Consider the following 278,066-nt stretch of genomic DNA (forward strand, 5'->3'; position numbering starts at 1 on the left):
GTCATTATATTTCAATTCCTTGTTCTTTGCCTGTCTTCATCTGCTACGTTCCCCATTAGTTTGTGGATTCACCAGTGGTTTAAAAGATATCTTGATGATCTTTAAATGCACCCAGTAGAAGACATGCTTTGAAATAGCAGGTATTCTGTCATCTCAACAATCTCCCTTCTGCTCAGGAAGATGCTGTGGATGGATCCTCACATTTCACTGTCCCGCCCTCACTACAGAGAAGGAGCACACAGATAAGACTTGGGGTTAAAGAAAACAGAGTGACTGTCATCCCAAGAGGGACTGGAGTTCAGGGCTAGGTGTGATATATATCTGGTTTTTCTACTTGTTTTATTAGCACGAGTTAAATGCCTAGGTGCTCTAATACTAGACATTCTAAATAACCGAGAAATTCTACCATTTCTGGTGAATGAGTTTTTGTATCATTTGATTTATGTGAGGAATGTAGAACATTCACGGAAGGTCATTATCTTGATGACCTTCCATAGATGGTAAGGATGCTTTTCTTTTTACTTGAAATTTAAGGAAACAGGATGGGATTAATCATAACCCTCGGTTTTTGACATACCCTGTCATTAGTCCATTGCCTTTTGTATGCATGTATGTATTTATTTACCTACCTACTTATTTGTTCAAAATCCTATAATAAATATTTATAAATCTTCCAGCCAATGCAATAATTAAACATTGGTAGTAACTAACATTGTCTATGTGAAATCCCTCCACTTGTCCATTGGGCTCCTCCCTCGCAATGTAATTACTACCTAAATTCTTATAATAATAATTTCATTGTCATTTGGAAACATACATAGTTATATTCTTTTGCATATTCCTAATAAATGCATTATTTGGTTTTAGCTGTTTTTAACTTTATAAAAAGGGTATTGATATTTTGTATATAATCTTTCGGGACACATGTTTTCCTTCTCAATATTATATTTAAAGAACCATCCATGGTGTTCCTACTAGCTGTACTTCATTCATTTTAACTGTTGTAAACTAGTCTGTGAACATACATATTGTGTGAACATACTATAATTTATATATTTATTCCCTACTATTTGTGCATTTGAATTGTTTCTGAATATTTGCTATGTGAATAGTGTCTCTGTAAACGTTCTTTTACATATTTATTAGTGTACAAGTATCAGAATTTCTTTGGTATTTATACTGAGGAGTGTAATTGCTTACTTATGGGGTATGCTAATGTTTAACTCCTTTCCACAGTGACTATATAGCTTTTAATTTTTTTTTTTTTTTTTTTTTTTGACTGTAGCCTCCATTAGGACTTCAACAGTTTGGGTTTTACAACACTTGGTAGGGAACGTGTTCCCCAGCCAGACATAACTTATTAACACAAAGCCCGTTTAAACATTCCAAATCTCAATCCCATCAACCCTTACATTGAGGGATCAACCTTTATGTTCTCTCAATCTAATTGTAAGGCACCCAGAGCTTCAGCAATGGATTTTGGTTCCACAGTTCATGGGGCTCCTATAGGAAGAACTATACATAGAAACTTCTCTTCTCCACCCCCTGATTAATTTAACACACTCTGATTCGAAGGCTTTGGGTCCCCAGTGAGGGGGGGTTGAGTCAAGGGACCTTGGCCCTTTTGTCAATCTCAATCTCGGTTCATCTCCCTAACCTTTGCTCGAAGCAGTTGCAGGTTAGATTTCTCATTATAATCTTTGAATTTTGACTTTTAAAATGTCTCCAAACCAGGGTAAATAAAGACTTGTTTAGAGATCCTTCATTGTGGGGGACCAGTGTGGGTTGTGGGGTCCTTTTGGCCTGCACCACCTTTGGTAGTACTGTACGAGGTATGATCACAAAGTATGGTGAATGTTTAAATAAAAAAGATTACAGTAAAAGGCACATTGCTATTAATCCCTTCAGAATACTCCCCCTCGCTTTGAACACACTTATCCCATTGTTCTTGCCACTTTCTGAAGCAGTTCTGGAAGTCCTCTGTCGTGAGTGTCTTTAGTTGTGCTGTCGTGGCCGTATGTGGCCAAATATGTGGCCATATTTGAGTTTTGCACTCCACTAGGTTTCTGTAGCTTCTTTATGGTACTCCAGAATTCTCTCAAAACTATTTTAATCTTTTTTTTTTTTTTCCCGGAGATACAAGTGCAGGGACCTCCCAGTCCACCAATTGTATTAATGTCATGCTCCTAAATGTTTTTCATTGTTTTTAGAAATAAAGGTGGTCCATAGGGAAAAGGAATTTTTACATGCTACTGACTTTAGTTGGGATGCTTTCACAGAGCTAAACTCAATTAGGACAAGCTAGGACCTAAGGCAAACTAGCCTGTTTCTGCTTTCTCCAAAGGAACTGCTACATTCCAGGACTTTTAGACATTTCTTTAGTTAATGAATTATTGCCACAAATCATAGAATAATAAATTAGTAAAGCAGAAAAAATTTGAGATTTCATTTAGTTTCCTCGACAACTACTTATCGAAGAAAATACTTCAACCCATATAAGAGAAGCAGAGGGATTCACAGCTCAAAAAGCCAGGGTCCAGGGAAACTACTCGAAGAAATGAACCTATTTCATTTATAGAGAACATTGGTGCACAGGAGAGATAAAATTATTTGCTCCAAGCCCTGGAAACAAGAGGTGTTCAGATGCAACCCCAAGTAGTATCTTCTGATTCTCAAATATGCAATGTTTAGTGAATAATAATAAAACTTCCATTGTTAAGAAAAAGAAATTAAGAATATAAAAAGATAAACAGTGAAGGACTTACCCCAACTTAGGGTTAAAATTGAATTTATTCAATGCATAATTTTTTCCATCACCTCACATTGCCTCGTGACTTCGTGGATTACTTCTCTAAAAGCCATTCCCAGCTCTCTGGACAAAGTACCTCACTGCCTCCCACTGCAGCTCTTTCCCCCAGACTTCTTGCATCTATAAATGACCATGTGACCTAGTTGTAGCCCATACATTTAAGCCTTAGTCCATAGGTGGACATTATAGAAATGCTTTTACTTTCTTGATTAAAAAGTAACAGATGTGGCTAAGCAGGAACAACCTTTCTCCCTCCTTCCTTCCTTGAAAGTGGATTGACATCTGGGGCTGTGGCAGCTAACCTGTGACTCCAAGGGAAGGTTAAGGGAATCATAGAAACATAGGGCCTGATATTTTCAGGTTGCTGAACTAACATCAGCAGTCACTTGTCTCCAGACTTCTTATTAGGAAAAGAAAAATAGAAACAAAACCCTTTTTATTTAGGCTACTGTGGCCAGGTTTTCTTCTATCTGTAGCTTAATGAATCCCTGGCTAATGCATCATGTTTCAAAGATGATCTCAAACTAGATTTAGAGTGTTTCTTATTTTCCAATGACTACAAATTAAAATCTTGTCATTGAATGGGAAAAGTTTTTCTTCTTCAGGGAAAAATAATTTTATACTTTAATTAAAAAATTAGGCACTGGATAAAGAAAAAAAAACCTAAAAAAACTTAATTTCTTTGTCCAGACATGAGAAAGAAATGTTATCAATGCAAAGTTGATTAGTGGCACTCACTACTCCAGCTCAGGTTCAAAATGAGACTCCTCAAAAAATAAATTCAACCAGCAACATTGATTAAGAAATTATTATATGCATGTTGGGCTCTAAAGCTGAGAGTGGTCAGATATCATTCCTACTCTGAAGGAGCTCACAGTCTGGTTGGGGTTGGGGGTGGGAAGGTGATGAGAGACAGATAAGCATGCCTAACAATTAAAATACAGTAAGCGCTTAATGAAAGCATGAACAAAATTGTGTAGGAATCTAGAACAGAGCAGAGAACCCCCTTCGGCGTGCATAAGTCAAGGAAGTTTCTCATCCCAGGAGGCCTGCTCATACTCTGTTTTATTCCCCTCAATGTACAGGTGTGTGTCCTTATTTGTACTTTCACAGGTGTTTTCCTCTTGGCAGAAATCCATGATTGTCCCTGGACCTTGGCTTTTTGAGCTGTGAATCCCTCTGCTTCTCCTATATGGGTTGAAGTAAAGATTTAATGCTGTTTTGTGCTACTCCATCATAACTGAAGCCTTAGAAAAAAGAAACTATTGCTAAAATCTTAGACCTTTGTCATTGTAGCCTTGGTATGCAAATCAAACTGAAAACAAATCTCTGTATTGCAGTCTCCTTTGGAAATGAGTAGCCCCCAAAACAGGACAATTCTGACAGCCAGTCCTTATAATGGTCACTCTTGAAATGTTAGGGTTATTGTAAGAGATAAACTCAACTCTTGACAAAGCCATAAGAATTTGTATGGGCTTTGCAACCTACTGGAAAGAATGAGCCAAGGATGGATGTCCCTTGAGAAGTACCTTAGAAAGAAACCACCACTATAACAATTGTCACAATTACAATATCATCACCGGTACAAGCAGGAAACATATGAACTATTCCTGTATCCCTGAGTAACTTTCTTTTTCCACAGATTTTAGAGTCACTGTCCAATATCATCTGACTACTTCATTGCAGTTTGTTCTTATGAATTTGATGACACTTAATGACTCATACACTTAACCCCATGGGCATTCCAGGAAATTGTCCTTGTTTATTGCCATCTTCAAAAAGCATAATAGGATGAGAGAAAGTAATTATTTTTACTATCTGATCCTAAATGTTAAAGAAGCACCCTATTCTTAAAGGCTGTCCCCATTATTTGCAAATTAATGCACTGCTGAAGATGCAAACTATCTATATAATTGCCCTCGAATTTCATTAAAATTAATCAGAAGTCCTTTTTAATGGCTTTGAGAATTACTTCAAGTGGCAAAAATCAGAAAAGCTATCCATGGGGCACATTCAGCTAATTGCGACTTAACTTCTCAACTAGTCATTCTTTCACCCTAGGCTGCAACCACATTAAACTGAAACAACTCTTTGGATGACAAATGCCAGTCAAACCAGTTATTTAGTGTCGCATAATTTTAAATGACCATTGGTTTCCTGAATAGTTTTTCGTAAGTCAGAATGATGTGATGGACCAATTTCAGATGTAACTTGGTCAAATTATTCCCTCTGTGAGCTGGAGCTTCATGTGCTGCCTCCCAGTTTGTACTGGGAGCAAGTAGAGGAATAAGGATGGACTCCCTCGGTAAGAGAATACAATAATAGTGCGTGTGTTTGTATAAACACACTATTTAGAGCAGATAAATGACAATGAATAAAGCTTTTTGGAAACAGAACCATGTTCTAACTCTTACCAGCTAAGTGACCCAAGAAAAAATCCATTAATGTAACAGCAAAATGAGAGAAAGAGAAGGATAGAATGTGTTTTGCTTAGGACCACATGAGACCATGTATATGAAAATGATCTTTTTAAAAATGTAGGTGCTGACCAAATGTTCATCATCGTTATAGTCTCTGGAAATGAAACCACAGGATAGGATATCAAATTAAGCATTCTTATATGTCCCAGAGAATATAAAGTATTTCATTCTGATGATTTGGTGGTACTTTCTTTTTATCTAAATGCAAGAATTAGGATGCCATTTCCCTCTTGCAATTATTAAGCTGATAGTAATGTTCAGATAAAAGATATACATTCCTTTCCTAGAAACTCTGCAAATTCCCTGATAACCAAGGAATACTAAATATATGTTATAACAGAGTATGCAGTCATTAGGGTCTTCTAAATAAAAATGTTCAATAAGATGACCACTTTTCAAGTGCAAGTTGATAAATTGTACTTACGCAAACTATTTAATTGTTTGTTTTGTTTTTTCAGTGAAGCACTGAAAAGGGCATTGTTTTTCAGTGTAGCACTACAAAAGTTTTACTGAATGTCAAAATTTCCAGTCCCAAATAATTATATTGAAAAGAAAAAACAAACAAACCAAAAAAAAGTGTAAGCAGATACTAGCTAGGCTTTTTTTTTTTTTAAGTATTTTTAAAGTCTTTATTGCCATTTGCAAGGGATGTTTTAGGCCATCTGGATGTATCACAATGCCATACACCCTCAGGTTCTGTAAAGCAGGGGAGACCATTTCAATTAATTATCTTTAGACTTAATTATCTTTAGAAAGGTAAAGCTCACCTGCAGTGGCCTGTACCTTCACCCTGTAGCAGCCACTCATTTCAGGGGTTGTACTCAGAATTCAGAGCTGCTCCACCTCTATAATCTGAAACATAAATATCCCTCTCCCAAACTTGAACCTCTCTGCCTTTCAGTACTCTTTTTACTCTTCTTGCACCTGTTTTTCCCCCTTCAATGAGACCTCCAGTTTCCCCCATTTCCTCCCTGTCTTTCATCTTTCTACACCCAGTTTCCTGTCTTTTTCTAACCTGCTTATACCCTCGATTCCTTTGTGTCCTTCTCTTTCACCAGCATTTGCCAACATAGCTCAAACACTGCAATGATGTAACAATGACCGTTCTTTTCTCCTACATTTAGTCAGATGAGTACTGCAGGAGAAAAAGAATAACTAGAATTTATCAAGTACTTGCTACATGCAGCAAGCAGCATTCTAAGTGTTTTCCATGTATGATCTCAATTTATGCTCACCAGCCATAAGGGAGATTTTTGCCCATTTTACAGGCAAGAAAACTGTTTTACACAGGTTGTGTCATTTGCCTACCACATTACATCAGATCGAAGACTAAAGACAGGGGCCGTCAGTATTTCCTCACTTTCCATTTCTGCCTCAGCCCACCACTTCACCTCCCCCAACACTCAGTTGAAAGTGATCTTAATAAGCAACTTGGTGACCTCCTGTTTTTAGATCCAATGGAAAAATTTTTGTCTTCATTTCGTTGATCCTTCTTTTCTGAATCTGAGTAATGTGGTTGATATCTTACCTCTTTGTGAAAATCTCTCTCATTGGCTTCCAAGGCACCAAGTTTTCCTGGTTCCTCTTAACTCTCTGTTTCTTAATCATATAAATGTTTACATTTTCCAGTTGCTATTCTACTATTGTACCCACTTTACATACTTTCCCTCAGGGTTTTCATTACTGGCTATATGTACATCTAAATCCCAAATCTAGACTTCTTTCCTTTGCACTGTATCCCAAGTATTTATCTTCAGTCCCCACCTTTTGCTTTCCTGTTCAGCATCTCCATTTGGATGTCAGTCCTCTCAAACTTAACATCTTTAAAAACAATTTCTTGATTTCCCTTTCCTAAAACTACTCCTCAAAACATTTTTCTCTCTTAGCTGATGGTAATTCCCAATTTACAGTGGCTTAGCCCCCAAACTTGGAGTCATCTTCGGTTTCTCTTTTTCTTGCACCCTACATGCAGCTCATCAATAGTCCTGTCCTTTCTGCCACCAAAATATATTCAGAATCTGATCACTTTCACTGACTCCCCAGCTACCACTCTCATGTAACCCACCAATGTATCACATCTGGATTATTGCACCAGCTCCTAACTGGACTCCTTACCTGCCTTTGTTCCCCTCTAGTCTGTTCTCTACTGAGCAGCAGGGATGGATTTTTGACCACCTCTCTGACCTCATCTCCTAGCGCTATACCTGGAATACACTCTTCTCTGTGCTTCCCCAATGCCCAACCTGGAGCATTTTTTTTCAAATGTATATGCATGATTCACTCTTTCACTGTAATAGGTCTTTATTCAAATAACTTCCTATCAGGAAGGACTTCTCAGTGTTCCATATAAAATTCCATCATCCTTTCTAATCCTGCTTTACTTTTTCTTCATGATTTTTTGTTTTTTCTTGTCACACTTGACACATTACATATATATTTTTCTTGGGCTTCAGAAGGATAGGTAAACTCTCATTATTGACTCATGCATGTCACTATGCTTATTTAATTAGCTATTTATGTGTTTGTTTTTGATACATAGCTGTAACTTCACAATTCAACCCAGAAACTAGAAACACAAATTATTATCCATATATATAATTTTAAAAATAAAATATAAACTTTATTCCCCCGCCCCCAGTAGCATGTCATTTCCATGAGTGCAGGGACTTTGCTTTTATTCCTTCTGTATACATAACATCTAGAAGAGTGCCTGGCACATGGGCACTTGAAAATAAAGAAAGCACTGCCTATTTATATTCCGAGGTTTTCAAGGGGAATGTAACTATGGACATGTCCCAAACCCCCACATGGGGGAATTAAATCCCCACATCCCTACCTCCGTTCTCCCTTCTCTCTCTACACCCTTTCCTTGACTTTGCTCCCCAGAAGCACAGATTTGCTTTGAGTGTTTCTTCCATGCCTTTGCCCATGCTGGCTTCTCTGCCTGGAGGAGACCATTCCTCCCTTTGGCCTTGCAACACCTGTGTAAATCCTTCTTCAAGAGGTTCACCAATCACTTCCTCAAAGATGCCGGCTCTGCCCCCGCCTGTCCCTTTCCCTTCCCCTTCCTCTGGACTCTCCCAGGCCAATCTCTGTCCTTGTGCTCACATGCTGTTTCTAATGACATTCTCCAACAGGCTGACAACTTCAAGAAATCCTTGAAGCAAGTCCAAGACCTCACCTATGACCTTCTCGCACATCATTAGGGTGCAATTAGAAGCAGGCATTATGCCCAGTTCACAGAGTGAGAAACTGAGGTACACTCCGTCCAGTTTCAGAGCAGGAGAAAAATACCAGGACTCTTAAGGGATCCTCTCCAGATCTCTTTCTTCCTATTACTTGGGAAGGGGGTGGCTTCTCCATATTTTCCGTAAACCTTGCTATAAGCTTGGGTTCCCCCCTGTGCCCCTCTGGAAGGTAACCATGGATACTATTGAGCTGACACAAAAGCTTTCAGTTGTTGTAGACTACAAGTGGTTTTCAGGACGCTTAGAGGGTTTTGAGGAGAGGGCAAACCCTGGAAACACTTGCAAAGGTAGGACCTTTGCCTCGGGCCCCTGGGCTGGGTATATTTCACTTGGGGCGGATGCTAATGGTCAACAGAACCCCAAAGGGGTGACAGGGCTCTAGCCCCGACTCAGATATTAACTAGCTGTGAGTTGGGAATCAAAGGCAATCCGAAGCAGTTCCTCTTCTCGGAAAGCAGGGACCCCTGCTGTGAATCTGGAGCGGTGAGCTGACGCCACCGACGCCAGCAATAACCCGGGACGCTGAGTGATCCAGGCCCCAGAGCCCGGAGATCAGGAGTCTCCCGTCCCAAGTCAGGGGGCGCTTCCAGCAGGGCCACGGCTCTACTCATGTCCTTGCCCCAGGGGTGTTTTTCTCCTTACAGCCAGGTCCACAGGCAAGCAGGAGAAGTTCACGTCCAGGACGACTCCGGGAAGCACCTTGTCTCCTCGCAGCCCTCACTGACCGCTGGCAGGGTGCCCACGTGCCTTCTGCGACCGTAAAAGTCCCGGGGCTTCCCTCACATTGCTTTATTCTCAAACAAGGCACGCCTGGAGAGTGGGAATCTGGGGAGTCGCACTCGCTCCTAGACCTGTGCGGGGCTGGATCCCAACTTCCCAGTTCCCGCCCGCAGCGTCCCGCCTCCCGCGGTGGGACCGAGAAGCCAAACCGCACAAAGGCTCACTTCGGCTGGGTGGGGGGTGGGTGTGGGCCAGGGTCACGAGGGTGTGTGTGGCTAAGCCACTTATTTACTGAAGGGAGGGCAGGGAGGGGCGGGAGGGTGCGGGAGATGGCTTGGGGGCGAGAGGTGGCTGCGGTTACCGGCGCTTTGACGTAGGTTTGAGGAGGGGCGGAACCCTCCCACTGCTTAAGAAGGGGCCCCGGGAGCTTCCAGGACGCTGTAGCTGGGGACCTTCATCCGCTTGGGGAGCAGCCTGAGCATTTTCTCTCCACACTCCAGGGAATCCAGATTGGGCTGAGCAGGTAAGTGCGGAGGGGCGCCCTTCTGCCGCCTGGGAGTAAAGGCGTAGAGTTAGGAGGCTAGTGGGGCACAGAGGACGCAGAGGGTCCCTGGGACTCTGCCCCGAGGTGTGACAGGCGGTGGAACCAGGTGCGGGGTCTAGACGCGCCGAGCTAGCGCGGGGCTCACAGCGGGCCTCGTCGAGGCGCGCAAGGAGGACCCCAGGGATGAGGAACTTCTAAGCTCGAGGAAGCCTCTCCCCAGAGAAGGGAGGTACGCGAGCCAACGAGCCCACAGGGACCCGAGCAACGCTAAGTTCAGTAAGCTGGACAGCGTCCCGCCCTCGGTCGTACACTTAGCCCTGACATCTCGGGCTTGTCCTCCATGAAAAACCAACGTTTGGGGCCCCTCAATTTTGAGATTTTAGTTCAGAAGAGGACATATTGAGTATAAGTTTGTTCAGGGAGATATCCTGTGTACCTGATCTGAAATACAGAGAAAAATTTTTTTGAATAACTTTGTATCTCAACGTGCTTTTTCAAAACAGGAAAATACATGTTCAGACAGTTTCTGAAATATTGACTTTAGAGAGACTCAATATGTTTTGTTGCTGTGCAGGAATGAAAGATTCCTCTTGTGATGTTATCATTAAATGTTTGAGTATAGACGTATTCCCATGAGCTGTGCTCTGCTTGCCTTTATGGTACTAACACATCTAAAGGTTTGGAGATATAAGGTGACGCTGTGAGCTGTACATGCCCTCCTGCTTTCTCTTTATGTTAGAGGTGTTTCGGTATAATATACATTTTGTGTAGTCTGTGAAGAATCAGATAATCTTTTTATTCTGGGAAAACTTAGGTTATTATTTTAAGGACATCACTTCTCATTGCCCTTGTCTGAAGTGTAACATAACATTTCAAAGTAGATATATGGATACCTTGATTTTATTGCAACAGGCTTTGATAGCCAGAAAAGTTGAATGAAAGGCAAATGATTTTTGTTCATATTCTTGAGGTTTATAGCAAGAAGAGAGAAGTGAGAAAATGTCATGCTTATAAAAGTTATATCAGAATTGTAGAACATTTCAGGTGTTTGTAAAGCGTCTATTGTTTCTACTCTAACTGGTTAAATATATATCCCTTGATTCACATACTTTTTTAGCACATTATCTGTGTTTATTTTTATTTACAACATTTTATAATTCTTATGCCTTTTTTAAAAATTAAAATCACCCTGAATAAGAAAGCATCCAAGAGTCAAATATATTCAAATTCTTAATTGCATGACAGTCCTTTATTAAGATAGCTAAGTTCAATTACAATATAGAATAATTAAAGCCATTAAGCAAGATTTTAAATTATCACTTAATATTCTTTTTTAAACTATATTCCTCTGTACTAGGGAAAACATGTTCACTTATTTATCTTACAAAAGAACACATTTTAGGAATAAATATTTCTTAGTATCTGTATCTTGGTTTTACACTACCTGCTTGACAATGAATCGGTTTTAGATAGAATGGGGCTTGTAGCACAGGAGGAAGGATAAGAGTTTTCCTAGAGACAGTGGTGTGTTTCTTCTGCCAGCACCAAGGTTCTTAAAGACATACTTATTTTCTTTACTGAATGGAGCACACGCAGGGACTCATGTGACATGTTTCCATCATGTGCATTTTCAGGGCCATGGCTGATCCTGGAAACAGAGGAGGGATCTACCGCCCTTTGAGCCTCACCTGCTGCCTGCTCATTGTTGGAATGTTCTGTGTGTCGCCTTTCTTCTGTGATAACCAGATAGATGTGCTGGCTCTTAAAAAAGCCAATCCCCAGTGCTGGGAGTCTTCCTCAGCGCGCCTCCTGAAAATGCAAAAGCCTCAAATTTCTAACACAGTTGCAGATTTCTGGGATTTTATGACCTACCTGAAGTCATCTAAGAACTCGAAGAATGAGGCACTGTTTTGGGATCTCGCCCAACGCTTCCTGGACATCTATGTGGACTGTGTTCTCTCCAAGAACCATGGCTTAGGAAAGAGGCACGTGGCTGGAAAGGAAGAGGAGATCTCAGAAGGGCATCCACAACACACAGGGAGAAAACAAGGTGGTCAACCCCTGGTCCCAAGTCTTGAAAGGGTCAATCAACTATGGATGTGCTGAACTCTGAGGAAGAGGGAAAATGGCTTTAGGGAGGTCCATTGCCACATATACACCTCTCAGAGGTGACAGGAAGATAGATAGCACTTCCTTTTGTGGTTCATAGTAGCTGTTTATATCATCATATTGTCCTTATCCCCACACTTTATATGAACAGCAGCAAGGAAGAGTCAGAAAGACAAGTAAAGAAAAGCATGATTCCCAAAATACAACATAAGGCTATAAAGGGATGCCCCAAAATTAACTCTTTTTTTTTTTACCATTAGTCTGAACATTGGGTGTCACACCTGTGTTTATTAGCCATGGAATTGGGAAGATTTGACTATAAGCCTTGGGAATATTCACAGCACATATGTTCTTGCCCCTTTTAAACTAAAACAAACAAAGGAACACTGTTTTCATGAAAATGGAGGGGCTCCTTGAGATGTACTTAGTTGATGAAGTAAAGGGTAGAAAAATTATCTGGCTTGCAAATTCATTCCTCATTGCTTTTTAAACGAATCTCAAATAAGTAATTAACTTCCAGCAAGCTGAGTAATTAATGTTTCATAATTTGGAACTTCTTACAATTGTAGAGGTTTTCACTCTATATTTGTAGAGTGAAATATTTGTAGAGTAAATATTATATTCAAAAACAGTATTCTCTGGAGGCACTAGAACAGGGGTGTCAAAACTTTTTTCAACATTTTTTACCAAGGGCCATGTGTGGTAAAATACACAAACAGCCAGGCCACTCATTCGAGGTGAAGTACGTATTGCCTCACCTGGTTTATTTAAGTAACCTAAATATATTTTTGGAATTTGCTGCGGGCCAATTAACAATGGATTGCGGACCGCAGTTGGCCCGCAGGCCGCAGTTTTGACACCCCAGCACTAGAAGAAATATCCTTTATAGAATTAGAATGAGGAATAATTAGCCCCTGTGAATAAGCTGAGAGATACATTAGCCCTATTCATATTGGTTTTTTCTTTCTTTTTTTGATGTTGTTTCAACCCATGAGCTTCCAATGGTTACAGCAAGGGCCAATTGAATGGTAGTGCCTCTTAGAATTACTTAAGCACCAGTGGAAAAATGAGGCATAACTAATTTTACATTTGTACATTTTATTGTGAGAATTGTTATACATTACTATAATCTATTAAAATAGCAATTAACAGTAGTAGTTTTAAATCGACCCTTATGAAGATATTGTAGAGCCTTTATATATCTAGTTTGTTTTAACCACGGTAATTAAAAATCCTCATGATTTGCTGATCCATAAAACCAGCAATCCACTGCTATTATTTATAGATAAATTTATTATTTTGGGAAGTGTTATTGTAACTTAAACCAATTTTCTTTCTTAGAGAAAGTATTCTTTCAGCAGCTTAGCTACTAAAGTAGAAATACAAAATGAGTATCTTTAAATGTTAGTTACCAATATTTAAAACATTTTTTGAACAGAGGCTGCCAAGATGTCAGCATCAGTAAGGACTGTATATTTTCTTCATCTGTACTGTAGTGCCCTTTCTTCCATTCCTATCATATTGAGCTGTTGTTCTGAAATGACTATCAATATTTATTTTTTTGTATTTTGCACTCATTTTGAATTACTCAAGTATCTATAGAATACATGAAAATAATATGTGTTCAGCTGAACATGAAAAAGATTATATATAATATATACATTCTTTCTTTAAAACAGATTTCGATTTGCTTGCTTGCAATGAGGCTATCAGAATAGTCTGAGTCTGCATGTAATTTTTTGAGCATACTTCAACATGGAATTTCTATTTCCTTCTGTAAAAAAGAAGTAGATTTACCTTCAGCTTTGGAATCCACTTGCTCAGCTTGCTGTAGAGTTGCTATTGACCCAGCTGATCTGCAAACTTTAGCTGGAGTTCCTATGCAAGTAGCAAGAGTGAACATTACACTTCTTTGGAGTTATTTTAATGTTTGACGTAAACAGTTGTTTGCAGACCAGGAAACAAGACTTTCCCTTTGGTTTCTATAATTATAGTCAAAGAGGGTCTTGGGTCAAGAAGACACCATGTCTAAAAGTGAAATAGTTGCAGGAACATCGAGATTTCATCTCAAGAGGCTCGATGAAATCTCTAGTGGCTTGACTGGGCTCTGGATGTACCTGCACAAATTCTTCACAGATTTTTTTTTTTTTTTTTTTTTTGTCTTTGGGGGATTAATATGCTACCTGGTTGGGATGGGGGTGAGGGTGAAGAGGTGTTTGTCTCTATTGTTCTCAGGGAAATCACATCATCAGAGCAGAGGGAAAGAACTAAATTAAGTGCCTACGTAATATGCAAAAAGTTCTTGTTATTTTGATCTCTTCAAATTAAATAGTTTAAGTACACTTGAGAAATGTTGCTATAAACCATGCTTTGTTAAAAACAAAACTTCTATATAATTTTGTATGCTAATATATTTGTTACTGTTGAGTCAGCAAATATAAAAGCAAGAGATATCAAACAGCTATGTAATTGAGCAAGTTAATCAATTTATTTAGTCCTCAGTTTCTTCACCTGAAAGAGAGGTACATGGAAAGAACTGAATGACCATAAAGTCTCTTCAGGTTTTCCATTCTAATGGTCTGTGAGTCTATAAAAAGAAATGTACAAAAGGCATGTATTTAATTATGGAAAGAATCTGGGAGAGATTTACCCCAAGGACAGCGTACCAAGCTGGATAATGGAGGACCTGGACATTGTGGTTGCTTATAACAATGACAAGCAGGAACAGAGGAATTCCAGAAGTGAGAATTCCAAAAAACTCTAAGGGCTAGAGATATCACCATTTGAGAAGACTCAAAATATCATTGTTATTTAGTCTAGAAAAATATGGGCTAACAACTGAATGCTGAAATATCTGGAAGGTGTGCAGAGGGTGTACCAGGTTTAACCACTGAATTATGATGGATTATGTGAAGGGAGAGAAGGGCGGGGAGGGGGGAGAGGGAGAGAGAGAGAGAGAGAGAGAGAGAGAGAGAGAGAGAGAGAGAGATTAATTAATTGATTTAGGAAAAAGAGTAGGCTGGTAATAAACAGAAAATAACAGTTGAGGTTAACTCATGGATTAGTAAAGGCTTCAATACAAATGAAGGGATTTTGAAGTAAATCATTGTATGTGTCAAAAATAATGGCCTCTTCCTTCAACAAATATTGCTCTGAGAGGAATGAAAAACCTGCCTGCCTGAGCCTGGCAGTTTGTATGTTCTAGAAAAATTTATGGGTGGTTTAAAGTTTTTTTTCTTTATATTTTTATATTAAAAATTATATAATAATCATTTTTACTTTTTTAATCAAGAAAAACATATCTTAATACATAATAACAAAGAAATGTATTACAATTTACTTAATTATATTATATAACTAAACTGCATAGGATAGATAACACACCTCTGTAATACATTTATACAGAATTTTGATAGCCATGGCAGAAACAGCAAACTTCCTTTTAAAAACCAATATGTTGATATTTAATTAACCTAAAAATAATTTGGGGACTTAATTATTTGTTTCTTTTCTCTACTTTCAGGTGCATATTCTCAGCAACTAAGAATCCCTACCACGAAGAAGAAAGAGTTGATTGAAGATTTGCTACGCATGCATGTGCACGGGAGTGGGCCTAAGTTCGCTGGAAACGTGACCAGTGGCGTGGAAATAAAGAAAAAATAAATCTAACCTCAGAGCTAACTCACAGCTTGGAATTTAAATAAATATATATATATATAATTTTTTTCTTGTCTCCTGATCATTTATTTACTTAAAATGGGGGGAATATCCAGTGATAAATATTAAGCCACATTCAGAGTACTTAGTTTTCATTCTTTTAGGCTGCTAGCATGTTCCTTCAAACGGTGACATTACTGCCAGATCATCCCATTGTCTGAAAGAGTTAAAATAGCTTCCAAAGATGAGTAGGGGGTGAGGGCTACTCAGATTGCTTGTATGCATTTGGATCATTTGTTTTGGGATGCTTGACATTGTTAATGAACTAGAGTGCCATACAGTTAACGTGACAACATTGCATGACTTCCAAGCCATTAAACACTGCATAGCTTATGCACAAGCATATAAGGGACTATATTTGTTAGTTACCAGTTACTGATGGTCTGTAATATCTGAATCTTGTTTGAAAGAATATTTTTGAATATTTTGAACAGAATGAAGCAAAAAACAAAACAAAACAAAAAAATGGGTGAATAAAGTATTCTTCTAATTGAAACAAAATTAATAAAATCTCTGGATCCCAAGTAATGTTATTGAAGTCTCTTTATTTCAATATTTAATATTATTATCATAATCCAAACTCTTATAAAATAGCAGTAAGTATACATTATTTCCCAAAGAGCGTATTTTCTGTTTGATTACATATTAAAACTTTATAATTGGTTACATTTTGCATTGAAAAGCAAGCTAAAAGTAGAATGAACAGCTTTATAAGAAAATAACCATTTAAATGTTTTCCCTCAAAATGACCAGGCCTGAATAAGGTTCATAGCAGAGAAGTCCAATTAGCAAATTTACTTGAGTTCCAGACACACTGCTATTTTTATCTCTAATTACTCTCATCTCTCAATCATGATGACTTATAACCAGTGATTGACAACCAGTCTGAATTTCAGAAATGTTAGCAATCCACTTGCTTTTACTGGGTCTAAAGAAAGCCTCAGGAAATGTTTTCCCTGAAGCGTTAGGGCCCTCCATAAGCTAAAAATCTTATCTGAAGTGTTATTATTAGAAGACAGCTGCACCTGAGGATTAGCCAAGTCCTTCAATAGGGGAAACATCTGGGGAAGGACTGGGAAGGGCCTAGCCTCAGCTTTTCTTGGACAGGAGGACAATCAAAGCTTCCACGCTGACTACCATTTCTGCATGTGCTTATGGTTTTGCTTTCATGCTACTCTCGCTAATGTTTTTCATCATATTCTTAAAAATGGCCACATAAACTCATTACCTCTTATAAATCATTGAAAAAATGCCACTCTTACTATGCTTACAATGCCTGCCTCTTGCTTCTCCCTCACCTTGGTACTACACATCAGGGGCTGCCAAATTTTTCTGCAAAGGGTCAGATAGTAAATATCATGTGCTTTATAGGCTATCTGGTCTTTGTCGCAACTAATCAATTCTGCCTCTGTAGAATGAAACCCATGGTGGACAATAGGTACATAAATTAGCATGGCTGTGTTCCAATTCAATTTTGTTAATGGACTGTAAAATTTGAATCCATATCATTTTCAGGTGTCACAAAATGTTATTCTTCATTTGATTTTTATCAATTATTAAAAAAAAAAGTAATAACCACTCTTAGCTCACAGCCTCTACAACACAGGCAGTGGGCAGGATTTAGCTTGTAGCTTGCTGACTGGTGTCTAGGGCATGCTTACCAAACTTGTAAGGAACAAGCTGGGATGAAGTAAGAAGGAGAATGAGTAACAAAACCAAAATCAAAAATTTGTGATAGGCTGAAAAGCAAATTCAAAAATATTAGGATGAGCTTGAACAGGGACAATCTAGTCCTAATCCTATCCAATTGGACATCATTTCACTCTGAACACAGTGCTAGAAATTATAGATCATATAAATAAAAATCCAAAGTCTCTCTAAATGTAACATAGACTGCACATCAAGATAATAGGTAAAACAATGTGAAAACATAACAATATTTATGGAGAGAAAGTACAGAGCAGTAGTGAGAGTAAAGGATCAGGAACTGGGTTCAAATCTCAAATTCATCAAGTACAAACCAAATGGCTTTAGACAAGTTACTGACCCTCTTTGTGCTTGAGTTTTCTCATAAAATGAGATAAGTGCCTGCTATGCTTGTGGTGAGGATTAAATGAGTCAGTACCTGTAAGGTGCTTAGAAACTAAGTGCTCTAACAGTCAAAAAATGTTAGCTATTACTTTAGATGTTATTAAGTTAAGCCTCTCTATCTTACAGACACAGGAGGCACACAGGTACTTTGGCCAAACTCATTGGATTCAAGGTTTTAGTGAGAAATGTTCATGTTTTCAAAATAAATTTATGTTGAGATAATTTTGATTTGGATACAGTTATAAGAAATAATACAGAGACATCCTGTATATGCTTCCTCCAGTTTCCCTAAATGGTTATGCCTTGCATGACTGGGGTACGATAATACAATGAGGAAATTGACATTGGTAGAATCCACAGAGTTTATTCAGATTATACTAGTACTGCATGCACTCACGTGTGTGTGTGTGTGTGTGTGTGTGTGTGTGTGTGTGTCTGTGTAGTTTTTGTAAGCCTATTTCTCCAGCAGGAGAATCCAGATAGAAAATTAGATCATCAATTCAGTAATTTAAATAACATTGAAGACAGCTGCATGAATTCATGTAGATGACACACTTGAATATTACTATTAATACTAACATACTCAAAGTAAGAACGGCCCACTGCTGGAAACTCAGCACATCTGGATTTGCCTCGGCCTCTTCTTTCCATTTCCCTCTACCACCCCTCACTCCCAAGGTTTCTCTCTGAAGAACTAAGACACACGAGTAGGGAGATTGAGAAATAAAACTTCTCTTCACGCTTCACACCAGACTTTTAAGAAGGTAGAAGGCGTAATTCTTTTTGTACAGATTTTGAAAGTACATTTCATCATCACCCCAAGGGGCCTTTGAGACTGGACTCCTTTTCACTTGGAGTTGGGCAAGGTGATTTGATCAACAAGGGCAGAGAAGGCCCTGCACATTCGCTCAGCTCCATGATACAGGTCCGTGTTTTCTGAAGATTGCGAGTCTGAAATCAACAAACAGGAGAGTCCTTCAGAGAAAATACCTGTAGGTTTCCAAGCTGATCTTAATAAAGCTCTAGGACAGGTAAGAAATAGAACCCATCTCTTCTCAGTTCCGCATGACAATGCCCTTTCTCTAAGCTAGCTAGCAGATGAGATGACCATTATTTACCAGGAGCAATGACTAATCCAACCAGGTTGTTGGTTCTTTTTTCCCCAAAAAGATTTGTATTACAAATATAGCTAACATAAAATATTATATGAGTTTCAGGTGTACACCATAGTTGTTCAACATTAATATACCTAAAGAAGTGATCATTATAAATCCAGCAATAATCTGACCTCATACAATGCTATCACAATATTACTGACTATATTCCCCATGCTGTACATTACATTCCCATGACTCACTTGCTCCATACCTGGAGATTTGAACCTCTTATTTGCTTCACCTTTCCCTCCCACCTTTTAAAATTTTTCAATTACAGTTAACATTCGATATTATTTTGTATTAATTTCAGGTGTATAGCATAGTGGTTAGATATTTGTATAATTTAAAAAAGTGATTCCCCCTGACTAGTACCCACCTAGCACTATACATAATTATTACCATATTATTCACTATATTCTCTATGCTTTACTTTACATCCCAATGACTATTTTGTAACTACCAATTTGTACTTCTTAATCCCTTCCCCTTTTTCACCCTGTTGCCCAACGCCCCTCCCCTTTATCACCCCGATAAATCTAGTACCCATCTGACACCATACATAGTTATCACAGTATTATTGATTATATTCCTTCTGCTATATCCTACATCCCCATGACTACTTTGTAACAACCAATCTGTATTTCTTAATCCTTTCCGCCTTTTCACCCACTACCTCAATCCCTCCTGCCCCCCAATCTGGCAACCATCAAAATGTTCTCTGTATCTATGAGTATATTTCTGTCTTGTTTGTTTATTTTGTTCTTTAGATTCCACATACAAGTAAAATCACATTGCATCTGTCTTTCTCTGTCTGACATACTCCACACAGCACAATACGCTCCAGATCCATCCATGCTGCTGTGGATGGAAAGAACCCATTCCCATCTATGGGTAAGCAATATTCCACTGTATATGTATACCACCTCCTCTTTATCCATTCATCCATCATCAGACACTCAGGCTGCCTCCACATCTTGGCTATTGTAAATAATGCTGCAAGGAACATGGATGCACACATCCCTTAGAAGTAGAATTTTGGATTTCTTCAGATAAATACCCAGAAGTGGGATTACTGGATCCTTCTTTGTCTCTTGTTATAGCCTTTGTATTAAAGTCTATTTTGTCTGGTATAAGTATTGCTACTCCAGCTTCTTTTATTTTTTTCCATTTCCATTTTCATGAAGTATCTTTTGCCATCCCTTTACTTTCAGTCTGTATGTGTCTTTCAATCTGAAGTGGGTCTCTTGTAGGCAGCTTATATAAGGGTTTTGTTTTCTTATCCATTCAGTCACCTGATGTTTTTGATCAAAGCATTAATCCATTTACATTGAAAGTAATTGTTGATAGATATGTACTTATTGTCATTTTATTACTCATATATTTTTTTTCTTCTTAAAGAAGTCTCTCTAACATTACTTGTAATACTGGTTTGGTGGTGATGAACTCCTTTAGCTTTTTCTTGTCTGGGAAGCTATTTATCTGTCCTTCAATTTCAAATGATAGTTTAGCTGGGTAAAGTATTCATGGTTGTAGATCCTCGCTTTTCATCACTTTAAATATTTCCTGCCAATCCCTTCTGGCCTGCAAAATTTCTGTTGAGAAATCAGTTGACAATCTTATGGGAGTTTCCTTATAAGTTACCAGTTGCCTTTCTTTTGCTGCTTTTAGGATTCTCTCTTTGTCTTTAACCTTTACCATTTTAATTATAATGTGTCTTGGTATAGTCCTGTTTGAGCTCATTGTTTGGGACTCTGCACTTCCTGGACTTGTATGTCTATTTCTTTCACAAGGTTCAGAACGTTTTCAGTCATTATTTCTTCAAATAGGTTCTCAATCCCTTGCTTCCTCTTTTCTCCATCTGGTATCCCTATGATATGAATGTTGTTATGCTTGATGTTGTCCCAGAAGTCTCTTAAACTATCCTCATTTTTTTTTTTTAAATCCTTTTTTCCTTTCGCTGTTCTGATCAGGTGTTTTCTAGTACTTTGTCTTCCAAATTGTTGATTCTATTCACTACTTCACCTAGTCTGGTGGTGATTCCATCTAGTGCATTCTTCATTTCAGTTATTGTATTCTTCACTTCTGACTGGTTCTTTTTTATGATTTCTATGTCTTTTAAAAAATATTTTTATTGGGGAATACTGGGGGACAGTGTGTTTCTCCAGGGCCCATCAGCTCCAAGTAGTTGTCTTCAATCTAGTTGTGGAAGGCTGTGGGGACAGAGCCCCAGAAAGTAGTTTACAGGCTCTCGGCCTCACATGGAAGGGTACTGGCTCGGGTGGTGAATGGCCGTCGGCTGTGGCTGATTGGCTGTTGGCTGTGGCTGGTTAGCCGATTGGCCACTGGTATAACTGCTGCGACTACAGAGGACTGCCGAGGATTGCCGAGGAGCCGAGCAGAGCCGAGCAGAGCCAAAGAGAGTGGAAGAGGAGAGCCGAGAGAGAGGAACAGAGGAGAGAGTGGAGAAGAGTCGTCGGTCAGTCGGTTGGTGGAAAAGCGGACGGCAGGTCGGTGTCCGGTGGGCCCAGCCTCCAGTGAGACCGTGGTGGTATGGCTCCCCTACCTATGGCTCCGTGGGTGTTCCTTTTTGGCCTCACCATATGCTGCATTCTTGTGTGGGGAGCGGGAGCAGAGACCCTGCAGGCCGCCCTGCCTGAAAGATGGCGCGGCGAGAAGGCCTCTGCGCACGACAAATGGTGCAGCAAGCAGGGTCTCCCGCATGACAAAGGCGCAGCTCACTAGCCCATGTGGGAATCAAACCGGTCACCCCGTTGTTCAGAGCTCATGCTCTAACCAACTGAGCCATCCGGCAGCCCCTCTATGTCCTTTTTTATGCTTACTATCCATTTGCTGTGTTCTCACTAGGTTCCTTGAGCATATTTATAGCCATTGTTTTGAACTCTGTCTCTGATAGGTTGCTTGCCTCCATTTCCTTTAGTTCTTTTTCTAGAGTTTTCTCCTGTTCTTTCATTTGGGACATATTTCTTTTTTCCTCATTTTGGCTCCTCTCTTTGTTTCTTATGTATTAGTAGATCTGCTACATCTTTTGCTGGGTGGCCTTATGTAGTAAGAGCCCTGTAGGGCCCTGGCCTAGTCTCCCTGGTCACCTGAGCCAGGTGCTCCAGCAGTATCCCTTGTGAGGGTTGTGTGTGCACTCCTGTTATATTTGAACTTTGATTGCTATTGACATGTCAGTGGGTGGGAATGACCCTCAGGCTGATTGGCTGAGGGATTTGGCCATGTCCACAGCTTATGAGCTGCTGTACATGGGGCTTACCCTATGGAGCAGGATTTGCATCAGTGGGTTCTGGTACCTATTGTGACCACCTTTTGGTTGGGCTACTTGTGGAGTTAATTGGGTGGTGCTTTGTTGTGGTCTGAAGCCAACCTCCAAGTACATTGGTTCTGGGTCCTCTTTGGAGGGCTCTGGTGCAGGCCCACGCACTGCTTGTGACTGACCGGAGAGTATCTAGTAGGAGCTACAAAGTGAACCACGGTTGGTCACTGCCAGTTCTGTACCTGGAGGCATATGGGAGAGGCCACACTGCGAACTGAGGATGACTGCCACCAGTACTGGGCCTGGGGTAGCTCCGCAAAAAGCCAGGACACTCCAAGCCCTGCTGCCACCTTCTGTAATGTTCAGCCACTGATAAAACCTCCGGCAGTACGCAGTATGGAGAGGCAGGGTCCCAGTGAGTCAGCAGGGCAGATCAGCGGAGCTCACCAGGCCAATCAGATTCAGATTTGGCCTGTTGTGGGCAGGCTCAACACAGGAAAGATGATAGTCAGAAGTTGTGGGGGCTCCTCTTCTCGGCACCAGTATTCTGGGCTGGGAAGATGAGTGTGAGGGGTTGGGGTCCTTTGCTCCTTCATGGGGAACCTCTGAGGCTGAAATATCTCTCCCGATTTTCAATCACCACATGTGTGTATGGGACCAGCCTGTTTCCCATCTCTGCCCCTCCTACCAGTCTCGATGTGGCTTCTTCTTTATATCCTTAGTTATAAAACTTCTGTTCCACTAGACTACAGATGGTTTTCCAGGTTGATTGTTCTATAATTTAGTTGTAATTTTGATATGTTCATGGGATGAGGCAAGCACAGCATTTATGTGCTTCGCCATCTTGGATCTCGTCAATGCCAGATTGTTTTAAAAACATATATCTATTTCTTTCTAAATGAATGCCCAGGATCCAGCACAGCACTTGGCATATAGTAAATGCTTGATGATTGTTAAATGGATGAATGAGTGAATGAATGATGAACCAACTAGACATTTTTTTCTGTCTTTATGGACATTCATTAAAATTTTAGTACACATCCCTAGAATTCCCAGGCAGCATTTGAGAAGACTACCTTCTAAATAAGGGAGATAAAGATACAGTACTGAACTTTTCTTTCTGGGGTTGCTAAAGCACTGTTCTTTATTTTCTTACAATTTGCTGAAGTTCAAGCTTCATTTTTTGATTTTTTTTTTTTTTTTGGCATGAAGCTTTACAGTTTATTAACACTTATATTTCATTATTTCACTTGATCATAGCAACAATTCTGTGTGATGTAGCAATTACTGCCATCTCCATTTTATGGTCAAGGTACCTAAGGTTCAAGAAAGTTAATGACCAACACAAAGCCAGAAAACTAGCAAATTATAGAACTAGGGTTCCTACCTAGTTTTTCCATCCTGGGGTACTGCTGCCTTTTCCTCATATTGTTGTAATATTCTGATACTGACCTAGAGATGAAAGAGTACCTAAATATTAATAATTACAAAGCTAACTCCATCCCAATGTGAATTCCACTTTCTAGACCCAAAGTTAGGCCTAGCTCCTACCACCCCTGCTCCATACCTTTTCTGCACCGCCAAATCATTTGTACAACATGCTCTTATTTTTTGTGGCTAACTGAATTATAACTATTTGTTCGACTTTGTTTTTAAAAATCTTTTTTCTGGGGTTCATTTTTTTTATTAGTTTCAGGTGTACAAACAATGAAATAGACATTTCACCCCTCACAAAGTAATAAGCCTCCTCCCCCAATCTATTGCCCCTCTGACATCATATATATCTATTACAATTACATTGACTTTATTCCCTATGCTATACTCCATATCCTGTGATTTTATATATATATATATATATATATATATATATATATATATATATATATATATTATAGTTGACATACAATATTATTCAGTTCAGCTTCAGGTGAACAGTGCAGTGGTCAAGCATCTACACCATCCATGAAGTGGTCTCCCTAATAAGGCATATTCCCATCTGCCACCCTACAAAATCTTTACAACATTATTGATTATATTCCCCAAACTGTCTTTCATATCCCCATGGCAATATTGTAGTTACCAATTTTTGCTGTCTGATCCCTTCCCCTTCTTTCTCATCCCTACCCTCCTCCCTTCTAGCAACCATCAGTTTTTCCTCTATATCTCTGAGACTATTTCTGTTTACTTTGCTCATATACTCAGATCTTTAAATTCCACATATAAGTGAGATCATATGGTATTTGTCTTTCTCTGTCTAACTTATTTCATTTAGCATGTTTTCTAGGTCCATCCATATTGCTGCAAATGGTAAGATTTCATTCTTCTTTATGACCAACTAATACTCCATTGTATAAATGTACCATAGTTTCTTTTTTGTTTTTGTACCATAGTTTCTTAATCCAGTCATCTACCAATCGGCATTTCAGTTGTTTCCATGTCCTGGCTATTGTAAATAGTGCTGCAATAAACATAGGGGTGCATATATTTTTTTGAATTCGAGTTTTGGATTTCTCCGGATAGATACCTAGGAGTGGAATTGCTGGATCATAAGGTAGTTCCATTTCCAGTTTTTTGAGATACCTCCATACTAATTTCCATAGTGGCTGCACCAATCTGCAATCCCACCAACAGTGCACCAGGGTTCCCTTTTCTCCACAACCTTGCCAGCACTTGTTGTTTGTTGATTTATTGATGATAGCCATTCTGACTGGAGTGAGGTTTTCACTCATTTCATCTCATTGTGATTTTTATTTGCGTTTCTCTAATGATTAGTGAGGTTGACCATTTTTTCATATGTCTGTTGGCCATCTGATGTCCTCTTTAGAGAAATGTCTCTTCATGTCCTCTGCCCATTTTTTAATTGGATTGCTTGGTTTTTGGTGTTGAGATGAATGAGTGTTTTATAAATTTTGGATATTAACCCCTTATCAGATGTATCATTGACAATTATCTTTTCCCATTCAGTAGGCTGCCTTTTTGTTTTATTGATGGTTTCCTTTGCTGTGAAAAAACTTTTAAGTTTGATGTAATCCCATATGTTTATTTTTTTCTTTTACTACCCTTGCCTGAGGGGATACATAAGTAAAAATATTACTCAGAGTAATGTCTGCAAATTTACTCCCTATATATTGTCATTTTTAAATTTTTTAAAATAGTAGTTTTGATGACGGTTCCAGATGGGGAAGAAAAGAACAGGAATAGTCCTCCAACATCTCCACCCTTAACCAGGTTCCCTGAATCCCATCTCTCTATTCCCTCACCTTCCCTTCTCATCCTTGAAACCTACAGTGGTGAGTAGATGGCAAAAAGTTATGGGAGAGAAGCTGGGAAAACATTTCAGAGATGTACGCAGGATATTTTACTCAAAATGGAAAGAGAATAATTTAATGAGAAAATAAGACTAGAGTACTTTGTCACCACAGAAGCAAGTAGTGTTAGATGCTCTTTCAATCTAATTCCTTTACTGCAAGTTTGAACAAATTGTTTGCTACTGATTTTCAATGCAACATTTGGAATTTAAAGAGATTTTTGGGAACATCTTCTACACACTTTCTCTCTTCCATTAAGCTGGCATAGTCTCTTGAAATCCTATTATCCGAGTTCTTAATAATGAGTGACTCTATTCAGCTAATGCCAACAATTGCCCCCACCAGGCTTGCTGTTTTGGGCTTAATAAGCCTTAAGTAGTATAAACTTCATTTTAATTTCCAGGATGTGTTGACTTCTTAGGAAAGCTCCAACCCAAAAGGGTAGTCAGCTACTAGGATAACCACAACACTGGGTGAATATGTTGGCACTGAATAAATTTTCGCATGTTACAAACAGTAGATCTTTCTAATTTTCCCAACAATTCTCCAATTAAAAAAACAAAAAAACAAAACTAGAACAGTGAAATGATCAGAAACTTCCTGCTGTTATCTAATTCATCTATTACAGGGATAGAAATAAAACAAAGGTAACTAATACCTTAATTTATTTGCCTTTCCATATCTTCATCAGTGTGGTTATCACACTCCTGTCTGTGATTAAGTTTGAGGTAATTCTGGTAAGCATGCATAGGCTATGCATAAATTATGGAGTATATTTTTATAATCCATATTGCCAATGGCTAAGTGGAATTTACGAACGGGATCATATTCAATACCAGACTGAAAAAGGATATAAGCTTAATAAGAAATATTTCAGAGAGGAGTGACAGTGTTTAACAAAAGCAGATAGTAACCAGGAAGGCTGACATATAATAGATCCTATCCCTAAAACCCTCAAAGAAATAAGACTAATATAAAAAAAACCAGGACTATAAATTTAAATCTTATCAATTAGTAAATATCTGCTGAATAATCACAAAGTATTCAGTACTCTAACAACAAAAAGGGAAAATGTGCATCTTCTTGCTAATATCATAAGAGGTTTTGTGTAATAATGCATACTTCCTGCAGAAAATCTCAGTAGTTCTACTTAAATTGTAAATGAAAGCAGAAGTAAATTGTTTTGAGACATACATTTTTAATATATTTTACAAGATTGAATAATTTAGAAACGAATATTTTTCATGATCTTTCCTTTGATGCTTTAATGATAGGTCTTGATATAGTCACTTAAAATAAGCATGAATCTTTTATCTTTAGGCATCAAGCAGTGCAAAACATTCAGATATTGCCTTCCATATATACATAGTAGACCTAGTCTGTTAGGAATCTGAAATGTACAAAATAGCCAACTAAATTTGTGATGGCTGACCCAACACAACATTTTAGAAGTCAGTAGCTTTCGTAAAGTCAACTGTAAAACCAATAACAAAAACTAAAATGAAATGACGATATCATATACAAATGAATTTCAAGACTAAAAGTCATATTTTTATGTGAAATTTTTCTAAAAACGTCAAGTGGATATTGACTTTGCTTTGAATACTTATCATGACCCCAGTGATGTTTAGATGGAAACACAGTGGGTGGAATTTTGTGTCAGCCTAAGAATTAGGCACAAGGAGTTCCTATTCTATGTTTGCCTCAGACAGTCTGAGCAAGCTTCCAGCATCTTTGTGATCTTGTTTTCCGTAATACGAGGATTGTAACTCCAACTCCCTTCACAGTAGAGATTTAGAATCACCAAATAATTACCTCATCGACTCGGCTTTACGAAGTTCGATGTCCAACTGACATTATGTGCCAATTTTACAGTTTACCAACTGTTCTAGGCTGAATTGTGTCTCCCTCCTCCAATTCCTATATTGAAGTCCTAACCCTCAATACCTCAGAATGTGACTATATTTGGAGGTAGAGTCTTTAAAGAGTTAATTCAATTAAAATGAAGTTATATGGTTGAGTCTTAATTCTTAATCCAATACGAGTAGTGTCTTTGTAAGGAAAGAAAATTTGAATAGGGCCATGCACAGAGGGAAAATGGTGTGAAAACACAAGGAGAAGACAGCCATCTACAAGCTAAAGAGAGGCCTCGGAAGATACCAATGCTGCTAACACCTCGATCTCTAGCCTATAGGACAATGAGAAAATAACTTTTTGTTCATTTGTTTAAGCCACCCAGTCTGTGGCACTTTGTTATGGCAGCTCTAGCAAACTAATACAGTAACTCAGAAACATTTTGAGGTCTTCTCTGATGCAGAAGCACATGAGAATGTTATCTTCTGTTTTATCACAAGTCTCTAGATGATCACTCCAACATAAAAGATCTTAGGCTTTGTTAGAAAGAAATAGATACAGATATCGCTATATTAAGATAATAAAACACTCTACAAATAAGACAGTGTCACTCCAAAACACAAGAAATAACTATCGCAAAAAAGGATTAGAAAAAAGAGGCTTCAGAATTTATCGATGAGTCATAGCTTATGAAGAAGATGATAATGATGACACTAATAATATAAAAACCTTAATTATTCTTCAGAAAGAGTGACTCATTCTTGCCCCCATTTTTAAATGGTAATACGAGGCTGCCCAGTTATATATGTTTTAGCACTACTGATGATAATAATTGCAATAACAAAATCATAAGCATTTATCGAATTCTCAATATATACCTGGTACTATACTAAAATCTCATATGATTTATCATCTTTAATGCTCACAGCAATCCTATCAGTTAGACAGTATTAGAAATCAAGTTCAGGGATGCTACTGATGTCCAAAAGATTCACTACTCTGACTGTTCCTCACCAGATGAACTGTAGCTATTGGGCTAATGTTATTAAATCAAGTGTTTTAAAAGGCAGCCTGAATCCCTGGTCATCACTATATCTCTATTGATTATGCAGCTCTTACCTGATGCCATTTCTAGAGTGAAGGCATCCATAAGTTTTGACAATAATTCTTGCAGTTCCTCTTCCTCCAGCTCATCCTTTTCCTCCTGGATATTGAGTGTCTCTTTCCTTTCCACGGGTGCGAGAGCAGGACTATGTATTTCAGCAGGAATAATTTTGGGGGTGTCCTCCATCAGTCCTTCATGGGAACTGGATGGGGAGCTAAGAATTTCCTTCGAGGTCTTTTGTGCTTGGCTTTGTGTCCTGGTGCTTTGAGTTGACTTTCGCTGTAAAATGGCCTCTGGTGATTCTGAATTTGGTAGAGCATGTTCTGTGTTTGCTTGACTTCCATTTCTGTCAGTCACCGTGTGGCTCGGAAGAGATTGCCATTCCGAACCATCCTCAGTGGCATTCTTGAGCTGGGAAGAATCTCCTCCCCTCTGAAAACGTTTACCTTTTCCATGGTCACCCTTGGAAACCATATTTTGACTGAAGGAAGGTAAAGGATGGAGTGGCTGCAACATTGCCTGGAGAAAGAAAGCTTTATTTATTAAGAAATTAACGTATATCTTACTTTTTTCATAAATGTATATAATTTTAATATTCTAATAGGAAATTTTAATGTAAGATGTTTTCTGCTCTCTAAATACATTACTATCAATTTTATTTTATGCTGTTAAATCTGTCTACAAAAATTAAAACAGCTCAGATATTAAAATATTACAAGGAATAATCACAAGGAATTTGGGAAAACATTAGGTTCTAAAATCACAGGCTCTAAAAATATAAAGAGTTTCTTTTTTTTTTTTCCTGGGCTAGAACTCCTCAGGCTTTTCCTCTCTTCCTTGTACCATACATACCTATCTAAGCTGTCAGAGCCTAAGTTTTGAAAGTGTTAGTGACTGGCGAGGCTTATTTATGATGCTTGAAGACACCAGGGACATCTTTACTGATGGCATTTCAGGCCTGGTGGGAGGTGGGACAGGAGTTATTTTTTGAGAGCTGGCTTTCCTTCCTTTAAGCCATGTCATATAATAAACACCTACAAAGCAAAGTGGTTTTTTGAAATGTTTCTAAGATCCATCTTTTATGTTTGGTTACCTTATATTCTAAAGAGAAATAGGGAATCATATTTAAATACAAGAAATATGTTTGGGAGGAAGGCATTCCCCTCAAAGGCAAAACTCTTAAAATAGATATAAGATGTCATATTATGTGGTTAAAAGCACAGTCTTTCAATTTCTTTTACAAATGGCAAGGGAAAAAAGAGGAGAAATCTATAGATTAAAGGAGGCTTACGAGACCATTATATGACATAGACATTGCTTGGATTATAATTTAAATAACCTACTGTAGAAAAAAATTGAGACATTTGAAAAAATATGAACATGTACTGGACATTTGATGATACTAGGAAATGATTGGTTATTATAAGTGGTGGTGTTACGTTTTAAAAAAGAGTCTGTTTCTTTTGAAGATATATACTGAAATATTTCCAAATGAAAGAAAGATGAAATTGTGTGTGTGTGTGTGTGTGTGTGTGTGTGTGTGTAAGATAAGGAATTTCTGAAAACATTAGCCTATATTGAACTGATAGATTAAAAAGTCTTAAAACATGTTCATAATAATCGATCAAGGCATGTATTTTGTGAAGGGTTTCATGCTAATCCATAGATTTAAAATCTAGGACGTGTGCTCCCTACAAAGCACATTTCTCCAAGTGGGGTCCACGTACTCCTGGAGGAGGTCCCTGAGCCCCTGTAAGAGGTCCATGAGGTCGAGACTGTTTTCACAATGATACTTAGACGTTATTTGCCTGATGTTTGTGTTGACATTTTCATGGAGGTTGCAAAATCAAGACTAGGTCAAGCTAAAGGCAGCGAGACACAAATCCAGGCGGCATCACTAACCAGTGTTACTTTAGTCTTAGTCGTCATGCTCTTCTTCACCATCAGGCGCTTGCAGTTAAAAAAAAAAAAAAAAAGCCAGTTCCACTTATGAAAAGTCTTGATGGTGTAGCAAAATTCTTAATTTCCACAATAATAAAACATGTCATTTAAATATTATATATGACGAAATGGGAAATGTGCATAAAACACTCCTGATGTTTACTGAAATATAAAAGTTTCCTCTTGTGCGAAAGAATTACTTACAGGCTGTGTTATTCAGACAAGGGTATTTGGCAAACATCTTCTCAAAAATGAATGAAATGAGACTGTTGCAGTAAGGAAAACATGTAAGAATGTATGTTCCCAATTTTAAAGGTTGAGCTTTTAAGCAAAAATTAGAATTTTGGAAAACTTGCATCTACCACCAGGAGCTTGTTTCCAATTCTTAAAGACTTTCCTGATGTGATTACTGGTGATATTAATGAGTGTGATTTTCTTTCTTTGTTTCTTTTTTTTTGGTTGTGTATAATGAGATGAGTGAGTGTTAGGAAGTTCAGGATAGCTAAGTGAACTTCTAAATGACATTGTATGATGTACACAGTCATGCATGAGTCTAAGTTTCATGCAAAGAGCACCGCAGAATATTGTCTTTTAATGAAACAGAGTGTAAAATAGATTTGGTTTCAGATTCAATATTGGAGCTCTCCTTTAAGAAACAGTCTTTTATCATGTTTTGGTGTAGCAGCAAAGAAGATCTCCAGTTATCTGAAAAGGCTATTAAAATACTCTCTTTTTTTAACTGCAAATTTGTGTGAGGCCAGATTTCTTCATATACTTCAACCAAAACATCTTGCAACAGATTGAATGCTGAAGCAGTTATGAAAATCTAGCTATCTTTTCGTAAGCCGGATATTAAAGAGATTTGTAAAAAAACAAAACAAAACAAAAAAGTAAAATGATGACACTTCTCTAAGTTTCAAAAATATGTACTTACTGTTTAAAACTGTTACGTATATAATAGATTTATTATTTTCATTTTGAAATTAGTTAATACATTTACTTTTAAACCACTTCTTAGTCTTAATTTTTGATTATGATAAATAGCAGTAGATATAATCCACAAAAACTCCTTGGGACCCTCAAAAATGTTTAAGAATGTAAAAGCAATGCTGAGACCACAAGGTTTAAGAATCAATACTGAAAGGAACCGCTTTGACCCAGCTCTATTGTTTCTAAACGGTATAGTTCTCTCCCAATGGTACTGTCTTCACAAAGCGGGAGAATCTAGTTTGGAGGATGAAAGTGGGAGGTGGTGGAGATAGAGAGAAGACGGAAGGGGAAGAGGCTGGTCAAGGTGAAGTGTGAGGGTTCAGGCTACAGCCTTCCCTTGGCCCGAGGATTTGAAGTCAGACTTCCAGATGGTCCGGGTGGCCAGTCTCCCACATCTCGTACCTGTAGGTCCTGTCCCATTTGCTGGAGCTTGGTCCAGAGACTGTCCTGGTTAGCTGTGAGTTGGTGAATCCTTGTTTCTAATCTGCAACTTTTTTCTTCCTGGGAGGCGTAGATGGCTTGCAACTTGTCTTTGTATCGGTTTAGTTGTTTTTTAAGGAGCCTGGAAAGAGGACAGGTCTGAGTAGGTGGTAAGGACAAGAAGCCAGCACACTCATCAGAGACTTAGCCAAATGTACTCCAGGTCCTCTCCGTGGGAGAAGATGCTGGAGAAGCCTGTGCACCCACTGTTGATCAATCCTGTTTTAAACTGTTCTTTAGGTAGAGCGGCCCTTTGTGTCTATTAGATACACGATTCCACTAAGAATTTCACTGGCTTTAGAGATGTTTTAGGAACCTCATCAAGCATATTATGGATTACTTTTGACAGCACACCTTCACCAGATACTTACATTTGAATATTGACTTCTATTCAGTATGCTTTTGTCTGGAAACACTCCATTTAGAATGATGTATACATGTCATAGCTAAACACCTCACATCTCACCAAGATCACAGGAAGGAAACAGTGATGCGATTCATGAGCTGTGTGTCTGTTTGGCTTCTCTCCCTCAGTCTACTTGTTTATTGTTTAAGAATGAACCAAGTAGTTAGGGTAATTCTCAAGGCAGATCATGTCACTCCTCTGCTCAAAACCCTCCAGTGGTTCCCCTCCTTGGTTAGAATATGTAAAAGTCCTTACAGAGGCCTCCGAGACCCTCTTTTCCTCTTCGACCTCCTCCCTGCTTTCTGCTCTCTCACTGCCCTTCAGCCACACAGAGCTCTTGACAACCCTTTGAACACACCAGGCATGTTCTCCCTTCAGAGTCTGCTCCTATGGCTCCTCTGCCTGGAACCCACGTATCCTCAGTTTCTTGCTTACCTTACCCCGTTAAGTCTTTGCTCACTGTCATATTTGTTAGTAAGGTCATCTCTGACTGTCCTACTTAAAATTGCAAACCAGGAGCCCCCAACCTCACCTCCAGCACCTCCCAATCCCCTTCCCTACTGTCTCCATGGCTTTTTGCCATGTCTAATTGCTACAGAGTGGGAAGAGATCTTAGATTTTGACTTAGTTTCCAGCATTTACACTTCTGGACATTCACATTATATGCCATATTATCTGTTTTGCTTATTATTTTACTTATGTATTACTTAATCTATTGTTTAATAATTGTTTATTATCTCTTTATTCTGGCAACTTTTTCTATATTGCTTGTTGCCATAGCTCCAGACCCAGGCCTAATATAGTTGCTGTTACAAAATGTGTATATGATTAAAATTGGCTTACAAAAATACAATTGTATTCTTAGATCAGTGCTGTTGGCATATTGTGGAATTTGTAGAAATGGGCTTTCTGGGGGGAAATGCAACAACATTCTCAGTGGTAGAGCCTTTGAAATTCCTCATTGCTGTAGATCTTGGAGAGGTCTTAGAATTTAGTTTGGGCTCCCATCTGAAGCAGGCATCTCTAAAGGATAGCCCTCAAACTTCCAGACAGTCACGCTCAGGAGAAACAGGAGTCTGACTCTAAAATCCTTGATCATAATTGAAGATTCAGGCACATCCTTACACTGGGTTTTCCAGAAAGGAATCAGCCTAGGGATTTGATAGAGCAGACAGCAAAGAGACAGTCTCACAAGGCTTCTCTAGACAGTATTTTCTGTACTTAAGAGTGTTGTGCTTGTTATGGCCACTAGTAATACCAGTTTCTTTCTCCCATGTTGTCCACCTCCACCCCTCTCCTTCCTCCATCCACCATTCTTGGACAACTAGAAGACATGTACCCCAATCCTTGCACAATCCAAGTGAAAGCAGGCAAATCCCTAAAACTCCTATCAGAAGTATAATTCTTTCCTTACTTTCTTTTTCTTTTCCTTCCTTCCTTCCTTCCTTCCTTCCTTCCTTCCTTCCTTCCTTCCTTCCTTCCTTCCTTCCTTCCTTCCTTCCTTTTCTTCCTTTCTCCCTGTTAGTATTTCCAGCAACTAAGAGCCCAATACTTTCCAGAAAAATATCCACTGTTATCAAATTGTTCAGTGTTTGTAAACTTTTTTATCTTTATTTGTAGTTCTGCTTTCTGGAGTTAAGGAGCCCATTCAGTGGTCCCTCAGATAGAACACAAATACCCTTAAGGCAGGTTAATCATTCATTCGCAGAACAGTGAAACATTCCTTTCTTTGATTAACCCCTAGCAGAGTGCTGAGTAATAAAGAGGTAACTAATGATTGAATGATACTCTTTCTTTTAATGTAGTCTGATACAAGGTTGCTTTCTAAATAATCAGTGACATAGTGTTGGCTGTCATTGAACTTACAGTTCACTATATATCTCAGCCCTTTTCCATACTATTTGTCCTGAACCTGGGCCTATAATTGTAGGCCTTGCATTTAATTCCTTAAAATGTAGTCTATTAAAAGCCCCTCTGTTGCACACTATCGTGTTCTCACATCGTAGCGATCTGAGATCGTCATTCAGCCTATCATCTATGCCTTTTGACATCATGCCACACACAATAGAAAAGCATGCCCTCTACTAATTTATCCAAATCTTTGATAAAAATAATGATGCAGACTGGTACAAGGGATAAAGCCTTCACATAGATTTTATATATTAATCAACCTCACACTTTGGTATACTTTGTGTTGATAAATACCTTACAGGAGACCAACGATGTGTGTAGTGGGTATGAATTATATAAAAGGGAATATCTTTGTTTAAAATAATTAGCTTGAGATAATTATTTTAAGAATTGCTTTACAGAATTACATTTCAAAATTTCCTTTTTATTTCTACATTTTAGGTTTCAAAATTGCCTTTTTATTTCTACATTTTAGGTTTCAAAATTGCCTTTTTATTGCTATACTATTTAATTTTATCTAATTTATTTTTCTTATACCATGAAAAAGATGAAAGTTGCTTTTAACATTTAAATTATTAAACTACTTTAAAAGTGTTAGTAAGCTTCTTTTCATGAGTTATCACAGAATTTAAAAAATGTTCCTTATCTTTCATACATTTATATTATGAAGCACATCTCATTATATATACAGATAGAAAGAGAGCGCATCTACTAAATACTGAGAATTGTGCCTGAAAACAAAGGTCTTCCCTCAGAGGGAACTTCTTATTGAGGATCCAAGAAATCTGTCTTCTAAAAAAAAATGACAACAGGAGACAGGAACTCTTGGAATAATTAGTTCCTTGACACACAATAAAAAGATGGTAGACAGTTTCCAACAAACCTAATAAACCTGGTAGAAAGTTAGATGTTGTTGGAGAAAATGTGCTGATTTCTTTAGAAGTTGGCAAAACATACACATAAGACACATACAGAATCAATAATTCACTGAAAATGCTTAACCAATTTTCAAGGAATAAAATTAGGCAATCAAAATTCAAAACTTAATATAATTAGCCAGATAATTTTTGTTACGCTCCAATACTCACAGGCCCCCCTCTACCTTCATACTGGAGTCATAAGAGTTCTCTGTTTAAGGAATGCCTTCCAAAAAAAAAAAAAAAGCATGGTAAAATTTTTGTAGAAAAATTTTCTACAAAAGCAAAGGGACATGATATTCATTTGTCTCTGCCATCAGTATTTGTGCACACACATGGTTCCTACCTTCTTTCCCTGTGGAGAGTCTTAATGGAGTCATGCGTTCTCGACAGTTCATTCCTAATGCTGACTATGGTCTAGAGAAGGAAGAAACAGAGACGGTAAGTTTTCAGTTTTTGGTTTGACTTCAACCCACTTTCCTACAAATTCATCATCAGAACATGATAATGCTATTTTAAAAAATACACAGTCTATTTCGAAATGTGACTGATATTGGGGTTTATGTCCCTATGCAATGATGCAGAGATGTTCGTGTGCCCAAAGTACATCACATACTCTCATTTTTATATAATAGCTGTCATGAAAGACATTTAAACATAACAAAGGTTCTTGGTTTAAAAAATAAGTTACAATAGTCTTTTGCCCGCGTTAGGTTGCTGCCTGGAGCATCTTCTTCCCCAAAGCCATCTACAAAAGCAGTGGGGTCACTTTGTTTCTCTTAGCTCAAGAAATCTTTTACTTCTACCTCCTGCTTTAAACTTTCCTGTTTTTCCATTGATTCCCTAGAGCCGTCCCTTCTCTTGTAATTCACCAAGTCTCTCTGAATTAACAATGGTCAGTCCACCTCTCATTTAGGATTTTCCTGTCTCTCACATCACACTCTGCTCCCCGAACTGCAGCCCAACAGCAAGTCCTGACCTGACCCAGCCTGGCTCAGGCTCCTGGGGCACCATGTACCAGCCTTTGGCTCCCACATGCCTGGATAGGAGATTGGATTTCATTTTTCTGCATTTATAAGCAGCTGTGGCTATAGTCTATGGCCTTCCCCCCTCCTTGAAAAGGATCAGAAGAGGGGCTGGCCACCTTGGGAAACTTCTCCCATAAGAGCCTGAAAGAGGAAGTGGAAAGGGCAGGAAGACGAAGCTGAGCTACAGACTTGAAGTCACATTCTCTGGCTGGTGCACACTCTCTGTGGAGCCTCTGAGTCACCTGTGTCTGTCTGCCTTTTCATTCAAATAGTCAAACAGCTTCCAGATGCCTAGCATAGCCTTTGAATCAATCAGGGAACTTCATATTACTAACATCAATGTTATTATATGGCACATATTGTTCTGCAATTGAGAAACATATCAGCTCAGCACATATGGACCTGCCACAGTTTATCCATAGACTATATACCATAGTTTGTTTAGTCATTTGAAATTGAAGGACATTAGACTGTTTCCAATTTTTTCAAAATTATAGGGAGTGCTGCCGTGACCTAAGCTGTACCTGCCTTCTTGCCTATATATGTGCAAGGTTCTCATGTTTTAAGTTTAATAGATACTAGCTATTTGCCCTCTTTAGATACATACATGTACACATGTGCACACATGTATGCACATTTGAAAATGCATAAAATAAGGCCTGCAAAGGCCTACCCCAAACAGATTACCTCTGGGGAACTAGGGACCGGACCTGGGTTGGAAATTATGGCTGAAAAGGACTTTACCTTTATTTGTAATATTATAATTTTTTATAAGGCAAACAGATTCAGATCTTAGTTGTATAATTAAAAATGCTTTTGGGGGGGATAAAAATCAAAGAAAAAAATGTACTATATACGTACGATAGGCTGTAGCAACTTTAACAATGAAAAGAAGTGAGAAGGAAAGTGAAATAAAGGAGGAAAACCAAAAAGCAAAACCTCTTTGAAATATTTTTCCCCCAGAACAAATAAGTGTTAAAGTGAAAAAAAAAAATTCTGTGTTGTGAAAATGGCTTTTCTTCTTCTTCTATTCGAAGCAGGGAATAGAGTAGCTTTGTATCTGTCCTCACACATGTAATTCCAGCTCTCTGCAGAGTGCTCCAGTAAGAGGTGATGTTAGGTATGCAACGAGAGGTGTCTGAGTGGCCCCCTGACACGAGCTGATGATGGGAGCATACACAGACCTGAAAAAATATCCCCCAGAGGCAGCTGCACAGGGTGGTCTCAAAACTTACTCTCTACTCACACTTCTACCCAGAACAACTGCAATATGAGAACTATAATTTCTCTTTGATGATTGAAAAGCCTTACAGATCATGCTGTTTTGAAGACCTTTCTTAGGATCTGACAGTACTGATTACAATCACTGAGGGAAGGCCTACAAGTGGAGGAACATGTAAGAGGACAAAGAAACAACTGATTGAAAACATGATGAAGTATTTGCAGAATGTACACTTAAAAAAAAAAAAAAAGAAGCATTGCTAACTCCTCTGGTGAAAAAATTTCATTGGGATTTTTAAGTTTCTTCTTATTTTTCATTCACCCCCCACCCTTGTCTCTTCCTTCTAAGTTTCCTGAACATTTTCCTCATGTATGGATAAACTAATCCCCCCCCATTTTTTCTTCCCCCTACTTTTCAATGACATCGAATCTTAGGCTACTGAGCTGCCAAGTTAAGGCCCTGTGGACAGAAGAAAGTTTTCACCTGTAAGTAAGTTACATTCAGAAGTTTTGGGCAGACACTTCGTACCTATGGACACTGGAGTAATTTAAAGATATCGAAGTTGAGTGCAACTTACCTTTCGGATGTAGACTTAGGCACAGTCCTCTCAAAGTTAAACTTTGTCGACTAAGGCAGTGAACAATACAGTTCATCGGTTGCATACCAGAGGTGGCATGTGTTGTTTGGGTTAGAATTGCCCACTCTTTGGGGGCAACAGGTGAGAGAAAATTCGTTACTCAGCTACATGTAAATGAAGATAGCTTTTGTGTCTCCTTAAGGATGTCGCTATTGAGACTTCTAAAACATGCCACAAATGAGCAATGCAAATTTTACTGTAATTAGTTGTGTTTACCACTGTTACCATTAATTCATAATTCTTGGCTGGATAGAAAACTTACGATGTACTTCATCCTTGCAAACATCAGAGTAACCTGATTGCTCTACGCTTCAGGAAAATCTATGCAATGATTACTGAATAGGCCAAAGACTGACAGGTAGTTAGGTATTTTGAGAATAGTATAGGTTTTCTTAATAGATATTTGATTTGATTCTTCTGATACAAATTTTAATTTATTATTTTGGAGTAAAAGTTGAGCAGATTTGAGTTGGATTAAATAGAAATTTGAAGATTTGAAAAATGAATAAAATGATACGTTTAAAATAACTTTCTTACCTAATTTGAAAATCTTTTAAATTATCAGAGTTAACTGAAGAAAGCATGAAGAAACTATTAAGCTGGAAGAAATAGATAACTGTATCTAAATATTATAAAGGTTCCAGTGTCCTAGGTTTTTACTCTTGAATTATGGCAATTGTTAAAGAAATAAATAGTTCTTAAGTTAGATAAATTGTTTCAAAGACAAAAAAAGATGAAAAATGACTGGTTGCTTAATATAACCATCAAAACTCAGATGCTCAAAGCTGATAAAGACAGTACTGAGAGAGCAAGAGTGAGACTATTCTGACTTGTGTGTTACAGTTCTAAATAAAAAATGAGCAAATCAAATTTTAAGTGTATTTAAAGAATAATCCGCTACAAACAAAAATAACATTCTAGCAATGCCAGGAATGCTTACTATCAGGGACTCTACTAATGCACTACTTCCCATAAGGGAAAACATGGGATAATTTCAAGTGATGCTAAAAAGGGATTTAAGGTAAATAAATTCAAAATCACTTCTGATTGCATACCAAAAAAATATATAAATAAATAAGTAAAAAAATTGGAAAATGACTCCTTCCACCTTAAAAAGAATCTCAAACCAACAACTAACAGCGTAAGATTTAATGGAGAAACACTAGAGAAATGATCCGATTAAATCTAATTTAAGATAAAATAAGCTGCCCTGTCATCTCTTGCATTATTCAATATTGTTCTGAAAAACCTAGAGTCTTTAGGGAATGAAGACATGAAACAGAAATGAAAGGTTTAAATACTGTAAAAAAGAAAAAAGAGAGACCAAAATATCTTTTTTTCCAGACTGCTTAACTGTCTATCTAGAAGTAAGAGATTCACTAAATCAATATTTGAAATATTAAGAGAGTTCAGAAAGGTTCTCTTTTTGAGATAACTAACCAAAACTCTGTAACTTTTTAACCTGTCATCATCCATAATTAGGAAAAGATACAATCGATGTGACCTTTATTCACAATTACAACAACAAACATAAGCTATCCAGGGTGCCCTCAGCCAGAAACAGGTCAAAGGATCAGAAGTAAGTTTATCCTGGAATCTCACAAGACCAAGCAGGCTCTAGATGCCTCGGGAGCCACTGAGACCGAAGAGCAGTTTGAACCAGCACAAAGGTTTGCGAGGTTACTGAGGGAAAAACAAAATTACAATTTATACTGTATATCCTACAACTCAATAGCAAAGAAACCTAAGTAACCTGATTTAAAAAATGAGCAGATGATTTGAATAGATATTTTTCCAAAAAAGACGTACACATGGCCAGCAGGTATATGAAATGGTGATCAATATCACTAATCATCAGGGAAATGCAAAGCAAAAACCATAATGAGATATCACCACGTACTTGTTAGAATGGCTATTATCAAAAAGACAAGAAATTGTAAGTATTGGTGAGGATGTGGAGAAAAGGGAATCCATGTGCACTGTTGGTGGGAATGCAAATTGGTGCAGCCACTGTGGAAAACAGTATGAATTTCCTCAAAACATTTAAAATCGAGCTACCACATGATCTAGCAATTCTACTTCTGGATATTTATCTGAAAGAACAAAAATCCTAACTTGAAAAAATATATTCACCCCTATGTTCATCACAGCATTATTACAATAGCCAAGATATGGTAGCAACCTAAATGTTCATCAATGGATATATGGATAAAGAAAATATATATATGAGTACACACACACACACACACACACACACACACAGGAATATTATTTAGCTATAGAAAAGAAAGAAATATTGCTATTTGCGACAACATGGGTGGACCTTGAGGGCATTATACTAAGTGAAATTAGTCAGACAGAGAAAGATGAATACTGTATGTTTGCATTTATATGTGGAATGAAAACAAAACAAAACAAAAAACACAGAGCTCATAGATTCAGTGAACAGATTGGTGGTTAGAGACGTGGGGATGGGGATAGGTGAAATTGGTGAAGGGGTCAAAAGATACAAATTTCCAGTTAGAAAATAAATATGTTTTATAGATTTAATGTACAGTGTGACTATAGTTAGTGATATTGTACTGTATATTTGAAAGTTGCTAACAGTGTATCTTAAAAGTTCTCATTACAAGAAAAAAATTGTAACTGTGGATGATGGATGTTACACTTAAAATGGTAAGCATTTTGTAATACATACAAATATTGAATCATTATGTTGTATACCTGAAAATTAACATAATTCTATATATCAATTATATCTCAATAGAAAAACAAAAAACAAAAAAGAAACTATCAACATTGGGTTACTTTGTAAATAATCCCATATGAGCTAAATTAATGGTGTGAAAGATTGGAAAGAAATGAAGTTTGAATAGAAAAGAAATAAGAGAAAACTTGTTCTCTAGTATATTAATGAATATCATAAAGCTGGACTAATTCAAATAACATTCATATGTAAAAATAAAATTAAAAGCAATTGAGCTGAATAGATGGCAGTAAAAGACATTCTAAAATCGTAAACATTTTAGTATGTGTTAAAGGAACCACAACAAAGAGAAAAGATTTACTTAAGGTTAGATAAAATTGGCTATTTTAAGTTAAAAGTAGGATTGGGGGAGTACTTTGACCTTCTATCATGCATCAAAACAAAAGGTTTGTTTTGTTTTGTTTGTAGATTTAAACATTAAATGTCAAAGATAAAGATAATCAAACCATGTTAAAATAAATGAAGTTAAAGAATCATTTAATTTCTCAAAGAAATTAACTTGGAGAAAGTTTTCCAAGCATAAAACTATGCACGTAGTCAGAAAGAAGATTGACAATGTTTTTATAAGAATTGAAAATGTCTACATAGCAAGTCACATTATAAATAAGACTGAAAGAAAATAGCTATGAAGACAGGCTTCCAAAAGTTACACTTAAAATTTAAGTTTAAATATAATACATTAATAAATCAAACTGATGAATCCGTAAAAATGGGCAGAGAACACGGACAGAAGAGAAAAGACAATGTACTTTTCTTCTAAGTTTGCCTTCTAAACTACGTGGGGTAAAAGAAGTTTCATTTCACTCCATCAGAGAAATGGAAATTAAGGCAAATATAAGATATTCTGCTCATAAAATTAACAAAATTTAGACTATGGTAATAGTTAATATTATCAAGGATCAAGGGAGATAAGTAACTTGAATTCCCTGGGAGTGTGATTTAGTATATCCTTTTTAAACAGCAAATGTATAATAAGTATGAACAGTTTTAAAAATGTTGCCACCCTCATTTAGTGATTCCCCTTTAAGAAACGTTCTGATGAAATAATTGTGGAACCATGTACATAGAATAATGTACAAGGATTTCAACAATAAAATTTTAAATTATAGAAAAAATTAGAAATAACCCAAATATCCAACAGAGAAGTTCAATAACGTTAAGTCCATTTAAATAAAAACTATACAACCATTTAAATGTTTTTGAGGAACTGTAATAGCAATGAAAAATGCTCACAATATAACTTACATTGATAAAGGACTACATAATCAATACATTTTTCAGTATGACATACACTATCTTAAAAAATGTTAGCAGGGAAGAAAATATACCAAAATATTAACAGTGGTTATATCATGGATTGATTGTAATTTTAATTTTGTTCTTTGCTCTTTTCTGACTTTTCCATAATATGTAGCACTTTATGATTGGAGATAAAAAGTTATTTTAAAAATTATGTTCCTAGATTTCCCCTTGATCACATTAACATCTTGAAAATATTCCCCCAAATAAGGAATGATTCACCAAATCTCACTGCATCATTGCAAAAAGGTCCAGATGAGTTGTGCCTTAATAACGGTTTCTTTCCCTTTTGGACTCACCTGATGATGTGGGCTGCTGTCATTGGTTTGTTGAGCCTGAGCTATCCTTTGAGATATTCGTTTGGAGGCCTCTGCAGCTGCTCTTGCCACTGGTCCAGTTGGACTTACATATATTGGTACTTTACTGCTATTGTGCTGAATGGAGAGCCTGTTAGGAAGTAGAGTTTTTTGAGAAGTTATAATAGTTTTTAATGATCAGGTATGACATCGAGGAGAATATTTTTAGAAAATCTTAAATCAGATATTAAATTTGATATCCAAAAAATATCAATAAAGGAGCACAATGGTTTTTTTCTCCATGCTCTTTTCCAACTACTCAGTTGATAGACAGCCAATTAGCCAACAGCAGGAACGCAAATCCCATTTCCCACTTTCTTGACTATCTAGAAGTGAGAATGCAAAGAAACTCAAGGATGACAGCGGAAAATCCCCCAGCTCATCTTATCCAGGCCAGACACGAGGGGTTCTAAGCGCAGGTGTGTGTGTGTATTATGTCAAATCTGAAAGAACATAGAATACACTAGGCTATTTTAAGGCATGTTCCATTTTATACAATTTCATTTAGTTTCCTTCCTTTATTCAGAAACTCTTTAAAGTATCTAACCATCTTGAGTTGTTGCAAATAAAAAAAGTTTTTTAAAGAAAGCAGAGAACTCCCTGGTCACAGAGACTTCACATCTAATAAACAGCAAATATGCAATCATTTTTGACATAACACAATTCTTTCTACAGAATGCAATGAGAGTATATAGGGAAAGAAGCAATTATTCTGTATACATTAAATATGTGTTTAAAGGGAGGGTATTTTGGGTAGAAAAGCAGGGTTACCCATAACATCTTCGTCACACATCTTCTGAGTGACACACTCTTTTCTATTCCATCTGAGATCATTTTAATAGCTTGGGGCTGTTCAACACCATTCACTAAAAGCCTATTAATTCTAGTAGTTTCTGCTAGAGTTACATTCTTGGGGATTCCCAATCATATTGGCTTTCTTGGGGATTCAAAATCCTATACAAATATACAAATATTGACAAGCATCAAAATACATACTATTGAATTTCTTTTTGAAACAAAAATGGCACCATCCCATACACACTATGGAAGGCTATGCCTTCCTTGGAACACTTTTCTTTTCCTGTCTTCCAGGATTCCTTATTTTCTTGTTTTTTCTCCCACCTCATTCATTACTGTTTCTCAGTATCCCTTGCTGGGTTTTCTTCCTCTCCCCAACTTTGTAACGTGAAATATCACAGAGCTCATCCTCAATTCTCCTTTCTTCTCTACACTCTCTATCTGGTGATCTCATACAGTCTCATGGCTTGAAAAGCCATGTATGTCAACAACTTCCAAACTTTTATCTCCAGTAGACTTTCTCCCAAATTTCAGACCTGAATAGCCAACTGCTTCCTCAACATCTTCACATGGATGTCTAAGAGACATCTCAATCTAAACAAGATTCCCCCACCCATGTGCTCCTCTATAGTCTCCCCATTTCAGATGACACAACTTTATACTTCTGTAGTACCACCATGACCATATAGTTTAGTATAGATACAAGAATTGACCCATGGATCTAAGGGTGAGAATATCAATTCTATTAATTGATCCAAGTATATGAGGAAAGGTACTATTTGACAAAGTTAGTATTTTTATTAAGTGGGGAAAAGATAGCATAACTGGCTATCTATCTGAAAGAAAGCAAAGCTAGACTCTTGCTAAAATAATTTTTGAATGAATTGAAAATTGAAATTCAGATTAAAAATAGAAGCATTAGAAGACAATTTAGGAAAATATTCACATAACTTTGCTTCTACTCTTGCCCCCTGAGTACATTCCCAACATCTCCTTCATTCCGTTCAGCCTCACTGGCCTCCTTGCTGTTCTTTGGACCTGCCAAGCTCACTCCTGCTTCGAGGGGGCTGTCTCCTCAATTTGCAGTGTGCTTTTCTCAGATACTAGAGTTAGGTTCTTGCAAGTCTCTGGTTAGAATATTTTCGTCCATGAATCAATACATAACCTTAGTTTGTGTGTGCTTCTGTTTAAAGATACCTTATTTAATACACATTGTTCGTTCATTCACATTGAACTTAGGGGCAACAGCCATACAACTCATTCTTGAATGAAGTTTGCCTAACACCCGTATTTTCTTGTTAAGGCACATCACAGCCTTTTTGTGCTTAGGAACACTGGCCACCATTTCAGCACGATGTTGGGGGCCATTTGAAATAGTGAAATCACCAAAACAAAAAGCACAAAACATGTAGAAAACATGGCGCAAAATAGACTGTGGCAAGCACATGTGTTTACGGTATGGGAGCTGAAACAAGAAGGCATTTCAGCCTCCACTGTGCGTCAGGCAACTCAATTATTTATTTGTTTTGCTGCTCTGTGCATGTCTGCAAATGACCAAGATAGTATTTTGTGAGTAGTGGTTTTGGGGTTACAAAGACATTTTCATGTGTAGGTGAATGCATAAGTATGGAATCTGCAAACAATGATAAAATTTCTAGCAGGCTATGGCTAGTATAGTGAAGAGCTATTAATTTGTACATATGTATTTTATTTTCTACCACTAAAAGCCTATTAATTCTAGTAGTTTTTGCTAGATTTACATTCTTGGGGATTCCCAATCATATTAGCTTTCTTGGGTATTCAAAATCCTATTAGCTGCAAATGAAAGTAATTTTGTCTATTCTTTTCCACTGTTTTAATTTTCTTTTTTATTATGTTTGCAAGAACTTCCCAAAATATTTAATAACAGTGGTGGTATTTGGCACCTAGCTTTTGATTATGTTTTTGTAAGAGAAAATATTCTCAATGTAAACTATTATATGGAAAGTAAGTGAATGCACATCAAAAGGGAGGGGGCTTATTACCATGAAGAATATTTGCTGAATCAATGAATGAATTCAATATTACTACCACTTGGCAAAACCATTAAGCTCCTAGGCGATGGTCAGTCTAATGTGTCAACTTATTAGATAGCAAAGATGTGTTTTTGCCTATTGTCACATTATAAAATAGTAATATTCTACATTCATTTCTCCTTCATCAGCCACTAATCAGAATTTCTGAACTCATCAATATCTGAGCTACACTGAAAATATTTCATAAGAATTCTACTTTGGGGAACAACTGTATTGTATTCGTGTGGACAGAGTATAACACATTGATATTTAAAAAACCTTTAGCTTTACACAGAGCTTGCAGTTTCCTTTCCTCTTCTTAGCTCCCCAAATACCACTCTGGGAGCAGAAAGAACAGGTTATCCCTATTATGAGGTAAAGAAACTGAGTCATAGAAATGAGAAGTGACATCCCCAAGGCCACGTGCACAGTTGGCTGAGGACAAGGTTTCTGTGTCTCTCTGTCCCAGGCTCAATCAAACTTCACCACCTTCTTTCAACACTGTAATTACTCCTGTGACACTCTGTCATGCTCCATTCTGAAAGAGTTCATGATCTCCCTTATCTATACACCCACAAACCCCTTCGTCATGCATCCATCCATCCATTTTCTTATTCAGTTAGTCAGTCATCCAACAAACATTTATTGAACATTTATCATATTCAGACATTGCAACAGATTTTGGCAACACAACTGGAAGCAATAAAAGGTTCCTCCCTCCTGCCCACCCCCGCCCTGAGTTTACATTATAGCAAAAACAAAACAACAAAAAACATAATCAAAGTAACAAACATAGGTTGTTAGATGCTGACGAAGTGCTTTAAAAAAATAATAAAGCAATGGAGGAGGATTGGGAGTCCCAGAGTGTGTGTGTGTGTGTGGGGGAAGGGCTGAAATGTCAAATGGGCAGTCAGGCAAGGCCTCAAGGATGAGATGACATTTGAGCAAAGACCTTTTGCTCACGAGGAGCCAAAACATTTCATGGTGGTGGGCTAGGGGTACCAAATCTCTAAAGGAAAGGTTTAAGTCTTAAGAGAAGGGTATTTGGCTTAGTCTTATGGGGAAAAGGGAAGAATTGGGGCTGGAGTACTCTTTTAAAATAAATTTTACAGATATTATAAATGGGATTTTAATAAAATTTCCAACTGACTATTGCTAGTATAGTAAAGAGCTATTAATATGTGCATCTGTATGGAGAAGATGTAGGTGGTGAAAGAGATGAAACTGGAGAGGTTACCAGGGTGGTCCAAACATACAGGACTTTTCTAAGTCATGTTACAACTTTGAGTCTTTAGCTTAAAAACAAGGGAAGATAATAGAGGGACATAAGGCAGGGAAGTCTGGGGGCATGGGCATGCGAGCAACGTCATCATATTTCTGTTTTTAAAAGATCAGTCAGGTTTCAGTGACCAAAAGCAATACAAATAAGAGTATGGATCCTCGTGTTCTAACTATAAGAATGTAGGAATTTAAAGAAGACCTTAACTAGTCAATAAATCCGGATGACTAAATGACGTGTTTTGTTTTGTCGTTACTCTGCTCGGGAAAGGTGAAATAAATGGCTTGAAGAAGACAGGTGAATTAGAAGCTGATATCTTTGCTTTGGTTTTTAAATTCAAATCCTTTGTACTGTATTAAAGATATACATCAAGATGGTACTCCAATTCTCTAACTTTAAGGATATATTGATAACAACCTGATAGATTAAAGTCACATAGGCCTAATGAATGGCATCTAGTTGCAAAGTCAATATGTGTTTTTTTCTTTAAATAGCCAAAAAAACCCCAACATATTTAAATCACATCAAATTGTAAAGTGACAAAATGACCACAGACATAGTGTCTGGGATAGAGATGGAAATATGCTGGTGTATGTCTGAGGAAAGATTAGAGAATTACAAAATAAATTAATAAATGAATACGGATTAAACTGTGATCTCTGTTTCCTCTCCCAGTAGATAAAATGGGAGTAAATAAATAATTCTGTTTTTTTTTTCCTCTCAAAATTTGAGGATCTTAAACCCAAGGGTACAGTGTCTCTTCCCTTTACTTTCCGCAGTTTTAAATTATGAAGAAGTAGTTACTTCAAAAATTAGGGTCGAAGATGTTTTGAAAGTCATGGTTAGGTTGCGGATCAGGTCTGTGATTTGTGATCTCATATACCTGTAGTGGTGGCGTGTCCTTTAGAAAGGCCCTTTGGAGCCCGATTTGGCATTCTGAATTTTGAGGAGTAACAAAATTCACAACTCTTGACCCAAGACTTTACTTGACGAACTTTATCTTAATATCATATATAAAAAGTAGAGGAAGGTACATGTTTAGGGATGTTGACACAGAAGTTCGGGGGCAAAATCTGAAAATAACAAAAATGTTAAGGGATTGCTTGTGAATTATGGCACTTCCTTGTAACGATGAGAGCGAGGCCATTAGAAATGACATATTGGAAACTAATGATGCAAGAAATGCTCTCCATTTAATGTAAGTGAAAAGAAGAATGGAAAAATTGTATTGACAGCGTAATTACTGTCTTGGAATACTAACATGTGAATAGTGCTAATCCGTGAGTGAGCCGATAGTGTCTTTCCTTTTTTCTTTTCTTTTCTTCTGTTTTAATGAAAGATCAATTCTGAATTAGGCTTTCAAAAGCAAACCAACAAAAAAGTAGGACTATGAAACTGTTACTCAAATACTCTAACATTAAAAATCTTCTGTGTCTGTCCGATGACTTTAGTTGGAATAATCCCAAATGATTGAATGAGCCACTTGAAAACCTTTTGCCTCTTGTTCTGCTTTAAAATTAAAGGTCATTTCCAGAGGAGAAAGCATCATAAGCGCTCCCCAACGTCCCCTCACCCCACCTCCTGCCATCTTTAGGATCATTAGCGTTATGAAAGCTGCTGCCTGTGCCCTGTACCCGGGCCCTGCACCCACTCTACGGGGCTGTCACTCAGAGACACTTACCTGGCCTGTGCACGGTCAGCCATGTTTGGATTCATCTGGTCAAGCAACCACTGGCTTCTTGCAGCTTCGTTCCTCCTGCAACGCCCTTGGAGCAGGGTGTTTCTGAGGGACCTGACGAGGAGTTTTGTGTTCTCCTTTGCTGACATCTGCTGGAATGGCCAACATTACCAAGGGTGTCAGATCACCTCAACATGGTCACCTTTCCTTGTGTGGGCAGACTGGCCACCATAAAAGTGTCTGGAATTATTTCACTTAGGTTTATGTCCTCAGAAAAACCATCTGACTTCCTTACTACCGGAATGTCTTCACATTCTCTCCGTCTACAGGTACCCACAGCATAAGTTTCCAAATTCAACACCTCCAACTTCCCCAATATCTCTTCTTCCTTAGCGTGACCCAGTGATGTGAAATGTTAAAGCTTGAAGGGGAGATGAAGGCGGATAAGGCTGTGGTTGCTAACATTTGGGCTGTGGATTCCTTTGAGAATTGGGTGATTACCCATGGATTTATTTCCAGATAAAATGCTTATACATCCAATTTGGTATAAAATTGCACAGACTACCTGAAGTCCACCCATCAACCGCATTAAGAACCTCTGCCAAAAGGAACAAAGAAGGAATGAGATGGTTTATTACAAGATTTTCAACACGTGAAATCTGAAGTGTAATAACAAAGCGACCACACGGTGTCAGTCTAACATTGACAAACCCTATTTCTCCCCCGGTTTTTAGAATAGAAACAGCACAGGCCAATGAACCTGAGGATCTGGGTGAATAAAGTTTAGTAAAGAAATGTCCACTGTGAATTATTTGGCAAAAACCAGGCACTTGACTTTTGTGGACCATTCGTGTTAAAGGAGAGAATGAGGGAAAACTGTCCTCGGTAAAGCTACTTAGTTCATCAACATCCCTGACTATTGTGGTATTTGAAGGTGACGTCACCTGTATGAAGAAACTGATTCATGGGAACTTTGTATGAGAAGAAAGTGTTCTTTCTGGAAAAGTTTAAATTCTCTTTGTTTAAAATTTGCTATGCCGTTTGTCTTTCTTCTTAAAAAGACCTGAATTCTCTCGCGGAGTATTTAAATTTTTCTTAAGAAAAAAACATTTGAAAGGCAGCTGTGAAGCCTTAGTTTTATACTCTTCCAGTCACAACTGAGCTACTACTTTTTCTCTTTAATTTTCCCTAAAGAGAAAATTACTTGACATTTAGGGCTCAGGAAATGACATGTCGAAAAAGAAAACATCTCCCAAAATTTACTTGCCACTAGAAACCTTTCAGGATCATGTGTAACCAAACCAGAGCCGTTTCTTTTCAATCCAAACCCATTCCAATGCCTCACCCCTCTTACACCTCAGATATTTTCTATTACACAGTTTGGGATCGAGGACTTCCGACTGGATTCTGGCCTTTTCCTGTCCCCAAAAGTTTTCATTAAAATCTACAATGTAAAGACGGCATATTTATATTGAGAAATATTTAAGGGTAGCTTTGCCACTTCCTTAGTCTTCGACATCAGCATTATAATGTACAAAAGGAGCTGAATCTGTGGTTTTATGGAGGGAAAGTGTTTAAACGGTTGTAGCTTATACTGGCACAATTCATAAATGGTATGGTGCGGTGGCTTAGATCTTACCTGGACGCAATGCTCAATCACAGGGTGAGACTTCTGGTGAGATTCGCTGTGAAGACCAGACAAGAAACACACCTGGCAGATGTCAAAGTTGAGGCACTTCAGGCAGCGGTATCTGCCAATTAAAATGGAAGTGCGGCTGACATCATTACTAGTAGGCGAGCAAGGAAAACAATATTTGGACGGAGAATGAGCACCCCGAAACATACAAGAGATGTCTGAGCTATCAGGTGAGTATAGGTTTCTCCCAAACTTTGTAGGGGTGGTAAATGACTCTCGTGTGTTTATTTAATCAAATAAATCTTCTTTGGATAGTATTTTTATAACATGGCATTATATGAATATAGTTTTGTTCAACAGACTATAGTATTCATTCTTCCCCCCAAAATACCAAGCACTTATATATATGTAGGGTACTGAGTACTACAACCCTTAGGACACACCTTTCAGTCTGCAGCCACATTTTGTGTTGCTGCACAATGCATTAAAGTATTTTGAATTTAGTTGCCAACTTTAAAAAGTGGGAGATTTCAATAAAGTTTGAATTTTGACTTCTCTTAAAAATGTGCAGGACATGACATTGGACCTGCATTCCTCCATGGTGTTGGGGGAAATGCATAAAGTCATAGATAAAGAACTTAAAATAAACTTTTGTCATTTTCTAGAAGTCTGTAGGTAGGAAAGACAAAAAGTGCAGGAGGTAGAGTTCCTCTCCAGACAACTTGTTGGGGAGCGACCACCACACCAAAGTTTCTTAACACACCAGTTATTGCAAGCTTCCTTTTATGAACACTTAACAACCTAAAGCTTAGGAAAGAATCTTGAGACACTCTGGTAAGCAAGAGTGTCCCGTAACACGAAGGGAATATTGTGATAGCAGGGGAGGGCTGAAGAGACCTAATAGTCATGAATTAATAAGTTTTAAGGATATTGGAATGGGAGGATATTGTTTTTCTGGAAAAGATCAGAGATCTATACTTTTTTCTGGATATTTTAGTTCTCTTCTGCCATTGCAGTCTGTGTGGCATAAAGTTCTGTCTTCTTCATCAGTGGTGAGGACAAAAAAGTGGCACCTGATCCTTTCAGAATGGAGACACCCTGGTTCCAGGTGCCACAGTCCCTGCCCCACCCACCTCCCTCACTAATGCCACACTTGCCTTGCCCCTATAAGCTTTGAGCTTTCAATTCCTTTTTAAAAGTTACAAAAAAAAACAAAAAATGAAAGAAAGGAAGGAAGGAAGGAAGGAAAGCAGGAAGGAAGGATGGAAGGAAGGATGGAAGGAAAGAAGAAAGAAAGAGAGAAAGAAATAAAGAAACAAGGAAAGAAAAGAAAGAAAGAAAGGAAAAGAAATATGACAAGATCCCTATGCTCTTCAAATCTTGTCTCTTGCTGCAGAGAGAGGATTTGGAAGCTTGAGGTACTAACTAGCAAAGATAGGTAATGTGATTATGCGTCAAATGAGAGGCACAGAAAATAAGTGTTATAAGGGGGAAACAGAGGGAGATCCCTGGGGGCTGGTATCATTTGAAAAGTTTTCATGGAGGAAGTGAGACTCATGCTGTGCGGAGAGTGCTGGGCTGAAGGAAATTAAAGTGGAGGAAATCCCAGAGAGAAAGCCGAGGAATAAGGTAGTGGAGGCTAGAGCGAAGAAGAAGGGTTTGGAGCAAGTCAAATCTATCAGACATGCTAATTACTCTGAAGAACAGAGGTAAACCTTGGAATGCCCTTGAGGCCAGAAGGTCTTGAAAAGTCTGACCAAAGTTTGAAGGCAGAACAGGAGAATGTAAGTGCCGTGAGCCCAGCCCTCACTGTCCTTGATCACTGTTGTACTGTGACACCTAATTCCACGGTGAGATATTAATAAATAGTGTTGAATGGCTATAACAGTAGCTAACATTTTTGACCACCTTCTATGTAGCAGGCAGTGTACATGTGTTGGCAGTTAATCCCCATGAAATGTCCTCAAAGCAAGGTATTATTATTACTCTCATTTTATAGATGAAGAAACTGAGTCAGAGTCAAAGCAACTTGCACAGAGTTACACAGCTACTTGGTTTAAGTGGTAGAAGTAGGCTTTTATCCCACAGACGCCATCTGGATGGAGAGCCAGCTATTTTAGCCACTGTAATAGAGCACCAAGGCAGGAGGCATGAGTTTGAATGCACACACCACAAGTACTAGTGATCTTGAAATGGAAACTTAAGCTCACTGTTTTGGAAGATACCTGGTCCACGGCAGGTTTTCAAGGAACATTAGTTGAATGAAGTTAAATGAATGACTTAGTTTCTTCAGCAGAAAAATAGGACTGGTAGACCCTGCCCTCTCAGCCTTGCAAAGTTTTTACAAAGCTTTGAAAATTATTTAACATGCATAATTGAGAAGCACTTTTTACATGAAATGTATAATATAGTAAAGTATTTTTATAAGGATTATTTGATAAGCCAGCCATACTGGCTACTTTATCCAGCATTACTACATGGTTGCAGTTGACTTGTCTAGGACAATATGTTGACCCTAACCTTGTATTGGTTCCTCTGTGCTCTGAAACTACCTACAGGTGTGTGAGAAAGGGTATAGTGTGGACAATCAGGCTGGTCTGTTGTTGGTGCTTTGTCAACAGAGAACCAAATTTTTCCTTCAATCTTATCTCATCCCTAAACGGCTTTGACAGAGCATAAAGGTGTCACGTCCTGCTAACATTTAACACTTGGCTTAGGAACAATCTCTGGTTTTCCTACCTTCTTTTATCTGAGAAGGTAAAGCTTTTGCCCTCTTCCTGCTACCTCCGTATCTGTGAACACTTCTGCTCTAACATGGCTTTATTAATCTCACTAAAACTAAAAGCCTATTGCTGGAGTTTACAAGAGCCAAAACACAGGTTTAAGGTTAGGAATGCAGTTGCATTCAAGCAATTTTGAATAGATTCGGAAGGTTACAGCTAAAAGAACACTAAGAAATAATTAGAACCACCCCGCCTTATTTTACTTACAAAGAAACTGAGGCCCAGAGAGGTTAAAGGCCTTGCTCAGACCACCCGGCTATCTTATAAACGAGTATGGGAACTGTACATTGCCTTGGATGTTTAGGAGGAAAGATGCTTCACATGGAGGCCTTTCTAAGAGGAATCTTACCTTTATTCTTAATATATAGGGACATAATCTAAAACTTAAGTATGGCACTGCTCGTTTTCTGCCTTTGCTGTTTTTTTGAGTGACCCAGCAAATCATTCAAACTCTTTGAAACTCCTTTATAAAATAAGACTAATAATAGCTGCTTCATGTTATACATAACAATTTTGACAAAATATTACAATGGAAAAGTTGTGTTTCATGTGATTGCAAAGTAGTTCTGTACCTGGCCCAGTGTGAGACATGTAGTAACTACGTACCTAATTAATATTTGCTTCTTGGTTAACTGATTATAATCTACATATAATATGATAAAGTATATTCATGTTCCTCCACTGTCCAATATAAAAAGAGTTTATTTTTCATTGTAGTGTAGAGATTTCTTTGGTGTGGCTTGCTTGGTTTTCACCATCCCTGCTCATGTATATGTTTTATTGTTTCAAGTTCACTTACATGCAAAGAATTTTTCACGAGTGAAGCTTCACTGTGTACTCAGAATTCTTTGCAAACACAATTTATTTTCTCAGCAAAATGAAAACTTGGTTTCCAGGTTTTTAGTGGACCCAGCAGACCTATTTTACATTTGTGGGGAGCATGTTTAAGGTCTGGGACTAGTTAAGATTTGGAAGTACGGGAAGAGACGAGGAGGAGAGGCCACAGGAACCAGGCCCTGGGTCCTCACTCCTCTTGCTCCTTTGGAGCAACCTCTCCTTTGACTTGTTTTTATCTATGTAGGGGTCCAGAATGAGTCCACCTCCGTGGAGGGGTCTAGAATGTGCCACCCTGGCATGCAGATTATTTTGAGCTGAAAACAATTAAAGCTCAAGAAGAAGTGTTTTGTTTTTCACCTTCCCCTTACCTAAAGGAATTCAGATAGAAAAATCTACTTTGGGAAGGGAACCTTGGCATGTATGAATGAAGTATGGCAGACAGGGAATATCCACTCAAGTCTGTCTGTTAAATTCCCCTCTGTGTCCCGTTGTTTCCGGGTGGCCAAGCGTTTGTTTACATGTTTGCTTTTCTCATGTGCCTGTGAATTGCATACACTTTCCCTTTGAAATCCCAAACCCCTGTCTGGGTCCAGAAGGTATAGAAGATTCAACTGCCCAATGTGTCGGTAGGGTTCATATTCTTCTGGAACCTCTATTTATCTATCTATCTATCTCTCTACATATATATATATGTAATAAATTTGGTCATTTTCTTCTGTTAATCTGTCTCATGTTAATTTATTAGTCTCGCCAGAAGAATTTAGAAAGGCAGAAGGGAAGTTATTTTTCTGCTCCCACAGCTACCTGTTTGTCCCAGCTCTCAGTCCCATCACATCTCCAGCCCTTGCATCTATGTTCATGCACTGTGATCATGGCGATGCCCCATGCCTGGTCTAGACCTGTTGGTTTCCTGTTCTCCCGAGTCTTTAATAATAACTCTCATTTCACTTCCTTATTGTTTTATTTATGGAAGACCTACAACACCCTTTCCCTAGGATGGGATTTTGACTGCCATCCTTAAAGCTGTGGAAAGATCTGAATTTCCTCCCTCCAAACTTAGCTTTCAAATATGCATTTACCCTAGGCAGAGAGAAGAGCTGGCATGAGCTGCTCCCACAAAACCTGATCATGCCTTTGGCTCCAAGGAATGTTCTCAGTTGTCTGCACGGGGCTGTATAGCAACAGGATTGCTAAGCAGGGACTATAGATTCAGATTGCCAGCCTCTGCCGCTTGCTAACCATGTGAACCTAAGCAAGTTATTCAGCTTCTCTGCAAATTAGGGATAATAATATCACCTTTTATATAAAGTTATAACCAGTTTTAAATTAAATGATCCGTGTGAACCACACAACCTAGCAGTTGTGTAACACTTAATAAATGCAAACTATTATTGATGGCTCCAAGGTATTTAAGTTGTTTTTTTCCTGTAACAAAAGACAAAATTTTTTCCTCTTAAATGAATAAAAATGTCTTCTGGTGAGAGTATATGTTAATGGAAGAATTTAATATTCCACTAATTATAGAAAGTAAAATATAATTTATCATCAACTAGGATCCCTCATGCAGGAAATTATCGACCCTGAAAAAATCAACTGAGTTCCAGATGTGTGAGTTGGACTGCAAAAAGAATCTGGAGAGAGAAAGCTTCCACCATAGGCCCATCTGGAGAATGATTGTCTGTGTAAAACTGATGAGTGACTGTACCTCAGTCCTGTGATTGGGAAGTTCCTGCAGATTCTACACCGGACAGGGTGAGTGACCATTTCAGTGGCTGACAATCGGTAGCAGGTTGGGAGCCAGAGGAGGATGGTGGGCTCAGACTGTAACCAAGATAGGAATTTCTCTTCCTTGATTGCTGGGCTCAACACCTGGAAAACAATGGCACACTTTGATGTGTTTCTAGAAATGACATCGGTCTCTAGTATAGATGAAAATGTATTTTTCTCTTCTTTCCTGGCTGTGTTTCTGTCAGCTCTGCTGAAAAAGTTCATCCCATGAAAAATCAGAGGCAAGTCTTCCTTCTCAATTAGGTTGTCTGGGATGCTGTGTGGAGTACAGGTCTGTCATTTAAATCAGTCGGAAAACATGTCTGCCCCCAACTCCCAGAGACATTTGCATGGCACTCACCCCTTGGAAGCAGCTGCGTATGGCACTTTCCACAGAGCACAGAGCACGACTCTCTCCCACGATGGTTGGGATCTATAAGAGGCAAGAAACTCCACGTTAGCTGTTAGAAAATGGAAAAATATGTAGACCCTGACACCAGCATGCCTGAGTGGCAGTGCTTATAGCCGTGGAGTCACAAGAATTTCGTGTCTGAGACCGGATGAACTGTCTCAATCCAATCAAACAAGAAATTTATGGGGTTTGTGCAATGTATGATTAGAGACAATTGAAGAACCAGTGGGAAAAAGTGGAGCTTTGGGGACAATACAGGGACGGCTTCTATTGCGTCTTATGCTCCCAGTCAAATTATTTTAACCTCTCTTTTCCCTCGGTTACCTATGAATTACATATAACAATGATACTGTATTAAAGGTCAGGTTAGTTTTAAGAAAAACCTTTCTAAATGCGTTCACATCATCTCCTTTTAATAAACATCAGTTTCTGGTGTAGAGCAGTAATCATTGTCCTTGTTTAAATCAAGGGGAGATTGAAATTTGATATTTTGCTCAAGGTTAAAAAAAAAAGGCGAGTTAGCTGCAGAATTGAGGTCTCATTCCAACACTTCTTACTCTGTTGAGGGGTTCTCACACAGCTTTGTCTCACCCCAACCTTACCTATATTCCAATGGCTCCATCTACACTACTACACTCGGTAGTTTCTATCTTTTTATCACAATCATCTGAGTTTTCCTAAGGGACCAAAAACCCCTCCTGACTGCTAAGATGTCCAGGGATTTGGCTCTGACATTATCTATATGCACATTTATGTTTACCTGTCACCTCCATTTATGCCCGTTTGGTTGCTGGGTCCTAATTTTGTGTCTGATGTCTTCTACAGCACAGGCTGTCAGCAGGCATTGCCTGCAAACTCGGAAGTAATTTCAAAGACCCCTCCTGCTGGGTCCATCAACTCGAATAAACATTCTTCTAATCAGGAAAGTGGCACTTAGAACCACTTTGCTGACAATTAGCCAGGCAGAAGTCAACAAACATTTGCGTAATAGTGACAAGATGGCTTGTACTTTACATTGATAATCACCCCATCACCAGCTGAACATAAATAACTACTCCCTGTGTTATTTAGCCTTTGTTTGAAAAAATAACTCATTACCCAGACATTGACCTGTGAATGCTGGTGAACTAACTGGACCATTTATTTAGACATTATCTTGGAGCCCTAGTAAAGGGGTTTAACCTAATTTGTGAAATAAGGTAAGTGTATCAGATTTGATTGACCTGCCAGCTCTGTGATTCAGATACCAGTCAAAAGAAAATTCACTGCCACAGTGGGTTTTCATCTACACTTATTCTTTAAGCATGTGCACAAAGATTTCGTGGATTAATTGCCCATTTGATTAGCTTCTTGCAGGTGTTCTATGCAAAAATTAAACATGGCCAGATGACACACTGGCACAGGCAGAACACCACTTGAAATGATAATTAGGATTCTTGGGGGAGGGGTTTGCATCACAGAGTGGGACCTGGAATTTTATATGGAACTTCATCTCTGAGTTCTTAATGGAAATCAATGGGATGACAATTTGCTATGCAAATCTCCGCCTCCCACACAGCTTTCTCAGGAGCATACTAATGCATTGGGGGTGATGGGACCTCTGCGGGAGCTGCCAGTACAGCAGCGCATTGACCTCAGTTGAGCCTGGAACAAGGGCAGATTTTTAGGGCCTGTTGGGTGGGGTGCTAGCCTGAGGACAGCTGTAGTAGTCAGGAAGCAAGCACGAGGATTTTGACAGGAGAAGGAAAATGCCCCTGAGTCCATCGTCTTTCATCATATCCATCTACACATGACAGTCTTAGAAGTCTGATTGTGTAAATGAATGGACAGATTTCCCCACTCTTCCCAGCTCCCCACCAGCTTGAGTCCTGCGATGTGGGGATTGTTGGGGTAGCGCCTTTGCTACAGTGGCTCCTTGAGACATGCCTGAGAGGCAGTAGAAAACTCGCAGTGTGGTACATGTGCTGCCACAACTACCAGGACAGCTCTGAAATAACTACGCCTGACGTTTTAACCTTATAAATTTATTTTCAAAAAGCATTGCTCCTTTAAGAAATATGAACATCTGGAATTTCCAGAATAAACTAAACATTAATTATTATGATTAATATCAACATCAAATATGAATATGAAGACAAAGCAAAGCAGATGTAATTTTGGATAGGTTTCTCCAACCCGTACTCCCTGCCCTACAGTTCTAATCATCTTCCTCCTTACCCACTCTCACCCCCATGGTGACTATCCCCAGTTCAGAATTCCTGGCCCTGAAGGGTACTAGAATATGCCATCCCAAAATATGCCTCTTTGGTATATGACTTATTTAATGTAAAAGCCATTGAGAACCAGCAGATGTAGGAAAAGTTCTAAAAATAGGACACAAGTTTTTCTTTTGTAAAGAAAATGTACATTTATAAAAGAAATTTCCCTTTGCCAAAGACGTCTGTCTCCTTCTCCCAACCAGGAAGAGGTGAACTCTTAAGAACACTTATCAATGGAGAAGGCACAGACTTAAATCTGAACAACAATCCTTACTAAATAACCCTTGTTCACCATACTTTTCCTGGTCACCTCTCCCACTCAGAATCCCAGAAACTCTTTTCTTTTGTTTAGCTTAAGGTGGTATGGAAGCCTGAGTTCTAACCATTTCTTTGAGTTAGTCATTACTGGGTTTTCTCATGTGTATGTGTCATGCACTTCTGTTTGTTTTTCTCTTGTTAATCTGTCTTTTACCAATTCACAAGGTCCCAGTCAGGGAACCTAAGATGGGTAGAAGAAAACTATATTTTTTCCCCGTCCCTACAACCTAGATTGAGGAGAAAAATGACAGAAAGTTACTATGGCTTCACAGTGCCAAAACCAGTGTGGGGATTTTACAGGGGCTGGAAGAAGAATAGAGACATCCTCAAAACGGGTAAAAGTACCGTGGGACAGCATCCACTTATCCACAAGACAATCCAGAGCCTGCTTAATCCACTTGCAGAAGTTCTTCTGGTTACATCATTTTATGTAATTTTAACATTTAAGTGACATATTTGCTTTAAGCAGGTTAAATTTTCTTGCCTAACAAGGATAATAACAATATTAAATTTGCATATTCTTTCCACACACAATGTGATATATAGATGATGTATTACAGAATTGTACACCTGAAATCTATGTAACTTTACTAACAATTGTCACCCTAATAAACTTTAATTAAAAATCTGAACATTCTTAAAGCACAGGAAATCATAGAAATCTTAAGTATTTGATTATTCAGCATTGCATTTTATTTATGCTTTCGTTAAGCATTTGTTGAAGGCCTTAGTGCCAGGCAATTTTCAAACCTTTGGAGAGACAAACATGAACGAGATATAATCATTGTTCTTGAGAATCAGTCTAGTAGGGAAAGCATATATCTAGGTAATAATTGCAGCAAAATTTGACAAGTATTATAACAAAGTTATACACAAACAGTTAAAGAAGCTTTTAGTGAGGAGATGACTAATATTTGAATGATCTTGAAAGATGAACAGTATTTGTCAAATGAAAGACTAGGCAGTGCTATTGCAGACAGATGGAACTGCATAAATCAGACATGGAGAATTTGGTGCAGGTCAGCCCAGTAAGGATTTTGATATGCAAGAGTAATAGGGTGTAAGGCGTGTAAAAAAAAATTAAACACTATAGAATAAGCAAAAGAAACCACTGGATATCTTTCCAATGGGGATTATCTGAACCTATAGAGACGTGTGCATCATTGTCTTTGATGAGGCCATTTTACAGCTCTGTAGAGATTAAAGTCAATTTGTAGAAAACTGATCAAAACGTAAATAATTCTTGTCTATAGACATGCAAATAAATTCTGTCCTGGTTGAAGAACCACCTTTCCCTTTCCCCAAAAGCCAGTCTTGTATCGCCTTCAAATTCATTTTAATATTCCTAATCTCTCAGTTTGTCTTTTTGTTGTTGTTATTACTTTGAACTATTAGTAACATCTTAATGGTGCCCTCTATTAATTAATAAATGAAATAACTTTTTTTTTAAATATTTGTATGAGAATCGTGATTTTACCTCTCTTTGAAAGGGGAAGGATCGGTTCAATCCTGAAAACTTTGCTGTTGATGTTAAGGAGTTTAGGCTTTATTGTATAAACATTAATTGCCAATGAAAAATTTTAGACATGAGGGTGACATGTGCATTTTGGAAAAGTCACTGGCTTCAGTGTGGAGGTACCACTGGAGAGTGGAGAGGCTTGAGTTGGGGAAACTAGGAAATAACTGGAATAGATCAGGCCTATACTCAGATAATAGCAGTGACTGTAGACGGGAGGGATTGCATACAGAATTATATTAAGGTAGAACTGACACTGTAAAAATCAGATTCTTTAATAAAAAATGTGGCTAATAACTAGAACAAATTTAGGATTCTTAAATATTAGAGATTTACCTGCTGTAGATCTGTTAGTAGGTTTCTCAAAGCCCTTCGAGTCATGCGTGCCCCGGAATCGTAACCTCCCCTGTTATTTTCTGCATAGAGCTGAAAAAGAGCTAGACACATAGGGGGAAAAGAAATCTTTAAATTGAATTCTTGCAGTGCATCTTCAAAGAGTATGTGCTTTGAATTCTAAAGTTTATTTGTGGATATAAAGGGGGGGAAAAGGAACGTTATTATCTTGATGCTTTGTTTTTTCTATTTGGAAGGCTTCCCAAACTAGATAATTGGATAATTACTGAAAACCCATGCACATTTCAACCCTTTGATAATTCAGCAGATGGATGATGAAGACCCTGAGGTTGGTAAACAGCGATGTGAGGAGAGTCCCAGTCTTTAGAGGAGTAATAACCACTGGTGTCTGAAAAATCCCTATACAAATAAATATCAAGAATAACCCAGTTATGAATATTTAGAAAGCATAGATGGATATCTTGAAAAGTTCCAAGTTGTGCTGAGACCATGATGAACAAGAGCCATGTGGCTGGGATATAGGAAGTGAAGAAAATGAGGTATGGAGATTTGGAGCCCGTTGTACCTCAGACAGTCAAAACTCCTATGTGTCTTACCTCTGTATTTTGTAAGAGGGCTGTCCCCTGACAGGGCAATCAGGGCCGCGGCTGCAGGTACAAGCTTGAGAAAACCCGTTCCTGTGCTTCATGGCAAGAAAACACAAAGAATGGGAAAGGCAAGGTTTCTCTTGGTGAAGTGGTTTATAAAAACCCATAATTATTAGTGAACATTTCTGCCATGGTGTTACAAGTTCAAGCTTTTCATGATAGGTTTTTCCAGTATTTAGAATTTGACAGGACTGAGAATTAAATTAAAATGTTTTATTATTCATTCATTCATTCATTCATTCATTCATTCATTCATTCATTCGTTTGTTCATTCAACAAATATTTATTGGGCACCTCCCCTGTGCTATCCCCTGGGGATAAGGGGTCCACACTGTCTTCCTGGAGTAGGTAGTCTCACTTCCTTCGGATCCACGTGCTGGGAAACCAAAGCACAGAGATAAGCCCCAAAAAGCAGGGAAAAGGAGCACACATGTCCATTTTAAAAAGTCCACCAGTTCACAGGCCCTCTCTCAGAGCTTAAACATCCCTTGCTCATTGGCTGTGCAGGTTCCAAACCCATAAAAACATGTATCAGAGGCAGGGGGATTGTTCCGAGCAGGCACTGATATTAGAAATGACGTCAAAGGCTTAATCTTTAGGGAGACTGAAATCATGAAAAAATAACTGGAGGCCATGTTTGCATATTATTTGTGCAACTAAAAAATTAATAATAACCTAGAAAAGGAAGCACTATAGGGAATTTGCCAGATGGCTAAACTGTGCTTGCCTCTGGGAGGAAGGCCTTTGGGTGGTATTTCTTCTTTATTCTTTTCTGCACTTTCCAAAAGTCCATTCCAAAAGATGAGCCTTGCTGGATCAAGACCACATAAGGTAAACAGAATGAAGTGAGACTGAAGAATGGTAAACCCCAGAGCCAGTGAAACACACAGAGAAACACACACACACACACACACACACACACACACTCACACACACACACCATTGACTCCAGGGCATGTATAATCAAGCCTTTTACACGGTCTAAACTGGTTTATAGTGCAATAAACTGAATGTTTATGTCCTCCCGAAATTTATATGTTGAAATCCCCAAGATGATGGAATTTGGAGGTGGGAATTTGGGAGATGATTAGATCATGAGAACAAGCCCTTTTGAGTTGGAATTGCACTCTTATAAAAGAGACCCAGTGTCAGCCACACGGTCTGTAGTATTTTTGTTGTAGTAGCTCCAAATAGACTAAGACAATAGGTTAGCCATACATGCACAGGTTATGTAACCTTAGTGAACTTCAAAAGCAAAACAAAACAAGACAAAACTAAACAAAAGAAAAACTAATAATTGGTTACAAAGAAATGAGTAAGGAAATGAGCTACCAGGGACTCAACAGAAAAGTGTAATTTTTCATATGTATAGATATATAATTGCCCTCGCCAAAGGTATGCATGGTCTCTAGAGTGGAAATGAGTCTGTATGGGAGAAAAGTAATGTGAGTTTTACCCTCATCTTTTTGCTATCTTGGGTCATTTATGTAAATAGAGCTGATAAACATGTACTTTCTTTGTTCCCCTCCTGAATTAGAAATATCTTGTGGAAATGAAAGAAACCTTTTTATATATTAAGCCTTAAGTAGACATTAGACAACACCAAATGGTCAATGACCACGGGCAGTCAAACACTGCCCTTGAGGTCGCAGCGTAACCTCCACACACTCACCTGTCATACATCGCTGTGAGAAGGCTCAGCATGAGTTCAGGAGCTCTGGGATGCACTTGTCCTGATTTTTCCACCCTGACTCTTTGAAATAGCTTCTGGAGGGCCTGGAAAAGCTCCTGCACGGAGAGGGGCCTCTCTCTTGCTTCCCAGAAACTTTGACATAGTAAGATGTGTTGAATCAGAGAACTGTCAATCAAGTCCACTGTAGAAAGCAAATGAAGAAAGAATTGAGTCTTACTTTCTGATGGGAACAAAAGGCGTCAAGTAAAGCAAATGTCATCTAGTGTTTAACTAAGACTGTTTTTTATTGCGGTTATTTTCTTGAAAGGAAATGAAATATGATCACCATTTGGATATAAATCTCTTCTATATACTTTAGGCATTACTATTCTGATGATCAATTTGGTTTGGAAAAGTACATCTGTTAGTAAAGCATAGTTATAACATTATTTCCAGTATAACCTCTGGATGTTGTGCTACAGAATGAAGTTGAAAGGAGAAAAAGTGAGAAACTTGAAAAATAGCCTTGCAGTCAAAAGTGGGGAAAACAGTTTTATGTTCTTTAAGTGGATTGAGCAAATTTACCTTTCATGTTCAAATATAGCTTTTTCCTGTCTGCAGCCGAGCTTCGGAAGGAATATTGTGTGTCAAAATGCAATTGCCTTAATTAAGACACCCAATGATTTTTATAAACGCGCAGTTGCTAAATTTGGTATCAGGCTCTTTAGGTCCTACCCTCACCTCAATAATATTTCTTTTTTGATCTTGGTTCCATTAGTAGTATTAACTGGGTAAGGCACTAAATAAAACCAAAGTTGCTTACAAAAACTAAGGTTTATTTCTTATATATTTTTACCACCTCTTAAAATTTTTACAAGGCAATGACTATAAAGGAAGAATGAAGTAGAATTCACTCTATGGCTTCTTGCAGACACAGGGTGACAGACAAAATTAATAAATACCCATTTGTGTCATCTGAGAGATAGGGTTGTCAGAGGCACCAAGAGCTGCTGGCATTCAAAATGTTTCAGCCTGTGAAGTGATAAAACCCTGTGCTTTTCTCTACTTCATAAATCAACCTCACAGATAAGAAATCTAGCAAGTATAATAGCATTTTTTATTTGTTCTCTGATACTGCTTTTAAAGGGAGAGTCTAAGGAAGTGAGGAGTAGGTTTTGGAATGCAATTTAAATAAAAACCTGGTGGTGAAGGCTGAAAAGTCTTTTATTATTACTCAATCGCAAAACCTATCACCTCGGCCTGGCATGCTGTACTCAGGACACACGTGTCTTCTGCTAAGAGTTCTGTGTTACAGCGAAACAGACAACAGAGGTGTCCCTTAATCTCACACAAGATTTGCAGCAATGCTTTCCAGATCCTGCTGCCTGGAGCTCCTGGTATGCTTTATCTCTGTGTTTGGGACATTTTTTTGGTTTTGAATTTTTGTTTGGATATCTTTTCTAGGTAGAACTTTTCAACTACTAGTTTTGTGTCTTGTTAATATTTCCTATGAGTATTATTTATATGTACTGTATCTGATGCCAGGGATAGTAAAAAGTACAAAAAGATGCATCCTCAAATTATGTTGTTTGTACCTATCTATTAATAATGGAAGATTATATAAACATTTGATGTTAACTTTCCTTACTGGGAGAAATTCGCCAGGAAGATAGCATAATTGAGGGTAAGTTTTTAGTGAGCATATTTTGCCTTTTGTTGATCTCTGGAATAATAAATAATAGTTATAGGTGAGTTTATTTGTTTACATCATTGATTTGAAATTTTTTTGTTGGTTTTTTAAGCTGAGAATCCTTTCTCAAAGGACACTTACACAGAAATGCAGTATGGAAAATAGAAAAATGCAGAGTTGTTCTGGTTGAGGAGATGGTTTTGGGGCTTTTCCTGGCTTGCCTATACTTCCTTTCCCACCTGGCTAACTCTTTCGTGCACTGCTTCACAACCATGCACACTTTGGGAAGCACGATTTGAAAACCACTGGTCTATATAATTAGTGGTAGAAAGTAAAATACAAAAAAATTGAACATTTAGGAGAAATGCCATGTATATAACACAGCTTCTTTTAGGTCTGATATGGTAAATGTCATAAATTATTTCACATGGAGTGATTTTTTTAATGCAATGCAGAACTTACTAGAAATCAATAACTTTAGATATGCCGAATGCTTGTTGTTTTTCACAGCCAAGACCCAATTTGTTCCATTTTTGAGGAATTTTTATGGGATAAATGTTTTTACTGTATTTTAGCTAGATAACAGTATAGAAAAAGAAAATCATAGCATTCAATCAGATATAAATTTAATGCAAAGAGCTGTTTTCAAGGGAATTCTTGAGATAGTTTTAAAATTTATGGCCCAAGGATTATTCATCTGAACCTACTTTTGCCTGTTCAGAGAGAGAGAAGCGGTAAAACTTGAAAATGCAAATCTTATGTGGTAGAAGGAATTTAAATGTTTCATACTTAAATTTATAAGTACATATTCTAAATTAACTTATTTTGTAATTTTATTTTGTGTTAATATTGGTATCCTGAAAAGGAAACCAAAAACATTTTACAGAAACCAAATAAGAAAAAAAAAATCCTTATCCAAAAATCATTTTCTATTTCAGTCACTGAAGCTATCTTTGGATTGAACACACATGGTATCCCCTCCTCCCTCCATCTTCTCTGTTACAAGTGGAGGAAATGCACAGACCAAGCCTTCTGGAGTCTGGCAGGCACTCATGTGAGTTTTTATTTTCTTTGTGACTTTTACATCACACACCAGGATCAGATTACTTCAAGTGTTTCAGATCTCTGTACTTACATTGACACATGCTTTGCACTGATCGTAATTTGAAGGCTGTTCTGTAAATGGAATTCTCAATACTATTAAGAGCATCTGTAAAGAAAACATGAAATAACATGGATGAAGGACCGTCTCATTAGTTAACTGCCACATCCTGGAAGGGAACCCTAAGATCAGGTAGCCCCACTTTATTTTGCAAGTGAAGAAATTAAGGTCTAGAGATCTCTTGCCTACCTGGGAACAAATGATGATGGTCTACAGTATCTTAGGCTGCAGGTGACCCTAGCCTTGCCCTCCCTGTTCACCAAAAAGTGAGGCGTGCTACTCCACAAATCTGTCCACTTTTTACGTAAAAAGGAAATGGCTTTACGAAACAACTAGGATAAAAAAAAAAACAACTCTATGTAGAATATAAACTGAATTTTGTTAATATATTCTAGTCATATGCACACACATGTATTCATGCACATATAAAAAGTGACTCAAAATCTGTCCATTCATTCATTGAGCAAATATTGATTGAGCTCTTACTATATGGCCCTGGCATGATTGCAGGCCCTGGAAATATAGCAGTGAACAAAACAGATAAAAGTCCCCACCATGCAGAGCTCAATTTCTAGTGGCATTCACCAAATTGGTAATAGCAGATATCTTTGAGTACTTGACTTCTTAGTGCTTATAGTTATTTTCTTTCTACTTGTTGATATTCCCTAAATTTCTAAAGAGGAGCATATGTTATTCTTATAATCAGAAAATAATTATTAATACAACTTCTTTTGAGGGTTACTACCACAAGCATCACTACAAAGGCTAGCATTTCTGAGCACTTACCAGGCACTGAGTGTTTATTTACACTTGTCACTATGGAGAAGAGAAAGCTCTGGAGCCTTTCCTAGTTCCTTTTTCTTTTGGGGAAATTAGTTTATTTTTTGATCTTCAGTTTCCTCATCAGATAAATAGGGGTTATAATACGTTCTTCATAGGGTATTTTCATGATTTAAATAAGGAAAGGTAGGCAATATAATTACTGAATTATTATTGAGGACCCACACTTTCAATTTGTTTCATTGATCTTCCAAATTTGCTTTTCATTTAGTTTGAGACTTTCATTTAGTTTTAAAAGCTCACAACAGAGCTTTTTGTTACCTAAAACTGAAATAATCAGTTTTCACATCGAGAAAAAGTAAAATCTAAAAGAATGCCATCGACCACTGAGCTCATATGATTTATATTATCTAGACTTAAAATTCTCAAAACTACAAATTTAGGAAATATCTCTTGAATTTCTACCACGTACCAGGCTTTTCTTCTAGAGAGGTTTATAGTTAAGTCATCATAAAATAGCTATTCATATCTATTAATGTATTCATTAATTTGCTACACACACACACACACACACACACACACACACACCACCCAAGCTTTGAGTGCCCATTAGGTCTCAGGCACCGTGCTGAGTACTGAGGACGATTGGGGGTTCCCAATGTCAAGAGAGGGACAAGCACACTGGCGCCTTGTTCTGTAATTGGGCTAAACACAGAGGAAAGCATACTGAAGATTTCCCAGGGGAGGTGAGATGAGAGTTGGCTCCTGAAGGAGAAGTAGGGAATTTTCAGGGAATTAAGTGGGTTGCAGGCTTTGGGGGAATGATATCCCAAGTCTAGGGAAGAGCATATGCAAAGGCACATGGGTGTGAAGCTTATGGGGGTCAGTATGAGTGGCAGGTGTAAGAGAAACTTGGGGGAGAGTGGGCAGAGGTAGGTTGGTCTGAGTTCATTAAAGAGATTGCGTTCATTTGCAGGTATCAGGGATTGATACACACTTTATAAAGCTCAGTCCAGTGGTTGTGAAGAACGGATTGTGGGTGAGACCAGAAGCAAGAATCTACCTCAGTCATTCAGGTCCAGATGATAAGATTGATCGTGATTCAGTCTTAAGGAAAATTTAATGCATTTCAAAAAAGGTAGAACAATTACAGAATTCTCTGACCCGTGATATAATAAAACTGGTCATACTTAATACAAAGATAAAAAAAAAATATTTACCATCGTGAAAAATGTTTTAAATTCTTCTAAACGTCATGTGGTCAAAGAGGAAATCAAAACTGAAATTAAACGCTATTTAGAGGCTTAAAAATAAGGAAAGAATTACTGAATACCAATGCCAAAATTAATTTGGCTAAAAATCAGAATAGCAGTAGAATTGGGAAATGAAACGAAAAACTGACTTTTTGGAAAGAAAAGTAAATTTAAACAAACAAGAGAAGAAGAAAAATATAAAACATTAGAAATGAGAAAGGATTTATATTTACAGGTACAGAATAAATCTTAAAATAAAAAAACTATGTACAATTTTATGCCAACAAATTTAGAAACAGATGAAATAGAAAATAGAAATAATAAAAATATACTTAACAATTGAAAGACTGATAACTACAGATTTTTTTTTATAAAAAGAAAAACTGTCCTCAAAGATAAGCAATCACAAGTAGGGATAGTTTTATAGGTGAATTCCTTTAAACAATCAAGAAATGGGAATCCCTATGTTACTCAACTATTGGAAAAACTTAGACACTTCCCAATTTATTTTAGAAGGCTAGTATAACTGCAATACCAAATCTTGATAATATTTTATTGAAGGCATTATTATTATTATTGTTATTGAGAGAAAAGCAGTTAAATTCTGAGTTGAGACTTTGAGGGAAATTCGTATAATTGGCCAGGAAAGTCCTTGAATATGGTTCTGTTCCAGCATCAACTCAAAAGTCTGAAGTCTGAAGTCTCATCTAAATACCATTTAAATATCTCTCTATGTCATGTATATACCAGGAGTGCCAAAAAAATGTATCATCTTTTGTTATTGGTATATAATGAGTATTACAATTTTAATACAGTTTTTTTCCTTTCTTAAAGTGTGCATACATTTTTTGGCACCCTCTCTCTATATAATCTTATTTAGGATTAAAGGAAAGATACTACATTAAATATTAGCAAAAATTTTCAAGGACATATTAAAGAATAATGTTCCATAATATAGATTTATTCAGGAATTCAAAAATTGTTCAACAGCTAATTAATATTGTAAAAGAGAGAAAAAAAGACATAGAACCATTAGATTCTCCAATACATTGGTAAAATTCATCAGCTGTTCTGATTTAAAAAATAATACTTGATCTAGAAAGAGAGGAAACATTCTAAAATGTCAGAATAGCAAATTTCATATGAAAAAAGTGATAAACAAAAGAAATCCCTGTTAAAATAAGAAAAAAGTCAAGAACACTTCTATATCACCACTATGATTTAAGACTGAAGCAGAGAAATGACACATAGGGCATCAGGGCCACCACCATCGCCTCAACCCTGTGGCAGACACGGCTGCGTCTCCTTGACAGACCTTGTCAAGATAGCCCTCCAGGAAGTGAGTATCAGTCCACTGGAGCTGGCAAATAATAATTACATTGAAACTTATGGGCTGTTATTATTTTGGAATTCTAATCTACAAAAATAAATAAAAATAAGAGGTATAAATATTAGAAAGGAAGAGATTTACAATGATCTGATTGCCTAGCTAGATAATTCATAAAGATCATCTTCAAGATGGCTGGATTTGGGATGATTGTTCGAGAACCAATAACTTCCCTTTATATCAGTGGTTTTCAAACTTCAGCTTGGATCAGATTTACCTCAATGACCCATTAAACAGATTGCTGGGCCTTGGTCCCAGAGTACTAAATGATGGCCTGAGACTTGCCAGGCAATACTGATACTTTTAATCCAAGAACTATACTTTGAGGACCACTGCTTATACCAATAATAATCAGTTAGAATACATAATTTTAAACATCTGTATAGTGCCTAAAGTAAGCTAAACAACTAATGTGCAAGACTTTATAAAGTTTTAGTGAAAGACGTTAATGACAGTAAAAATAAATGGAGAGATCTATTTCCTTTATTCCTGTATATTCTTGGGTGGCAATGTTTAATATCTTAATGATGTAAATTCTACCCCAAATGAATCTATAAATTTAAAATAATTCCAATCAAAATTCCAAATGTTTCCTGAATTTGATAAACTGATAAAATTAATCTGTAAGAATAAATGCAATGTGGGGTACTTGAGGAACAGAGAGAGTGATAGTGGACCAGACTAGGGTCAGATCTATAGGATTTTAGTGTATGATAAAGATAATGTTTTAACTCAACAAGGAAATTTTAAGTTATTTAATACACAGTGCAGGATCCATTGAATATATTTTGGAAAAATATATATACGTTTATATCATAAACAAAAATAATATCAGGATGTTAAGCATGAATGATTAATTATTAAGACAAGACTAGTAAGAGAAATTATGGAAAATTTTGGGCAGTCTTGAGATTGAAAGACATTTTAAAGCATGATTACAAGGTCAAAATCATGGCAATATGTCTATAATTTAGTATGATCATATTTTTGTAAATAATAATAGTAAAAGATAATAGCAAAAAATAGCAGAATAACACAGTGGGGAAGGTTGTATATCAAAGTTTTAACGGTGTTTTTCTGGGAACAGGGATAAATTATGGGAGGGGTTTAATTTTTTACTTCCTATAACAGGATAGGGATCTGAATGGCAATAGGGAGTGAAAATTGGGGACAGATACATGACATAATTTGCTCGGTAAAATTGACAGGAATTGGTGGCTGAATGAATGTGGGAGGGAGACGAAGGTGTAGGAAGTAATGGGGAAGAAGATGCCTGGGCCTGGAGGTGGAAGGGGAGTTTGTTTTTAATGCACTGAGTTTCAGGTTTCTGTAAGATGTCTGGATGGAGACGTCTTGTAGGCAGTTGGAACTCCCTCCAAAACACTTGGAAGTGCAGGAGTCTGACACTGGAGGTTGGCTTTGGAGGCCTGGGCTTGGAATGGAGGGAGTTGGAGAGAACGGTCCTTGAATTGCAGCTCCTGGAGCGGAGATGACCTGAAAGACATATCTGTCAAGATGTCTTTCTGACAAGGCTTGTGGATCAAGCAGAATCCAGTGAAAGGCAACAGGTCATAAACTAGAAATGCTAGACTGGAGCCAAAGAGTTCCACATAGTGGGGGAAAGAAGCTTAAGGAGATTTCCCAGCTGTGGGGGAGTAGTAATGAGCAATTTTACAAGTATTGGTATCCGAGAGCAGAAACACAATGTGAGTCAAATATATCATCTTAAAAGTCTAGCAGCCACATTTTTAAAAGGAAAAAGAAACAAGTAAAATTATTTTAATAATGTTTTTCATTTAATCCAATATATCAAAATATTATTTAACATGCAATCAAAGTAATTATTGAGATACTTTTCTATTCTTACAAAGTCTTAGAAATTCCATGTCTTTTTGTACACTTGCAACACATCTCAGTTCGGAATAGCCATCTTTCAAATGCTCAATAGCCACCTGAGGATGGTGGCTACCAACCATATTGACAACTCAGTTTTAGAGACTACTGGGAGGGGGAGGTCTTCAGGGTGCTGAACAAGCCCAACTTTTGATTATACATCTGGAAGTCAAGGTCACTATTTGGGATAGGATAGAGATTTAGTCATCAGTGTTGGATGTGAGCAAAAACCATGTCCATCTATTAGATTGTCTAACTAGAGTAAGTGAAGAGACAATTCAGCTAAGTAACAGACCTCCTGGGGGACATAATCACTTAAATAACAGAGGAGGAAGAGACACCTACAAGAAAGAATGAGAAGGGAAAGCCAAAAAACCATGAGTTACCAATAGTATAAAGGCCAAGAAAGGTGAGTTGCAGAATCTAGAGACAAGCCAATACTTCAGTACTGGAAGCCACAAGGAGATCAACCAACTACGGGCTAAAAAGTAGCCTCTATTTTTTTTATGATTAACTTGATTATTGAAGACTTCACAAGCGCAGTTTAAATGTGGCTGTGGGGGTCAAAATCAAACTGCACAGGATTGACCAGTGAGTGTTAAGGTGAAGAGAAAACATAAAAGAGGCCACTTTTTCAAGATCCTGAATTTGAAGGGGAGATGAGAGAGCCGTGGCTAGAACAACACATAAAATCAAATTGTTTTTCACAGGAAGAAAGATTTCACAATGTATATATGGGTCAGGGAGGAGGAAGCAGGGGAAACGATGAGGTTAAGGATTCAGGAAGTAGAAATCCAGGTGGTATCTAATATAACAAAATCCCTCTCAGAGGGAACCTGTTCCCTTAGCCACCCAGCGTCCATTCACCCTTCTTCTGGCAAACCATCTCCCCCTAATTTTAGTCAATGAAATGCTAGTAATGTTAATTCCAACTCTCCTATTTCCATGGGGTACATGTAGCCCAGGCCTAGCCAATCAATGAGTGCATCATTGCCCTTCCAGACATGGGCACATAACCAAAGTCAAGCAAAGAATATGGCAATGAAACTTGAATCAAAGACTCTTGGCTCCAATTATCAGGGAAGAAAACTAATTATTTTCCTGTTGGACTTGAACTTGGACTGGAGCAGCAGTTACTCTCTTGTTAGGGTGTGTAGCTTGAGAATGAAACCAACACACCAAGGAGAGCAGAGATGAACTTGGAAATGGAGAGAAACCACATTCTAGTGACAGTGTCTAGGCCCGGGGCAAGCTAGTCTTCCCTTGGGTAATTATATAAGATAATGTTTCTTTGAGTTTTCTGTCACAAACAACTGAAATATTGCTACCTGATACAATCCCTGAAGTAGAGACAATGGATAGGGGAAGATGCACAGGTGAAGGAATTAGCTTTAGCAAGAAACCCATCCCTCGTTCCCTGAGAGAAAGAATAGAAGGATGTGATGGTGGGTATGGGGAACAGTGAACATCTGAGGGCTTCTGTTTTCTTTATGAAGTTGGGGACAACATTACTCAGAGTGAGTGGTGAGGAGGTGGTGAAGTAGAACCCTTGAGGGGTGGTGAACATTTGGAATTGTTACCACAGGAAGTGAGAGAGGAAACCAGTCACAAACTTTGGAAAGAACTGCCAAACAACTTTGCATCTCCAATATATCTTGTGATAACAAATTTCAATTAAATAAAGTTTATATGCATGCTGCTCACTTGGAGGCAAGGATTTACATGCAAGCAAGCCTTAAGCTCAGGACTTACTTGTATTTATTATGTTGAAGGGACGATGCCTTGAGCAAAATAAAACTAGTTTCAAATTTAATGTCAGCTGATGACCAAAAAACTCAGGAAATTGGGAGTAAGTGGTAAGTGTGCTTGAGACGTGTTTGTGACTAGAAATACAGCCAGCTCTTTAGCTTTTGCTAAGCAGATCCTCGGCAAAACGAGTTAGGGACTTATCAGTGGATTTCATTGGTTTAAACATATGTAGCAGGATCATTTATGGCAATATTTCTTTCATCCTTGTTTTTGCAGCAGTGGGAGAATTAAAAAAATGAAAAGGCAATGTATCCATGTCCATTTCTGTGTGTGTTCCAAGGTCTACACTCCTTTTACTCTCTTGAGAGATTTACCAGCGTCATTGTGTTTGAGGGGCCACCCTGAAGCCAACCCCCTTCAAGTCTTAGTATGAAAGGCCCATCAACACATTAATACCACCCAGGGAAATGGGAGAGTTGGAATCCACACTGCTAGCATTTCACGGACTAAAATCTGGGTGAAGTTGTTCTTCCAAAGCAGAATGGGTGCACTGGTTCACCAGGTGAAAGGCAAATGGATTCTGGGTGGCTCAGGGAATGGATTCCCTCTGAAAGGGACTCTGGTACAGTGAGTCCCACCTGAAACCCCGCTTCCTGCATCCTTCAGCCTCATCGTCTCTTCTGGCTCCTCCTCCATGATACGTTCTGGAATTTCCTTTGCCTTTGAAACCAATCTTGATTTCAGTGTTAGTCTAGCCATGGCACTCTCTTTTTCCTGGAGGGGGGTAGAGGCTGATGCCTGGAAAGGAAGTTGGGAGAGGCCTATCTGGAGTGGGGGTTTGGGGCCGTTTCCAGGTCTGCCCTTATCAGTTCCCTGAGGGTAGGGAATGGCTGCATAGTGTAACCAGGGAGACCAGACACCAGGCTTGGCAAAGATTTCTGTGTCCAGTGTTGACATGGAGTCCCATGTCTTCAAGTGGACCCAAAAGCCAAAGGCAAAAAGCATACATAGCAAGTGGTGGCCACGATGGCACTTCAGACTAGATATTCTGAACACTTCAGACCAATCCATGTTCAGGATAAAAACCTTAGAGGTTTCTGTCTGTCTCAAAGGGATGGCTTCTTCCCAAACTTAACTTAGTCTAAATTTCACACCAAGCTACAGTGACTTTATTTTGGTGTGGAAAAGGATGCTTGTTGCCCTTGAGAGTTGTGGGGTCAAGTCCTATCTGTTATTCATGAGTGATATTGAGTGCCAGGCACCACGCTAAACCACTCTGGGGGTTACGGTGCTGGATCCGGTCAGACCCCTCCTAGAGGAGTAAGAACACAACAAAAGCCTCTCCCGGAACATATACTGATTCACCGATCAATACATAATCCTAAGTCAAAGTACCTACGTCAGGTGAATGTGGGCTGTGCCTAAAAATGTATCACAGAATTGTACACCTGAAACCTATGTAACTTTACTAACAATTGTCACCCCAATAAACTTTCATTAACAACAAAACAAACAAACAAAATGTCACCTCCACATCATTTTTTTCCTCCTGTTTTTAACAGGTACAACCACGTCAAAGAACCTACATGTTGCTTTAAGTCTTTTGTTATTTAGTATTTCTTTATATTTTAAAAATGCTTAGTTTTCAGATAAGAGTTCAATGTTAGAGTATGGGAGAAGTCAGAAATACCTCTGCCCTCTGTCTAGAGAAGTACAACAAAGGGAGAGTAGAGATAACAGCCTGGAAATAATTTACAAAAGCATAATGCCCAACATTTTTTTTTTCCTTGTGGAAATTGGCCCATTTTTTTGTCGCGGTTCTTCTCAGATGCACCAAATGAATACAGAGAATCAGCAAACCAGGGGCTCTGCGGGTTCCCAGATGCTGCTCTTGGTGGAAGAGCGGTTCTGTAGCTGCTCTACCATCTGGCCCATCACATTCCTGTCAAATTATGTTTTGCAGTGTCATCTGATGAAGTTATGCAGCATAACACGGCAAGCTGTGATATAGTACCATGTGGAAAACGAATGTGTATCCCAGGTGATTCACTACCAGCCCTGCTTCCTCAAGGCTTCTTCTTCTTTTTTTCCTCCCTGCTGGTGGGAGAAAACTCAAGAAAGGAAGAAATGGCTGTATATATATATATATACACACATATATATACATTGGGCCCAAAGGTATGGACAAAGTAGTTTTAGATGCTTAAAGAAATAACGCAAGTTGCATATGGTCTCGTTTACGGAAGCATTTTGACTGTGAAATATGTTTTGCTTTAAACAATTCTTTAGTTTTTAACCAAATCAATATGTGTCATTTCCTACAGATACTGAGAATGCAACAAAATCTCTTTCAGCTGCCCATCATGTAGTTTGGCGATCCAGAAATAGATATTTTAGGCCAGTGGTCCTCAAAGTGTGGTCCCAGGTGAGTAGAATCAGTACCCATTGGGCACTTGTTAGAAATGCACATTCTCGGACCCCACCCTGACCCACTGAGTCACAAACCATGGAGGTGAAGCCCAGCGTTTTAACAAAACCTCCAGGTGATTCTGACACACACTAAATTTGAAAATCATCCCTTTAGGGAGAGAAAATTGGATTTTGAATGGACCATCTCCTGCTTCATGTTAAACTTATTAATATGAGGGTCGAAATTTGGGAAACCCAAAGATAACTTGAATTACTCATAGCACTGTTTTAGAGAAATAACTTGAGATAATACAGAATTTATACAGAATTTGATATAAAACAAGTAAAGTTAACAATCTAGACTTTAGCTGGGGGACGAAGGCTGCAACTAGATCCAGCAATAAAAATGTCACAGGCAGTCCTGGGCCTATGCTGGCTTTTGGAGATGCTGGAAGAAAGGGGAGTTAGTTTCCCCATATCCATTGACGAGTATTCATATAGTGCCAACTGTGAGATCCTTCCACCAACTTTGGGCCTACACAGTACTGTGAACTTACCCCTGATATTAAAATAGCTACAGTGATGTCATTGTAACAGAAAACTATGAAGATAATTTAAAAATAAGATAAGTCACTTTGTGTAATTAAAATAGAATTCTGTTAAGACCAGGTCTTTTGTGAAATTATTTTTGGTGCTTTGGAGACAATAGACCAAATACTCTTAAGTACATTATGAATTTCTGTTTAGAAGAGAGAAAGTCTTTCTCATCACCCAATAGTTTCTTTTTTAGCCACCCATTTACCAAATGTCTACTGCGCTGCAACTCAGAAGTCTGAAACTACGACATCTGTGCCTAATTTTTTTGTTTACAAACTGTGCTCAATAACTTGACAATAATACTCACCTTGTTTATCTGGGTCCATTTCAGGAATTTCTTGTAACGACAGATGGCAAGAGTGTCCTCCTGACTGGAAATGAACCAATATTTTAAGCAGAAGGTTGGGGGTCGGGGAACACAAAGGCAATTAAACAAAGTCATTTCACCAGTAGAGCAAGAATCTGAGGTGTTTAGGGAGACTCTGGAGTCTCTTGGGAGGATAAAAATAGAGAATATAGGGGTAGAGACTTCTTATACTGGTCACACTTCCAGGAATTTAGAGCTGTATCTCAGAAACTGAGAACAGTTCCTGAAACTAATACTGTGAGGACCTAGAACTTTCGAGGCATTATTTTAAGCGTGAACTGAATTCTTACTTCAAGAAAATGTAAATTTACTTGAATTTTGAAAGACAAAATTTGAAACTTTCAATGCTTAAATTTCTAATATCACTATGCTATACAAGTCTACAGATTAAATTTCTGACAAGTGCTATCTATTTAAACACCTCATCATACACATGTGTACGTGCATATAAAGAATTCAGTTAATATTTTAAAGAGTAGTAAATCAGCAACCTGTTGTTTCACATTGCAACTATTGTTCAAACTCAATATATATACAAATATATGTTCACTTCCAAAAAAATAAAGGGTTATGCTATAAGAAAACCTTATACAATTCTTAAAAAAGACATTCTTAGTCATGAGTGGTTGAGAACTATTTTAAAAAGCTACATGACAATTAAACTTAAATAGTACTTTCTCCCCTCTTCTAATGAATGAATTAAGGCACAAATTATTGGACAAATAAGTAACATTTTAAGAAGAGAGAAACTAAAACAAAAGGTGATTACATTAGTTCTTTAAAAATATGATAGCAATAGTGATAATTCTAGACTTGTGGAAACTAGAAAGGTTTCAAATATACTCAAGTAAGATTTGGTTTGAAAAGTTGTAGTCAGGGAAACCAGGTTAGAATTCTTAGTGTAGAAATGCCCCAAACTCTTCCTGAAGTCCTCAGGTGGGGGCAGAAGTGTTCAGTACCCCATCCCATCAACAGTGAAGCTGGAGAAACAATCTCTCTGCCTCCACGCCCGGTTCTTACCTTTCTTGGTTTTCTTGGAGAAGCATTTTAATCAAACATTCTGTATAAATTACTCAGCAGTTTTGGAAGAGGGAGAAGCTGAGTAATAACAGATTTCCAGATGTGGCCTTCCTAAGGAGATTGGATGTCTTGTCCTGACTGCCCAGCAATTGCATGCAAAACAGTGCTACTGTGTCTACACTGTGTTTTAAAGGCTCCCAGAAGTGCATTCATTAGTAATAAAGATGTTGAATAATTTAAGACCACTCCGGCATCTCTGTTTCCAAGGGCTATTTCCGTATTAATTTCGTGTGTAGGAGAGGCAAGTAAAACATCGTCAGCGCGCGTGGATACCAAGGGTAACCACAGAGATTAGGAAACAGTAAGAAGGGCTCCACATGCCAGGTAACAGCCACCTTCCTAACCATCCCCGAAAAGAGTGACCTAGGAATGCAATCTAACTTATTTAATTCTTTGAAAAATGCAGAGGTATGGCTGCACATTTTTAAACAGCACCAGATATAATGCAAGTCTTCAAAAGGATAATAATAATTTGTTACAAAGACACATTTCCTCTTAAGTTTTAAGTATAATCTGAAAACTGTACTTTTGAAGAGGCTCAGATTAAAAATAAACGTGTTCTAAAGCTAATAGTGCTGAAAAAACAAACCATGTCACATGAACCAAATGTATTAGAACTTGACCACTAATGTCTTTAAGCTGCCGAGGAGACAGGGAGTCAATTTTAACATTTCTTTCAAGGGTTAGAAGCCAAAGCACAGGCATACTACTCCATGAGCAGTACCTGGAGAGCCGGAATGGCTGGGAGTCCACGGTACCAATTAAGGTACCTAAAACAATTAACAGTACGTGGTCACTACTTCACTCCAGGATCCCATAAGGAAAATTTGCTTTGAAAAGTAAGCGTGATATCCAAGAATAGCCAATTTATTCCTTGCTTTTTGAAAAGTATCGGTATCACAATATTGGTTTCTTAAAAACTGAAACTTGGGACATATGAAAAAATGAAACTTGGGCATTTAAAAAAATGAAAATTGATTAGTAATGGGCAAAAATCGTGTCAAGTAGAGGGGGTAAAACAATCTATTATTTGCCTTTCTCTATGCAAATCTATTGATTTTCAGGGATCAGATGAGAATCTATACCTGAGTGCTGCAGACTGAAAGTTGAAATCATATTTGGAATTTTTATATTCCATTATATCTGCATCAAGATATATCTGAGGTTTTGGCACTAGAGGGAGGTTGGAATGTTTTTCCTGAATGCTGCCATGTTGAGATTTGAGCAGATCTCTGGCATTAATTATGTAGATCAAGAATCATGATAGTAAAAACCAGCAATAAAATAGAACAATAATATGCTGTAATAAAAGTTATGTGAGTGTGGTCTCTCTATCAAAATATCTTATGGCACTATACTAACCTTTTCACGTAAAGCAAGCACTTTATGGCTTCTCTTTGGCATATCTGATGGCCAGCATCATTCCTCTTGTGCTTTGGGCCATTATTAAGTAAAATAAAAGTGATTTGAACACAAGCACTGTGATACCACGACAGTTGATCTGATAACCAAGATGGCTACTAAGTGACTAATGGGCAAACAGCGTGGAGACACTACATAATGGGATGATTTGCCTCCCTGGAGATGGAATGGGATGGTTCCAGATTTCATCACACTGCTCAGAACAGTGCGCAATTTAAAGCTTATGAATTTCTGGAACTTTCCATTTAATATTTTCATACCACAGTTGACCACAGGTAACTGAAATGAAGGAAAAGGAAAACGTAGATAAAGGGGGACAGCTGTACTTTCTTCCTGGTGTAATTCCGTATCTTATATTAAGCTGGGACAAATGTGTGGTAGTAGATACAGGGATGAAAATCAATTTGCTCTACTCTCCTAGAGCACCCTGGTCATTCTACAGTGGTTCAAATATCTGATAGTTCATATTAATGCTGGAAAGTACACCCTGCTGGGGATGGGGCTCAATGTTTCCTACAATGTCCCTAAAAAGGAGAAACTCTGCCCACGTTTCTCTCTAGCCCCTTCCTAGGTCTCTACCTATTGGAGAAGCAGCTGATTATCTGACTGGCCAGGACTAGACATCCACTGGGAAGAGATTCACTAAGGGGCAGGGCCACTGTCTTGAAAGGTGATGTGTGTTCATGGTTGTCTTTTCTGTTCCAGCTTTTCCACCTGGTTCCTGCTGATAAGTGGTTGGCATATCTGATTCAGGGGGAATGGAACAGGAAGCTCTGCTTAGGTTTCTTGGTTTGAGTTACATCTTTCAATCTTGCTCCGTTTTACCAGGACGAAGCCCTGCAGGTGGAGAGGCAACTGCCATAGGCCCAGCGATGTATAGAGCATCCGGTGTCTTCCCATCCGGTTATTGTTCTTTGTACTCACATTGCTTTGATTGAGGTCCCCACAAGGAGAGGTGGGGAAGTAGTAGGATTAAAGCACAAAACCTTACGCAAAGTCCTTAACACAGACAGACGTTAAGATTTCTGCACAATAACACCAAATGAGGTGCTGACTTTGGAAACAAGCAAAAGTTAATCATGGTTTTGAATCATGATGGTGTAGAAGGTAGCAGCATCAAAAATTTCACTGAATTTTCAGAAAGTAAGTTATACTTTAAAAGCTATTTTAAAACTACAGAGGAAGCACAGATATCAGCAGTTTTTAACATGACTCCTGGGCTCTCAGAAGTTCCTAATTGGCTTTTGAAAAGAGTCCTATTAACTTGAAAATACATGAGCATATTGGTTTGACTACTACTGCTTTAATAAAAAGACTGTAATTTTACTTAAACCATGCAATTATATGGTAAAAATATTATGCTTTTCTTTCAACATCTAGACCACTTCTGGTGTCAAGAAACAGAAACTTATTCAATGTAAGCCAAAGTGTGATTTATTATTAGGTAACTATGTCAAGCAAATCCAAGCAAAGACAATGCACACGTAGGTATTATGAAGATGGTGAACCTGACCAGCTCTGAAGACCTCACAGGCAGAACTTTGTGGCCTTCTCTAGTTCACTACCATTACCATCACTCAGACACCAACTTACTCGTCCATTTTTTTCAGTTCAATTTTTTTTGAGAGATCAAGAGACTATCTGATTAGTTCTCCTTGAGTAAGGTGTGTCTCTTTTGGCCCAATCAGTTGAATCCAACGTGGTAAGGAAATCTGAGCAAACCTGGCCACCTAAGCCCATGTCTTAGGTACTGTCTCTCGGAGGAAGCAGGTTCTCTCTGAAGGATGTATGAGCAATGATGCCATAAATGACAAATCTATTTTATTTTAGTTGAAAAATTATCAAGTGACACCAAACCATTTATGAGAAAATGCAATAACAAACATCCATGAGTGGTTACACAAAATAGTTGAACTCTAATGTTTGTGTGTGTGTGCAGTCACTGTAATTTGTCTAGCGTAATATTATCTAAGACTGAAGTGAATCTTTCAAATTATTCTTCCCTAAGTACAGACATGTATGGATTTTTCATATTTATTGTAATACCAAATAATTTTATAGTTGGTCTAATTTGATCTGCTACTGTTCCCCAGTTTTGCCTTCAGAGCCTGTAAAAGGAAGAAAAATGAAAAGATGTAATAATTTAAAAAGCACATTAGTAGAATTTGTTTTTATTATCTTTTCTCTTGCTCCCCTTTCTTTCTGTTGACCAGATTCCTGTATTCAATCTGATTCAATAGCTTAGGGAGTGTGTGTGTGTGTGAAGGGGACCTTGTGAGGGAAATCGAAACACAAGACCATCATTAGACCTTCTACTGTTTCTATGTGCAGGCTCTCTTGGCTTCTTTGCTTCTCACTGAGTTTGTTTGCAGATTTCCTGTCTTGGTTCTGCTTCTCCTGCATGCATCAATTCTAATTCCCCACGGTTAGCCCCACTCCAAAGCCTGTCATACTGTTCATTTTCAGAATGGAAGGTGCAGTGGATTTATTCACGTGAATGAACGTTTAAATAAAAATGTGGAGGCGTGAGCCAATATCCTGATTCGTCCATGACAAAGAAATCTACATCAGCCTGTTTTCATAAAATATTGGGACAGCTCAATTACATATTTTGAAAATCTGGACTCACAGATGTATCTGTGCCCATTTCCTTACTTATTCATTCTGAGGGAAGGATTTGGTTGTCACTGTCATAGACCTGGTTATAAAAATAGAATTAGGTTCTAGGAGAATCAGCAAGCAAGGCTGATCCCTACGGATGTGGGAGGGGGAGGGTTTGAAAAGCACTGTATCACAGGGACACGATCTCATCTACCCAGTTTCATTTACAAAATAAGAAAAGACTAGTTAATGTTTTATGTACCATCTATCATTTACAGGTTCTTGACTGACTGGCTTTTCAGAGTTGGCTTGAGGAATCAGATCTGAAAAATCCACTGCAGTAAGTAGAGAATTAAAAGAACAGATTCTTTAGTATTTAAAGCACACGTAGTTTTGCAGTTATTCTCATTTTCTCCTATCTTGTTTCCACTCCAAATTTCTCTGAATGCCTCACTCTCTTTGGGAGTGGCAAGATGCCAGGTCACTTTTTCATGGAGTCTCAACCCATGACAGTGGCTTATCCACGGCCCCATGGGCAACATGTGCAAGCAGATGTCCAGCATCTTTCTACCATCCTCCCTGTGGAGTCTTGGTCCCCATAATACAGGTCACTAGGCAATTTCTCAGTGCTTGTCAGCTCCCTCCTATTTCAGGTACAGAAGTAGTGAAAAATGGAAACAGTTTAGGTTATTATTATTTTTTGGATATATGATTTTACAGGCAGATTTAGCAAATATATAAGCTTCTATAATATTAACCACATAAATACTAAGTAACAAAATATTTATATTTTACAAATATATACATATACATACACACACATATATATGTGTGTGTATGTATATGTATGTATGTGTAAAATATATAAATGTGTAAAAAATATATAAAAACAATATATATGTATGGAGAGACAGAGACAGAGAGAGAGAAATTCCTAGATTCCCTCCGTTAAAGAGAATTCTAACTCAGGCTTCTTAGTCTCTTCCTCTCCCCCACCTCCTGAGGAAGATCCTGACTTGCCATGTCAGCTATTTGGGGCCGTGTAATGAGGGACTGGAGAAGAAGGGGAAAGGCGGGAAGGGTGAAGACAAGGGGCCAAAGCTGAGATTAGACTATTTGGGGAAAGTGTAAGGTTACGTATGACACAGAAGCAGTCTCGGTATTAAAAAAAAAAAAAAAATTGTGGACATTTTTATCCCTCCTTCAAAATGTTTATGAAGTATAAGAAAAGACACAGTTACTTCAAAATGACTTCAGTTGCTGGGCTGTGTTCTTCTGACCACTATATTCTCTGAGACGGGACAGCATGAGTCATGACTCTTAGCAGAGATTGTAACTTGATTGACTTACCAACTGGCATAACTAGATCTTTTCTCTTTCTCTTGGATTAGATCAGAATACGTGCTACCTTTATGTTCTGAAGCCAAAACTAGATAAAACATGTTGGGTTTAAGTAACAACCTGTGACATATTCTAAGTTGATGTTTTCAAACTTTGTTGACCATGACCCACAGTAAAAAATGCATTTTACATTGTAGCCCAGTACATGACCTTCTGTGCATATAACGAAACAAAGAGTTACACGAAACAATATTTACCCGTTTCCAAACTATTCTTACCATTTCCTTATCTTTTCTACTTTTTTTATTTCTATTCTAGCTCATTAAAAAAAAAATTCTGGTCTCCTTACTTTCCGTTTTATTATCCATTTTATTCTAGGTCAAAGAAAAACGCTAGTTATGAAATTGATTTTATGACCCACTAAATTTTTTCACAACCAACCTAACCCACAATGTGGAAAGTATGTTATATTTGATTCTAATGCTTATTCAACAAATAGCCCCCCAAACAACCTGAAATCAATCCCATTTTTTTCTACTTTATCACCACCAAAGTTCTTTAGGCTGTATGAGATTATAACACAGTAGAGGGTCTAAGAACCTAAATTTTCGATTAACAACTTAAATTGTTCCAATGCAAAGACTCAGGTATGCATACGCTACTACAATTTGGCTTCTCAGCCTCTGTCCTGGAAAGCTGCCAGTCACCTGCTTCATGCCAGAGCTTATAGTGTTCTCAGATCTCTCAGAAGAGCTTTATGCCCTCAGTCCTTTTCTTGAGAATTGCACTAGTATGTGAGTATAATACCACCTGGGGTACCACCTGGGCCACCTGGCATAATACTGCTGCCACCCACATACCTAGGGATAATGTGTATCTCACTGGGCTTCTTAAGCTATCGCTTCTGACTGGGACTGACTTCACCACGCTCTTCTGGATGTGATTTGGGCTGCTTGCTCATCCTCTAGAGAGCCAATGAAGCAGGTTAGTCCTCTAAGCCTGATCCCATCTATTTTATGCTTTGTCTTGCCACCCACATGGCCATATTGCTGAGCTCCCAACCAACCTTTCAGCCAAAACACAGACCCCCTACCTACCTTTTCCAGCTTTACTCATCTGTTTTGGATCCTCTGCTCTTGCCCAGCTACCCGACTCGTTGTCTTCTGAATATAATTTTATACTGCCTCAGGTTCATACTTCTGGTCATGCCTTGATCACCTGACATGCCTCCTTTGCCCATGTTTTTCCTTCTGGTGGGAAACCTTTCACAACCTCTTTCCTACCCAATCTTCCACTTGCACATCTCCTTTCAGTAAATTATATCAGTAATTCCTACTCATTCTTCTGGACTCAGTTCCCATTTCATCCCTTTGTGAAAACTTTTCCTAATACTCCTAGTCTACGTTGGGAGGCCCCCTGGGTGGTCCCATTACACCTCGGGCTTCTCTCTGTCATAACACTTACCTCTCAATAAGGTAGTTATTGATTTGCTTTGCTGTTAGGTTGGTGCAAAAGTAATTGCGGTTTAAAAGGTTAAAAATAATTGCAAAAACCACAATTAATTTTGCACCAACCTAATATTTCCCATGCTAGACGGTGAGCACTTTGAGGGCAAGAATGATGTTTGATTTATATTTATGTGCCTAGCACCTAGAACAAATTCTTTTTTAAAAAATTATGGTAAAAACATATTAACACGAAGTCTACCTGCCGCAACAATTTTTTATTGTACAGTATAGTATTTTAACTATATGCATATTGTTGTACAGTAGATCTCTAGGATTTTTTCATCTTTTGTGCCTAAACTAGCAGTTTCTGAAGAAATGCCCATTCGATGATCTTTAGCCATCTTAGGTGACAACGAGATTTCAAGATACTATTAAATTTTCTCCTTCAAACAATACAAGCATCTTTCCTTGTAAGTATCTAGATTATTAATTATATACATTCTTTCCTTTTGACCCGTTTTGCCCTATTTCACTGTTTTTTAAGCTGTTGCATATCTTGGCACTACCTTTTCATATTTTCATGGCTCCTTTCCCCTAGACATGTTTGTGTGGCCATAACTCCCTACTTGTGTCCCCCAGTGTCTCTTACAGTGCCCAGCATGCAGAAGGTGCTTAATGAATATCTGGTAATTGCCTTCAAAGAGTTTATTAGGTTTTAAATATGATCTTCTTTTTGAGTATAGGATGAGGGTGATGAAGGACTCAACTTCCGTTTTATGGCTAATAGGTGATCAAATTCCTTTGAAATTTAGTGAAAACTTTTTGACATTTATTGTTAAGCCTAGGATGTAAAGGGCATTTCTTTTCTTCAATCGATATACCTACCATCTGAGACTCTTTGATTTTCCTGGTTGTCATTTGTGGTGGGTAAGGTGGTCTTTTCATCCGTTTCGGCTGAGCCATTTTCTAAAAGTCAGAAAATGAAGTATTAAACTTCATTGAAAAGATTAAACAATCCTCATCCATAAATCATCTCATTGATATGCTAATAAGCAGAGATGTCTGTACTCTGCAAATTCTGATTATTTTCAATGCTCTGATCATGGAATCTCTGGAAGCACCGGTGTTTTGGACAAGGTCCAGTGGTGAAAGAGTGAAGATCAATCAACTCTATATATGCTTTGACCCTTGTTAATAAAAACACAGCATAAAATCGGGTAATTTTCTTTTAGAAAACCCTCTGTAATGCAAGTGTTGTGGGAAATTTAGGACGATCAGTCAATGGAGTCAAATGTAGAATGACTGCTTTATAGCCCATTATCATGAAAGGAATTTGGAGCTCTAGTATGCCAAATGCGGGAAACCACATGCAGGGCCTCTAAATTCTGAGAACAAGAGTTTGCCTTAAAACCAGCTGCTCATCAGAATTCTATGCCTGCACCCTCCGCCTATGCTCTGCCTCTGGGCTTTGGTTTGGCCCACTCCTGGTGACTTGCCCTCCAACCAGAACTGAGTCTGAATGCCCAAAGCCTGCCCTTGGCCCACAACTTCTTTCCCTTGTGGTCTCTCTGCCCTTCCTTCCACTTCCCGTACTTTGACCTCCCTAAACTTTCTCTAGTGTGGACTGAGGGCAGTCCTGTCCCCTGACAGGTTCTTTTAATGAGTTAATCCATTCTGAGAGGTAGCAACTGTTTTAATTGGTTGAGATCTATACCATAGTGGTTGTTAAATATTTCCAATTATTACCCCTGCCTGGAGCCTTTTATTTTATTTCTATGTGTCGCTTCCTTCTTTAGCCAATCTAGACCCCTATAGTCAGTGCATCGCTTCATCAGCGTTCTTGCAATTATCCTCAACTTCTTTGCCTCACCTCCTTCCTTCCCAAATGCTATGTCAAATAACAAAACAGTACTCATTTTCCATTTCCATATTCAATGCCAATGACCAAATCACTTTAGCACCCATTTAGGATGCCAGTAAAACAAGAGAAATAGGAGAAAAAAATGTAAGAAAAATAAATACTTTGGGGAAGTAATTGGATATTCCAAATAAAGTCATAATGGAAATACCCAGAATCTTGTAGGAATACAGTGTAATGTTATTTTTATTCTAACTGCATTTATTCTACTAACAGGGGTGGCAGTACATTCCAATAAATCATGCACCTAAGTTTCCACTCCTGGTTCCAGGCAGGGAATCACACAAAAGTACACTGGAGTCACTATAAGTTTAGTTTCTAACTTTCACTGAGCCCTCAGTTCTGAAAAAAAACCCCAAAAAACCAAAAAAAAAGGTCATGTCCATTGTCCTTCTTTCCTTTCCTTTTAATAGTTATTTCAAAACTTCACCTTTCTTTATGACCCTAGTCTTGGGGACCTGGCCTTGCTGCCAATTTTGTTCTGAGTTTCCCCACCCTACATTCTCCTCTGCATCCACACCCATCACCTCTTCCCTTCTCTTGGACCTCAGTAGCAAGACACTTTCTGTTTGAAATGGATCCCATGTTCTAGAGCTTGTTTTCTACGGCCGTCTTTAGGATCTTTCTCCTCATTGCCCTCCATCTTCACCCTGTCCCTCCCCAATGGGAGTTAAACGTTAATATCCAGCCATCCATCGACATCTATCTGTCCACCGATTTATATTTTTGGATGTGTGAAACATGCATGTGGAACACAATTCAAAAGGCTGAGAGACCATGCAGTGAAGAAGTCTTCCTTCCTCATCCACTCACGTCCTTCCCCAGAAGGTCACCATGGTTATCAGCTTTTTCTAATCACTACCAGTTGCTCACTTGGCCTCCAGAGACATGTGTCCATAGCACACCAGACATTTTCACTTAGAATCCTCTCGAAAATCTGCTCCCTCTCCTATATCCCTTAAACCACAGTTTCCTAATCATTTTCATGACTTAGTACACACAGCAAATGACAAGGACAATTGAGGCAACCAGCCGGGGGATTCCAGCTGCCCCAGACTCAGCCCCTGGGGCCCAGGAGATTAAGAGCCCCCCCACACCCAACCCATCTGTGGCTGACTGCTGGGGAAGCTGTCTCAGGGAATGACACAATGACACCAACATACGAGTATGTCCAGATGCCAAAAACATCGGGGCGTTCTTGACTCCCTGAAGCTCTCATTTATCCTCTAGCTCAGATTGGTCAAGTTCTGTCACAATCTAGCCCCTTCTCTACATCTACATGGCCGCTTCTTGATTAAGGCCCTCATCATTTCTCTACCTGCAAAAGAACTGGTCTTATTACTATTTCTGGTCTTTCCCCTCCAATTCATTCTTCCCGTATAAACAGAGCGGCCATTGTAAAATTAGAATCTGCTTCTGTCCCTCCCTTGCCTTAAAGCCTGCATTCGTTTTAACAAGGGAAGTAACCTCTCTGCCTCCAGACCTTCCTCACCTCAAACTTTAGCTTCCCGATAAAACGAATTTGCAGTTCTCTAAAAGTTCTTTGGTACTTCTTTGCCTTCGTATGTGTTGCTCCCTTTTAGATGGAACAACCCTCTCATATAGCTTAGCGAATGCCTTCTTTCCTCGCAGCACTAGGTGTTGATGCAACTTCCTCCAGAAAGCCCATATCAGAATTCCTGCTGGGGGTTCCCGGTGCTCTCACGGCACACAGAACATCCCTCCAGCCCACAGCATTAAACACACCAGCTCTGCAGCCAGGCCGTGGCTGCTGAGGCCAGGGGCCTCCCCTCCCACTCTGCTCCCATTTCTGCCCTCCCCATTCCACAGAATTGTTCTCATCAGAGTCACAAATGACCTCTATATCATACACCGTCAGGGACTTTTCATTTTATTTGTTTCCTCGGCAGCACCTGACCCTGTGGACCAGCCTTCATTCCTGGAATATTCTCTATCGTTAGGTCTTCCATGACATCAGGTTTCAGGGGCTTGCGCTGTCTCTCTGATCGTGCCTTCCTCACAGTCCTCTGTCAGCCGTGCGGGTTCTACTGAACCGCTGAAGGCAAAGCTCCTCCAGGCCTTCTCCTCGCATTCTCTCTAGACAATATCCAGCATGCTCATGGCTTCGTATCTGTTTATGAGGCAACGATTCCCAGTTTGACAGCTGCAGTCCAGATCTTTCTGAGCTCCAGAAAGTATGCAGTTCTCTAGCTGATGTTTCCATTTTAGATATCCCATAGGTACTTCAGAATCAAAATGCAAGAAACTAAACTCATTCTCCTCTGGCGCCGTGCCCTGCCTCTACCACCCAACACACACAGTCTCTTTCCATCTCTTTCTGAAATAATGTTCTATCACTATTTTCCCCTTATCAGTACATCCACTCCATTGCCCAACCAGAAGAAGCCTAAGTCCTCTGTCAATCCCCAGAGCCATTCCATCATCAAGTCTTGAGAATTCCACCTCCTAAATATCTCAAACTTCTACTGCCTCAAGCCTTGCCTGCAATCATCTCTTTCTTGTGTCACTGGACTACCCTCCTGGTACCTGTTTTTCTGCAAGCAGTCTAGCCTTGTTCCAATCTGCTTCCCAAACTAATTGCAAACCTGATCAGTCACTCTCCATCCAGAAGCCTTCCATAACTTGCACATATACTCTTCATGGCTTTGTCTCTCAGCTTCACCTCTTTAGGCCGCGGCCACACAAGCTATTGTCAGTTTTTCAAACCAATTGAGAGAGGTTTCCCTGCATCAGGTTCTGTTCTTTAATCCTCAGGCATAAGTTCACACAGCACAGCACCTTGTACTTCTCATCCCTAAGAGTCACCACAACTGCAGTCACTTGTATGATTTATGATCCCTTGATGGACTCCCAAAAGGGCAAGAACAGGTCTTATTCACCCCATATTTCCAGCTCCTAGCACTGGCTTATAGTTGGTAATCCATAAATATTAGTAAAAGTAAGGAATGCTGTCCTCTCCAAAAGCACTTGACTAAAGCTCTTTGCCTAAATGAATGTATTTATTTCTATGCTTCTATTTCCATATTTAAGGTAAGATTTTCCTTAAGCAAAGGAAAGATGATAGCATTTCCTTATGAGTTGATGATTAGAGAAAATGCCAACAAGAAAAGTAAGCTTATTAAAATTTATTTATTTTTTTAAGCTACCTAAATAAATGTTGTGTTGTGGGGTTGAACTGTTCCCCAGGAGATTATGGTGAAGTCCTAATCCCTGGGACTTGTGGATGGGATCTTATTTGGAAATAGAGTTTTAACAGATATAATCAAGTGAAGATGGGGTCATACTGGATTAGGGTGGACCCAGAATGCAATAACAAGGAGAGATTTGGAAACATAGATACACACACACGTGGAAGACAGACATGTGAAGACAGAGGCAGAGATTGGAATGATGCAGCTACCAGCCAGGAATGCCTCAGATGCTAGAAGAGACAAGGACAGATTATCCCCTAGAGCCTTCCCAGGGACCACGGCCCTGCCCACACTTCAGTTTAGGTGTTCTAGTCTGCAGGACTATGAGAGAATACATTTCTGTTGTTTTAAGTCATCCAGTTTGACATCACCTGTTATGGCAGCCCTAAAGAACTAATACATATGTATTCACAAAATGTATAAGGTCATAGTGTTTCCCCCATGTGATTTCTTTACCATTCCTAGGAGGTGTTTTATTTCCAAGCACACAATGAACTTGTCAGTGTGTTTTGTCAATAATTTAGTTTAAAGGTGATAAAATATGGATTATAGTTATCTATATTAAAATATGACTCAGTTTTAACAAATATTTTAATACTCTTTTAACAGCAGCCCAATAAAACAGCACATCTAAAAGATTACCTGATTGATATGGCTGAAAATTTATCAAGTCTCCCAGCGCAACAAGTTTCTCCTGTTGAAAAATTATATAATCAGAGAATTAAATGGCCACAGCTACTAACTTAATCATTCTTTAATAGAAAAGCACTTTTGATTCTTGAATTTAAAATAACCAACAAATATTTTTAACATACCAAAAATTATATAACTCAATGAGTAGTACTCGTCTGCTTTCTTCCAACTTGTGCTGGCTCCTTATTGTGTTTAGGAAGCAGATTCTAATTGAACCCAAAGAAAACCAGTGTATGCCTTGGCTCAGGGGAATCAGTGTAAAGTCATTATCAAAGTCAGTTGCCTTGTATCTAGTCTGACATTACCTGAACCAGATCACTTGTCATTCTGGTCATTATTTCTTCACTTATTTCAATATCCTCGAGATCTGTAAGAACCACCCAAGTTCCATTCTCAAATTTCACAGGCATAGAAAAGACAATTCCTTCAGGTATACCAAACTGGCCTGCAATGAACAAACACAGAGCAAAACAAAACAGAAGCACTCAGAACAGCAAGTCCTACCCATTGAGCATTGTAGAAAAGAACAGATATACTCGTAGTACATGATTTTTAGTGATAATGGTGGAACTAAGTTTCTGGGAAGCCCTCCGCAGGGAGGCATGAAACACTGACTCTAGAAGTATCGATTGAGCATCTCTCCAAGTTCTGACAATCCCCCCTTCTGTGTTTCTCTCTGAAGAGAGAAATGTTGCTTCTTCTTTACCCTATTTGTCCTGGGCTCAGACTTCCTGCCACAGCCGGGAGGGCTGATGCCGTCTTTGTCTTCCATCTTGTCTGAGTTCCTTTTGGCTGCTTCCCATGGATTTTCCTATCCCCCTTGGGCCCATGACCCCAAGGCCTTTGTCTGTTCTGGCCTTCCACTCTCTAGCCTCCTATGGCGGTCACATAGCTAAGGGATGAGGGCTGGGAAGGGAAAGAGACGGAGCAGGAAAGTTGGTGATTTCCTCACAGCTCCCAGGTCCCGGGTTGGATGTGCTCCGAATCAAAATGATTGCCAGTCCTTATTACCAACAGAGCAACATTCAGATAAAACTGCGCCCCCACTTTTGTGCCTCAATCAAATAAGAAAATTATGCTTGCCATTCTAGTCATCAAAAATGTTGCCGCGAGGGCAAAAAATTGCAGATAGTCAAGAAAGTAGGATCTAAAACACTTTCTTCAGGGGGTGTCCCCCGTCCTCTGTTCACTTTCTGTTTGTTTTCTCTCTAAAGAGCCAGCTTTATTGGTGAACAACACACGAAGGTTTACCTTCGTATACGGTACAGTTTAACTGTGGTATAATGATCACTTGCTCCTCATTCCCAATATCACATTGTTTATTGACGAATTCCTACAGAGAGTAATTAAATTTCCTACAAGGAAAGATAAGGTTTAAAAGGCCGATTTCACTGCAAAGGTAATATACTGATTTGAATTCCCACAAAGGAGATGTTCATACATCTTAATTTCAATGGAATGAGATTCACTGAGTGCCTGCCCACAAAGGAGCAGCAAGAAGACCCCCGGCAAAGCCCTGCCCTCAGGGTACACACACACACACACACACACACACACACACACACGCTAATGGAGGGCACACACACAAGTAATCCTCCCATCCACAAGGAGGCGGTAATACGCTCTCTGACGGAAGAACACAAGGCTATGTGCGCACAGAGACAGAGATTAATTGATTTGGGGAGATTTCCTTGAGCTGCACCACAGCCATAAGAAGAATGGGGAGGATGGTCCCACTAATACCAAAAGGAATACAAGGAACACCATGAGGAAATTGTGAAAATACAGGCAGCTTACGGCCATGTTAAGAGACAGACAGGTGGGGAGTCAGAAGTAGGAACACAAATCATGCATGGAGGGTGTTCAATATCACGAGACGAGAAAGACCCAGGTTTACCTTCACTCAATACTCCTAAGGACACGATCTCCTCAGGCGGTGAACCATGGTACCAGTATTTCAACGTAGTGGCTATACTGTGTGCAGCTAAGATGCCTCCAAATTGTTTTCCCGTGGTGCTCAACTGTTTAAGAGTTGCCACAAAGTCTTCGTTTACCCACTCACTGTAAGGAGAGAAAGAAACGATTTTACAATGGAGGGAGGAATGGAAATGAAAAAGACTGTTCCCTGGGTCAGTGGGTCTAAGTCCAAGTATTTTGTGAACGTCTCCACAAAAGAGGAATGTGACTTCCTCTGTCTTTTCTTCAAGCTTCTTTAATCCCGTAACAAGTGGATTGAAAAGTAACGAAATAGAACAGAAAGGAATCCCAAAGTTTCAAACTAAAAACATGCTAGTATAAATACGGAACACCTAAAAGTGGTCAAAGGATGCAAGAACAATTACTTTTATTACAAAGAATTTATTCTATGTAGATGCTATCTTGGAACCAGTGGAATCCTTCATTTTAAATAAAATAGTATCATAAAACATTGCATTATTCACCTTGACAACTAGGGGAGTAATTATGTTTTATAACCTGAAAGTTTAAAGTCAGGGAATAGTCCTGCTGGACTAGAGCAAGTGCTAAATGCCTGCCCCAGCTAGGCCACCACGATACAGCTCCACTGGCCACTGCCGCTATCCAGCAGGCAGCAAACGTAGAGAATCATGCTCCAATAGGGTGAACCCAGAAACACATGATTTCTATGGATGGACGAAGTTCTTGAGGTCTGAGGAAGGGAAGGAAAGGGAGAGGGAGTGGAAAGAGTTACAAAGTTTTGAAAGATTCTTCAAAGGCACTCACTGCTTTGCCTTTCTCTTCTCTGCCCTATCCTGACAGCATTGACTGTGGCGGGCACGATTCTAAGTGCTTTACTATAGTATTAATCCATTTACTCTTCCCAATGACCCTATAAGGCACATACTACACATACTACCGTACCATTTCCACTTTGCAGATGAAAACACTGAGGCACAGAGAGGTTAAGTAACTTCTCTACAGTCACACAGCTAATAAGTAGCTATGTGAGAATTCCAACCCAGGTGGCTTGGTTCTAGAGACTGCGCTCCTCACCACTTCTTGATTCTGCCTCTCCTGGGACAGAACACCCAGCATGGCCTGGACCTGCTCCCATCTTAATTCTTTGTTCTCGGAAAAGTTTTAACCAATTTCAACCTGAATACATACTCATACCTGTGCCTTTACGTTAAATAAGATTCACTTTACATACGCTTGCTTTAGAGATAACTTTAATGGAATGATCCACTTTAAGGATAATCTGAATTATAAAAATTCATAATTTCAAAACCAAGTAAGTTGGGGGTAGAGACTGACTAGTTGAAATTCTGTGGAACTCTTTCCGTTTCTTCCATAAAGAGCATAAACAAAGATGAGTGTGAACAATGCTAAGTTATTTTTGTACACAGATTTCTAAGATGATTTAAAAGATGGTAACAACTATTAAACATTTATTCAACATTGTTAGTACACGTCACTTAAAAATAGACAGTACCTATCAAAAATCAAGCTTAAAACAGGGCGTGAAAAGTGAGGAGGTCCCCAAATAGCACTCTCATATCTGTAAACCTTGGCTTTTCTCAGATCAACGTAGCTATTTCCACTAATATTACCCCAAATGATCACATCTTTGATGCCTGTGAAGAAAATAAACAAAATTAACAGAATAATGAACGTCATTATAAAAAATTGCCTGCAACCTACTTTTTGTTTGTGTGTTTGTTTTCGGATTGGTCCTTTAGGATAGATCCTAATAATAGAAAACAGATCTAAGTTTATCCCGCCTAAAATTGCACAAATGATGTGGATCATGTTCTTAATCATCAGGGTTTGGCAATCCCCATGAATGCCCTACAAATGTGTGGGCATATACTGAAATCAAGAAATACTGAAATGCTCCCTGAAGAAACTGCTACTGAAAATTAGACCACTGGCATTGGTCCTAAATTCGTTACTCTGCTTGCCTTAAGATAACTTTTTCTCTGCTTTGATTCTGACAAAAAGTCCTTGATTCTAGACTGGAGTAGAAATTTGGGCAAATGACTTAACTTCCTGGGTGGGTTCTGTTTCCTGCAGGATGAAGGTGCTGTAACAAGGGGATCCTGAAGAACATCTTAAGCAACACATCGTTATTGAATTAGCTTCTGTGTGTGAGGCACTTTCAGGTGGCAGGCTTAGAAGAAAGCCAAATCCTTGCAACATTCTGGGGGGGGGGGGGGGAAGGAAGAGTGGGTGAGTGTGGGGACAGAGTCCCAGAGAGTAGTTTCCAGGCTCTTGGCCTCACCTGGAAAGGTGCTGGCTCAGGTAGTAGATGACCATGAGCTGTAACTAGTTGGCCATCAGCTGTAACCAGTTAGCCATTGGTCACTGATATAACTGTCGTGGCTGAGCTAGCAAGCGCAGAGTGCAGCTAGCAAGGGGGGTTGGTTGCTTGGCAGAGAAGTGGTTGGCGGATTGTGCATCGTGTGGCGCCTGCTTCCTGTGTCTCCAACCCAGCCGCCAGCGAGAATATAGTGGTATGACTCCCCTATCTGTGGCTCCATGGGTGTTCCTTTATGGCCTAGCCATGTCCTGTATTCTCGTGTGGGGAGCAGGACCAGAGTCCCTGCATGACAGTGAGAAAACAACTACATACAAAGCGACAGGTACTTTGAAGAAAAATGAGACGATGGGGTTGGGGAGAAATCAAGACTGATATTTAATGTGATTCTATAATTATAAATTTCCTAGGAATATTGTATCCAAAGTGAAAAGTAATTTTATTGATTTATTTATTAAGTTATTTATTTGCTTAAAGACTCAATTTCCTTACAAGGCCACATCACTTCCTGTGGTGAAGATGAACTTTTTTCCTCAAGTAACAGAATATCCTACCGACTTGGCTTAAGTAGAAGGAATTGACTTTTCTCAGATAACAAAAAGTCAAGGTAGGCAGTGACACTGGTGGTTGATCAGCAGCTCAAAGACGTTATTCTCTTGGCATTGCCCTCATGGTCCTAAAACGGCTGCAGCAGCTCCAAGTTTCACACACTCACATAGTTGTGTTCACAAGCAGGCAGTAGGGGAAAGAACAGGACAGAGGCTTTCTCTTTTTCCTTTTCAGGGAGTTAAATATCTTTTCCAAAGGACTTCAAGTAGACTACACCAGTCAGCCACCCCCAGCTGCAAGAGAAGCTGAAACAATGAATGTCTCTGAACCTTTGTGGTAAGAGACAGGCTCGGGGTTGAATGGATCTTGGGTTGTCAATCACCAGTGTCTACCATCTCCTCTGAGATTCTCTCTCTCATCAAAATGACTCATGAAGTAGGAATAGCTGGTACTCCCTCCATCACCCAACTCCCAAGAGAGCTAGTGATGTGTACTTGGGCCCTTCTATTAGCTTCATGTTGTAGGAGGCAAGGGAAAGTGATTGCCTCGTTTGGAGCTCATGGGATCCCACATGGAGAAAATAATTCTCCAGCCCCAAACAAGCGTATGGTAGACATTTGTCTTAAAGTTTAAAGAAGCCTTTTAATCTCACTGGGTATCATTTTTCTTATCAGCTTTAAGGCCCTTTCTAGCTCGAATGCCCTAAATTACGCTAGAGAGAAGGACAGTGGACATCTGCTGTTTTCTCCTTCCAGCATCTCTTCCTACCTTGTTTTCGTTACTAGCATCCTGGTTTTTATTTCAATAACTATTGTTCCCCACGTTCTGTCAATATGATTTGGGTGGGGCTGTCCTCACCCCACAGCTCTATCAGTAGGCATGAGACCCAGATTCCAGAGTCCTGGCCACAATGATTGATTCAAAGATGGGCATGTGGTCCAGGCATGGCCAATCAGGGATTATCCTGCTACTTCAAAGAATCGAGAGAGAAAGCCCAATTTCAACTGGGGTAGCTAAGCTATAAACAAATAAGTTTGGGGATGCCAGTGGCCATTTTGCCACGTCTTAGAGAGCCTGCTTGTGAATCAAACAAATGCTGAGGAAAGCAGAGCTGAGCGATAGGCCAAGAGAGAACACAAGCTGGTCCTGACATCAGCATTCAAGCCCCAGCATCCAGCTGCATCTGAACTAAGAACTACCTCCTCTGCTTTTCAGTTATGTGAGAGTTCTCTATTGCACTCCAGTCACTTTGAGGGGACGTTCTGTCACTTGCAACAGAAAGTCCCAGTTAAGCTAAAGCACATGGTCTGAGACACCGAGTTATGTGTGAACCAAACTCAGGACATCCTGAAAAGGTTTGCTACTCTCTTGGCATCTGTAATTCTCCCTGAATGATTCTCCTTGATACTGTGTTTCCCCGAAAATAAGACCTAGCCGGAAAATCGAAAATCAGCTGTAATGTGTCTTTTGGAGCAAAATTAATATAAGACCTGGTGTCATGTTATGTTATGTTATGTTATGTTATGTTATGTTATGTTATATTTATTATGTTATATTATACTGGGTCTTATATGATAGTAAAATAAGACTGGGTCTTATATTAATTTTTGCTCCAAAAGACACATTACAGCTGATTGTCCAGCCAGGTCTTATTTTTAGGGAAACACGGTGGTTTTTCTATTTCATGTCATTACGTTCAAGTCTGTCTCTGTTGCTGAGTCTCTTCTTGTTGCTCCAATTCTACTTTGACTACTGTCCCTCTAATGTCTTTTCTTTTCCCAATTTTTCTTCATTTTTCTTTTATCCCCGCTTCTTATATGCTTATTGTCTTTGAGTACTGCAGGGCTTAGAATTTATGGCACCAGCAGACCCACAGGAGAGCAGCTTTCTGGTTGCAAGCCCCAGCCATCCTGCACCTTGTTTTAAATTTTGTAGCACTGCCTCTTCTTGACACTTTCATCAGTGTATCATAGATCTTGTGTATAAATCAGTGTCTACACATATGAATATAAGGTGGACAGCAGGAGATACAATGATTTGAAAATCTTTTCCTCTCCTACTGAAAAATTTTAGTATCAGTTTGGCTGAGAGGTATGCACTGACCTGGTGCTAAGACGCTGAATGAAGATTTGTATGCCAGAATACCAGGCGTTATGGTTTTGGGGCTTCCCTGTAAGGAATGGGTAATACAGCCCTTGCTTTCATGTGTTAGGTGCTCATGAAGTCTTTCATAGCCCCATTCAGAGCGTTCTAGGCTCCCAGTTCATTGTCTTCCCGATAACTATGAGGCCGGACAGATGGCCTTGCACCTCCCGTTCTCAATAGACTCCGTTGTGCCTGCTCCATCTAAGAGCACAAAGAGCCACAAATTGTGATGTATGACAAGTATTTTTAAACATAGCACTCCCTTTTTAAATATAACAACCCATTTTCTGACCTAGTCTCATTCTCACGTGATTCTGATGTCTAGCAGCTCAAAGATTCGTCAGAGGAGAAACTGACCAGGTAGCATCATCCCAGTGACAAGTGTACTATCCTTGCCAACGTTTACCATGTGCCAGGCATTCTAAGCACTTTAGAAATATTATCTCACTGGATCCTCGCATCGATTCTAGGAGGTCGGTAGTATTATCATCCTCATTTTACAGATGAGGAAACTGAGGCACAGCAAGGTTAAGTGATTGCCCCAGGTGGGAAGCGGGGTGCAGCCACCTGAACATAGCCTGATTATTGTTTAAAAAGCACTGATTACCTCAGCTGACTGTTATCTGGAAAAAAAAATGGAGTCCTGGGTTTCAAATTATTACTTGAAAATGTAAATCTTATGATAGTAAATATGTGCTTCTTAATTTTTATGGCGATGGACAAAATCAGTCATGGAAGCCAGTTTAAAAAAACAATGTTTGCACAGTAGTCAAGTCACACAAGAAGCTCTTTGTATCTGCTTCACACTTCCTATTCCCCATATCCCGAAAGGTTCTTCCTATCTGCTTTGCAATCACGTTGTTTAAAAACAAACAAACAAACAAACAAACAAACACACAAACAAACAAACAGTTCACTCACAGGAAGGGGTTGTCTTCAGTTTTCTGGCCAGGGCAGCTTTGGCTTCTCCTTCCACCCCCAGCGCCACAGCGATAACATTGCGCGCGATGCTTGGGGCGTATCTCATAAGCAACGCCGCTTTGAGATTGACGAAAGTTTTCCCTCCGACAAGAACTCGGACAGAGTCGTGAGCATTCTTCTCGATCAGGTATCCGTAGAGCCTGCACAGAGGGACCCGGCTCCGGAGGCAGTCTTCTAACGCGTACACCTCCCTGTCCGTGGGGTCGTCCAGGATGATGACGACGTGGGCCTGGCGGAAGGCCTCCTCCACTCTAGTGCAGACCGAGACGCTCCGGAGGAAGGGCGACACCAGGTCCCATGTCTCCGTCTCAAGGATTTTGAGATGCTCTTCTGCCTGCTTGTTGTCAAATAGAGTTATGCTAATTTCCGTGTGCATTCCAAACACTTCGCCGCTGGTCAGTATGGGAATTAAGTTGTAGCAGGCAGGAGCCGACGCACTAAGGACAATGCAAAGCCAGATGATGAATGGTTACATCTTTTGTCCCTTTTAAGCCTTTATTTTCAATAGACATTTCTGTATGTGCATTAATAGGGTGATTTCATGTTTTAAATAGGCATACACAGCTGCAACTTTTTCCCCATCTTTTGCACATGCTGTTGTTTCTTTTTTTTTTTTAATTTAGCTTTATTGAGGTATAATTGATAAAATTGTGAGACATTTAAAGTGTACAATTTGATGTATGTATATATTGTGAAAGGATTCCCCCATCAACTTAATTAACAGGTTCATCACCTCACATATTTACTTTTTTTTTCTTTGATGAGAACACTTAATTTTTAAGGCTAAAAGTCAAAAGTAGAACAAAAACTTCTCACTACTAACCCCTTGCTCTGGCCATCTGGCCATAATAATCCCCAAATAAGAAACGTACCTGTTTATAAGGCTTTTCAAATAAATCGGAAATATGCAGAGAGCAAAATGTCAAAGAACTGTGTCACGCTACTCTAAGTACATGTTTATGTTCTCTCCAGGAAGGTAAATAACAAGCTAAATTTAACCACAGCTCTTTTCTATTTTATACCTTTATCCACGAAACAATGACATTTTTTGGAAAGGGCTAATCTTTTCCAAATCCTTACTATGAAACCTAGATCAATACGGTCTATCAGCATCAGTATCTGTACCCATCACGCAGGTATTTGTGCACTCTATGTATTGTTTGCTATCAGCTGAGAGTCGTAGTGACTCCTGAAGGGAGTTTGGAAATGCATCTGGGCATTTTGGGTTTCCACAGTGGGTTTGGGGAGGGGTACCATGGGGGTTTCAACAGTACCTGCACCATTTTAATCCTTTAAAATACCTAAAGCAGATGTAATATTTATGAAATCTGGGTGTTAGTTTCATGTCAGTTCATTACATCATTCTCAGTTCTTTTCTGTATTTGAAATATTTCATATTAATTTTTAAAATGGGCATCTCTATTAGGATACGTGCACGTGTAGTGAGAAGGGCAGTATGAGAGACAGACTGAGGGGTGAGGAAAGGAAAGGGGGAGGGAGAGAGAGAGCAAGATGAACAGCAAGAGAGACAAAGAGAGAGACGGTACTGAGATAGAGAAAAAGTGACGACAAAGACTACAAGTGCTGAGGACTGAGAAAAATGAGGAACAAAAGTGAGAAGGAGAAAAAGAAAGGAGCAGCAGTGGGGGTGGGGGTGGGGAGTTCGGGACACAGAGACCGCGTAAGGAAGAGTGAAGACAGCTCTAGCAAGTGGGAGAGAGAGGGCGATAGTCAGCGAGATGGGATGGGGGTGGGAAGAGGGGAAAGTAAGCAACGAAGACAGAAGAAAGGACAGCAAGGCAAAGAGCAAGATAAGTGCAAGAATGAGAGCAAGAGACGGCATGAGAGCCACAAAATGAGGGACGAGAGCTGGAGACAGAGTTATCAAAGTAAATAGCTGTGCTAGCAAGTTGCTCTTAGATTTAATATGTATGTCTATATATGCATACACATATATACACATATTAAATCTATATATGATCTAAAGTTCACACATGGCTCTATTGGGAGATACATATATACAGGTATATGCATAGATATATGTATATATATATACATACAAATCTCAAACTTGACATTCAAATATTCTTCCATTATGAAGTTAATCTCACATCATCCTCCTTTCTCAATATAAAAAGGCAATCTCGTGAATCCTGGGGTTTGACTGTCCCACCTGGTGATCCAGACCTGCAAAGGGTCGATGAGACTTTTCAGGGCTTCTTTCTCCAGTTCCTTTTCTATATGTGAACCCAGGTTCTCTTGAGCAATTACCTTCATCAGCTCAGTCGTCATACTAGAAGTGACACCATAGTAAAGCTACACATTGGAAAAGAAAAAGTCAACATCAGAAAAAACGTAACTAGCCGACAAGGGCTATAATGGAAAGTTCTTGGTTAAAGCCAGAATGGACTAAAAGAGAGCCGAGAGAATGCCATAGAAAGTGAGACATTTGAAAAATCAAATAATGTGAAGGAATGATAATGTTTTGAAAGGATAAATCAGCTTAATTTATATACCTGGGCATGCTCCAGGAATTCATTATATCCTCCCAAGAGCAAACCCTTTCCTCCACGATCCAACAGCTCTCTCCAAATGATAGGGGAATCTTCATGACTCCATTTATTCTTTTCACACAAATCTTTCAGCCACTCCTATCAAATGATATTACAAGTGAAGTCACATTTAAATCTGTCTCAGAATTCAATGCTTTAGAATTCAAACTATAAAATACTAGCCTGTTTTATACTACTACTGTGTATACATAAAATTTAGATATCTAAACTGTAAAATGTAAATATAGAAAATAGTGATGAATTAAATAACAAATTAATTAAATAAGAAAGAATATTCTAAAAATTCATAACGAAATGAAGTTACTGAAAGTTGCTCTCTTTGCTGAGGAGACATGGAGAACAAGTGTTTAGTTTAAAGAGAAGCCACATCTTCCAACTCAACTGATTTCAGAAAAATTCAACTGATTTTTCGCTTGTCTTCTATGAGATATTTCCAGTCTTAGGGCCATAAAAATTTGATATTGCTTTCCAAATCTGTGAGTATAGTTTATATTGTTCAGATTAAATTAAGGAGCTAAAAGGTATCTGGGGATTTCTGATAGTATGTATCAGAAAAAGCTCAAATCATCACCTGGTTTATGTAGACCAGGCCTTCCAATGGCAGAGGTGAGTAGAGACAGACAGCAACGTTCTTGCAGGTAAAGTACATGACAGCCTTCTTATCTTTGGAGGCATGTGTAATGAGGCTACCTTACAAATAAAATCTCAGAGACAGATTTCTCTGCTGATGTTGAAATTTCTCTGCCTTTATTCCACCTTAAAGAAAACAGTGGTGCTGTGAAGATCCCACGACCATCCCTCTAGTCACAACGTAGCCCGACCAGTAAAGTGCTGAGCTTATGAAAGAAAGGATCTACCCCAAAGACCTTGATCACCAAGCAGGGCATGTTGATGTCCTGGCAAGAGCTGGGAGAGTACGGGTAGGAATGGCCCCTGAGGGTGCCGAATCAAGAGTGCAATGTACATCTGGCCAGGGAGAATTTATCAATATGAATGAATCACTGTTCTGCAATTCAAGAGTGTACACCCTGGCCACGACTCAGAAGACAGTCACATCTGTAACATGCTGCTAGGATGGCTCTCGGAAGCTTGGAGAAAGTAATGGCTCACCTGAAATGAAGCAGAAGTGCCAGAACAGCCATGGGAGGCAGTGGAAGAAGGCATGAAAAAGCTTAGAAAAGTGGCTGTCCATTCTAGGCCAGGGCTGCTAAAGGACATGCTGCTACAGAGCTGGACTCCATGGCCACTGGGATGATTGAATCTTGAAATAAAAGAGGCCAGGGAACAGTTCCCACCAGAGATGATCTATTGTGAAAGAAGCACTAAATAACCCAGCAGTAAGATAACTTAGACAGCTGAAGGCATAATGCACTCATGAAAGAAAGAGGTTACACAATGGCCCTAGAGAACAATCTACTGCTCACCAAAGCTCATGTAGCAATTGCTGCTGCTAAATGTCCTGTGTTCACAACAGAGACCAGAGCTCTCCCGGATAATGGCAGATCCCTTGAAGACACTAAGTTGCCTCTTGATGGCAAGTTAATTCTATTGGATCCCTTCCACACTGGAAAGGGCAGTGTGGAAGGGATCTAATGTAATCAACTTGATTCATCAACGTATGTTTTGGGCAAAGAGTTATCATCCCTGCTCATAGGGCTTTGGCCAGCACCCTGTTTAAGAGCTTATACAGTGTTTAACCTACCAACATGGGATCCTGCATAACATCACTTCGAACCAATGGACCCACTTTAAAGTAAAAAACATGTGGCATTGGGCACTTAACCAAGGGACTCACTGGCCTGATCATACATCACACCACCTAACAGCCTGGTAGAGGGATAGAACAGCCCACTGAAGTTGCAGGCACGAGCTTGGAGACTGATACCTTGCAAGGATGGGGCACCATCTTTCAGGACGCAATAAACACCACAAGTCAATACTATAGTGTTTTGCCCCATAGGTGGAATGCATGAATCCAGGAACCAAAGGGTAGAATTAAGAGTGACACTGCTTACCATCACTTCCAGTCACCCATGTGGGGAATTTGTGTTTCCCAAACCCACTGGCCCTAGAAAATGTGGCCTCTAAATCCCAGGGTGTCCGTGCTTCTATCAGGAAGAGTCCCATTAAACTTTAAGCTATGGCTGCCACCTGGTTACTTTGAGCTCCTGTGCCAAAGAGACCAGAAGGCAAGGAAAGGAGTTACCATCCTGGAAGGGATAATTGGCCCTGATGACAGGGGCATGGAGGGCAGCTATTACCCAATGTGGGCAGGAAAGAGTATTTGTGTAGCTGATCCACGGGGACATCTTTGCTCAATTTTGACAGCAAATGGACAAGTGCAGCAGTCAACTCCTGAAAAGGGAATGGAGACTGGGGTTCAGGCCCCGTAAGGATACAGGTGTCGGTCACCACACCTAAGGCACCTGTCCAACAGATGGTGAGGGGAATCTATAATGGAGAGTAGATAAGAAAGGTGATGTGTGTCAGTTAGGATCCTGAAACTGTGAAGTATATTTCATTTGACTAGCATTTCTCTTGTAAAGTTTCCTTAGGGAGAGATGCCAACCAGAATCCTGGAAAAGCTGTTCCCAGATGGTGTGAACTTATTACATAGAGCATGTGGATCCAGGGCACTCACTCCCTTGGCCACCAGGTGTATGGGCTGCTGATGGCTCAGTGCTGAGTTTCCCTTCAATTCCCTTGCCTAAGGTTAAATCCCTTTCTGGGGCCACTGTTAGCTGGAGGGGTACAAAACCCAGCCCCCTTGCCTGTATTTGGGATATCTCTGAAGTGCCATCCCAGCTTCAGAGTTCCCTGTATGATCGCCTTCTGTTGCAGCTGGATGGCCATTTAACTTCTCCCACTGCCCAATCCTGCTGCCCTCATTCCTACCCAGGATGTTGTTCCCAAGAGCACCCCCTCAGTAAAGGAAACTTCCTTCACTCAAGTCTCTGTTTCAGTCTGTTTCTGGGAAAACCCAGTCCCAAAGAAGGGTATTTCAAATAAATAAGTGCCGCATGTCATTAGAAATCAATGTGAAGGAGAACAAAAAGTTAAAATGTGCAATATAAGTTACCTGGATTCTTGCGAGAGAAAATCAGCCAAATTTATTCTACTTATTGGTTAGGGTCTCATTTGTTCTACTAGGTATTAGGAGAAAAAATAATGTTTTGAGACTGATAAGTGAGGATTTATTAGTAGTAAAATATCAGTGGTACATGAGCATTTATTACTGGAAGCCTATCTGATACACTAGCTAATATTAATCAAATTAGAACAGAATTTTGTGCATGTGTAAGTTCAACAAATAGTAAAGGCTTCTTACCTCCCAAACATGAGGATGTTGTGTAATTTTAAATATCTGAAAATCAGGAAGATTCTTCTGTAAATAATCTGCCAGAACTTCTGCTTTAGCATAAAATGGGCAATCTGCTCTACCTGAAAGAGTTCAAATTAGCAATGTTTTCTGTCATCATACAGAAATTATCATGTAGTCACAAGTATTTGCTATATAATTACAGGATTAATCATACAGTTATATTTTATAACAGTTACTATAGTATAAACTTCCACTACATAAACTTTTGATTTTTATTATATTGATAAAAATAAAATAAATTTCAGAGGAGGCCAGAATTTTAAGTAATAAAATGTGGAAAGGAAAAAAAGACTATTGAATCTTCACTCTCCTCCCGGACTATGTTAGACCTCACTTCCTCTACGAGGCTTCCATGCTACTAATGAAGCATGAACTACTAACAATGAACTATTCATTAGTAGCCATGAAAAGGCAAAGTGTGACATGAGTATGTACTTTGAATAAAGTCTAAAATACTGAATACGGCTAACAAGAATCTGTTATTTAACCCTGGCTTCAGCCTATGCTACTCCCTTCCTTGTACTTTTTGCTCCAATCCTACTTAACCTATTTCAGTTTTCTACTTATTGTATACTCTCAATCATCATTAAGCTAGCTCTCCTCATTCCACACCTCTTTCTACTCCTCATACCTAAATTACTCTCCTTCTTATTTCCTCTCTGCTAGGTAACTCTTTGTCATCTTTCAGGTCCTTGCTTAAAGATCGCTCCATCTACGAAGCCCTTACCTGACTAAATAAAGTCCCCTGCCACTGACAGCGTTCCTATAGAACCCTGCCCTGACACTGCCACACATACAGCATTCTTTGTTAAGTTTGTTTACCACTCTCTTCCCAGCATTTGGTCAGTCAGTGCTCAAAAATATTCTTCTGAGTGAATAAAGAAGCAAAAAAACAAACAAACAAAAAAAACAGATTTAAGGCAGATGGGAGATGTCAATTGTGTTACTGCATCAAAGAGGTTAAATATAAGAGTGGGTAGCTTCTGCAAAAGTCATTGGTGACCTTGGTGAGGGCCATTTCAAAAAGGAGACAGATTGAGTGGAAGAAGAACCTGGAGATAGAAGGGCAGCCCACTTTTAAGAAACTCGCTGAGAAGGGAAGGAGGCAGGTACAATAGTTGTAGTAAAAGCCTCTTCCGTGCTTTTCTGGAGGCCAGTGGTCATTTCCAGTCCTTCTCCATGGCGGACAAGGTGCAAACCCATTAAGGATACTCTCCTGCTTTAAAATACTTAATGACTCCTTATTGCTTTCGAGATACAGTTCAAACACCTTTACTTGGTGCACTCGAGGTGCAAGGATCTGGCTCCAGCTCCGCTCCCCAGGTTAAGTCACTTCCTCCATCTCCAGATCATTAGGCCATAAGACTCATATGTAGCCTCTGTGCCTTTATCTGGAATGGCCTATCACAAACTTTCACAAATCAGGTCCTGTAAACACCTCTCAGAGCCCAGGGCACACTATTAAAATTACTTGTTTACACGCTTCTGCACCCTACGAGACTGGAAGCTCCTCGAAGGCAGGGATGTGTTTTTCCTCTCACTGTAGCCCCAGTGTCCAGCAGTGCTTCGCACAGGGGCACTGCCCAGTAAACGTCTTGAATGCATGCATAAGAAAGCCTGAGGGGGTCCATATTGAGGCGGGAGTTGCTAGAACAGAAGCCAGTTAAGATCACTGAAAAACAGTCATAGGAGGCCAGCAGTTGTCGGTGTTTTGAGCGATCTGCGGGCGGAGGCGGGGATACTTACCCGCAAGCACGAATTTGGCCATGGTGAGACCGTGAACCCCCTAGGCTGGAACCAACGGCGACTCCGGTTTCCTAGCAACCGCGACGCCAAGGGGATGGCGCAGGCGCTCTCTGTAGCTGAGCGCGGGGGTCTGTCGCCCGGCAGGAGCGGTTAGGTGTCGGGGTACACGATCATACATTGCCTTTAAAAGCTCTGCGGTCTACCCCGTTCCTATCCCCGCACATAAGAAAACTAATCATTCTCTTCCGTAGGCTTTTTTTTTCCTTTAAGGGACTCTTTCTACAACCTCTGCGAACGTACACTTTTTGACCTATGAAGGATCCGTCAAATCTCGCGATGCGAGCAGCTCGCGGGGACGCTGTCATGGCGGCGCCTGTATATAACCACGGGGTTCTGACCTAAGGTGAGTGGAGGACGAGCGTAGGTGCAACGGTTGGCGGTACTACATTTTAGACGTATTGCCTTTCGGAGAAAGGTCTCAGGAGTTGCCGGGGCATTAAGTTTAGGGAGGTGCGTTAATGCGAGGCCCAGCTCCGGAGAGACGGGCTCCTGACACTGGCCGAAATCTTGATGAGACTGGCTGGTTGTCTCTCCCAAACGCAGGCCACGTGCAAACATCAGTTTAGTTTGCTGCTTCCTCTCTTGAGCCATTGTGCTTGTTTAAATCCCCATTCTTAACAGTCCGGGTTCTGCTGTTGCTAAACCCTTGTGTTGAAAAGTATACATCAACGTTAGACCTTTAAGTTTCATTGAAGACATCTCCAAGGCAATGGTAACATAAAATACGTTCCTGCGGAGGAAGCTTGGTGGGAACACTTTCACCAGAAATCCACTTCATTTTTTAAAAAAAAAATGTTTATACAACAACCAAGTATCATTTGGTATAAATATCATTTATACCAAAGTAATCTGGCTCCTTTAAGACAACACATAGTGGTAAAGTGAAGGAAACCTATATTGGTAAAAGTTTCACCATTTAATGTAAATCTTTAATGTCTCCATAGATTCCCACTTTAGCCCCTATTTAAATACATTTCACTTATTTAATTAATAAAGTTTTAATTTTTATTCCTTTCATAATTCCTTCCCCTACAGGAAAACAAACAACAGCATGTGTTCTCTTTCCGAGTAGAAGAGACGTTTGTGTCATATTGACAATTTTAAAGCCGTTTGAAAGTGTCTCACTGGATAGCAAAATGAATAACAGAGCAACTTCCTTTTTATGGAACCTCAGACAATTCAGTACTTTAATTCCAACAAGCAGAACTGTGAGGCTGTATCCTTTGGGATTTTGCAGACCAAAAAATGTGTATTCAAACTGGAACCCAAGAAACCTCTTAAATAACTTTGATAACAGAATGCAAGCACCTGTAAGATATCTCTTTCAGGATGCCTTGATTTTTAAATCAGGAGATGATGACTTTCAAACAAAGGGCATGAGCACTGTCACAGTCCTTACATTCTGCAGACCGTTTTGTCCTAGAAGACTGTCCTTTGACTTAGAACACTCTCCTGTCTCTGATAATGGATTGAAGAAAATAAAATTGCATCATGACGCCTCCAATGAAGATGTTCTCACCAAGGAAACAAAACCCACCCCTATCAATTTTAGAAAACTGTCTCAGGAGTGTAATTCCCTGAGTGATGTGTTGGATGCATTTTCAGAAGCACCGACATTTCCTAGTAGTAACTATTTCTCAGCGATGTGGACAATTGCCAAAAGGATGTCCGAGGACCAGAAGCGCTTTGAAAAACAGCTGATGTTTAACCACCCCGCATTTACCCAGCTGTGTGAACACATGATGAGAGAGGCCAAGATCATGCACTATGACCACGTGCTGTTTAGTCTTCATGCGATAGTGAAGCTTGGAATTCCTCAGAACACTCTGCTGGTACAGACTTTGCTGAGGGTGGTCCAGGTAAAATCAAAACGAGACTTAAGCATCCTTTTACTTGGTTTGCATATCTTGAAAGAATGAAGGGAAACAGATGTAGCCTGGCATATTTTGAAATAGTAAGGGGAAACAGAGATGTAGCCTCCATGAAAGAGACTATCAGTGGATTGGTAGTTTCCTTTATATTTCTGCATACATATGATTTAGCGACCTTAAGTTAGCTAGCTCTTTCTTTCCTTTTGCTATGGAAATTTATGAAAGCTTGCCACATTTTTTCTTCTCCAGTGTTGAGTAATAGTGAGTAATAAGCTAAAAGGAGGAGAGAAACAAAATATACAAGAAACGTTATTTGAAGGAAGGAGAGAGGGAAGGGAACTAATATTTTTTGAGTATCTACACTTTTTACCTATATAATCATATTTAATCCTTTCAACAGCCCTGCAGAGTTGATGTTATCTCAGTTTTGCAGATGAGGAAACAGATTTAGTGATATTAATTTAGCAAAATGGCTAACGTCACAGAGCTAATAGATTCATTCATGTAGTAAACATTTATTAGGTGTCAACTGTGTATCAGTTACCGCACTTATCACTAGGGTTATAAAGATACAGAAGACATGATTCCTGCTCTTACAATCTAGAGGGAAGACAGATATTTTGTAGGCAATTACAAAAATAACCAACATTCATTTAACGTCATACATTTACTGTGTTATAGGCAACGTACTGAGAACAAGGGAATATAATTGTGAACAAAACAGTGGCCACACACAACTTTAGGTGAAATGAAACAAAAATATAGAGTTTTATAAGAGTGTATAATTGGCTTCCCGCCTTGTCAGGAGAAGGCCTTTGTAATGGGATGAGGAGGAGGGGGAGGATACCAGATAAGTGTCTGAGGCAGAGATATGTTTAAAAGTAGAATTGCCTCATGTAATCCTCAATGTAGCCTTTTGGAATAAGTGTTGTTACTCTCATCTTACTCATCATTAAGAAATTTAGACTTATACAGGTTAAATAACTTGCCAAAGGTCACATGTCTGTTAATGTCACTGTTTGTAGGTACTTTATAAATATTTGCCGAATGAATGAACAAACACCTAGTCCATGGTAGAACTAGGATTTACACCCAGTGGGAGGTGATGTCTAAGCGGAATCCAAGGCATCAACAGCAGTTTGTGAGAGATCAATAATGAAGGGGATGATGCTTCAATCAGGAGGAGATTGCGTGGTTACCCCCGAGCAAAAGTTTGGCAAGTTTGAGGAACTGAAAGTGGTTTGATATGGCTGAAGTACTGGAATGCTGGGGTTGTGTGTTTGAGGGAGTGGGGAGGAAATTATGTATGTGGTGGTCAAGGAGGAGGGGTTAGGATGTGTAATGCCAAGACAGGAGGCTGGAGGACAGGGGCTGAATCACAAAGAGCTGTTTATGCCTAGCTAAGGAGTTTGGATTTATCCTATAGGCAATGAAGATCCATTGAAGTATTTTAAGCAAGGGGTCAATGTGCTCAAATTTGTATTTTAGATCATTGTATGAGGGGAAAATGGATTGGAAGAAGGATGAAATTAGGTGGAGGAGCCACTTTTAGTTTCACACAGGGGAGTCAGTATCCTGTTTGATGTCACTGAAACTACACCAGATGTGATGAGGGAAGGATAGCTTATTAAAGTAATCATTTGCCTTTTAGGAGCGGACACTTCAGACTTGTAAACTCAGTAATCATAATGAAATAATTTTTAAAAAGACAGAAATTTCCTGAGAATGATCTGACATATATCCTATTCTATAGAATTCAAGAATTGGGTTTATAGGTATACGAGTTTTTAATTTTAAGTTTTTACATTAGTGTGATTTCCGTATGTCCTCAACCAGGAACTAATTTTTACTCTGTGTGTGTGTGTGTGTGTTTAAACAACAGAATATCCATGTTTACTTGGTAGACTGTGTCCCATCCTAGTTATTTTAAAGTGATTATATAATAGTAAGTCACTTCACCTGGTCAGAGATGCTGTTACTAGACTTTGGACAGGTATTCACATCAGCACAGCATTTGCATTGGTGAGGGGTGGATATTTGGAATCAAAATATTTGAATGTATGATTGTGGCTCATTGACCTGTTGGAATGTTGTAAAGACATTTTAGCTAGAGATGAACAGACAGTATGTGATCAATAAATTTGCCCTTCAAACACATAGCCAAATGATGCTTCCTTTCACAGTAGATATTTATGACATGTTGTAAATTGTTATGGAAACCCTCCCAAGGGAATGAGATTTCTTTTTTCTTCCAGCCTTATCCATTTCTTATCTGGTTCTGACTTGAGACTTTGTGCCTTGTTAGTCATTTAATTTTAGCAAAAGATCATACCTCTTGCAGCTTAAGTTTCCTCAGATATGATCCCAACTATTCTTGTGAGGTGTACAGACACATTTGTGATTAAATTGTAGAGCACTAGGTAAGCTGTGTTTTTATTATCTGTTTTCCAAATTATGCCCACTGCCATTTCTGAGATCTAAATTAGTACGCTAACCAAAAGGGACCTGAAAAAAGGATCTGGGTCCTGGGGCTCCCCTGGAGACCCAGATAATGGTGGTGGAATGTGACAGTGTGGATCAGAAGATCAACAGCTGAAGTTACAGTTTGATACCCAGGAAAGGATACAGGGAAATTAAAAGGACAGAGTTATCTATGGTTCTTTAGGGGAGGGCAAATTGCCCTCTATACCCCCAGTAGCTTTTATATTACTGCACTTATTGTTGTCTTCATGATGCCCTTGAGTCCTAAGAAGAGGTAAAAATAATGTTTGATAAAAGTTATTTCAAAATCAGAGGAATATAATCAATGTCAAATGAATTTTCAGTGATAATGGTGAATGTAAACAAGTGTTGATGCATAAAAGAGCATGTATTGGTTATTTGGAAAATTCATTACGTACGACCTTTTAGATCCTAAAGATGGTGTTTATTGAGGACTGACTGTGTGAATTATTGGTGTGATACTTAATCCTTTAATTGAAAGCATCAGTTCAGTGGTTTTGCTTGGATGTGATAGTCTACTATGGGGTCATCATCTGTCGTGTTTTTGTAATTATATTTCCACAGGAGCGTATCAATGAGTGTGATGAGAAATGTCTTTCAGTTTTGTCAACTGTTTTAGAGGCAATGGAGCCATGCAAGAATGTGGATGTTCTTCGAGAAGGATTGCGGTGAGAACTCTCTTATGCTTTCGTCATGTGGCAATCTCTGTTTCTCTAATATCTCAAATCAAAAACCAAAGATGAAATCTCAATGAGGTTTGTTTTGGTTTGGGGGAGACTTTGATGGTAGTTTTAATATCTTGTTAAACTTAAAATTCTGACTCTGGATCAGGTAAAGGTAGAAATAATGCTTCTTTTAAGGTCCACCATAAAAAAAGGTATGGATAACATTGAAATGAAATTTAAAAGAGTACTGATAAGACAAGTACCCATCTGACACTCTACAAAACCTTTACAACATTATTGATTATATTTCCCCAAACTGTCTTTCGTATCCCTCTGGCAATATGTCTCATTAGGGAGACCACTTCATGGACGGTGTAGATGCCTGACCACTGCACTGTACACCTGAAGCTGAAGCTGGATAATATTGAATAATAGTTGTATGTCAATTATAACTATATATATACATATGTGTGTATATATATATATATATACATACATATGTATATATATGTATATATGTGTGTATATATATGTGTGGTCATGGGATGTGGAGTACAGTATAGGGAATATAGTCAATGGAATTGTAACCGCTATATACGATGTCAGAGGGGCAATAGATTGGGGGAAGGGGGTTATCACTTTGTGAGGGGGTTACTATTACATTGTTTCGTACACCTGAAACTAATAATAAAAAAAAGGGTACCGATGTGGGCTGGGGGAGAATTGACAGGTATTCAATTCATAATGATTATTTGACCACTATGTGGATGTTATATGACACTGGACTGGCTTGACCAGGAGCTTAAGTTTTATGATTTATAAAATTGATGCAACTGATATAATGTCATGGATCAGGGAGGATAATACTTAATTCTCTGTTTAATTGACTATGCATTGGATATCTTGTTATAATCTGCTGATGTGATTTGTTAATTCATAAAGACAGCAGAATAATGTGAGAAGAAATAGTGCTAGACTGGTCCTGGATCTTTCACTAACTACTTACATTATCATGGGCAGATAGAGCATTTCTATTGACTTCATATTTCTTGCATAGAAGTAGGAGCTAGACCAAATGACTTTTAAGATTTTTCTTCTGGTTTTAAGATTCTAGGATTGTGATAGTTATTGTGTTTGATTATAGGATACTAGTTGATCAGCAAATTTGGAAAATAGAACGTGTCTTCACATTACAAGCTGTGATGAAATGTATTGGAAAAGATGCACCAATTGCTCTTAAAAGAAAAATGGAGGTAAACCTGAATTTTCTCTAGTGGGTGAGATTTGAAAAAAAATATTTCTTGTGAACTGCTATCACTTCTTAAAGTCAATTTTTTAGGACATTGTGCTTTTGGGTTTAACTATGCTAAAGTGGAAAAACAGAAGTAGATTTATGTTTCTATATAAATATATCTATATTTAATTTATATATCTATTTGAGTCATTTTGCTCAGTCCTTTGTATTTAAAAATGAAAGTTTAATTTATTTTGCCACAAATGATAAATTTAATCTTGTTTTCCTTTAGATGAAAGCCTTGAGAGAATTAGACAGATTTTCTATTTTGAATAGCCAGCACATGTTTGAGGTCCTAGCCGCCATGAATCATCGTTCTATTATACTTCTGAACGAATGCAGTAAGAAGGTCCTAGGTAAGGGGAAGTTAATGATTTCTAGTATGTGACCTACTGTTCTGGGCTATATTTGTGTTAAGAACATTGCTATTACTGTATGAAAAATGTCTGATGATATGATTAGATCTAAATTTTATTTTTGCCTGTAGTTTTTTGTTTTTTACAAAATACAGAGCTTTTTTTTTTGTTTTTTTGTTTTTGGCAAAAGTATTGAGTACAGAGCGTCTTGGATCTTACATTCAAAACCATCTGGTAATTTTGCTTCTTTATTTAACTCATTCTTAAAGGTAATATCCATGGGTGTCCTTTTAGAATATTGATGAGCATATTGCAGTCTTGCAAAGACCTCCGATACCGTAATTTAGATCTTTTCAAGGGAATAGCAGATTATGTGGCTACAACTTTTGACATCTGGAAGTCGAAACAAGTAAGTATGTTAATAGTTTAGAATAAGCCTCAGAAACTGTCAAGAGTATATTAACTCATTTAGCATGCTAAGTATTTCTCTGTCAACTTTACAGAGATACCAAAATATTCTAATGCTAAATTGACTTTAGGAAAATTAGCTCCTTATCATTTCTGTCTGGGAGTTACCAGTTAATGTACTGTTTAATCTTTTGACCATTTTTCTATCTCAAATAAAAATTGTCTAAAGTTTGCTATTCTATTTGTTTCTTAAAAGGTTGTTTGGCACTTTGGATAATTAGGATTTGTTTTTCTCCTTTTTTGGTTAGATTTAGAATAATGAATATGGGTGATATGAGAGGCTTATGCTTTTTGAAGAATAAAATGTAGTTACTTAATGATCACGTCTATCTATAATATTTATGGAAAGTTTGCTGGTTTCCTTCAGAGTGAGGGCCTTTACGTTCAGGGGTTGTGTTAGTAATATAAATCTGAATGTAGCAGTTGGTAAAAACTTATTTTTGCAATTGAGCAGTGGTAACTGTGTTAGATCACTAGACTCAGTTTACTTTGTAGGGTAAGATGAATATTGAGTTGGCCATGGAAATTGATTTTAGAAAGAGAAGTACTTATGAGAAAGACCAAAAGGGAAATGACAAGTGAACTGGAAATTTTGATTTCATCAGATTATTTCATCTCTGTTGCCATTTATAGAAATGTATCATGAATATAGAAATTTTGAGTTATCTCATATGTTAAAATATAGGAAGTGTCTAGGTTTGGAATGGGGAGCAGTTCAAAATTGAGTTGATAATTTTTTAAAATTTCAGAAAGTTATATGAGTATTTAAAGTAGTTTTCAGATACGTTGTATGAAAAGCCTATAGAAAATGATTTATTTTTAAATGAAATGGAAACATGGAAACCATTGTATACTCTGGTTCTCCCCTTGTAGAAAGAGTTTGCTTATTAACGTAATACCTGATTTAAACGTTACTGGAACAGATTTTGTGAGGAAAAGATAATTGTTCCTTTTTAGGGAATATTCTCTTGATCAGGACAGTTCCATTGCTGTTTAAGTTTTTTGAGCTCTAAAGAAATTACTACTAGCATGCAGTAATTATTAAAAAGTTTTTCCTCAATTCACTCTTCTTTTAAGGTTCTGTTTCTCCTCATTTTATTTGAAAACCTTGGCTTTCGACATCCTCATCTGATGGACTTATTTATGAAGAAAGTAGTAGATGAACCTGACTTCCTAAACATGCAGAGTGTTGTTTCTGTTCTTCATGTGTATTCTTCTCTCAATCACACCTACCGGTGCCTGACCCAAGAGTATGTACTTGTTCTTTTTTTCACTTTTTTATTGCCGTATAACATACTTACAGAAAAGGTTACAAATCGTCACAAGGTCAGTGAATCATTACAAGCGCTTACATCCATGGCCGTCATCCATGTCAAGAAGTAAAACATAGCATTCCTTATTTCTGAAGTCACATTTTTAATGTTATTTTTGCTGTGTATTGTCTTGCTTGTTCCTTTGTTCTTCCTGATATATTTGTTACTTCAGCATAGGAGTCAGTCTTCATTTCAAACTCTCCCAGCTTATTCCCTCAGCTCCTCAGTTCATAGTTCAGTTTTGACCCTAACTATTCATTAGGTCCCAAACTACTGCCTCCTAGTCATTTTATTTTTTATCACAGCCATGCATTTCTACTAAACACAGCAATTCCTCAGACTCGCCAGCCTCTTTCATCCCTCTGCTTTCCACCCAGAACATCTTTCCTTCCTCTCTACATCAGTTAGGGTTCGTTACAAACTAGGAACACACATAAAATGTAATTTGTTAGAACAGTGGTTAAGAGCAGCGACTCTGGAGATATCTTGCTTAGGTTTGAATCCCAGCTCTGCCACTCATTAGCTACTTCACTTTTGGCAAGTTACTTATCTCTGCCTCAGCTTCTTTCATCTGCTAAAATGGGGAGAAGAAATAAGAGTTATTTCTAATCACGTTGGATAGTTTTGAGGATTAAATGAGTCAACCTATGTCAAGTTCTTAAAACAATTCCTAGCATACAGTCATTGTCAGATTAACAAAAAAATAGACTGCAGGTCACAGAGGCCTTGGAGGAACAAAGTAGGGCAGTTCTAAGGGTCTCAGTGGCAAACTTCACAGGCTATGTCTTTGTCCTCCAGTGACTTGACTCCAACTGCTTGACTTCAACTGTGGTTTTCCCTCATGATTCAGATTTCCAAAAGAGAAAATCTGACTGAGTTTGGGTTACGTGCCCACCCATTTGCGGCCCGTACTCAAGGAAGTGATGCTGGGCCAACTAAAAAGCAATTGCCCGTTATACGCTCCATGATACTGAGAGACTCAGTATTATTTCCTGTGCCTTCTCTAATTGTCGCCATCAGAGCCCCTGTGCTGTCCTGTCACATCTTATACATGTCACTAATACATGTCGAGAAGCCTGTCTCTTCCTCAGTCAGAAAGCGCTTTAGAGTCAAATCCAGGTTCCTGGTAGTCTGAACTTAGCACAGAGCCTGGTTTAGAATACACATTGAATAAAGCTTGAAAAATGTTCCCCAGATTCAGTCTTCTTCTATTCCCCTGATTTTCTTATGAGGCTGGCTCCCATGTACCTCCTATGCTCCCTTGACTAATACTGTCAAGCTGAGTGGTAATTAAATCTTTAGAAACAGCCCCATGGATTCCATGGGATTAGAAAAACAAATACTGGGTGGTTATCCCAAGATATAACTTTGTCCAATAAAATTATTATATTGGAAATAGAGGGTGGGTAACAAAAGTCATCCTCACTTGTCACATAAAGGTTGGGAAATTCCATAAAACACACAAGGAGGTATATCCTGCAGAGGGGGAGTCACGAATGACATACTTTTGTCTGTCTGCTCTGCTTTCATCTACCTACTGATTCTCAACAGGGGCTGATTTTGCCTCCGAGGGGACATTTGGTGCTATCTGGAGATTAGTTTTCATGCTGGGTGTGTGTGTAGGTAGGAGAGTACTAATGTCCTCTCATGGATAGAGGCCAGGGATGCTGGTAACATCGTACTATGCACAGGATAGCGCCACACAAAGGAGTACCCATCCCAAATGGCAGTACTGCCGAGACTAAGGAAGCCTGACCCAACACTTAACCTCCCACCTCAACATTTCTCCTTTGGAGAGATGGGAGAGTGCGAGTGTAGCGGACAGATCAAGACGAATCAGTCAGAATTTCCGGGTGCCCATAATGTGCACTTGCCCGAATTTGGTGTCTCAAGAGTATAGAAGAAGTTTGTGTTCCCCCTCCTTCCTAGTCCAGGTAAGGAGGCAAATGTTGCACATGCAGAAGAAGGCAGTAAATGGTAGGTACCAGATGAACGCTTGATGGAGGAGGGAGAAAGGAAGATGGCGTCTTAGGCTGGAATGGCAAAGGTTTTAGAAGCAGGATAACTCAAAGCATTTGGGGAGTGAGTTGACTAGAAGAGATGGATTAGGTAGGAGAATGGTAGAACGTTTGGCTTAGCACATTGTATATCCACATGCTATACATTAAGCATTTTATTTATGTGATGGCCCCTGGGAGAGAAGGTGTGTTAAATCCAGTGTCTTCCTGGGTTTGAAACCCAAGGAAGAAAGCACATAGCATTTAAACTCTCTCATTTCAGTCCTTTGGTTTCTCCTCTTCTTGATCTGTGCTTAATCACCCTGTAGCTAATCCCAGACTTGCATTTCTGGTCAGTAGTGTGCTCATGGACTCCAGAACTCCTGTGGATTGCATGTGGTCACTGGAGACCCCACAAGTGTCTCATGTTCAATGATTCTGCAAGTCTGCTCGTTCTTTTTCTTTTTTGTCAGTTATTTACTCTTTACCAACCACCATGCAATGTGATTTTTTTAACCACTTTTTTGAGGTATGATTAATATGAAAAAATGGTACATACTTAATGTGTTATTGGTGAGTTTTTAGCTCCTTATTCTCATTTCATCCTTTTCCACTAACATTCTCTTCCTTGTATCTTCGTCTTTTTGTTCATTTAGTCAGAAACATACCAAATACTCAGGTATTTAGGACAACAATGAAAAAGACATAATCCTTTTTGTCAGAGGATTCTGTGTATTGGTGAGGTAGACTCATAAATTGACAAATATAGCATGAAAATTGGAGCGACAGCATTTTATATGGAGGCCATATGGAAACAGGAAGGAGGTGCCAGGACGCAGGTTGAGGTGGGGGCCAAGTAGTGCTGCCTGGAGGAGGTGGTACCTGAGAAGACCTTAACAGATGGATAGATAGGAGGGAAGAGAAGCAGAGAGGGACATTTGGGGTAGAAGGACTCCATATTCAAGTCAGGGACGAAAGAAACAGCAGAGCGTGTGCAGCAAACAGCAGAGCAAACAACCTGTAGTTTGGTGTTTCTGAAGCATGAGGTGCAGCAGAAGGAGTGGGATGAGAGGACTGGAGAGGTGAGAACCACTCTGCAGCCCTGCCCTCTCGTGCTGCGTACTGCAAATTTAGTCCGTTTTCAGTGTAACAAGTGCCGCCATGCTGTTGTCTCCAGGACTTGTTCCCATCCCTTTGTAGTTCCCCAGTCCTACTTAGCCTGCCACCTACCGCCAGCCGCTGCCTCCCTCCCTCACCCATCTGCTCCTACCCATCGACGGGCCAGCTGACCTCATGCCTTTTCCTTCATAGCTTCATTGTTGGAAGGGATTACTTCTGGGCTATAGGAATCACTTCTCTCTGCCTAGTTACTGGAGCACAAATAGCGCACACTTTCAGGGCTTCATTTCTTTGCTCAGTTTCAAATGATCGTCCCTTTTCCCGTCTTATCCCCTTATTGAAATCCTCCTTATCCCAAAGCTACTCTACCTACTTTCTTTCCTGTGCACCATCACAGTGCTTTGCACGTACTTCGTGTTTGTCTGACAGCGATATATAGCGTATGCCCTAAGTCAGACTGACCTGGGTTCAGAGGGTACGTGTACTATTGATCAGCAGTATCCCCTGGGCGAGTGACCTTCCCTTGTTTTGATCTTTCCTTTCTTCATCTGTGCTGAACTGCTTTGTGATACTGGGTCGTAGGATTAGGTCATAGTTCTTTTAACTGAGTATTTTTTTTAATCTTAAAAAAACATTTATAAGATGAATTTCACATAAAATTCAACTTTTTAAAGTGAATAATTCAGTGCCATTTGGTACATTCACAGTGCTGTGTAACCCCCACCTCTATCAATTTCCAAAACATTTTCATCTCTACCTGTGGGTGTCACCTCTCTGTTGTTTCCTTGCTCTGTAGTACAGGACTTAACTCACAGTATTGATAGCCAGAGAATATTGATTGGTTGTAAAACCACAGTGGTGTTCCAGGCCTTCTAAACATACTCATGATAAAAGTCTAGCATAATGGTTAAAAGGCTATAGAGACTGACAACTTGGGTTTGAATGCTGTCTCTGCTACTTTCTGGCTGTGTGTTCTCGGTCAAGTTACTCAACTCCTCTGAGCCTGTTTACTCATCTTTATTATGAGGATAATAATAACATTTACCCCATAGTTTTAATAGGAATTAAATAAGTTAATAAAACATTTGCCCTGTGTAAGACATATAGCAGTCGCTAACATTTATTGAGTATATATTTATTAAGAGATAGACCCCTGACCTGAAAGATGTATTGATATAAGATTTTCTTGTCTCCTCTTTTTGGTCTCCTTAAAGCGATTGGTTCTATGACACCTCACTAGCTCTACCATAACCTTATCTTCTCTTTGTATTTGAAAGCTGACTTTCCTTTGTTGCCCTGAAGGTTCCTAGATGCTATGGCCAGTGCTCTGACTGCTTATCTTCACCACATCTCTTCTGAAAACCTATTGAATGCGGTGTATTCGTTTTGCTTGATGAACCATTTTCCCTTGGCCCCTGTTAATCAGCTTCTTCAAAAGGACATCGTCAATGAGCTGCTGACATCAGGTGGGATATCAGTGCCAGGTGGTGACGGAAATGAGGCAGTGCCACCCACTACCGTGTGGTTCTGCGTGGGGTCTTGGTGGGAGCAGAGGTGGTCCAACCATGCAGAACAGGTGCGACTGAGGAAAGGGCCGATAATGGGGAAGTGAAGGGTCAGTGCTTCCCACCAGTGAACCTGTGGCGCCACCTTGAGTGACAGGTCCTACGTATTAGGCAGGAATGAGAAACACATCATCATCGTTCTTTTTATTCACACTTTATGCACCTATGCAGAGGCTAAACGTTGACGTCATTCTTTATGCCTTGATGGAAGCGTTTGTACTTCCTGATCCTTACATGTCACGTCTGAAGCCAAGTTAAGTCAACTTTTACAGCTCTCACTGCTTTGTCTCTCCTGGCCTTAATGAGGGCTCAGCCTGTTAGATCAAGAAACCAAATAGTTATCAAAGTAGTGAACTTCTTTACTCTAGGAGCCAAATTAATTATTGATTTTTGATCTTTAATAGCAAACAAGGAAAAGCAATATATCAGGCTAGGTATACAAAATGTGATGATGTGCCCCCGAGAATAGAGTAGTTTAAATTCTTTTAAAAACTACGTTATGAAATTCCAAAGCTGCATTGGGAAGAAGGAAGACCACGTGCTGGTTTTTCAAGCAATCTAATGTGGGGGAAATAGCCTGGAACCCAGGAGACCTGGAGTCTAGTCCCAACTTTGCCTTTAGTTGACCATGAGGCGTCTTAACATTCCTGGGCATTTCCTCATCTCTTCAGTGAAGACTTCAGACTTGAAAGATACTTTCAACCTTAAAAACATCAATTCCTGGGTATTGATCTAGATACTGTGGGAACTAGGGAGACACAAAGAGTCCTCCTGATAAGAAACAGATAACCAGAAATACAGATGCATTCATATAGGTTCTTAAATGTGGCATTGATATTTTTTCTTACCTCCGTATTTCTTTCTCTTTTCTAGGTGACGTGGAGAGGAATGTCCGCAAGCTTCATATTTTGACTACCTGCCTACAGCTTGATGATACTTCGTATCACAAGGCCACCGGCTTCGCACTGCCACCGCTGCCGTCCACACCATCACGTCCTAACGCAAAGGTTGCCGAGGCACTAAGAAGCCTTCTGGGAGAAGGATGCTTCTCAGAAAACGTGCAGTTGCCACATAATTATCATATCGGTATGATACAATTTTCCTTTCTTCTGTTCTATTTATTTTCCTTTCTTCCTGACACAAGATTAGGATTAGCATGGCAGCTTAGTGTTGTGCACAAGGCCGGACTGCTGACTCGTGCTGGGACGTCAGGCTCTCCCAGGCTCCCTGTCCTTGTGTGTGAAATGGCAGTAGTAATAGTGTCCCCTCCTAGGGTTCCTGTGGTGAGTCAGTGAGGTCGTACGTGTAAAATCCAGACCAATGTCTGGCATGTGGTAAGCCCAATGTATGGTAGCTGCTGCCAGTGTTAATTGGTGGTAGTAGGAGACATTTGGGAAGAGAAAATCACTTTGAGCAATGTTTGAAAACTTAATATCAATTCTTTTCTTTCAGATTTTGAAATCAGAATGGACACTAACAGGAGTCAAGTGCTTCCACTTTCTGATGTGGATGCGGTAACTCCTGCTACAGATAGTCAAAGGTGTGTATTGGTTTGCTGAGCTTTCTCAATTTAATTCTTAATTCTCGAAGACTTCCTATTAAGTAGCAGTAGCAGTACTAATGCCTTATATTTGTCTGGAGCTCGGAATGCACCAAGAGACTTCTCATCCATTAGTTTACTCCTTAGGTGTAAGTCTGGGCACTGGTTGAAGATAGAGGACTGGCATTGGGTCATTTAATGAAATAGGCAATTTAAAAAATTTTAGGTTTTACAGCTAAATAGTTCCAGAAAACAATGTTAACATAATTGAAACTATCAGTGCAGTGTAAACGTTTGGCAAGATAACATAATATTGATCATAAAGAATTAAGGCTTCTACAGAAATCAAATACCCAATAAATATTTTGCTGTACCCCAAGACCTTTGTAAAGGTAGAGAAACTTTAGCTTTTTAATGAAGCTGTGTAGTACATGGGTCAACCTGTATTGAAGTTATTTGTAGTTTCCTTGGCCCACACACTACAGATGGGTGTCTCTGGAAAAAATGTGATGCTACATTGGAGAGAATGTCCTGCCTTTCAAGCAGGTGCATCAGATCGTGTTGCACACACCCCATGTTCAGTCAGCTTTTGTGAAAAAGCTCCCCTACGCCCGGTGGGGCACCCAAGATGAATCAGACGTGGATCCTGACCCCAAGGCTCTCATTTCCCATAATGCTTTGTAAGACATGCTCATAAATACAGTAGAGAGAGGTACAGAAGAAAATCTGTAGGATTCCCTCTTATCTGCCCACCCCTCTCCATTCACATACAACTCTGTAACTTTTCCCCCTTTCTGAATCCATCTAGCTTGTTCCTTGGCCTTCTTTTTCAACTGCTGTCTATACGTGTTACCAATATCCCCTCAAAAGAGGCTTTCTCTCTGATGTTGCTCAAAGATCATTTTTCTTTCCCAGGTACTCCACTGTTCTGGCATAATAATAGAACATAGAAGTTCTCAGCGTAAAGTACTGAGAAAAAGTGAGGAATTAGAGCATTCCTTTAAATACATAACATTTCTCTTATCGTTATCTCAGATAACAGCCCGAGTATAACAGAGGATGGTAAGGATACAAATGTCTTTCTTTTCCCCAGTGGACCTTAATCTTTCCAAAGGCAAAGAATAATGAAAAAAACAAATTACACATTTCACATTTTTGTTACACATACTGATTTTATCTTTTTAACAGTCTTACCTTTCCTTTAGTGTTTTCTTCTTTGTATTTGGTCTCCCTGTTCTCATTTTTAAATGCTCTTTCTGGGAGGCAGTATGTACAAGGAGAGCTTTGGTACCAAGCCTCTGTCGGTCCTACCAGTACTAGTAGCGTAAATAATTACATTTAGATCAAAGGTTAGCACTGCATAGGAAAGCCTTAAACTGGGAGCTCTCATTTCTGAAATTTTTCCTCATCAAGAATGTAGCCACCCTTAAAGATGGTTTAGGGATAACTGTGTAAAACATTGTTGTAAGCTTTTGGTTACTAAAGTAGCATTCATAGACTGGAATCGCTACAGAAGCCAAGTAACAGGGCAGTGAAGGCCTGCGACGGTGGGGAGTGGTGAGGGCGGTGGGGAGCAGTGAGACCAGTGGAGAAGGTGAGGCCGGTGGGGAAGGTGAGGCTGGTGGGGAGCGGTGAGGCCGGTGGGGAAGGTGAGGCCGGTGGGGAAGGTGAGGCCGGTGGGGAAGGTGAGGCCGGTGGGGAAGGTGAGGCCGGTGGGGAAGGTGAGGCCGGTGGGGAAGGTGAGGCCTGTGGTCCGGTAGTGGAGAGCTCAAGTTTGCAACCTCCAAAGAACAGGAGTACAGCCACATTGTAAATGATCATCGCATTAGCAACTAATCTCATACTATGTTTTTGTTTTCAGAGTAGCTGTACTATGTGTTCCTAGATCTACGTACTGTTTGGATTCAAACCACCCCAGAGGATTCCTTGCTATGAAAATGCGGCATTTGAAAGTCATGGGTTTTTATGTGATCTTGGTAAGAAAACTATGCAAATGAAATATCTTTCAAGTTACTGAGGTCCATTCTGCCAGGAATATTGTGGTTACAGCTGGTTACTAGGACCCTACAGAAATTGTCAGCAGTATTAGAATAAGCATTGTAGTTATTATTTTCTTTGAAAAAGAACATTCCTAGTACATGGTCTGGCTTCTACTCAGCTGATTACTGTCACTAGGGTTTTATAAGTGCTACATTTGGTCAACTGTAATTCTTTTTGTTAAGAAGAAAAATGTAAGTAATATATTTTCTTATTTAATTTAGGACACATGAAACCATATTCAGTTTCTAGGTTATCATGAACAAGGGAGGAAAAGATGTTAATTAAAGCTTTGTTTTCACCGGCCAGCGTGAGGCTGTTATAGGATGTTTGTCACCAGAAAAAGCTGGATGGTTGTAAGAGGATGATTCTTCCTCTTCCCTCTTATGCTTCATTTTGATGCCGAGCGCCACAGCTGTTTTTGAACAGCCTCTCCAGGTGTCTCTGTGTGGAGCAAGAACTTTATGCATAAATTTATATTCATGTTGATGTTGGGATCTATCTAAATGCCACTCATTCAGTGCCGCACATAATGTGGAATGGAAACATTTGAATCTTGATTCTGTCCGTTAGTATACCAGAAAGGATTGTGCATGGGTCCTGAGGAGAAGATGGCCCGTTTCTCTTAATGGCGTACTGTTTAAGACTTTTTTTCATATTGGCTATTATATATATTCTAGGGAAAATTATCCCAAGGAAGAACTTTTTGCACCCTTTCGAGGAATTTTAAAGTTTTTATAACTTTCAGTGTTAGTGTTTTCTTCAATCCTACAACATAGTCTTACTAAGCCTTTAAAATATGAGTAATTATAAGATAACATTTGATTTTAAAAATAAATCAGCTTGATATTACTTTAGCATGCTTAGGTCTTGAAACTAGCTTTTATTTCATGTGTCAGCATTTTTTTGCAAACTGATCGTTTTCCTCTTTCTTTGATAAGGTCAAAAATTGGGAGATGGAAAAACTAAGGATGGAGGATGCAGTCACATTTTTGAAGTCTGAAATCTATTCAACTGAAGACCTTCCAACTGCTGATGTTAATTTTCAAAGCACATGTTAAAGTACAAAGCAACCTTTTCATATTAGGAGACATCAATTTGCAAAATAACTTTAATAAAGATGCAATTCAGTTGTCAATGGAATTCACCTGACTACTCACCATAAAAAATGTGTTACTACAGTTCACTGTTAAAATTAATTTTAAGAATGGAGGAAATATTCTTATTGGCATTTTAGAATATGGTGAGAAAATTCCAGAAGGGTCATTTTTCCAACCATAACTATTCCCTCTAGTGCGCAGATATTTGACAGATTCATGAGCTCTAGGCTTTACTGTTTCTCATCAGTTTTGACGGATTGGAAACTAGTTTCTTAGTTGTGATGGGTTGCAGGTAAGTTGGTGTGGACAGTCCTTGTTTGGATCTGCAGATTTATATTCTTGCTATGAGCTATTTGACGACTCAGGCGTTGCCCACATTTTCAGGCGCTGGCCACATAGCAGTTGCACCAGGTTCTCAAATTGTAGACTGTAACAATGAATGAGGTAGCAGGTTAAAAATGGGTGAGGATCGGACATCTGCATTTGTCTGTCACAAACATTCTAGGTTGAGGTGGTTTGTGGGCCATACTAAGAAACACAGATGAGATAACAGAGATGGCAAGGAGTCCAAGTTTATTAAAAGTGATAGGCTGTGGGTTGCTAACATCATAATTCTTGTTAAGGTCATTACTTTTTCTTTCTTTCCCTCTCCCCCTCCCACCATTTCATGATGTCTTAAATTCTGTGAGTGTGTATATATATATGGCTGAACTGTGAAATTATGAGTATATATATATGTATATATATGAGTATATATATATATATATATACTCATATATATATGAGTGTATATATATGTATATATATATATATATATATATACATACATACACACACACACACACACACACACACACACACACAGCTGAACTGTGTTGTGAGTCAGTTTTGAGGACTACTTTTCAATTATGTCTGTTCATTCTTTTGTTGAAATATTTGCTCAAGTTTGCTATCTACCTGTCTACCAGTATTTGATTCACTGGGGAATACAGTGAGTTTCACCTGCGAAACCTGAGTACCATGTAAGTTAGTTTTATTTTCCCCGCATCCAAAAGACTGAAAGTTTATGTCCCCTCAGAATTCATATGTTGAAACCTAACCCCCAATGTGATCGTATTTGGAGGTAGATCTTGGGAGATGATTAGGTCGTGATATTAGAGCCCTCATGAATTCAATTAGTGCCCTTAGAAAACAGACCTCAGGGAGCTCCCTCATGGCCTCTGCCATGTGAGGACTCACTGAGAAGATGACCATCTTTGAATCAAGAAAGGGGCCCTTACCAGACACCGAATCAGCCAGAGCCTTGATCTTGGACTTTCTAGCCTCCAGAACTATGAGAAATAAATTTCTGTTGTTTATAAGCTACCTCGTCTACGGCATTCTGTTAATATCAGCCTGGATGGGCTAAGATACCCCAAATGTACAGACATGGAATTATTGGACATATTACTCTATGCCAGGCACTGCTAAGTTCACGTGTATTCTCTCTTTTCCTTAATGAATTCTCTTTGAGGTGCAGCTGCTATTATGATTCTCGCAGGTCCTTTGTTTCCTTATCTCTGCTATGAGGATAAATTATTTGCCCAGGCTTCACAGATAGTAGGGCAAGGCTAGAGTTTGAACACAAGCTGACATGGGCTTATGAGAAAAGTACTGTGTTTCCCTGAAAATAAGACCTAGCCGGACAATCAGCTCTAATGCGTCTTTTGGAGCAAAAATTAATATAAGACCTAGTATATTAATTTTATTATATATTATACGTTATATTCATTAAGTTATATAGACCCGGTATTATAGTAAAATAAGACTAGGTCTTATATTAATTTTTGCTCCTAAAGACGCATTAGAGCTGACTGTTCAGCTAGGTCTCAGTTTTGGGGAAACACAGTAGTCACAGAACCCCATGTTGGCAATAAATATACTCCAGCAATATGACTGCAACTCTCAGAGGTTTAATCCATGTACTCAGCCTGCATTTAGAAAAGGTTAGCGCTGGAAGTTTAGCACATTCAAACACCTTCCTCATTTATGGGTGAGGAAGTTAAGGCTCAAATAATTTGATTTTTCTGGAGTCTCAGCCACATCACTAATTTCCACATCATTTCATCCTCCACTGCTCTAGCTTGTGTCAGGAAATCTGGATCTTGGTACCAGATTGGACATCGTCTAGTTTTGTATGCATGGCTAAATGACTTATGCCTCATAAACATCAGAACAAGAGTTAAATGTTGTGTTATTAAAGAAACTAAGACTTATTCTTTAAATGTTAAGTGTGTATCTGTCTTCTAGTGGTTAATTATGACTCATATTCGAAGGATTGGACAAATTTGTGAATACTTGTAACTACCTTACTGGAAGTAATTTTCCTGAATTTGTACCAGTTGGCATGGCAGATAAAAAGGCATTCCTCTTTTACTAGTATTACAAGTATTAACATTCTGCCTTGTTTTATGATCTAAGAAAATCTTGTGAGACTCAAGCTTCAGAATGAAGAAAACAGTTTGATAATATATGTCTTTTCAGGGTTATTAATATAAATAAAAATCTAGGAGAATATGTAAATAGTCTTCTCTGATATTTAATTGACTTTCAAGAAAAACCAAAACCATACAACCCCAGTTTGATTTCATGGGCCCGTTTCTCACACAATGAGAAAATAAATAAACAAAATGTGAGAGTTTATAAATCGAAATTCTGACTGTTCTTAATCAAGTCACAAATATTTTATGTCTTAGTACCACCATCCATTTTAAAAAGGTTGAAACTAACCTAATTTACTGTATTAACCAAATAAAAGTGAGTATGAAAGGTATAAATTGATATGTTTATGTATGTGGCTTCTGATGTCATTGTATGCTAATATTAACCACCTTCTGAAAGAAATTAGGTCATTATAAAAGACTTTGATTTTTTTTTTTTTTAATGTGTCTAGTTCTGTCTTCTGACCCTGAGCTTTTTTTGTTCGTTTGTTTATATATGTTTGGAGCAGTGTTAATATTAGTTTTGGTTTTTTGTTTTTGTTTTTTGATTCTTGAACTTCTTTAAAATGTCAACTTACATGATAATTACATCAAGTGTACACAAAGGTAAACATCAAGTCAAGGGAAAAAAATATGTGCTATAGTTATGACAAATATCAAAAGAGCTCCTCTAATTTGATGAAAAACACAGTGACAGTACAAAAGATAAATGAGCAAAGAGCTGATCAATGTGGAACAATTTCAGTCTGATAGTAAAGACATGCACATTCAAACACGAGATATTGTTGCCTTTCAAATTAGCAATTTTTCTTTTTTCTTTAAGAATTACCGTGCTGACAAAGGTGTAATGAAGCAGGCATTCACATATGCTGCTGGTGGATTAAATTAGTATGACCCTTCCGGAATGCACTTTGTGGCTACCCCCCATATTTAAAAAAAATAGTTTTATTGAAGTATAATTGAAAAACTGCATATATTTAAAACATCAATTTGATAAGTTTTAACATATATAGTATATATAACACACATATGTATAATATATATATATATATATATATATATATATATATATATATATATATATATATATCCATGAAAATACCACCACAGTCAAGATAATGAACAAACCTACCATCCCTAAGCGTTTCCTCCCTCTGCCTTTGCCTTCGTTCCCTGGGAACCACTGATCTGCTTTCTGTCACTATGGATCGGCCTTTGGCTACATGCATCTGGAGTCTTGAAAATACTGGTATCTCTTGATGTTGACCAGTGATTAGGTTTTTAAGCATCTTGGTGCCTGTAACGTATATACTTGATAAATATTTGTATTATTCCTAGGTTATGTGTAAGGATTATTATCACTTCATTGATGATGTTTTACTGCCTAAGAGCCAAACACTGGAAACTATTTAAATGTTCAGCATGAATGGGATATATATATATATATATATATATATATATATATATATATATATATATGTATATATATACCTATGTATATAATACACACACATATATATCTTAGAAGATACATACATACATATATATATATATATATATATATATATATATATATGTATTGTATCTTCTAAGCCCTTGCTGCTGAGGGTGGTCCACAGAACAGCAGTGTTAGCATCATGTGGGAGGATATTAGAAATGCAGACTCTTCAGACGCATCAAACATACTGAAGCACAACCTGTAGTTTAACAATATCCCAGGTAATTTGTATGCTCATTAAAATTTAAGAAGCACTGTTCTAAGACAGAATTTTAGTATTTGTAAAATGAGATCTGGATGTGCCCTAATTTACTTAATGACACGGGGAAAACTTTACAATTATATTAAATAGAAAAGCACTATATACGAGGATTCAAATTTTATTTGTAAAAAATGCAGTTTAAACAGTGATTAGAGGTGCACAAAAAGACAGGAAGGGAAGGGATAAAAATGTAGAAAGTGGTATTCCTGAATAATGGCATTGTGAATGATTTCAATTCTCTTCACATTTTATTTTTCATATTTTTAAAGAATGAATATCACACTTGAAATTGGAAAACAAATCATAGTTCATGCCAAGTCATTTCTAATGTTTGATTCTCCAAATAGTTTAAGGCTAACCACTAAGAGCTTAATATACACCCAGAGCTATAGGGGTTATAAAGAAGTTAAGACAGAACCTCTCAAGTTGCTTACGAGATTAAGACACCATTATTGTGTGTCAGAAGATAGTCTGATGTACGACAAGGCCCACAGCAGAACATAAGAGGAGGTCAGAGGAGAAAAGGGTCACTAGTGGAGTTGGGTTTTCAGAGCTAGCTATGCAGAGGAGGATGAATACGATTTGGCAACATGCAGTGGGAAACCACATATGATCTGAAAATTATTTCTTTCAGGTTTTTTATGAGCTGGAACAATATTAGTAGCAGTGGTGCATGTGATAACTTCTGATAACTAAATTTTAAAAGGGAAAGGAGCTAAGTGTAGTATCCTCTGGTTACGATGTTAGTGTAGAAAGTAAATAATTTTCTTAGATTTCCTGTGAAATCTTGTGTATGTGATATTGTAGAATAGATCACAAATTTGCTCATTCTACTCCATTCTAAGCTCTAGTTTTTATTTTTAAGATTTTTATTAAAAATATAGTGAACATACAATATTATATTAGTTTCAGGGGTACGCCATAGTTACTCAAATTTATATACCTGAGGAAGTGATCACCATGATAAGTCCAGAAACCACCTGACACCTTACTATGTTATCACAATATTGTTGAATATATTCCCTATGCTATATATTATATCCCCATGACTTATTTGTTTTATACCTGGAAATTTGGACCCCTTACTCCCCTTCACCTTTTCCCCCTTTTAAAATTTTTCAATTACAGTTGACATTTGATATTATTTTATATTAATTTTGGGTGTACAGCATAGTGGTTAGACATTCATATAATTTAAGAAGGGATCCCCATGACTAGTCTAGTATCCACCTGGCACTATACATAGTTATTACCATATCATTGACTATGTTCCCTATGCTTTATGTTACATCCCCATGACTATTTCATAACTACAAATTTGTACTTCTGTTTTTTTTGTTTTTTAAAGTTTGTTTTCTTTTTCTTTCTTTCTTTTTTTTTTTTTTTTAAGATTTTATTGGGGAAGGGGAACAGGACTTTATTGGGGAACAGTGTGTACTTCCAGGATTTTTTTCCAAGTCAAGTTGTCCTTTCAATCTTAGATGTGGAGGGCACAGCTCAGCTCCAGGTCCAGTCGCCGTTGCTAATTGCAGGGGGCACAGCCCACCATTCTCTGTGGGACTCAAGGAGTTGAACTGGCAACTTTGTGGTTGAGAGCCCACTGGCCCATGTGGGAATCGAACTGGCAGCCTTCGGAATTAGGAGTACGGAGCTCCAACTGCCTGAGCCACCAGGCCGGCCCCAAATTTGTACTTCTTAATGCCTTCACCTTTTTCACCCTGTCCTCCAATCCCTTACCATCTATCACCCCAATAAATCTAGTACCCATCTGACACCACACGTAGTTATTACAATATTATTGACTTTATTCTTTATGCTGTACCCTACATCCCCATGATTACTGTGTAACTACCAACTTGTACTTCTTAATCACTTCCAGTTTTTCACCTTCCCTCGCAACGCCCCTCCCATCTGGCAACCATCAAAATGTTTTCTATATCTATGAGTTTGTTTCTGTTTTGGTTGTTTCTTTGGATTCCACATATAAGTGAAATCACATTACATCTGTCTTTCTCTGTCTGACACTCCACTCAGCAAAATACCCTCCAGGTCCAACCATGTCACCGCAGATGGCAAAAACCCATATCCTTCCCTGGCCAAGCAATATTCCATTGTACATATGTACCACCTCCTCTTTATCCATTCTTCCATTGATGGACACCCAGGCTGCCTCCACATCTTGGTCATTGTAAACAATGCTGAAATGAACAGATGGATCCACACGTCCCTTCAAAGTAGCATTTTGTATTTCTTCAGATAAATACCCTGAAGTGGGATTAGTGGGTTTTATTTTAAAGTCTATTTTGTCTGGTTCAAGTATTTCTACCTCAGCTTTTTTTTTTTTTTTTTTTTTTTCCATCTTCATGAAATAACTTTTTTCCATTCCTTTACTTTCTGAGTGTGTCTTTTGATCTGAAATGAATCTCTTGTAGGGAGCATATGTAAGGGTTTTGTTTTCATATCCATTCAGCCCTCTATGTCTTTTGACTGGAGCATTTCATCTATTTACATTGAAAGTAATTGTTGATCAATATGTAGCTACTGCCATTTTATCAGTAATAATTTTGATTTTTTTTTTTCTTAAAGAAGTCCCGCTAATATTCCTTTTAATACTGGTTTGGTGGTGATGAACTTTTTTAGCTTTTTCTTGTTCTGGGAAGCTCTTGATCTGTCCTTCAATTTTAAATGATAGCCTTGCTGGGTAGAGTAGTCTTTGTTGTTGGTCCTTTCTTTTCATCACATTGAACATTTTGTGCCAATCCCTTCTGGCCTGCAAGGTTTCTGTTGTAGGTGCCCTGTAGAGGCCCTGGCACAGTCTCCCTCGTCACCTGCTCTGGGTGCTTCTAGAGTGTCCCTTGTGTGGGTTGTGTGTGCACTCCTATTATAGTTGAGCCTTGATTGCTATTGGCATGTTGGTGGGTGGGATTGACCCTCAGGCTGATTGGCTATGGTTTGGCTATGTCCACAACTTATGGGCTGCTGTGTGGGGGTTATACCCCACTGAGTGGAATTTACCCCAGTGTGCTCTGGTGCCACGTGAGTCCATCCTTTGTATATGCCACTTGTGGGGCTAATTGGGGGGTGCTCTACTGTGGTCTGAAGCCAACCTCGAAGTATATTTGTTCTGGGGCCTTTCGGGAGGGGCTCTCATGCAGTCCCAGGTCACTCACAGCCTATGACCAGCTAGGGGCTACCTGGTAGGAGCTACAAAGCTATCTGCAGTTTTTTACAGCCTGTGCTACACCTGGAGGTGAGTGAAAGAGGCCACATTGTGAACTGAGGATGTCTGCTACCAGTAATGGGCCTGGGGTAGCTCCACAAAAAGCCAGGACACTCTGAGTCCTGCTGCCACCTGCTGGCTCCATAAGGTTCAGCTGCTCATAGAGCCTCATGTGGTACACAACTTGGGTGAGGCAGGATCTCAGGGAATCACTTCAGTGGGAACAGCTGTGGTCACCTGGTTAATGTAAATTCTCGTTTGGTGCCAGTGTTGAGCCTCGAACTACTCAGCAAAATCCTTAGAGCGCACTGAGGCCAATTGGCCCCCACCTAGGGCCCAGGGACTCCAATAGTTTTCCAAGAAAGAGTGCAACACGGGAGGTGCTGGCTGCTTCGGAGAAAGTGCCTCTGGCATTGGGGGAGTTAGGTAGGGCCCAGCTTAGTAGGCCAATGAGATTCAGATTTGTGTGGGGAGATTCAGCCATGTGTGGGGAGGGCTCAACAAGGAAAGATGGCGCCCACCTGCCAGCTGCACAGGAAGATAACCCTTCACAGTGAAAATGGCGACAGTCCTCAGCCCTCTGCCTGAGCCATACACCTCAGTCTGTACTGCCATATGCCTCTGACACCCCCCCAAGTCACTGTCCCTCCACTGGAGACCAGGGTGAGTGCCTGTGAGCGAGTAAGTCTGTGCATGGGCCATGTGGGGACAGAGTCCCAGAGAGCTGTTTCCAGGCTCTTGGCCTCACATGGAAAGGTGCTGGCTTGGTTATCAGATGGCCATCAGCTGTAACCAGTTAGCCATTAGCCAGTAATATAACTGCCGTGGCTGAGCTAGCAAGCGCGGATTGCAGCTAGCAAGTGGGGTTGTTGGTTGGCAGAGAAGTGCGGATTGCAGTTAGCAAGGAGTTGGTTGGTTGGCAGGAAGCAGACAGCGGATTGCAGATCGTGTTGCTCCTGCTTCCTGTGTCTCCAGCCCAGCCGCCAGCGAGAATATAGTGGTATGACTCCCCTATCTATGACTCCGTTGGTGTTCCTTTTTGGCCTCAAGATATCCTGCGTTCTCGTACGGGGAGTGGGACCAGAGTCCCCAGATGACACCTGGTGCAGCGAACAGGGTGTTGTGTCGGTCAAAACTCTCTGAAAGGTGTGGAGCAGCTTGTGCACATGAGTGCTGTCTCAGGAAGCCCGTGAGGAGCGGCGCCGGGAGCAGGAAACGCAATCTGCCTGGGAGAAATGTGAACCCTCGGTGAATTCGTGGTCCTGTTAGCCTCTGGATGGAATGCCACCCTGTTGGCTGTGGCTCCTGTCACCTTCCTTTTGGTGGTCTGCTGCTGCCGTGGGCTCCCAGAGTTGTGGACATCTGACACCGAGGCCTCCACCCAATCGGACGCCTGGCGTGGTGAGCAGGATTCTGGCCAGGTAGGAATGGTGTCTGACTCTGGGCAGGAGGACAGATGACCCCCACACAGTATGTGGTACCCGGTGGCCACTGTCCTCAGGAGTTGGACCCCCTAGGAGGGGTGGGAAGACATGGATGGCTCTCTAGCCAGTGTGGAGAGGGCCCTGTAGGTTCTAGCTGAGTGGTTGCTGGAGGAGGCAAAGGTTGTTGTGGCCATGTGGGCTGGGAGGTGCTTGCTGGGGTGGACCAGATGCGGGACTTGTGGTCCCAGGAGGAAATGCTTGCTGAATCTTTGGTGGAGGATGCGGGTGAGGTCAAGGTCGTCCCTCACCTCCAGGTTGGGGAGAACTCCAGAGCCCTCGCCCTGCGGAGAGGGCACACATTGTGAGGCCAGTGCAAAGCCCTGGTGAATGACTGTGGACTATGGGGAATTACCTTCCATCCCTGATTTGATGGACCACTTGACTGTTTGCTTGGGAACGTACTACCATGTAGTGGAACTGGCAGATGTTTACTTCCTGTGTTGTGACCAGCCGCTATTGAGAATATGTGAGCACTCTGGCTGTTACCAGGAAGTCTGGCTGTGCCCAGAAAGACTGGTGGTACCCTGAGAAACCCTGGCTGTGCCCAGAAAGTAGGTGGACATTGAGAGACACATCCTGGGACATAACTTGAACTGGACTGACACTTTTTCTCGTGAGCTGGGTTCCTGAAACAAGGTCCCTCGTGGAAGACACTTGTCGCGTAGATTGTGAGGTGAGATCCTGAGGGTGGTATGTGGGGACAGACCCAGAGAGCTGTTTCCAGGCTCTCGGCCTCACATGGAAAGGTGATGGCTTGGTTATCAGATGGCCATCAGCTGTAACCAGTTAGCCATTAGCCAGTAATATAACAGCTGAGGCTGAGCTAGCAAGCGCGATTGCAGCTAGCGGGTTGGGTTGGTTGGTTGGCAGGCAGAGAAGTGGATGGAAGGTTGCGGATTGTGCGACTCCTGCTCTGTGTGTCTCGCCCAGCCGCCAGCAAGACTGGGGTGCAGGAAGACTCCTTCTTGGGGTACTGGTGGATGTTTGCTCACTGTGTCTCCACCCCAGCCGCCAGCAAGAATATAGTGGTATGACTCCCCTGTCTATGGCTCCGTGGGTGTTCCTTTTTGGCCTCAGCATATCCTGCGTTCTTATGCTGGGAGCAGGACCAGAGACCCTGCATAACAAGCCATTTAAGTTCGCACCTTTCCAACCCACCCGAATGTTCACAATACACAGTGTTTATACAGCCAGGTATTGTGGGGGCTCCTCAACCTGGCCCCAGTACTCTGAGCTGGGGAGCCTGGTGGGGGGACTGGGGTTCCTCGCTCCTCCCAGGGAACCTCCACAGTCAAGATATCCCTCCTGATTCTCAACTGCCACATGGAGGTTTGGGGCCCATTCTGCATCTCCTCCCCTCCTACCAGTCTCAACTTGGCTTCTTTAAATTTTCAGTCATTGGACTTCTGTTTGGCTAGACTTCAGGTGGTTCTCCATGTTGATTGTTCTATAATTTAGTTGTAATTTCAATGTGTTCATGGAAGGACACCGACATAGTGTTTATCTACTCCTCCATCTTGGATCCTGGAAACCCTACTTTTTATATGTTATGGTGAACATAGAAAATGATAGTGTTTTCATAGCACTAAGCTAGACAATATTTTAAGTGTTTATTTGGAGCTTAGAACAAAATATTCTATTTTCTTTATATGATGTAATAAAAAGTAAAATCAGCAAACCCCAAAATATTAGGGAAGATTTTAAATATTAATTTTGTGTAAAATTTCCAAATACAGTTTTCCAAATTCCTTAATGAGAAGCTTGAGCTTGCTTTGTAGACATAGCTATTAAATGTCAAGTGGTATTCTTGAAATGCCTATATGCAATTCTTAATCAAGACATTTTAATGATGACTTCTTCAAATTCTTGATAGTCACCATTGACAAGAAGCTTTGTTTACATAAGTAGCTGATGAAACAATTTTAAACTATTTTTAAAACCATTCAAAAATTGAAAATGATATTTCGAGCTTAACAGCTCTTGCTGTTTTGTCATTGACAAATGTAATGTTGATATTTTTTATAATAATGCCAAAGGATCTCAAATGCAATTGAATTTTTTCCTATAAAGTATTTCCAAATAATGATGACATTCTGATTTATGGAGTCTGTGTGTGTGTGTGTGTGTGTGTGTGTGTGTGTATTGTTAGAGAAGTCACCCTGCAACTAGTTGAACGTCTCTAAGCAAGTAGACGTAAGTAAACATAAGACAGACATTTGGGGGCAACTACCTGGAACTATACTTATGAAGAGCTAGCCTTCCCCATACTCAATGGCTGCACCTTACCATGAAATTATCCAGCAGCTAGAGAGTTCCTTGTTCATCATGGTGGTCGATGGCTCACTCAGCAGAAGGCTTCTTAGTAGCTGTCAGGTGACTGGACATATTTTTGGCTTCACTCAACACATCACAGCAGAGCAGCAAATGCCAGATGCCTCCCATATTCTATGTCAGGAGGAAGCGAGGGGTAAACCATCAGACCCCACTCTGGGTTAATTTCTAGGGAGCACGGACTGAGGAGGTTACTGGCCAAGAGGGCTTTGGCTGCCCGGCCCTTTGTGGCTACCCAGAAGGCTGAGGCGATAGATGTCTCTTGACACATGTGTAACCCATTTGTGGCATGTAGTTGTGCTTACTGGGGGGGGGGGGGGTCCAGAAAACTGAAGTCTATACATCTCCCAATACGTTCCCCCCACTGTTTGAATTCTAGATGTGACCTAGCTTCCTCCAAGCAGATGTGTGTGCTTGAGATTAAGAGGACCAGATGAGTTGGAGATCTTATTTCTGTTATTTCTGTTAAAACAGTCACGGAGCATTTGATTTTTCTGGAGTAGCAATAACAGAGATCCCAGGGTAGGGTGCAGCAGGATATGGGGCATCCGTTTTGCTGGTGGCATTTGTGGCTAAAGTACTGTGGCTCCGGAACCATCAATTAGGCAACATCTTCATGATTCTCAGCTCCTACGGTTATAAGAGAGAGCTGCTCTTTTGGGCGGCCAGTTCCGGGCTCGTGTTCTGAGGCTTCTGTGAATGGTCAGAAGTTAACATCCAAGCACACTGTGTTTAAACTAGATATAAGGATATTAGGAGGTATGTGTGTGCGAGGGGTGGGGGGACTGCAATCTTTCAAAAGGAATTTTATGGTGGAAATAGCAAGAAATGAATGCAAATGTCCCCTAGGTGGTGCTGTATCATTGTGAAAATGCAAGTGGGAGCCTTGGTATTTTTAGAGGTGACTTCCTTCTGGTTTGAATTTCAAATTGAGAGCAGGACAGCTCCCTGGAATGTCTGGGAAAAAGTGACCAGGAAGAAAGAGTCCTTTGAGTGGGACTGAGTATGCAATACTCTTGCCGTGAGGCCCCATCCCGTCTTGGGTTTGCTGTAGTTGGAAACAGGAAGTGGGGTCAGGCCAACTTTTATTCATTCGCTGCTGGAGCCGGGACTGATTTTGACAGATTGAATACCATTTATAACACTGCTTTGGGGGACAGTTTAGCCTGAGATGTTAGTGCTAGCCCCTCTGGGGACTAAATATGGGATTTGAGGGATGTAAGGACCCTGGAATATTCAAATATGTATGCTAATGAATTTTAACAAGAATAGCCCTTTATTATTTTGTGTGTCATTGTACACTTCTCAGCTACACTCATCCTTTCCAACCTCAATTTCTGGGCAACCTATTTTTCTTTCGACATCAGAAGCGATAGCATCTGGGAAGTGAATCTGATGAATTCTATCTGGCAACCAACATCCTTCAGACTGCCAGATCCTGGGGGAGGAAACTGAGATGCTCAGGAGTTGGTTCCGGGCCAGATATACCTGTCCTTGAGGTCCTAGTGTTGGGGGAAGGAGACTGGCCAAATGAGGAACTTTTGAAACTCCACGTCCTGAGTTCATTTCCATTTTGGCAAAATGTGACTTTGGTTTCCAAGGGACAGAGTTCACATGTATTAAAATGTCTCGGTTGCTGAAGTTGCTTTGTGTCCTCCACTAAAGCGTTCTGCCATCAATCCCCATCTCCCAACACATTTTCAACGGTAGTGTCTTTGGAAGGTAACCATAGCAACTAAGCTTATTCAGAAATGACTGAATCTGGGCAATAAAGGGAGAGGTAACCCCATGGTATTTTTCCCTGGAAATTCACAAGACACTGTTGATTCTAATAATTATAATATAGTCTGTGTACTGTTATCTATGTACTAGGCACTGTCCTACTTTAAGATATTTGGTACTCACAGCCACCCTATGAGGTAGATGAGGTCGTCATCATCATCCTTTTAAACAGCTGAGAGAACTGTAACACAGACGGGATGACTGGTCTAAGGCTGTACAGCTAGTTAGATCTGCTGAAATCAAAGGGCTTCTTATGTGCCCTATAGGCACTGCCTTCTAAGAAAAGCTGCAAAGAAGTCTTTCAATCTCCATTTTGTAGGTAGTAAAAGTGAGTCACAGAAACATGGAAATTGTTCAAGGCAACAGAAGAGTTGCAGAACCTCTGCCTCCATCCCACTAACACCTTTCTGATACATGTATCATTAGCTCTCCCAAGATGATCTCGTAATGCTCACAGCATGTTTTTATGGTTATTGTGTTTATATACAGATGAGGAAACTGAGACACTCGGAGTTTAAATGACATTTTTCAAGGTCACAACTAGTATATTGAAGAACAAGAAACCAAATCCATCTCTAATTCCATGCGGCCTTCCTAGATTTGATGCTTTAAAAATATTTCATCCAACCATCTATCCATCCATCCAACTATTCACCCATTTCATAAAAGTTTATGAATATATTAGGTACCATATATTATGTGTGGTTGACAAGGTTTTCAGGATTAACTTTAATTCATCAGAGGGTGAATTATATACAGAGGGTGCCAAAAAAATGTATACACATTTTAAGGAAGGAAAACTGCATTAAAATTGTAATACTCAATATATACTGATAACAAAAGATGAATACAAGTCATGTGTATACATTTTTTGGAACCCCCTATATACATAATAATATATATATATAGACTATCTTTGACTTGAATATTGTAGAAATACTGTTTACGAGTATAAACTTTTATAGCTGAGAATTGCATATTGAAATTAATCTTAAAAATCAACACTATATGCTATAGACATGAAATCATAAATTTATCTCCATAAATTGCCTAAAATGATGACAGAGAAGGATGTTATTTTATGCTTAAATTTTTTAGTTAAGTCAAAGGCTGAGATAGTCTCAAGAGAAACACGATCTGTAATCCTAGCTAGAGCCACCTGCCGTACAGGAAGTCCAGTGTATGGAGAGGAAGTGTGAGGGGGATGGGCCCCATCCCTGGGGGCCTGTCTGGTGGCTTGGACTCATTGTTCACTCAACAAGGCAGATCCACGATTCATGGCGTGACACTCAGAAACTTCAACTCAGAAGTCTTTTGAGAGTTGGATGTGAGTCTTTTGAACATTAAGGGGCCTGAAGATAGGATCCTGACTCTTGCGTGGAAAAGCCCAAAGGCAGGAAGCTGCCTGGAGCTGCTTTTGATGGCGGAGCAAAAGCAGAGGGCAGAGTGAGAAGGCTTTAGGCTTCCTGGTTTTGCTGGGGTTGGGGAAGGCATGAACGCATCCTGTTTCTCATGGACTAAACGGATGCCAAGGAAGGTGGCAGGCTTGAGCCACCCTGAAAGACACCCCCTAGACAACTTACTACCAGGGCACAGCAAACATGTCAAAAGGCTGTGTGGGGTTTTCTCAGTCAGCCTGTGGCATTGCAGGGGGTCACGGCAGGGTCACTGGTAGTGTCAGAGAGCTGCAGCCAGGGAAAAGGGGGAGTGGGTCTTAAGGACTCCCCTCCCCAAATCCCCCATGTGAGGAGGAGCCAGCGTTTGCACATGTAACACACAAAAGGCATCTTCACATAATGCAGGGTCATTGGTTAAAAGACTTTGCCCCTTGAGCCCTTGTCCTTCCTCTCCATCCTGACCCTGCAGGACCAAGGGCTGCACAGGGAGTGGGGCAGGAGGAGTGACTGAAAGAACAAGGTAGACAAACAGCAAAAGAAGAGACTGCTGCTCATTACTGAGCATGGGACAACCTTAAACTGGGTGAGAGATTAATGTTTTGAGAATAGATCAGTAAATGGACTTTTTAATACCTGAAAATGGGGCAATTCTAATATCCAGGTGTGACCAAAATGCTCCGGGACAGATCTTTGCTGGGTGAGGAATGGTGGGCAGGGGTAGAAGAAAATCGAACTGCTGCTTCCAGCCTAACTCCTGATCCAGCCACGCATATAATAGGCTGGTTTCACCTCGGAAAACACTTTCCAAGTGCATGATACGTTTCCCGAGGAACCCCTGGATTTCCTTTCCTTGCTCCTTCACCCCCAACAGCTAGGCTAACTCTAGAATCCATATTCAATATGCTTTTTTCTTGTCACTTCTGGTTAAAAAAGCATCCCCCTCCCTGTCCTGCTTGGTTTCTCATTTTCACTTTAGGTTTATCACCAAGGAGAAAGGACGCTTTTCCCATAAACTGCAGGCAAGAGCTGCAAACTCCATCTGGGTGGATTTGTTGGGCCTTCTGGATGAGATTAGAATCTGAAGGGAGTAAACATTACAAATAGACAAAATACCTTTTGCAATAAAGTATCCTCTAATACCGCTTATAATAGCATATGGCATTACATGGTGAGGGGCACAAACAATATGTATTCATCCGCAATTATTTATGCTCACCAGGGAAAGGAGCTTTTGCATTGTTTATTGTTTTATTCATGATTAACTAGCAATATAATGATAAGGTTGTAATGATAACGACATGAAAAGTGGAAATGTTTGAGGTGCAAATTGCAGGCAAAATGCTAACCCTAGAATGAAAATTTTACAGGCAGGGAGCCTATTCTGTAATTGTGTGTGTGTGTGTATGTGTGTGTGTGTGTGTTAGGGGCAAGGGGAGGCCGGAGGAGAGAAGTTAACCCTGAATAAGGATGGGGTGGGAGGGGCCCAGGTGCTCTCCTTATGTTTTCCACAGGCTGCTTTGCATTCAAGGTCATGAGTGCTTAGGGCTCTCACAGGCCTTCTCCTTCCTTGTATCCCTCACATAAGATGAAAATTAATCATTACCAGAACTACAACGATTTTTCCTGCTTGTGAAAATCCACATGAAATTGCTTTTGAGAGGCAGTATTTTTCTCTCAAAAGTTCCAGAAAATTCTAGCTTCCCACGGGCTGACCTTGAGTTATCAACACCCCCATTTCCCATCTTCTAAACGATGGAATGGGGTTTGATTCTGTGGCTATGACTTTCCCAAGGTTTCTGGGCTGGTCCAGCCATTAGAAAATGTGTCCTCTCCACTTGAAGAAGCAAATTCTTTTGAATATCCTCAATCATGGCAAAACTTCATCTTTTGTCTTTGGTTTTCACAAACGGTTAATAGTACTTCACGGCTAACGCTGGTGAAGTTGATAAATCTGAGTTAAACCCTTTATGGTCAAAATGTAGGCATAAAGAGATAATTTTCTCCAAAGATGTAAACACTAACTTTGAAGGCAGTTCCCAAAGAAAAATGCACCAAATATTTTGAACAATGATAGCATCATGGGAACGAATATATGGTGAGTCTCCCAGGGAAACTATTTTAAGCCCAAACCCAAATATATAACATAAAATATAATGATAGCTACTGTCATTTAAGCATTTTTTTCTCACTGGTTAATTAGACACAACACTCCAATTTTGAGGTATATATTATTATGCCCATTTTATAGATTAAAAAAACCCAGATTTACACTTACTAGCCACATGATTTTGAGCAAGTTATTTAATCTTTCAGATTTGATTCCAGAGCCATATATAATATATTGCATAACTTTCTACTAATCCAACAGAAGGCTAGTGATTTTCAAACAAATGTCAATTTTATAGTAGGATATAAAGGTGACAATACATTATACATGGGTAATTTTTTTTGCACTTCTGAATGAATTTCATCATGGATAAAACAGGCCCCTTTCTCTTTTTCCCTTTGCTCTATTTTGAACTGTAGGGAGGAAAGGGAAGGAGAAGAAAGGCCATTGAACATCAGGAGACGCAGGTTCCAGCCTCTACCTCTAATTTACCTTCTCTGGGTCGTGGTTTCCTCATCTGTATAACCAGGTAGTCAGATAGACCTTCTCTAAGACATGAGGCTCTCCCTTCTTTCTGAGTGATTAGCATAAGCCCAGATGCTCAATTCCAGCTTCTGGTCAAAGGTCCTCCTTATACCCCCAAACCACGCTTTAAGCTCATAAGAAGAGCAGGTTTTCATCCCAGGACTAAAATTACACAGTGCTCCGTAAATCAAATTCAACATTAAATTGCACTGCAAACATAAAGTTTTACACAGTTAAAATGTTGGCGTATGGGATTTAATGAGCTCCATATGCCTGACCTCTGGAAAGAAATGATTTTGGGGAACTGTAGCTGTGCGAGAGTCTAAGGGCATCAGCATCTGGTGTGAGTTACTCAGAGTGAAGGGAAGCGACCACATTTTTGTATTATTGCCAAGCTTGGGAAGGTAGAAATACTGTGTAATCTGTGTGCTCACCTTCTGAGATAATGCTGACAATTTTCCAAACTTTTCCTCACTCTTCAGGAAGTTGTGGAGTCGAGTGGATCCCGACTTCCTTCCTGCTGCTCTCCTGGGCTTCTCATGCCCGTGACTCCATTGGGTTTTAAGACAGCCTGCTTTCCATAGAGTAGACCTGGTGGACATGTCAATGACTTTGACCACTTGTACTCGTTTTCGTTGATGCTGACTCTTACAGGAGCCTGCCTAAAACCCAGATCCTCTCCCTTATATAAAATATTCAGATCTCCTCATTGCTTATGCACTTACTGCATGCTGAGGAGTTGAACCCTGAGATTCCTTGGCCATGAGTCCCCATCTTTGGCATGCTGTGCTGTAGCCATTTGGAGGCTATCACCAACATTCAATCTCTTCTTTCTGAGCCTTTCTACATGTTTTCTATTGTGCAGAATCCCCACCTGGAAATGTCCTAATCAATGCAGCTTGAACAACACATTCCCTGGGATGTCTCTGCTCACTCATTGCTGCCTCTTTCATGGTTATCCTTTGTCATTTCTGCGTTCCATAGCCCTTAGATGCAGTTAGGGCTAGAAAAGAGGTGTGTCTAATCTCTCCTGATAAATTAGAGAGCTTTCCATAAGTGGAAACATGTCTGATTCTTCCCTTTATTTCCTGGAGCAGAGTATATAGTTTATTGTAAATATTTGTTGAATGAGCAAATGAAGGAATGAATGAATAAACAGAAAGTTATTGAACCAAGCAAGCAAGGTCTCAGTCTTCTGACGCTTCTCCACCATATTTCTCTGATTCTCTTGTATATGGTAATTTACGTTTATTGGAGTTCATGGCATACTGACATCTGTTTTAAAGGCTACTGTTCAAGGGTAGGAAAACATCTAACATTCCTCTGACCTCAGGAAGTTGCTATGAAACAGCACAGAAAGGAACAAACCAGGAAACTCACCTGTCTTCACAAAACGCTGTGCGCCCAGAGCTCATTAAGCACATGGAAGAACACTCGTCTTAGAGATGTGGTTTGAATTCAGTCATTTTCTGTGTAAATAGGTCTCCCAAACTGGAAACTGAACAGAGTCAATGATTTAGGTCTTTCTTTGTAAAATTGGGTTTCATTCTGATTTTCTTGTTCTTACTTTTATTTCAATTTATTTCCTAAGTGCTGAGACACAAAAACGATGAATCAGTACCTCTCGTCTTGATACCAAAAATCTCAAAATAAAGAATATTTGTATTTTGGGGATTCTTAGTATTGGTTATCTGAAATAAAAATTCAGATGAATTGATAGTAATACTTTAATAGGACATAGTAGCTTTCCATATATTTATTGTCTTACGTGATCCTTGCAACAGTCTTGTGAAATGGACAGGGCAAAAATGAAAATCCTTGGTTTGTAGATGAGAAAATTGAAGCTCATAGAGCATAAGTGACTTATCCAAAGTCACCTAGCCAAGAAATGGTCACGCTAACACCTGAACCAATTATGATTACAAACCACACCTCTCATTACAAGTATTTGTAAATGAAAAGTCACTCACATTGTAGCCCAATAGTTTCAGCTACCTTTGCAAGTTGCTAGCCTCCCAAGGCATACAATCCATGTTGGGGAAACTGGTTACTCAGAGACATTCTCTGGTTCATTGTCATGTGTTAATGAGAACAAGAGAAGCTTCTATGAGAGAAGATGGGATTGAGAAGGAAAACCCTGAACAGTGACCCTTTGTTTGACTAAAGGCTTGATGCAAATGCAACTGAAGTTATGTGGTGGAAAAAACAGATTGTGGGATTGAGGGGTTTTGTTTTGTTTTGAAATTAGGGCTGTCCCCTTTCTCCAGTCTCAGAGAGATTCAGACAATGAGAAAGAAAATAGTGATTTGATTTATTTGACTAACTGGCTCCTCTACAGAAAGGGTGTAGGTAGTAAATGTGTTAAGAACTCTGTTAAAAACAATGGACAATTTAAAATTCAGTAAATCGGTGTTCTCTGTTTAGCCTGCTCATATTAGAATAATGGAATTTGAGGGTTTAAAACATAGCTTGTTTCAAAATGATGCGTGAGTTCCCAAAAACCTTAACATATTGCTGGAATAACGCATATGAGATGGTTAAAAATGGAAGTAGGAAAAAAAAAAAATCCCCAACACTCTTAGAGGAATTTGCAATTCATAAAGTTACTGACAATTTTGCATTATAGTTGCCATGGTAACCATGCTAGGTTTCTGCTCAAATTTTCTCAAAAGGGGAAGGAATAGTATATAATAAGCTCTTCAAGTGTAATTTTTTTTTATTGTAGTCGAATTAGTGTGTAATTCTTACGTGAGTATTTCAGTAATCCATGAACGTGCACTCTAGTTATGGTTCTGATTTTATCTCTGTATGTTTAAGCAATGTATGAAAAGTTGCTGGCTATTTGCAATGCGTGGTAATTAATTATAAAAATAACAACACAAAGCATTATCCATAGTAATTAATTATAATAGTGAAAACAAAAAAGCATTTCAAACCTGACTGTAGTAAATTTCCCAGACCAAAGTGTTGGCTTGCTTATTGATTCAGAATGCTTTCAGCCAAGCTTTTAGGCTGCATTCACAAGTCACCCCCTGCCCCTTCTGTCCTTTTCATCAGAAGAGTCTTACGTAGTGAATAAATGAGGACCAATTAGACCAAAATAATACTTTAATTTGGCCATTTCGATAGGGAGCTATTTTTAAATGGTAATTGACTCTGTGTGTGTGTGTGTGTGTGTGTGTGTGTGTGTGTGTGTGTGTGTACACTTTGTTCAGCTTCTATGGAGCTGCTCTAACAGCTGAGTTGGAACAGTGCATATCTGGACATGCAGCTGAGGTTGTTTACGGTTTGATTTCACATGGGTTAGTCTTGAATAGAGTAGACATGGGCTTTGGAGTCAGATAGATCTGAACTGCAATTCAGTTCCTCCTTTTACTGGCAGAGGCCGTAGGCAAGTCACTTAACTGGAGGCTCAGTGTCTTCATTGGAATGAATGGGATGATCATGCCTTTCTTGCAGTGTTGGTGAGAATTACAGATCATGGGACGTGAAACATTTTGCTCAAAGTTTGGCACCGTGCGTTAGTTGCCTATTGTTCCTGTAAGAATTCACCACAAACGTAGTGGCTTCAAACAACTCATATTTATTCTCTTACAGCACTGGAAGTCAGACGTCCAAACTTGGGTAAAATCAAGGTGTCAGCAGGCCTGCCTTCCTTTGTGGGGTCTGCAGGGGAGACACTGTTTTTCTTATTGATTTTTATTGTGTATCTTTGCCTTTTCGAGCTTCTAGTGGCTGCCTGAATTCCCTGGCTCCTGGTTCTCCCCACTTCATCCTCAAAGCCGCCTATGACTGGTTGAGTCTTTTTCACATCCCGTCACTCTGATGCTGACATTTCTGTTTCCTTCTTCTGCTTTTAAGAATCTTTGTGATTACATTGTGCCCACTCAGAAAATCCAGGATGATCTTCCTATTTTTTTTTAGGTCAGTTGATGAGCAATCTGAATTTCATCTGCAACCTTATTTCTCCCTTACCATGTTAATCAAACATATTTATGGTTTTATTAGGACATCTTTAGAGGTGGGAGCATGGTTCATTATTCTACCTACCATAGACAGTAAGCAAACATAAATGGTAACTACATAATATTCTATTATTAGTATGATGATTTGTAGTGTCAGGAATAGTAGTACTTACCCCATCTAAAAGAGACCCCAAATAGGAGTTCATAGGGCAGAGAGAAGAGTCGAAATCTAGAGCATCCGAATCAAATGTGGGCCTGCCTGAAATTCTTTGTTGCCTTTCTGTTTTCTGAAAATCATGCTTCAACAGACTTGGGTGGGTCCTTATAGTTGGAACCTATACCTGGAGAGCTGCCACTGGGACCGGGTTTTGTTTCCCAAAGGTCTTGCTTTTATGTGTTTTTAATTATGCGATGCTTTATTTCATTAGCATTGATTTTTCAAATCTGTCTTCTCAAAAGGCACTGATTCCTAAAACCTGGGAACTGCCTCTCAGAAAGCAAGGCTGGATGAATGTGTCTGCAGATGACAAGGGGGAGTTCTTGGTAGTATTCTTCCAGGAGACAGTATTTCTACATTCTAAAGCAATGCCAGTGCCTGTCAGCCCTCTACAAAAGCAAGGTTGCAAAGGGCTTGCCCGCTCTGGACCTGCACTGCAAACAGAATGAAAGAATAATCTTATGCACAGGAGTGTTGATTAGTAAAAAGAAAAAAGATTCTAACCAATCTTCCACCTGGAACACTATGGCCAAGCAGATCATGAGAGCTGTATGTCTGGGGGGGCTCACGTACTTGGGATGGTTTAGGTGTGGCTCTGGGCAATGTCAGGCAGATGGCTGAGCAGCCACCCAACGCCTTTCTTTCCTTGAGTCAGTGAATATCCTTTCTCTCTCTCTCTGCCTCCTGCGGGGGAGGGGGTTGCATTATTGCTCCCTTAGTTCTCCCCAGAGCAATCAAGCAACAAAACATCTGTTTTCGTTGTTTGAAATGGATTTATCCTCTATGAGTTAGAGGTGCTCTGGCTCCACTCAGTATATTGTAGCTTGGGGGAGCAATTTCTTAATGTCACCACCACTTTTTCTAATGATTCTATAAGAAGGCCTTATTTCGACTTCTGCTTTCCTTTCACATCTATAAGTGTTTATTCAAATTACTTTTTTGCTTCCCTGACTCTTTTTTGGTCTGTGTTCTTATCATTTGGATTGACTTCTACTACTTTTATTTTCCTGGACTAGTTATTTCCTCCTCCTTTGATTTAGTCAATGTATTTTCTCAAAATGTAATGGCAATTCTTATATGAGAGCAAAACAATCACCCCTTCAAGTTAATCTTTTTCCAATTTGATTTACATAAGGAGAATGTGCTTGAATTCCTAGTCTTATACCTTAGCAAAGAGCAGACAGTATGATCAAAAGAACCAGAATGATTCTCTTTTCTCAAGAAATCTACTCATGAGTAAAGACAAGGTGTACTTATTTGCATTTCCCCTACACTTTTCTTCCTTGGGTCCTTTACATTTCTGTGCTACTAATATATGTAATCCCTTATATTGGGAGAAGGGACTTTGAAAGATGAAATTTATAACTTTGTTGATTTACATTTTACCCAAATTGATCCTCTCTGGAAACACAAACTATCCTTCCTGTTGCATTAAAGGAGATAAATGTTACTATTTTCTGGTAGTAAGATGAACCGGTAAGAGAAAGGATATTCCAACTGTGACATGGTCCTCTCTTTAACTTTTGAGCAGGAATGGAATCTTGGTCTCTTCAGTGTGCATATTCAATAAGTGCAATAGATGTTCAGTAAGTCGATATTTTATCATATAAAATAATGTTTTAATTTCTATCCAAAGGGAAGACTTTACTTTGGAAATCATCTATCCTTCTTCCTTTTCTAGCTTTTGGATAATTTGATTTTGTCCACTCTGTTGGAAGTACAGCTAGAATTTATTGAAGTTCCATTTTCTAGTCTTATGATATTGGAGCATCTCTATACTCTCAGTTTTTGGACTTAAGTTGGCAGATGCTAGAGGAATGGACTTGTGTTAGTCAAAATTATGGTCGAATTTGTAAGACTGAGGATTTTAGTGTGGTGAAATGGCTGCCTCCAGTGTCAGACTGACCCATCTTCTAGTTCTAGCTCTTTCATTTGCTATCAGTGTAGGCAAGTTTCTTAACCAGGGTGACCATAACAATCATCTCTACCCCTCATTCTTTGTTACATAACTTTATAATCCTCTTCCAGTTTGACTCTGGTCTCAGCCATGAAACTTGCTGTGGCCAATGAGTTGTTGGTAAGCATGACACAGCAAAGGCTTCGAAGCACTTGTGCAATCGGGCTTGTTCTCACTCTTCTCCTCTTCATCGCTGTAATAATATCTGCACTAGCCTGGTGAGTGACTAGAGACACTTGGGACAGAAAAGCATTAATCTAGTCATTACAGTCAAAGCACCCTATATCAGCTGAAAGCCAGCTGACCCCCAGACATCAATACATCTCCTTATACATGTGAGATTGTCCAATTAATACCAGAAGAACCACTCAGACAAGACCAGCCAAGATCAGCAGAGCTGCCTCATCAACCATCCCAGAGGCATGAGCAAGAATTGCTTTTGTTGTATGCCATGGAGGCATTATGATTGGTTGGGAGTCAGAATTACTGTGGAAACAGTTAGTGAGATAGCTTTAAAGAGCTAGCTCATGAGATAGCTCAATGAGATAGCGCATATACTTTCTCCTTAATAACCACATTTCCTAAGACATGTTGTATATCTACCCACTTGGTAGTCTCACATATTCTACAATAATTTCTTTGGAAGAATGCAATAACTGTTTGAGTTATTTGCTTCTGGTGGGTTCACACTTTTGAAAGACTTGGATAAAAATTGCAGAAATCTCAGATTGTGAAACGGAGGAGGAGATTCTTTTATTATCTTATCCCCATTTATTGTGTGCTTGGGTGCTGGCTCTGTATCAGATATGGTGCTGGGCATTGGAGAAGGGAAGAGAGCAAATGTAAATAAATCTATTCATGCAGGCCTTGCATTATACTGGAGGGCATTCTATTATGTTGGTGCAAAAGTAACTGCGTTTTTGCATTTATTTTTAACCCTTTAAATCGCAATTACTTTTGCACCAAACGAATAAATGGGTAAATAGAAAACAAACAAACAAATAAAACAGCCCAATGTGGAAAGTACTTACACAAAGGAATGAGCACAGTTTTGTTTATTTTCAAGTCTAGAGCGACACATGTTTTGATGAAAACACTTGAATTAAAAAATACTAAGATATTATTGGATTATTCATTCATTTAATAAATACATGTTGAACACCTAGTATAGACAAAACAATAAACTAGGTAGTTGGAGGCTATAAAACTAAGTGCTTGAAGGTTTTATAATCTAGAATGGGACTTTAACATATAGAATTGACAATAAACCAGAAGGAATAACTCTTATTAGGACAATCATGGAGTGCCTTAATGATGCCATAGAATTTAGGTGGATTTTGAAAACCTCTGATTTATATCTACCCAAAGAAATAGTCATGTACAATAAAGGATATGAGGGTGGGGCAGAGGACATAGCCGATTCATTGGCTATAAGATTTGGGACAGAGAAAGCTGAGGGATGCTGCAGAGGGAAGAGAAGCTAGAAATAACGAAGGCCTACAGGCCCGGGATCTCGCGGGCAGTTGGCCTCACTGGTTGGATGACTCTCACCAGTTTAGCCTGTTTGGTTTTCTCATCTCAAAAATGAGTAAAGTGATTCTAGATGATCTATACACACCCTTCTAGCTTAACGACCCTGAGTAACCTAATTCAATTACTCATCATGTGCTTAAACTCATAAAATGCCCAGTATTTTCCATTAAGGATAAGCCAACATGGGCTCAGTTATTGGGTGTCATGTTTAAACCGATGCAATTAGAATATTTCATACATTTCAGGTATTCATACATGAATACACTTCAATCTTAATGGAGCAAACTCAACATGGTGGAAATTCTATTCTTGGAGGGACAGAATCATCAGCCTGAGTGAAGTGGGGGAGAAGTTGTATCACAGAGTAGAGAGAGTATCAGACAGACCTGGGTGCATAGTCAGTGCTGTCACCAGCAATACGATTTTGCATAAGTCACTTAACTATTACCCGTGTCAGTGTTTCAATGTACAAAGTGGGAACAATCATCCTACTTCATAAAGTGAGATGCAAATAAGGTAATATATTTAATGCTACTCATTAATGGTTCATTATAAATAATATGCGAGTGACTAAGTGAGCTCTCTACATGAGGTTATCTCTCCCTATACACAAGAGATGTGTTCCTGAAAGGTTCTATGTGATTTGAATTTTTTATACCTCCTTCATATTTGAAGTGTGCAGTTTTAAAAGTCCCTGCTGTGGCTCTTCTTGCTAAACAATTAATTGATTTTTAGATTACATGAAATTTGAATTTCTAAAGAAGGACAACTATTTTCTTAAAGAATGCATTATAAAACTACTCTGAATGTAGAATAAACTGCTAATTCCCTAGCCATTATTCACTTTCCCTTTCTAAATAAGATGTTCTTTAAGGCACCAGCGAGCTCAGCTGAAAAACTTCATTTTACAATTCTTGTATAGAGGGGTGGCCGGTGAGATAGAAGCTGAAGGCACTAGGTAAGGCATTAGGAGGAGACCCCTTTACCCCTTACTTTTTCCTTTTTTCTTATTGGAATGAAAGTTGGATGTCTAGAGACCCAGAGCTATTTTACAGCTTTGAGAATGGAAGTCATACACTAAAGATGGTGGAGCAGCTCAACAGAATTTGCTGCAGTGCCTGATGAACTTATGGTGCTGCAGTCCCAGCCCTGGATTGTCCATCCTTTGACTCTGTCCATTTGTGAGAGAGCAATAACCTTCTATTTTGTTTAAGCCTCTGTTATTTCCATTCTCTGATAGGAGGAGCTTAGTGCAGTTCCTAACAGAGGAAACTAGCAATATTGGTGACATTGTGAAGTTCAATGGGCTGGGTGTGTGTGTGTAAGAATCAGACATCAGAGTAATAATTATGCCTTATAACACCCCCCCCCCCACCTAATCATCTGTGCAGGATCCCACAAAACTAACCAGTTAATGTCAACAATGTTGTTTGTCAGTAAAGTATACCAAACATTCACGTAGATGCTGGGGAAGCATAGAGGAAGGGTACCTAGTTTTGTCTCGCAGGGCCTGGGAAGTCTTCATTAGGAAGATGATGGGTATCCCGAAAACTACAAGCCAGCAGCAGTTAGCTATTAAGGTTGAGGTGGAAGGGAGTGGCGAGGACAGGGGGAAAGGCATTCTGGCAAATGAACCGTGTTTGCAAAGACACAGAGTTAGAAGTGAACTTGGTCTACTTGTGGGGACTGCAAATAGTATATAAATGGAACACAGTGTCAGAGATAAGGGATAGATAGGGAATGGAGACGGGTAGCAAATGAAGCAGGAAACCAGGTGGGGGAGCAGATCAAGCAAACGTTTAAAACCACATTTAAGCATTTTGTTCTATCCTAAAAGAAAGACCATTGTGACAGCAAGGAGGAGGAAGGATGGGTCAGGTGTGCACTGGTTGTTTCTGTGAATCAGGTATGAGATGACGATAGAACCAAAGGTAAGGATATAGTATTGGAAATATGAAGAACAGACAAATTCAGGAAATAGTATCGGTTAGGACCAACAGGACTTGATGAATGATTGGCTTAGTGCCAAGGAAGATGCTTAGGTTTCTGGCTTGGGATCTGTGTTAGTGAAAATTTAGAACTCTCATGGATGGCCTATTTGCTGCTGCTTATAAGAATCTGAAATGTCTGTTTCCTATTTAAAAATGAGCTTGGTCAGAATTGGCTTAGTGAAAATTAAATTTTATTGATAAGAAGAGTAAGCCATCTGGCTACTCTCTGACTGGTTGATATGTATTTCCCTGGGTATAATAAAGATGTAACCTCTGCCACAGGAAGCTATTACCTGATATTATTTATTTCCTGATAAAAAAGGAGCAAATCATGCCTGGACATCTGTGGAAAATGAGTTTCTAATAAAGCTAAAGTAGTTCATGTCTAAATGGGAGTTATCCCTTGCGATGATAAATGTCTACTCTGTTGGAATAGTTTCCATAAAACTCAGTAGATAAGAGACTAGAGATATTGTGTAATTGTCAATGAGGCAATAAAGAGATGTTTGTTTATTGGGTTTATAATCAACAAAGAACCCCGACTCTTAAGAAGAATGAAAATGTTTCGGTGTACCACTTTAGCAATAGATGCTTCTTTTTCCTGAAAAATATTGTATTTCAATATGTATTTAGCATAATATTCAGTGAATAATAGGAAAAAATGTGAAGGAAAAATAACAAACTGTGGCCATGTGTGGGAGCGCAGTGCTAATAGCTCTTAGAACAAATAAAAGCATATTGTTGACCATTCAGGGTACACAAAGGGCTGTTTTTTTTCTAACTGTTCTGTGTCATTTCTGCTTATAAAATCCTTCAGTGCTAGATTGCTGTCTGTATTGGTAGGCTGCTAGAATGTGGCAGCAAGAAGTAAAGTACACCTTTTCCTTGACTACCTGGTTCTTCTTCACCCTTAAACCTTGATGAAAAAGAATTAACTGCTTCTTGGCACTGAATGTAACAAACTCACAAGACCAATATGCTATAGATGAGGATGTCACACTTAATTGCCATCCTTGTCTCAGGTGCTCTAGAAGTCTTGGTGGTCACTGGGTGCTAGTGGGATATGTGTGGTTATCTCCCACTGGCTGTGAGTCGGCACCAACAGGGGTTTCTCTTTTTGGAGATAGTTATCTAGAACCAGTCTATATTAGTCAGGGTCAGACTAAGCTGCTACAACAAAGTGACCCAAACATACAATGACTCACATAACCTAGCAGTTTACCTCTCTTTCACGTAACAGTCCAGAGGTAAGGATGCAGAGAAGTCTGGGGGAGGTGGCTGTCTGCTCCACCAGTTAACTAGGGTCTCAAATTTCTCCTAACATGTAGCTTTGCCTTCTCTTGTCCTCAGCTGCATGGTCAAAGCCAGGTCATCAGCATCACGCCCTTTTTCCAGCACAAGGGAAAAGGAAAGAGGGCATTGAGGGCAACCAGCTTCCCTTTAAGCAACTTCCCGGAAGTTGCTCATCCCATTGGCTGGAATATCATCACATAACCACACCTACCTTGAAGGGAATCTGGAAAATAAAGTCTCTAGTTGGATGGCCGCGGAAGATAGGGGAAATAGTGACATTGGAGGGCATATGGTAATCTCTGCAACACAGTTCTTTTGATCTGCTTTACTGACTGTTCTCTTTCTCTGGAATAAGTTTCATTTTATGGAGTGTTTGGGGAGGGGACTCTGTATCTTATTGATGATTCCCAGATGGTGACTGTTTATTGCTGAGATAGAAGCCATTGGAAACTAGATATTTCAAATGTCACGTTTAAACTGATACAATTTGAATATTTCATACATTTGAGTTATTCATACATGAATACACTTCCATCTTAATGTAGCAAACTCAACATGGTGGTAGTTACATTGTCCATCATCTTTACCAAGGAAAGCCTAAATATATGTTGAGGATTTTCCTGTATTGTTCCACAACCCTGTTCCTGGAACATGGCAAATTAAGATTTGTTAACAAGGAATAAATGACAACCCTTGAAACTGAATGAGGGGTGCTTTGTTTACTTAACACTTAAAGGAAATATATCAAGTATATTTGTATTTCAAAACAGAAAATTTTGTTTCTGTTAAGCCAAATGAACCTTGGGGAATTTGGATTTTTGTTTTCTTCTATAGTGTTAAAAAGGTATTTTTCTGTAGGGCTATCACAATGTTACTTGCTGGGTTGGGGCTGGTGAATCGAAAGGGCCTAGTTTGGGGAAGTTTAGGAGACCCCGGGATTTCCTTTCTGAGGACCCAAAAGAACCACTAGGGCCATTCAGGTCTCTCTTCACCTTCTATCACAGCACTAACAATATCCATTTTATAGTTGGTTACCTATCTTTCTCTCCAATAGCCTCTGAACTCTTTGGGGAAGGACTATATCTTTTCCAGCTATGTGTTTCCAGAGCCCGATGCACAGCTGGTGCAAAGTAGAGGCTGTTTAAAATGTTCAGTGAATGGAAGAGGGAGAAGACAACTTCCTAAACAGGAGTTGGAAAACCTCTTTCAACATATCCGGATAAAAGAAGGACAAGATGGGCATGGATAGGAGCTCCAGGGAGCTGCTCTCTGATGGCTCGGTCTTCTCAATGAGGTATGAGGAACTATCTTCAGTTGATAGTGAGTGGGGGCAGCGAGGTCAAGAATTTTGGGAGAGTAGAAAACTTTGAAATGATTACTTGGAAAACATGGGAAACAGTTGATGGGAAACTGTAGGGCGTTGCCTGGCAGCATTTAGGATCTCTTTCACTCCCAGTCTCTGTTCTATTTATTACCCTCTTTCCCTGTATTGTTTACTTCCCTTCACTGTTTAAAGATGCTCACATGGTCGCATCTTAGATGTCCAAACCCCATCCAAATCCCTCTCTAAAAAATTGTCGTCTTCCTCCTCCTCTTCAAGGGCAAGCCCTGAAGGGGAGTTTCCGCCCTCCCTTCTCTACTTTCCTTCCTCCCCTTTTCTCCTCCCCCACTGACTCCGTTCTATTCCTTCACTGAAATCATTCTCAACGAGTCCTCGTGATATCCTTGTTGCTCAATGAATGCAATGCAAACTTGACGTCACCTCGCTTGGAATTCAGAACAGCTTTTGACTGCTTGTTCCTTCTTGAAATATGCTCTTCTCTTGGCTTCTATAACATTGCTGTGTCTCCTCTTTCTCTAGCTGCTCCTTTCCAATAGTCTTTGCAGGTCCTTCTTCTCTTGCGTGTCCTTAAGGGTTGGCGTTCCTCTCCTCAGGGTTTTGTTGTGGGCTTTCTTTTCTTCTCATGCTACATTACCTTGCTGCATAATCTTACTCACGTTCATGCCTTCAGTTATGTCTTGCCTAACCCACATCGTCAGCTCACATATTTCTCCTTAGATCCAGTCCCATGCGTCCTGGACCTCTACATCTGCATATCCTATAGAAACCTACAGTCATCACGTCCACAACTTGATTCATCACCATTCCCTTGACACCTGTTCCTTCCCCCATTTCCCCTAATTTAGTTAATGGCATCTCTATCCATTTGGCAGGTAAGTCAGATATTAGGACATCATCCCACCTGCTAGCTCTCCATCACTATTATTTTACCTTTTAAATGTCCCTCTCTGAATCCTGCTGTACAACAGTGCTACCCTAGGCTGGCCACCAAGATCTCTTGCCTAGGTTACTTCAACACATCCCAAACTTCTCTATGTCCAGTCTACCACCTCTCCGACCCAAACCTCCAGAGCGTAGCCGGGCTGTCCTTTCTGAATGCAAATTTTATTATTTACTCCCCTATTTAAGTTTTTCCAAAGATGTGCCATGTCCCTTCTCCATGAAGTTCACACTTTTACCAGGTTTCTAGTCACTGGAGAGCTGACCACTCCTCTCTTCTTTAGCTGGTTCCTCTCTGGCTCGCTGGGCCACCTGCAGACGGACCTCTTTTACATGCCATGTTCCCTCTCATGTCAACATGATGCCTTTTCTGTCTGGAACTCTTCTCTCCTCCTTTGCCTAAATAACACTTACTTATTTATTATTCGCTTCACAAATGTTTTGTTAACGTATTATAGTATTAGCAAGGTACTGTACTAGGCATTAAGGATATGGTAGAGAATAAAATAGAAAAGTCCCTTTTCGCTAACGTTAGGACTGGTGTGGTTCTAATTAAGTTTTTGTGCCATCTGTCATGTCAGGCATCCAGCTTGAGCTCATTTGAGGATTCTCCAGGGGCCCCCAAGGGAAACTTTTCACCGTGCTCTTCCCTAGTGAAGTATACTGAATGGCGCACCAAATCCAAGGAAAAGCTAAACAACGAGGCATTGGAGAAAAAAATACCCAAGAAAGCTCTAGAATCTCAGGACCAGGAGCCTTTGGATTGGCTCCTCATGTGCTAGCATTGCTATGACTCATCTCCAACTAGCTTCCTAAAATAAGGATATGATAGAGGGTGACTTCTGTGTGTCCTCCTGGTTAAGACTTAAATTCCTGGGAGAGGGAATGTAATTGACCCAGTTACGGTCAAGTATCTACACTGGATACTGTGTCTGGCAAGCAGAAGAACTATAATTACTGTTAACAGTATTGCACATAGGAGATGACGGTCATGTGGATGATGCTGGCAGTGGTGATGGATAAGAGTGGAGGCTCCAGGCTCTGCTGAGAGACAGAGACTGACAAGATTTGCAGTTAAGTGGCTACCAACTTTGAGGGAAAAGGAGTCACGGATGATGTGTAGATTTGGGGTTTAAGCAACCCAAAAGGTGGTGCCATTTGCTGAGATTGGGAGACTGGGGGTGGAAGGAGATTTGGATTGGTGGGATTTGGGGATAGAGAGGAGATCATGCATCTACTTTGGCCACGGTAAGTTTGCTTAGTCAGTCATTGGACATGAAAAGTAAAGCTCGTGGGAGCAATCTGACCTAAAGATATAAATATGAAAGTTGTTAGCCTATAGATGCTAAAACCATGAGTCTAGATGAAATAACCTTCCGTGAGATGGAAGTAAATGTCTTGGGCCTGAGCCCTGGGGTATAAAATGTACTTAGAGGGTGTATTAGAGGACAAAGAGCCAGCAAAAGAGGCAAGGTAAAATGGAAAAATGGAATTTTCCACCATTGTCACAGAAGCCAGATCTTATTATCAATAACAGATCTTCTCCTGTGTTGATGTCTGTTCAGTCTTGAAATGCATAATAATCTTCTTTAGTCATCCCCCAGTTGGATTCAGTCATGCCGTCCCTACATGTCCTAATATACCTGATTTACTCCATCACTATTAGAAATTTTATGGACAGATCACCCAAACCGGATGGTCTGTGTAGCATCACTAACAGCCCAGACCACATGCTGTCTTTCTTTGCCATGGTGCTTATTTTCTGATTTTCTTTTGCAAGTTATAACCTGTCCAGTTTAGATTACTCTTCTGCGTTTATGGGAGAATTCTTTACATCTTATGAATGTTGTGGTCATGTGCTTCCCACTCTTGACTGCTCCCGGTCTGTACTCGGGCCAGCACTTTTCCTAGGCCAACAGAGTATGAGGGCTGGATGGATGCTAAGCAATCCTATAATACCAACCTTTTATTTTTAAGATGAGGAAGCTGAGACCTAGAACTGGTCATCCTGTCCAAAAGGACGTGATGATGATATTTTCTCAACTCTAGTAGGCTACTTAATTTTTTTGTATATCTTAAATATAAATCTGTAAATATCAGAGACCAGGAGGCATGAGAGTCTGGGGGTGAGATAAGATAAGGTGTTTGTATAAAGAAAACGATAATGCTAGTTTTGCCCATTAATGCTTTTATCATAGATTCCATGAATAGCATTGTAAAAGTTCATGACAGACAATAAAATGCCATACAAATGTGAGGTTATACTTCTTTCTCCAGATAAGCCAGGTAAATATCGGTCAATTTTCTCAAAAGTCACTTGTACTCAAGAGAGGAGCTTATTTCATGCCCTAATACCCCTCTGGGTTCAGATTTCTCAGCTCTCATAAGCATTTATAGAGTTCAAACAGCAGAATAGGGCAATAGTTATATAAAGTCAAGCACATTTGTGGATGTAAGCAAGAGCCCTTGATGTTTACTTCACATTTTGGTATGGACCTACTGGGCCATACTTGATTACAGGTGGTCAAGTATGGCATCCCTGTAAGGCAGATGTCTCTAAAGGACCAGAGGGCACCTGAGGGTGGGAAGCCAGGCTGGATGACAAGCTTAGTCCAGGGGCAATCTCTGGAGTGCAGCTGGGCCATGGTAAGCCCTTTGGGAGGCAGAAGACTATTAGACAACCCCAGTCAAAAACTGATGGAACACACTATTAAATGAATAGAGGCAAATAACACATACCCTTGAAATGAAGAAAAATGCATCTTAGCTTGATTTTATTTTCTCATTTTTCCTTAGGGGGCCCCAAGTGGCCCAGAAGTCCCACAAGTGGAATTGCTATTAATCATGATCATTTACCTTTCAGAGAAGAAAAAATAAAGTTCAACATGTGCAAGCTGTATTGTTAAAATTCTGATACATTAGGAAACTGTAGCTTTAGTCATTTAAGTAATTACCAACTACAGAAGGAGAGAAAAAGCTTATAATCAGGGGTGTAATATCAAACTTTTTGGCACTTTCATTTAGGACGTTTATCCAGCTTGGAAAAAAAGAAATACGTTATTAGATTTCCATTCCAGATTTATTCCAGAGAAAGCTTTTCACTTTTCCTCCCATGACACAGAATCTTAATGTAAAACAGACAGGAGCTACTGGGTAGAAAAAGAACAGAATCAGATGGGAATTCAGGGATCAACAATTAGAATCAGTATCACTCTGTGGACAAGGTAAGAATGATTTCTAAACATATCCCTGCCCCCCATACCTTCTCCATCCAACTGGCTTCTTTGTGTATAGATGCCAAGAGTGCTTTGGGTCTGATGGACCAACGCCTGGCAGGGGCGTGGGCATGCCTGCGTCAAGCACTGAAACTTGGACTTTCAGTTAGGGCAGCAGGGCCCAGACCAACCGTGGCAAAATTCATCCTCTCATTCTTCTCACCCTTCCACCGTAGTATACATATTGCAGATGTAACTGTCCAATGTTAGGAAAAAATGCTCAAGGGGAAGCTCTCGTTCTAAAATAATGGTCCAATAAAAGCAGCTCAGGATAACCTATATTCTGAGTTACTCAAGTCCTGCTCATCCACACATGCCTCTATTTCTAGCGCTAAGCGGATCCTTTCCTTTTCCACCCTTTTTCTCCTTCTTCAGTGATTCTCCTCTTATTCTCCACAATGACACAAAAAAATGGGTTTGAGGTGCTTAGAGTAATATGTGAAGTATAAAATACAACAAGAAATAGATGATGAGGAAATGGGGTAAAAGAAAAGCGGGACTGCAAAAATGAGAGACAGTCTGGGATGAGGTTAACAGTTGGAAACACAAATGATAATGTTCTGTGGAAAGCCACAGGTTGGCTACAAATCCTGTTCGGAGCTTTTTGAGTAAAGGAGGAAATGGGATGAGTTGCAATAACCACAGAGTCTAACAGTCAAAAATAAACAGTCCATCCTGAGAACTTTATACATTAACTCTCCACATTTTATTTAGCCGGTATCCAACCTTTGACTATTTTGGCTTCTCCATTCTGTAGTAAGTTCGAACAGAAATATAGAGCAAGTTATACATCATAGGCTGATTTGAATCTGAGTTTTTGATGTAGCAGCCGTTCCTCCATTAGATTGTATACCACAATCATCCAGAGAGCTCTAAAAAATACACGTTGCTGGGGCCCATCTGTGAAGCCTGTGGTTTTGTAGGTATAGGGTGGAAAGTGAGAAATATATATATATATATTTTTTCCCCTCCAGATGTTTCTGCTCTAGCAAGTCCAAGAAATATATTTAGAAACTGCTGATGTCAGATGTGGTGCGAGGGAGAGTGTTGCATATCACCTTCCCTTGAAATAGACTTTGGGGTAGAGACTTGCGTATAGAAAATGTACTAGGGAGTGTTCTTGGGATCAGCACCTATGATAAGTGAAGGAGAAAGGATACAGCAGAGGGAAAAGTTGGGCTGTGGAGCAGTCACCAAAAAAGGCCTTGGATGAGTTCAAGGACAGCTTTGAATTTAAATAGCTTTGTACACTTGTCTAAATCAGGGCAAGGGAGATGGACCTTTATATTTCCTCATTGACCAGTGACTGAATGTGGCTACTCCCAGGAGGGGGTGATGCTGGGTAAGGTGGCTGTCTCTGTAGAGGACAGTCTCTAGGGAAGGACTCAGTGATGAGCTGTCAGTTGCCCACATTCCTTAGCGGAGGGAACGCGTACTTCCATGCTCTGGAGGCTCTGGGTGGCATAACACAGCATCTACTATCGTCCACCTCTTACCCTCTTACGCCATTCAGGTCTACTTGCTTCATGTATGTTCTGGGAGCAGCTCATTTGACAGTCTAGTGGTCCTTTATCCCCGGGAGACACTACAAGTGGAAGTTTAATTAAAAAAACTACAGCCCCTCCTTCTGACTGTCATCTCAGGGGTGCCTTATTCTTTTGTTTAAGGAGGGCATGCGGGGGATCGAACCGGCAACCTTGTTGTTATTAGCACCATGCTCTAACCAACTGAGCTAACCGGCCACCCTGAGGGGTGCCTAATTCTTGTAAGCATCTCTCTAACTTTCCAAGGGTCAGCCCCTCTTTGGCTGCCACGCTGTCCTTGCTGCTCATTGCAATAATTGTACCCACTTTGCTTCAGATGACTAAGTGCCAGTACCACCCCCAGCTGTATTGTTTTGGAATCCAATGACCCCCTTTGCTACCAGGGAGCTCCACTCTGTAATGACATCTCCTATTGTCAGGTGTGATCTACAGAAGTTGGCCACCACTGAGATTCCCAACAACACTGCTGCCTCTTGCCCCCGTGCATTCCTTACTGTTTTGTTAAGTACGTAGTATGTTTCCTGGATCTTCTTGTGGGTCAGAGTCATCTGGTGGGTTTTCCAACTTTATCGGGTATACCCATTATTGCCTACTTTTCTGATGCTTTGGATATTTCCTTCAACCATATAGTACAGTATTTCTACATTACTTAGTGCGGGCCATTGCTTTCTCTAAGTTCCTAAGAACCGTCTTACTAACATATTGTCACTATCTGACTGAGTCCTTGCCAAGTGTTCAATTCTATATTACTTTCATACCTACACATTCTTCATCTGCTTTTATGTTCCACCCACCCTCTCCATCCTTACACTCCAATCCCATACATATTCTCCTGGCCCTGTCAGTACATGTTGTCTAGACCCTATAGCTCTTTTGACCTATGATCCCTTTCCTCCCTTAGCATGTCCAGCACTTCCCAGGCCAAATTTTGTGTGACTTAAGTCTAGTTATTTGAGTGGCCAGAAGGGGAGTTTAGGGCAGATCCTGAGTAGAGTTAATGTTGTTCTTCAAGGGCAGAGTCACTCTGCTTTCTCTTCCATCAAGGAAGGACATTAGCTTTTAACAGGGAGGAGTGGGTTCAGGGAATCTCAGACTCAAGATTGTTGAAGAAATCAACCCAGATAACCACATCTCATGTCTCAGGTCCCATTCCCTCCTAATCAGGGTCTTGACCTTGGCATATCAGACCTGCCAGGGATTTGAATCATTGGGAGCTAGGCTTCTCTTCTTCTTATGTGTTTTGAGCTTGGTTCTTGATTTGTCTGTCCTCCAGTGACAGGAGATGAGGGTCACTTCATACGCTGCAAAGCAGGCTTAGGCGTTCACACTTCATCTATAATTGGGGATGAATTACCTTTTGATTACTATGGCCTTTGTATTTCTCAACTGCTTCATGCATTGGATCTGCTAAGCATTCCATTTCACTGGTGTACCATCCCAGTTGGCTATCGGTAACAGTTTTGCCACATGCTAGCTTCTATCCATATTCTACCTACCATCAGTAATAAGGGTTTTATTATTAACTGGCTTGTGGATGATCCAGCTCCAAAATATTAACATTTAAATCATTTTTGGGGTGCTTCCTAACACACCATCACAGATCAGGATCCCTGGGAGGTAACAATCTCCAGATAGACTCTTGTGGGAAGGAGAAGAAATAAGGAGTGGGCAGACGAAGAAATTGAGCCGTGATGCACTTATGACCAAAACCCCAGCCAATTGCATGGTTTGCTCTGGAGCTGGGGTGGTTCAGCATTGTCATCCCAAGTTGGGGAAGGGGGCCTGGCCTTTATATCTCTGAGCTGTCCCTGGATGTGGGCTGCTCCCAGGAAGGCAATGTGAGCTTAGGTTAGGCAGTTCCTCTTTAATGAAGAACACCCTCTACAGCAGGACTCAATCATGGCTGTCAGCCACCAGCACTCCCAGCAGCTGGGGAAGTGGACACCTCAGTCCTGAGAGAGTGGAGGCCTCTGGGTGGCCCAGCACAGTGTCCGTTAGAGAAAGGAAAGCAAGTTAGGACTTTGAATTTTAAGTCGCTTATACAAAGTATGTAGTCTGATTCATTTGCTGCTCTATAGACACTTATACTATCACAAGATCATTCTGAGGTTGAGACTTAGAACACTAATGGAGAGATGAAGGAGAAATCGTTGGCTGGCACTCCAATTATATAAGCCCCCAAATTCCCGCTGATGGTGATCACCTCTTAAAAATTCTTCTCTTCTCTCAGTCTAAGAGAGCCTGAGGTTCCCCCAGGTCTTTATCCTGTAAGCACTATAATCTACATTCTTAGAAAATACAAGTGTCAACAGATGTGCTATCTATCTTCCAAGTAGGTGAATTGCAAGGCTGTTTCCAGGCTTGATCAACTGAAAATCCTTCCACTTGATTTAGTGAGAGCTGATGGGGGGGTGGTGGGGGGCAGACGGGAAAGGAGAAGGGAAAACAGTACCACATTAAATGTAGATACAAATTATATGTATCTCAATTTCCAAAATGTTAAAATGTGCACCTCAGTAAGGGGACAATACAGTATGAGATAGTGGTAAGTCCTGTAATAAAAGGCATAAATTGTGGAGAACTCCAGGGAAGACAAAAACATTCTAGAAATAACAGGAAAAAGCCTCCAGAGAGAGGTAAAATTTGAATAAGGCCTTGAAGGAAAAAAAATGTGACACACTTAAGAATGCTTGTGATTCTATGGTTATTGACCTTTACGACCTGTATATGACGTGTGATCAAACAATACAGTGAATGTTTAAATTTAAAAAAAAAAATTGTTACAGTAAAAGACACATTGCTGTTAACTCCCCTCAAAACATTTTCCGTTGCTTCGAACACAGTTATCCCATCGTTCTTGCCACTTTCTGAAGCAGTTCTGGAAGTTCTCTTTTGTGAGTGTCTTTAGTTGTGCTGTCGTGGCTGCCTTGATGTCCTGAATCAATTCAAAATGTTCACCTTTCATGGTCATTTTGACTTTTGGGAAGAGCCAGAAGTCACATGGTGCCAGATCCAGTAAATAAAGTGGATGAGGACACACCATAGTGTTTTTATTTGACAGAAATTGCCGCACCAGAAGCAATGTGTGACATGGAGCCTTTCTGTTGCGATAAAAAAACTACTGTGAATGCTGCTGCCTAGAGCCATCCAATGGAAAGGCAGGGATCTTCAATAGAGGAAGCACTGTGTGAAACCTTAGTAACAGTGTGTGACAAGTTCAATTTGATCGGTGCAGTCAGTTGGGTGCGAGCTATGGTTGAGAGAAGGTGTGTTTTAAAGTGTGCCGTAAATCATCCTCCATCATGACTGCTCCATGTCACACATCACTTCTGGTAAATGGCAATTTCTGTCAAATAAAAACATTATGGTGTGTCCTCATCCACCTTGTTCACCAGATCTGGCACCGTGAGACTTCTGGCTCTTCCCCAAAGTCAATAGGATTCAGGACATAGAAGCACCCACGACAGCACAACTAGAGACGCTCACGAAAGAGGACTTCCAGAACTGCTTCAGAAAGTGGCAAGAATAATGGGATAAGTGTGTTTGAAGCGGGGGGAGTATTTTGAGAGGGATTAATGGCAATATGTCTTTTACTGTAATAATTTTTATTTATTTAAACAATGTCTGTAGTTTTTGATCACACCTCATATTTATCTATTTAGCCTGGTTTAATCTAGTAGATAAAAATCATGTTTTACTGTTTCATTCTTTATTTTAGCTGAGTGTCATAGTATATTAAATTTGTGGGGATCTAATTATCAATCCACTTATGTTATATGATTATTTAACTATTTCAGTGCTATTTGCATATATATATATATATATATATATATATATATATATATATATATATATATCATATTATGGTGTCAAGAGACCTTACAGCAAAGAAAGCCTATTAAAATATCAGTAGCACAAATGGTGTTTACATGTGCTTTGCTAGTTGTTAACATTGGCTAGTTGAGTACTGTAATCTCATAGGAACAAAAAGGACCCAATAATGAATTTGTAGCTAGTATGATATAGTTACCTCAAATTTGCTGCAAAGCAGTAGATATAAAGTTATTCCCAGTTACTATCATATTTTCCATCTGTGAGTGGTAGAACCTGATAAGGAAGAAATAATCACAATAGTTTGGCAAACCCTAAAACATTTTTGAATTAAACTGCCTCTTTTTTTCTGCTGATAGAATTGATATGTGCTCATTGAAAAAAAGTTAGAAAACACAGACAAGTAGAAATTAGGATGAATTATTCACCCACAATTCTTGGTAAGGTGGGGACAGCAATATGGCAATTGAAAATAAGAATAATGCCATCATGAAGTGATTTTTGAATGTTATGACGGAAACCAAATTTCAGATTAAAGCACACACATACACACACATGTTATTCTCTAGTGCAAATCTTCTGAAAAATAATAAAACTCCCTCCCTCACTCTCTTACTTAGTTTCCCCCTTCCCCCTTTCCTTTTTCCCCCCCCAATAAACTAACCCCTTGTGAATAACATGAAAATGCACTTTAACAAGGCTTATAGAACAAGGAGCCAGGAAGGCTGCTATACCAACACATGTGAGGCAGCTTTGAACATAATAGGAAATTCAAGATGATTTCAAAGCTGGTGTCACAGCACTATCCTGAGAACTATTGTTCTTTCCCAGAAGAAATGCCAGACATCGGAAGTGACACTTTAGAGTTGTTTTAGAGCAGTGCTCTTAGTTGTCATTGTTACGGTGATATATAATGTATAATAAGATTTGTTATTTAGAAAAACCACATCACATATAAAAACATCCATTTATAACCATTTGACCAGTCTATCTTTAAAAGGATTTGATTGCATCTACTAAATCTCTCTAAAACGAAAGCTCCCTTGCATTAGTTGTGGGTCCCTGTAAATCTTGTTGGAAAGAGTCAAGATACAAATGATCAGAGAGGAGAAGTGGGACTTTGGGTGACATTCCTCTGCAGTGAATACTGAGGGTATGACATAGAATAAGAGCTACATCCTGAAAGTGAGCTGTATTATGGAGGCAGATGGTCAACTGAATATATGTCATTCACCATAACTTGGGCTAAATTAATTACCTAATGCAAGAAACAGATGTCTGGGAGTCTCATAAATGATATATGGGTGACTTTACAGTGTAACCAAAGTTATGGCAGATATTAAAATGCCACTGATGTCCAAAAATAGAAAGAAAAGTATGTTAAATAATATTTTATAGTGATTTGTTTCCTAAGGAATTCAAAGTGTCTTACGTAGCAGCAGTAATGTGACACACGCGTATCAGTAACCATAAAATAGGGCTATTTATGAGATTGCTTACTCTGTGTAGGTTGTTGTGTGCTTTTATTTAAATTATTTCTTCTGTGGACTAAATTGTTTCCCAGTGACATGCAAACATAAGTGCACCTCTGAAAGTTTTCCATGTTCAGGCAGGATCTGCTCTTAAAAACACGGTGACGTTTGCTGTCACCTTAAAAGGAAGCCAGTGGGAAAACTAACTAGGACCTGGTCTAAGAGAGATGAACTCAAGCTTCTTACTCCCAATTTAGTTGGGTCTCTGAGAGATGGATATAGTGTCTGTGAATACCTATGGATATAGTGTCTGTGCACTGGTCCTGACTAATTAGGGAGCTCTGATTTCATTAAATAGAATACATTTTTAACAAATCAGGTCTTCTAAGTGCTTTCTTTTATTTTCACCTAATATTCAGAAATGTATCTAACACATAGAAAAGTATAGAGGGCAATATAACAAATTTACCAACTACCGAAAGTTAACGAAGTTATCAGCTACCAAGATTAAATAAATATTAAACTTAACAGTTTGCCATGTTTGTTTCAGATCTTCCATGGGGAAGTGATGGGAAAAAACAAAATACTCCAGATAGAATTGGGAAGGCTCTTTCCAAGCCTATTCCCCTCCATTCTCAAGGGAAACCCCTATCTTGAAGTAGACAGGTGTCCCTTCTTTCCATGATTTTATGTTTGACTAGGTGTATGTGTATGCATAAGCAATAGGGATACAGATTATACAGAATAAATGGCATCATTATTATACATATTCTACAGCTTGCTTTTTTATTTAACATTATGTGTTCTAACTCCATATTGATACAAGTGGACCTAGATCTTCATTTTAACTGGTTTAGAATTCCATTATATGAGACACACCATAGCATGTTCTTCCATTTCTCTAAGCTTGAACATTCTGCTTGTTTCTAATTTTTCTCTAGTACTAACAATACTCTAATAAACATCTTTGTACCCAGAAGTAGAACTGCCTATTTATATAATCCATCTTTTATTTTATTTTATTTTTCTTATTCATTTGAAGGAGTTATTTAAATTTCTTCATATAGTCTGTTGTTTTTATATAATGCAAATCTTCTTCAAGTCTATGGTTTATTTTTAAACATGTTTGTGCTCTCTTTTGTTCCAACTTAAATTTATCAATTCTTTTCTTTATAGTTGGTACATATTGTCTTGTTAAAAAAAACACAACCCTTTCTTTCTAGATTTAGTAAAGATAGTAACTTCTAATTTCTACTAAACACTAGAGTTTTGTTTTTCATATTTAAATCTTTAATCCCTTTGGAATGTTTGGGCGTAGTGTGAGATAGAGATCTAATTTAATATGCATATTTTTTCTATATGAAAACAAGTTTACTCCTTGCCAGTTTTTGCATTTTCCATTTTTTTTCTCGCACATCTGTAATGTCACCTCTTTCACATGGTTCATGTGTAAGGTAGACATTACAAATGCTCGCTAGTATTTGGTTATCCTGTCCTTCCTGGATACACCAAGATTCTACTTCCCAGCTCTTCTCCAGCTCAGCAGGGCCACATAACTAGTAATGGCCAATGACATATGAGCAGAACCCATGTTTGTCAATTCTGGGATGAGACTGAAAAATCTTTGTTCAATTTTCCGCTTCCCTGAAGAATGTGTGCTGAGATGGCAGAGCCACAAGATAGAGCTGCCTGGACTGTTAAATAACCTCACAGTTATCCATACTAACAGCAGGCACTGCATGAGCAAGAAGTAAACTCTAAGCGCTAAACGGCTGAGATTTTTAGGGCTAATTTGTTACTATAGCTTATTCTGATTAATACGCCATGGTTCTGCTTCTGGGCTTTCTATTTTGTTCCATTGGTCCATTTGTCCATCCAAGCACTAAAACCACACTGTCTTAATTATTTTGGCATATGAGAAGTCTTGGTTTTTAATAGGGCAAGACTCTGTCCCGCCTTCTCTTTCTTATCTTCCTTGACTTTTTACCTTTCCAAATGAGTTTTGAAATTATTATGAAGGGTAATGAAATTGCTGCTGAAGCTATGATTAGAATTTTATTAAATATATGCTTTAAGTTAGCAAGAAATGGCATCTTCATTATATTGAGTCTCCTATCCAAAGGCATGATAAATCTTCTCCATTTATTAGGTTTAACCATATTAAAATGCCATTTTTGTAGATCAAAAGTGTTCAGGAAACAAAAGTGGACTTGAGGAACTTGAAAGACAGCTCTTGTTTTGCTTAGGACATCTGAACATAATCAAGATGTTATTTCTCTCTAAGTTAATTTATAAATTTAATGCAATCCTAATAAAACACCAATACCAACAAGCTCCTTTTTGCAACTGGACAAGTTCATTCTAAACTTAATAAGGAAAAATAAACACACAAGAATGTTAGAAAAACACTAAGAGGAAGTATGAGGAAAAAACAACTTTACCAGATATCAAAGCACACTCCAAAGATTCTGTGATTAAAATAGTATATGGTACTGGTACATGGTAGCCAGAACAATGGAACAGAATAGAAAGTTCACAAATAAACCACCTACGTGTAGAAATCTAGTATATGACAAAGGTGGTATTTCACATCACTGGGGTAAAACCACTTTTTTTCATTTTCTTAACTAAATGATGTTGATACCACTGGATAGCCACTTGGTAAGAGATAAAATTAGATTCACTTTTAAAAAAACAAACTCCAAATTAATTGAAGATCTAAATATAAAAAAAATAAGACTATAAATGTCTGGGAGACATGGATAAATTCCTCCATAACTCAGATGTAAAAGAAGTCTTTATAGCTATGATTCAAAACCAGATTTAATAATAAAAAAGATAAACTGAGAATATTCTGTCAAAGAATTGGCCTGTATATTTTAAAATGTCAATGTCTTGAAAGACAAAGAAAGAAAAAAATTGAGAAATTTTTACAGATTAAAGGAGACTAAAGCAATATGATAAATAAATGTAATGTACAATCCTGGATTGGATCCTGTACTGGAAGAAAAAGATACGTTATTGAAACAATAGGAAAAGTTGACTGTAGATGGAAGATTAAATAAAAGTATGAATTAAGATTAGATAAAAAATATTGTATCCTTGTTAAATTTTCTGATATTAATAACTGTGCTATACAGTAGTTACATATGATAATATCTTAACAGGAAATACAAACTAAAATAGTAAGGGGCCTATCTACCTGTCATCTATCTACCTACCTACCTCTATAGATATAGATATTTCTTCAGTGTCATGATGATCATTTAGGTTATTTCTAGTTTTCTGGTATTATGAACAACATTGTGATGTACATTTTTGCCTATGTATTTTGGTGCTCACATGAAAGCTTTTCTTTATGGTATATGCATGAATGTGGTTGAGCCAATGTACATGTCCATCAGCTGCGTGTGTTACTGATATTCCACATTCTTGCCATCATGTGGACTGTACGACTTTACAATTTCTGTTAATGTGGTGAGTGTAAATAGCATCCTTTTGTGATTTCACTCTGTATTTCCTCTATTTCTAATAAGGGGACAACATTTCATGGTTTACTGGCTCTTTGTGTTTCCTCTTTAGTGAAATGCTTGTTCATGCCTTTGCCCATTAATTTCTTTGTCTTTTTTACTTTTAGGAGTTCTAAATATTCTGCATACTAATCTTCTGTTTACTGTATGAATTTCAAATATCTTCTACTAATGAGTGAATTATTTTCACATGTTAAATAATGTCCTTTAATGTCCAGAAGTTGTTCACTTTGGTGTAGTCAAAAATATCAGTATTTTCCTTTACGGTTTCTTTGTTTGTTTATTTGTTCATATTGAAATAAATTCTTTCCTAAGTCTATAAAGTTTTACTTAAATTTTTCCTAAATTAAATGGATTTTTGTTTATATTGTGAGAGAACTAATTCCATATTTCAATATGCATAGCTATTGTCCAAGTACCAGTTACTCAAAAACCCATCCTTTCTTTACTAATATGTGAAGTCCCTTTTATGATACATCAATTTTTCATATTTGTATGAGTCAGTTTCTGGACTTTCTGTTCTGTATTTCTTTTTAATTTATTTTATTTTATGGAATTTTTAAAAATTAAATTTACTGAGGTGACATTGATTAATAAAATTACATAGGTTTCAAGTGTACAATTCTATAATACATCATCTCTATATTGATTTGTGTATTTGTCACCCAATTTGTATTTTTTAAAATTTGTTTATCCCACATCAATACCATGCTATAATGCTATTTTATAACGAGAGCTTAGTATGTGTTCGGACAAGTCATCCAACCTTTTTCTTCTTTTTATGTAGAAATATTGTTTTCCTGTTATTGGCAACCTTTGTCTTCAATACATATTTTAGAATCTGGTTTTTTCAGATACATAAAAAATCTGGTTGAGATTTTGATTGGAATTACATTGAATCTATATATAAATGTGGAGAGAATTGATATCTTGGGTTTCCCCACCCAAGAATGTTGGTATGTCTCTCCATTTATCCAGTTTTTCTTACATGTTCTAGCAATGCATTAAAATTCTTTTTATCCAATGACTATGTTTGTAGTGGGAGAGCTTTGTTCCATATCAGTTCTACCTGCCATATTTACTGATAATATTCTCAAACTCTGGTAAACCATAAATCAGATCAATGTTTTTTAAGTTTCCTCAAAAAATTAATACTCTAGTGATCAAGGTTAATAGTTGTATGTAGAAAGTATTAAATAAAATCTGCAAGAAGTCACGGTTTACTTGGAACTAAGATGGGCTGAAACAATTTATGATCCTAACCTGAGACCTTCCTGTATTAACTTCTTCCCTAATCTTAGACCTATTACAACTGAGATTTCTTTTCCATCTTGTAATATCAGCTCTTTATTTTAGACTATCTATGTAAATCCTACTTTCCCCCCTAGACCTTCAAATTACGTTAATGGTTTTCCCATACCCCAAATGCTCAAAAGCAAGGATGTTTCTCCTTCAAATTTTTATTATGAAAATTTCAGTCATAAATTTTGCAAGAACAGTAAAATAGAAACCATATACCGACCACCTAAGTTCTATAATTGTTAATATTTTCCATATTTAATCTATCTACCATATTTATCATCTATCTATCTATCTATCTATCTATCTATCTATCTATCTATCTATCATCTATCTGTCTATCTATCCATCCATCATCTATCTATCCATCTGTCAAGCATCTATCTATCATCTATCCATCTATTAATCATGTATCTATCTATCTATCTCTCTATCTCTCTATCTCCATCAATCTATTATCTATCTGACTATCTATCTTAGTCTGCTAGGACTGCAATAACAAAATACCATACAGTGGGGGACTTAAACAACAGGAATTTATTTTCTCTCAGTTCTGAAGCCTGGAAGTCCAAGATCAAATTGTTGTCAGATTTAGTTTCTCCTGAGGCCTCTTTTCTTGGCTTGCAGGCTACTGCCATCTCTCTGTATCCTCACATGGTCTTTTCTCCGTGCATGCAAACTCTTCCTGTCTGTTCCTCTTGAGGACACAAGTCCTCTCAGATTAAGGCCCCATGCTTATGACATCATTTAACCTTAATTACTTCTTTAAAAGCCGTCTCTAAATACAGTCACATTGATGATTAGGGTTTCAACATATGAATTTGAGGGGAGGACATGATTCAGTCCAAAATTTATCTATCTATCTATCTATCTATCTATCTATCTATCTATCTATCTATCTATCTCCATCCATCCATCCATCCATCCATCCATCCATCCATCCATCCATCCATATCATCTATCACCTGTCTATCTTGAACCTTTTCCATGTAAGTTCCAGTCATCATGACCTTTGATCCCTACATATTTTAGCAAACATTCCCCCCAAATAAGCACATCTCCTGCATATCAAATGCTACTATACCATCTAAGAAAAGAAACAGTAATTTCCTAAAACCAACTAATATCAACTCCATATCCAAATTTTTCCAGTGGTGAATTTTCTACTTCTATTCTCCCTTCTGCACTTATTAGTCAGTGTTTTTCTGCAAAGAAGGGCTTGTATCATCAAGTAGGGATAAACTTTAATTGTTTCTAAGTAGTCAACTTAAATTAAAACACCAGTTCTTACCCTGGGATTCCTAGTGACACGAAGATACACTATGGCAGCTTTGTGAACCTCTCAAAACTGTATATACGTACATTTTTCTTGGGAAGAGGTCCATAGTATACTCAAGGTGTCTGTCATACCTCAAAAGATTGAGAACGACTTTTCTGATATTCCTGGTTATGCAGTGTCACACATTGAGTTCCCTGTGTTGACTCAGACATAAGAAATATACCATTTAAAAACTAGAAATATGTTCTGTTTCAGCATGTATATTGTTACTTAAAGGCCAAATAGAAGCTCTCATATTTGGAAAAGTGAAGGGAAATAAGCGCAACTGTTATATAAATTAGGATCCGGTCCGTGATGCTATACTGAAGGATAATGATTTCTTAGCTTAAATCTTATTCGGTATCTTGATCACAAGTACCATTAAGGGAAAATAGTGACTGATCTGGGTTCTTTGCTGGCCTGTAAAATTAAAACATACCCTAAAAATTAAAGCATCATCTTTTGCAGACAAACACTAATGACTCTGGGGCTGACAGGTTAGTTTAGTTCAAGCATTTCATAGACGATTAAAGTTAATGAGTAAAGGGTAAGCAGGACTCTACTTAATGAATGTGTTAATACTTTTTCATGCTGCAAATATTAGTGCTGCTTTTCACCGCAATATACAGAAGATTAGGAGCCAATTCATTATACTTTGTTTAATGAGTTATATTTATACAATGTAATGGCATTGTTAAATTCACACAGTACCCTCCTTAGTATTCAAAGCACTTTATTAGAGCATACTATTTTAAGCTCAAAGCTGTCCTTTGTCAGGAGGGAAGGCAGGAATAATATGCCTATTTTGACATGGTGGTTATGAGCCCAGACTTTGAATTCATGCTGTCTGGGTTTGAGTCCTAGCTCTGCCACTTACCAGCTGTCGGATCTCATAAAAGTTATTGACCTCTCTGTGTCTCAGTTGTCTTACTCAAAAAGTGGAGTGAGTGACAGTATTTACCTCATGGCATGCTGTAGGATTTGGTAACTCCTTATAAAGGATTTAAAGTAGTGCTGAGCACATGGCAAGTCTCATAAGTGTGTTATTAATATTACTAGTTACACCTGTACCCTCACGATCCATTTTCCACAAAGCATCCAGAGTGGTCTTTTAAAACTGAGAATTTCTTTATGTCACTTGACTGCTTCCAGTACCCCGGGTACTGCCCATTGCCAGGGGAACGAAATCCAGACCGCTCACCATGGCCATGTATAGTCCGGCTCGGGCCTCATTCTTCACACTCCTCTTTCTCCCCACCCCTGGCTCTGTGCTCCAGACACACTGGTCTCCTTTCCACTTCCCAAGCACACCAAGGCCTTTTCTTCTCCAAGGCCTTTTCCTGGACCTTCCTCCACCCAGCTCCTCAGACACCCCCTTATATTCACATCTCAACTCAAGGCAGATTCAGTAACACAGGACGCCTTCTCTATCTTATCTAGAGATGTCTACCACTGCCACCTCCCTGTTTAATAAATAAAGGAAAAGGTTTTTGTGAACCTTGGGGTTAATGGCATCTTATTGTCTTCATAGTACTTATCACATAAACAACACATAAGTATATACAAATTCATGTATCTGAATAAATTTGTAGTGGTGCAAAAGTCCTTTGGACCTCAGACTCTCTCTGGCTTGCAGGTACTATAATTCTTTCCATATGGTCTTTTAGACAGTGGTCCTTAAAATTCAGTGACTGCTATGCCCACCCCCAGAGTTTCTGATTCAGTTTGTCATGAAAGATCTCTTTGGGGAGGTGACATTTGAGTTGGGACCTAAGGAATGAGGAGTCCAATCCCATGGGAGCTGAAGGAAGAGCGTTCTAGGTGGAGGGAACAGCATGTACAAACACTCTGAGCTAAGGAAGTAGTATAGCATTTGAGTCACAGAGGAAAGGCTGGCATGGCTGAAGCTTGGTGAGTGAGTGGGAAAGACTTATAGGTTCAGTTTGAAGAGGAGGCAGGAATTGGATCAGGCAGTGCCCGACTGGCCATGGGGAGAGGGGAACTTTTATTCCGAGCACAGTGGGAAAGCTTGGGAAGGCTTTAAGCAGGAGAGAAACCTGGTCCATTTCACACTGTTTTAAGCCAGTACTCAGAGAGCCTCGTAGGTGGCAAAAATGCAGTAGTAGGATTCATTCTACCCCTTCTCTGAAGCAATCATCAGCTCCATACCATCCTCCCATTGCATTTGTTTGGATTCGAAAGCTGCCATAGAACCACTTGAAGGTGGGCTTTTGCCATTATCACAAACAGATCAATACAGTGTTTGCTTCCATCCCAGATTTGGAGGGAAATCTCAAGCTCACAGTCTCTGCTTAGGGAACAGCCCAAGTAATTTCTCATTCTGGAGGAATTTCATATTCTGCCTCACCTGTCCTATTGTCCGGGCCCCGCCGATTGGACCAGGGGAGACACCAGGGGAGCCGGAATACAGGCAGGCCGGTAGTTTGTGATGTGGCCCGGCACAGAGCTTTGCCCAGCAAGGTCAATGATAGCGAGCAAATCGCTCCAAATAGACTCTGCTGTTTGTAGCAGCAGCAGCAGCAGCAGCAGCAGATGGTAGCGGGACTAGGAGCTTACACACGGAGAAACGTCATGAGAGCAGAATTATGAGGCAGTTAGAAATAAGCAGAACTGATGGGTAAGCATAAAAGGCAGAGGGAAAATGCCCAGAGCAGAGGGGGCTGCCTGGTTGTGGCAGAAGAGGCAGAAGCCAAAGCGAAAAGATGCTGATCTCCAACTGGTGGAGAGTCAATTAACGTTTGCCTCTGGGAAGGGGAATAGATGGAAGCAAAGAGGACCTGATTTCTAGAGGAATGTGGAGTCCTCAAGGGTGATCCATCTCAGGCAGCTGGAGCAGATCTGCCTTGCCTGGCTCTTCCTGAGGTGTCTGCCCTGATGGTCTCATTTCTACATGTGTCCCAGAAATAACTTCCCTGCCCCCCCCCCCCCCCCCCCCAATACATGGGGTATTACCTTCCTCACTCACTCGCATTACCGACGGCCTTAGCCAGAATGAAGCCTGACAGCCACACAACACTTAGGGACGTCTTGTTGACTGATTTTCCTTTACATCCCTCATCTGTACAACTCTATCCATAATTTAGGCCAGAAAAAATAACGTCTTCATTTTAAGTTGAAACTTTAGGTTTGGATTTAGATTTACCTGTAGAGAAAGAAGCAAATACCTGCAGTTACCAAAATATGAGATAGACTATGTTAGTGAGTTACTATTGAATAACAACATCCCCTCCTAAAATATAATTTCTAATTAACTGAGCTGCACACTTACGATTTCTATATTTATATGTATATAGAAATTCTAAAAGTTAAATGTAAAATATAATACCGTTTTCTTATGGATGCAGAAGAAATGCATCACTTCTCTGTTTAGAACCATTTATTAGTGATTCATAACCTTTAGAACACAATACCCAAATTCTTAGACATGCACATGAGACCCAGCCCTACAGGCCTATTCTTCTTCTCCTTTGTCTCCTGAAAGGCAAAGGTTCTGCTCCAACTGTATGGAACCACCTACAATGTCCCAAATAGCTGTGCTATCTCATGCCTAACACTATTGGACAAAACATGGCTATTCTGGGAAGCTTCCCTCTAACTGCTGTCCCGGCTGGTTTGAGTGAGTCTCCTTCTCTGTGCTTCCATCATACCTTGTACTCCTTCATGTTGTGATGTGTTCCACTGGCCTCTTCTGTTTACATGTCTATTCTGGGCTTGACTCTGAGCTCCCAGAAGGCAGGGACTCTGTCTTTATCTTTCTTTAGTACCTAGCACAGTGTCAAGCCTACAGATCATGTGACCCACAGTAAATGTTTGTTGAATGAATGAATGAATGAATGAATGAATATAGGTTGTGCTGCAGTCTCCGACAGAGGTATGACTGAGGCTTGCCTCAGGAAGACAGACCTGTGCTCTCAGTATGACACTACAGAAAATGCCTAAGCACCTTCTTCACACACCATTGCTGATGGTGCTGTGCGTGGGTGGCGTGCTCCATGAAGTTTCAGGATTTCCAACATTGCCCACCACCCTGAGTCCTGCTTAGAAAGGGCCAGCGTGGTATGCAATCCCTTCTTCTACATGTGACAGAGATGAGGGGATTAACATCTTCTGCCACAGGGAACAGTGCTTTTCTAGTCTCAGTGCAGTATGGCTTTGATTACTTTTTAACCATCCACTTGGATTCTACCCCCTTGCCATGGTTGATGCTTCCTCAGCCTGTAGGTACTAAACCTTATATCTCACCTCCTTAGAGGTGTTTTCTCTCTCTTAGGGCAGCTGTCCACTCCTTTGTGGCACCCAGCACCATTTGTACTTATGTATTTGTTTCTTTTCTGCCTCTCTGTGAACTGGATGTGAGCTCCTCAAGAGTGGATATGGTTCCCAATGCAGTAAGGCCCTTTGTCAGCACCTGGTGAGCAACTGGCAGGATGTGTTTGAGACGAATTACCTTCTGTATAAGTGTCATCCTCTTAATTGGTGTGCTCAACTTTGAAAAAAAATATCATGTAATATAATTCTCAAAAAACAAACTAGGAGGTAAGAATTCGTATTATTTTACCAATAAGGAAATAGCCCAAAAAGAGATGGACTTGATCAAAACAACATGCAGTGAGAGGAAAAAAGTCTTGGGCCCAGGTTTTCTGACACAATGCCAGTGTTTTTGACCTCTGCAATTATCTTTAGAGAAAATTTTAGGACTGCTGGAGGATAGATGGCTGTTCCAAAGTTCAGCCCAGTGGAGACCCTGTTGTCCCTGTGGTCAGTGCACATGAGGGAAGAGAAAGAAAATCAACAGGGCGACAATGAAACAATGGTAGACAGATCCAAACGGCCTATAGACCATGCTACTTACGTTTCTTCAAGTCACTATAGTTACCTAACTGATTATGAGACATCAAGATCCAAATCTGTAATTCACACCGAACTCCCTGTAGTCTCCCTTGTCTGCCATCTCATCTTCAGGAAGCTTTGTATGAACTGAGTTGCTCAGTGTCAACACTGAGGCCTTATCTATCCAACAAGAGTTAAGAAAACGCAAACATAAAATTCAGTTCAGTCAAGACTTTAATTATTGGGTGGGAACCAATCAAAATGAGGCTCTGAGTTCATGATTCTAGTTTTCAGAATGCCCTTTCATAATGAACACTAGAGAAATTTTCACTTTCAAAACATATGATTTGTACATAGTAGCGTAAAGCGCCATGACTCAAATTGTAGTGATGATATCTACATATTATGACAAAAACGGCTGTAAGAACACATAGAGTTAGTATAAGCTTCTGTGAAGTTTGATGATCAGATAGCATTGACTCATGTCTCTGTGAGTTAAACGTTGACAAATGTCTGTGGACCTTCCCTTTTGATGTCACGTTGTCTGTTAAACTATAGAAATAACTTCTTGTCTATTGTCACAACGAATTCAGATGTTTTCATGCAACATTCCTCAAATGATTTTGACCGCAATCCACAATGAAAGAAAGAGTTATTACTTTAGTCTGCGGTAGGAACTGGGGAGGCCACTCACAATGAGAGGCATTTAGACTGGATCTTGGAGGATGAAAAGGGCTTTGCTGGAGGATTGAGGAGATTAGTGTGTCCCTGGTGAAGGGCCAACATGAACAGAGACTTGGAGGTGAGATATATTTGCAGTGGGTACTGAGAGTTTGTGGAATTCCTGCGAGCCTGGAGGACAAAGTGGGAAGGTCAGAAAGCAAGGACGGGGAAACAAGACTGGGGAGGCAGGATGAAGCCAGGTCAAGAAGAGCCTTATGACATAGTAAGTCATTGAGGTTTCAACCTGAAAACAGTTGGGAAGTACTTCATCATATGAAATAGTGCTCACAAAATTAAAGACAAAGGTCGGCATACAGAGACATGAACCCATATGACCCTCTCCAAGTTAACAACTAAACATACATTTCTTTACTCCTGGCATTTAGCAGAGAACATTAAGAATAGAGACAGACTTTCTTGCATGAGTAACATGCAGCAAGGATTGTTTTCATTTATGATCTACATCTGTTAAGGTGAGCTAGTATACTGAAACCCAGGAATACACTGGGACGTGGTTTAGAAACTCAGGTGTGGAGTTGAAAAATTGGATTCCTTTTAGCCACGCTCAACTTGGAAGTCTCTGGTCTGACGTGACACTTAGGCTAGGCCTTGGGTTTTTGTTAGCTATAAATGAGGAAGTGAGACTAGATCAATGATTTACAATAGTGGTTGGCAAATTTGTTTTCTATAAAGGGCTGATCATATATATTTAGGATTTGAGAGTTTTATAGTCTCTATCACAGCTACTCATCTCTGCCATTGCAGCTCAAAAGCAGCCATAGGTAATATCTAAATGAATGGATGTCTCTGTGTTCCAATAAAACTTTATGGACACTGAAATATGAATTTTGTATAATTTTCATATGTCATGAAGTAGTATTCTTTTTACAATCTTTCAACTGTTAAGAAACTGTGAAACCCATTCTTAGTTTGTAGGCCATAGAAAACCAGGCAGTGGGCTGGATTTTAGCTCCTGAATCATTGTTAGCCAATCTTTATAATTCTATAGGCCTTATTTACTTATAGGAAAAATGTAATACTTTTTAAAAGTTCAACAATAGTATTTTTCCAATTTTTTTTTACATTTAGCAATTTATTTTTTAAAAATAGTCAGTCTGTATTGACAAAACTTATGCTGGTTACAAGGGTGCTTGCCTTGTGATTATAGAGATTTATTGAAGAACATTCTATAGGACCAAAATAAAATACTTTTCTCATACTCCCACCATGATCCCAGAGTAGTTTAAAGAGAAATTACTTCACCAATCTTTATATTGTCACTCAGAGGGATAAGAGGATATTTTTAAAATACAGCATTAATATTTTCAAGACATTGTTTTTAAAAATGAGGAAGGGTTGCACATACAAATATTCCCAACAGGCAAAAGGTAGAAATAACCCAAATGTCCAGCAGTGGATGAATAGATAAACATAATGTGATATATATGTTCAATGGAATATTATTCAGCCTTAAAAGAGAATGCAATTCTGATAGATGCTACAGCATAGATGAACCTTGAAGAGATTATAATAAGTGAAATAAGCCAGACACAAAAAGACTGCTATGGTACACTTCCATTTATGTGAGGTACCTAGAATGGTCACATTCATAGAGACAGAAAGTAGAATGGTGGCTTTCAGGGGCTGGGGGAGGGGAAATGGAGAGTTAATGCTTAATGGCCACAGAGTTTGAGTTTGGGAAGGTGAAAAAGTTCTGGATATGGATGTTGGTTATGGTTGTATAGCAATGTGAATACACTTAATGTGAATGTACCACACTGTGCTCTTAAAAATAGTCAAAATGGTCAATTTTATGATGTGTACATTTTACCACAACGATTTAATAAATGAGGTAGAGAGCAATGAGATGGTGAACATAGTATCACACAAGACACAAGGGAAAACGGAGAATAGGTGCAGGACTAAAACTTAGTATCGCGGTACAGAACTCTTTGAACACAAAATGACCATGGCAACTTCAATTTAATCAGTTTTTTTTTTGACCATCCTATGTACTACCAATGTATGTTTTTTGAATATTCTATTTCAGAGTGCATTATTTCAGAAAATCTTCTCAACTAACAGTTTACAAAGGAAGAAACAGAGGTTCAGAGAGGTTTGTTGTCAAGGAGCCAAAAGGCAGGTTGCAAACCCATGTCTGTGCCTCCAAAGCTTCTGTGCTAAGCCACCATGGGACCCCGCCTCCCTGAAATTTCTGAATCCATCCATTTTAGAGTGTTGAAATCCTCTGTCCTTGAATATAGGATTTTCAGGGTAATTCAAGTTGCCACTGTTACCTCTGAAAAAGAGAGGACTCAGTAACTGCATTTCCAGAAAGTCTGGGCCCATGGCACAGGGCATGTGAGTTGTTGGTTTATGAAAAGGCCAAAAGGCTGATGCCATGTGCTGGCAGATGATGGCATGCGCCAGGTTGATTTCTGTCTTCACTCTTGGCAGAATCACTAACACAGCCTTTTAGCCCACAGATTCCTACCTGAAATGTTTACACAACACCACTAAATAATAAATACGTGCATGCCTTATCTCCCCCGATTGACTGTAAGGGCAGGAGCTGAGCCTGTTTAATATTTATATCCTCCATAAGATCACACCCTGTGCAGTGCTTTGTACCAAGTAGGCACTCAGCAAATATTTGTTGAATGAATGCATAAATGAATGTTAAATAATCTGCCTCCAGATTTTCCTTTTGTTTCAAATTTTCTCCTCCATCTGACATATGCAAGTGCCTTCCGTGTCCCTTTCACGGATATTGCAGATGCCCTCCACTATTTTTCAGTTCTTCTGGCCCGCTTTTTCTCATCACTGCCAAAACAGACTGGGGGCCAAAAATAGATCCTCCTTGACAACTTTACAGAGGACTTACGTCCCCGATTCCTAAGGTAGCAATACCGATTCTGTTAGAGCAGAACGGGAGTTTCATGACTGTCACATGCTTGATTTTGCTTGACGTTTAAAAGGGATAAAAGATTTCCCTACATGGTGGTTAATACAAACACAGATCACCCTTGGAAGGTGGGGTTAGGGACAAATAGAGGAATGTTATCACAGAGGAGTGTCACAGCTTGTCTTAAGGATGCTTAAAGATATTTGAAAAGGAGACAGAATTCCAGTCTCTCTCTCTCTTTCCCTTCCTCTTTTCTCCTTCCCTGCCTCCACTCCTGCCTCCTTTCTTGTTGTCTTTCTTTCTCTTTTTCTTTCTTGTGATCTCTGGTTTATGGCAGTCAGTGACTCATATGTGTTTTCAAGCCAATGTGTGTTATGAAGACATAAGACAAGAATGTGTATAAAGACATATTCTGCCATAATGCTGATTCCTTTGGATTAAACTTGGGAAAACCCACAGCAACACATACTGTCTCAATCTAGAATTATCTCTAATGCATCAGGGATACTGCAGGATGGTAAGAAGATAGGACTGCCACAAAGCTAATAATACAAGGGAACATCTAAGTGTTAAGGGATACTAACAAAGTTTCCATGTATGGAGAGTTGGTTATGTGTCAGGCACCATACCAGGGATTGTATACTTATCTCTTGAATTATAGCTTTAATTTACAACCTCAGTGCACAGGTGTGGGGAGAAGGGGTGGGGAGGCCGAGGGGTGTAGTGGGTAGTGCCAGTGTCTGGAATCTCATCACCAGGTCCTGGTTCCAGCTGTGGCCTGGCCTTTCTGTGTGACAGAGAGAGCACTCCTTCCTAGATATTCAGTGTATACAGCCTCTGCTACTGGCCATGTGACCTTTTGAACATGGATGTCCCTGTCCCTCTCTTTGCTTCTATTTCCTCATCTATGAAATGAGAATAATCACGGAACTTAACTTACAGTGTTGACATTAAATGAGATAATGGACGTATAGTGCTTAAAACAGTGCCTGATGTGGAGCCAAGAGTCTGTGAATATTAGGTTTATGACCTTGAGGCTCAGAGAGGTTAAATAACTTGCCAGCATTCGCTCAATACATTTTTATCAGAACAAGAACTTAAACTCAAACCTGACCGATCCCAAGGTCCCCAGATCTTAACCGTTTCACCATAATGCTAGTTCAGAGTTCCGTCATTATGGATTAGTGTGAGAAGGGGGAATGATTCACAGAGAATGCGAGAGGGCTTGAGGATGGAGTAGAATTGACTGAAAAAAAAAACAAAAAACGGAGGCTCTAAGTTTTGATGGAGAAAGATCTCTTGATTAACAAAATGTCCCTCTTTGCCAACTACTACCTCTGGGTTTACTTTCTTTCCTGCCAGCCAGACTCACCCTCCTTCCAGTGAAGATGACACAGCAGCTGAAATACCCAGCACTGAAGATGCTCTGAGGGTTAAAAACAATACTTTCTGCCCCTCCTTGAGTCTCCTAGAAGGTACTCTGGGTCTTGGTTTCTTTTGCTCTAGTTTAGGCTTGACTTACGAATGTGCACATGGCTTTAAGAAATAACATCTCGTATTTAGCACTTAATTATGTAAATATTTTATTTAAGTTAGAAACAATATTTATAAATGCGGCAGGAAAGGTGTACCATCACTGCTCTTCTTGGGAAAACTAGGATCCTCTCAAAATTAAGGAAAATGAGTGAATATATATATATATATATATATATATATATATATATATATATATATATATATATTTCTATATCAATATATCTATATCTCTTTTCTATCTCTGTTTCTTCTCTATAGTTATCTCATCTCTATCTCTAGCGCTCTCTATACCTATATCTATATCAGATGCAACAGAATTTGGGGAGACCTCTTAGTTTTATGAGCACAGGAAACCGGCTGGCAGGAATTTAATCTTTGTAGCTCGCTTAGTGTCTAATTATATTTTACATTTCTAATCTTAGTCTCGGCCAGAATGATGGTCTCCCTCTCCTTTTCCTTCTCCACCGTTGGGTTCTGGAGTCTTTAACAGTTTGTGAAGAGAGAGGGTGACTGGCTGGTAGGTAATGCACAGAGGAGGAGAGATCTTGGAGGAGAGGAGGGGAGGTAAGCAGGCATTAGCGAGGTCTAGGAACCTGGTACAACCAGAGCAGGGAAGAGGAAAACCCTACTGCTGCGAGCTCAGAGATTCCGCAAATAGACCAGGGAGGTCACTCCCCAAAGCGTGCTATCCTCTGGTTCTGCATGGAGAACCTTACTTGCATCCGCAACAGAGAAATTACTAAACCTTTCTGGGATTCCCAGTCTGCATTTGACACCTTTTTGCTGCTCCCCCTCCACCCCACTACCAGCTGTCGGCTGCATTACCTTTATAAGGAAGACTGGGTCATGAAGACGTCCTAAACGGGCCCATTTAACCATTGACAATAAAATCATTTTGGTGACTAACCGTACCACCCCTCCTGCTATTGTAAGGGGCACAGGTCTAAGTAAAATGACTAAGCTGTTTTATGTACTACTCATTTTTCTCTCTTCACCCCGCAGTCTTAGATCTCTGGAACATTTTCCTACCTTACAAAATCCCTGGAAGTACCTTTGAAAAATCTTGTAATGGTTACATTTTGTTTCCAATTTACATCATGCCTTTCTTCAAGGTTTCATCACCTCTTGCCTGAACAACTGCTATAAACACCTTATTGGTCCTGGTATTTTCCAATTTACTTTGTAGCCAATGCTGGAATTGTCTCTCTAGATCACAAATATACACTTGTCATTTTCCTACTTTTCATTGTCACCTGATCTTTTTTCTGAAGCTTCAGTTTTCTTTTTTTCCTCAATGAAATGTAATATGGAATCCCAATCTATAAACCACTGAAGCATCCCTGCTCTTCAGAGAAAGTGGGGTTGGGTGCAGACAGAATCCCTGCTCACTCAGCCTGTCTTATGACATCTCTTGCCCCTTGACCTTGACCAGTCTCTGGCTCAGTGGCATCCACAGCATCCCTTGGCACCCATTTTGAGCATTAGCATCCTAAGCATATGGCCCAGGCGTTTGTCCCAGTGTCCTCTTTAGGTCTCTTTCCATGTAACTTCAACTCCAGGCACTCATTGTGCTGTCCGCCTTTGCACTGTCTGCTTCCTCTCCTCGGATGCTCTCCTCCTGCTACCCAATCATCTCCTCTCATCCTCTGAGAAGGAGCTCAGATGTCACCTCCTCTTAGAACCAACCACCATCCCTGGAGAGAGTTGGTCACCTTCTGTGTCCATGGCTTTTGCTGGACGTCTCTGTTACACTGTTACTACATGGCTTGGCAGGGCTCTATGTGCATCTGTGTCTCCCTCACTCGGTTACCAGGCAGGCCATGTCTTACTGTGTTTGTTCCCTCACGTTGGTTCTTATCACCTCGCACAGTGCTTCTCCATAGCGGATTGTAAATGATCATCTTTGGTGAAATGAGGAAAAACTGCAGAATCAAAGAGTATCTTGAGCTCATTGATAGCTTAGCAAATTTGGTGAAAATAAGTGAACTTGCTCTACTTCTTTGTGGAGTAAACTAACATTGTGTTTTTTTCCTTTAAACCATATCATCAAGACAAAATAGACATTTTAGGCCACATTTTCAGTCAAGATGTCCAGAGTCAAATGAAACAGAAGAAAATGGTTCCCTAGCATTCCTGGGACGTGATCCTACTTCTCTCTCAAGGCTCAACTCATACATTCCCTTCTGTCCGGAGGGCTTTGTTGGCTTCTCAGTCTCAAGTTTGTCCTTTTTATTCAAGTCTTCTAACAATGATTGTCTCTGCTGCATAATCCATTCCTGAATTTCCTGCCTTGGACTCAATCAGGATTTTGAGTTGAAATATGTTGTTCCATGGAAGCAAAAGCTGGATCGCATGGCTCTCTGTATTCTGTCTCCTCTGTTAAGCAACAAAGGACTTGAATCTCCAAAGACTCTTTTATCAAAACCTTAGCCAAGAAAAAAAAAAAAATCAGGGGAAAGAAGGCTTGCTGAAACATATGCCATTTGTTATTTTGAGCACGTGGGTCTTCTTTAGAAGTCTTACAGGAAAGTAAAGATTACTATCCAAATAAAAGGAAAATTACTTAGCAGCTTCCACATTTCAAGGATAAGGCACGATTTAACTAAGGGCAAAAGATGTCTTTGCTCTGAGAGTCCAATAATGGGAACCAATAGGTATACAAAAGAAAGTACCAGGTAAATGAGCTAGTTGGCCTTTTTCTCTAGTAGGCAGGAAGGGCTGGGAACTGGGAGATAAGGACAGTTGGAAAATGGGTATTTTGCTAAGGACAGTGTGCCCCAGCATTACAGCGGCAGGTTGGGGCCCAAGGCAAGAAAATGCTGGTAAGAAATTTCCCTTGGGGGTATGGATGAGGAATTAAAAGTACAGTATTCTCTTGTATTCAGTTTCCAGTTGTTTATTATCCCATGAGATGCTAGTCTCTCTTCATTATTCCCAAACATTCAGAAAAGTCTGTTTTGCACAATGGCTTTTTGTTGGTGGTATATGTCAGAAGAAATGAGGACAGAGGTGGCTGCATACAGTGTGGAAAGAGGAGAGTAGTCACAGGAGGAGGGAAAGGAAGCAGGGGTCAAGAATTCTGAAGAAGCAGGAAGTCTGGGCAAGAGGTAAATAGGATGGCAATAGACCTGTGGGGAATACCACAGATGTACATGTCCAAGTTCATGGATTGGGGACTCAAACCATTGTATTTGGACATGAAAGGAAAGGGTGCCCTTTTCCTTTTGGGCTACAAAAAGAATGCATATCAAAAGAATGGGCATAGTCTATTACTAGCAGGGGGTGGTGCTTCTCTCTAGTAGCAGGTCTATTTTAGGATCTCAGTAAGACCTGGGCATCCTGATTTTTAGAGGGCTCATGTCACATTTGTTACATTAAATAAATAGAATACAGTATTTTGTTGCAAAAATGTGAAATCATCTTTTAATTTTGCTTTTGACATTATTATATATGCTTGATATAAGTGTTCGTTTCCATTTTAGAGTTTATTTATTTTGGACCTAATATTTTTTTTAAGCTCAGACATTAAACATTAAACACTTTCACGGACATTTGCAAAGCTTGTGAGCCTTCAGCTCTGTGCTTAATATAGCTAATGGATAAAATGTTCATACATGAAAGTAAACTCTTTCTTCCAGAAGTTAAGCCAATTCCCAAAGAGGCATTATCAGCTTCCCTTGACAAACACAGAGATTTAACTCACACCCACAAATGCTCGATTTAGACCCTGATTTTTCAAACAAAATTTCAGTAGGTTAATTAGAATGCCATAGAAATAATTTGTAGTGTAGGTCTTTATCTATAAGCTTTTTGGGTATCAACTTGGGTCTTGTTTCTAATAAAAATAAAAAAAAACAAAAAAACAATGCACACAGTAATTAGTAAATTATAACCTTCTAAGTAAACCTCAAGACCTGATAAGAACTCTAATTTTGTAAAGTGTTTTCATGTCCAGAGACTATTTCAAGTACAGGTTTTGTAGATATTTTTCCTTTTAAATAGAATGCCCTTAGCTAGTCGGATGCTGAGCAGGGTTGCCTTTAATTTTATCTGGCCAAGCTTCCCTCCATCTGTTTTCCCAGAATGCTCTCATTCTCTCCTCCAGATGTTTGGCACAGCATCTCAACTTGATGTCTATTTCTTCTTGTTCTCCTTCACCTCACATGAACCTTCCAAGTCATAATTCTTTGGAAATAGACACAGGGAGCTTTATTTCAAATTGCCATCTTTTACTTAAGGAGTTCCATCCCTAAGGTCAGTACAAGTCAAAAAAAATTTCTTTCTCACTATAGAATTTCTTGGCTGTGTATATTAAAAGAGAAGGAAAAGAAAAGAAAGAAACCAGAAGTACAAGACTGTTAGGCAATATCCTCATGTTCCCATAAGGCCAGAGGCTCAGGACTAGGAATTAAACATCCAGAATTTTACTTCTGATTCTTTTTTTTTTTGACGTTCGATTTACTGCAAACCGAAACTATTCTATCAGTCACTCCCTGGCTTCAACTTTGATCAATGCCTCTATTCAATAGGGGGTCAAACACCTGAAGGGAAATAAAAGAATTCTCTGGAACATATGGCAGGGCAGGATCATTTGTGTGAGCCTGCTCAAAAGACGAATGGTTCACATTCCCTGCCCTCTCACTGTGTCAGTGTTCTCTGCCGCTCAGCTAATCACACACAGTCTTGTGCTCTAGTTAATCCACAGCTTCTCGAAGCAAACTAAATGAAAATAAAAGTTTAAATGTCTGGAAACTAAATCATGATTTAAAAAAAAAAAATCTAGTGGCATGAAAAAATGTTCCTAACAAAGTGTACAGCATGTTAGGAAAATTCTTTTCTGAGACCACCTGCTGATATTCTATTTTATAACTGGAAAGAATACTGCCTTATGTCCAAAACTTAGATAGAATTACAGCTTTTTGACGAGGGAGAAAAAAAATACCCGCAACCTCATTAAGAACTTAGGTAGTTTCCATGCTGCAAAGAAATTTGCAAAATAGAAAAGCTTGTCTTCCTGTCATTGGAAGAACAGTGTCTTTTTCCTAATGTCTCATCTTTACCCTTTTTCCTTCCATCTTACTGCCAACATCTGGCTGAAGTCGGTATGGGCTCATGCCCCACTTGGGCAATGGCCTCCAGCACACAGCACCCCTCTTGCAGGCTCTCCCAGATCCCATCCATCTATCCTACCAGTACTCCTTTCAAGGAGAACCCTGCATTTGTTTAGAAGAAATACTTCATGAGGTATTGGGGGAAAACCAAGCACCAAAGACTTACCCTAGGGCATGAGTGGAATTATTCTGAGAGACAAGAAGAGCAGCTTCTTGCCTGTGTCAGAGGAAAGGGAATAGAAAAACAAAAAGCAGGGAATGGGAAATAGAAGAAATGGACCCAAGATGATGGTGGAAGGTAGCTCTCTCTGTGATGTAATCTTTCCCCAGGACCCCCATTGATCTTTAGAGAGTTACTGAGCTCATAAAATATTTGAAGGTCGTGGATTTTGGAATTGTGGAAATCTAGGAGGGAGCTGTGCATCTTATCTCCATAGATATATGCAGCATAGGAGCACGGAAATATTGGGAAATGAGAGGAAATAAATGTATGGAGAATGAGAGCAAAGTACGGGAAATGTATGCAGGGCTTTTAGCAGTCACAGGTTGTGGCATTAGGCTCCAGTCCAAGCTCCCAGGACATGGGTAAGCTGGCTAAGTTCTAGGATAGACCGTGAATGATTTGCATTACTTATGGAGCTGACTTTGAACTTATCAGCCTGACAGTCTAACCTTGTATGATCTTGCTTTGATTGACTAAATTCCAGTCTCTTCCCAGATCTTTATTCAATTTAGCCAAACTGTGCTGGTCATTTCTCCGTGAATGTGAATATTAAATTCCAGTATCACCAGTTATACTGTCTCAATGATCTTGGGGAAGTTATTTAGCATTTCAGAATTTCAGTCTATTTATCTAGAAGTTATCTGAGAATAATCTCATAGAGTTGTTTCAAGAATTAAATGTGGTAACGTGTAAAAAATGTAAGCTGCTTCTCACACTGTAGGCATTCAATGAGTCTCACCTCCCACCCGTTCTTTCCCCTTTGTGCCTTATGCAGTTTTTCTCTTACTGGTCCTTTTCCTGGCTTGCTCTCCCATACAAAGTTCAAAGTCTAACTACTTTGAACTCTAATACTTTATCACATATGGCCTAGCATTCTAGTAATTAACAACTCTTTCACCTCCTCTTGCAGATTGTAAACACCCCAAGAACATTGCTTTTTATATCCCTTATAGTGTCTAGAGAGTTTGCAAATAGCATATTTGCAAATATCTACTGAATAAATTCTTCATTATTGTTTACCAAAATGCTCCACATGATTTTCAATCATAAACATTTAAATTTGGATTTATTCCATTCATTCTCGAAAATAAGGCAGAACTTCTCTACTAAACATTTCTGACTCTATTTTCAAGGATCGTATTTTAAATATCGAGCCACATTCCCTTGAAGATGTCTAGTATTGCCCAGGTCATAACTAGTACATGGTTTTGACGTAAATCAAGTTAATAATATGAAATTAAATAGAGCTTATTTCAAGCTCCACAATGATGAAAGAAGGAAAAGTAAATCATTTAGAAAAGAACTGCCAAACATTGGACAACCTGCTAGCGTAAAAAAATGAGATGTCCCTTTTCACCATCTCTAAATTATTCAGATGGCAGGTATGCTTGTTTTATGTTGTTGCTTATGTTTTCAGTTGAGGAGTAAACTTTGCCCATAAACAGTTAATCATCTGAGCCTTTTGGAAAACTTAATCGAGAGGTCATTATATGCTTTGCTTCCTTGTGCCGCCATATCTCCACAGCATATCAGCAATCCCAGTGACACACCACTCTGCTGCTAATTCATAGGTATGTTCAGAAGCACAGATCACGGCTCTCAGACCAGATGTTTGTAGTCTCTCGCTGCGATTAAATTCCAACCTAGCGCCATTTGAAAGAGATCAAGAATCCGCAGTTCTAATTAAGAATATTCATGAGTTTGCTCCTTGGAAAGCCAGAAATCACATAACATGCCAGAGTGGGCAAGATTCTGTCCTTCGAGAAAAGAAAATAAAAATGCCATTTTAAATAAGTCACCAGGTAGACACTACTGGAAGTTCTGAAGTATGGGATTGAATGAACTATTTGAACTTTCAGCGAAACCTGTCTTACTAAGAATTTTAAGGGCTGTGTCAGGGGCTCCTAACACTGGCTGCACATCATTATCTGAAAAGCTTAAAAAGGAAAATCGCCCATGCCTGGGCCCACCTGCAGGGCTAGTCTAGATCAATAAAAAAACAACAACAACAAAAAAACCCCCACTTGTTTTTGGCATTCTCATCTCCACACATGAGGAGCCACCTCTAGACAATTGCTATGGCAACTATGAGAGTGTTCTTCTTAGACATTACAAATGAGAATCCAAGGCATCCTCAGTTGGACTAGAAACAGGAACCATGCGTAGCATGTTCAAGTAGGGCCCACCAACCCTCCAACCACATTAGGCAATGTAGAGGCTTTCTGCTATACCTGTGATAATTTATCAGAGGTTCCTAATGGCATCGTCAGGAGAAATATAGGAAATTGTCTTTATTACGATACTTGCCTGAAGCGATAGGGTTCACACTTTGTGCACCATTTTCTGTTCAGTTCACTGTGATCTCTAGAGTTAGAACCCTTGAAAAGAAGTGGAGGACAGGGTTGCAAGTTAAGAGACCAGGGTTCTCTTCCTGCCATTAACCAGCTGTGAGACTGGGGCAAATCGCTGGACTTTTCTTGGTAACAATTTCTTTATCTAATAAAGGAAAGGTTTCAAGAGCTAATTTTAGACATGTAGGGGTTGGAAGGGGACTTGGAGGCAATGTGTTTCTCCCTGTTGTGGACATTTGCTTTGGATCTTCCCAAATCCATTTCTCCTTTATTCTGTAGCAGACTCTTGGCTTTCCTTTTGAAATCAATCTCCCCTTTGTTTGGTTCTGTACTGACTCCACCTCTGGCTCCAGAGGAGGGCATCTTGCCTAGGTCTAGCCAATGAAAACACTGCATTCCGCATTCACACAGTGAGTGGTGTGGCTCCCACACCCCTTGTTCAGTAAGTGGTTTAGGGATGGAACTGAAGTCAATCAAATCCAATGCAATTTAATTCTGAGACATTTTTTGGAATTGTGGTGAAAGGCAAGCTCTCTTCTACTAGGCTTCAAGTTTTTAGGAAGTAAACCTGGAGATGTGAGGAGTCATCACAGAGGGAGAACATGCCTGAGGATTAAGCCAACACAATAAAAATCAGAGTTAATAGATGGAGAGCAATACTGTCCTGGTGATGTAATGTAAAGCTCCTGGATCCAGCTATGCCTGAAGCTATTATATCCTTTTCAGTTATCTAAATCAGTAAAGCTCCTCCTTTTAAAAATTGAGCCAGTGCGAACTTGACTTCGTTCATGTGCATCAAAGAGTTCTGATTAACACAAACCTCTCATTTTATAGGCTTAGGAAACTGACACCAAGGGTGATGACTTGTGCTGACCTAGATAAAGGCAAAGGCAGGACTAGAACCTGCTTCCAAGCTTCTCAAATACTTGCAAAATTCACCTAAACCTTAAATTAAAAAAATAGATGAAGGTATTGACATCTTTTAAATTTCATTTAACTGATGTCCCAGTAACATCAGTCTTCTTGTAATTCTTGATAGATTTATTTTCTTGTAGCCTTTTGCTGTCTCTGAATTCACTTATTTTGTAGCTAGTGTACCTATCTACCAAGTTAATGAGAAACAAATGTAGCAACAATTCACCATTCAATTTAATGTATTGGTACAGTCGAGATTAAATAAACAATAGGTTGTCTGCGTTTCTTATTTTTCAATAGATTTACTTTTCAAATATATTTTAAATTGAGTTTTCAATATATTATAGCATCAAGACCTCAATTTCCGTTAGAGGCAGAAGAGATGGCAATCTTACAAAGGAAGAATATGGAATTAGAGCTTAATATTTAGCTAAAAATTGAGCTCCATCCACGGTCTCTCTCAATCTAGCTTGTGAATTAATAGCCAAATAATGAAATGCTTTGCTAAATCTGTCAATCTAGCTTAAGAGCTTCATTTTCCCCGACTAACATGCTCCCACACCTTGTTCATCTCTCCATTATGGCACTTACATTGAATGCTTATATGTCTGTCTTGCCTATAGGACATTGAACCCCTATATGTCTAGGACCTTGTTTAAATGATCTCCAAGTCTCATGAACACTCAATCATTATGCATTCTCTGCACGTGTGGAGTGGAGGTTAGAACACAGGACCATTCCCGATTTATTACTTAGAGCATTGAACAAACATGCTTTTTTTTTGACTGTCTCCACGGTCTGGTATCAAGTTCATTCATCTGCTAGTAGTATATGTGAGAAGTAGTCTAATAGATTCAAAGTAATTCCCGGTTTTGAAAGCTTCCACATGGACCATTTTTAATCTAGTAGAATCTCTTGGGATTTTAGACCCTGAAGTGTCAGATCTAATTGTTCTCTTTTCACGTTCATGCTTTAGTAGTCTTCTAGAAGTGATATCATGGACTGACCGTCAGAAGCTGCATGAACTGGGAGACTCTACATTCTCAGATTTTCTCGAATCTTACTTGTTACCCTCCCCATTTGTCTCACATTATCTGCGGCACCGAAAATGTGAACTTTTTAGTTTGATATACCTTGGACTATTGACTCAACCAAAGGGAGACTAGAATAAGGAGTTCTATCATATTATATCTACATGTAAATTTGTAAAGTTTTACCCCACTCAGAATAGAGGTCGGGAACGCTTTTGAATGTAGGAAGGGGTCATAGTCAATGTATAAGGGCTTAACTATTGATTATTTAAACTAAAGAAAGTAGAGGAGGGATCAGAGCAATGTTCATTCTAAAAATAAAAGAACACATCTAGTTTTCAATGGAGATTTCAGTTTTCTTTTTCCATTTAAAAGTGGAATATTATTTTAAGACTTGCTTATTCACATAAAATGTGAGGCCAAGTGAACAAAGTATAAGATCGCATTCATTTCTCACAACATCCCTAATAAAGTAAATATTAGCATCCTCATTTTATAAATGAAAGACTAGCTTTAGGGAAGTAAATTGGCCATGGCCACGTAGACAGTAAGCAGCTGAACTGGATTGGAAGGCGAGTGTGTTTCCCTTAGTTTCTGTCCTGACCACTCTGCTACATAGCTTCTCAAAACATGGCCTCGACAACGTGATGGTACCTTTATATATTACGTGTCAGCTACCACGCTCCATGCACTATATTCATTATCTTTGTTAACGATCATGATGATCCTGTGACTTCAATATTGTTACCTGCACTTTAGGGAACAGGAAACCAGCCTAGGTAATATCCCCAAGGTCGTAGTAGACCTCACGCCACTCATGCCTTCAGCTCACATTTATTAAACACAGCCTCTGTGCTGGGCATCACAGGATCAGAGTTGGACAGAGAAGGAAACATGATTTCTATTCTCAGGTACTTTAAATGTTAGTAAAATATTTTTTGAATGAAGGGGTTGACTCATGGAAAAAGACAAAAAGAACAGAACAGACATTGTCAAAGCATTAAAAATAGGAATGTCTCTGAAATTTGACTTTAGACTCTCCGAAGGACCCTCACACACTCCAGCACCTCCCTGGAATGCTCTTTGAGAATTGCTAAACTGAGTTTAAGCCATTTGCTTTCTAGGAATCTATGAAGAGCCTCTGCTTTGACTCTTGGGCTGTAAGAAATCACTGGCTTCCTTTCTAGTCTCCTTTGGCCTGACACTTACCGCGTCTCTCCTACCAGGAAGAGCTTCACCTGCTGATGCCCAAACACCCACCTGCCATCTCACTATCATTCTGTCTGTCTCCTTTCCTTTCCTGTTTGTAGGCACCGCCAATGATGAGCTTCTCCCATCGGCTGCCCAGTTCTTCCTGAAGTCCCTGCAATCTGCCATTATCCTCACCCCAAACACTATTAGTCCAAAGGTCACCAGTGACCCCTAGTTACTGGCATAATGATCTCCACGAACTTCTGATTACAGAATCAAATCCAGATTCCTTCAACTGGACTTTCCTGATTCCCTACAATCTGACTCAGACCAAAGTTCTGTTTTCCTTCCCCATGACTCTCTGATGTAAACAGCTACACTTCAGCAAAACTGGTTTATTCCATGTTTCCTGAAGGTATTTTACACATTTTTGTGTCAGGCAGACATAGCAGTTGTTTTATTAGGCAGAAAAAGTATGGGTTAGAGTACCCGTAAAGTAGAAGCTTAAAGGATAGAGAAAAGTGAAGGTTCAATTCAATTACGTAGAATTTTTCTATTAGAAAATCTAGAGGGAAGCTGTTTTCATTTCAGCACATGTGGGTGATCTGTACCTTAGAGTTCAGGGTGTGTGTAGTTTTTAATTACATAAGGGATGAGTTAGAGGGTACTTTTCAGCACTTAGTACTTGAATCCCTTGGTATAGGGCTTTGGGAAAATTTTCCAACACATTGATCCTCAATTACCATCTGAATAAAAGGGAGGTGATCGTAGTACCTGCTTGATAGTATTGATTGGAGAATTTAAAGAACTAATGCACATAAAATGCTCAGCATAGAGAAGGTGTTCAGGAAGCACTAGTTATCACAGTAGCTGCCATTACAGCTGCCCATATGCGTGCCTCACTCTCATACCAAATGTATTTGATTCCTGTGGCTGCTGTAACAAATTACCACACCTTGGTGGCTCGAAACAACAGAAACCTATTTTCTTACAGTTCTGGAGACCAGAAGTCTGAAGTCAAGGTGTCAGGAAGGCCACACTCCCTCTGGAAATTCTAGGGGAGAATCTGTTCCATACCTCTTCCAGATTTTAATGTCTGCTGGGATTTCTTAGTGTTCACTGGCTTGTGGTCATATCACTCGAATCTCTGTGTCTGTCTTTACATTGGTTTCCCTTCTGTCTGTGTGGGTCAAATCTCGGTCTTTCTCTTATAAGGACACTTGTGATGGCATTTAGGGTCCACCCAGAGAATCCAGGATAATCTACTTATCTCTAGATCCTTTCGTTAATTACATCTGCAAAGACCCTTTTTCTAAATAAGGTTGATCAAATAGGACTTGGATATGTCTTTGGCAGCTGTTATCAGCCTATCCCACCAAATCAGAGACTTCTTGAAAGGAGTAACCCATTCCTTGATCTTTGTACCACCTATAACATCTAAACTGTGCATAGACGATGATGGGCTCATGGGTGCTTATGAGTTATCAATAACTAAATAAGTGCACAGATAAATAACCAAAGACGTTCATGCTTGGAGCAATGATTAGAGTGTGCGTACCTAAGATCTGACTCTAACAAATCAAAACAGTGACGGTGTCTAGCTAACATCCACTGAACGAAAAGCCTAATATTACATATTTTATCACGAGTCAGTAATTTGATATGACTATCAATTAAATTATCAGAAAAAGTTAATTTTTCAATTAAAGACTTTATAACGTGTACTAAGCTAGGACCCAAGCAGTGTAGTTCTGTCCTGAGTGGTTTCCTGCTCAAAGACGCACAACCCACAAAGGGATTCCAATGCTTACCACACTTCTCTCTCAGGCATTTAAAGGTGAAAGCACGAGTGCACAATAACTCTTATAATATCCCTTGTTCTCTTCTAGTCTCTAGTCTACTCTGGAACAACTGAGCCTGTCATTTGACCCCAAGTAGCGCTCCCATACATGGCGTTCCACGGTGTTGCCCTTTCCACAGTGAATGTACCTCCGTCCTCTGCTTGCCTTACTACCCTCTCGCCCAGGGAGCCGGGGGCGGCATGGACACTCTAGTAGGGCATGGCGGGAGCCGGCATCCGGGGGACGTGGGATTGATAGCCACTCGGTGGCTGAACCAGCTGGCTTTCACTTCTTGCCTCCTTACAGTGTTCACCAATCACAGAAATGTATCAGCTCTCTCCCCTGGCTCTATAGACTTATCTAGAAATCAGATGTTTGGCAAATAGCCCACTGGGGTCCAGTCAAAATAAGATGACTAATTCCTCAACCAATGTGAGGTTAAAAAGACAGAATCTGTTCGTGTGCTCAAATCCATTTTCTTTCTTAGAATCTTCGAAATCACAAAGCATGCACCACAGCAGGCCCTGCAGTTTTCATTGCCGGGGAGGAAATTCAAAATAAAGGCTCACTACTGAATGGATTGCTCAGCCAAAGGAGAGCCATGGTGCATTAAATTCAATAAACCACTCAAGCTTCTGATCGAATATATTATGGGAACACTATAGGCTACAGTTTAAAAGATTAGTCCAGGAAGAAACAATATACTACTATATTGGCTTTCTTGCTAGCAGTCTCAGCTTCAGGCACAAGACATGCTACCTGATAGTTGCCATGGTAACCATGCAAGTGTTCAGTTGGAGCATTTTCGAATGGAAAAATAGAACATCATACACGCGTCTGCTGTTTAAAGGGAAAGAGGATGGGCAGCAGCTTGGGAAATGGGAGTCTGCGAGTATAAATTCTGCAATGTCAGCGGCTGATGAGTCTTCTGATTTTTGTGAGGCTAGTTGAGACTGCCACAGCACACCTGCTGGTGGGTGTCTAAAATTGGTGGTATCCTGGGTGAGCTTCAGGGGGAAATGGGTGACAGCTGCGTCTGAAACACTGTGACGTGTGGAATGTTTCTGTCCTGTGGAGACTCGGGCTTATCATCTTGCCCAAATATAGCTCTCTGATGTCTCACTGAATCCAGCAGACCCTCTGTTCATAATGGAGTATGTATCCACTCGCTTAACAGCAATCTGCCCTGACTCTGCCTCCTATACACCAATTATTTGCTGGTTGTAGCTTTGGAAAGATTGAGGGATTCATTCAGTGTTCATCCAATGGTCCTTCCAGCTTATCTGAACATTGCCCTAGAAATTGAGGTTCATGCCTTACCTCTGTCTGCAACTGCCTCACCCCGCAATCACTACTCGCTCCCTAGCATTTCATGCCCTTTACCGTCTGTGGCCATGATTTGCAGCATGGCTGCTTGGTTTTCTATCAGTTGTCAGCTTCATAGGCAGAGGTTGCAAACTACCCACAGGGGCCATATCTAACCTTTTGTTGGACCTCCATAATGTTTAAAAAACTAAACCCACATTCAATCAGGGGATTTCATTCCCTATTCTGGCAACTCGAAACCCATGCTCTTGGAATGGCAGCAATTGGCTAGAGCTAAGGAGTAACTGCCCTCATTAGATCAAGGTCATACTCCCTCACCCTCAGTGGTGGCTGCGTTACTACAATTACTTCCCTGCCTGGCTCCTGTAACATCTGAAAGAATGCCTGTCCTTGAGGATAATATCATATGGTATTCCTCGCCCTATGTTCCTAATGCATATTTATTTCTTCCAGAGCCTACCAAGTTCCTTCACTTGGTAGGTGAGCAGTATAAATTTATTGAGTAAAATCAAAGGCAATATCATTATTTGATGGGTACTTACTGCTTACTCAGGCTCTCCTCCTCAGATAAAGTGAATCTGAGTTGCCTGCATGCTTGGTGATATGCACAGCCTCATAACAACAAAACTCTAACTAGGGGAAGGGGTTTCTGGTAGTGAGAGTTCCCCTAGAGGCATGGCCCCAGTTCAGTAATCTTTCTTTAAATGGATTCAAGGGAAGACTGGGCAATCCTGAGGACCTATGCCATGGCGGTTACTGCAGGGCTGCTCTATTCTTATGGTGCTCAACCATCATCCATCCATCCATTCATTTAGTCAGCCATTCTATCAGTGTTTACCAGAAACATTTCACAACCAGGCATTACAGAGAGTGACGAGAGTGCAAACAGTCCAAGCCCCTGTCATGGTGCTTATACAGTCTAAGGGACTTTTTCTTTTTTGGACACAAAGGACTAAAGCACCAGCTAAATGAACTTGATGACCAATTGCAGAGAGATCAGACAAGTCCAACAAGAAGGAGGAGGAGATGGGGGAGTAAAAAAGATGTTAATGGCCCAAAGATAGATGAAAACTGTTTAACTTCTCACTACAAAAGGAAATAAAATTAAAACATTAATGACATGTCTTTATATCTACTCAACGTGGCAAATAGTATTTAAAAAGAATCATGATGACAACTGTGGAGAATGTGTGAGGCAATGAGCACTCTTGTTTCTTTTCATGGGAAAGTAACCTGGAAGTCTTTTAAGAGGGCTACTTGGCAATAAATGTAAAAACTCTGTAAATATATTTTTTTGATTTAGTTATACAATTTCTAAGACATTCTCAAGAAGTAATGAAGGATGTGCACAAAAATTTAGCTGAAAGGATTCAGAGTTGTTAATAATAATAACATAATGGTACGTATAACTAAATAATAACTAAAGCGACTAGTATGTGTTGAGCACTTCCTACATGTATCTCTCCCCTAAGGCACCAAACAACCCCTGCAAGAGAGGTGTGATTGCTGGTTGAGGAAGTGGCTTGGAGAGATTAGTAACTGGAAGGGGGGGCTGAGCCCATTTGGTGATCACACCATGTTTCTGTTGCTTCTAGTAGTGCAAAAAAAAAAAGTCAGTCTTACATTAGGAAACTGACTTAATAAATTATGAGCAGCCATACTATGGAATGCTAATCAGCCATAAAAAACAACATAGATGAAGATACATTGGCTTGAAAAGATGTTTGGAAATATACTACTAAGCTGGTTATCAAACAGTGTTTATAATATGGTCCTATGTGTGTAAAATAATTAATTTATAAGCGCATATAAGCATAGAAACATCCAGAGACGTGGATACCAAGGTTCAATCAGTGACTACATTCGGGTGGTAAGAGGATTGTTTCATTTTTTTCCATCAATTCATTTTTGTCTTATCTATATATTTTTTTTAAAAAATCTGTATTGTTTATGTAAAAACTTTTATATTTAATTTTTAAAAATATTGTGCCATTATTGACTTGGTATTAGCATTCTGAATAATTACATGACACTCTGACTCTCACTTCCTGAACTAATATTGCTTCTCCCAGGGTGTTATAAAAATCATCCTGGATTGAGAGCAGGCAGACCTGGGTTTTAGACTGAGTTCATCTACTGATGTGCCCAGGATATATCCTGAGGCAAGTTACCAGCTCTCCTGGTCTCAGCATGATGGTGGCAGGAAGAGTTGAACTCTGAGGCCACCTTCCAGCTGTGATATGCCATGTGCTCTTACGCATTCACTTGCTCCTTTGGAGACAGCCTGTAACCATTTCCAGTCTACAGGAAAAGGATTTGAGAATGTGAAATCATTTTGGTCTACAAAAAAGCGTGGATAAACACCTTCCTAACCCATTTTAAGAAATAATAACATGACATTTATAAACCACTTTGCACAGTGCTTATGAATTCCCTCCCTGGAGGCTCTGTGTTTGACTCTAGTTATTCTAGTGATTTACATGCCTGCATTTGGGTAAAGCATTTGCAACTTTCCGGGGGGAGGAGGACACTTCCTCCTGAGTTTACTGTGGATTCAGTGTCCCCTATTATGCTGCTGGTGCTAAATGTGTCAAGACTGGTTTCTCTGACACAGAAAATGCCCACCCCACCCCATCCACTCCCCAAATGGTGTGACTTCACTTCAGCCCTATCCTTCTTCCCAGCTGTATCTGAGGGCAATGGTCCTTCATGAAGGCAGCTGAGCTGGACTGGGGTTGTATATATACCAGAGTTGCAGCTTCGCCCCATAAGGACAACTTAGAGCAGCAGGAACCACTATGAGGAGGGCTCCTTTTTCTCTGAGAATGAAAAATTTGAGTGGCATTTGAAATCCCATTTCCTACAAAACAATTCGAAGGCTGCTGAACTTCGGTTCCACATTTGGGGGTTTCCATCTCTCAGTATGCCAACAGACGCCCTCGCTTAGTACGTTGCACTTGATAACTGAACAGATAAAATAATGAACTTCCCAATGCATACGCCGTGTTGTTTAGATACTTTAGAATATGTAAGTTGCTAAGTCAGATGGTATCGTTTAGAAAGTTGCTAGGTGGTCTTTTTCCATATCACATGGAAAGATAAGAAACTGAGATAGCACACGTTATTTTAATTTTGAGCATTTCTGCTAAGGAACTTTGGTGTCTTTCTCATTGTTCAACCTAATGAGCAGGCACAAAGGAGTACATAGGCAACAGCCAAACTAGAAAGAGGCAGACTCTGGACCACAGGGTGGTGGGTGCTTAAGGGCCTGGCCCTGAAGTCAGACACATCTAAACTCACATTTTCACTCTGCCTCCTGTTACCATGAAGTCTGGGGGAAAACCTGGTCCCAGAAATCCCATCTGTAGAATGTAGAAACCAAATGAATAGCCACTTCATTAGGGTTGCTGTGAAGATTAAATAAAAGCCCTCTGTCAGGGATCTAGACCCATAGTAAGTATTCAATAAATAGAAGCTGTAAACATTCCTATGAATAAAATGAACTGTTTAATCTCTTTTATGAGACATAGCCCGTATGTAGTATCATTGGATGTGAAGCAGGATAATAGAAGATGAGCTGAGAGGAACAGATTAGAATACAAATGACTGATACATTGCCTGTAGTTTGCAATTATAGAAACTGGGCAGAAAAAATTATGGTATCCACAGGATACTTTTAGAAGACAATCTGAAAAAGGTAAAAAGATAATGCAATACTGCATATTTTATGGATGCTTTTCTTTGATGTTTCAACATTTATTGGATTGTTTAGATTTTTTTTTTCAGCTGCCACCTTCCATTTGGAAAAATCTTAGTTGAATTATCCCTTAGTGTAACTGGTCCTGATTCTTACTCCGTTGTTTATGTATTTCTCTCCACTACCAGATTGGATTACTTAATTACATTTATTCATTCATTTAGTAATTAATTCTGAATCCTTACCATGCTCTAGACCCTGTGCTAAACACTTAGCACAGATGCATTTCCTGCCCTCCAGGAGCTGTCAGTCAAATACAGGGAGAAAAGTAAGTGTGACCTTTGCAAAGTGTTCCTCTCCTCCGGCCTTCTAAGGAAAGTCAGCTGCTGAATTCTCCTTTGTTAAATAGGTTCAAAGTATAATGAGTCATTACAAATGCTATTGTAGGAGGTGTCCTTGGTACAATGGGGGACCTGAAGTGGGAGAAGCCAATTTAGAAAGGGAGGTGCAGAAAAGACTTCATAGGAAGAAAAAAATGTTACAAAGAGCCATGTCATATATAGTGTCTTAGACGTGTTGTCCACTGGACTTCGTTGAGTTTTTCCAGGTTCAAAGAGGAGTCTTCTCCTTCAATAGGTAGTGGATTCTCTCTAGGTGGTCAAATGAGATGAGACCAAGAGCTGTGGCCCAAACGGGGGGGGGGGGGGGGAAGTCCATCAGGATAACTTTTAAGAACTAACTTCTGGGGGTGGGGGGGAAACAAGTTCTGAAAAATGAAATGGAAATGAATTTAGACTTAAATTGCCTGGAGCATGGATCCTGAATTTGCCACTTAACAGTGTGTGAACTTGAATGAGGGATATAAACTCTTTTAAGTTTATGTACCTTTAAAATGGAAGTAGTGATACCAAATCCACAATGAGATAAAAGTATATAAAATCAGCTGGCAAAATTTTTGGAATTTAGAAGACTATCATTAAATTTTAGTTTTTTTCTTTTGCTTCCAGAAGGCAGTCCAGAATATTTTGACCAACCCTCCTCTCCATCATCCCTCCACCTGGCTGATTAGCAGAGGAGGATCTACATCAGATGGTATCACTTAGAAATTCAGATATTTAAGGCTTGATTCAGTGATCCCTTCCTGGGTCATAGTTCAATGCTCATACCCTTTACTGATTGTTGCTTTTATCAGCTAGGATTTTAATTGATTTGTATTTCAGATTTTAATAACAGTTTTTAGGGTTGCTTTCAGCAAAACATACCACTTATTTATCTAAGTATGGCACACGTTTTATTTAAGTGAGATAAGTAGTCAGCTTAAGTCTAAAACAGAGCTATCGGAAGTCACAGAAACTTTTAAATTTATATCAACAATTAATTCTCTGTGGCAATGTTGAATCAATTGGTGGATATGCCAGATAAAGGAGAAAAACAGTGAAGTGGTGACACAGCATTCTACCAGGAATTAGCTATGAGGTGAAGGGAAACACACTTTGAAGGTGAGAAGAGGAAAGACGGAAAGGTGTGTTACAGAAGTGGCTACGCCAGCCTTTCACAGAATCATATGAGAAAACTCTTGACTGTATAAACTCACTTGGCTTTTGTGCAATGAGTCAACTTGATAGCTCTAATGCTTGAAATACACCTTGAAATTATTATGTGTTCTGTGTTTAAAATGGGAAATTGAAGTCTGACAAAGTCATTTGGACGAGTCCAGATCTCATGTGAAGGAATTGGTTCAGAGCTGTTAGCACAGCAGATTTCTCGGTCCATTGAGAGCTTGATATAGTAGGGGAATCTCCTTGTGATTCTTTCCATTTTCAGCTCCAGACAAACTGCCCTTTCTGGGTCTTTAGCTTGTTTCTCTGATTCTTTTTTTAGTGTCTCTCAGGAAAGTTTTTCCTCAATTAGGTGCTCACTGTTCCAAACCTTTTGCTTCTATCCCTCTCTCCTTGCTCTCTGACAGTTGTTTGTTTCTTTTTTTTTTTTCAACTCTTTGAGAAACCACATCCTACAGAGATCTCCTAAATTTATTGTTCTCCACTCTTCACTCATTTCTTGGGTATCTACTCAAATTTCTCCCATATATTTTTACAATAATATTTCATATATTCACTCTTTCCCTCTACCTGGTTGCCAACATATGCAGCTGCTTCTTCCTGAGTATTGTGAAAAGCCATCCTCTTTTCTGTCAAAAGGGGAGGAAAAGATTTTATTTCCAAACCCCAAATTCTAGTTAACCATATAGGAAATGAATGGCGTCCCTAGTCAACCGTTTAGTCAATTTTTTCCCCCCTCTTGATTTTATAGCCCTGACTTCTCTTGGCTGGGTCAGCTGAGGCTTGGGCAGCCACCAACGTCATTTCCATTACCTTCACTCCACTGTTCACTTGGTTACCTTGTCCAGGCAGCTGCAGTGGACACAGCTAAAAAAGTAGCATGCTGTATGCCTGCAGCCATGTCCTTGTTGCCCTGGTCACTGGGAGGGCTTTCTTGGAGGACTTTCTATGGAGGAAACATTCTCTCCCTCTCACCCTATTCTTCCTGGCCAAAAAAATAGATAGTTCCAGCCTGTCTGGGGTAAGAGAAGTATTTTTCATTTTTATGGCACCTTCCCACAAAAGGAGGAGTGGTATTTAAATATTTGGTGTGATGGTGAGGGTTGGGCAACTACTGGTCTGCTGTTGGGTAATGTCTGAAAAGATGTAAGCACTTACAGCCTCATTCGCTTTGTCTCTGGGCTTTTGTTGTTGTTGTTTGTTTGTTTGTTTAGTGTCCGGTGTTCAAAACAATGTAATAGTTAGACATTTCACCCCTCACAAAATGATAACCCCTGCCCCCAATCTATTGCCCCTCTGACATCGTATATACTTATTACAATTCCATTGACTCTATTCCCTATGCTGTACTCCATATCCTGTGACTATATATATATATATATATATATTAAATTATAGTTGACATACAATATTATTCAGCTTCAGCTTCAGGTGTACCGTGCAGTGGTCAGGTATCTATGGGGTACATTTATACAATGGAGTATTACTCGGCTATAAAGAAGAAAGAAATCTTACCATTTGTAATGATATGGATGGACCTAGAGCACATCACGCTAAATGAAGAAAGTCAATCAGAGAAAGACAAATACCACATAATCTCACTTATATGTGGAATCTGAAGAACTGAATAAACCGAGCTTTCTCTCTGTTAATAGGGTCCTCTGCATGCAAAGAGGATGAGGCAAGAAGAGGAAATGTAGGAGGGAAATACAATTCCTGGTTAGGGCGGGGCTGGAGAAAGTCAGTTGAATTTTTATTGCAGTTCTCCCAAAATGCGGATTAGCTTCCACTAGAAAGGAGGAAGACCTTTTAGATGCCCAAAGAGACCAGAACATAGTGTGAATTAAAGAGCAAAGAGGTAACAGTCTTCCTTTCACCATAAGAAAATCGTTTTCAGTGTCTCCCATTAGGCCTCAAGTAATAAGGTAAGTAGATTTTTTGCAAAGCAGGTCTATTATGATCATCAAATTCTAAACATCTCGCTGTGTATACAGCAGTTACATTCCAGATGGGTCGAGGCATGGCTTGTACTTTTGGGATTTTTATGAAGGCTTCATCATGTAGGCATGAGCTGTTATTAACTCAGTCTCTAGCCCTCTGCCCTCTCCAGAGGAAGGTGGGTAGGGCTTCTGATCATGATTGATCTTGCTGGTGACCAGCACCCATGAGGAGCCCACCAAGAATTGCTTTATTAGAATAACAGATCACCAAAGAAATTCCAAGGTATTTAGAAACTCTGTGTAAGATGCTCCCATCACCCCCATTACTCAGGAAATTATTCGGGTTTTAGGTGCTCTATATCAAGAATCAGAGTCAAAGACCAAAAATTAGAACACAAGATTCTCTTAATACCCCTATCACTGAGGAGATCTCAAGGGTTTTAAGAGTTCTGTGTCAGGAACTGGGGTCAAAGACGAATTATTAGTAGGAACTGGGGGCAGAGCAATATATTCTTATTATTTTATACCCATTCTTACTCTAGAGCTTCAAGCCATATTCCCGCTCAAACTTGCACCCCTTCCTTTTGGCTAATTCCTACTTGCCTGCCCTCAAAACGCCCTCTCTCGCAGACTAGGTTAGATGCCCCACTTATGCCCTGATATATAGGCATATTCTTACTTTTTTATAGCACTCATCACAAAATACTGAAATGACTGCTTTCCACCTCTGTCTTCACCACTAAAATGTAAACTCTGGGAAAAGGACGTGTGTATTTTATTTTAGTGTGTCTTTAGTACCCCTCAGAGTGACTGGCACATAGTAGGCATTCTACAAATGTTTAATGGAGGGGTTAACAAAATACTAGGTTTATGGAAATGGTAGAGGTGGCAGTTAATCACATATATATTTTCTAGCTGTCTGTTATATTTTATAATCTCGGTATCTAAAGCAGTGCTCCTGGGTGATTTTGATAGTGTTTGCTAAGGAACCACATTTTGAGAAGCAAAACCACACTTTTGGAAAAGGTACAAAAAACAGAACACTGGGGTTAAGATCCTGAGTAGGATAGAAGTGAAATGAAGCTGAAGCGTCCCCATTCTTTCAGACCTGCCTGCTTTTCTCCCCACCCTTTAGATGCGGGCTCTTCATCCTCCCTTAATGAAAATCTATTACTTGGAAAGCATTCACAGACTCCTGGGTTAAATGGCAGAAAAGTTTAAATGACTGTGTTACTTGTTCAATATTGTTTGCATTTCTTAACAAGGAAGAAAGCCCCTGTTTGTTTTGAACCAAAGGAACAGAACTCTAATTATGCAATGTCAGGTTTAAGAAGCTAGTTAAGGAAACAGGAGACCACACTCATAGGCGACTACACACTGACTCGCTTAGGAAGCACAGCACCGAGAATGGTGCCCAGTGCTGGGTAGGAGCACAGGCATATTTGTTCAATCAATAAAGTCAGACCCGTCTAGTGTATCCTTCAGTGAAAAGAAAGGACACAGATTGTATGTGCACCGAAAATCTGAGCCACCGTGAGCCTTCTGGCGTCGTCCCTGAGACTCATAGAGAAACTTAAAAAACACACACATCCTACCTAAAGAGTACTTGTTCACTCCTCATAAAAAACTAAGAATAAAATGATCTTAAAATAGATGTCATTCTGGCTGAAAATGTGCACATTCGGTAAATGATTCACTTTATTATATAGGCAGAAATAAACATAGATAACTCACTTGGGGAGAGCCATCAACTATCGGATGCTTGGAATTAAAAGTAAGGAGAAGTATGAATTTCTGTGCCCCATTTTTTGCATGCTCCTACCAGTAAGAAAGATTCTGTCATTTCCAAATGTAGAGATTTACAGTCTCTGATTTTGGGAAATTTCTCTTGAAACTGTTGGTGCTTCCAAAAATGGGTGGTCAGAGAAGACCTACGTTGTGGAGGGTGAGAGCTGTCACAGCCTTTATAGCCAACAGAAAGGACACCATGCTGTGTTCTGGAGCATTTGTTACTTCAGTGAGGACACTTTGTGATTCCTTGTGCCTACCATCAGGAGCCAGCAAGCAATGCTGATGGATGGTTAGGACTCACACCCTGACTCCAGTACTCCATCAAGGTTAGATATGCTCCACTTTGCTGCCTTTTTGGTGGTTTTGTGTTTGCTGCACTCTTTCCTGTCTTTTATACATGCCTCCGTGTGACACTTATTGATATCACTGTTGTGATATTTGGGCATGGTTCCAGGGAAGCTCGGATTGGCTATTACTTTTCCATCCAATCACTTCATCTCAGGATTGGGAGAAGAATTCTGGAAATGCCATCACTAGTTGGCAACTATCACATTTCTTAAGAGAAGAAAAATCTTCTCTTTAAATATGGTTTAGTTGGAACCATATTTCTTGTGCTGGAATGGATTTAAGACAAAAAATATATTGAACACTTAGGCGGCATGGGCCTTGATTTTTCAACATGTATCTTTCGTGTGTTAGGAACTGACGATGTATATTTTTCCCCTTGGGGATCTTCCTTTCCTTAAGCACTAAATCGCCTGCTCAGATGTATAAAGTATCCACAACTTGAGTGGATGTGCTTTGAGAACATACTTTGAGAAGGAGGGGAGATTAAAATCCTACTTTATTTAGGTATTTTATGTTTACAAAAAGGAAAAAGATAAAGTAACTTTCTTTGTCTAACTGACAATTTAGAAATGAAAGGCATTCATGCATTGAGTGGAAGGAGGAAAGGAAAAGCTGTCTTTTTTATGCCTCTCTGGCAGCTATTTCACATCAATCATTCTTAAGCCTGCCATCCAGGAGCCCCTGAGAGAGCTCCCATGGTCGCCTCTGCCCTTGCCCACGCCTGTCTCCTTCGTCTTAACTTTCCTCCATCCAACTATAACCCAGCTCATAGTGGAGGTTACCACCACCAAACAGCTCTTTAAACCTGGCCAACTCTGATAACTGTTACTCTTGTGGTATGTCCATTCTGTACTCGGTGGTTCTCACGGCATGGTCTCTGCCCCCGCAGCCACCATGTCACCTGGGAACTTGTTAGAAATGCACATTCTGGGGTGCAATTCCAGACCTGCTAGATAATACAGTCAGGGGTGGGGCCCAGCGATCTGTTTTAACAGGCTCTCCAGGTGATTCTGATGCAGGCCCTAACTGGAAAGATCTTGCCTCCTACTTTGAAAATGAGGATTAAAAGATTGTTCTTTGGTCTTGGTCCAAAGTAGTAAACAAGTAACCACAGAACAAGTATTAAACCCCTATGTGGGGACAGAGCCAGGAGTGCAGTTTCCAGGCTCTTGGTCTCACGCAGAAAGGTGCTGGCTTGGGTAGTAAATGGCCATCAACTGTGATCGGATGGACGTCAGCTGTGGCTAGTTGGCTGTCAGCTGTAACCAGTGAGCCATTGGCCACTAATATAACTTCTGTGGCTACGCTAGCAGCAAAGGGGGCTAGCAAGAAGATGGTGGCTGGCAAGCGCGGATTGTAGTGAGCACAGCGGAGTGTGGCAGTGTGTGGATTGCGGATTCAGTGGCTTCTTGTCGTGCAGGGTGGTCTGCGGGGTCTCTGCTCCTGCTCCCCACATAAGAACACAGGACATGGTGAGGCCAAAAAGGAACACCCATGGAGCCACAGATAGGGGACTCATACTACCATATTCTCGCTGGCAGCTGGGTTGGAGACACAGGAAGCAAGAGCCACACTGTCCGCAATCCGCCATCCACTTGTCTCTGCCAAACAATCTCACTTGCTAGCAATCCGCTTCTCTGCAATCTGCAATCCACATTCCGCCGCTTGCTAGCTCAGCCACTATCTTCTTGCTAGCCCCCAGTTTTTGGTAGCGTAGCCACGGCAGTTATATTAGTGGCCAATGGCTCACTGGTTACAGCTGATGTCCAACTAGCCACAGCTGATGGCCATCCAATCACAGTTGACGGCCATTTACTACCTGAGCCAGCACTTTTCTATGTGAGGCCGAGATCCTGGAAACTGCACTCCTGGCTCTGTCCCCACACTCCTGCTTCCTGCGTCTCCCACCCAGCCACCAGCGAGAGTATAGTGGTATGGCTCCCCTCCCTATGGCTCCATGGGTGTTCCTTTTTGGCCTCAGCATGTCCTGCGTTCTTATGCGGGGAGTGGGACCAGAGACCCCGCATGACACCCTACTAACCAATTAGTGATAGCCCTGTGTTTGAGAAGGTCAGACAATAAGTATCACTCCAGGAATTGCATCTGAAAGTTAGCTCGTCCCTAAACTCCACAGTTGAAAGCTAGCCAATCCTGAAACACTCCTACTTCAGAATGTCTTGAACACCGTGGTTACTAAAACCTTTTATGATATCAGGTTTTGCTTTGTACAGAGAGACTGAGATTTATAAGATAGTTCTCTGTTGCTTAGTAAGCAATAAATTTAGCTTCACACACATTTGTTTCACACACATGTGACTGGGAATTTCATCTTTTAACAAAGAGATCATTGGAGATTTTGAGAAAGTCAAAATTTGTATTGAGAGAAGATTTACCAGCATTGTAAAAACTTTGGTGATGAAGGCTTTTGTTTTTAATTTCTTTTTCTATTACAGTTGACATACCATAGTATATTAGTTTCAGGTGGACAACACAGTGATTAGGCATTTCTATACCTTACGAAGTGATGATGATGACGACTTTTGTGGAACATGACATGCCTTGTTCATGACATGGACCAACTATGAATCAGACTAAAGATTTATTAAGTGATCAAAAATATACAAGAAAAAAAGAATGAGATATATACACATAGTGTTAATAGAGAGTCAACGATGAATACTGACTTTATAAAAAGCTGTGATATAATAATATCAGGAAAACAGGGAGTGAAGAAATGAAGGCATGAAGGGTGCCTCATAATTTTCTATAATAGGAAACCAAGAAAAAAAAAAGAGATACAAGGCAGAATTGGAAGTAGATAAAAATAAATGATGTCACAATAGACCAATTAAATTTTAACTATTTGTTGAGTGCAAACTTTGTACTATTAGATGCTGGATGTATAAAGATCAAACTCTGTTGGAAGAGACAGGCTGTAAGTAATTTCATACAATCCAAAGAAGAAATGAATTAATTCTGACGGTGGCAGTTGTGGTGAGAAAAAGTTGCAAAGAGGAAGTCATGTGAGTTAAACCTTGTAAAGATGAGTAGGCACTTCCTAGGTAGACTGAAAAGAGAAGAGCATTCCAGACTAAGGGAGTAACATGGGCAAAGGCAGAGGTGTAAAAGTGAGAATGGAATTTTAGGAATAGTGAGTAATTTGGGGCAATGCCAGAAGTGAGGCTAGAAAAACAGTTTGGAGCCAGGATATAAAGAACCTAAACACTATCATCAGGGGTTTAGATTTATCTTGTAGGTCTACTTTTCATTTCAACCTAAAGGAATATGTTAGTTTTAATGTCTTGGTATAACCCTAAGTTGGATAAGACAAAACTTTACTGTTCTCAACAAGGGTGCAAAATGATCTAAATTATGCACCCCCAAATTTATATGTTGAAGCCCCAACTGTTAATGTGATTGTATTTGTAGAAGGAAGTTTTTAAAGTTAAATGAGGTCATAAGGATGGGGCCCAAATCTGATAGAATTAATGTCCTTATAAGAAGAAACACCTGAGCGCATTTTCTCTCTCTCTCTCTCTCTCTCTCTCTCTCTCTCTCTCTCTCTCTCTCTCTCTCTCTCAGACACAACAAGCAGGTAGCTATCTGCAAGCCAGGAAAAGGGCTCTCACCAGAACCCAACCAAGCACCCCAATCTCAGACTTCCAGCTTCCAGAACTATAATAAAATCCTGTTTATTATGCCACCACATCTACAGTATTTTGTTACGCCACCCCTCACTGACTAATGCAAAATGCCACTGACATTTGTTGGAGAAATCCTTCACTATACAAGATTGTCCCTTACATTGCAGGATATTTAGTGTCTCTGGTCCCCAACTATGAAACAGTAGTAGAGCTTCTCGGTCACTGTGACAACCAAAAAATGTTCCTATACATCTCTAAATGCCCCTTAATGGAGAACAGTACTGTTCCTGGTAGAAAATCAAAAAAGGAAGCTATTAGTAAGACTACTATAATGAAAATTGGATTCGTCATACATTTTCCTGAACTCTTAGTCATGTGACCTTCCTTGTTTCCCGCACATGTGGTTGGGAAATGTGACATTTCTCTCAGAATGAGAAAATTATAGGATCAACATATGATAGAAACTTACTGTTAAAAATAAATTATATGTATCTATACATATATGTGTATATATGTGTGTATATATATATATATATATATACACATATATGTATATATATGTGTACACATATATGTATATATATGTGTGTGTGTATATATATATATATATATATATATATATATATATATATATATATATATATAAAATCTCGCAAACATAATGGCTTAAAATGATAAACGTTTATCTAGCACATGAGTCCATGAATTGGCAATTTGTACTAGTTCAATGACGGAGACGTCTGCTGGTCTCTGTCAGCTTGCTCAGGCATATGGGGGCAATTAGGCGGTCCTGCCTCTAAGGGTGGCTAGATGTTGGCTGGAGCACTGGGGGCAGCTGCTCTCACCATCTGAAAGTCTTGTCATGGTTTCTTCCTGTGTGGCAGAAAGGTTCCAAGTGCAGCCAGAGGGCAAACCCTAAGACACAAATGCTTTTCATGTCTCTGCTTGCGTCACATTGGCTACTGTTGCATGAGCCAAAAGAGACACATGGTCAGTCTCAGAGTCCATGTGGGGGGATACCACTGAAGCATGTGGAATCAGGGAAGGGGCAGATTTGTGGCCATTTTCACCCTGCATCAATAATTGGCAAAGGATACTGACCAAAGGCTTGACCACAAAGAATAACAGATCATCACATGGAAACTTTGTATCAGTACTAGAGATTAAAGAAATGCACATTGACATTGGCTTCTAGCCTTCATTCTATAGAGGGGAAACTGAGGCCCGAAGCCTTGCTAAGATCATACAATAGATGTCTTGCCAGCCTAATGACTGAGCAAGGTCTCCAACATCAAGTCCAGCAGTAAAAGGCAAATCTGGATTCAAACTCAGCTCTACTACTTCTGTAACTCTGTATAATAACTCTGAGCCTCAGTTTCATCTCCGTGAAATCAGAAAAATAATAGCTACCTCACAGATTGTGAGGATTAAGTGAGATCGTGTGAAACTATTCTGCAAAGCTTCTGGTTCCTGCTCAGTCCATGCCTCCTTCTTCCATTTCTATGATGTACTCGTAATCTTGTAAAACTAGAAAAACAAAAAAGGCCAAACAAAATAAACTAGGAAACGAACAGATAAAACTGTAAGGGCCAAGAAGAAACGGCTACATTTGTATATAACTGGTACTCTGTTTCCCCGAAAATAAGACCTAGCCGGACAATCAACTCTAATGCGTCTTTTGGAGCAAAAATTAACATAAGACCTGGTATTATATTACATTATATTATATTATATTATATTATATTATATTACATTACATTACATTACATTACATTATATTATATTATATTATATTATATTATATACCAGTCTTAAAATAAGACCAGGTCTTATATTACATTATATTATATAAGGCCCGGTCTTATATAAGACCCGGTATTATGTTATGTTATGTTATGTTATGTTATGTTATGTTATGTTATGTTATGTTATGTTATATTATACTATATTATATCCAGTCTTATATTATATTAAAGTAAGACCCAGTCTTATATAAGACCCGGTATTATATTATATTATATCATATCATATCATATCATATCATATCATATCATATCATATCATATCATATCATATCATAGACCCGGTCTTATATTACATTAAAATAAGACCGGGTCTTACATTAACTTTTTCCCCAAAAGACACAGTAGAGCTGATTGTCCAGCTAGGTCTTATTTTTGGGGAAACGGGGTAACTGTTCATACAGTTATTAATTCAATAACTATTGAGTGTCTCTCTGGGCCTGACGCTGTGCTGGCCCTGGAAGTCCAGTGACAAACAGAAGGAAGCAGGTCCCTGCTGTCATGGAGCTTATAGTCTAAGGGCAGAGATGGACAACAACTAAATCATCACATCAGTAAATATAAAATTTCAGCCTTAATAGTGCTATAGAGGACTCTTGATTAGTGCTAGCAGGAGAGCATATAATAGGAAGACATAACCCACTTAGGAGTAGGAGAGGGCCAGGGTAAATCTCCCTGAGAAAGGAATGAGTTGAGATATGAAGGGGATGGTAATCTTTGTGTAGACCAGGATAGGATTATATGAAAGTGTCAAATCATGTTGTCCCTGTAGAGAATGACAAGGAGACTGCCTTAACTCTTACAGCAATGTGACGTCAAGGAAAAATATTACCAAAGTTGGGATTTGGAAAGTGTCCTTTGGGGTCAGGGTGGAGAACAGATGGGAGGACAGAAAGAGTGGCTGCAGGTAGACAGGTAGATAAATTAAGAGAATATGGTAAGAGTTTTGTAATTTACATTTTAGTTCAATTTTCCATAAAGTAACTGTAGACCTATTAATGTACTTTGGCAAATCCTAAGGAAATACACCCCAAGTACTTGTATATTGAGCCAAAGTGATTGGTGACTCACATTAGACTGATAACATTTTAGAATGAGTAAAGTTAACTAAATGGGTTTCAGACAGCTATGCTAGTGTTAAAATCTACAGACATTTTTGACAACCAACAGGCTATATTTGTTTTATCACGATCAGTTTTAAAACTCCATGTACCCCAGCTAGGTTTCCCCAATCTAACATAACATTGCAGAAGACTAAGTGAGCTGCACTCTACTGAGTGCAGCAAGATAGTGTGGATGATGTGAGGATGGAAAGTGCAAAACAAGGTGAATACACCTTTATTCCTAAGGAAAACTCATAAATGAAGTTCACAAGTAAAAGTGGAGTTTTTCCTCTGGCTTGGGTACTTGGTTTAAAAGACTTAGAAGTAACACTCAAGTTTAAGAGCAGTATTAGGAAAGAAGTCTACTTATTCATCAGTGAAGGGGTTCAATCACACGTGCTCCCCAAAGAAGGCTGAGAGGCTGTTCTCGCTGCACCAGTAATTATACTTGATCTGCTAATCAGATTATAAGAAATAAGGCAATGTACAAATCTTCAACACACATGCTCACCGTTAGCATCACCCATCATGTACCAAATGTTTGGTACTTGATAGTACCTTTTCCTACAATTGCAAAGTGCCTGTGGAAATGATGACATTTCAAATATTTCAGCTTAATAAGAAATGGAAGAAGTTAGAGGTAGATCTGGGAAACATGCAGCTATTTCAAAAGCCATTTGTAAAATATTAGCGAAATTGGTGACCAAAAATAAAATTTCAAGTTGCTGCTGAATCTCCTAGAATAAGTCTAGACCACACTGAGCAATGAACATTTTTTTTTTCCTTTTCAGAATAAAACTACAATTTCCAAAAGAAGAAAGTTTTGGAGATTCCTGGAAATAACAGATAAATAAACTACCTTAACCTGCAACCCTAAACTATGGGAAAGAGTACGGATTTTGGCAAAGATGGGTCTGGTTCAAATCCCTGCCCTTAGCTGGGCAAATCTCATTGCCCATCTGAGCTTCAATTTCTTCATGGAAAAAACAGGGATAGAAGTTATAACCATTCAGGGCAGATGGGAAATTGAAATCAGGTATTATATAAAGAAGTCTTAAAGAACATTCTATTAGAACATTAGAGTTCCTTCTGTAATGTTTTTTCTCTTTCACAGACTTAAATGAACTTCGTAGTACACATTCCCATTCCTTCCGAGGTTGGCCAGCTAGATGATAATGACTTTCCAAACAACACTGGAAGTTTGACTTCCTTCTCAGTAACAATTGTACAGACTTCTCAGAAGTCTGGGATACCTCAGATAAAGCTTGGATGTAGGCTTCACCTTGGCTGCAGTTATTTGAAAATACTATTAGTTGAATTAATCTTACTCAAAATCCTAACTAAGCAAAGATTCTTACTTGGTTTTCATCTAATCTTTCCTTCTGTCCCAACAATCAGTAGACCATGAAAAAACTAAGTGCTGTCAGAAAAAATTGTAAAAAGTTACATAATGGACCACAAAGGTTATGGGGTACCTACAATGGAAAGACTAGACACTGTCTAGAATGCTGCTTGTGGTTATCTGTGTCTTTCATTGCCTCAGATCTATTTCACAACTCTGTACATTGTAGAGAATGAATAATAATCCAAATGATTCTTATCCATAAAAATACAAAGAAATAGTTTTCGGTGGAATACAAATGACTAATTTTGCATCTTTTTGGAAATTCATGTCAACATTCCTTGTTTCCTATCTGTCTTGCTGTGACTTCTTTGAACTGGTTGTAACATCTTATTGGATCTCTCATTAATTAATGCATTAAATAAAATGTTTGATCTATATTCATTTTATATAAAAGTCTTGATTTTATGTTCTTTTTAAAAATTATTTTTTTCAGCGTTTAGTTTAGAATGACCCCAGGACTGGGCTGGAGGCATGAGAGGTATGCCAATTTGACGCACACAAAATGGTTGCAAATTAAACTTGAAAGATTGGGGCAAGTGGGATTTTGTAATAGTGACTTCAGGTTGCCATTGGATTTGAGAGGAGAAAGCGATCAGGGTTGGAGTAGTGTCAGAGAAAAGGTATAATTTCAGAGTTGGGCTTCAGACAGCACAGAGGAGATGGAGATAGAACTTGTCTGAGGGGTAAGACATACTCTAAGCTAAGACCTGGTGGAAATCACCATGGCCTGCTCAGAGAGATTTGCTCTTTGACAAGGCTTTGAAAGGAAAAGTCACAATCAAGGCTTAATTTTATTTGGCATCCCCAATATAGAAGGCAATAGGTGCTAGAGGCTCTCAAATCTGACTACCCATTAGAATCACCTGTGGAAATGTAAAAATGCTGATGCCTGGGCCCAATGGTGAGAAATTATAATCTAATTGGTGTGGGGAGTGAGGTGGAGAGAAACTCCCCCCAGGCGATTCTAAAATGGAACCAAGTTATTGAATTACTGTGCTATGCAACGTACATATGCTCTTTGGTTTAATTTAATGCTCATAGTAACCCCACAACACAGGTATTTTCATCCTTGTTTTATAGATGAGAACACAAAGTCTCAGCGAGACTAAGTGATTTGCCCAGAGGGGCTTCAGTGACTTGCTGCTGCTAAGAGAATGAGAAAAAGTTTGGTGCGGGTGGGTGGTTTGTGGATAGTTTTTAATGTTGCTATTATATTGTTTCATTATGAATATAGAATTCAGTCATTCACCATATCTTTATCAAATACCTATCACTATATGCCAAGCTCTGTTCTAGAGACTGAGAGTAAATATGATGGTCAAAACAAAGTTTCTACCATCATCCTGATGAACTGAATGAGAGTGGGCTACTGGACCATCTCAAAGAGGAATACTCCAGCTGAGAAAAGAGTAACAACAGTAGTAACATAGCATTCCTCTTGGGTACTAAGGAAACACTAATACATGCAAACGCAACCTACAAAAATGAATACAAAGATCACAAAATGCGATCCCCCTGGGGGTCTTGTTAAAATGGAGAGTCTGGGGTGAGGTCTGAGGTTGTCTGGGTCAAGCTGATGCTGCTGATGCCCAGCCCACATTTTGATTTTTGGTTTTAGGTTTTAGTATAGTCAATGAAAACCTCTGTGACTCAGTTTCTCTTTCAGTAATTGGAGTCAATAATTAATCCTACTACATAAAGATTGTATTAAAGTACACTGTCTGGACATAGCAAAAACGATTAACTTGCTTTAGAATTCTATTATTTGCTTCACATTTAAAAGACTTCCCATCAGAGTAACATGGCATCATTCTAGGGCTTTAAGCAAATGCTAATATAAGCAAGCAGAACATAGGAAAGCTAGTTTAAGGAAGATCCACCCTTCACTGACAGTATTATTTTCATGCATGGAAATAACAAGTAGGAGTCTTGTGAAATTTTGGGGGTCTAAGTGTAAAAGTGTGCAATTGAACTTTTTAAATGTATTTGGGTCTATTAAACCCCATTAGTTACAACTACTTTTCTGTGTATAAAACTAATCTCAGTTTATGAAATAAAGTAGGAATTTCACTGGCATTCTTTTATAGAAATTATCTTAGAGACATAGGCAAATTCACAAGAATAAGAATATAGGAATTACATTAAATCAGGGATATTTTGTATAAGAAGTCAATTATTCTGGAAAATGTTCTCATTTTATAAACAGAAAGCTAAGATTATATATAGTTGATTTTAGTAGCTAAGATACAGCTCATTTTTGAGAGAGGCTACATTTCAGAAATGCATTTCAAAAATCTGTTTTTCTAGTATATATAAAACTAAGAACCCCTCCACCCTCTGCCCCGCCTTTAGGAAAATCCTCTTGTGAACTCTATGTTAAAAAATGGCATGGTAAAAGAGAAAATACAGTTCCACATTTTTCTGTTTGGGGATTTTAGTTTTTCTCTTCTATATAAGGTGGTTATCATGTTGGAGCGGTCCTGTGTAGAACTATAATTTAGTTAGAGATCCTTGCTACTAGTGTCAGTGATAATTACACCACATATTATTTGATGATTTTTATAATCTTCAGAGGGTTTTCACATACATTGTTTCATTTAATATGCTCCAAAACTCTGAGTGGGAGGCCAGGCAGGTATAATTGTTTATGAAGGAAGACAGGTGAGGCTTGCCCCAAATCACAGGGCTGTTAAATGGGGGAATCAGAATTAGAGTCCAAGGCTTCGGATTTCTAACCCAGTGCTCTGCACTTGGGCCATCTATTGCTGCACTGAGGTTCTGACAATGAATGTAATAATCTGTAATGATCTTGCTAAATATAGTATACAGAAATGAGAAGGTGTAGGGTAGTGCACCTGGGGCAAAATCCAGAGAAGGAATCCTGTTCTAATTGTATTGCCTTCCCTTTATCTATTTTTTCCAGTTTTATCAAGACATAATTGACACATAACACTGTGTAAGTATAAGGTGAACAACCTGTTGAGTTGATACATTTCTATATTGCAAGATGATTACCACCATAGCTAGCTAACACCCCCATCACACCACGTAGTTAGCATTTCTTTTTTGTGGCGAGAACATTTAAGATCTACTCTTAGCAAAGTATAAAATTCGGTGTTATTAACGATCTATAATCACCCTGCTCTAATGAGATCCCCAGAACTATTTTTGCCTTCTAACTAGAAGTTTGTATCTTTTGACCATTTTCTTTATCCATTCATCTGTTGATGGATGGTTAGGTTGTTTCCCTATTTTTTTGCCTTCCTTTTAAATACCTTTGAGAGATCGATAGAAGTAAAGCCCCCAAATTATAATCCTCTTTATCAAGTTTCCAGAGGCATGAATCAGAAGTGTTCTCTTTGAAAACTAGTTGGTGGCTGATGCTGAATGAGATATTATCTAACTGGGAAAGAGATGGAAACTATCCAAAGGGCTAATTCCCAAGCTAATTGCCCTGCTACACCTTGGTTCTATGCCTATCTCCCCACTGCCACTCCTAAGGCAGGTTATTGAGGATTCTGGAAGAAATCCAAGCTCCTCTCTGGTACCTCTTCAGTCTCCTTACCCTCTCATCTGCACTCCTGGCACTTGAGAACATGTATTTATTCCCTGTTCCTTTTCCTTCCCCTGGTGATTTAAATAGAAGACACGTTAGCACAAAAAAGAAAGAGCAACGTGTATCATCTCTACCAAAAGTCTGTTGACCCTGCCACACAGTACTATGAACACATTAGACAGAGCAAGCAAGCAGTGAGATAGAAAACACTTTTTTTAAAAAAGCCAACTAGTATGGTGTGCTATTTTGCGAGTGTGTGATTTCCTACGTTTTGCTGGCCGTGTTTTGGAAGCCCGATAAAGCTTTGCCATGTAGGATTGTCCCTGTTCTTCCAAAGTTCAGTTTTGTTTTTGTATTTGTCCACAAAGTCCAGAAAGGTTCTTATAACTCAAGGCTAATCATATTCATTTATTTTCATTTGTCTTGGAGTCTGGTTGGTGTTTTGGCTGGATCATCTGAGAAGCAGATGCCAAGATGGAGTTGGAAATGGGAGAGATTTATAGGGGTTAGTCCCTGTGGAAGAAAACAGGGAGAGGAAGCAGGGGAAGGCAAGGAGAACCACCCTTCAGAGACTCATACAGGCCTGACACCTGTTAAAGAGATGGAGAAGAAGGAAAGACTGGATAGGAAGAGCCTCTTGCGGGTCCAAGAAGATTGCTCATAGAAGAATCCTGCACAGGTACAGTGGTGAGCCCTTGTGCTTAACCAATTCTGCACTCAGTCATTGGAGGATGTCCAGGCAACACTTAGTCTCAGCTTGAATACTGAGTCAGATTCTGAAGGCACCCATAGCCCGAGAGTGGCATCAGTTTCTTTCTTGAAAGTAGATCTCAGTGGGGGCCCTCCCAGAGCTGCCACAGCTGAGCAAAGGGAGCAGATAGTCACGGAAAGATAAGTGCCTAGCTGTATATGTGAGAGGCTTGATCTAGCCAGTGGGTTTATACCATCTGACAAGAACATGAGATTTATGCATGCATCCATGCATCCCCTCATTTAATGCCTTAGATGGCAGCAACAATCTCTGGCGCTTCAGTCAGAACAAGAAGCCATCCTTGGTGCTGTCTCAGAAATTAAATACAGATTCTGCTTCTTCTGCTACTAAGGCCATAATTTCTGAGTGACAACCAGCCTATTACCTCTCCCCAATCTGCTTACATCCCTATTGTGACCATAAATCAACCTATCATACGTCTGAGACCAAGTCCTAACCACACCCGAATTTCTGCCATTCTGACACACCTCTTTCTTGAGTCCTACTGGTATTTTGCTCCCCAGGAAGGACTATAATTCATGTTCTAGCTCTTTGACTGAGTGTTCCAAGTATAAAAGGCACATGGCAAGTGAGGAGCTTCACTGCAATGTCCTGAGGTTCAAGGTTAATGAGAACAACTAAGGAGCAGCAGACTTGGTGAGCTGGCTTGGCTGTGTGCCTTCCAATTATTAAGTCACTGAAACTGTTTACCTCCCAAATGACACTGGCCTTTGGTAATAATATTTCATAGCAACCTCTCTCCAACTAATATGGCAACCAGCCATGAAAAATCGTGGGCATCATTTTGAGAGCACATTATTTTGGAAGATAAAGATGGTGGAATTGTCTAGGACTTGGCAGGTAATTAAAAGAGGTTGATTTTTCAAACAAATATTCCTGCCGGTTAGAATTTAATCTTTCTCTAAATCAGCAGTCTCTAAGGCCCTTTTATTTTTTTTCATGCCACTACTGACTCTATCAAAGAACATGGTTCTCACCAATATAGAAACCAATTCCCCCCAACCCCAACTCCTTTTTTTCTTTTTCTTTTTTCAGGACAATGTTTATATTTTGGCAAGCCTCTCATGTCGCTTAAAGAAACACATGTGTTTGCAAGGCATTCTCTCAAGTAGTTTAGAGAACATAAAACTTTCAGTAATATTTTTGGGAGTGAATTTTATTATTATGGCTTTAAAACACAATCCAAATAAAAACAAGAATTCTATTAGTAGTTGCATATTGTAATAATAGAGTTGAGAATAAATTTTACTGCGATAGAAACTATAAAACAGCAATAATAATAAACACTATTATTGTGAATAAATCGTGTTGAGATGACTAACTAGAAAGCTATAAAACATAATGATAAGAAATAATCTAATCACCAGGAGAGATGTGATAATAATTCACCCTTGTTAGTGAAGAGCTCATGGTTCCAGTTCATTGGCCCCGAGTTCTCTAGGTTACTGCTTGCATTCCATAAGATTGCAGAAAGATAATCTTTGGACTGTAGGCTGGCAGGAGACCACATATTACAGTGAAATTGGACATGGGGATTGAGGAAAATCCAGTTGTCAGGGACTGCTAGGAAAACCCTTTGTAGTAATGCCAAATATCATCCCAACATATTTAAAAAATTATTTGCAGGTTTCTACTAACAATTTGTATGTATTATTTGACACTGCATTTTCACGTACTTGATAATTTTATGTTCATTTTCTTCAGAATAACTGAATGGAATTACATATCTGTTGGAGATGGAGGTCGGGGTAAGTGTATTCTAATCTTGCTTTTTATTTAAACTACCCATACATCCCTCTGCCTTCAGTCCATTTGGTCCCATTTCAATTAGCAGGAGAATGAAAAGCAAACACCTCAATTCCTGTGTTTCACTCTCCCTCTGTGGAGCTTACAGCTCCATTAAAACCCTTGCTTCAGAGTTACGACTGCCGAGGTGGCTGCCCTGTCCCTGAACTTGGGTGCGGGGAAGAGTGTCGTGGGGGTTGCATTTTGCCCCTTGTTCTGAACATCATCAAAGTTAAAATTCCAGATGTCTAAGTGGATGATATCCCAAGGCGGCAATGGAAGAGCGTAACAATGCAGCTTCCTTTAAGGTGTCATTAACTTAGGCAAGCTATGCTGATGGAGGTTTCTATACTCATTGACTCCACTCTCTCATGTCCCTTTCTTTCTTTAACTAACTCCAGTCAGGTTTTTTTTTCTTACCACATGCCACAGTCCAACTTAAATTGTTCTCCTAAGGTCTCCAGGAACCTCTATACTGCTGGATAAGATTGCTAGTTGTCAGTCATCTGACTTGACTCAACAACATTTGGCCCAGTTGGTAAGTCTCACTCTCACTTCCCTCACTTGGCTTCTGGGACACAACAGTATCTCAGCTTTATACCTACCTCACTGACTGTTCTTTCTCAATTCGCAAGGCTGGATTCCTCTCTTCTACCAGACCTCTAAATTGTTAGATCAACTCCAGGATCAGTCTTTTTTTCTTTCCTTCCAGACACATACTCACACCCTAGCTGAGCTCCTTCATGTGGTTTCAACACCATCTCTTCCATGCTGAAGAGTCACAGATTTATGTGTCTCGCTCCCCCGTCCCTCTGAGTTCCAGCCTGTCATAGCTGCTGCCCACTTGACAATCCTCTGGATGCCTAACATGCATCTCAAACTTGTCAGAGCCAAATAGAATTCTCCACTTTTCATCCTTCCACACCTATTCAACCCTCAATTTTCCCCCTCTCATAAAAAGTCACCACTATTCACTTCATTTCTTGGCCCCCAAGTCTAGGAGCTGTTCTTGAGTTTCCTAATTCCTCCACACTTCATATTCATTCCATAAGCAAATGTGTTGGGTCTGCTTCTAAAATGAATTCTCAGTGTGACCATGTCTCACCATTTCTCCATGACTGACTAGCCTGAGTCGCCATCGTCTCTCCCCTGGAATGCTATGGTATCCTTCCAGCTGGTCTTTTGTTTCCATTCTTATCCCCCTCTTGTCTTCACTCTATGCAGTAGCCAGAATAATCCTTTAAAATATAAAACCAAAACCTTTTCAGTGATTTCTTAGAGTAAAATCCAAAGTCCATGCTATGGCCCATGGTTTCTACAAGAGCTGGCTCTTGCTTATTTCCCTGATCTCATCTCTATCACTCTGTTGCTCCCACTTCACTCAAACACTGGTTTTCTTTCATTTCCTCAATTGCACCAAACTCACTTCCTCCCTAAGACCCCTGCAAACGCTGCCCCCTTTACCTAGGACACTTTTTCTACAGCCCTTTGCATGAACTACATCATTTAGAACTTAACTCAAAAATTGTCTGAAATTAGTCAAGAGAGTCCGCTCTATCTCAATCTACTCTTGGCCGACAATCACCCCCTATCTCCTTAATTTGATTTCCTTTACTTAAAATTGTATTATTTTTTGGTAGAGCTATTTTTTGTTCTCTCAACTCTACCATGAGTTCCATAACAACAAGGACTCTGTCTGCCTCATTCATCTTTGTATTTGCTCATCTTTATACTAGTGCCTGGTATATAGTGAGTACTCATTGTGTTTTTGTAGGATGAATGAATAGATGAATGAATAAATATTGGGCAAAGAATTTAGACTGGACCCCCACGTGCCAAAGACTCTGTGTAAGTCTTTGACTTCTCTGCACTAAACTTTGCCTTGTTCAATTAGACTTTCAGCCGTAATCTTAACCCGGGCCTTTACTTTTACTGATCACTGTTTGAACTGTCACTGTTTGAGATTCAGGCATATCCTGGGTTTGTCTGAAAACATGGTAGGGTGTCTGATAGTGAGAAGAATGTGTGGGAAAATCCACTTGAGAAAGTATTTTAAATAATTTCACTGCTCATATTTGGAGAGAACTGGTTTTGTTTAAGAAGCTGGTGATGTGGACTGAGGTGGACATCAGAACAAGAGAAGGCACTTGACTCCAATTGAAGCCTTAGATTTGAGAGTAGAATGGAGATCCTGAATAATTAGTATGCCTGCTGTGACCAGAGCAGAAGACACAGCACCTGTTACGCCCAGGGACTTTGTGGTGTGAGCAATGGGAGTCCAGGGGGTGGGGATTCCTAGAAATAGGGAAGAAACTTCTCTCTGGACCTGGCGGAGTCAAGGGCTTGTGTAAACTCAGTTTTAGAGGAGAAATGAAAAACCAAATGGTAGTGCTTTCCACTACTTAAAAAAAAAATCTGTTTGAGGACATGGTGGAGTTAATGAAGCCGCTATTCACATATGTTTCTGCTGAGCTATCAATTAACTACCTTATCTTATCTTGATGGTGGGAGCCAACCCCTAGATGCATTCTCAGAGACACTTGATCTATTGGCCTGCAGGAGAAGCCCAGGACTTTCTAGCTCTGTCTACAGAAGAATGAAGCCTCTGCTTGGTACCCTTTACCTCTTGGGGATGCTGGTCCCTTGGGGATTGGGAGATGATAGGTGAGTAGGAAGTGGGAAGAGGGGCTCACTATTATTATTTAAACTGTCTAAACAGAAAGTTTTTTTCAAGATCAGTGCAGCTGGATTCTCCCTATGCATACATACCACCATAAGAAGAATAATGATCACTGAACTTTTATCATTAAACATTAATAATCTTTGAATAAATGAATAAATATCTAATAAACATTTCTTAGCACAATGTATAATAAATATCAACAGATATGTCATGTTTGTGATTAAAAAAGGAAATTATAATGAAAATTCTATGTCCCTTATTTATATGGTTTCTCATCGGTAAATCACATTCTAATTATCAAGAAAAAATGTTTAAAACTACAAAATAGTTTCAACAAAAGATAATTATTGCTAATATTTCTGGATAGCTAGCTAGCTAACTAATTATACAGTACTGTTGTCAAAATTTTTCAGTTAAATTGGTAAAAACTTTTCTATGATATTTACAATTCATTTAAAACACATTGCAACTGCTAATAATATTCCATCATTGTTACCTTATGGGGCATTTATTTGATTTCTACTTTGTTATTTTTACAAATAATGCCATGATGAGCATCCAGCTACATCATTTTTTTTTGGCAAATCTTTGATTATTTTCTTAATGTAAGTGATAAAAAGTGTTATTACTGGGTCAGGAGCTGAGAAAATTTTAAGAATCTTGTTACACATTTCCAATTTGCCCTCTAGAAAAGTTGCATCAGTTTATACTTCCAACAACAGTATATAAAAGTACTTTTTAAGTATTTGCCAATTTGATAAGTGAACAATACCCATAGATGACTTCTTTTGCATTTTGTTGATTTCTAATAAGGTTATTTTGTCTTGTTTATTACTAATTTTATTGATTTATAAATTGCCCGTTCATGTCATTTGTCCATTTTTGTGTTTTTTCTTATCATAATGAATCATAACTTCCATAAATATATACTATGTATTGAACTCTGTGTGTGTGTGTGTGTGTGTGTGTGTGTGTAGTGCAGTTTCTATATAAAGTATAGTTTCCCTTGTTAATATGTAACTCAGTATTTTGCTCATTTGTTGTATCTCATCAAGTCTGTATAGTTATAAAGTGTTTCTTCTTTTTCTTCATGGTTAAAAAGTCTTACAACAAACGTTCTCACAGAACAGAGAAATACACTCTGATTTTTGCCCCAGACTATCTCTGTGATCTCAACGTGTCCCTTAGCTTCATAGGCAGCCTGATTTCATATATATAGAGAGTCCAGGATCTATGTGATATCAAAAACCTGTTTGGACATTGGCTTTTCATTTTTTCCATTAGTTTACTTGGCTTCATATAGATACTGTATTTACCTCCCTCTGAGAGTATTCATCTATAAATTAAAGACAAAGATGCTTACATTTTTTTATAGAACTTTGACTAGGAAAAAAATCAACTTGCTTAAAAATATCAAGAATCTTAAAACTTACACACCCTTTAAGCTAGTATCCCTGCTTCTGGAAATCTAGACTAGGGAAATAAACTAAAGTATGGATAATGGAATATTATTCATCCATTAGAGTAATAATTATGAAAAATATAATAGCATGGGAAAGTACAAGTTTTATGCTAAAGGAAAGATGCAAAATACAAAATGTGATAAAATGTGTAGAAAAATATAAGAAAAACTATGTACCAAAATGGTAATTATCTTTGTTGAAATTTTTTCTGTCCCTGAACTATTCTCCATTTTGCAAACATTCTACAATGAAAATTCATGAAAACTTTTATTTAAGAAAAAAAAAATTGCCAAGCCTAGGTTAAATTATGGAAATGATTCAGTTCAGGCAGTGAGACTCAGATGGAACAGCTTCCGTAGGACAGCTCTTGATGACTACATGACTACACTGGAAAGAAACATTTCTAATCTGCTAGTCCTGATTCTAATTTGCTGTTTTCATTTTCATTATTTACTGATATAAAATAATGTCCACTTTCATAGAGCTCTGACCAACTCAAAACACAGATTAGCTGCCATATTGATGCTCTTTATTCACTATGATTGATGTAATGATAGTCTAGAAAATTCACGCTTCACAAAGATGACAAGCTCTATCATCTTTCTCTCATATGTATTACATATGCCCCAAAAAAGTATAAATCTGTTGAATCATTTGGAATTTAGCAATATGAATTAGATGCCTTGAGAATGTTCATTCTGTTTGACCTACTAATTCATCTTCCTGGAATGTAACTCAAAGAAATAAACAGAAATGAGCACAAAAATTTATGCAAAAAGCCACTAATTCCAGAATTATTTACAATAGCAAAAATCCAAAAGGGGAAACAGCTTTAATATGCAGTACAGATGACAATATTTAAATAAATGATACTATGTAATATATACTTACTATCAAATATAGTCAGTTTTTAAGTATAATGTGTATGAAGAGTTTTTATTGGTTTGAGGAAATGTCTCTAGTAGAATATAGAATACACAGGAGTGAATACAAAATTATAGATAGATATAATCTGTACTGTGTTTAGGAAAAAAAATATTCACAGATAAAAGCTTGACAGGAAATATGCCAAATAGCAACAGGTTAACTTAGAGAGGTGAGAAGATTGAAGATTCATTTTTCTCGTTTCCATTTTTCTCCTTTCCATTTTTCTCCTCCTTTTTCTCTCTAAACTTTCACAGTATTTCACTACCAGTATAAGCATATGCTAATTTCGTAAGCAGGAAAAAAAAGTTCAAAAATACTTTACTGTCATGAAATCCTTATGAAACCATTTCTTTGCTAAGTGTGTGAAATACAAAATTTGCCTCAATCATAATTCATTGTTAGTTTTTTTGCTTTTTTATACATTCCAGTCAAAATTTCATCAATGTTTGATCTTCAGTATTTATTAATAATGTACCCCAAAGGATTATTTTCTCTGTTAGACATTTTATGAATTCTTATTTAAAAAGAATACACAAAGTACAATAATCTTTTCATTTGATTGGTGAGATAAGACTGGTGGTAATTTGGGGGATTAGCTAGCTTTTTCCTTCCCTCCCCACATGTATTATACATTGTACCAGAAATTGTCTAGAAATAGGGGAATGTCTTTTCTAAGTATATGGTTTAAACATTGCCTGAACTAAGTGTTTGGATTTCTAAGGTTTAAGTATTATGTTTAATTTCATGTAAAAGAGATAAGCACTTTTAATGTCATGGATTTTCACTGAAATCCCAGACAGGTCATGTTTTTTTGCGTATCACAGGGACCCAGTAGTTCAATGCCAGGCTTAGGGGGCAACATACACATTTTGCACACCTCAGCTGGGGGAAAGCCAAACTTTGGTGCTTGCGGGTGCCCAGTTACCTTTAATCTATCCCTTTCTATATATGAAATTGCCAGGGAACACTAGTCCAACTGAAACAGGAATTCATCAAGTGCTAGCCCTGCTTTTTCCTATACTCACTTTCCTATCACTGAGAACATAACTGTGATAAAGCCAGACCCAAACATTTGATGAACGACACGAAGGAAGAAACCGGGTTGCTCTGAACAGCCGCCATCCCTGGTTCCAACACTATCGTGAAACCATTTCCAATGATCTCATTTCCTGGCAGGACATGACAGGCAGGACAACCAGTTCAAAGAATGAGGAAGAAGGGAGGACTAAAAAGATATCCTTCTTATTTGTTGCATTCCCTCTCCTCTCCTCATTCCGAAAAAGCACTAAAATTATTTTCCAAAGAACTTATACTGCAAATACTTATTTTGCTCGCTTTGTTATCCAAAGCAGAGACAGAAAAAAGTTTTCAATGGGCTAACAAACATTTTATGTCTAATTTCTAGGGTCTGATAAAAACAGGATTTAGCCTATGTAACAAAATCTTCAGGGGAAAAAAAATAACCTGGAATAATAGTATTTACCTTAAGGAGGTAAATGGCTTAAGTCCTCCATATGCTGTGAACATTTGTTTCTACTACCTTTTTCACCAGCCTTCCAATCTTCATGAGATGTCGGTTTCTTCAGTGCTTTCTGTCTGACTTTCTGCCCTTTGCAGATCGCGAGTACAACACAGACAAGAGGCTGTGGACAAGACTCCATGGAAGAACCTGGAGACCTATTCTTACAACAGATACCACCCCATGGAGGAGGTGAGCAAGTATCCATGGCGGGGGGTGGTGAAGGTTACAACCACCTTTAGGATGGGCAGGAATGGTTCACTGTTACTATCCGTGGACTAGAGAGGCTCAAAATGTGAGGTGGAGATTTGCCTGGGCACTGAGGTCAAGGGATTCCCAAATATCACCCACCAACCAACACCACTGAAGCAACAAATCCTGTTGACAGGAAATAAAAAGGCAAATAAACAACAAAACGAAACAGAAGGGAAAGAACACCCCAACCAGTTTTGCCAGTGTGAACATGAACCAGAATTAACCTTTACTCTCGCTCAGCAAGTTCTTGGCCAGTTTAAGCAGGACGGAGCCAATGTGTATATTGGTGTGGGATATGGGGTGGAAAAGCCTTATGGCTGAATCATATTTAGCTGAAAACGTGGTAGTTCTTGTTGGATGCAAGAGACAATCAACAGTTTTTAAGAGAAAAGAAGTTTTTCAAAGAAATATGTATATTGTTACTAAGTTTGGTAATTTCCAAAACTAGTTACAGTAAGAAAAATTAGCTATATACACAAATATGTGGGGGGTGTATGTATGACATTATGCAAAACTTTTTTTTGAAGTATACGTTTTTAAAAATAGAATTGCTGGGTTAAAAGATACGCCCATCTAAATTTTTTCTTCTTTTTTTCATTAGTTTCGGGTGCACAAAGCAATGTAATATTTAGACGTTTATCATTTATATCCCTCACACAGTGCTAACCCCCCTCCCCCATCCACAATCCCTCTGACATCGCACACAGCCATTCCATTTCCACTGTCTGTATTCCTAATGCTGTACTCCACTTCTTGTAACTATACACATTTTATGTGTGTGTGTGTGTGTGTGTGTGTGTGTGTATAAACTTGTAGTTGACATTCATTATTGTTCAGCTTCAGCTTCAGGTGTACAGTGCAGTGATCAGGCATCTACATCTTCCCTGAGATGGTCTCCCTAATGAGACAAGTGTCCATCGGATACCCTACAAAATCTTTACAATATTATTGATTACATTCCCCAAATTAACTTTCGTAACCCCGTGGCCATCTTGTGGTTACTGACTGTTTTCTAATCCTCTCACCTTCCCCCTTATCCCCACCCCCCTCCCATCTAGCAACCCTCAGTTTTTCCTCTGTGTCTCTGAGACTGTTTCTGATTAGTTCATTCATTTATTCTTTTCTTTAGATTCCACATATAAGTGAGATCATATGGTATTTGTCTTTCTCTGTCTGACTTATTTTACTTAACATATGTTCTCTAGGTCCATCCATGTTGTTGCAAATGGTAAGATTTCTTTCTTCTTTATGGCTGCGTAATACTCCATTGTATAAATGTACCACAGTTTCTTAATCCAGTCATCTACCGATGGGCATTTCGGTTGTTTCCGTGTCTTGGCTATTGTGTATAGTGCTGCAATAAACATAGGGTTGCATTAATTTTTTTGAATTAGAGTTTTGGATTTCTCGGATAGATATCTAGGAGTGGAATTGCTGGATCATAAGGTAGTTCGATTTTCAGATTTTTGAGATACCTCCATACTGTTTTCCATAGTGGCTGCACCAATCTGCAATCCCACCAATAGTGCACAAGGGTTCCCTTTTCTCCACATCTGCGCCAACACTTGTTGTTTGTTGATTTATTGATGATAGCCGTTTTGACTGGGGTGAGGCGGTATCTCATTGTGGTTTTTATTTGCATTTTTCTGATGGTTAGTGTGGTTGAGCATTTTATATGTCTGTTTGCCATCTGTATGTCCTTTTTAGAAAAATGTTTCTTCATGTCCTCTGCCTATTTTTTAATTGGGTTGTTTGATTTTTTGCAGTTGAGTTGAGTGAGTTTTTTATAAATTTGTGATATTAACCCCTTATCGGATACATCATTGGCAAATATCTTTTCCCATTCAGTAGGATCCCTTTTTGTTTTATTGATGGTTTCCTTTGCTGTGAAAAAACTTTTTTAGTTTGGTGTAATCCCACATGTTTATTTTTTCTCTTACTTCCCTTGCCTGAGGGGATATATCGGTAAAAATCTTACTCCAGGTAATGTCTGTAAAGTTTCTTTCTATATTTTCTTCTAGGAATTTTATGGTTTCAGATCTTACACTTAAGTCTTTAAGCCATTTTGAATTTATTTTTGTAAATGGTGCAAGGAGGTGGTCCAGCTTCACTTTTTTGCATGTGTCTGTCCAGGTTTCCTAGCACCATTTATTGAATAGACTGTCTTTACCCCACCGTAAATTCTTGCTTCCATTGTTGTAGATTAAATGGCCATATAGGCATGGATTTATTTCTGGACTCTCTATTCTGTTCCATTGATCTATGTGTCTGTTTTTATGCCAGTACCATGCTGTTTTGATTACTGTAGCCTTCTAGTATAATTTGATGTCAGGTATTGTTATACCTCGCACTTTGTTCTTATTTCTCAAGATTGCTGAGGCTATCTGGGGTCTTTTATGGTCCCATATAAATTTTAGGATTATATGTTCTATTTCTGTGAAAAATGTCGTTGGTAGTTTGATAGGAATTGCGTTGAATATGTATATTGCTTCTGGGAAGCTCTTCATCTCTCCTTCAATTTTAAATGATAGCCTTGTTGGATAAAGCAATCTAGGTTGTAGGCCTTTGTTTTCCATCACTTTGAGTATCTCCTGCCACTCCCTTCTGGCCAGCAATGTTTCTGTAGAAAAGTCATTTGATAGTCTTATAGGAGTTCTTTTGTATGTAACCCTCTGTCCTTCTCTTGCCGCCTTTAGGATTCTCTCTTTGTCTTTAACCTTTGCCAGTTTAATTATAATGTGTCTTGGTGTGGACCTGTTTGGGTTTATCCTGGTTGGAACTCTCTGCACTTCCTGGGCTTGTATGTCAGTTTCCTTCACCAAGTTAGGGAAGTTTTCGGACATTATAACTTCTAATATGTTCTCAATCCCTTGCTTCCTCTCTTCACCTTCTGGTGTTCCTATGATGTGCATGTTGTTGCGCTTGATGTTATCCCAGAGGTCTCTTAAACCATCTTCATTGTTTTATATGTTTTTTCTTTTTGTTGTTCTGTTTGGGTGATCTCTGCTAACTTGTCTTCTAAGTCGCTGATTCAATCCTCTGCTTCATCTAACCTGCTGGTAATTCCTTCAAGTGAGTTCTTTATTTCAGTAATTGTGTTCTTTAGTTCTAACTGGTTGTTCATTATGATTTCTCTATCCTTTTTTATGTCGTCTCTAAGCTCCTTAAACATTCTTATCATCAGTATTCTGAACTGTGTCTCTGATACGTTGGTTACCTCTATTTCATTTGGTTCCAATTCTGGAGGTTTCTTCTGTTCTTTTATTTGGGACATGTTTCATTCTGGCTGACTCTCTGTGTTTGCTCCGATGTATTAGGTAGATCCCCTCGGGTTCTTAGTTCTTGCTAGGTTATCTTAGGTAGTATGTGTCCTTTATATTTGACTTGCACCACTTCCTTCTTTTCCTCTATGTGTGCTCTAAAGGTGCTCTTGTGTTGTGTACATTTTCCTGTTAAAGTTGTCTTTAATTGCTTTCAGCTTGTGAGTAGGTGGGATTGACTGCTAGGCTGAGTAGTTTTGAGACGGCTCTGTCCACAGCAGGGTGTTCTGCTGCGTGAGGGTTGACCACTTAAATGTGGTTTGGTCTCTATGGGCTCTTGTGCCTGTGGAGAATTCCCTCTGGGTGTGTCACTTGTAGGTCAAACTCGGTAGTACTCTGGTTTGATCTGGACTTGGCCTCTGGGTATGTTGAATCTTATGCCTCTTAAGCTGGGCCCCGGTGTAGAGCAATTTCAGAACAAAGCAAATCACCAAGCACAACAACAACAACAAAGAAAAAATCAAATACATTCACATGTAAAAACAACCCATAACCTACACTCAACACAGGCAAAGATATCAAAGATAGAAAAACAAAACAAAATAAAAAAAGCAGTGCCAGTCTTGGCTTAAGCCCACCAAGTAATCTCCAGGTTGTCCTCTGCTGTACCAAAGAGTCCTCTGTGTGTTGTGCATGCAGAGCCGGTCCCTGATGCCCAGAGTGACCTTGGGACTGCAGATTTAGATGGGTGGGGCTGAGGGGTCTGGATGGTAGTTTCTACAAAGTCAGTGCAATTTCTGCTCTTGCATGCACATATGCGCATTGAGAGTAACACCACCAGCCCTGTGCCCAGTTCTCCTGAGTCTTAGGGCACTTCTTCCGTGTGTGTGTATGTAGGCAGGCCAGAAAGGGTGGGGGCTGGGGATGGAGGGGTCTTCTCTCTCCCAGCCCAGCGGTGTCACACTCTTTCCGCAGGCCAGAAAGGATGGGGGCTGGGGGTGGAGGAGTCTCTTCTCTCCTAGCCCAGCAAAAATCACACTCTTCCTGGACTCTTCTCTGGGTCAGAGCCACACACCAGTCTTCCCAGAGCCTGAGCACTAAGGCTCCTCTGTAATCTAACACTACTTCTCAGTTCAGGGGACAGTTTAAGTCCCTGGAAGGGCAGGGGTTGGATTGGGAGAGTGCGGGGAGGGGCCCAGATATGGAGTTTGTGTCCTTTGTCTGACCTGGGGCCCAGCTGGAGGTCTCAGCTGAGGTTACTGCCTCAAATGCTGGATATGCTGCCCCCTCGGCAGGAGAGATCAGCTGTGGGACGCAGGAAAAGAGCCCACCTCCTGGCTTTTGTATTCTCTGTTCCATCCTGGGATCCCCTGCGTCTCTGCAGCCACGGGTGCCGGCCGCATCTCCACAGCTGCGGATGCGGCTGTCTCCCCACTCTGCTTTCTTCCCTCTTCCCCTGCTTGCCCAATTTGCCCACCTTCAAGTAATCCTTGTGAGTCTCTTAGCTGTTTGCGTGATGAGCAGAGAGTCCTTTGATGGGTTATAGATGTCCCGTTTGTGATAAGATCTGGAGGAGAACTCAAAAAGTTCGCCCCGTTGCCGCCATTCCTATGACGTCACCTACTATATAAATGTACAAGTTGTCCTCCATATAGACTTTACCACTTATTCTGTCAATATTTAGAAATATGTTATTATTTTTCAGAATTTGTTTCAAATAATACAAGAAAAAATTTAAAGTACGGGAGATATCTTATTACACCCCTATGACTGTCTTATGTTTGTGAATTCCCTTATTCCACTCACTCGTGTAGAACCGTGGTTATTGACTTACAGGCAAAAATGTAAGACCTTTCCTTTCTATGCATGTTGTGAGACTTGTAATTAAATCAACATCTATTCAGCTCTCCCCAGTTTAATCAAAATGGTTATCTTGGGCTTGATTTAGAAACTTCTGTTGGCATATTCTGTGAAGGACATATCCAACTCATCTCTAATCTTGGAATCATGGAAGTTAGCAAAGTATATTGCTGAGATCCATAAAGACTGAAGAAGACCCTGCAAAATAAGCCTGACCTGAAATTTCTGGAATGATTGGGTGCCACATGAAATCTAAGTCTGGTGGCCATTTGAAGGATGTATTGTTGTATAACGTTTCTGAAGTATTATCAGTGGATTATCGAAATTGTTCATTCTCAGCAACTTGTTTGTAAAGTTCAACAGGGTGGCCTAAGACCTATGTCCGAGTCGATTTTTAGAGAAAATGGGAGAGGATGGGTAATAATTCATTGGTTTAGTCCTTTGGTTGTTTAGCACACAGCTATTGCAATGCAGAAGAAAGAGTACAGAGTTCAGTATCTGAAGGAAAGAAGCAGTTATCTTAATTAGAGGCAAGCAAACAATCTTGGTACAGAGTTCAGTATCTGAAGGAAAGAAGCAGTTAATTAGAGGCAAGCAAACAATCTTGTTATTGATACCTGCGATCCTCCCTGGCTGTTTCAGATCTATCAGTGGATGAACCAGATAAGTGAGAAGCACGCAGAAGTGGTGACACAACATTTCCTGGGGATGACCTATGAGACTCGGCCCATGTATTATTTGAAGGTGAGTGAGAAGGCTGAAAATTGTTACTGGGGCAGAGGGGTCTCTCCCACCCAATCCAAGGATATTTGTTTACTATTCAGGGGCTCTAGTCAGAAATGTAGACACGGTGAAAAGAAGCAGTCCAGAAAGACTTTGCCTTTTCCACCCCAAACTGGGCTTTTAAAATTCAAAACTTAGAAAGGCTTCATGTTAATTATCTGGGTGGAATCGAGTTCTGGAGCAAAGAGAATTTGGGATAGTTCGGTGGGACCATTGGGGTAGGACTTAAAAACAGTAAGACCTAGAAGTAAAAGAGCTTATTCCTTTGTTTTCTCCATGCTGGGCCTACCTCACCCCGGCTGAGGAACTTGGAATCGTGGATGACAGGGCTGGACAGGAACTTAAACGTTTTGGCTGAGTGGCTGGCTCTGTGAAGCCCTGGGTGCCTCCAGGCTTTCATGGAGTTGGGAGAGGAGGGGCTGCATAGGGAAAACACCCTACTCATGCATACACCAGAGCTAGTTCACTTTTCACGTGTATTTTGAGTTTTAAAAAAATATGTATTGTTCTTTTTAAAAACCTTATTTTCCATAAAAAGGATCAAAAACCATAGACAACCTTCAGCTTTTGGTTCCTTCATTTTATGGTTGAGGGAACCAAGACCCAGGGATGCAAAGTAACTTGTACAAGGTCACACAGTCAGATAATAATCTAGCCACGGCGATAACCTGATCTCTAGCCTCCCTACAAGGCTTTGGGTGGGGGACATGGGGAGTGAGCATGTGGTCCTAAGAATAACAGCCCAGGTAACCAACAGGGGTAACCGAGGAAGGGTCAGGAAGGGTCATATTGGTAGGTATCTCTGCCAGAGTCCTCGTCTCAGACTTGTAATCACAGAGTGGAGTAAGCAAGGGAAATAAAAAGCCTGCTAACTTTGCACAGTGGCTTACAATAATAAGTGATTGTTTGGTAATGGAGCACAGATGTTCCCTTCAGATCAGCCTGCCATCCAATAACCCCAAGAAGATCATTTGGATGGACTGCGGAATTCACGCCAGGGAATGGATTGCCCCTGCTTTTTGCCAATGGTTTGTGAAAGAAGTAAGTGTCTTTAGCTCTCTGAGAATGGTTAACCACCCCACAAAATACCTGTCGCATCTTGGCTTTATAGAAAGCTTCATTCACATGTTGACAATGCAAGTCTACCGAGCTATTCCTTCTCCCAGAGGGAAATGAAATTAATAAATAGCTTCGCTGAAAAGTGAGGTATTCTGATCTTTTTCTAGTGCATACAAAATCATGTTTATTGGAAGGTCAATATATCTAAGAAAGAAGAAGGAAATATATCTTGGAAGTTAGAGATGAGTGAATGCTGGTGCTGCCTCTTTCAAATAGTCTTGGGCAAATTTTCCAACACTAAAACCCCTAGTTTCCACCTGCAATAGGAGGATGAAATGACTACTTCAGGGGTCTGTTGTATGGATTAAGAGATTAACATATGGACAATCAGTAGCACAGTGAATTTTTATGTATTCCCATACCCCTTCCTTGAGGGAATAAAAAGCTTTCAAAAGTAATATAAGATACTTTTTGTGTCAGTCTCTTCAGAAATCCAAACATGAAGAATTTAACCCATAAAGAGAAATTCTTAATTGGTTCCTAGACCGACAGCATAAAAATAACTGGGATCTTGTTAGAAATGACAATTCTGAGGCTCCACCTCAGACCAACTCAGACCTAGCGGTGGGGGAGTAGGTGTGGGAGCGGAGTCAAGCAGTCTGTATTTTAACAAGTCCTGCTGCTTATTTGGATGCACACTGAAATTTGAGAACCTCCACCATCACCAATAGGCAAAAGTGAGGTGAGCTGGAGGGTGGAGGGAAGTTGGTTGGATATGTGGTCATCTCTTATGATTCAGTTGAAATCATTAAAAAATGAAGAGAGAAAAGACCGCTTTCCAGCATCATTCCAAATGTTTCTCTTAAACTTCCAGATTCTACAAAACTATAAAGACAACTCAAAGATAAGGAGGTTCCTTACGAAACTGGATTTCTACGTGCTGCCAGTTTTTAACATAGACGGTTATATCTACACTTGGACAACGGTGAGTAGATGGCGTTTGGTCCTGGGATGAGTTCATAAGCTAGATCTTGACTCAGGTTCGTTTTTCTGACCTCGGTTATTGCAGCCATAGCAATGTTTTGTGGACGTGTAAAGAAAGAAACCCTATTTGGGGTAAAAGTCAACCGAACATTTTTAAGGCAACAATCTAAGTCAAGTTTAGTATCAAAGAGACCTTTTCAGAGTTGAAGTCCTCCACAGGTTTGCTTTGCTTGTTTGGACATATTCCCAGTTTTCTAGCCATATTTAACTTTTCTCCAACTCTGTCTTCTTAAAGTTTGTGGATGGCCTGCCACCTGGTTCTCCTCAGACCAGTTCTAGAAGCATGAGGGGCACAGATGATGTATAAATACTAACCCAGCCTTCGTCTTTCATTGTGATCATTTACACAGGGGGCAAACATCTCATAAAGCTTTTTATATAGCAGACAACTTCCGCTTTAAAATGTTTCCACAGCATATTACTCCACAAATAAGAGACTCTGTTTCTAGAGAGCATTCATTCCTCCTCCCCCCCAAGCACTCCCCCAAAGGCTTTCATGGGACCCCTTTCTCTGCAACAGCCTTTCGCCCGGTATGTGAATGAAGTCCATCCCCGTGAACTTGTCTGGTGAAACTTGTCTTTATTCCCCTCTCCACGCACAGTCTTCTGTTTCCAGAGCTGTGCAGAGACTGTCTCTGATACATCTGGAACAGCCTTGTTCCGTCTGCCAAGCTATTTCCCTTTCATCCTGTATCACTTGGACTCACAAAATGACTCTCTGAAGCTTTCCCTGATTAAGCAGATCACGTCCCCCAGGCACTGCTAATCTGCTTGTGAGTAAAAGGCCTCGGATTTGATGGTTTACAATGTTCGTGTTCTTGGGGGTTGCTAGCCTATCGGCAAGAATAAAAATTATAAGCACAAGCTTCATCATATTACAGGCAAGTTCTTTCAGAGATTCCGAGGAATGACTATTCATATTGGAGGACCACCCGTCACGACTGACACTATGATTTATGAGACCTTCTGATGGCAACATCCTTATGTCCCTCTGTCACAGGATCGGCTTTGGAGGAAGTCCCGTTCATCTCATGATAACGGCAAATGTTTTGGGACAGATCTCAATCGAAATTTCAATGCATCCTGGTGTAGTAAGTACACGGTTAGCTGATGAATTGGTGAACAAAAAATGGAGTTGAGAAGCCAGGAAAGAGGTGAATTACTAAAGAGAGAACTTTTGAAAATAAACGTCTAATTTTGTACAGCTTTCTGAGCTTCCCTCTAAAGAGATGTATTATCTATAGAGTAAAAAGAGGTAACACTTAAGTGCAGCACTCTTCTTCAAGTGAGGTTGGCTAACCAAAGGCAAAGGAGACGTAGACCAGTGTGAATATGTTTGAAATCCATCACTCTCTTTTGAAATATACGAATTGTCATCAAGAGAAAAAAATGCAGAGAATCAGCCTTGCAGATTACTGTACAGCAGGAGGGCAGAAGTAAACAAGGTAAACATTTCCTTCTCCTGAAAGCATTTTCATGTTTCTGAATCTCAACATGCCCCGTGAATTGGAAGTAAATAAAGAGTTAGAAATGGTGAGGAGCTGTCTGGTTAAAGACCAGATGGCAAGAGTTAAAATTCAGACGTAGTGGCTGTGTGATATTGAAAAAATTGCTTCATCTCCCTGTTTCACTTTTCTCTTATTTAAATGTATCCCACAGTAATACCATCTTCCCAGCAGGTTGCTGTGGGATTAAAGGAGATGCCACACAGGAGAGGCTGAGCCCATGTGCACAGCATGTAAAAGGTGCTCAATTAATGATGGGCTTTACCATTTTTGTTGAGGACAGGCTACTTACTTACTTGCAAAATAGCTCTAACGAGACTCAAACCAGTAAGACAGCAAGAGAGAAACTTAGGCCAATGAGACTATGTCAGAGTCTGACCTCGGAACCTGAGAACTGGTTTCAGGGCCCACCACAAGCTTAAATAAAAGATTCCTGAAAATGCGATTCTATTTCACATCTTCCTTCCCGGGCCGTGTAAGCATGGAGTTCGTTTCTAAACCCGAATGTCAGCCCTTCTGCCTTTCTGAGTTGCTCCTTCAATGACTATCCTAGTAGACGAACTTAACCAGACTTACTTAACTAAGCAACGTCAACAAGCCCTGATTCCATCCACAAATGCCCTGAGCAAAAATGAGTCCTTGCCCTCTGTCAGTTCTAAACTGAGATCATGATGCCTTTTTTGTGTTTTCCTGTGCATTCCAGGTATTGGTGCATCTAAAAACTGCCAAGATTTAACATTCTGTGGGACAGGACCAGTGTCTGAGCCTGAGACTAAAGCTGTTGCCAGCTTTATAGAGAGCAAGAAAGAAGACATTGTATGTTTCCTGACCATGCACTCTTATGGACAGCTCATCCTCCTGCCCTATGGCTATACCGAAAATAAAGCAAGTAACCACAAAGAACTGGTAAGACCAGAGCGCCAGAGCCTTTCGAGAAGCCTCTGTAGGACCCTTGCTTTCCTTTCCCTGATTTCCATTTCCAAGATTTTGGCTCCAGCCCCACTTTTGTTCTCTCTGCTCTTCCTTATTTTCTTTCTCCTGATTTTTACACCTTGCCAGATGCCTGCTGGGAAGGTTTCAGGTTAAATGCTGCTTTACCTACATTAATTAACTACCTGTTTCATAAAATGTCAAGTTGGGAGACATCTTAGGTCTTCGTCTATAATATAAATGAGATGACTATGTTAATAATCTGCAGGAATGTGCTTTCATTTCTGTAAATTCTCTTGAAGCTCCGTTCAGCAATTACAGCTTTTGAACTGTGCTTTAAAGAACTCGCCAGCTGTTAGTGGAATATGGCATATCTAAAATAACACGGCTAAATAATATCTACTCTCTTCTCTGCTAAACACAATGCTTTGTTTTCTTCTAAATTCTGCTTCTAGTATTTGCCTGGGAGTGTTTGTAAGGGGAAGTGCCAGTGAAATCCAAGCAGGGGCAGCGAACGTGAGCTCTGTCTCATCCAGGTCCTTCTCTGAAGCTGTGTTTACCTAAGCAGAATTGGTGGGCAGAATTGCTAAAAAGTACTTAGCGCTTCGCCCTTTTGTGAACCTGAGGACAATAGATGCGAGTCAAAGAGAGGATCAATTTCAGATTGTAATATTTGTATCTTTAAAAAATTTTTTTTTTCCAATTTTCAATTGTGGTAAGATACATATAACAAAAAATTTACCATCTTAACCATTTTAAGTGGATAGTTCAGTAGTGTTAAGTATAGTCACGTTATTGAGCCACCAATCTCTAAAACTTCTCGTCTTGCATAATTGAAACTCTGTACCCATTAAATAACAATTCCCCAACCCCCTTACCCCTGGAAATCACCATCCTACTTTCTTTTTCTATGGGTTTGACTACTCTAGATATCTCATATAAGTGGAATCATACAGTATCTGTCTTTTTGTGATTGACTTATTTCACTTAGCATAATGTCCTCAAGGTTCATCCATGTTGTGTCATGTGTCAGAATTTCCTTCCTTTTTAAGACTGAATAATATTACATTGTATGTATAGACCACATTTCCTTTACCTATTCAACTATCAGTGGGCATGTGAATTGTTTTCACCTTTAGGCTATTGCAAATAATGCTGTTGTGAACATAGGTGTACAAATATCTCTTGAGATCCCACTTCAATTCTTTTGGGTATATAATCAGGAGTAGTTGCATCATATGGTAAGTCTATTTTTAATTTTCAAGGAACCATCATATCGTTTTTCCATAGCAGATACACACACCATTTTCCATTCCAACCAACAGTACACAACGGTTCCAATTTCTCCACATTCTGACCACCGCTTGTTATGTTCTGCTAATCTTTTTTATTTTTAAAAAATAAACTCTTCATTGTCAACAAATGCTGGAATGGATGGAGACTAAGCTCACTCTGTGCTTAAGATCACAGAGGCCCGGGGACCCACTAGTTCTCTTACATGTCCTGTCCCTGTCCCACTGGAGCATGACCCATAAAACACGTCTGGGCACAAAATGGAAAACGACTGTAGAGTTTTGCTAAAGGGAGTCTTTCCCCCAGCAGTCAAAAATAACATGCAAAATAAATTTACAATTTACAAAGGGATTTTACAGCCATTATTTCATCTGACACTCATGACAATATAATAAGCTCACTTTGGGATGTGTAAATTGAGACCTTGAGTTAACTATATTTCTAGAACCTCTAAAGGTAGTGAATGGTGGAGCCCAGACTGGAACTCATATCTTCAGACTCCAGAGGTTACATTCATCTGACCACCTCACACTGTCTCTTTCTGCTCAGGAAGTGTTTACAATTTCTAGAAGGGGTTATCAGTTTAGATGTTCAGTCTACTGTGTCCTACTTCCCCCTCACTTCTTAGCCCTAGAAGTTCCATTTTTTAGTATAAAGAAATCTGCAGGAACAGAGATTTCAGTTGAGAAGCCCAGAACTCTCTTTATTTTCCAGTTTCTGGAACGTTTGTCATAGATGTCTACTTTCTACTTAAAGGGATCTGTGACAAACACAAAGGAACCACCAAAGACAGGCCATGGTAGATCTTTGATGTGACAGGCCTCCCACCAGCAGAAAAAAGAGGCCCATGACCCCAGTATTTGTCTATGGAATTTCATTCCCTTCTTGGTTCAGGAAAACAGATACTATGTGACCATTTTGCAAGGTTTGTGTTCAAAGTTTAGAGAGTCTTGTGCTGCTGATTGGCTGTGTAGTTAGAGCCCTCTAGCCATAGGCTAGAGGGGACAAGAAGGTAGGAGGGACCAGGGGCATTAATGTTGCCATTACAGGAAAGTAACTAACTCTAAGATGGGAATTACAGACAACCCTTTAGTACTATATTCAGAAATTGGCAAACTGAATTGAGAAAGATTGCTTCAATGCTATATCATTTATAGTCTAAGGTGCTGAAGAGTTAACATAAACATTCATCTCCAAGAATTTTCAATTAAAAGACAGTGTAAAAATTTTGCCAGTTTATCTTTACGTAATTGAAGCTAGCTAGCAGTGGCTTTAGGTTCTTAGAGGTAAGCTTTGATAGAGTGCACACAGAATCGAGCTAACTTTTCAAGGTTTCCATTTCTAGTATTATTTAAAACTACCAGAGACTAGTAATTAGTCTCTCTATATTTACAAAACCAAAGATGTGTAGAAATCATAATAAATATTATACTGTGTGATAGACAACTTGGCAATCACTATGTAGGGGAAACATAACTATATATAGCCTTGCTCTAAACTTCTCTGAAAATTAGAACAGCTATAAGAATTCTAATGTTTTACATGCTGACATTCTTTCCATTTGAACTCTTCCCATACCAACCCTGCATCCCTTCCCAAGCTTCTCCTCCCACATACATGCCAGGGCCTTCATCAACCTTATTAAAAGGTGACAATAGTCTATTTAGAGGTAATGAGACTGAAATAGGGTGATGGTCCTGGAACTGCAACTTGGTAACTATTTGAAAGGAGAGTCACAGACGACTGCAGGATTTCCCATGTATTTGGAGGAACATGATAAGCCAGAAATATGAAAAACCCTCACTTATTAGGGCGGAAGATGATGAAATTGGGTTTGAGAGGGTTGGTTTTGAAGTATCAGCAGGCTACCTATGTATAGATGTCCAATGGAAAGTGAAAAAGATGGTCTGGAACTCTGGAGATGGATTTGGACAAAATACCAAACCCTCTGGATGGTTGGTTTTATTTTTAACACCAGATATCTCTCTCTGCATTTCCCACCTCCAGATCCAAGTTGGACAGAAGGCAGCCACTGCATTGAAAGCAAAGCATGGAACCAATTATAAAGTTGGATCGAGTATAGATATTTTATGTAAGTATCTTTTTTTCACCTCCTCAATAGTATCTAAGTCACAAAAGAAGTCAGTGGACTTTGGGGAGTGGGGTGGGCAGAAGAGGGAGAGAGGAGTTCCTGGGATCAACAGGAAATTTTACAAATCAAAATGACCAAGGATAAAAGACAGTCTATACAAATCCAGAATTATGCTCTCTAGGGATAAGGTGTGAGCTCAAAGAAAAAAAATTAATACACTGGCTCAGACCAGAACTCTTTCTGGCTCCAGTTAAAAAGAGCTGGCAGGGAGAACGCACAGGAAGGATGTTTTCCAGTGGTCCTTGGTCAGTTGATTCAGTTCCCAGAGGACCCCTCAGACTAAGAAAGCAGAACAGGTGGGGCCCAAGAAAGGATCTTAAAAAAAAGAATTTAGTTAAAAAGAGAGTGTGCTGCTTTTCCCCATCCCCTACCCCCACCTCCTCCACCCACCAGAAGACCACCTAGATAATATTTGGATAATATTTTTCCAGTTGGTTGTTTTGTTTCTGTTCCTTTATGTGTCGGTTTACATTTGCCTTAGAATATTAGTTTGTCCAGTCTTTGATTCAGCTGAGAAACAACCACACCTCTGCTACGTGCCAGGCATAAGCCCAGGTGCTTTGGGGAGAGAGGGGGAGGGGAGACAGAGAGGCTAAACAAGATGTAATTCCTGCCTTACAGGGGCTTACTATCAAGGAGAAGGAGAAGACAGCTTCCATGAGAACCTGACATGAAGGACATTAATTATTTTACTGGATTGAACCTTTATTCCTGAAATGGCTGCTAGAAATCTATGCTTTCACTATATAATTTCTAACTCTGCCTTCATGGTTTCATTTGTAGATGCCACATCAGGCTCTTCAAGAGACTGGGCTCGGGACATTGGGATCCCCTTCTCATATACATTTGAGCTGAGGGACAATGGTACATATGGATTTGTTCTGCCAGAAGCTCAGATTCAGGCCACCTGTGAGGAGTCCATGGCAGCTGTACTCTCCATCCTGGATGATGTGTATGAGAAATACTGGTATTCCAACAGTGCTGGAAAGATGACATCTGCCACCGTAGTGCTGAGCCTGCTCGTGTCCTTCATGCATCTTCTCTAAGTGTGTCCTCCCCAAGCCTGCTCAGCCCCAATGGACGTGGAAGTGATTGCAGGGAAGGTGTTTGCCGTCCTAGAGGAATCAAAGAATTTAACTAAAAGTACTTTCTAGTTCAATAAAGGTAAATCGTGTTTGCGTTGTAATATTTGTTTTGCTGGGGATTAATTTTTATTACTTTAAAAAAGTATAATATTAGTTAGTGCTACAACAATGCTGCAAACCAAACCACTCTAAAATTCCATGGCTCATGAAGCTATAGGTCAGCTAGGATCAGTTTTGCTGATCTTGGCTAAGCTCATTTATGCATCTGAGGTCAATTTTAGGGCAGCTGCCCTGGGGTCTAGAGATTTTTTTTTTTCACCACCTAAATTCTTTGAAAATTTTGCTTGTGCCTTTGAGCCAGGTTTACACTTAAGTTTGTGTTTTTGAGTGACTAGCAGCATTCAGAAGATATGTAGCATAATCTTTCTCTCTCTATATATATAACTATTGCTGTTTTTATCTACTTATTTACTTAATTGTCCAAAAGAAGTGTTTTGAGAATCTACTATACAGATTTTGCTAAACTCTGGGATTACAGTGGTGAATAAAGTAGACAAAGTCCCTGTCCTCTTGGAATTTCTATTCCAGTGGCTGAACTGGAGGTGGTAGTCATAGATAGTTGGAATGGGTCCACTGTTGCATACCAGGCAAGCCTTAGCCCAGGGAAGCCATAATAATCAAGAGCACAAATCAGCTAAATATTGCAGCTTGTGACAGGTACTAGAAGAGAAATAAAGAGGAATTGGAGAGGTAAACAAGGGCCAGATTGGCTGCTTACGGGTATACAGGCATTTAATTGTGTTATGTTTTCTATGAAAACTTACGTGCTCTTAAGGTAACATCTATGACTGTCATTTCCTATGTATCTCCCTATGACACCTTGATGTGGTTCTAAGCACTTGTCAGGCTTTGGACGAATGTTGTCGCTATGACTGGCTGACAGGGTATCCTTGGGTGTTCAGTCACCCATTTCCAAATTTCCTTGTTGGTCCTGTCACCATACACTCCTTGGTTGTAACCCTTTTATTGCCTTTCTTTGTCCTCTTTATTTCTTCAGGTTTTGCCAGTGTGTGTCTGATAAGAGTCAGGATGGAAAGTGTCAGAGGCCATGGGGCCTCATGAATCAGAGAACAGCTATTTACATAAAAATGCCAACTCCACAATTGTGGCACTGTCAGGAAGAAATGGTTGGGTTTCATCAATGGTCAACCTAGGAGGGAAGAAAACTAGTGTGACCAACCAAAGCCATATTCAAGAAGAAAGCCGAGGAGCTGTGTCTGGAGACTGAGGTTATCAGCTTTAATCTAGGCTGTGTTTTAGTTTGTAAGGCTGTCTTTTGACAATTCGGAGCTCTGAGTACTATAGGAGCTCTGATTTACAAAGCTTAATGCATGTCTAAAGAGTGAACCCATAGCAAATAAAGTTGGAAGAGAACAGATGGAAACACAAGCGGTCAACTTGCCTAAAACCTCCCACTAAGATTCTGCCAAGAATCAAGGACATACTCATAGCTTTCTTGGGGACTTCACATGGTTCTAAGGGTAGAGGAGACTAAGGACCATGATGTATTTTTCACTTCCTGTGAAAGGATCCTAAGAGCAAGGATAGATAGGTGATGAATGACCATAATGAACTTTCTTAAGGACATTTTCAACTCCCTGGCCTTAAATGGCAATAGTTTGGAAAAACTTCACTGCTGATACAACTAATGCAATCTTGAGACTATTCTGTGTTGTGGCATTTTTGTGTCTTGGATTTTATTTTACCCTACTTTAAAGCTAAGAAGTTAGCTTGTTACTGTTTCATGAATAATAGAAGACATGATGCCCCTGAGTCAGAGACAAAGGTCATTATTTCTCACAGCCCAGTACACTGTGCATAAGCATCAGTATGCTTATACTGCAGGAGATGTAGAGTCCAGGTAACACCTGCAAATGCAGTGAGGTGTGTTACAGGACAGAAACACTGAGCTGGAGGACTTCATTGCTTTTCCAGTAAGCAGTAAGCAACACTGATCTTTATTTCAGAAGAAGACATTTCCTCATCGCTTATGGTTGCTTCCTTGCTGCAAACACAACTCTGAGAAATGGACTAGGTAAAGAGTGGCCAGGGCCTTGCTTTCTTGGCATTGCCAGCAAAATGTATAGAAGAAACGGAGGCCCATGGCAGACTGTCTCCCAACAGGCTTTATGTATTAGGTTGAATCATATGAAATTGCTGTTTCCAAACATCGAAAATGTTTAAGTATTGGTGATTTTATATGATTCAACGTAATATTATCGCAGTGCTAATAAAGGTGTCTTCATGATGCCTTTTAAAAGATTTTTTAGGAAATTTGAATATACTGCATTTTCTGTTACTATTTCTTTATTCCACCAAACTCTGTCAGTGCTTTTTTTCCTAACTATTGCTATATATGATCTAGATCTTCTTGACTTATAGGTAAATTTAGAGTTTAAGATGATGCAAAATGATAAATTCAAATGGTAGCCAAGCTTTTAGCTCTAATTTTTTATACATCAATGTTAAAATGAGTTCTATTTTTGTTTCCACTATGTGTGACCGAGCTCCTGTTTCCCTTCCTTTTCTTATGCAGTTTAGCAATCTTCTGATGTGTTACTGAAAATGCGTTCTTCATATCACCCTAGTACTATTCTAATCATCTGCATATAATCTGAATCAGGCATAAATTTATTATGGCACAAAGAGAAACCCACTGCTCAACTGTATAAATTTGTGATACTAAATACAAAGGAGTTTTTTTTTTTAAAAACACTAACATGAATTCATTATTAATTTCCATTACTACATGTAGTAATCAAAATACTTTATGTGTATTACCTTGTGTAACATGCATAAGAACCCTGAGTTAGGTACTTTTATTTATTTGTTAAAGAAGCTGAGACAAAGAGAAGGAGGGTAGCATGCCGAGGGTCACTCTGTTCTTAATAATTGTTGCTTGGTCAAATAATTTATTGGAACAGGATGTCAGAAATACTGTCTAGTGGCCACTGCCAGTGCTTCATCTGGATCCCTTCAGGCCCCTTCTCCTGCATCTCTCTCTCTCTTTGATGTGTTTTTATCCTCCAACAGCTCACACATATGTGACTCTTTTTCCAATGGCTGCCCTTGCACTACCGCACATACTTTGCCTGCAGCCACAGAGAACTAGAAATGTGTGGAAGTTATATCCATCACCAGAAACTCCCAGCTGTTGCTTAGATGATAAGTGATGGGTCCGGAAATATGAGAGCTCAGACCCCTTACAGTGGGTTGAGGAAAACTCCCAAGTGTAACTCATAGTCAAGAGATCCTGTGGCATAAAGTTGAAGTCACCCTCCAAAGAACTTTCTCTGAGGTTACACCCATCATGGCTTCCTCCCTTTCCACGTCCTGGGGCTCCCATTCCCTTACCAGTTTCTCTTAGGATCACCTCTTGAATAAACCACTTACACGTGAGTCCTCAATTCTGGGTCTACCTCTGGGGAAGTCAATAGAAAACAACCTCCTTGGGAGTTGTTTTGAAAACAATACATTCTTAATTTCCTAAAATGATTGTTAATGAAAGTATTACTATTATTTAATATTCAGAATATGTCTGGGGATTACATTGTCATGCAGACAGAAATATTCTTATTTTGAAGATGTTATCATTCTAGAACATGAGGATTCTTGTTCCAGATAAGACTTTTACTTCAGGAAAACATATGCATTCTCCAGTTTGGTCTCTCTATTGAAGCACAGTAAATAAAGGTGAACTTTTATGGACTTGTAAATTTTGAAGTATTTGGTGTTATGATAAGACTATGAAAAAATAATAGCCACTTATGACAGTTTTCTACTCTGCTGTAATCAAGTCTTTCTTCAGCTACCCTGAAAAAAGAATTTTATTTCTTTCTAAGTAGTCACTTATTTAAAATAATAATAATAATAATAACTACAAAGAGCTTAAATGGTGAGTGTATTAACTCCTTTCCTACCTATGTATTTCTTTTCCATAGAGCTCTTACTATGTATTTTTCTGAGAATTTTTCTTTTTTAAAAACATATTTGTGCAAGTCAGCTTTAAAATAATGATGCAAATCAAAGGTGAACAGTGTCTTTTCTCTTTACACAGGTGGTGCAAAAGCAACCACAGAAACACAGAGGAGGCAAAGAGTAATGTGTATTCATGGGATTGAACCCTCCCTTACCCCATCAAAAGAAAAAACACACACACACACACACACATACACACAAAAAAAAACCAACCAAAAAAAAAACAACAACCAGAAACCCAGCTGTTGAGGTGCAGGATCCTGAGAAGATAAATTGGAAAGTCAAGTGGGAGTCAGGTGGTTGAAGGTGCTGAATGCCAGACAGGAGTTTAGACATTACCCTCAAGACGGTGGGGAGAACCCACGTTTTTGTACAGGGAGGGTAAAGATTAGTCTGGAAGGATGAATTACAGTGGCAGCTGCAGGGGAGAAGTCTGAGGCCAACAGTTCAGAAAATATTACACTGTGCACATATAAATTGAATAAGACTTGAGTTGGTGCCATAAAGGTGGAAACAAAGGGGCAGAAATAAGAGATGTTGTTTAGAAAGAGTTAATGTGCGGTCTGTTTGAGTAGGGAGATGAGAAAGAAAGAGGGTTGAAATTATAGTGAGGGCTGATTAGAAGAACTGTGGTATTGTAAGATGATAAGAATTTGTTGTAAGTCATCTTTGTTTCATCTCTACCTGGAAAGGTATACTAAACAAATGCTGAAAATCGAGTTACAGATCCATGGAGCGAGAGGGGAGCAGTGTGGGAAAATGAGGAGCCATTTAGTTTCAGACAGGAAGTAGGAAATACAAAATTGTAGCGTTGAAGTGTCAGTTGAAATTTTGGGCTTGTTTTCTGAAATTAAATCAGGTCTCTAGTCACAAACAATTTTCATTTCAATCTCCTGTTTCAAAATTTCGTTCAATGTGGAACTTTGGCAAAAACTTCTAAAAAGTTAAAAAATATAATAACCACCAGCTTCTTTCTGTACATATGCTGATTTTCCCTAAGACATTTATTTTATAATTAGGCTTGCAAGTCTATCACTTTAAAGGTTGACTGATTTCTGTGGTGCAGTTGTTTTAAAAGATTTGTTTTGTAGCAGAATTCTTATTTCAAATAAAAATTTTCCTTAAAGTCTGATATATAAATCAAATCAAAACAAAATTGCTCCTGATCTGGGGAAAGAGATAGGTAGTGGGTCTGGAGATACTCTTCTAGCCCCACCTCCAATTTCCCGGCACTCCTGAAGTGCTTTTTGTTTGTTTTTATTTTTCTAGGTCCTACCTGTCCAAGTATTATTCATGGGCCAGTAACATCAATCTCATCTGAAAGCTTGTTAAAGGTTCAAGTTCTTGGGCATCAGAGCTTAGGTTTAACAAGATCCCTGGGTAATTTGATGATCTTGAAAATTCAGGAAGTGCAGTAGTCCTATATGCAGTTTTGTTTTCCCCTGGTTTCCACTAGTTTAATTTACCCCCAGTTAACTGTGGTCCGAAAATATTAAATGGAAAATTCCAGAAATAAACAATGCATGCGTTTTTAGATTGTACGCCATTCTGAATAGCATGATGAAATCTGACACCGACCCTTTCTTTCCTACCTGGGATGTGACTTTGTCCAGTGTATCCATATCTGGAAAGCATGTTAAAACAGATCTGTGGGCCACATAAACAGATCTGCTGTTCCTCCTGAGGTCAGACCCTGATGTTTTGGGCCCCAGCACCATTTCCAAGAAAGCACAGTGACCTTGATCTAGCTCAGGTTAGGCATTCTGCTACCATGGGCGACATCTCCCAAATTACTACTTAAAAGAGACTTTGCATATCAACACACTTGACACATGCCAATGTAGATGCTCAGAAGATAAAATAGGATATTCTGTTTATTTGCTCGGAAATGGTGAAATAAAATATAAGTATTTTGTAAATAGTGAACATTGGTAATTGTGATTCATTGCTACAGTTACAACTTCCCTCTCCAATTTCTCATTCTTTCATAATTTCTTCTTAATAGCTTTCCTCTCTTATTCTTGTTTGTTTGTTTACATTAATCCACCCAGTCTACAGAAGGACAAGCTGAGTTTTTAAGATAACAGCAGTGGCCCTTTGTTAAGTCCCTGTGATATAGCAGCAGTTAAGAACTTGGGTTTTAAAACCAGGCTTCCTTCATGAAGAGACATTTTTCTAAAGAGGACATACAGATGGCAAACAGACATATGAAAAAATGCTCAACCTCACTAATCATTAGAGAAAGGCAAATAAAAACCACAATGAGATACCACCTCTCCCCAGTCAAAATGGCTATCATCAATAAATCAACAAACAACAAGTGCTGGCAAGGATGTGGAGAAAAGGGAACCCTTGTGCACTGTTGGTGGGATTGCAGATTGGTGCAGCCACTATGGAAAACAGTATGGAGGTATCTCAAGAATCTGAAAATGGAACTACCTTATGACCCAGCAATTCCACTCCTAGGTATCTATCCAGAGAAATCCAAAACTCTAATTCAAAAAAATTTATGCACCCCTATGTTTATTGCAGCACTATACACAATAGCCAAGACATGGAAACAACCAAAATGCCCATCAATAGACGACTGGATTAAGAAACTGTGGTACATTTATACAATGGAGTATTACGCAGCCATAAAGAAGAATGAAATCTTACCATTTGCAACAATATGGATGGAACTAGAGAACATTATGCTAAGTGAAATAAGTCAGACAGACAAAAACAAATATTACATGATGTCACTTATATGTGGAGTCTAAAGAAAGGAATAGATGAATGAACTAATCAGAAACAGTCTCAGAGACATAGAGGAAAAACTGAGGGTTGCTAGATGGGGGGTTGGGGATAGGGGGGAAGGTGAGGGGATTAGAGAGCATAATCGGTAACCACAAGATTGCCCCAGGTTACGAAAGTCAATTTGGGGAATGTAATCAATAATGTTGTAAAGATTCGGTAGAGTATCCGATGGACACTTGTCTCATTAGGGAGACCGCCTCAGGGATGATGTAGATGCCTGATCATTGCACTGTACACCTGAAGCTGAAGCTGAACAATAATGAATGTCAACTACAATTTTATATATATATATGTATATATATATGTATGTATATATGTATGTATATGTGTGTGTGTGTGTATATATATATATATATATATATATATATATATATATATATATGTATAGTTACAAGAAGCGGAGTACAGCATTAGGAATAGAGACAACGGAAATGTAATGGCTGTGTGCGATGTCAGAGGGGTAGTAGATGGGGGGAGGAGGGTTATCACTGTGTGAGGGATATAAATGATAAATGTCTAACTATTACATTGTTTTGTATACCTGAAACTAATAAAAAAATGTTAAAATAAATAAAAGTAAAACCAGGCTTCCTTGGTTCAAATTCCAGCCCTGCCCTTTAGCTAGTTCCTTGCTCTTGCCTACATTCACTTTAGCATGATTTTATCTTGGGCATGTGTACTTTCCCTTTGCTTGATTTGGGGCTCATCCATGAGGCTTGCTTTGGCTATTTGTTATATAGGCGGGAGTGTCCCTGTGCTAGCTCTGAGCCTAAGACTTATGTGGTCATAGGTGTTTCACTTTGCTGCTTTCATCTCCATCACCACCATGGGAAGAACATGTCCTAGCTAGCCCACTGGTCCAAAACAGGGTGAAGGATAAACAGAACAGAACTGCCCCAGCTGAAGCCAGCTTAGCGCAGCCAACCTTCTGCAAACCCAGAGACACGTGGCCTAAATAACTGCTTCCCATTGTATGCTGCTAAGAGTTCGCAGTTGTTAGTGACATAGCGTTATTGCAACAATACCTAACTGGATCTTCTTTCAGTTTCTGAATTTTCTCTCAAATAACTTGAGGAGATCATAACTGTACTTTTTTAGAGGGTTGTAGGGACGAGTAAATGAGACAATGCATGTGAGGTGCTACATCAGCTGCCTGATACACAGGAAACAATCAGTTTGTACCTGTTATTATTACTACTATGCACCAGGAGTTTATGTTCATGATTTTCATCTGTGTGTGATTCAGTTTTCCCATCTGCTAAGTGGAAAGAGATGAGGTTTTAAGTTGGTGAAATTCCAAAAAAATATTAAAATTGCTATATAAATATGAGACTCTGCTATTTCCGTCACATTCAGAGAAAGAAATAAGAGTCAGTTCCAAGTGAGCTGCTGCAGGGGCTCAAGCAGAAGAAAAACTGGAGGGAGAAAACTTCTTTGGAAACTCAAACCAGAAACTACCAATGCAACCACTCCACCTCTGCCAACAGATTAGGAAAGGAAGACAAAGGATTCCTTCCGGGAACTGATGACAAAGATGAAAAGACGGGGCCAAAGACACAGCCTTAGGTTAGAAGCCTGAGTCCCTGGAATCAATCCTGTATGTCTGTATTTTACTATTTTGATGTAGTTCTTACAATTCATCTCCCCTTTGTGTCATGAGATTTGTACCTTGTTTCAGACACTAGATTTCCTTGGGAAGGATGTGGGACTACTACCATGACCTTGTCAGAAAAGACGGTGTCTGATTCTCCTGCCATTGGAAGGCTGTGTTTCCAAATCACTTTCATTATGGATGCTCTCCAGGGCTAAAGGTAAAGAAAAGGACACACCCATACAGGTACCATGGCAGAACCCTTGATTCAGCTTTGTTTTCCTGGAGACAGCCAATGCGAGGTGCTAGCAGAGCTTCTCAGATGTGTGTCTCTGCAGGTCCCGGATTCTCAAAAGACGAACATTTAAAACCTGCTTTCCATATGAGGCCAGGGAACAGAAGAGAATGGGAAATACCCCTGACCATTCCTTGTAGGTGCTAACCCAGCGGTCAGCTCATTTGTAAATATTGCTGTGGCCCCTACTTCTCCCTAAAATAACCAGGAGGCCCAAGCCTTAAAAACCAGGCTTGCAAAAAAGTCTCGCTGCAAAAGTCATTTTTAAATGAGTGCTAAGACCACTTTGGCTTGGGCAATGGTTGTGATGAAGTCATACAGACTTTATTAAAACAGAATGTGTATGCATTTTTCTGGGGAAAAGATACATCAATTTTTAAATTTTTCAAAGTATCTTCCAAAAGATAAGAACTACTGATTTAGAGGGACACTAGTTCAATTTAAGCAATTCAGTTAATTCATTGAAATTAATTAACTCACTAATGAGAATATTTTCTTATTTGTCTTTATGCAGATAATCATGTATTTGTTATTTCAAAGGAAAGCTGTTGGTAGAGAAATCCATTCCCCCATTCTTGTTCATGTGATGACGAGGCTGATTATCTTCCCAAAAGCATTTTGTTCTAGCCAAAACCTGAGAACCAACCAGCTCTATCTATCTAATCAGCAAAACTGTGTTTTGGAAAACCCATGGTGCTTCAAAAACACAGTCATGTGCAGACCTTCATACGCTGTGAGTTTAAGTGGAAACTCCTAGGTGCTTTTCTGTGTCATCACTGCTTTCTGCAAACAACTCATGAGTTATCCCAACACGCCTGTAAGGTGGAATCTCAATAAACAACGGCTACGGAGCAACAGGCCGGAGAACTCGGGGCTGTCTCCTCTCCGATGCTGTGCCTGAGTGGATGGATGACTTCTGCCCTAAGTCCTCGGTACCAGCTAATGGTGTAAATAAGGTTGCAGGTTCGTCAGAAGATCCCGCAGGCAGGACTGTACTGGTGCCAGGCACTCATTTACAGGAAGCAGCGTCTGCTGCCAGCCTCGAGAGCAGAAGGTGGGAGTCAGCACAAGTGGCCTCCCCAACCTAGTTACTTGGTTTTAATTAAGATGACAATGACAACACTGTTGTTTCCTTCAGGAATTAGTGCTTCCAATTGTGAGGGGCAGGAGAAGATGGTTCTGGGCAGCCAGATATGTGGTGCTCATGATAGACCATGACCAAGGTCTTGTTTTTCGGTTGGTGGCATTGGAAAAGCCATGACAGCTGGCCTCCTGTATAGAGGGTTTTCCAGGAGATGGCAGTGCACTCTAAGTCTGGATCTTGGCTCTGCCTGCCATCCACATCAACCAAAGAATATTGTAATTGAGACATAACATTATAATGCATTCCAGACCACACAGCTGCTCGAGTGACACCTCAAAACGCTTCGTACTAGTCTCAAAGTCATTGTAAACAGGGAAGAGAGATGGAAGTGAGATGGGGGTGGGGAGAAATGGATGTGGGCTCTTCACAATGCTGGGCATTGCTGTCTGTGGAGTTTCAGTACCTCCGGGCCAAGAGCTACCCTGATACATGTTTACAATCTTCCTGGATTCACCTCTGAAGACCAATAAAGGAAATTGAAGGACATGTATTGTCTGCATTTTAATTTATAGGTTTACAAGAAATATTTCATTATTCTAATTCAGGGGGATATAAAACATTTTTCGTTTTTAAATGAAAGGTCTCCTTGTTGAGGGTGAAAAGCATAGCAAATCAGTCTATCCCCTGAGAGGCAGGGCTGTTCCCAAGATGGGCCCCAGGTTCCAGGCAGCCAGAGGCATGGGGATGTGGGGGTGATGGGGAGGCGGGGGAAGCAAGGAGGATACTGGCCATTGGCCGAATTACTGTGTGTGACGCACAGAAATGTATTCATGCTGACAGCATTACTAGTGACGCAGACCGATACTGTAATTCCCAAGACCTGACAATGACATCTCAGGGCAGAGGAATGAGAGAGATGCTAAGCAAATATCTTTCCCCTGAAAGAGGCTGCTGGCTGAGGTGCTGGTTTATACAGGCACATTTATAGGAATGAAGGAACCCGATAAGATCAAGGTCAGGTGGACTGCAATGACTCTTCAGTATGTCACGTAATTTACTGGATGTGTTCATAGCTTGAGAGCTGAATCTCTATTTCCAGGGTTCTTATTTATATGTTTTTGTTTATAACCCCTTGGACTCTGCCAGAGACCTCCATATGGATGAGAGAGCAGTGAGGTCAGCCAGGTGGATTGCTTGGAAATCTGTGCAAAGGAAAATGATACTTAAAAAAAAAAAAAAAAAAAAAGAGGCCAGCTTTTAAATGTCTTTGAACTCCTCCAGAGTCTTTATGTGGTTTCCCTTTAATCTTTATAGAAAACTAGTTGCTTTTTGTCTTCCTTAACCCTCTTCCACTGGAACTCTGTTCTATATTCTCTGAAAATCCTTTCTTCCGTGAAACTCTCTCTTTCTTCCACACTCTTACCTAATTCTAAGAGTAACCCTCACTTAGAGCCTGAAAAGAGTAGATAATAAATGCACAGAAGTCATAGTTCTACGCTTTGCTGATAGCACTTGAAATATGCCTGCCTTTGCCACAGCCAAGTGATGCTTTAAAAGTTACTAGAAAACAAAGCAAACAAGCGAACAAAAATTCGCAAATGAAATTTAGCTTTGAGTGTTGAGGTGATGTTCTTCCAAGAGGCCAGCTCTCCCTAGCAGAAACCAGGCTGCTTTCTGGGCAAGTAGGAAAAAGTATTCATTTTGCAGAGAGTGAGAAAACCTTCACAGAGTGTAGAACTGGACTGTTCAGCGTGGCCAGTGATAGTTCAAGGAGCGCTGTCAATAATCCAGTGAGGCAGGCAGGGAGAGAAATGCTGGGAGGACTACAAAACAGGCGGACATGCTCGGTGGAGACTCAGCGAGAGCAGGAGTGAAATGAAGACCCCTCTGGGCAGTGCTAGACAGACGGTTCAGATGACCGCCAAAGAATACTTTACAAGAGGAATTCAGTGGAGAACACGGAGGGGATGAAAATGATCAGGGAAACTTTCAAATAGTTACACTCTGGTAGAAAAGTTCTATAAACAAAATAGGCGAACATTGGGAAGATCACAGAGGAAATGCATGTTACCTGCCTGCATCATACATGATAACAGGTATCCCAGACAGAACACGCAAATAAAGCCCTAAGACATGGACCAGCCTTGAGAGACACCAGTTACCAACCCTGGTGAGAAGAATGCATGGTCCACACCAAGCTCATTCTTGTTTTAACTGCACAGGTCACTTGTATTTACTTCTTATAATATTTATGAATCCTCAGAAGTAAATTATTTTCCAAAAATGGCTTTATGTTTGAGTCTTAATCAAAGGAATCAAGCATTTGTCTGATGCTCAAATATCTGAATCCATGTGTAGTTTCTGCTGACCATCTGGCAGAAATGTTATATCATTAGCCATATTTAAACTTGTAAATATCAGCCAGGAAGATAGAGGAAGTGTTGCCAGGATTATACAAGTTATTCACCAAAAATGGTGTCTACATTGTACAGAAATGGTGCAAACTTAAAAAACACCTCATTCAAATTCAGCAAGCATTTGGGGCAATATTCTTTCTCCTCCATCAGAGAGAAGTATAGAGTTGGGTTCACAAGGGAAACCCAGATCACACAGTTCCAGAATGTGCAAGCCTGCAGTTTTTTAATATCTGGATGTTAGAATGAGACAAATTTCACAGGCCAGTGTAGGAAAATTGGTGGGAAAGATATTGAGACATCTTGTACATGAACATACTACTGACCCAGGATTTTATGTGGTTCCTATTGGTAGTAACATTTGCATCGAGTCATCTGCAGATCTGAAATAAGCATTTTCTTCTGTTGTTTTTTAAGTTTAAATGCACAAGACTAGGAACAACATCTTAAAATCATCTGGTCTAAACTCTAATATTTTAGGAGGGGAAACTCTATAAAAAACAACCCAGTGAAAAACAAAACCTAACCCTAACTAACCTATGTAGTTAGACCTGGGATGGTTGCCTCTGTACTGAACAGGTACAGACTTTTTTCTTGTCATTAGTTCCTAAACAATACAGTATAACAACTATTTACATAGCATTCACATTGCATTATGTATTATAGGTAATCTAGAGATGATTTAATGTATACGAGAAGAAAGTGCGTAGCTTATATACAAATACTACCATGTTTCCCCGAAAATAAGACCTAGCCAGACCATCCGCTCTAATGCGTCTTTTGAAGAAAAAAATTAAGATAAGACCCAGTCTTATTTTAATATAAGGCCTTAAAGCAAGGAGCCTTTTAATATAAGACCAGGTCTTATACAATATAATTTTAATATAATATTTTATTTTATAATATAAATATATTTTATAACATAATTTTATTTTATTATATTATAAATAATATAATTTTATTATATTGTAATTTACATTATATTAAATTATATTAAATTAAGTTATATTAAAATTATATATAACAATTATATTAAATTATATTATATATAAATTATATTAAACCAATATAATTTATTATATTATAAAATAAATAATATTTTATAACATAAATATATTTTATAATATAATATACTATAAAATTTTATTACTATAAATCAATATATATTTTAATATAAGACCAAGTCTTATATAATAGAATATAATACAATATCATACCGGGTCTTATATTAATTTTTGTTCCAAAAGACACATTAGCGCTGATGGTTTGGCTAGGTCTTATTTTCAGGGAAACATTGTATATATACTATTTTAGATGAGGGACTTGAGCGTCTGTGGATTTTGGTATCCGAGGAGGATCATGGAACCAATTCCCCACAGATCCTGAGGGACGACTGTATTCAATAAATCGTAGCTAGTATTATCATTGTTAACCTTCAGTCTCTTGTTGGACACTTGCAGGGACTGTGTGGGCTCTTGGGAAGAAAACCTATTCCCTCAAATAGTACATCCCTAATCGATAGCAAGCTCCTTCTTACTCAGCACAAATCTGTCTTTGCCTCTCTCAACTCAGCACTTTATGTGCTTCTTTTACTCTCATAAGCAGCAAAAAAACAGCCCTATTTCTTCCTCCACATGACTTGTTGAACATCTGAACTCAGCTATTACTGTTACTTCTAGAGGTCTTCTCTCCTCTGGTCAAAACACTCTTGATTCCATTTCTCATAAGATTGCATTTCCAGATAACCCATCTAACCTGGGAAATGTATTTTAAAATCTCTCTGTCTGTTGCATCTAGTAAGTAGTAGGTGCTAAATAAATACAGATTCCTGTACTTCCTGAGTTCAGGTTTCTAAGGCCTTAAAGCAAGGAGCCTAGATCTGAACTCACCTCTGCTCTGACAAGTACAGGTTACAGCAGGATCTACCCTCTCCCACACCTCTGGCTTCTACTTAATGTGACATGGATACATTCAGTGAAACGTGGCCTAAGATGGTGAAACCTTTCTTAAAAGCCAACTCATGCTACAACAAGCTCATGGTCGACCAAAATTCCTAGGCTCTTTCTTTTTTTACTAACCATTGCCAAATCAACTTTCTCCCTATTATTATAAAATGAATTGTTAACCTAATTAAAGCTTTTTCATTTAACCCACTACCTATAATCTTATTGTTTTGGACACTAAATCTACCGAACTCTTTCCATATCCCTGTTTTGTCACCTAACATATTAGCTACTTCTCCCAGCTTGAAGTATCCCCTGAATCCAATCAGTACACTGTCTCCATCATTAATAACTATGGTGACTGGAACAGAGCTAGAAATCACCTTCAGGGTGGTAGAGTTCATGAAATGACACTCCCTGGACATGTTACTTTTATTAGTATCATGGACACCCGTAATGTCATCCAACAAGTGGCCTTTCTTGGAGAACTGCCTCTTCTCTTTCATGTAGCCACACGGAAGGCTTCCAAGATGTGTTTGTATAATGCTACATCCGCCCCAAACCTTTGTTTCCTGGCTATGATTGATTGGTCCAGGGCTTAAATGATATAAGTGGGTCAAATTCCTTCTCTTGGAACAAAACATTGGGACACTGGAGTCCAGTCCAAACTCCAGGACGCAAGAACTCTGGTATAACTGTCTTTCTCTCTCACCTGGCCTGGGACGTGGAGAAGAAAACAGTGAAGCAGGTGCAGAGAAGATGTGAATGTGCTCCTACTGAGGCTTGCCTGCAGCCCATAGGTCCTCTGTGGCACCCCAATTCTTTATAACACATCCCCCCTTTTACAGTGAAGTCACTTGGGCGGGGCGGGTTCTATTACTTGAAAACAGGAAAGTTCTAATTCATTCAAAAATCTTCAAATTCTTGTAACCGATTACTTCACCAAACCCACCTTGAACCAAGGCTGCTAATTCCCATTTGTTTGTTAGTTTGGGCTTTGCTTTTCCTGTTCTATACCACTTGGCCTCTGTTTTAAGTCAGGTTCTCTAGAACAAGAGCCTGAGAAGAGATTTGGGTGGTGTAATTTGTTGAGAGGATGCTCTTCAGGAAGAAGCCATAAAGGAGTGAGGGAATCAGAAGGAAGGGGAACGAGGTGATCTCAGCTAATGTCTACACCTTGAACAGAGGCATAGAGGGCTCGGGAGACAAACTGCACTGCAGCTTGGTCTTAGCTTTTGGAAAGGGGGTGAGATTTTTGTATTCCATCAGTCAGTGATTGGCTGGGGGCAGGGAGGAAGACAGGGTTAACTTCCTGTGCAAGGCTGCTCCCATCAGCCAACAGTAAATTCTCTGGAGAACAGGATGGCTGTAAACTGTTAGCAGCCAACATTCACAGCAGCTGGGAAAAGGCCCCTGAGCCTGGTAAAAGGGGTGTGTGTGAGTGTGGGAGGGGGGGTACCAACTGTGTGTAGGACGACAGCCTTCTTTGATTCTAATTATTAAATCCATCTTCCTTGTTCTAGCATGCTCTTTCAAGGATAATTCCTATCAGACCTCAAAGGACACAAAGTCCCCCACCTGATGAATGCCAGTTGTCTTTTTCTGCATTTTATCATTACATTTACTCTTCATTATTCTGCAAAATATGTTGAAATTGGCATCAAGAGTAGAGACTGTTACATGAATGGGGTCTGTTTAGGACAGGAGGTAGACAGTGGTACTTATCATGGGTCTGAATATGGTAGTATGTTCCTGGGATTTTGCTGCCTGTATCCATTTCCCCCTCTTCCATGATGATAGCATCCCAGATTTCCATTGGGGAAAAGCCTCCCAGGGGAAGTGACCCCACTCTCTGCTCCAGGGGTGAGCTCTGATAAGCTTCAACCAATCTGCAAAGCACATCCAACCCCTTCCCAAGTACAAGGACTGCCTTAGAGATAAGTACGTGACCCAGTTTGGGCCAATAAAATGCCAGGAGACTTTTCCTTAGGGTTTCAGGGGAAAAAGCTTCCTTGCTTTTGTTAAAGACTATGAAAGATACTTTCTCTTTTTCTGACTGGCATGGGGAAAAGATGTGATCTTTGGAGCTGTGAAATTATTTCTTGAACCTGACCCTGGGACAAGCCTGAAGAAAAGATCTGACTCTAATGGTGGAAAAAAGGCTTTTAAATCAATGGAACCCCTAAGAATATGTTGAATCTCTGCATTAATCTACACAGGAAGCCATATACCCCTGAACCCATCAGTATGTGAACAAACAAATTCCATTATTTGTTTAAGCCAGTTTCAAATGGGGTTTTGTTTTCTGAAACATAAACTGTCCTAAGTGATAGACTGCAAGGAGTGGGAGGAGGAATGGATTATAGTCAGGGAATGTCACCACCCACTCGTTTTTGGCAAACTTCCACATGTAAACCCTCCCCTTGAGTCCCGTCCTTTATTCAGACTTAAAAGCAAGAATAGAGAACTAAGCATCCCTGATAACCCCTCATACAGCATCTTAACCTGAAAGCTGAGTACTTAGCCATCCACTGCAGGCATCCAATTTTAGGATTTGGTTTCTGGTACACTAAATCATTGACATATCAGCTTCATTTGGGAGACCTCCAATTGCTAGTAGAGTTTAGCAGAAACATCTCTTGAAATGAGAAGAAAATGACCTCTCCCACGGGGGCCTGTCTGTTCTAAAGTTTATTAATAAAACATGTGATTGAAACTGTGCATTAACCTGCTGAATCTACTTTGGAAATAGTGAGAGTGCTCAATGTAGCTTAGGGGTTACATGTATCATTTGACACCATGGTCCACGCTGTCCTAGAACTGGTCCCAGGTGTGAGCGGGCCGCAAGAAGCTACTCTGGACCACTCAGAAGACCCCAGGAGTCCTGATTTAGTCCATTTCTCTTCATCTCACTTCCTCTGCAGAATCTTTCTAGAGCTCTCTAATATAAAGGCTATTGTTTTTTGCCTTATGCCCAGAGGTTATAGCACCCCTGAATGATCTTTTTAAAGTAATATTCCCAGTTATTATCATGGTTAGATATCTCTTTTTTTCTTTTCTTCATCTATGGTGCCTAATGCTATCTTTGACCAGATGGAGAATGAAATTAAAATAAATATAATGTAATATAAAAATAAAACAGAACATATTGCTTTTGCAGGGCAATCTGGGCCCAAGATTTTCTGCAGTGGAAATTACTGGCTAAATAAACCTATCTCCTCATTGACACAAAGCTGAGATGAGGGACTCGTTACAACAACAACAATAAAAAAAAAAAAAAAAAAGACAAGAAAAAAAGAATAAAAGGAAAGACGTGATTATTTCCTATATCGAAGTAAGAGAAGTTTTGCCCAAATAGAAAATTATTGAAGTAGAAAGTTTTGTTTTTCTTTTTCCATAAACACCATCAGCAAATTCAATAGCATCACAGTCCAGGTGCTACAGGGGATGAAAAGACGAATAAGGAGAGTTATCTCCATAAAAGAGCTTCCAGTTTAGCTGGGGAGAATACATATACGTGGAAGGGAAAATAGAACTACAGGGCAGGCAGGTAAATTTGAACAAAGAAATTGTTATAGCTATATTCTGACAGATGCTGTCATATAGGGTGGCCTGTGGGGTCTCTGGTCCCGCTCCCCACATAAGAACGCAGGACATGGTGAGGCCAAAGAGGAACACCCACAGAGCCATAGATAGGGGAGTCATACCACTATAGTCTCACTGGCAGCTGTGTTGGAGACACAGGAAGCAGGAGCCACATGACCCACAATCCACATTCCACTTTTCTGCCAACCAACCAACCTCACTTGCTAACTGCAATCTGCGCTTGCTAGCTCAGCCACCAGCTTCTTGCTAGCCCCCCATTTTCTGCTAGCATAGCCACAGCAGTTATATTAGTGGCCAATGGCTCACTGGTTACAGCTGATGGCCAACTAGCCACAGCTGATGGCCATCCAATCACAGTTGATGGCCATTTACTACCCGAGTAAGCACCTTTCCACGTGAGGGCGAGAGCCTGGAAACTGCACTCCTGGCTCTGTCCCCACAGATGCCCTGCTCCCTACAATTGCTGCATGAGAAACTCTTCCTTCCCCATAAGACACTGCCTATACAGAGTGGTTGAATAATAACCTTGACCACTTAATCATTATAGACTCTGCTTCAATAAGGAGATTTTTAGTACAAGTAACGAACAGACTCACGTGTGAAAACAAGAATTTATTGGAAGGACCCATGTGTATCTCATAGAGCTCAACAACCCTTAGGCTCCAGGGAAAAGAAATAGGAACTGAACAATCCATAAGAAACAAGGGAGCTATTGCCAATCTTTCTGTCACTGGGGGATCACTTGCCTCTACTTCTTTCCAAGTGCCCACTCTATTTTTTTCTCTCTTCACACCAGCTCCTTTTGCACATGGTAGAACATCAAGGGCTCAGTCATAGAACCACATCACCTCCTGGCATCAAGGCTTCCAACTAATTGATTGCCACCCTAGATCCAAATTCCTAGGAGAAAATCTCATTGACCCACGTTAGGTCCACTGTCCATCTCTGACCCAATCAACTACCAGTAAAAGAAGTGTCAGTCAGTACCCATAAATGTAGCTACACAAGCCCACCCATTTGGACCAGTGGATAGTTCTTAGAAAGGTGGTGAAATGGAAGCTGGGCAGACACAGCAAAAGGTCTTTTGCTTCAAAGTCTGTTTACAATTCATTATATTCTTGGCAGTTTACTGCACATTTCCACTTACGATCATTTCTGAGCTTACAAACCCGTAAAAGAGATCCTTCTCCTTCACTAGAGTCTCTGATTTCTCACTGACATGTACAACTCAACCTCTCAGAACTCCGTTTCCCATTTCTAAAACTTAAGAGCATGACTGATGTAAGTATGTACTAAAGTCTATAGCTTCAGATGGGCCTATGTTATAGTCTATATTCTTTTCAAGTATTCTCTCTTTAAAACCCATACACATACTACATGAGCATATCAAAATTAGTAGAGGCAAAGTTTTATCTGAAGGATTTAAATAGGGAAGCTTGGGAAAGGCTAAAAAGCCACACTCTGCCTTATCACATGCCAACAGGAATACCTGAAAAGTCAAGAAAGAGGGGAGCAACTAATTGTGGAGACTTCTCCATGCAGAAGACTGATCAGAGGCCACACTACAGTCTTGGTTAGGTATTTCTACTGATATCTTGATTATTCCTAACCAATTATATAGCTCTTTTGTTCTTATTCTTCTTCACTATGTTGAGTGTTAACAGAGGATGCTGAAGAGAACAAGCTCTAACATTTCTTGAACATTTACTACATGGAAACCACTTTATGTAATGTAAGGATAACCATGTCATCTCTACATTAGCTTCACGAGGAAGCTATTACTGTTGTTATTTTGCAGATGAGAAAAAGACAGCTGAGAGAAGTTGAGTGGCTGGCCATAGTCAGCTAGTCAGCCTATATTTGTCTATGGGTGGAATATGCCACCTCTGGCCACTACTCAGAATTGGCTCCCCATACTGATGTCTCCCTTAAGTTTAGATATGTTTTATTTGATGGTTGCACATCCAGTAGAAGAAATGCAGAGTTTCTAGGTCCTATCTCTGAAAATGCAGAGGTTCTAAGTCCTTAGGTCCTTCCTCTGAATTGAGTAGATATGCAAACTTAGGATAATCAGTTCATTTCTATAAGCCCCCCCCCTTTTTATTTTTTCATTTTGTGATGAGAAACTATACATGAGAGTGTCAAGCTGCAAGCACCATGCCAAAATACTGAAACCAGTGACACACATATCAGTATGGCCTCCTTAGGACTTTTGTTTTATAAATGGGGCAACAACCAAAGACCAGAGAAAAATATCTACCTGGGCTCCTTCCACCTTTAATGTTTCATGACTCTGAGTGAGAAGAGAGAACAATCCTCAAGGTTTATCTGGTCTCCTCAGCCAAATCTTTCTAGAAATTTTTTGGTCCTGAGAACACTCAAAGGGCTTTCTTCAAGCCCCTGTCCTTCCTGCTTTCTGAGTCCAAGAGCTGTGATGTCAATACATGGGGGTGAGCTATAAAGTCAGTGCAGAGCATGCCGGGTGATAATTCACTTCCTATGTGATTTGCACATTTCATTGTGTCATTTTTGTCATTCATTCCACATGTTTGGCTGACTTATACTCTAAAGAGGCATGCACTTTAAGGGGTTCCTTTTCAGAATGAGTACTTGCATCAGCAGAGCTGCCATGCAACCTAACTCTAGGTATAAAAGAACCCTCTGGATTGTGCAACCTGAGGACTAGTGGTGGCTGAATCTACAGCACGACTTTGACTTTCTTGCTCATAATCATCACACCCAAGGAGTCAAAGGGCACAGCCTGGTTAGTCTTTGGTTCAGGTATCACATTTTCAATCCAGAGATTTTAAATTCAAACTTCACTACTTGCCATTTGATCTTAGGCAAAGTATTTAACCTCTCTGTGCCTCACTTTCTCATCTGTAAAACAAGAAGAATATTCATTCCTACCTCACGGGATTGTTGTTGAAGATAAATGTTTATGTTTCACATAAAACGCATAGCAAAATGCCTAGTATATACTAAGTATCCAAACAGGTTAATATTATTATCCCTCAACTCTCTCTCTCTCTCTCTCTCTCTCTCTCTCTCGCTCTCTCTCTCTCTCTCTCTCTCGCTCTCAAGAAAAAGCAATATTTTGAATATAATACATAATGGTCATTTTATCGCATAAGCAAAACATTTAGGATTTTTCTATTCTTTAAGTTTTCAAGCAAAATTGTGGGTATAAAATTCAGAGCAGGGCCAAATTGAATTTCCAGGAAAGTAATATCTGAGAAGCTTTTAAGCAAGAGAGAGGTTTGTTGGCTGAAAGGCATAAACACATCTTAACCTTTGGAATCAGAAGGGGAGCAGACAGCATGGCTGGCCCCTTACCACTTACTGATGAATTTCTACCTGCATGAAGACCAGTGTATGTTAGCCAAATTTAACTCCATTCCATATCTCTGCTTGCTCTTTCTTCCTTCCTTCCTTCCTTCCTTCCTTCCTTCCTTCCTTCCTTCCTTCCTTCCTTCCTTCCTTTCTTTCTTTCTTCTTTCCTCCCTCCCTCCCTCCCTCCCTCTCTCTCTCTCTCTCTCTCTCTCTCTCTCTCTCTCTCTCTCTCTCGGTATTTATATCTTTAGAAGGAGCTTGGAAAAACAGGTGTATTCATGGACTAAAGCTATCATGAGGAATGTGGTATCACGTTGAATATTGTGGGCATGCTACGTAGTGTAAGATTATCTACTTACATGCCAGGATCACATATATAAATAGCTACTGGGATCAGACAGACAACATAACTGAGTGAAATGGACTGACTTGGAATTATGGGAGACCAGAAAACACATATTCTCTCTAAAGAAGGCAACCATTACTCTGCTCCAGGCTACTGTTGTCATGTTCATTGACTGCTACTAGATCTTTCCATTTTTAAATAGAAGTAGAAACTTTGGATTTTAATATCAAACTTCTCAAATGTTTAATTGTTGGAAAGTCATGAAAAATTTAAAATACCAGTGGAGTCAAAGTCTTAGCCACTTTAGAACACCCAGCAGTAATCAGAATTTGCAGATGATTGGTGCGTGTGTGTGTGTGTGTGTGTGTGTGTGTGTGTATGCGGGGAAGGAGGCAGTGTGAAAGACTTCAGTCTCTACTGCATTGTTTTCACCAAGCAGATTTTTGGTTAGTTACAAAATCTTTACTAAGGATAAAAACAACTTTCAAACTTCTGCTCTCAACCATAAGGGAGTAACTGGTACCAGATTTGCCCTCCTATCATAAACAAGTGTAAAGATGGTGAAAAGTATAAAAGGTATCTATTTTCAAACATTAAACAATAGGCAATGAACGGTTGTGATGTCTAAGAGAAGAGAAACATACAAGGTGAAAATCTGTGGCTGTCTGCTAGGGGACATTTCCTGCCACAATGTAGAAAACTGGAGCCCAAGTGGAGTGGCAGTTTTGCTGGCTTGAAAAGGTAGAGGTTTCAGACTGCAGAAGTACTTGGAATTTTTAGGGCAAGTTACTAGAAAAGAGGGAACTCCAAAAGGGGGGTGTTCCAAAAGTCTATGTGGGAATTTACCTTATGTATTTTGCTGAGGGCTGGGCTGAGACTTTGCAGAGCAAGACTCAACAAAGTCTAGTAGAGAGCAGCAGCTGCAGGGCTGCTAGCTGGATGGAGAAGTAGGATGTGTGCAATGCTAGGAAACCTCGAAGCTCTGGTGCATCCAGAGTGGAGAGGCCTTACTGGTGAGCACCTTGGGCATCAGTTGAGAAATCTAAAAGACCATACTTCAGGAGTAAGGATCAATCGTTTTCTAGAGTAAGGGCCACACCAGAAGATTAAGGTTAAAACTAAAATATACCTGTTCTTAAAAAGGAATAAAACAAGGGCTAATAGAACCTAAAAGATCCTCTAATTATTTAACTATTTCCCAGAACAAAACTCAACATTCTTTCAAAGAAGATGACATAATTCAGATCTCTACAGCAAAGCATCCACAAGGTCCATCATACAATACAAAATGAAGAAATATGGGAAGAGGTGGAACAATGTGACCCATAATAATGAACAAAAGCAATAAAAAGAAACAGATCTCTAGATACCCTAGACAAGACAGATAAGAACATGAAAGCAGCTATTATAACTATGTTCAAAAAACATTCTAAATATTTTTCAATATATTAAAAGAAAAGGTGGTCAGAAATTAAAAAATGGGAAATATCAACAGAAAAATGGAAACTATAAAAAGAATAAATAAAATCCTAAAACTGAAAAGTACAAATTCTAAAATGAAAAATTCACTGGGGAGGCTTAACAATATATTGGAAACTGCAAAAGAGTTAGTGGATATGAAGACAAATCAAGAGAATTTATCCAATCTGAAAACAGAGAGTAAAAAATGAACAAAGATTTATTGATTTGTAGGACAATGACACATAGTCTAACACATGTGTAATTGGAGATATAAAACAAGAGAGAGAATGGAGCAAATAAACATATGAACAAATATATGAAGAATTAATGCCGAAAGTTTTCTCAATTTGGATAAAAATATTGATTTATCAATCCAAGTAGCTTGACAAACCCAAGAAAATTTGTTTAAAAATAGATCATTACAGGCACATCATAGCAAACTACTGAAAACCAAAGATAAAGAGAAAATTGTAAAAGCAGCCAGAGGAAACAAGAAGACATCATACATTCAAGAGAATAATGTGAAAATGGATGATTTCTCACCGGAAAAAAAATTGATGTAAAAAGACAATGAAATGACACCTGTAAAGTGGTGAAAAAAACAATAGCAACAACTCTCTACCAGAAGTCGATATTCAGTGAAAATGTCCTTTACAAATGAGGGTGAAATGAAAACATTTCCAGATAAATAAAAGTTGAGAGAATTCCAGCATGCAGGCACTACAAGACATGCTAAAGGAAGTTTCTCAAGCTGAATGAAATAATACCAGTTAGAAATTTGCTCCTGCTAAAAGGAATGAAGAGAACCTAAAATAGTAAATATGGGATTAAATACAAAAAATATGTTTTCCCTCTCTTAAGTTTGCTAAAGAAAATTCATTCTTTAAATAAAAAATAACAAAATTGTATTTTGTTATTATTTAAGTACATGTAAAATATGACAAAAGCACAACAGATAGTGATTAAATGTAATTTTAGTGTTTAAACTTTCACCCATTTTGGTACAATAGTAACTCTAAGTAAATTATAGTAAATTAAAGATGCATGTTTTAATCCCTATAAAAGTGGTCCTCAAATTTTGGTGTGCAGACTAACTATATAAGCATCATCTAAGAATTATTTTTAAAATGTGAACTATTGATCTCTGCTGAGACTTACTGAATCAGGAATTCTGGGGAAAAGGCCCACCAATTTTTGTTTTAACAAACTCTCTACCATGTTTCCCCGAAAATAAGACCTAACTAGAAAATAAGCCCTAGCATGATTTTTCAGGATGATATCCCCTGAACATAAGCCCTAATGCATCTTTTGGAGCAAAAATTAATATAAGACCTGGTCTTATTTTCAGGGAAACACGGTAGGTGGTTTGAAAATCACTGCCTTAGAGCCACAAAAAGCAAACCAAAACAATTACAAAGATGTGTTTCTAAGGTAATGGTGAGAAACATAGGAGCAAAGGCTCCTCAACTCATTTTATGATAGCAATATATCCCTGATGTGGAAACCTTACTAAGACATTACAAGTAAAGACAATTACAGACCAATATCTCTGATAAGCATGGATATAAAAATCCTTAATAAAATATTAGCATTTGAATTCCATGAAATACAAAAAGAATATACATCATGACCAAGTGAGGTTTATCACAGAAACACGAGTCTGGTTTAATATTTTAAAAATCATTCAACATAATTAACCACATTAACAGGTTAAAAAAACAAAGAGAGAATAATTGTGTGATCATCTTAATAGGGGCAGGAAAATATTTGACACAATTCAGCACTCATTCATGATAAAAACTTCATAAGAGAACTCCCTTAGCCTGACCTACATCTGCACCTACAAGAAGCCTAACGCTAATGTCATGTTTAATGGTCAATCTTTGAGTCTCTTCTCTCCAGCATTGAGAGCATGCAAATTCCATCAGTTCTACTCAAATTGCATTGGGAGTCTTAAGAGAAAGAAAAAGAAATAAAGGGCATAAAGATTGGAAAGGAAAAAGTAAAACTAAGTTTATTCATATATTTACATGATTATTTATGTAGACTATTGTAAATGTATTCTATATATATAAGTAACAAACAATTGGAAATGAAATTTTTAAAAATATTTCAAATAGTATCAAAAATATCAAATCGCTAAGAATAAATTTAATGAAAGGTATGCAAGATACCTTTCTCATATACCTATGAGAAAATAAGTAAAACCTAAAGAAATGGAGACATATACCATTGCTCTTGATTGGAAACATCACTATTTTAAGATATCAATTCTCCTTAAACACATCTAAAGATTCTACACAATCTCAATCAAAATTTCAACTGGGCTTTTCTTTGTGAAAATTGAGTGGAAAATTTTTTTTAATCTACAAGAAAATCCAAAGAACAGACTAGCCAAACAATTTTGAGAAAGTTGGAGTACTTGCACTACCAGTTTTAATCTTTCTATAAAAATATGCCAAACAACAGTGTGGAATTGGTGTTAGGATATTAGAATGCAACAGAATCCAGAAATACACACATATAAAGTCAGCTAATTTTCAACAAAGGCACCAAGGCAATTCAATGGAGAAAGGAAATCTTTTCCAAAAATGATGCTGGATATGGAAAAATAAAAACAAACAACAACAAAACTGTGACCTCCCCCCACCTTTCATGATATACAAAATTAATTTTAAATGACTTCTAGACCTAAACATAACAGCTACCATTGCAAATTTCTAGAAGAAAAACAGGAGTATCACTGAATCCTGGCATTGGCAGACTTTAGGCCACAAACAAAAAACACTAACCATAAAAGAAAAAAAAATTTCGTCAGCTGGACTTTATTAAAATTCAAATTTTTCTCCTTCTCAAAGACTGCAATTAAGTAAGTGAAAAGGTAAGCCTGGGAATTTTCGAATCCAAGATGGCAGAGTAGATAAACATTATGCCTGCTTCCTTCCACGAACACATTAAAATTACAACTAAATCATAGAACAATCAACCTGGAGAACCATCTGAAATCTGGCTGAACAGAAGTTTTATAGCTAAGGATATAAAGAAGCAGCCACGTAGAGACTGGTAGGAGGTGTGGAGACGCAACACAGGCTGGCCCCAAACCTCTACGATCATTGAGAACCGGGAGGATATCTAGGCCATGGAGGTTTCCCCTGGAGGAGCAAGAGATCCCAACTCCACACCAGCCTCCCCAGTGCAGAATACTGGTGCCGGGAAGAGGAGCCCTCACAACATCTGACTGTGAAAAACAGTGGGGATTCTGACCATCCAGGTGGGATGGAAGGCTGCGGGGAAACCCAGAGGTCTTCTTAAAAGGCCCACGCACAGACTCTCACTCATGCACTTACCTTGGTCTCTGATGGAGGGACAGTAACCCAGGAGGCGTTGGAGTTACTCAGGGGAGCAGACTGGGGTGTGTGGCTCAGGTGAGGGCTGGAGGAGTCACCATTTTTCCTGTGTGGGATCCTTCTCTCCTGCAGCCCACAGGTGGATGCCATCTTATTTGTGTTGAGCCCTCCCCCACAGGCCAAATCTAAATCTGATTGGCCTGGTGAGCTCCACTGCTCCACTCTGCTGACTCTCTGAGACTTTACCCCACCCAGTTTAACCAACACCGGAGACACTTTCTCCAAGAACAGCCAGCTCTGCTCCTATCGCACTCTTTTGAAAAACTATCAGAATCCACAGGACCCAGCCAGGCAGTCTCCGGCCTCGGTGTGCTCTGTCTGAGACTTTTGTTGAGTAGCTCCAGGCTCAGCACTGGCACCAAACCAGAGTCTACATTAACCGGTTGACCACAACTTTTCCCAATCTAGTGACTCCCTGAGACCCTGCCTTACCCAACTCATGTACCGCAGGAGGTTTTAGAAGGGGCTAAACCATAAGGAAGCCAGCAGGTGGCAGCAGGCCAGGGGTTGTCCTTGTTTTTTGTGGAGCTACCCCAGTCTCGGTATTGGTGGCAGCTGTCCTCAGTTCATAGCGTGGTTTCTCCCATACACCTCCAGGGCCAGCACAGGCAACAAACAACTGCGGATCACTTTGTAGCTCTTACCAGGTAGTCCCGGGCCAGTCACAGGCAGTGGGTGACCTCGGCCTGCACCAGAGCCCCTCTCAAGAGGCCCCAGAACTAACATACTTGGAGGTTTGCTTCAGACCATAGTACAGCACCACCCAATTAGCCCCACAAGTGGCACACACAAAGGGTGATCTCAACAAGTACCAGAGTGTGGTAGGGCAAATCCCACACAGTGGGGTAACCTCCCCACCCCCAACGGCAGCCCATAAGCTGTGGATGTGGCCAAACCCCACAGCCAATCAGCCTGAGAGTCCATTTCACCCACTGACCTACCAATAGCAATCAAGGCTCAACCATAGCAGGAGGGCATACACACCCACACAAGGGACACTCCTGGAGCACCCAGAGAAGTTGACCAGGGAGACTGTGCCAGGACCACACAGGGCACCTAATACATATGGCCATACAGCAAAGATTGGGAGACATAGCAGATCTACCTAATAACACAGAAACAAACAGAGAGGCAACCAAAGTGAGGAAACAAAGGAATGTGTCCCAATTTTAAAACAATATGAGAAAACTCCAGAAAAAGAACTAAACAAAATGGAGGCAAGCAACCTACCAGATACAGAGTTCAAAACAATGGTTATAAGGATTCTCAAGGAATTTAGTAAGAACTTCAACAATGAAATAGCAAGCATTTAAAAAGACATACAAGGAGAAACTATAAAAAAGAACCAGTCAGAAGAATACACTAACTGAAATGCAGAATGCCCTAGAAGGAATCACCACCAGAGAGATGAAGCAGAGGATAGAATCAATGATTTGGAAGACAAGTTACTAGAAGACACTGATCAGAACAGCAAAAGGGAAAAAGAATTAAAAAAAAAGGAATAGTTTAAGAGACCTCTGGGACAACATCAAGTGTAACAACACTCGCATCATAGGGGTACCAAAAGGAGAAGAGAGAAAACAAGGGATTGAGAACCTATTTGAAGAAATAATGACTAAAAACTTTCCTAACCTGGCCAAGGAAATAGAAATACAAGTCCAGTAAACACAGCGAGTCCCAAATAAGATGAACCCAAAGAGGCCCATACCAAGACATATTATAATTAAAATGGCAAAATCTAAAGAGAAAGAGAGAATCCTAAAAGTAGTAAGAGAAAGGCAACTAGTAACTTATATAAGGGAGCTCCCGTAAGATTGTCAGCTGATTTCTAAACAGAAACTTTGCAGGACAGAAGGGATTGACACAAAATATTCAACATGATGAAAAGCAAGGACATACAACCAAGATTACTCTACCCAGCAAAGCTATCATTTAGAATTGAAGGACAGAAAAAGAGCTTCCCAGATAAGAAACTAAAGGAGTTCATCACCACCAAAACAGTATTACAAAGAATCTTAGAGGGCTGCTTTAAAATAGAAAGAAAAAAAAAATCAAAATTATGAATAATAAAATGGCAATAGCCACATATCTATCAACAATTACTTTCAAAGTAAATGGATTAAATGCTCCATTCAGAAGACATAGGAGGGCTGTATGGATAAGGAAAAAGATCTATACATATGCTGCCTACAAAAGACTCATTTCAGATTGAAAAACACACACAGACAGAAAGTAAAGGGATGGAAAAAGATATTTCATGAAAATGAAAAAAAACTGAGATGGCAATACTTGTATCAGACAAAATAAACTTTAAAACAAAGGCGATAACAAATGACAAAGAAGGACCCAGTAATTGCACTTCAGGGTATTTATCTGAAGAAACCCAAATGCTACTTCCAGGGGACATGTACATCCATACGTTCATTGTAGCATTGTTTACAATGGCCAAGATGTGGAGGCAGCCTGGGTGTCCGTCAATGGAAGAATGGATAAAGAGGAGGTGGTGCATGTGTACAATGAAATATTGCTCGGCCATAGAAAGGAATGGGTTCTTGCCATCTGCGGTGGCATGGATGGACCTGCAGGGTATGTGCCGAGTAGAGTGTAAGACAGATGCTATGTGATTTCACTTATATGTGGAATCTAAAGAACAAAAGTAACAAACAAAACAGAAACAAACTCGTAGATACAGAGAACATATTGATCGCTGCCAGATGGGAGGGGGGTTAGGGGTGAATGAAAAAGGGAAGGGATTAAGAAGTACAAGTTGGTTGTTACACACTAATCTTGGGGATGTAGGGTATAGCATAAAGAATATTGTCAATAATATTGTAATAACTATGTGTGGTGTCAGACGGGTGCTAGATTTATTGTGGTGATAGATGGGAGGAACTGGGGGGCAGGGTGAAAAACATGAAGGGATTAAGAAGTACAAACTGGTAGTTACAAAATAGTCAGGGATGTAAAGTAAAGCACAGAGAATATAGTCAATAATGTACTATAATAACTATGTAGAGTGCCAGGTGGGTACTAGACTAATCAGAGGGATCATTTCTTAAATTGTATAAATGTCTAACCACTGTGCTGTACACCTGAAATTAACATAAAATAACATTGAATGTCAACTGTAATTGAAAAATTAAAAAAGGGAAAAAGGTAAAGGGGAATAAGAGGTTCAAATTTCCTGGTATAAAACAAATAAGTCATAGGGATGTAATGTACAGTGTAGACAATATGGTCAGTAATATTTGACAGCATGCTACGGTGTCAGATGGTTGCTGCACTTATCACTGTGATCACTTCTTTAGGTATAAAAATGTTGAATAACTATTGTGTACACCTGAAACTAATATAATATTGTATGTTAGCTATATTTTAATAAAAATCTTTTTTTAAAAAAAATGGCAAGCCTGGGAAAATATATCGCATTGGTTGTATCTGACAAAAATCTCATCCATATTTATAAAAATCTCTTATAAATCCACATTTACAAACAACAAAACTTAAAAATGGACGAAAAACATAAACAGACATTTCACAAAAGCAGACATATGGATGATCAATAAGCATGTGAAACAAATGCTCTGTATCATTAATTATCAGGGAAGGTCATGAAGGAAATTTCCAGTATGAAGGAAATGTTCTATATCTTAATTAAGGTGCCATTTACAGAGGTGTATATTTTGGTAGAACTGATTGAACTTTACACTTAAGATTTATATCTCACCGTGTGTATATCTTATCTCAAATTAAGGAAGTATGAACAGCTTAAATTTGTCTAGCTAATTCGTTGCTATTCTAGTATTTTTATTTGAGAGTAGATTTGTTATTAATTTGTTTATTTTTTATCATTCATTCATTTATTCAGCATTTTCTATGTACCAGGCTTAGGGTTTTAGAGAAAATAATCTGTCATCAATTTGATTATGACTGGGAGAGTATGTAAGGGTAGGATGCAGTGTGCAATACCAATAAATGCAATTCATTTAGGAGATTATAGCATTAACACAGAAAAAAGATCACTGGGGCATGAACCAAAGAGTTGACATTGGGATGGAGAAAAGGAAAAAGGAAACTGATTTGAGAGAAATTTGGAAAGTACACTCAACAGGATTGATTAGATTTGGGGGGCAGAATAAGGAATACAGTAAAGGGAGAAATATAGGTCTTTTAGATCCCTGTCTTAAGTCACTGAAGATGAATGATAGTGTCCAGTGATCAAGAAAGAAAATATTAGAGGGAATGGGTTAGGACAGAAAATGGGTACGGGTAGTGGGCAGATAGAAGATGGTGGGCCCAGCTTCCAGCTTTGCATAGATTTAGTTGAGGTACCTAAGGGAGACCCAAAAGGAGAGGTCAAATCATCAATTGGGTAAAACATCAGAACACTGAATTCTAATTAGTTTCTACTTTGCAGTAGAAATTTGGGTTGGTCCCTGTGTATTCTTTTTCAATCTCATCTATAAAATGGACTTAATTCTTCTGATTCCTTTCACCAAAATATTACCTTGACTCGGTTTGACTCGGTTTGTATTTTAGGGAAGAAAAATTATCCCCAAACTTTAGATCTAGACTATCAGGAGCTATCATGGTGGTAAAAAACCTATGGGTTTTGGAATCAGGCTGATCTTGATTTCAATCTCTGCCATTTAGCAGCCAGGTGAACTTGGATACATAAATTTATGCATACCAGCCTCAATTTCTTCTCCAGCAAAAGAGGATTCAGAATCGTATTTTGCAGCAGTGCTGTGATAATTACAAGAACTCCTGTGTGGAAAGGGACCTCTCTGAGAACCTGGCATCTAGTTAATATATACCCACGTACCAGTAGCCTTCCTTTCCGATGACGAAGGGATGATATTTCACCAACGAAACAGCCCTAGGTAAAAGCATGACGTATTATTACAAACCCTGGACTCTATCCCCATCCTTCTTCAAAGTCCAGGCTTTTCTCCCTTCTTTTCATCATCAAAATCAGCTCTCTGGAGAGGATGTGACATCAGTCATTTGCCTTTCATTGTTAATGAGCTTGCATCATCCCCTGCCTCACCAGGGAGACCTCACATTCCAAGCCTTTTATGTAACAATAGAAAGAATGGCTTTGTTTCCGGTGAAAGGCTCAGTGTGCTGGTTAAGAAGGGGGCTGTGCAGAGCAGGATACTCTTCCTGAAGCTCCTGAAATGCTACCTATGAAAGTACCTAATTCTCTCGTCTCTGTCTCCGAGTGAGTAACTTAAAGCAAAGGAGAACCCTATTTCACCGTACGTAGTGCACAGACGTCCCTACTAGCCCTGCGCAGCTTCACTCTCCACCTGCCTCCTCGTGTAATCACCTCCCTGGCTTTGTAGATTTATTTTGGATTTCTATTATTATGTTATTAGTAGTTGTAATTCTCCGTAAGAAACAAATGAGGGAAAGGGCAGTATTTGTCTATTATTTATGACTCTTTAAGCTAAATGTCTGCAGGTTAATTAAATTGAAAAGTACTCCCCCTGGGATGTACCAGGTCCCTGGTGGTCCAACAAGGTAATAAAACCATGGTGAAACGGAAAGCATTATTGTGTGGTGCTTTATTCTCATCAGCAATGGCATCCAAATACAAATTTAGTCAATTATTGGGTGATTCAGAACAGGTTTTCTGGGAATTTAATTATCAGAATGGTCTGTGTGGGCACCGTGGTCGCTCTGGGGCAAATGAACTCGAGTTGCCCAGGGGCCAGTGGTCCCATGTCCTGATTGAACACATTTACCCAGAAAGTGACTGCTGAACAAAAAACGCTGCTCAGGTTTAATCAAAGAAAGTGTCGACCACAGCAGCAACCTCTGTTAGGGATATGTGGTGTGTGTGTGTGTGTGTGTGTGTGTGTGTGTGTGTGTGTGTGTGTGTGTGTATTTAAATCACCTCGTTTTCTTTGTTTCCCCAACCTCCTTCCATTAATTCATTAGTCTTTGTAAGCATCTTAAATTCCTCCAAACAATAGGATCTGATGTTATCAGATCCAGCAACAACAAAATCAATAAAGACTTTGGAGGGGAGCGAGAAGAAAGGTAGAGGGGAACAGCAGTTCTTCTGACTGAAAAGCAATCTAACCCATTTTTAATTTAATTTGGAGTGCCATTATTTCAGGATTCCAAATGCTATGGCCGTATTAATCATGCAGATCCCACGTCTTATTGAGCTGTGGCAGAAAATTACTCTGTTTTGTGACCCTGAGTTAGCAAGGACAAGCTGGGCAAACAGCCAAGGTTCTATAAGCTCAACAATAATAATAGTCTGTACTTAAAGTTACCATGATGACTATTAGCCATCAGCTCTCCTGATAGGAGTGTCATCTCTTCAAAACCTGTAGCTATTTGACTTAGCACTTTCTTTAGTGAATGAGAAATATCACCAAATAAGCTTATCGTTTTTGCATGAGTGGACAGAAGGAATAAAACAAAGACTGTAGAGGAAAGCTATGAAGTAACGAAAGATAGAAAGGAAAAGCAGGTGTAGGTATGGGGAGGAATTTGCGGAAAAAAATGAAGAGACTGACCTTGCAAAGGAGGGCAAGAGCCTCCCTTTCCTAGAGAGTTGTCTTAGTGTGTTTGATGAACTGGAGATCTATTTCGAACCCATCTGCTCTTCACCAAAAGAAAAATAACTCGGTGACCTACTTCCTATAGAAGAGCAAACAGATATTAAATCCCAAAGCATTTCAGTCTGCATACAAGGCTTGGATTCTCTTTTTTAATAGCTATCATTTATTGAATTCATGTTGTATGCAGGGAGTTCACAAGTTCATTGCATACATTAGACTTACCTCATTTTTTATTGCAAAACCTGCACTGTATATATTTTCCTTATTTTATACATAAGGAAACTGAACCTATAAGAGGAAATATGTAACAAAAGGAATTCCAAGCCTCCTCCTTCTTATTCTGTATCACCATGCTTTTTCTCAACAACTTGTAAAGGTATTTTATTGTGGCTGTTTGTTTTAATAAAGAGTTCAAACATAGCCTTCCAAAATGTGTTTTTCTTGAGTTAAATAGATATCCAGGCTCTCAAATAAGTACGGAGATGTTTGATCATTTATTCTCTCTTTTTCAGAGTACTCAGAAATATTTCAGTTTGATTTTAAAAGCATAACTAATTAAAAAGGGCCTTTAAAAAATAGGCATGTGATTAGTTTGAAGATAAACTCTTCTCAAAGTCTTAGAAATTAGCTGCCAGGGAAATGTGAAGCGTGGACTGGAGGACAATTCATGTATCCTATGCTAGGCTAACTTGTGCTAGAAAGTTCTATAAATTCTGGCATCAATTCTTTTCAACATCACAGACTTACCTCCTCTGTGCCTCATTAGAAAATTCGATTAGTGGTCTTAGTCATTATCTCATTTTGCAGAATGGTCAAGGATGAATTAAAAATAGTAGCAAAATACTAATTGTTAAAAAACTATGAACAAGTTTTTGTTGTTGTCCTTGTTTGTTTGTTTTTTTCTTTAACTACTTCAAAAACATTAATTTCTTCAACTTAGCTTCTAGGGAATGAGGACACAAGTGTCAATACTTCAAATTCCCCAGTAAAATGGGAGTGTATTATTGACCCTGAGGAGCACAGAGGTTAATTTATTTGCAAAAATCACCTCCTGCCATATGCTCTGGGTGGAAAAGAAATTATGTGAGGCCTCATGAGAAAACAATCATTCCCTCGCTCCACATGCTGCCCCTACCCATTTCCATTTGTTTTGGGTGTGTGTTGGGAGAAGGGTTGGATTCCTGGAAGCCATATAGGAGAGATATTCAAGTATGCTTGAGTATATCAGAGCTTAGATATTTTTAGTGTGTCCATGAGAGAAGCCACAGGGATCAAGAGGAGTATTGTCAACACGGATGACAGGCAAGCACATTTTGCAGGCCCAGCAGAATTTTTGCGGTCTGTCTATCTATCTATCTATCTATCTATCTATCTATCTATCTATCTATCCTCTATCTATCTATCTATCATCTATCTATCATCTATCAATGATTTGCAAGCCTGGGTAAATTGAATTACTCAGCATTGATTATAAAGCAGATTAGTAGGCAAGCCCAGAAGGTCAACTTGTTCACCACTACCACTAGTATCCTTTATCTCCACCCGAAATTATCCTTCAGGGAAATTACTCCCATCTTCAATCCAATCTATAAAGATTATGGTATTTTCACAAATTATTTCCAGTAATTCAAATAAGAAAACACTAAATTTAAGTCATAACTGGTTGACATTTGAATTTCAAATTCACGAATGGACTCATGAAGACGCTTTCTGATTTTAAAAGATTCTTCTTTTAAATTGCATTTTGGAATGGTGTACATTGGATAACTGTTCTTCTTCTTCTTTTTTTCTTTTTTTTTGGTTATCTAGAATCCATCCCAATTCCCTTTAAGGAAAGTATATTTACCTCAAGGTGTATAGTCTGGGTGAGACTGTAAATAAAGTCTCCTCAGCTTCCCCTAGATTAGAGATAGAAAAGCCAGGTCACCAAAGCCAGGTCAATCCGAGCCTCCCTCCTAAACACCTTGAAACTCCCTCTGCACCCATCTTGGCAGCAGAGGCTGGTGAGAGTAAATCTTGAAACAGAACTCTACAGCAATCCGGTTCCTTTTTTCCCCCTTAGTCCAGTTCCTCAGTTTTCCCTTCATTCTGTGAGCTTCCCTTAATGATACTCCACACCCCTTTACAAATTCCCATTTTGTTAAGTTAGTCAAAGTAAAAAAAAAAAAAAAAAAAAAAAAAAAAAAATATATATATATATATATATATATATATATATATATATATAAATTAAAAAGAAAAGTCAGCTAGGATCCATTCCTTTTGCTTGCAACTACATACTTACATACTTACATGCAGGATCTTAAAACACTAAGATGAACTGGAAGTAATGATGTTAATTTAAGACCAAGGTCTGACTGAGCCAAGGATGTGGATGACTTGTTTTAAATACCTTCTGCTTTGCTCTCATTTCTCCCTTATATCATTTTAGAAACATCTAGGGGAGAAAAAAAATTATAGTGGAATCTCTTAGTCACCAAATCTCTTGAAGTAGTCAAGACTTAACCTTTTTGCATTCTGTACCCTAGATGGTAGTCTCAGTAACCAAGCCACTTCTGATATAAAAAGCAAATAAAATACATCACTTAATAAAAAAATAAGACCAAGTTAGATTTTCATCTGATATTTTTCATCAGTGTCCCTTCAAGAGACAACATTGGGTAATTATGAATGAAATGAATGTTAAATTCTGTATCAGACCATGCCAATTCCTTAGCTTTGTAGATTCCAAAACCTGTTCCAAATTAAGTATTTCATTATCTTTAATGTATCTTCTAACCTGATTCAGACTCTAGGATCCATTTTGTAATTTGGGTTCATTCATAATTTACTTTTTAGGAAATTATTTTATGAATAACAGCTAGAGAAAATCATCCTCCCTGTTCTGCTCTAAGAATAGGTAATATAGGTAATATTATGAAGTAATAACAGCAAGTTAGCACAGGTTTTCTTGGATGCTCAGATAACAAGCTACTTTGGTAACATAGTGGCTGAGCTCAAAAGAAAGGAAGTAGAAAAGGGAACTAATATTTATTGCACACATACTCTTTGCCAAGCTTTATGTTAGTAATTTATTCTCCCCATTTTTTAAGAAAAGGAAACTGAGGCTTAGAGATACTAAATTTTTTTAATTTAATATGTGTACACAGTTGTTGAAGATTTACCATCTGCCAGGAACGGTGTTAGGCCCTGGAGATACAAAGATAACTAAGGTAGAGTAATAAATGGCAGATCCATGCATTCAACTCAGGTCCATCTGTCTTCCAAGCCTAGGCCCTAACTTATATGCCTCCCAAGGAACATTCCCTAGGTCACGATCATGTCTCCTGACATGAAAATGAGACATAGCACCTCTTTTTCTAATGTATTTACATGAAAAAAACACATTCTTGAGAATTTTAAAAATTAGAACCATTTCTAGGTATAGTAAAAGAATTTTATAATTCTCAATCTTATGATTTTAATTTTCCCAAGAGTCCTATAAAATTGAGAACATTATCACACTCAATTTACACGTAGAAAAAGAAAACAGAACTTAATGAGATTACATAATGAAGATCCTAGAATGAACAACAAAAATGGTTATCTGGGCTTAACAGTTTAGACAAGATATCGAATTAGCATAGATTATTGGCTGCCCCAACTTCCCCACTGTACCTCAATCTTGGAGACACAACATGCGAGTATAAGAAGCTAATGGAACACAGACACTTAGTAATTTACCACTAACTGCAAGTAGCCCTCGGGAAGACCAAAAGTGGTAAGAACAGCGTTGCAAGGTGGGTCAGAGGTCAAGGAAAGGGAATGACTGGAGAACAGTTTCCTCTGCTTTATGTTCATTGTTTTAGCAGATCCCTGCTCAACCACTGCTGCCTGAAGGCAGGCAAGAGCCCATCAGAGTTGACACAGCCTCCAGGCAGTAATGGAGCCAGTAGACCATGGGGAATGTGAAGCAAAAATGTCCAGTTGGAAAACTGTTAATAGAGTTCAGACTATCAAGAACTCAATGGGTAGGTTGAACAGCAGAGTGAATGAGCATAGCTGAAGAAAGAAAGACCAAGCAAGGATTTTATATAGGGATTGCTAATGAAAATCTGTCAATGGGGGAAAACGTGGTGGATTTGACCATATGAAAATTAAAGACTTTCATCTTTCTATAGACAAATCAGCAAAATATTGAGGAAAAAGTATTTGCAAAAGTGATGTGGAATTGATATCTAAATATATAAAGAACTTTGCAAATAAGCAAGAAAGAGAGAGGAAATCCAAAAGAAGAAAAAATGGGCAATGGATATGAACAGGCAATTGACAGATGGGGAAATGGAAACAGCTACTAAGTATGTAAAGATATACATACTCATTAGTAATCAGAGAAATGCAAATTGTTTTAAATGACATACCATTTTTATACTCACCAGATGGGCAAAAATTAGAAAGTGCTGGCAAGGATGTGTGGAAGTTTTACCCTCACTGGTAGAGAAATTATAAATTGGTGCAAACATTCTGTATAGCAACTTGGAAGTGAAATAAAGTAGGTGCATCCCCTCACTACTCAGAATGCTACTCCTGGGTATACACTCTAGAGAATTCGTTGCTCAGAGATCCACAAGGAAACATGGTAGTAGAGGTTTATTGTAGCATTATTTATGGTACAAAAAGTTGGAAGCAATCTTAGTATTCATTAGAGAATCTAGGTATCCACCGGGGAAATGAATAAGTAAAATGTGCCACATGCAAGAGTCAGAAATAGTATATGCATGTACTGGAATAACCAGGTGGATGAAGACGCAAGGAACTGGATACACAGAGAGAAAATGTACAGGTGTCAAAAGTACTATGTTTGATTAAAAAGTAAGAAAGAGATTGAGATTTATAACATATGACCATCTACATAACTTTAAAAAGCATATGTAAATGATACATACAATTTTCTAAATAAACATGAAATGTGGATTAGAAGAATCTATGTAAAACACTCTTGATAAGGTGATGACAGGAGTCCCAGGGAGGGGGTAGGTTGGGGATGGGGACCAAGGCAGAAACAGAAGAAAATAAGATGAAATAAAATAATAACATAAAATTAGGAGCCTTGCAGGTTGAGAGTGTTTCATTAATTGTCTCAATTCTGTATACCTGAGATAATAAACAGCCGTTGGAGTCCCTGTAACAATTCTCTCTACTTTAAAAAGTGCTATGGTCAGCAGGTATGTTTTCAAGTTCTTGAAGAAGTCCAGCAGCAGAAAGCAAACTGGAATTGAAAAAAAAAAAAAAATGCCACTTACAGATTCTCTTGGCTTATCACTCATTTATAGGCAGCGGTGGAATTGCGAGAGTTATTCTATCGGTTTTGAAACAAGTTTGCTGCAGAGGAGTGAATGAGCAATGGCGTTTGTGTGAGTTACATTTTCTCTTTGTTCGCACAAAGTGACCACCGCTTGAGGATTAACTACTCGATCAAACCACTCTATGTTTCTGAACACATAGCTGATTGCCAGGAAATGTGCAGGCTAGAAACATTCCTACACACGTCAGGCACCTCCAAGTCTCTGCCTTCTTTTAAAACACATAGAGACACTGAGAAGAGCATAAACCCTAAGCAAGTAGAAAGTTCAGACAGAACATCAAAGGTGGCACCTCTAATAACTTTAATTAGTCATCTTCCTACTCATTGTAGGGAACAGTGACTATAATGGGATTGCATTGCCCTCTTTATTTGGAATCAGAAAATGTGCTGTTTGTTAATAAATGGGACCCATGCTGCAAAATAGTGTTATGATGTCGGTTTCTTCCAAGCAGATCTTCAGCACGGGAAAGAGTCTCCCCAGCTCTGGAGTTCTAATAAAAAGCAAGATGAGACCCCTTTGCATCTGGCTCCACTCTATTCTGAGCTGTTTAATGTACCAGTGCCAGCTCTTTGCCACAAGATGTATATTTAGCATATTGGAAGGAAAACCAAAAGCAAGGATTTTACATGGGAGCTAATCTGATAATTATATGGGTATCCAAAAGCCAGACAGTAAGGGATAGTGAAAACAATATAATTAAATAAGTTGAATGAGGCAGGAAGACTAGAGGAGAGGAGACTGGATGCTGAAGACGTTTTATCCAAGAAGGAAATCGAAAGATGAATTTGATGCAGAAGCACATTCGCTCTCAGAAGATGGATGGTAGTTAATAATCCCAAACCTCCCCCTTGACCCAGTGTTCAGTTTTCAGCAAGAATTCAAATTGTGCTTCTAACTGAAAAGAGAGCGGTAAGAAAAACCGGGGAGGAGTTAAATTTTAACAACATTCCAGGCCAATTCTTCTAATTCCTGAGGCCTGGGAATGGAGATGGGCCATGAGAAATTTGGGATCCCTGAGAATGGCATTCTATAAATACCGATTATTTTCAGTTAACGTTTTTTTTGCTATCAGCACAGCATTTCC

At 39.3% G+C, this 278,066-nt stretch overlaps 5 protein-coding genes and 1 long non-coding RNA gene across 10 annotated transcripts; 4 read left to right on the plus strand and 2 right to left on the minus strand.

Moving 5' to 3' along the window:
• Positions 1-9,592: 9,592 nt before the first annotated feature.
• Positions 9,593-15,628, plus strand: FAM237A (family with sequence similarity 237 member A). The gene is made up of 3 exons (XM_019727085.3): positions 9,593-9,780; positions 11,436-11,851; positions 15,434-15,628. The coding sequence occupies exons 2-3, from the start codon at positions 11,440-11,442 to the stop codon at positions 15,571-15,573; spliced, it is 552 nt and encodes a 183-aa protein (XP_019582644.2). The 5' UTR covers positions 9,593-9,780; positions 11,436-11,439; the 3' UTR covers positions 15,574-15,628.
• A 552-nt stretch (positions 15,629-16,180) lies between these two features.
• Positions 16,181-62,974, minus strand: DYTN (dystrotelin). Its single transcript, XM_088794367.1, has 11 exons — positions 62,968-62,974; positions 62,383-62,584; positions 60,660-60,745; positions 60,046-60,146; positions 55,567-55,638; positions 55,144-55,307; positions 49,822-49,933; positions 48,186-48,331; positions 31,753-31,912; positions 28,434-28,938; positions 16,181-18,669 (listed from the first exon to the last, which is right to left on the minus strand). The coding sequence occupies exons 1-11, from the start codon at positions 62,972-62,974 to the stop codon at positions 18,566-18,568; spliced, it is 1,659 nt and encodes a 552-aa protein (XP_088650493.1). The 3' UTR covers positions 16,181-18,565.
• A 695-nt stretch (positions 62,975-63,669) lies between these two features.
• On the plus strand, positions 63,670-78,617 carry LOC148754897 (uncharacterized). The gene is made up of 3 exons (XR_016019652.1): positions 63,670-63,779; positions 65,011-65,126; positions 74,260-78,617. It is a non-coding gene; the product is annotated as an uncharacterized LOC148754897 (long non-coding RNA).
• A 970-nt stretch (positions 78,618-79,587) lies between these two features.
• Positions 79,588-105,269, minus strand: MDH1B (malate dehydrogenase 1B). 5 transcript variants are annotated; one of them, XM_074341000.2, is made up of 11 exons: positions 105,037-105,269; positions 103,237-103,349; positions 99,852-99,986; positions 99,509-99,651; positions 97,276-97,772; positions 92,836-92,977; positions 91,282-91,445; positions 89,690-89,829; positions 89,334-89,385; positions 84,447-84,527; positions 79,588-80,279 (listed from the first exon to the last, which is right to left on the minus strand). In XM_074341000.2, the coding sequence occupies exons 1-11, from the start codon at positions 105,056-105,058 to the stop codon at positions 80,251-80,253; spliced, it is 1,518 nt and encodes a 505-aa protein (XP_074197101.2). In that variant the 5' UTR covers positions 105,059-105,269; the 3' UTR covers positions 79,588-80,250. The 5 variants fall into 5 exon arrangements, with proteins under 5 accessions (XP_074197101.2, XP_019582465.3, XP_019582467.3 ...); XM_019726906.3 differs by lacking the exon at positions 79,588-80,279 and adding an exon at positions 82,909-83,077 and having other exon boundaries at positions 105,037-105,201; XM_019726908.3 differs by lacking the exons at positions 79,588-80,279; positions 99,852-99,986 and adding an exon at positions 82,909-83,077 and having other exon boundaries at positions 105,037-105,201.
• A 36-nt stretch (positions 105,270-105,305) lies between these two features.
• FASTKD2 (FASTK mitochondrial RNA regulator 2) lies at positions 105,306-122,961 on the plus strand. The gene is made up of 12 exons (XM_019726902.3): positions 105,306-105,439; positions 106,132-106,955; positions 110,034-110,137; positions 111,279-111,387; positions 111,661-111,784; positions 112,054-112,193; positions 113,330-113,502; positions 117,984-118,147; positions 119,120-119,332; positions 119,699-119,786; positions 121,648-121,762; positions 122,765-122,961. Exons 2-12 carry the CDS (start codon positions 106,233-106,235, stop codon positions 122,882-122,884), a joined length of 2,073 nt encoding a protein of 690 aa, XP_019582461.3. The 5' UTR covers positions 105,306-105,439; positions 106,132-106,232; the 3' UTR covers positions 122,885-122,961.
• Positions 122,962-219,493: 96,532 nt separating this feature from the next.
• Positions 219,494-238,840, plus strand: CPO (carboxypeptidase O). The gene is made up of 9 exons (XM_019727086.3): positions 219,494-219,585; positions 223,612-223,705; positions 229,531-229,632; positions 230,608-230,712; positions 231,605-231,715; positions 232,775-232,865; positions 233,983-234,185; positions 237,510-237,594; positions 238,438-238,840. Exons 1-9 carry the CDS (start codon positions 219,518-219,520, stop codon positions 238,698-238,700), a joined length of 1,122 nt encoding a protein of 373 aa, XP_019582645.3. The 5' UTR covers positions 219,494-219,517; the 3' UTR covers positions 238,701-238,840.
• The last annotated feature ends 39,226 nt before the right edge of the window (positions 238,841-278,066 follow it).

This window comes from Rhinolophus sinicus, chromosome 17 (genome assembly GCF_057876585.1).
Source record: "Rhinolophus sinicus isolate RSI-liver-muscle chromosome 17, RSI-T2T, whole genome shotgun sequence".
NCBI lineage: Eukaryota > Metazoa > Chordata > Mammalia > Chiroptera > Rhinolophidae > Rhinolophus > Rhinolophus sinicus.

Excerpts from the sequence above, each read along its gene's own strand:
- FAM237A (XM_019727085.3), top strand. The coding sequence starts at position 11,440 with ATGGCTGATCCTGGAAACAGAGGAGGGATCTACCGCCCTTTGAGCCTC. Across the intron at positions 11,852-15,433 it reads ACACACAGGGAGAAAACAAG|GTGCATATTCTCAGCAACTA; the intron begins GTGGTCAACCCC and ends CTCTACTTTCAG.
- DYTN (XM_088794367.1), bottom strand. Across the intron at positions 60,746-62,382 it reads CTCACAGCGATGTATGACAG|CACAGGAACGGGTTTTCTCA; the intron begins GTGAGTGTGTGG and ends CTTGCCATGAAG. Across the intron at positions 31,913-48,185 it reads GCTGACCGTGCACAGGCCAG|GCTCCTTAAAAAACAACTAA; the intron begins GTAAGTGTCTCT and ends TCCTCTTTCCAG.
- MDH1B (XM_019726906.3), bottom strand. The coding sequence starts at position 105,058 with ATGGCCAAATTCGTGCTTGCGG. Across the intron at positions 99,987-103,236 it reads AACATCCTCATGTTTGGGAG|GAGTGGCTGAAAGATTTGTG; the intron begins GTAAGAAGCCTT and ends ATCATTTGATAG. Across the intron at positions 84,528-89,333 it reads TTTTCAGCCATATCAATCAG|AAAATGGCTCAGCCGAAACG; the intron begins GTAATCTTTTAG and ends TCTGACTTTTAG.
- FASTKD2 (XM_019726902.3), top strand. The coding sequence starts at position 106,233 with ATGAATAACAGAGCAACTTCCTTTTTATGGAACCTCAGACAATTCAGT. Across the intron at positions 112,194-113,329 it reads ACATCTGGAAGTCGAAACAA|GTTCTGTTTCTCCTCATTTT; the intron begins GTAAGTATGTTA and ends TCTTCTTTTAAG. Across the intron at positions 113,503-117,983 it reads TACCGGTGCCTGACCCAAGA|GTTCCTAGATGCTATGGCCA; the intron begins GTATGTACTTGT and ends GTTGCCCTGAAG.
- CPO (XM_019727086.3), top strand. The coding sequence starts at position 219,518 with ATGAAGCCTCTGCTTGGTACCCTTTACCTCTTGGGGATGCTGGTCCCT. Across the intron at positions 229,633-230,607 it reads GGCCCATGTATTATTTGAAG|ATCAGCCTGCCATCCAATAA; the intron begins GTGAGTGAGAAG and ends TGTTCCCTTCAG. Across the intron at positions 230,713-231,604 it reads GCCAATGGTTTGTGAAAGAA|ATTCTACAAAACTATAAAGA; the intron begins GTAAGTGTCTTT and ends TTAAACTTCCAG.